The sequence below is a fragment of the Mytilus galloprovincialis genome, chromosome 2, assembly GCF_965363235.1.
Source record: "Mytilus galloprovincialis chromosome 2, xbMytGall1.hap1.1, whole genome shotgun sequence".
In the NCBI taxonomy this organism is placed as follows: Eukaryota; Metazoa; Mollusca; class Bivalvia; order Mytilida; family Mytilidae; genus Mytilus; species Mytilus galloprovincialis.
Window position 1 is genome coordinate 21,800,869 of NC_134839.1, and position 247,066 is coordinate 22,047,934.

General features: G+C 32.7%; 9 protein-coding genes and 2 long non-coding RNA genes across 16 annotated transcripts; 7 read left to right on the forward strand and 4 right to left on the reverse strand.

The window, feature by feature from the left end:
- Positions 1–1,285: 1,285 nt before the first annotated feature.
- LOC143063116 (uncharacterized) lies at positions 1,286–16,513 on the forward strand. Its single transcript, XM_076235082.1, has 9 exons — positions 1,286–1,644; positions 6,076–7,627; positions 8,400–8,518; positions 9,648–9,816; positions 10,336–10,472; positions 11,214–11,386; positions 12,369–12,416; positions 12,917–12,979; positions 15,481–16,513. The coding sequence occupies exons 2-9, from the start codon at positions 6,141–6,143 to the stop codon at positions 16,102–16,104; spliced, it is 2,820 nt and encodes a 939-aa protein (XP_076091197.1). The 5' UTR covers positions 1,286–1,644; positions 6,076–6,140; the 3' UTR covers positions 16,105–16,513.
- A 6,399-nt stretch (positions 16,514–22,912) lies between these two features.
- On the reverse strand, positions 22,913–25,119 carry LOC143063118 (anaphase-promoting complex subunit 13-like). 2 transcript variants are annotated; one of them, XM_076235084.1, is made up of 2 exons: positions 24,989–25,119; positions 22,913–23,355 (listed from the first exon to the last, which is right to left on the reverse strand). In XM_076235084.1, exon 2 carries the CDS (start codon positions 23,344–23,346, stop codon positions 23,119–23,121), a length of 228 nt encoding a protein of 75 aa, XP_076091199.1. In that variant the 5' UTR covers positions 23,347–23,355; positions 24,989–25,119; the 3' UTR covers positions 22,913–23,118. The 2 variants fall into 2 exon arrangements, with proteins under 2 accessions (XP_076091199.1, XP_076091200.1); XM_076235085.1 differs by having other exon boundaries at positions 25,041–25,098.
- Positions 25,116–39,294, forward strand: LOC143063117 (outer dynein arm-docking complex subunit 3-like). Its single transcript, XM_076235083.1, has 12 exons — positions 25,116–25,291; positions 28,152–28,273; positions 30,268–30,345; positions 30,739–30,918; positions 31,348–31,452; positions 31,916–32,164; positions 32,423–32,566; positions 33,069–33,229; positions 34,898–35,054; positions 37,106–37,261; positions 37,817–37,904; positions 38,457–39,294. Exons 1-12 carry the CDS (start codon positions 25,210–25,212, stop codon positions 38,582–38,584), a joined length of 1,650 nt encoding a protein of 549 aa, XP_076091198.1. The 5' UTR covers positions 25,116–25,209; the 3' UTR covers positions 38,585–39,294.
- A 10,770-nt stretch (positions 39,295–50,064) lies between these two features.
- Positions 50,065–88,330, forward strand: LOC143063119 (E3 ubiquitin-protein ligase DCST1-like). Its single transcript, XM_076235086.1, has 19 exons — positions 50,065–50,119; positions 54,238–54,627; positions 56,217–56,342; positions 56,902–57,105; positions 58,086–58,225; positions 61,265–61,333; positions 61,762–61,945; positions 63,755–63,892; positions 65,650–65,783; positions 66,371–66,525; positions 67,841–67,940; positions 70,310–70,405; positions 72,958–73,084; positions 74,547–74,663; positions 75,717–75,859; positions 76,318–76,431; positions 76,660–76,845; positions 77,327–77,423; positions 87,806–88,330. Coding segments are annotated over exons 1-18 (2,514 nt in total). The 5' UTR covers positions 50,065–50,118; the 3' UTR covers positions 77,417–77,423; positions 87,806–88,330.
- Positions 88,331–89,075: 745 nt separating this feature from the next.
- Positions 89,076–95,283, reverse strand: LOC143062164 (uncharacterized). Its single transcript, XM_076233964.1, has 4 exons — positions 95,153–95,283; positions 91,481–91,507; positions 90,955–90,987; positions 89,076–89,407 (listed from the first exon to the last, which is right to left on the reverse strand). The coding sequence occupies exons 1-4, from the start codon at positions 95,190–95,192 to the stop codon at positions 89,091–89,093; spliced, it is 417 nt and encodes a 138-aa protein (XP_076090079.1). The 5' UTR covers positions 95,193–95,283; the 3' UTR covers positions 89,076–89,090.
- A 1,816-nt stretch (positions 95,284–97,099) lies between these two features.
- Positions 97,100–103,806, reverse strand: LOC143063121 (uncharacterized). Of its 2 annotated transcripts, none has more exons than XR_012974944.1 (3): positions 103,784–103,806; positions 98,817–99,044; positions 97,100–97,804 (listed from the first exon to the last, which is right to left on the reverse strand). It is a non-coding gene; the product is annotated as an uncharacterized LOC143063121 (long non-coding RNA). The 2 variants fall into 2 exon arrangements; XR_012974943.1 differs by lacking the exon at positions 103,784–103,806 and adding an exon at positions 99,725–99,878.
- A 1,775-nt stretch (positions 103,807–105,581) lies between these two features.
- Positions 105,582–145,552, forward strand: LOC143063122 (tyramine beta-hydroxylase-like). 2 transcript variants are annotated; one of them, XM_076235087.1, is made up of 9 exons: positions 105,582–105,717; positions 106,831–107,088; positions 108,777–108,909; positions 109,197–109,295; positions 110,202–110,381; positions 139,695–139,861; positions 141,009–141,252; positions 143,772–143,868; positions 144,754–145,552. In XM_076235087.1, the coding sequence occupies exons 2-9, from the start codon at positions 106,867–106,869 to the stop codon at positions 145,319–145,321; spliced, it is 1,710 nt and encodes a 569-aa protein (XP_076091202.1). In that variant the 5' UTR covers positions 105,582–105,717; positions 106,831–106,866; the 3' UTR covers positions 145,322–145,552. The 2 variants fall into 2 exon arrangements, with proteins under 2 accessions (XP_076091202.1, XP_076091203.1); XM_076235088.1 differs by having other exon boundaries at positions 105,615–105,716; positions 106,886–107,088.
- Positions 145,553–147,607: 2,055 nt separating this feature from the next.
- Positions 147,608–159,385, forward strand: LOC143063123 (tyramine beta-hydroxylase-like). Its single transcript, XM_076235090.1, has 9 exons — positions 147,608–147,758; positions 148,797–148,998; positions 150,549–150,681; positions 151,501–151,599; positions 152,735–152,914; positions 154,132–154,298; positions 154,988–155,231; positions 155,921–156,017; positions 156,532–159,385. Exons 1-9 carry the CDS (start codon positions 147,697–147,699, stop codon positions 157,097–157,099), a joined length of 1,752 nt encoding a protein of 583 aa, XP_076091205.1. The 5' UTR covers positions 147,608–147,696; the 3' UTR covers positions 157,100–159,385.
- Positions 159,386–167,312: 7,927 nt separating this feature from the next.
- On the reverse strand, positions 167,313–169,156 carry LOC143062165 (uncharacterized). The gene is made up of 4 exons (XR_012974583.1): positions 169,019–169,156; positions 168,204–168,238; positions 167,728–167,800; positions 167,313–167,358 (listed from the first exon to the last, which is right to left on the reverse strand). It is a non-coding gene; the product is annotated as an uncharacterized LOC143062165 (long non-coding RNA).
- A 2,804-nt stretch (positions 169,157–171,960) lies between these two features.
- LOC143063124 (uncharacterized) lies at positions 171,961–204,681 on the forward strand. Of its 2 annotated transcripts, XM_076235091.1 has the most exons (28): positions 171,961–172,065; positions 175,499–175,706; positions 177,760–177,915; positions 179,265–179,391; positions 179,988–180,112; positions 180,416–180,616; positions 180,956–181,135; positions 182,537–182,812; positions 183,097–183,309; positions 183,696–183,872; positions 184,858–185,328; positions 186,444–186,599; positions 186,900–187,052; positions 187,464–187,644; positions 188,172–188,353; positions 190,429–190,611; positions 191,116–191,349; positions 191,756–191,926; positions 194,586–194,783; positions 195,555–195,824; positions 196,636–196,827; positions 197,475–197,633; positions 199,140–199,298; positions 200,733–200,888; positions 201,494–201,652; positions 202,133–202,183; positions 203,088–203,178; positions 204,015–204,681. In XM_076235091.1, the coding sequence occupies exons 1-28, from the start codon at positions 171,994–171,996 to the stop codon at positions 204,394–204,396; spliced, it is 5,283 nt and encodes a 1,760-aa protein (XP_076091206.1). In that variant the 5' UTR covers positions 171,961–171,993; the 3' UTR covers positions 204,397–204,681. The 2 variants fall into 2 exon arrangements, with proteins under 2 accessions (XP_076091206.1, XP_076091207.1); XM_076235092.1 differs by lacking the exon at positions 177,760–177,915.
- A 6,629-nt stretch (positions 204,682–211,310) lies between these two features.
- On the forward strand, positions 211,311–232,363 carry LOC143063125 (U4/U6 small nuclear ribonucleoprotein Prp4-like). 2 transcript variants are annotated; one of them, XM_076235093.1, is made up of 16 exons: positions 211,311–211,431; positions 214,680–214,851; positions 215,628–215,701; positions 216,282–216,354; positions 217,200–217,324; positions 219,487–219,566; positions 220,100–220,193; positions 221,298–221,392; positions 222,106–222,164; positions 222,518–222,641; positions 224,098–224,190; positions 225,877–225,999; positions 227,863–227,970; positions 228,685–228,803; positions 229,105–229,154; positions 231,930–232,363. In XM_076235093.1, exons 2-16 carry the CDS (start codon positions 214,683–214,685, stop codon positions 232,086–232,088), a joined length of 1,545 nt encoding a protein of 514 aa, XP_076091208.1. In that variant the 5' UTR covers positions 211,311–211,431; positions 214,680–214,682; the 3' UTR covers positions 232,089–232,363. The 2 variants fall into 2 exon arrangements, with proteins under 2 accessions (XP_076091208.1, XP_076091209.1); XM_076235094.1 differs by having other exon boundaries at positions 211,387–211,405.
- Positions 232,364–247,066: the final 14,703 nt, after the last annotated feature.

Genomic DNA, 247,066 nt, shown 5'->3' on the forward strand with positions numbered 1-247,066 from the left:
TATACCCGTATGCAAGTGCTGCTGGAATATTGCTACTTAGAAATGGAAAGTTCACAATTGGAAAGCTGAAATCATCTCTTTTGTCGTAAAGTTTTGTTTTCAACCGACCCTTAATGTAAGCTTTTACACCGAAAATAAAATTATATAAAGAGGCATTCAATTCTTAAATGTTTTCCTTCAGTTTGATAGGTGACTGCAATTTCAAGAGGGCGCCTACATATACTGCCTGACATTAATTTCTGTAGCCTTGACATTTGTGTCATTTTGAGGGGGAAACTGTCGTCAGGTTATCAAAACTATATCGAATACGAGTATTTCGTCATCTAGATCGAAGTACGAAGTAACTTAACACCATATGATCATCTTGGTTTTCCATGTTTTCATTAAAGAAAGAAATTGGTGCAATCGTGATATTCTTTTTAACCCATTTTCAGTTTTTTTAAATGTCCTGTACCAAGTCAGGAATATGGCCATTGTTAGATTATAGTTTGTTTCTGTGTGTGTTACATTGTAATGATGTGTTTCTGTTGTGACGTTGCCTGGTTCACCTCTTAAATTTGATGTTTTTCCCTCAGTTTTTACTTTTAGTTTGTCAGTGGGGGATCCCATGGGGGGAGGTTCCGGGGAGTGAACCCCTTTTTTTGGGGACGATCAACGCATTTGAATGGACACATGTAGTTAAAACCCCACTTTGTCCTGGACTAGGACCACCCCCTTCAGTTTAAAATGGCTGGATCCGCCCCTGCTTGTTATTTAAAAAAAAAAACATTCTGAATAGATAATGGCCAATGTTAACTGAATCATGAATGAAAATCCTAGGGAAAACCATTTCCCGCCAAATTTTCAATGGCTTAATTATTTCTCGAAAACAAACACACCCTCCATCATGTCTATTTTTTCTTTATTAATTTGTATACTTTCAATTCATAACAGTCTTTTAAAAAGATTTTTATTTTAAAACAGAGTAGCAAACATGAGGGTCTGGATGGGGGGGGGGGGGTCTGTTATTCTGTAAACATTTAATTTTCACCCCTTTTTTCTCTACAGTAATCTTTAAAAAAATAACCCCTTTTTTCTCTAATCTTCAAAAAATTAATCCCTTTTTTCTCTAATCTTCAAAAAAATAACCCCTTTTTTCTCTGATCTTCAATTTTTTTGCCTGTTATTCTCTAATCTTCAATTTTTAAGGGCATTATTCTTTAATCATTTAACCCCATCAAAACCCTCAAACATTCTTAAATTCAGATTGCGAAACTTTTATTTCTTTTTTCGAAATTATCTCCCCTTTCCGGAAGTGAAAAATAAAAACAAGTGCTTTGACATTTACCCACATGATTTGTCATTTCCAATAACAACAACAATAGACAGAGCTTAAGATAATTGCATCGAGAAAACTATCTAAAAAAATATTTGATGCAAACATGCATGAGGCAAATAAACCCACGAATTGTTCAATAAGGCAGGTGACACGCCGCGACAGACTGACATGGTTTCCTGACGGCTGCCATTGTCGACCCTGACGCCTGCGAAGGTCATGTCCTGACAGCCTACCTCTACGGCGACGAATTGTCTGTTAGGAACCCGGAAAGTAAAAAGAATCCAGAAGATACGAGAAACATGTGTTCATATAAAAAGGGTTGAAAGGTAAATACAAACATACATGTAGCGTAGAGCTCGTAGTTACAAATATTCAGGACACCATTTGTCTGACAAATAAACAATGATAAATGTCAGTGAAATGTCTAATTATATAAGTGTACATTTACATAAACCAAACATATCACAGTATATTGAATACTTTACCAAGACAATGTTATTAAAATTGTTCCTGTTATGGTCTAAAATGTTCCAATATTAATGCAATTGTTAGTCTTCTGTCTAATTCCCCTCTAAGGGTTCATTATAAATAAGGATATATATGAATGCCCCTTTTTGCGGTATTTTCCCAATATTCATACCTCAACCAGTCACCCGATAATCATATCAGGATCATAAAACAAGTCAAAATCCTGATTTTCACAAAATATATCATCGTGTGATGTGTTTTCGTACTAATAACAATTTTCACTGTTGAGTTTTTATTCAGGTGTTTACTTGGATTTAAAAAGCATGTCCTATAGATTGATTTTAGGTATCTAGTTTTTTTTTGTCAAGGCTTACTATGATTTTTGTTGAGCCTTCGACTGTAGTCGAAAAAAGTTTTTAAAATTTTAATGACTTTCTTAAACTATCCTTGGTTTGTACAAAACTTAGACAGAAGCTTGTTTATGATCATAAGATAGTATCCAGAAGTAAATTTTGTAAAACGATAAATCCATTTTTCCGTAATTTACTTTAAAATGGACTTAGATTTTCTGCCAGGAAACAACACATTCACTCTGTGGTTAAATTTTAAAAAATTTTGATAACTTTCTTGTACATTTTTAATTTGTACCAAACTTGGACAGAAACTTGTTTATGATCAAAAGCTAGTATCTAGAAGGAAATTTTGTTAATATTTTGTACCTGTGTATCTGTATTTTACTTATAAATCATTAAATGGACTTAGCTTTTCTTCCAGTTAACATTACATCCAGTCTGCAGATAAAGTTTTTAAAACATTTATTAGATTCATAAACTATCCTGGATTTTTACCAAACTTGGACAGAAGCTTCTTACAATCAAAAGATAGTATCAAGCGGAATATTTTTATTGATTTTTTTCCTTCATTTTTGTTGAGCCTGCAATTTACAGCAAAAGTAGGCGAGACACTGGGTTCACTGGAACCCTTACAATTTTTTTACTGTATCTGATTACTTTACGATTTTTGTATGTCAAAAAACCGACGTCATACATGTATGTTTTTGTATGAAATAGAAATTGGATATGTACACAGACCAGAAATGACTATAAAATCCGGAAATCAGTATTTTCTAAAGCCATGGTTCTGGTGATTGCTTGAATAATAAAACTTTTCAGTACCAAAAATTACTAGGTTGGTGTTTCATGTGCTGAAATTGTTAGATTTTGATTAATTTCAGTTTGGCACCTGGTTTGTACAAAATACATTATTTTTGGGATACGATTGCTTTCAAGCAATCTGTAGACTTATACCAGTGGCTCAGAGCATTTCCCTCACGTCAATCGTTTTATTCTGAACATTAAAGAACATCTCAGATTCTTATAATTGTCTTGCTTTAAAAGGTAAAAACAAACAAAGGGATTGAACTTAAACAACTTTCCTATAATGTTCTTTTCATAATCTTCATGTTTGATAATTCCCTTGACTTATATGCGTGTTTTAAACAACACGGAAAATCAGAATTAAGCAGTATTTATATTTAGTATTTTTATAAATTTAGAAACACGTCAGAGGGAATTCCCAGTTTTGATATGATGCGAGAGTTCTCTGAATTCCGATAAATCTATTTCTGTCATTTAAGAACTGGAGTGGAGTTTTTCTTATATGTTACCGTTATGAAACTGATATTTGAGATTGTACTTCCAGAAAGAAATAGAGAACCATCTAGGTCGTTTTATAAACATTTAATATACGTTCTTGCTCCAGGGTTTGTTTTGGAAATGATGCGCATGCGTATAATTTTCTTAACTTCAAGGGGTTTTAGATTGAATGGTTGCTCTGGATTCTCCACTCAATTAATTAATTTATAACTCATGGGATCTTTTCTATGTATGTCTGCTATTGAAGGTTATTGTTGTTGCATAATTTTAAATCATATGCATCATTTAAATTAAAATAAATGTAATCCTCATCGTAGAACACCCCTTCAGGCGAAACGGAGCCTTCCATATTAACGTTTCGAGTTGTTTCCCTTCCGGAAGTAACTTACGTGAATTCTGAATCAAAACAACACGTCGACTATTAGCTCGTTCTGTCAATAAACGTCGTATTATATTAAAAAGGATCGCATTTTAAAACGATAAATCTGTACGGAAAGGAGTCATGATCACTGACCCAAAGGAAATTAAATATTTAGGAATGGGGTTCCTCCTAGAATTAATGTAGGAAAATAGGTGATAAGATACTAAGTAAAATACCTTCTCTCAGTCCGAGTCTCAGTGACTGCTGTGGAAAGTAAACTGGGAATTGATAGTACAAAAATAAGACATATATAGGCCTGATTACATTGTTCATACACTTTTATCCGTGATTGGCTATTTTGTAACTATTTTAAATGTGCAGTTGAATAAGTTTTGAAAATAATATTATCCAGCTACATGTATACATGTGTCAATGAAACAACGGCAATCGTATCCCTCAGAGCAATCTGCTCTTTGATTATACATGTATGACTGCAAAAATTGAAAATGTTTTGGTCGTATATTGGTATCACGTTGGCGTCGTCGTTGGCGTCGTCCGAAGACATTTGGTTTTTGGCACTCTAACTTTAGTAAAAGTAAATAGATATCTATGAAATTTAAACACAAGGTTTATGACCATAAAAGGAAGGTTGGGATTGATTTTTGGGTGTTTTGGTCCCAACAGTTTAGGAATTAGGGGCCAAAAAGGGACCAAATAATAATTTTTCTTAGTTTTTGCACAATAACTTTAGTATACATTGTAAGTGAACAGAAATCTATGAATTTTAACATAAGGTCTATGACCACAAAAGGAAGGTTGGGATTGATTTTGGAAGTTTTAGTCCCAACAGAAAAGGAATTAGGGGCCAAAAACAGGTCCCAAATAAGCATTTTTCTTGGTTTTGCACAATACTGTAACTTTAGAATCAATTAATAGAAATCTATGAAATTTTAACACAAGGTTTATGACCACAAAAGGAAGGTTGGGATTGATTTTGGGAAGTTTCGGTCCCAGCCAATTAAGGGCCAAAAGGGTCTGAAATTAAACTTTGTTTGATTTCATCAAAAAATGAATTATTGGGGTTCTTGCTGAATCTAAACATGTACTTAGATTTTTGGTTATGGGCCCAGTTTTCAAGTTGGTCCAAATCGAGGGTCCAAAATTATTATATTAAGTATTGTGCAATAGCAAGAAATTTTCAATTGCACAACAGAGCTCCAGATAAGCTGCTTATTTGCATGATCACGCAATACAAATAATAAAAAACCCATTGCAGGGTTCAATAATCCAATTAATTCAAAGGAAAACCCAATTGTATGCTAAAATCATGAGTTCTCAACCCTTTTAATGGCTACCATTTGCGTTATTTACCCTTATCTGTTTACAGTCGTTGCATAAACTATTTTAATAATATTTATAATTGGAAATTTCCTTTCGTTCTAAAAATAGATCCCTGCATCAAGTAGCTGAAATGGTCCCTGTTAGAGTTTTCTGTTGCTCAATAGGTACACATGTTTTTGAAAACATTTCGATCTTCTCAGCATTTATCCCATATGCCAATAAGCGTGTGTCATGTAGTCATATTTTTTTTTGCATTGCTCTGAATTTATCATAACATACATTGAATTAAAATGAAAGTGAATGTCCGGTAAAAATATTGAATAGAAGCATGTTTTCTGCTTCTTTTGAAAAGCTGAGGGAAAGTTATGATGATAACAAGACTCAGCAAGTGTTTTTAGGAAGCCTCCATCGAACACAGGGCCGTGTGTGCGTACCTTAATGAGAACATCGCTAATAAAAACAGGGTTTCCTCAAAAACGAAATCAGTTGGGGGAAAAGTGAAAGGCCAAATCAATTATGACATGATAAAGCCTCAGAAACCAAAAGTTCTAATAAAAGACAACTAAAACCAGATTTATGAAAATTGGAATAAAACAAAAACATTCAAGTATAAGTAGAGTTCATATACTATTTTTTTTTCATTTTACTGTTAATTAATGAATACACACACAGGCACTGGTATCAGAATTTATTATATAAAGGTATAAGACGAGTGCCTGTGAATACATATCTGTTTTTTTACAGTTTATATGAGAAAACACAAAACTGGCAGAAGGTTTGAAACGGAACACAAATTAAACCTACAATTGCTCCTCAGTGAAAAATTTAGTAATAAACTCCTCTTGGTAAAGGGGAGACAACTCCTGGTATTCTAATAAAGTAAAGTATGATTGTAAAAATAAGATTACATGAATGCTATTATGTTATTTCAGGAAATTTTCAGTACCACCAAATTCAGGAGATAATATTTTAAGGAATATGAAGACATAACTTAAGTATGGAAGACATCAAGATAATCAAAACAGAACCTCAAATTAATTTGTTAGAACATTCATTTCAAAATGTAAAGAAATTTGCTGAAATTTTATATAAATGTAAGCTTTGTACATCTTTACCATCAATACTAACATCTGAAGAAAGTTTTCTTACCCATGTTAACAATACACACTACCAAGACAGTGATGCTCTCAAGAAATGTCGAAATTGTAGATTGAAATTCCGCACAAAGGAAGATCTATGGGCCCATCAGAAGTTAATGCACTCTGATTTTGGGAGTGAAGATGAAAGCTCTGATGACGAGAATGGTAAATTTGAAATTGCCTGGCAAATAACTACAGACCATGCTGATTTAAATAGTGTTGATCAGCTGAAGCGAAAGAAAGGAAAAAAGGAAAAACATAGCAGAAAACAAAAGAAATTGAAAAATTTGACAGCTGAAGATGTGGAACAAGATCCGCATGTAGTTATAACTCATGGTATTGAACAAAGCATATCTCCAGCACCACAGAATGACTCAGAAGATCTTAAAAAACTGACCAATCAGATCGCTTCAGACGCTAGTCCTAAAGGAAGTATGGGTAGCAATGGAAATGTTTATAGTTCTACCCCAGAATTTGGCAAATATACAAAATTAATACGTGAAGGTGGAAATATAGTTTATTTTTGTCAAGTTTGTAATTGGAAATCTCAAATGAAAGTTATGTTTACAGAACATTGTAAAAGTACTGCACATTTAATTAAAGTGACCGTAGCAGAACAAAATGATAGCCATGATAAAAATACAAACGAAAATTCATCACAAAACAAGTATGAAAAAAGAGGACATTTCATGTCATTTTTGGATGAAAAAATTAACTATTATATCAACAAAAGACTTTCCAGTGAATCAATTAATCCTGAAATAGAGGAAAAAGATAACCAATCAGAAACAAGGAAAGAATCTCTAACTACTACAAATGATGACCATGTAATTAGTGAAGAAATAAAGAAAGAACCTGCGGATATTCCAGACAATGTTTCAATAGATATAGATCAGGTGGAGACTAAAAACAATGTTCACACAAATAGAAGAAAGAGAAAAGTAATTAGTAGGTTACTGAAAAACAGTGAAATAGAGAATAACAACTGGTCAGATGATGATTCAGATAGTATACCACAACCCACTTCAAACAAACAATCCCGACAGTATATAGACAGTTGTAGTGATTCTCAATTCAAAATACAAAAATCTACTGCACAGTTCTCTCCCTTGAATCTCAAGACAATGGAGGATGAATCTCAAAGTAGTAAAACAGACGAACAAAGTATTGTCAGTGAAGAGAAGGAAACAGTAGGAAGGGAGCAGTCTGCGGGGAATGATAAACGTGATATGGTGGTGAAAGATGTTATATCTAAAGCTGTAGATAGTGAACTGTATCGTAGCAGCATGTTTATGTACAGATGTTCCTTGTGTCCATTTGTATGTAATGATATCACAGAATATAGGTAAAGTTGTACTTATATATTATCTTATTCTATACATATATATAGATAAACATTTACATGTACTTTGGAAATTTACATCTGTTGTCTTATCTCCTATATCTTTTGTAATTGTATGCTTTTTTCAACATTTTTTCAACACCTTTCAATGCAACAATTTGTGAAGTTATTTGAAACAGGTGGGGGGAATATATTCTAGACAAAAAAAATTAAGAAGAAAATGTATTGTTCACTTAAAATTGATTAAAGGCCCTTGATTAGCAACATGATCTTTGACTTTACAACACAATTAGACAATGAAATGAAATATAAACTGCTTATATAGTTACATATATATATACTGTAAACCAACTTATTTTCGCGACTTTCGCGAGTAGAAAAATAACGTGAATAGAAATCGTCGCAAACATGTCAATCTTTGATCTTTCCTTATTAAACTTCATCAAGTAAATCAGATAATCCCGAAATTAAATAGCCGCGAAGTGATCAAGAAAATTTAAAACGCGAAATAAAGTACCCGTGAAAATAAGTTGGTTTACAGTATACTTGCATATATATATAAAGTCTCATTCAAATCATTTATTTCAAGACATAATCGTGTCTAACCATTGCTAATACATGTAGTATATATATAGATAAATTGTAAAAACCACAAACTTTCAGAAACATATATTTTAGTCATGTATGGCTCCTTCAGTTGATTGTATTGTTACTCCTTGTCATACAATTTGCTTTCAATCATAAATTAAACATCAATCCATTTTTATTTGTTCAGGGTCCATTTTGAGAACGAACATGAGCCAGAACAACAAACAGATGTAGTGACAGAGTCTGGGTACACTGACTGTAAAACAGAGCAGTGGAAAGTACTAAGGATTAAAGAACTTCTTCCTGGTTAGTAACACCTGAACAAACAGTCAGAACTTATATTGTTGATAGCTGGCTAAAAAAATATTCTTAAACTAATCATAACAAAGCAAATGAGACATGCTGGCTTTGCCATTTGAATAGTCTACAAATATTATCCCAGAACAAAACATTCAGCCCATTCAACATACTATTTTGAAATTGATGGGATAATAAAAATATCTGACACAGTCATGACAGTGTTTTAAAAATGCAAATATTTGATAATACAAATTACATGTACATGTTGTACTTCTTTTTTTTGTTCTTATCTGTTTTAGAAGATGTAACAATAGATTCAATATGTTGCCTCAAATTTCTGTAAATTATACCCAGTTTTTATGAAGGGAGACCACTCTGATAGATTTCAAAGTCAAGGGTTATGTTCACAACATGACAATAGAGTTATAAGTTTTATATATATATATATATATATATATATATATATATATATACAGTATTTACTTAATTTGAGAATGAAAATGGGGAATATATCTAAGAGACAACAACCCAACCAAAGAACAGACAGCATCCACAGGCCACAATAGGTATTCAACACAGGAAGAATTTACATATTATATAAATAACACATAGCTGAGAGGGTGATAGAGCAGATTGGTACCCCGAGAAAACATTGTCAACCGTGGCGAAGCCAAGGTTGACAATGCTTTTTCAAGGGGTACCAATCTGCTCTATCACCCTCTCAGCTATGTGTTATTTAATTTATTATACTGAACGTCCTACTATTTTTGTCTTTTACAGATAAATTTTATTTCAAAAGGATTTTCTATGACGTCACGTACATAACAACGTTACGAGTATTAGAAATAAACAACAAGATGTTTTTTTATTTTTTTATTTTGACAGTTAAATAATAAAATTTGATCCAAAACGTCAAACTTAAGCATTGTATTCAACTACTTGATGTAAATTCAATCCATTGTCCTTTAAATTGTCGATTTTTGATTGGTTGAGACGAGAGGGTAACATTCAAAAAAATTGTCACCCTCTCAGCTATGTGATAGAGTAAAATGACACCCTCGTATTAGCCAATCAAAATATGGCATTTTAACGTGAAGTATAATAATATAATTTAACAAGTTTTTGTTTTTTACAGACATAATAGTAGCTCATCCGAGAGGAAATGTTTCACGTGACCTTTTACTACAGAAAGCCAGTATGGTGGCAAGTGAACCAGAGATAGCTTTGTGGGGACCAGCATGTAACAAAGCTTTGAGAGAGTTGTTTCCTGATAGTTTGGCACAGCGCAAAGGAAAATACAAAAAATATCCTTTTTGATTATTCATTGCAGGCATTGTTTATCTTGTCTCTTTATGTGTAAGTGTTAAATGTTATATAGAAGCATGTACACTTACATTTATAAACATTTTACTTTTTTTTTGTTAACAATATTACTTTGATCATGTTCATATATATAAGCAATACAAATAATTGTCAATGAATTGGGTTTGGTCCTGTTCTATTGATTCATCTCTTTGGTACCAAATTTTGTAGATTAAGTAAAAATCAAACGTTTGCAAACAAAAAGCAGGTCGACCAATTTCTTGAGGGAAATACTTTCTTAATTTAGATAGATTGCAGTTCTGTTTGATTTTACACTTTAATTTGCTGTTCACCTACAATATATATCAACAGTTGATGTACCCATATTTGTCTGTCAATATTTTAAAATGCATTTTACCTGTTAACAATTAGTCTATAAAAAAATATTGAAAGCAGGCCTGAAACAACGCATTTTACAAACAGAAAAACACTTTGAAAAATAATTTCCTTAACAGTCTAACAACCTATTTCTTTGGTGTGGCCTTGATAGATCAGGTACAGCAGGAGGAAGCAGCCTCAGCAGAAGGAAATGATGTGGATTTCTCTCCTCTCAGAGATATGACACAGGACATGGATAAAATACTACAACATTTACATAGTAAGATCTATCTTATATATATGTTATATATACATGTATATATATAAACGATTATAAATTGAAAACTACGTTCAAACTTATGATTGCGTTGGATAAAAACCGCAATTTTTATACGTGTGCATGTAAAACAAATTTCGTTGTAGAAGGGTCTAAAAACAGCACAAACAACATTTTCCAAAAGACCAAAAAAGTGAAAAAGTATATTTAAACAAAACGCATTTGATATATATATATATAGGAGAATGTTCAAGTTTTCTATTAGCATCAAACCTCTACTGTTGTGTTGTGGTAGTATGTTGCCTTGGTTAAACCAAAGACTTTAAAATTAGTATTTGCTGCTCCTCTGCAAAGCACATGACATTAAGGAGTAAGAGCAGTCAGCTTGTCAGGAATAATGTGTCTACCTACAAGTTGTTACCTTGTCAACTAACACATTGGAAAATATAGCATGTTAATCTTGTATAAAGCAGTGTTGGTATTCATTTCTCAGTAACATGCCCTTTCCTGAATATGCATTTGATTTGCTGCCAGATGTAAAGAAGCTATATATATAATATATATTAAAAATTAAATACACAAAAAGAGTTTTAAAAGCAGCATTGTCTAGCGCTTTCATCCATCTTGGGACTTTTCAAGACTATGAACGTCGTTATGGGGAACACATTAGTGTTATGACGTAACGTCATTGTTCGTAACATATAAGTTTCGTTTTGATCATTGATGTGAATACTGTTTTTCCAGCTATAGTACGATGGAGGGGTGATTTAGAAGCTGGTGTTTCTCGAGATGATGTATTACATATACTTGGACGTAAGATAGATGACTCAGAAGTCCAGCACTGGGGTGTACAGTGTAACAGAGCAATCAGAATACTATTCCCACATGTACAAATGAAACGCAAAGGAAAATACAAAACATATCCTTTTAATATATTACTGATTCTCCATATAATTTATGACATAAAGACTCATTTGTCATAGTTAGTTAAACTGATTCAGGGAAACAATCTTTAATCAAAAGTATAGGGATAATTGATTATGTAAATCTTCAACATTCTAATGAAATACTTAAAGAAAACGATAGGCTTTTATTGGTGATATATCTTAATACATGCAATAGGAGTGGGACTTCATGGCATAATACCAACATTGAAAAAAACAGGTATATCGTCGCTGTTATGCAAAAACCTTGTATCTCAATTTTTTGCAGAAATCTTTTTATCGATTATTTAGGATCAAATATGTATGTTCCAATGTATGCGAAAATATCTTATCTTCTAACCAATCATTAATCCAAATTCTGACATGTGACGCAAAAGTGTAGTCGGATTGGTGAGACATTTTGTTGTGCGAAAATATTGTATCTCAAAAGAAAACACTTTGCACGGCAGCTGACATTATAACAGGTACAGTTTTATCAATTTTAGCTTCTCAAAGGTAATATATAACCTAAAAAAAAACTGAAAATACAATATAGGTACAGAAATTTTTGCTCATCTTGGTAATTGATTGGTTAAAAGATCAGATATTTTCACATACAGTGGAAAATACATATTTAATTCTAAATAATCGATAAAAAGATTTCAGTTTTACTGCCTGGTGTAAAATTATCAAAACCTTAGATACGAGGTTATTGCATAACAGCGACGATATGTGATTGATCATGTATTTCAGAAGGAGAGGTAATTGATTTGTGTATAGGGATGTGGGGGTAAACCATAGCAATCTAACAACACAAAAACAAAATGAAATATCTGGAGATCAGCTAACATTTTTTGACAAAAGTCATAGGTCTATTCTATTGAACCTATGCGATGTTGGGTGCTAATGAGTTGTATTGTAACAACATGCAGATAGAAAAATACATCACTTAGATATGATTTTCCTCAACTTTAGCACTACAGTATATTTTGGAGTTACATTTTCTGATCAGGTGACAAAAGAGGTAAGTCAATAATTACAGAATAATAAAAAGGTATCTCTCTTTAAAATGTGACCATTTAAAATTTGAAATACAATCAAAACTGTTTTAAACAGTTACTTGAGAAATTTGCATTGTGTTTATTATAGCAAATTATTGCAAGTATACATGACAGTCACTTAGAAATGTGGTGCCGGGTGAAATTACACAAGAAAATAAAGTTTTTGGTATCGAACAACCAACAAGACTAGTGTTTTAATTGCTGCCTTTTTCTCCTAAGATGATCAGTAAAAATGGTTCATTATATTTGAATACCAGAAAATTATGAAATATTAGCCTCTAGAATTTAGAAAATGTTAATATATATCTGATACATACAAGTATGAGAAAGTTGTTGATATAAATGACAATCATATTGTGAACTTTAAACAAGAATTCATCAACTATTATATATACATTAATATTTAAAAAATGTCAATTTTGTCCAAGAATGAAAGTCTATATATATCAATTATTTCTTTTAGGACTTTGCATCCTTAACTGCACCAAAATCAAGACCGCAGAAACCAGTAGTTAAAGATGATGGGGTTAGTTTATTTCTAGATTGTGTACATTATTTGTCCATCTATTAAATATACAGTCGATTCCACTTAATTGCATACCGCTTAATAGCATAATTCGGTTAATTGCATAGTTTTCTCCTGCACAAAACCATTTCCCATTCATCTAATGTTAAATTGTCCGGTTATATGAATAGCTCTACAAGTGGACTTTCGGTTTATTGCATAGAAAATTATTGCCGTCTAGATATGCTAGATAAACTGACGAGAATTTTGACCGGAAACGGTCATTTGGTAAGTATATTTTTCTTGAATGCATCCTTATTTTCGTTATTATTTCATATTTACTTTTTTGTTATTGAAATAAAGTTTTAAAACAGTTTCTTTCGTGTTTATATTATGGAATTTGATTTAAAAATAAACCTCAATGTCTACACAGGTAAAGTTTCCCATGTTCTATTTTAAGCCTCGAGGTCATAAAAATGTCAAACAGATAATTGTTGTAAAAACACTGACCATTCTACTTCAAAGGGTGTTAATAATTGATTGGATTTTAAACAATTGTCAATAGATTACATTTGGGGTTAATTTTTAAAACAAAAAGTCCTGCTAATTATCGATCATAACCAATGTGAACTCTATTGGGCTTGGGGTGATCTGTATTAATGTTAATATTATAGGGCATTTACATATGGTTAAAGAATTTTATACATCAATCATTTGTTTTTTTTTATTTTATGAAAAGAGCATTTACTTTTAATTATTATATTTTCTCACTTTCAACACTTGTGTCCAGCGATTAACCCGTACAGGGCCCCACCATTACTGCTTTGCATATACGAAACTAACAAGTTGTTACTTCAGTGCCCAACTGCATATCAACAGCAATTCATTACACATCTATTGTTAAAATAATTATAAACTGTGAAGTATTGTTTAAAAGTTTATTTTAATCAAAGCCTAACAATGTACATTGTACATATGGGTCATAGAAACAAATCTATTTTTAGAACAGTTTATTTTCGTATCCCAGGTAAAGGAAAGTCTGAATGCAAATAAACTAAAACTAAATGTGTTTATAATCTTTATTTAAAGAAACAAAATAAAATAACACATATGACACTAGAGTAGACATAAAATTTTTATTAGAATAAATCAACATTCAGTATATTGTATGTGGATTACAGACGTTCATCTTTCTTCAGGGATTTCTTTTACTGATCTGTTCTATCGATGTTATTTGACATTTGGCATTTCGGATATAAGCATACTCCGCTTTATTGCATAATTTTGTCTGACAAATAGGCTATGCAAATAACCGGAATCTACTGTACATACTGATATATAATGATGACTCAAAGATCATGTTTGAGTTTCATGTTGGTTGTTTGAAGATGGGAAGAATAAAGTTAGCATATTGACATGATTGGGGAAATTGTGCATAGCACTTTAGAAGTTTACCAGCCTACATCAGTACCTATTTATCTGGATCAGCCTTTTTCATATTATACACATTGTAAAAAGATTTCAAATCATAATTTACTCATACCTCTCAAATTGAAATAAATAATAATAGTTTGTTTTGTCTTAACATCACCATTAAGGTGAAATGAAAGACAGCATTCAGATAAGGTCTGTTTTTACATTTTATATGCTACTGTGAAGGTACTTTTATTCGTTGGGTACCAATTTTCGTGGTTTTCGTGGATGACTCTATCCACGAATTTAAGTGTCCAACGAAATAAAACAACCATTCTCCAAATCAAGACATGGAAAGATCCCCATCGGTAGATTTGACTACTGATATGATCTAGAGAATATATTGAAAAACGCCAAATCTTAGAATACTTTAATAGCAGTCACAGAACTACAACCGCATGCAGGATTATACCCATTTAATCTTTAATAACCTAAACTGTACAACTTTTGATCTTTTAATTCTCATAAAAAATATTTTTGATCGATGAAAGTCAGATTTTCGGTATTGATATCCTCATAGTTCTCGTACATATGGGAACTAATAATTTTAAGGGGGCTTGATTTTGATAAGAATTATTTGACAATTCAAGATACGTTTATAGAATTTGTTTATGTTACTGTTTTCTTTAGGTGACATGTTTATGGCTTATAAACACAGTTGATGGTCTTTAATCTGTTGATCACTTCATCGTGGGTTAATTAGTGTTATCACTACGATTTACACGGGTCAATGTTTACTATGCAATTTCCTTCAATCCAGACTATGTGTAACCTTCGTTTCTAAAGGCTTTAATTTTTCAATTTTATTTTTTTATGAAAACTAAAATCAACGAATTTAAAAACCCACGAACATGTAAATATTGCTCAAACCACGAAAATTGATACCCACGAATTAAAGTACTTTCACAGTATTTATTATCGGTTGACAAAATATAACAACATCTTGCAAAATATCACAGTACACTCCTGCAGAACCAAAAGTATGACCTCATAGAATCTGAAGGTGTTTGTTTCTTTGATCACTAGTCTACATATTTAGTTTATTTCAGATCAAACCAAAACTAACATGGAGAGATGCCATTAGAACTATAGGAGGTAAAGCTTTTACAGCTCAAGACAAGAAATCCATTATTACCAAAGGTTGGGGTCCATTGATGAGCCTAGGGGGTCCATCAACCTCTGACACAAAAGAGACAAGCTCATCTCCCAGTATGTTCATGCAAGATCAAGGACTTGCTCTGCCAAATGTCACATCTGAAATGATAAATTCAGCACAGCCATTTAAAGAATCTCAAGAGCTGCCACCAAGAAGTGGTGTCTCTCCACAGAATATGTCATTACTCAGGTATCATCTAACATCTAGTGAGTTCAACATGTACTACAAGTTTGGTGCTGAGTTGGAAAAAACTATATGGCAAAGTAAAGATGAACTAGAACAGGCCAAGGTTGATCGTGAAAAATTGGCAGCAGGTGAAGACACTGTCAACAGTCAGATCTCAAATAGTGGAGATGAAAAGAGCAATGATGCTGACGATGAGAGTAGCCAGAGTACATTGGGTGATGGTAAAGCTTCATCATTTTTTAATGAGAAATCAGATAATCCAAATGTTATTAAGACTGATGATGGTATTATGTATATAAAACAAGAAGTTAATTCTGATCAAGACAGCTGATACTTAGATTAATGTGTTAGGAGGTTAATATGTATAAGCAGAATAGGACAAAGGTTTACTAGGGAATCCAAAATCTATAACTTTTTTGTCAGCGCTTCTGCATTTGCACTGTTTCCTTTTACATTCTTCTAGTTAAGGATTTTTGGTAAAACTGTTAAAGAGGTATAAATTATTTTTAAACAAATTTGCACTATTAAAAACATTTGATGACATCAAGATACCATCTAGAATTTTTACAATTTATTTGTCATCTTCATATAAATATATCCTTATTTATATAACCAGCACTAGGATTGATTTAAATTTACATTTACATTTCTGAGAAAAATTACTGTGGATTCATTATTATTCCTTGGGCACCAATTTTCGTGGGAACAGGTAAACCAGGAGTTCATATCTTCAACAAATTCAAATTTCCTAGTGGCTTTTATGCAGAGATTGGTAAAAGCACAAAATTAAAATATCGGTGCAAATGTAAGTTTTCCTTAATCCACGAAAATGGTTACACACGAAAATAAATTTGATCCAAAGTAAGCCATAAAGTAGTAATTAATAGTTCAGGCGTAAATCATGAAGTTAAATCTAATTTTGAAAAAAGAAGTTATCCTTGTATGGGCTTCTGCCTCTTTCATTAGTATTTTCACATCACTATCATTCTTAGAATTGTCACAAACTTAAGTGTTTTTGTAGCTTTTAAGATAAGAACTTATATGTGTAAGCTTGTTTATTATGTTTTATGAACATAAAAGTCTCTTCTTGTTAATCAAGGTTTGTAAGACTTGTTTTTACTGCCTCTATTTTGTTGTATTTGGACTTTATATACAGATAAGTGACTTTTGAAGATGATTGTAATGCACTGTTTATCTCCACAGGAAAAGATTCAAGTTATTTTTCTTTTCACATGTTTAACAAATATTTGTAAGATTTAAAGTAAGATCATTTCTTAATAAAAAATGAATGTAGTTTTAATTTTTATAAATCAACTTTTTTGTAAAGATGAATATGAAATATTCCAAATTTACAATATTAAAATGAATGTGGGAGGGAACAATAAAAATGTTAATTTTTGGACCATTGGTTGTTAGACATTAAAAAGGTTGTATGCAAAGTTGAGGTACCAGTATGTTTTTTTAATAGGTGGTACATCAAAATTCCTTTGAACTTTCCTTCCTTCAAAATAATTTTAATGGAATAACCCCTTATAAACTTCTTGATACAGAATTACTTAACTTTATTTAAATAAACAATATTTATTTATTATACCCCACGCAACGAAGTTGCGGAGGGTATAATGTTTTTGACCCGTCCGTCCGTCAGTCCGTCCGTCCGTCAGTCCGTCAGTCCTGTTTCTTGTCATCGCAACTCCTCTCAAACCACACAACAGAATTTCACGAAACCTTTTCAGATGAAAAGGACATACTATGTAGTTGTGCATATCGACAGGAAATTCCGATTCAATTTTTTTTATAAGAGTTACGCCCCTTTGAACGTATTTGCTTAATGTACTACTGCAACAGTTTGTCATCGCAACTCCTCTGAAACTACACAACAGAATTTCACGAAACCTTTTTAGATAATAAGGACATACAATGTAGATGTGCATATCGACAGGAAATTACGATTCAATTTTTTTTCTAGGAGTTACCCCCCTTTGAACTTATTTACTTTATTGTACTACTGCAACAGTTTGTCATCGCAACTCCTCTGAAACTACACAACAGAATTTCATGAAACCTTTTAAGATAATAAGGACATACTATGTAGATGTGCATATCGACAGAAAATTACGATTCAATTTTTTTTCTAGGAGTTACCCCCCTTTGAACTTATTTACTTTATTGTACTACTGCAACAGTTTGTCATCTCAACTCCTCTGAAACCACACAACAGAATTTCATGAACATTTGTAGATAATAAGGACATACTATGTAGATGTGCATATCGACAGGAAATTACGATTCAATTTTTTTTCTAGGAGTTACATCTCTTTGAACTTATTTGCTTTAAGGTACTACTGCAACAGTTTGTCATTGCAACTCCTCTGAAACTACACAACAGAATTTCATGAAACCTTTTAAGATAATAAGGACATACTATGTAGATGTGCATATCGACAGGAAATTACGATTCAATTTTTTTTCTAGGAGTTACATCTCTTTGAACTTACTTGCTTCAATGTACTTCTGCAACAGTTTGTCATCTCAACTCCTCTGAAACCACACAACAGAATTTCATGAAATTTTGTAGATAATAAGGACATACTATGTTGATGTGCATATTGACAGGAAATTATTATTCAATATTTTTTCTTATACAATTTTTTTTCTTACACTTATTTAATTTCTCCAATGACAATGTGGGGACGTGGGGTATGTGAGCGTGCTCACTAAGGTTCTTTAATTTCAGATCAAACACAGCATATAAATAATAAAAATGTCTATGTGCTGGGGTTATATAAACATCTATAGTATGTATATTCAGTTTCAGGAGCTCAAATGTAAGCAATGCCAATCATGGCATCTTATAAATTCACAAGAAACTTACCATACTTAATAATGTATCTCAATATAATGAATTGACCACTTACATGAAATTCATTTTGTATGATCTAAAATCTCTGTGATTTGTATATATGGTTAATATTTTCTATGTATTTGAGATTATGTCTTTAATAGGTTACACAGTACACACTATATGGATAGTCACTTGCTGGTGAACAAATGCTTTGAAGGTGATAACATCTTGAACTTAAACCCTGTTTCATATATATAAAAAAAACTGTTTCATTAACCATATATCAAGAGAGATATAGAAAGGGATCATCCACAATTGACTACAATCACTTTTGGGATTGGGAATAGTTTTTGGTTAATTACCCTGTGTGTACTGTAAAATGTTTTGTGTAAGGTGTAAATTATGTACTTATTCTTGTATGCACATCTATTTTATACACAAATTTCTTGTATATGTACCGGTAATTGATACTATGTATACCGACCATGTGAAGGCTTTATAGCCAGTCAAGGTCGTTAAAAACTCTCATCATTGTATACACGTATAAGAATCTGAGTTTTCACCGTTTAAGACTTTTTACAAAACAAGTTTCAGAGGGTGATTGACAACTTTGCCAAAGATATTTAGAATTATAAACTTTATTCAAATACTGTGGATTCAGGTCTTTCCAGGGTATCAGTTTTTGTGGATTGAATATAAATACTATTTTTCATGTATATTTTATTTGTTATATATAGAAGGCCGTACAGTGACCTATAATGGTTTACTTTTATAAATTGTTATTTGGATGGAGAGTTGTTTCATTGGCACTCACACCACATCTTCCTATATCTATTAAGTTATTTAGTAAAAGTCTGTATACAACCTGTTAAAATTTTAATGAAATTCACAAAAATTGTTACTCCACACATAATAATGAATCTACAGTAAAGTAAAATATTTTATTCATTTACTCCTACTTGTAAATGGAAAATATCATATTTATAGATTTATTTTTTAAAAAAGTAGACAACAAACTGAAAGAGTTGAAAGTTTCTTCTGATTTCATTCTACAAGGGCACTAAATAATTTATTTATAAAATAGAATCTGTTTTGTACTATATATATATATATATATATATATATATAAGATTGTGATACTTTTTCTCTGTTTTGTTTCATTAGTTTACTCTGTACATCTTTTCTGACATGTTTAATAAACTTTATTGTTATGTTTTTTCTATTTACTTATTATTAAAAATGGAGGGAAACAGTACAATTAAGAAAATAAGACTACTAAGGTCATATTCCACTCTGGCATAAGTTGACCTAATCTGAATTTGTCTATTCTGTTAAGGTCCCTTTTGTTCATATAGCTCCTACACTTTTATGTATTATTCTTATTATACCCCACGCAACGGGTTGCGGAGGGTATAATGTTTTTGACCCGTCCGTCCGTCCGTCAGTCAGTCCGTCAGTCCTATTTCTTGTTATCGCAACTCCTCTCAAACCACACAACAGAATTTCACGAAACCTTTTCAGATAATAAGGACATACCATGTAGTTGTGCATATCGACAGGAAATTGCGATTCAATTTTTTTTCTAGGAGTTACGCCCCTTTGAACTTATTTACTTTAATGTACTACTGCAACAGTTTGTCATCGCAACTCCTCTCAAACCACACAACAGAATTTCACGAAACCTTTTCAGATAATAAGGACATACTATGTAGTTGTGCATATCGACGGGAAATTGCGATTCAATTTTTTTTCTAGGAGTTACGCCCCTTTGAACTTATTTACTTTAATGTACTACTGCAACAGTTTGTCATCGCAACTCCTCTCAAACCACACAACAGAATTTCACGAAACCTTTTCAGATAATAAGGACATACTATGTAGTTTATGTAGTTGTGCATATCGACGGGAAATTGCGATTCAATTTTTTTTCTAGGAGTTACGCCCCTTTGAACTTATTTAATTAATGTACTACTGCAACAGTTTGTCATCGCAACTCCTCTCAAACCACACAATAGAATTTCACAAAATCTTTTTATATGAAAAGGACATATTATGTAGTTGTGCATATCGACGGGAAATTGCGATTCAATTTTATTTTTAGGAGTTACACCCCTTTGAACTTATTTGCTTCAATGTACTACTGCAACAGTTTGTCATCGCAACTCCTCTGAAACTACACAACAGAATTTCATGAAACCTTTTCAGATAATAAGGACATACTATGTAGTTGTGCATATCGACGGGAAATTACGATTCAATTTTATTTCTAGGAGTTACGCCCCTTTGAACTTATTTGCTTCAATGTACTTCTGCAACAGTTTGTCATCTCAACTCCTCTGAAAACACACAACAGAATTTCATGAAATTTTGTAGATAATAAGGACATACTATGTAGATGTGTATGTTGACAGGAAATTATTATTCAATATTTTTTCTTATACAATTTTTTTTTCTTATACGTATTTAATTTCTCCAATGACAGTGTGGGGACGTGGGGTATGTGAGCGTGCTCACTAAGGTTCTTTAATTTTGAATTTGACCTATGGCAAGCATCTAAGTATCATTATCTATGACAACTTAGATGATTTCAAATTTAATATTTTTTCTCACCTTAGCAGCAATATACTAACTTCACTAGCGTATATAATTGGTATATAGGTTTATCATCACAAGTTATAGAACAAATTCGACCTTTGTTCCCTTCTGAAGATTTTATGCAGTTATGGTCCTTGGACTTTAAAAATTCACTTACAGGTAGTCAGTTTTCCACATTTTTTAACGTCAGGCTTAAAGATATTGACTTAATATTTTGTTAATATATTGTTTACGCCATGACAAGTTATAGATCAAGTTAGAATTTTTGTTCAAATACAAGGAATTTTTAACCAGTAGGGGACGATAAAATTAAAAATTGAAATTGGGAATATGTTAAGAGACAACAACCCAACCAAAGAGCAGACAACATGTAACATGCAATACTCACAGAATACTTTTTTGTCATTTGAATTACTCACTTGTTATCAAACTAAGATAACTATGTACATGAAAAATGGTATATGGGTCCCTTGCAAGACTACATGTCAGTCAGAAAGGATTCACCTGACTATAACTTTATTTCATGGATCAGTGACCAAGGTTAAAGTTTAAGTGATCAGAAGCTGTAAGCAGTAGTTCCACTTAAATTGGTGCATGGAATGATTGTAAGGTCAACATGTCTGTCAGATAGGTGTCATCTTTCCTTGATCTCATTTTCATAGTTAATGGATCAGTGATCAAAGATAAAGGTTATGTGATTAAGTTTATTGCCTAGATACTTCTAGCAATGGGTTGAACTAAATTTGATGTATGAATAATTACAAAGATGTGCATATCTATTTGGTATGATTCATTTGACCTTGACCTCATTTCATGGTTAATTGGTCAGTTTTAAGTTTTATGGTTTGGTCTGTTTCTTGTGTGCTTTTAGCAATAGGCCAGCTAAATTTGGTGTATTGAATAATTGTAAGGTGTTTAGGTCTGTCTGACTTTTATTAAGTTTATGTAATCAGGTGTGTAGAAGACCTGGTCAACTGGAAGTTGTTACATGTAAATATCTCCTTGTTTCACCAAAAAAATATTACAAACTTTGTAAGCTTGGAATCCGTGCAAGATTTATATTTTTATTCTAAAGATAATTTGAGACAGGTGAAAAGACCTTCAATCGTAAGACGTCTCTAAACAATTGGTTTAAAACTTAAATAAAATGTAGGCTTATTTCACTCTGATTTCACAATATTAGAGAAATTTTCAGATTTTTCAGTTGGTGCTGATAATCAACTTGTGAATAATCAATTTAAATTAGTTGATTTTTTTTAATTTTATATATCTTGTACTATACATGTGTAACACTACAGGAAACAAGAATGTGTCCACAGTACACCGATGCCCCACTCGCACTATCATTTCCTATGTTTAGTGGACCGTGAAATTGGGGTCAAAACTCTAATTTGGCATTTAAATTAGAAAAATCATATCATAGGGCACATGTATACTAAGTCTCAAGTTGATTGGACTTCAACTTCATCAAAAACTACCTTGACCAAAAACTTTAACCTGAAGCGGGACAGACGGACGAACGAACGGACGAACGGACGGACGAACGGACGCACAGACCAGAAAACATAATGCCCCTCTACTATCGTAGGTGGGGCATAAAAAATGATAATTTTTACCATAAAAAAAAAAACATATGTACATGTATCCATTTTGTCTCAATGAAGTATTGATCAAGAAAACAAAAGCAAAGTCATCCTCATAATTTTCTATTTTTTTCAGTTTAATAATTATTTTACATATTCATGATATTGCTGAAATTTATGTTTGTTTACTGTATATTTTCTGCTACATTGTATATGCAAGAAGAATTTCATAGTCATTGCCTAACAGTTCCCTTTTTGCCTATCACATGTATGATGATTTGATAGTCATTCAAGAAATACACCAAGATTTATTCTTATTCATCTAATTGTTGGTTGTAGTTGGTGGTTGTTCATGTAAAACTGATAATCCTAAGTCTGTCCACTTTTGTTCCTGTTCAGTAAGTGTCTCATTGGTTGGTCCATTATCTGGTTCAAGTTCTGGTAATTCCATCTGTGGAACATTAATATCCTCCATTGGTAATTTATCTTTTCTCCATTCTTCGTCCACTAAGTCCATTAATCTTCCATCTCGACAAACTTCACTGTCCATTTTATCTGTCTACAAAAAAATATTAAGATTATTAAAAAACTCTTACATTTAAATACAATTGGGAATTTTTTAGATGTATGTATACAATGTATGCATCAAGGAATATTGTAACATTTTGAAATACAAAAATTTTAAAAAGTTGTGCAATCTTGTTTAAAACAAATCAGTTTGACAAATTCCTTATCTACATGTATATGCCCTATTTCAGTCCTGAAAATCGTGAAAACCTGTAGGCTGTTACACTGCACTATTATAATAAAATAAAATAATCCCACTGCTTTCGAGCACAAAGAATAGATTTCTATCATTTTACAATGTATACACTTAAAATACTTCATTGTAATATTGTACATGTTGTATTCAGCAATTTACCATGATTTACATGTCATTTGCATGTAGGTTATTTATATTTACAATAGACATGATGAATGCATCAGATATTTGTCAAATCAAGCAGGAGGAACTTTACCAGATGAATTATCATTATCTGTTGCTTTAGATCATGTAGATGTTTTGTTTTTTTCTCTCTTTTGTACACAACAGGGATGCCATTGCATTCATATTTTGGCCCAAACTGATAAATGTTGGTATTTTAACTCACTTTTAACATTTTTAACATATATGTATTTGAATATAGTTTATAAAAAGATGCAAGTTTCATCTTGATCTTTTTTTTTTAAACAATAAAATATTTAGTTCAGGCTATTTCATAGATGGAAATTTTAACTTTTCATTTAAATGCATAAATTTATCCTTTTGTTTGCAAAATCTCTCTACATTTCATATATTTAAAAAGTGAAAAACTACCAATAGACATATTGGAGCATAGGCATATCTAGGGGGCCTGCACACACCCCTTTGTTTTTGTTGTAAAAATTTGGTTGATTATATAGGGAATCACTGAAGCATGACTGGAGCTAGTAAGATGCTACTATACAAATCTTTTGTTTTACCAAAATAAAACACTGTTTTTGTTGTCATCAAAGACAAATATGACCATATGCATGTTACAACAATCAGCATGATCAGTGAGAATTATAATTATCATAGACAATTAATGCTCCAACACAAGCTTTTTCAAGAATTTACACCCAGTGGTGGATCCAAAAGTGGGGGGGGGGTTCCAGGGGTTGAAACCCCCCTTTTTTTGGGGCCGATCAATGCATTTGAATGGGAGCATATAGTTGGAATCCCCCCCCCCTTTTTACTCTAGGTTGGGAACCACAGGCACTTGTTTCTATCCATACGAAGGTCGACTATCCATATTCTATTTATATGGATAGTCGACCTTCGTATGGATAGAAACAAGTGCCTGTGTTGGGAACCCCTCTTTTTAAATTGGCTGGATTCGCCACTGACACCATATATTACATATTTGTTGAACAAGATTATTAAACTTCAATGTTAATAATATTAATATTTTATTATATTATAAGAAAGGATAACAAACCGAGTGCCAATTGACTCTACGGGAGAACGAACTCAGAGCGAACGGACCTAGGGCGAACATGTACATCTAGGCGAACATGTAGATCAGGGCGATAGTGCCTGTGTGACCCGGGCTGTGTGAATATATAATTTAATAGACAAATCCTTGATTTTTTTTACTAAATTTTAACCGAGACCGAATCACATTAGTTACTACAACTTATTCTCCACGTAATCCGTTGTTAATTATCTATATATATATCTACTGTACACTTAAAAATATAAACAATACAATTTAGTCCAAGGGAGACAATTCATCATGTCGAGTTAGCTCCACTTGGACCTGCGCACTTTGAGGGCACCTTGGAGACGCACCAACAAACTTAAAAGTGGACAACAAACTGTGCAAAAGATTGTCCGTTTGTAATCATCAAGATGCCGGTTGGAGGAAACACCGTTATGCAGCGGCCTGTTCAGGAACAAATTGAAGAACTCAAGGCAAAGATCGCACTCCTTGGTAAGACGAGACTAAAACAATATTGACAATAAATTATTCAATCCAAACATTATTGTTGACAAATATAGCCATGTTTACGGCACAGAAATAACTCTGATATGCACTTTGTTGATTTCTAAGGCATGACTGAATTATTGCAGTTAAACATTTTTTATTTATTTTGAAATAGATTTGAATTCTTTCATGCCTACAGTCATGACCGTTTGAATACCAATACAGAAGATGGTAAAAATTCAAATAAATAAGGGGCCTTGAATTGGTGGCCAAGTGGGCTAATTAGTTACTACTGTAATCACAAGCCAGTCTTCACAGAGGTTGTGAATTGGAACCCCGCTCAGGCGGGTGCACTCGACTCTAATCTTGACTAGGTTTGTCAGTACTAATTCCTATTGAAGGTCTGTGGTTTCTCTTGGTGCTCTGGCTTCCTCCACCAATAAAAACTGACCGCCAGAAAATGAGGTGATTAAATGTGGCGTTTAAAAACAAAAAATTAATCAATCAATTCATATAAATAAATGCCAAAACTTCACAATAGGATACATCTTATCACTATTTGTCCGCCATTACTTGGCAACAAAAAATTCCCGTAAAATTTTGACGTCTTAATAGAAAATATATGACACTACTATGGAATGTGATTATTGTATTTAGTCAAAAAAACAAGCAGAACAGATTTCTAAATAGCGATAATTACGGTGAATATTGATCTCCTGTAGTTGGTGATCACAATACTGGTATAAATTTTTTGTACCAGTATTGTAACTTTTGTTAAAAAGAACAGCAATACTGGTACATAACTGATGTACCAGTATTGTAGTTGTATTTTTGACTTTAAGGTGTATAATGAAAAATTAGATATTGAAGATCAAAGGGTGATTAAGTGAACTCAAAAAGATTATCATGATTATAGAGGATAATCATGATAATTGTGAAATCAATTAAAAACCAGTTAAAAATAATTAATATACCGTGTATAAAAGCCTAAACAGGATTCTACACGTACCAATACAGATACAGATATACTTGTAAAAATAAACATAAGATTAATATATTGATGTAATTAACACACATTATTCAAACAATTGTTAATTATATAAAATAATTGCTAATAAAAGCCTATTATTATCTGAGTTATTATTTAATAAATTCAAGCAAATTATTACACTTCACAACCTCTATGTAATGTTTATTTAAAAAAAAAAACACAATACTGGTACAATACTGGTACAAAATTTTTATACCAGTATTGTGGACAACAGGAGATCCGTGAATACTAATTATACTCTATACATTATGACCTTCAATTATGTGTATCACTATTTTGAAATCTTTGTCGGTTGACCTGAGAATCTGTTCAATCTGTGCAGGTTGGAGATTGATGTCATACAACAATCACTTTTCCAATGGCATTGTAGCGTCAGATATTTTGTACTATCAGTGTTCCAGCTAGGCCGTTTTCAGAGGTTCTAGCTCCTGCCCTTTCCCTGAGGGCCGCCCTGTGCCCTTTTTATAGTTTCCAGGGCACCCTGCCAATTTGAAGATAGATTGTTTATTATTTTGTTCGTATGATATGATCCGTTAATTACTAAGTTTTACCTGGCGAAAAGTAAATGACTTTGTTTCAACCCCAAGCTAATCAACGGTTACAGCTGGTGTCATAATCTGTTGTTATAGGTAATCCGTTTATCTGATGGGTCATTAATGATCATCAACATTAATTCATTCAAATAGAATCAGTTAGTTGGCAATTATCTTTGAAAAAATGTGCATATGACAAATTGGGCACAATTTGCAATGTTTATCGTAGTTTCATGGAGAAAACATAATGCCAGAAAGTGAAAAACCACAAACAACTCGTGGCAGACATGGTTTAACTTGTTCTCCATGAAATAAATAGAAAATTCAGACGTATTTGTCATTGACTGCCCTCGTTTTTGATATGATAATAACAAAATTAGCCGCCATATTGTTGATCATATTTACATCTTCTACGTACTGTTAATAATCCTGGAAAGAAGGAGCACACCTGAATAAAGAAAGATAACTCAATCTGATTTTTTCCTAGCATTGAGTAACCCACTTGAAACATATTCTAAAATATGTCTACATACTTCTTGATTAAGAAATTGAATATATATGTTTAGGTATGAGTTATAGGAAAAGTTAAAGAGGTTCTTAGTAGTAGTGTTGGTAGGGTGCCCTTGTCATCTTTTTCTGTTTTCTTTATTTTTAATACAAATTTTCACTGTTCCTATATCCTAACATTGTGCATTTAGTGAGGACAGCTGTTTTGTGCTGTATTGCCATTAAGCACAGCAGAGGTAGAAAGGTGAAACTGGTAAAGTGTGTCAGACCATAGAAACAGAATGAAGCAGGACACCTTTCAAAACATGCTGCATATAAATTTAAAGCTTAACTGTGCAAAACTTGTGTGACAAGCTGCTTGACAAGTTTTTCAGCCTATATAGTTCTATATGGGCTTATGATGTAGTTCTTGTAAAACCAGTGATTTCAACAAATAAACACAATGTTTGATTAATACATTTATTAAAACATGCCCTTTAAAATTTTCATATTATCATATCACATGTTAAATGCCCTTTTTCAGGATTGGCACCCTGCCCTTTTGAAATCCTAGCTGGAACACTGACTATGATGTCAAAATTTTACCTGAACCTTTCAGGCTTTGGGATGCCCACTTGACTTTATGTATATGTAAGAAAATAATATCAGTTCCCAGCACTACCCAAAATATTTATCCTTTTGTTTATCAAACTTTTAATTTATATACGTTCAAAGAAATTACCAAACCGGTTTCATTTTAATGTTGTTTAATAATTGTTCTATGTACATTTTGTAGAGGGTGATCGAAAGGCTTACTATGAGACATCTCAACATGCTATGAAACACAATCAAGACACTGTCACAAAACTGAGAAAAGAAGATAAAGAATTAAGAAAGAAACTTAGTGATTCCCTGTCTGTAAGTATAACATAGATCCATTACCTCGTCCTAAAGTATTCTAGGTTTTTTTCATCTTTTGGCTGGGTGTATGAGGTTCTTACTTGTAAAATGAATCAACTTGCTATATCATTCACCATCAAGTAATTTGCTTCATATAAATTATTATGGTAAGCCATGAATATATTTCACAGCACAACATTGCAGGGTTGTCTTTAGGGCCCGGGGGCCGGGGATTTCCCCCGGCAACTTCAGCTTGTGGACCCGGCTACTCTAGCGGCAAGTATGACCTGACTTTTTGACAAAAAACATACAGAGATCAATATTTCTCCGTTACAAGTTTTTGTCCCACGATTTTAATTGTGAACAAGAGATACATCGAGTAATCCAAATGAATCAGAGTGTTTTGGCCATTTTTACAGGTGAAAGCTTTTCTACGACGCTGCGAGTTTTTTTAAAAAGCGCTCGGATGATTTTGTCACTTCCGTTCTAAAATTTGACCGATCTTTTCACTATGCAGCGACGGTTGATTTCTTTGGATTTAATAAGTATAATTTATTTGTTTATCAGGCGTTTTAAGAATTTAAATTCAGAAATTAGGATGGTCAACTATTATTGTAACATACGTTGGACAGGCTGCATAAGTTTTCAACCAAATGTATCACACAAAAAGAAGATTGATGTCTACAACCAGTCACAGTGTCAACTGTCGGGTGTTTCAGTGCTTCAATCAGAACATTGGTATTCAAAACAAATACTAAATATAGCTGAAGTCCAACATCTTTTAAGATAGGATAAATGACAACATCTTCTATAAATGTTGTTTGCCCAAGTATCCCATCTGTCTCTCTCAATAAGTCCAAAGCCTGCCTGGCCTCATGAATACTTATAAGTCATAATAAAGAAGTGACAACTCAATGAATAGGACTATAGATAGACGCTAAAGGGGATCAATCACCCCATAGTTTTGTGCCCAAGTATCCCATCTGTCTCTCTCAATAAGTCCAAAGCCTGCCTGGCCTCATGAATACTTATAAGTCATAATAAAGAAGTGACGACTCAATAAATAGGACTATAGATAGACGCTAAAGGGGATCAATCACCCCATAGTTTTGTGCCCCCAGTTAATTGACCCTGTCTGATCAGTTTGTCCTTCAACTTTATATCCAGAGGTATGACAATTTGCAGAATATTTATATATGCAAGTAAATAAAGATTACAGAAAAAAGGGATTTTAATTTCTGCCAAACCTTGTTGAAATTAGAAAAAGTTGGACATTCATTTTCACACAAAAAAAGGATAGTTTAATCCTGTCACACTTGGGTGGATGTATTACTATAATAAATAAAATTTAACCATGATATTGCTATTCTCAAACATCTTCAAATATATAGCTGTAAGTTGAAAGTCTAGATATTCAAATAAATGTGATCAAATTTACAGAAAAGTTGACCCATGTTACAAATTTTAATAAACAATTTACATTATCATCAGTAAAAAATTATGTTTTGAGAGGAGTGAATGAGGGTCCAGGAGACCCCCAAAGTGCAGGATTTTGCACCATTTTTTCAAAATTTTCTGGGGCCCTTAAGCGGGCCCTATACCCCCGGCCGTAGCACGACGAGCAAGCTCATTGCCGCAAACGGCTTCGTCGTCCGCATTACAATTAACCCCTCCAACTTTTTATAATAAACCTGCTACTTCAAATCTTAGAGACAACCCTGACATTGTCAACTGCAAAACTTGCTTGTTGAATTTTCAGTTCCATCTATTTTTCTTACTTTTTTGACTTTATCATCAGAGTTTTAGACATCTGTAAAAAAAATATACAAGACTCTGTCACCAAATAATGAGATTTCATGAGATCTCAAACTCAAACAAGCTAGAAACTGGATATCTTACTGTTTGATGTGTTAGATTACCCTGTCTTTCAGTCTTCTACTACATAATGTTAGATTCACTATTTTTCTTCTTATTTGTAAAGTAAAAATTAAATATTTTATTTTAAATTACAGCAAGATCAGCATGTCATTAATAAAGCCTTCCAAGACAAACCGGTACAGAGAGCTGAATTTAAAAATAAAACTGGAGATGTAAGTATCAATTGTAAAATATCTTTCACAACTTTGCCGATGATAGTTAAAAATGTGGCCGACCATCATTGCATTGTACTATACAAGATTGTTTGCAAAATATGTATCAACATTAAATCTATAGAGACCTGTTGAAGTTGACAACATAAAGCCACATAGATGTTCATGTTGAGATTTAGAATACCCTTGGCTACTTAATTTTTGTCATGGGACTCACCATTTCTAAAAAATATGAATAATTCTTTTATGTTATATCCTAAGTTGTAAAAGGCCTTCAATTGCAAAACCTACATGTATACAAAATTAAAAAAAAAAAATGAATATGAAGCCAGCCTCACATTGACTCTACAAAAATATGAAATATTGAATGACATTCTATTTGTATGTTTGTAGCAAGCAATTACAGTAATGAAACACAAATTATGTGATTCAAAGAAGAAACTAAATGCATTGAAACATCAGTCTGCTCAGAAACAAAAGAAGATAGAGATTTTACAGACCAGGTATGATCAGATGCAGAAGGACTCTGCTGATGCTGTCTCTACAGATAAAGGAGAATCCGTTGATGCTCAGGTAAATTACTTATATGCTTTTTCATGCTATACATAAACTACTTTTGTAATTAAAAAAAAAGCCTATATATACATGATATATGTATATGTGTAACATTCTTTGCTGTTGGGTGAGCCTAGGCTCCAGTGTTGAAGACCGTAATTTGACCTATAATATTTTATATTTACAAATTGCGACTTGGATGGAGAGTTGTCTCCTTGAGTGCACTCATACCACATCTTATATCCATTTGACATTTACTTAATTATAATTCTGGTTTATTAGCATCTTTTTTTTAGCTTAACATAACATCTTGCATCTTTGTGTACATGAAGTATAAGTTTTTGCACATAGTAAGACTTTTTTTTAAATTCGTTATTAAAGAAATGAGCAAATTAATGATAAAACATTCAAAGGGAGATAATGTATTTATTGGGTTTTATTTTTCAGACACTTAGATACCTTGAAAACAGTTATGACAAAACAAAACTGAAGATGGATGAAGCCACACATTTGTACAGGATTTACCAAGATATCAATAGAAAATTATGTGTGGTAAGTGTTAAAAAATGTTTACCAACTTGTAATGAAATGGTAATTGGCTAAATGATTTATGGGAAAGTGAACTGTAATGTTATTTGAAATAAATTTTCTGACTCATCTTTAACTTTTAATACTGAAGATCCAAAAAGTTAAATAATTTTTCTATCTTAAAAAAAACAAGTACATGTATTTCAGAAGATTCAAAGAACAAGTTCTTTTAATTACAAGCATTGTTTTCAGTTAAAAAGAACGATAAATCTATTGATCATAGGCATTATGTTGTGTATTATTCAAATAGAAAACAGTCCCACAAGGGAGCAGCACTTTACTAGGCAACAGTACTTTAAGGGACAAAATCAATTCCACATTAATGTCATTTATTTCAGGTCTATTTTGACTTTTAAAAAAAATCCATTAATACTCATAATAAAAAGACATATTTACTAAAGTAATTGTGATGTTTTGATTTATACAGGAAGCAGAAAAATTCCCAAGTGTATTGGATTCTATGGAATGTGAAATCAGAAGTGTCAAAGCAGAATTGAAGGAACTCAAAGCAATGCACGATGATGCTCAGATCTCCAAAACAGCAGCACAGGAAGAATTAGCTAAACATGAAAAGATTGTATACTCAGAAAGGAAACAGAGAGAAATAGAATTACAGAAAATGAAGAAAGAGGCTGAAGAAAAGAAAATACAACATGAAAGAATAGAAAGAAGAATTGTAAGATTATCTCCCTTTGAAAGATACTTTTTTAGGAAACTTAATTTTTGTCAGATATAATTTCTTATTCAGTTTAAGAATAGTTTGAACTTTCTAGATATCTGTATTGTACAACTATACATGCATGCCAAAAATAAGATAATGAAAGATTTATCACTTGAAAAGAAGACATGTTAATTTCCAAATTTTATTTAAATTTCATTTCGATGTGAATTACAGAGAATTTTTTTTATGCATATGTACATCTTTACACTTTAGCAACAGAGAGGTTCTATTCAACAAGATGAACTAACACCACAGGAGAAACAGGCCTTACAGGGTGAAGAACAACAACAAAAGATTACATCATATGAAGAAGCTTTCAGAAGAATTAAAGAAGCAACTGGTGTTTCTGATACTATGGTAATTTATACTCCCAGTTTATCACTTGGGACTATTTGTTAAAGATTTTAACTGTAGATTTTCAGTAAACAAGAAAAGAGAAAAATATGATTACATCTCTTAATTTCATAACTAATTTTTAACCAGTTAAAACTTTAAATTTTGCATTTAACCATTTATGGTCTTCTAAAAAAAATGTCTGAGGTATCACAAATATGCAAATGAACATATAGGGTTAAGTCCTACTTCAGTGATAAAAATAATGAAGTTTCAACACATGACAACATTAAATACATCAGTTATTCACAGATAACAAACAACCAACAGTTTATTAGTAATTCATGCCACACAAAATTAGTCAATTATTTGTTGCAAAAACTATTTTGTATCCAGATTTTCATGACTCTTTTTAATAAAATAAAAATAAAACAGAAGCAAATGAGTCAAACTTAGAAAATAATTTGTAAATTTACAGATTTTCAATAAAAACAAACAAATTTTAATTGATTGTAAATGTTTACAGGAAGTTGTAAGGCGTTTTGAAAACCAAGGAGATACAACAAAACATCTTGAAAATCTACAGAAAGATAATGAAAAGGGGATAACAAGACTGAAGGAGGATAAGGAGAAATTACAACAAGAATTTGAAGAAATGAAATATTCTGGTGATGCTAAACTTTCAAGGTATGATGGCAGTAAATAGCCAAGACTGAAATCAGGACGGCATATTCGACTTAAAATTGTCAAGCAAAATATTCAAAACATTATCTTAAAGATATATACCAGTCACATTTTCTTAAAGATATATACAAGTCACATTATCTTAAAGATATATACCAGTCACATTTTCTTAAAGATATATACAAGTCACATTATCTTAAAGATATATACCAGTCACATTTTCTTAAAGATATATACAAGTCACATTATCTTAAAGATATATACCAGTCACATTTTCTTAAAGATATATACAAGTCACATTATCTTAAAGATGTATACCAGTCACATTTTCTTAAAGATATAAACAAGTCACATTATCTTAAAGATGTATACCAGTCACATTTTCTTAAAGGTATATACAAGTCACATTATCTTAAAGATATATACCAGTCACATTATCTTGAAGATAAATACAAGTCACATTATCTTAAAGATATATACCAGTCACATTATCTTAAAGATATATACCAGTCACATTATCTTAAAGATAAATACAAGTCACATTATCTTAAAGATATATACAAGTCACATTATCTTAAAGATATATACAAGTCACATTATCTTAAAGATAAATACAAGTCACATTATCTTAAAGATTTATACCAGTCACATTTTCTTAAAGATATATACAAGTCACATTATCTTAAAGATATATACAAGTCACATTATCTTAAAGATATATACAAGTCACATTATCTTAAAGATGTATACCAGTCACATTTTCTTAAAGATATATACAAGTCACATTATCTTAAAGATGTATACCAGTCACATTATCTTAAAGATATATACAAGTCACATTATCTTAAAGATAAATACAAGTCACATTATCTAAAGATAAATACAAGTCACATTATCTTAAAGATATATACCAGTCACATTATCTTAAAGATATATACCAGTCACATTATCTTAAAGATAAATACAAGTCACATTATCTTAAAGATATATACAAGTCACATTATCTTAAAGATAAATACAAGTCACATTATCTTAAAGATATATACAAGTCACATTATCTTAAAGATATATACAAGTCGCACATTATCTTAAAGATATATACAAGTCACATTATCTTAAAGATAAATACAAGTCACATTATCTTAAAGATATATACAAGTCACATTATCTTAAAGATATATACAAGTCACATTATCTTAAAGATGTATACCAGTCACATTTTCTTAAAGATATATACAAGTCACATTATCTTAAAGATATATACCAGTCACATTATCTTAAAGATAAATACAAGTCACATTATCTTAAAGATATATACAAGTCACATTATCTTAAAGATATATACCAGTCACATTATCTTAAAGATATATACCAGTCACATTATCTTTCTAGCTTCTTCAGTCATGAAAATTTTTCTTTGTCTGGTCCAATCTTTCATTGCACTTAGATTTAATGTTGTTTTTAACAACATTTTAATTTAAATATACAAAAATATAAAGAACTGCTATTAAAAATGCTTTGGTCTCCTGTGGGTAGTTGTTGTCTCATTAGCAATCATACAACTGATTCTTTCTATCAATTGCTAATGATTGCATGATTTTGAGATATAATAGAAAATAAGGTTCATTGTTTTGAATGAATGAATGACACTGTTGAAATTTGATATTGTAGTGGAGAAAGAATGCTTGAAGATTTCCAGGGACATTTACAGAAAGAGGAGGATAGACGTGGTGATGCTGAGGAGGAATTACAGAGGAATAGTACAATCATGGTGTCTGTCAAGGCTGGGGTGGAACATTTAACGGACAAGTTATATCTTCTTAAAGCTGTAAGTTTCTACATAAGAGTATATTTACTGAAGTCTCTATTTCGATTCTTAATTAATGGAATTGTAAAGCTTTGGTTTTAGATAGTTTATGCTAGGTAATGCTGTGTTCTCCCTGAAAATTTATAGAATTGTGGTAAATCTGGGTTTTTTAATGGTATCAGTTGACAGCTTCATCTGAATCTTCTTGTTTAAATAGAATGTAGTAAAAGGTTATGATAACTGAGAATATATATTTTTGGTCATATCAATACTACCGTTCATAGTTTTTTTTCTTCTCATTTTTATTAAAGATGTGAACATAGTTCTGTGAACATAGTTGTTCAGAGAAAACTCCACATTGATTGTGGGAAATGTAATGTTTGTATTGTAGTACTGTGCTGTGAATATGGTAGTGTTACAGTACTTAAGTAGTATCGGGATCTTAACATTTATCATTATGGGTAGAACACTTGAATAAGCTGAAGTATTAGTTAGCTTCTAGCCTTCTATGTTGTGCTAGATTGCTGGTGTTGCACCATCTTAAACACTATACATGTATTACAAATAACAAAATTTAATTATTAAAATTATAATTCTTCAAGATGCTCAAATTCAGAATATTTTTATTCAAATCACTATTTAAATGACTGATATTGAACTATGAATTTGAAAATTTCAGAGTTACAAAGTAAGTTTCTTGTCTCCATGGTAACCATCTGTATATTATTATATATTTAGAATTTATATATTTAATATTTTTATAATAAACTACAGGCAGAATATAAGAGAAAGGTAGTATAGAATTCCTGTAGAAACGTTTATGTTACAATTGATTGATAAGTTTGATAGACAAAAATTAGTTCATTTTCTTCCATGACTTTATGTTCCTCTGTTTTTTTAGTCATTCTTCCATCAAAAGTCTTTTAATGGCTCTATGTTGATTGTTTTAAAAGGACATTTTAGGTGGATGCCAAGCTTATCAAATTGTCAGCTTGATATAAATATTAAGGTTGGACAGATCGATAAGCAGCTTCTCTTTCTTTTATTATTACCAAAATCATATTATATCAGTTGATTTTAATTCAAAAATATTTCATTTTGGGGCTTTTTTGTTAAAAAAAAAAAGAATTTGCCTAAAATACTGAACATTTTTAATTAAGACTTGGTTTATTTGAAGAACTTGCTTAATTATGGAAATGGTAATAGTAGAGTGTGTATCATTACTGAAATTTTAAGAGTCAAATTGTTATAAATATGCATTAGTGTTTTCTGTGAGTTTAAGGTCCAAGGCCCAGGTTTCTATAACTTTTAAAGTGACATATTAGATTAAAGATGAATGTTGTTCCCTATGAGTTTCACTCAAATTTTTTATAAAGTTATTTGTACATGAAATAAAATTTTTAGACAGACACATATTGTCATTTTTTACAAAGTTGGACCTTTGACTTGTATATTTTAAATCCCTATGAAAATAGTTGTCTTATTTCCAGTCTGTAGTAATATGATATATGTAAAGATACATTTATTAGTAGCAATACTATACAGAGTAGTTTTTTATTCTTTGATTATCATCTCAGTTTATGTGCTTTTTCTGTAGAGAAAATATTATACATTGTACTGAAAACAGAATTAGAGAGTAGCAAATTATAAAACTAGAAGACATTTTCAGTTTCAAATTGTATGGATAATACTTGTACCAGTTCTTTAAACAGTAAAATATTCTTGGTGAAATTTAATAGGTATTTGTTTGAATTGTGAATATTTAATGAACGGTATGGACCTTAGCTAATCCACATGATTATTTCAAAAGACCCTGAAAAAAATTTCATGATTGTAGGTAGTATGATTCAACAAATGCTTTGTTTGGAAAAGTAGATCTGAATAGAGGTTTTGAAATCTGTCATATGGGCTATAATCAGGATAGCAAGATAAAAACAAACAAGTATATTCAAAGGCATTCTTGACCTCATATTAAGAAAATTTAATATAGCTTCAGTTAAAATTTACTTCCACAGAAATCTTTATCAGCATAACTGTCATAATTTTAATCAATGCTATTGTTTTCTTTATAGACCAAAGGTCATGTGCCTACTGCTAAGATACCACAGACATCAGATGAATATGTCCTGGATCAGTTATCAACATGTGAGGAGAAACTATTGAAATTATTAGAGGAGTTAGATGGTAAAGATCTGAATGAGGTCTTCAAACAGATGGAGGAGGAAGAGGTAAGAATACTTAGCAGGATCTGACTGCTGGTTAAGTTTATTGTGACGAGGGACAGTTAAATTTCTTATTAAAAACCCTTTAGAAATGAAGCATATGATTGTAAAATTAGTTTTCTCCCTATTTTATAATCAGGGTTCACTGATGTGATAACTTATTCCGTTATTTATATTTCAATAGTTTTTAGGTCAAATTTGCCTGTGCTTAATGTAATCAATTTCACCAACATGATTTTATTTGAAATATTTGTAATGTCCAAATTATGTCAGAAATTTTCCAAATTCTTACATGAAAACTGCCAGTGAAAGATAAATAAGAAAATAGATCCGGTTGCTGACATAATTTTCAATGTAAACCAAAAATAAAAATATATGAGATATCCTTCTAAAGTAGGCTCAACTTTCTAAAGTTATAAATGCACACACACTTCTTATATTAAAAAAAAACACTAACTGGAAAAAAATCTCTTTTTTTATTGTGTATCAATGAATAGATGTATCATGTTTTTTTTTGGGGTCATTAAATCATAAGCTTACTTTTTTCTTCTTTTTTTTCAGTATCATGCTAGTTTTGATTCTAAATTACCAACACATAACACGAGAGTTAAATTACCACAGAAAGAACGAGGAGATGCTGTATTTGAAGGTATGTATCAGTTTGTTTCTTTTTGTTCCTGATCAAATGCATCTAGGGACAAAGAAATAGTAATCATCTGTCTGTTACACATTTAAACTTGTATTAAAACTTTCAAACTTAGTCATCACATTCTATTGACCATCTCATACTCTCATTTTGATTTGACAATTCTTGTAACATTTATTGGACTTTTTTATTAACTATTACCTTTTATGATTTGATGTCGTTGGACTCTGTGCAATGTTGACCATTGTGTATGGAACTCATGTATCATGTTTAAGTGACACAGGTTCACACTGATTGACCTAAAAGGCCCCAAATGTAACACAATTCAAAGGAGAAAAATAACGGCCTAATTTATGTAAAAAAAAATGAAAAAAAAATATGTAACACAGCAACAAACAACAACCCCTGACTTACAGGCTCCAGTTTACAGTTTGAATTCAAAATTTAAAATTTGAATTAAAAAAGAAAAACGATAAATATTGAAATAATCACTGTAAATTATACAGATCACCTCCATTATGTATAGAAAGTTGATAACATATTTTGTGTTTACAGATGACGAAGACAGCGGTGAAGATGATGGAGAAGTTCCGAACAGAAATGCAATTAAGAAACAATCTCAGTTTATCGTAGACTCTAAAACAAAACGTAGAACAACCAAAAAGAAGAAGAAAACTAAATAAATAAGTAGGAAATGTTACAGACAGTGACTGTTTTCTCTTCAAATTTATTACAAGCTACTGGTTATGAACATTGTTTTAATGGCAAATTATTATATTTGTAAAGATATATTAAATCTATGAAATAAGAAGGAAAAACGGTTATAATATTAAAAAAAAAAGAGCAAATAGTTAATTTGAAATATATATTCATCAATTTTTGAATACCCAAATGTATGTTGCCAAGACTTGGATGAATTTATGTATCCTATACTTTAGTCAGTGTTTTCGTTATAATATTCTGACATAAATAAGAGGTGCGATTTTGTTTGAAGAATGTAAACCATGAAATAACAGCTGAGGTTTTTTTACTATTGTATATACAAATTCCTTTGAAAACACTTGTTTTTTTGGTTTTATTTTATGATGATAGTAAAAGTTTTTGGACTACTTGATTGATGTAAGCTTGAATTTTGTTTCACATGATGGACACATTAACAATTAACAAGTATATTGTATTTTAGATTACTTTTAATCAACAACAACAAAAATCAAAAAAAAAAATCCAATAGATAGGCTTAAAGTTGGAATAAAGAAAAAGCCAGATTATTTTAATTCTTAAAATGTTGTTATTTTATTAAACATTTATGTACTATTTTATTATGTTAAAAATCTCTGTGATCATGTTACTATTTATAAACAAAAGTATTTGAATAAACGATTTTGAAAACCTTTGTGAATTGTGTAACTGGATAGTAAGAAGTGTAACTTTTAAATCTGATATAATACTAGACAATTACTAGCTATTCATACCTGATGTACACAAGTTAGATAATAAGTGTGAACTGTTTTCCCTCCAATTATAAAAGGGTTTGTAATGACCTTATGTGAGACTACTTTACTGAAATCTCATGTGTTCTTAAAGGTAAGCAAATCCTGCTCCATGTGTGGCACCTGTTGTGTTGCTCGTGTTTAACTTGGTAGGTCACATTAGGGGGCGATGATGCAATTGTAGTTAATGACAATTGAAACATAATAATATTACAATTATCAGGTAGCTGTTATAAGTATATGTTATTCATGGTTTACTTTTGGCATGGTTGCAGAGATTCAAAATGGTTTCATAGACTGGGAATAGGGTACATTTTGCCCAAAGATTGCACAAAGATATAAGTTGTGCACTGACTATTTGACATTATACTTTCTCATATTAGGTAGATGTGGTATGATTCCAATGAGAACTTTCCAACAGAGTTATAAGGACATGGATTGAAGCAATTATAGGTCAGTGTGTTAAGGCCTGCAACAATGAGCAAACTTTTACTGTATAGTTGGCTATAAAAGTCTGGCAATAAAAAATATAAAGCTTCATATTTAAGAAGATAGAGGACCTGAATATTTTGTATGGAAATGATTTGTGTAATGGCATTGATCTCATTTTCGTGGTCCATCTGCTGCCTACAATTACTATAGTATTTATCACATACATTTCTCACTTATAGTCTAGTCTGTCTACGGCAAATAATGCATAAATCTAAACAAATTGCAACAGAAATGGTTTCAACAGTTTTGTAATACCAAAGCATGACGCAATCATATATTAAAAGTCTAGAAAAATCGTACGATCGGAAATCCCCATTTTTGGGCTAAAAACATTAATTTTAACAAAAAATCGATGAAAATTGTGAAAAAATTTAAAAAATCGAAATTTTAGCACTATGTTAGCCAGACAAATGTCAAAAACGAATTAAGATGACTAAAACAACTACAAAGAACATTTCCGAAGTAAAATTTACAATCCAGAGTAAGAACTTATTGGTAGAATTATCCCTTTTAATGATAAAATCACGAAAAAATGCAAAAAAATCGATATATTTGAGATTCATATATGGCTGTTTTCAAACGTTTTACTTTGAAGGCAGCTTTATAGTAAAGACATTAAATTTAATATTATAAATTGCCCAAACTGTTCAATAATTGTTTACTTTGTTTTAACTTGGTTACTTTCGTTATCATCAAAAAGTATAAGAATGGTAAATACAGTTTCTGAAAAATCTATCATTGAAAATATTTGATTTTGTTTCAAATTAACAAAAAAAACCAGACAATTTTGATATAAGTCTCCCTAATGTATGGTTAAATGTCTCTGCAATGTACATGCATATTGATGCATTCACCTATCGTCAAGTTCATCGGCTTCTGTAATGTTACTTGTATTGGAACAATTCATTCCACGACATTCCCCACATGCTGGGGAACAGTCTATTCCGTGTTTACGACATGAGCATCGTTTTGTGTCACAATTCAATTTGCAATTACATCTAATTATCCTAAGAAGCTTTTCGGGAGCCGGTAGTAGTAATGCTCTAATTGGAAGCAATTTATTGTCCTCAACATGCCAACCCCAGTCCTTTGGATCTAATTTATCACCTTTCCCAATCCAAACTTGCGTTTGATGATAAACCCTTATGCAATGTAGCTTAGCAGCATCAGATGTTGGTGGGAGAGTGTGCACTTGTACATATATATTTCCAACGCAAACTTTTGAGGCAAATATTCTGTAACGCAGCATATCTAATGTTTCAACATCTAGTAACCCTCCATATAATGCAACAAATATTTGTTCACCTGCTTTATGAATGCTCTCAACATTGGACTCCTGGCAAAAGACAGCTGCATGATCTTGTAATTTAATGTTAGTACTTATTTTCTTGAAAACAGTGCCCTTGCCTTGACCAAAAATACGAGATGTTGTGTCGCATCCGCTAAAGGCGTGTATGAATGGCAAAATATTGCAAACAAGTGGTCCAATTTTTCTCCTTGTCTCTGTTATGTCCCAAATCTTTATTTTGTGAGTGTTTTGCTTGGCTTCTGATTTGAAGTAAATCTTGTTTATGGCATCTTTTGAATGATAACAGAGCAGTATGAGGAGGTCAGTGTCCTCTCCTATGACGGTAGTTGTATGTTGTTTCGACTTTTCTATTGCTGTAAGCACCATCTTGAGATCAGCATCATCTACTGCATGGATAACTTGAACATGTCCGTCTTTAAGTTTTTCTCCAAGGGTATTGATAAAGTGCTGTTTATTTTTTGAATTTGAAAGAAATTCGTCTTTTTTTGTTTTGATTGGTGTGTCATTGTTAAAATTGACTTTTGGAGATAGGATTCCTTTAGTACGTCTGAAATGAGTTACGTCTTTTGTAGTTGGAACTGATGGATATCCGTCAAACACAACAGTTGCATCTGTATAGTGATTTTTAACATAATTGACGTAAGTCATACATATGGTGTCAACTGTAGCTCCTTTTGCCCATGGCAAACGGTGTATAAGAGAACCACCATCAAGTACAAAGTGGGTTTCAGTTGGTGCTTTTGGTTTAAGTCCAATCAAATTCCACATATATTCGGCAAGGGTTGATTTTTGAGGCTCTCTTGGAAGGCCAGTGGTTTCAAATATTGACGAAGGAACTCCACATAATTCAAATTGAAATATCTCTGAAATATCTTCGAAAATACCATGTGCCGCAGTGGTGCATCTCTGAAAAAGGAGCTGTAAATCGATTCTAAGAGGTTCGCCGTCAAGTTTTGCCTGAACTTTGTTGCCTAGCGTAATGGCTTGTTTCTTTCTCCTAAACGTGTGGTCAGCTATATTCTTTCCTACTAGTTCTTGTAGAATGGAAGTCCCAACCTTTTTGGCATCATCCACATTCACGGTTTTATCAGCTACTACTCCTGTCTCAATGTTTCGTAGTGAACGGTCTACCTCTGAATCAATGAATGGATTACGACTTTTCAAGAACGTGAGAAGAGTTTGAATGTCATTAGTGTCCTTCTTTTGTCTTGCATGTGTTTCGTCTTTGTGTTGTTCACTAGAAAAGTATCCTACTCCGGACAAATCCTGCATAGCTTGATTGATCTCAGCACATGCTGGCATGGACATAAGCCAAAGTGAACGCTGGCTTTCAGTCATTCCTCGTCCTCTCGTTAATCCACCCGCTGTTTTCACACTTCTCATTAGAACTTGCTCTATAAATAAATCTGAAGATATTCCAGCCCAGTACCTATTGCTGCGTCTGATGACATGATTCCCATTGATGAAACTAGCATAAACATCAGGATGGTCTTCGTCTAAAGATTGCATTGTCATTAAGTAGACGTATGCTGTTTTCGTGTACAGATTATGTCCAGATGCTGCCAAAAAAGGCAACATTTCTTGGATGCTTTGCAAATGAAGAGGCCAGTTACCGGTTCTCTCTGCTTTGATAAATTGTCTTAAAACCTGGACCATTTCTGAATACTGCAGCCACAACTTTGCTGTACGACTTCGCTTTAAAATTTCCTGTTTTCTATGGACCGTTACTTCTAGGTTTTTCAAGACATCTGATTCACCCGCTTCTGAAGCTGACAGCTCTCTTGAGGATAATTGAGAATATAATTCATCAATTTCCTTCATTTCAGTTGTTTCAAGGGTTGAATTGGGTTCTTCCAAAAGTTTAGATACGTCAATATTAAATATATCTGCAATCAACAAACAATAAAGTGCTGTATCCACCAACATGTGACCTCTAAACGCTCTAGCTACAGCTTTTCCGCTAAGGATATGCGTGACGGCATTCGGAGCGTATATGAGTTCTAACATCTCTTTCAAACCAGTATTACTCATAAGATTCCCTATTGAGCCAAGGAAGCTCATCTCTGTGTGGAATGGTCCTAATCGTAAAACCATAGACTTCAAGGTGCTTCCTGGATTTTCGTTTTCAACAATTGATAAGGCTTTCCAATACAGAGGTTGATCAAAAGTCAAGATCGCTGTTATGTCATAACGCTTTGCTTGGTTGGCGACGAAGTTCAATGTAGAATAAATACATGTCATGTCCGAAGCATTCAAATCTATCATAGGTAGGAATGAAACTGATGATTTTCCTGGGTAGTCTCCCGTCTGAACCATCTGCATGAAGCCAGACCACATTGGTTTTGGATACTTTAAAGGCCAAATAATAACCGACAGCAGGTCAAGACGGAAAGTCTTATCCAGTGTGTTTAGGTTTTTCAACTCAGCATAACTTAATTCAGCCATACGATCTGATTGAGGTTTGTAATATTTGATCTCTATCTTTGCTAATGCCTTTATTTCATCAGTAGAAAAAGCTATTCTAGGAATGGGTTGTGTTCTCTTCGTACCAGGCGTAATTCCAGCTATTATGCCCATGCCATGAAAAGTGTTGAGGCCATCTATCGTTCTTGTGTTGTGGTCAACGTTATCTGCTACAAATTGTACAAAGCTGTTGCTTATATCGCCTGGAAGATCAACTCCTTGTACAGCTGCAGCACTTGATTCAAACTTCTGGACTTCATAGTATGAGGAACAAAATCCTAAGCTGTTCAATGTGGACACAAGAAATCGTGAAGCGAAGTTGTGATGCACCTGTACTCCTAGACCGAGTTGAAGCGGTGTTATAAGTGCTCGAGGTCTCGAGGCTTGCATTACTGCTTGTCCTATGGAAGCTATTTTCACCGATGGGTCTATCTCAGAAAATATGTTAGAAAGAAATAACAGCAGGCTTTCGGGTAAGTATGATAGATTATTATCAACTGATGCGATGTTGGCTGGAGTTGGATAGATAGACTTTGTGGTATCTACAGATCGGATGTCGCTTTTTATCAGTTTGGCAGCTGCTCTGATCAAAGCTCTCTTTTCGTCATCTGGATTTAAATTGCTTGGTCTCTGGTAATAGTCCTGAAGAATACAAGTTACGGTTTCACGTAAAGTTACAACACTTTTTCTACCTGGTATGTCTGTAATAATGATTTCGTCTCCAAAATGTTGCTTCAATCTTTTCTTTAAATACATCTGACTATAAGCATTCCCATCACACATCTCGTCCATTTTTTCAACAAGATCTGATATGGAAATCTGTTCGTCGTCATGATGTTTAAGGAAGTCGACTGTTTTGTAGAAGCCGTCTTCTTGCAAAGCTGGCCTTCCTCTTTTGTTTTCAGGCTTTGCGTCTGGTGATATGGGAGAACGGAATACAGGAGTGTTTTTGCACGTGCGGAAGTTTACACTACATGCCTGATGATAAACAGCATCCGCTGCATGGAGGTCGCTTACGCTCTCCAGTATGCCGCGAACCTCGGCTGCCCAATCATCATTCCGAAGATCACAAGCATCTTGTATGCGACTCTCAAAATCACCAGTTCGAACCTGAAATACATTTTTGTCTTTTTTTTTGGAGTCTGTTGCTTCATTTCCACAGAATAAACAATGATGTTTAAAATCAAAATGGGACTTTGATCGTAATTTTGGAGTATTTGTTTGAACAAGTTTTTCTTTTTTGTATTTCTTTATGTCATTTGGATTGGTATATGTTTTCCTGCAGAGTTGATGGACAAAATTACCCTCTAATGCGGACAAACAGTCTCCTCTTTCCTGGCTAGCTTTGATGATTCCAAGACAACCTTTTTGACGCAATTTGATCAGTGTTGTTGGGTGGTCATCTTTTAGGCACACAATACATTTCTCCATAGTATAGATGTAGCTGAAAAAAAATAGTACACAAATCATTTGTTGTTACATATTTAATCATTATAGTATATGTCATATAACATATCAAAACACATTAAAATATTATTCAGAACAACAAGAATAAACAACATCGACTCTTAATGAATAATGTTTTCTTGTCCGTGTGATGTTTCTTTTTTAGTGTGTCTATACACTGTAATTCATTTGTCCATTTCTCAACATCTTATGGATTCTAGCACTACTGAAGATAATGAATCATTTGAAAAGTGCCAAAAAGGGTGACAAGAAAAGTTGAATCAATAGGCTTAAATTGCGTCCGAGAAAACGAAAAGGACATTAAGACAAACAAGACAAACTATACGAAGTACACACAGAAACGAGCATCTTGAACTTAAGTACAATTTTATTGTAAAGCATTAAAAAAAGTATACTATGTTAAAATTCCCATTCTTGGAAATTTTCGATTGTGGTTTATTGTAACCTATTCCGTACATTTGTTTAGTTGACCATTCATTTTGAATTTGGTTTCAATTGACTTTTGATAGAACAAGATACACAATCAAATATTTTTGACTCGACTGTGATAAAATATTTTCAATAAAATAGGCAATGCAGAAAAATATAATATAGTACCTGATTTAGAAATTATCCGTGTGCTTAACAATTAGCACAGTGACTGTGGTTAGCTCCAATAAAATCATGATGCTAAATCGGACATAGGTTTCGTCAAGTGAAAGCTGAAATAAAATTACAAAATAGTTATTTTCGACAATAATTCATTAAAAAAGGAAGGAAACAATTATTTAAAATTATTTACTTGAAGAAAATGCAATAGAAGATAAGAATAAATGCTTTGGCTATAGTAATTAGTTCAAAATCGACAAAATTGCAATTTTTACTGTCCATTTTTGTTAATTTGGCGTTCCATACTTTTTTGTTTTCGTTAGGGACGAGTCTTACTACGTCCCTTTAAATTATTTTTATTGCTATATTTGGGACTTTATTAGTTTAAATTTAATTGATTTTATGTAAAGGTAGTTGATTTTATTTATTTTCTTTGAAATAACAAAAATATAGTGATCTTTGTCGTTTGACCTGCGTCAAGAACTTTCGTATGTCTAATACACCTTATCGCTATTTGTCCGCCATTGCTGGAAATCACACAGGTTCCCGTAAAATTTTGACGTCATAAAACAAAATGTCTGACGCCACAATGGAAAAGTGATTGTTGTTGACGTCAAAAGTTCAAGCGGACGGGTCAGCCGGGAATAGCGATAAGGTGTATTCATTGCTTGACGCATTTTTGAATATGTAAATACACGTAAAACATAAGTGTATGTTAAAAAAACACTTACCAGCATACTTTTATAATAATATAAATTTATGTAAGCGATTCTTTCAGTGATATCCGCTTCTCAGTTGGTTTCTATAAATTCACATATGTAAGAGTCTTCTCCCTTTGTCAATATGGCGGACCATTTCTGACATTAATCGGCAGGCACATCACCGATATTTTTATTTTCAATTTTCACCGATTTCCGACCGTACGATTTTGTTAGACTTTTTTAACGGTAATGTGCTATGATAATCTCATATGATATATAAAAAATCTTTTCTGTTGCAATTTGTTTAGATTGATTCTGTAGACAGACTAGACTATTATAAGTGAAAGGATAATGTCTACTAGTCTGTTAGTCAGGGTTTACCTAACCTTGACCTCATTTCATGATTTCGACAGTAATAAGATTTTCATATCCATAAGTACATGCAATAGGTTAACTGGATTTGGTGTATGAATATGATTGCATGGTGTACTTGGCTGTTTGGTAGGAAGCATCTGAACTTAACCTTATTTTCATTGTTAATTGGTCAATGTCTAGTTTTCGTTGGTACACCATTTTCTCAGATATTGTAAGCAAATTATTCAATAGGTAACATATTTGGTGTATGAAATGAGCATTCATTAATTCATGGCTGATTGGCCAATGGTACTAGGTTTGTTTCTAAGATACCTTTATCAATAGACCAACTACATTGATTGTGTTAGAAGAAAGATATTAATGTCTATATGTTCGATTGGCAGTGTTCACAATGGCATTATATATGAGATTCTGAGAAAATTTCAGTAATCTAAGAATTTTCGTATTAAGGGGTAAAGGAGAATTTGCAAATACACATAGGGCACCAAGTCCACAATTTGTTAAGTGAACCCAAACATAATTCAGATAAAAAAGAAATATGTGGTGCACAATGGCATATATTTATTGAAAAGATATTGATTAGGGGTTTTGGAGAAGTGGGTATAGGACCAGAACTGATTGTGGGTTTTCACATCAGAGTGACACATTGTATTTTCAAGTATTTTCTATTTTCGTGAAAAAGGAAGATGGGCAACTATCCAATAACGTATAAATGAAGTGGACGAAAGCTATTATAGGCAATGGTACGGCCTTCAACAATGAAAAATCCATACCGTATAGTTGGTTATAAAAGACGCCAACATGAAAAAATTATAAATCAATTTAAGTGAGAACACTAAAGGTATTATTTATTAAAAAAAAAACATGTTTGAAAGCGCAAACCCTCCCTTAACCTGAAAAAAAACAACCCTGTGCAATTCTAAATTCTAAAGCTATCCATAGATTGTAGTACCGTGAATGTCTATATATATATAATAATAATATTTAGTACTATGGTTTTAATTTACTGATAACAAAAAATGAATACCAATAAAATTAAAGAGCTGCGCCATGAGCGCATGATAAGCCCGTCATCTTTTCAACAAGAAAAACTCCCTTGTTTGTCAATGTCATATCAGAAATGTATAAAACAAATTAGATTTGTAATTGCTAGCAATAACGGATGGCACCCTTCCCCCATTGCCAGGTGAGCGGCAGCCATTTTGAAAATTTCAAAGTCAAAGTCCGCATCTACAGATGTTTATTAACATTGTTGTAAAGTTTCTTCAATTTTGGAGCATTTCGAAATTTTAGAAATTTTCGCTATTTCCATGGTAACGAGTACCATTTCCAAAATTCCAAAAACAGGTTCCACTTTGGGACATGCCATGTTACATATCCATTAAGTTATAGAAGGTTTAATCTGATATTCTTGCAGAAAATGCAGCTTTAATGTGTTTTCCCATAGGGCCAATTTTAAACTTTCGCCCTGTTTCCATGTCAATGGCGGCCATTTTGGAATTCCCTAGAATTGTCACAACATCTAGGCATACCAAGGATCATTACCATAAAGTTTCATCCAGTTAGGTCTTATAATGAAAGATTTAGAATTTGCAATTTTTTTCACATTTTATCAGTTTCCATGGAAATGGCAGCCATCATGTTTATGCCATACCCTGTTTGCAAATCTGCACATGCTGGTTAACATATCCAATTCCAAAATATAAGCTGGACAAAAAAAGTGGAAGAAAAATAATAAGAAAAAAATAAACGTAGAATAACAATATGTCACCCTAACTCCGTTGAGGGTGCTTAGGCAGCAACAATTTGATTTTCGGGGGGGGGGGGGGGGGTCTATGGTTTTTTTTGGAAAAAAAAGTTTGTTTCCAGTTTTTGGAGAAAAAAATTATTTGTTTTTGATTCTGAGAAAAAAAAAATTGTTTGTTTCACCCTCAGCTGCCACTATATGTAATGCTAAAATTGAAAGAAAAAAATTGTTTTCGACTCGCAGGCGAAAAAAAAAATTGTCCAGAAAAATAAACCATAGCCCCCCCTCCCCCCCCCCCTCCAGAAAATCAAACGGTTGCTGCCTTATCTGAATAGAAATAAATAAGTCACTAAAGTTATATGAAAACTGCTCAAAGATTTTATTAGGTATTGTCCGAAAACTGGACCCCCTATTTTAAAATAAAATCCCATAACTCGGAAAAGTGAGATCTAAGATTTATAAAAATCGAAAGTGAGCATTCATCAATAGACACGAACAATTCACAAAAGTTTCACAAAATTTTGGTTAATCTTTTTTGAAGCTCCGACATGTTGACGACGGACAAAGGTTTTATCATAACATCACCGTGAAAATTAGTTCACATTTTGATCTATTATTGGTCGATAGTGAATACATAAAGACACACCCACATCAATTGAAATGCCACGCTTTGCATGTTGAAGTAACCTATACAAAACTCATTGAAGGATCAGTATGCAGGGGGTCAGTATGTGTCTAGTTATAAAGCAAAATGTCTTCCCCTATCCTGAATGTCCTCATTTTCCACTGTCAGTACAAATTTTGCCCTCCATCCCAGCCAAACTTCAGATTTGTTGTTATTTTTCTCGTCTAAATAACAATGAAATATTTGTCACTGGACGTTCCAGGATAATACGCGGAAAAGGCAATGTTATGTGAATGGAAAGACAACTTGAATTAATGATATAATTTTGAAATAAAATATGAGAAGTCTTAACTCTCTTGCTGCCAGTTATTTTTCAAGGTTGCATTTCGTGTGCCAGAAAATACGACAGCTCGACGTTTGTGGCGTTGCATGTCCAAAACCGACGTCATTCGATATATGACGTCATGCCATGTAATGACCGTTCCATTTGGTAACTATTGTAGAAACATATTACCCTGTTTAATCTTCGATCTTTTATGGGAAAGAGGTGCAGTAATGATAAGAAGCTTGCATAAATTAAAACATGGACATATGTGTCCCTCCGGCACAGTTGGTGTGGACACATGTGTCACTCCGGCAGCAAGAGGGTTCAGAAATTATCTGAAAAATAAAGAAAAGTAGGGATAACCGTACACCTTCGTTGTCGTTCTAAACAGTGCGTTTCTGCGTATAAGATCTACTAATATTGATTTTTAGTCCCGCCCTGACATCATTTACTTATTTTCAATTTGACTATATATAATTCAATGGCGATTCGAAGGTCGATTGGATAAAGAATCATGATTCATGATTCACAGTTGATTGCATCAATCTTATGACGTCATTTTGATAAATGACGTCATAAATGAAATGACGTCATCGTTGCAAATTTAGGCGTATTCGACATACAAACGAAAAATCAGTAAGTATAGAATATCATTCTTTCAGAATGTAGACACGATAATTTGTTTTTTTGGCTTTTGTTCAATGTGAAACAACTAAAAAGTAAAATGGGAGGAATTTTAATCTCAATGCTAGCCGGTTATTTCGTTTCGGCACGAGAATTTTGGAAATTAATATTCTGGCCTGCTCAAGACAATGTGAAAATTAAAGCCTGCACAACAAAATGTGGGAAATAAATGTGTTGTCTGCAACTGGTTCTATTTTATTTATCTTATTTCATTAATGTATATCTGACATTTTCATTTTCATATCTTTTTCTGTTATTTTCTACATGACATTTCTTTATACGAAATGTCTCGTACCTGCTGTAAAGCATATAAAGTAGTACACTACTACTCCAGTGAGTTTTTAGCTATAGAATTCCATTTTATAAATTGTTGTGAGTTATCGGGAAACAATTCTATGTTTTCGGGTGGGTATTTGCCGCTGTAAATTTGTTTATCTCTCAACTGGTATAGTTTTAAAGTACTATTCGGAACTTTTAAAAGTTATTTACTTTGTATAAAGGAGTGCAAATAGTCGAGTCGTACTTGAGACAAGTATGTTTCCACATCCATGCATCTTCTTATATATATCGTACATCAGTTATTAATTAAAATGGTGGACGCGACGGAAGGCATTTTGAGAAAAAAATTAAAACAACACTTTATAAATTGCATGCTTCCTAAGCTTTATTTCAGGATTACCCTCATCATGAACGCTCAAAGCCGCATGCTTCCTAAGCTTTATTTCAGGATCACCCTCATTATGAACGCTCAAAGCCACACATTGGAAAGCCCAGTATATTATCTTCCTAAGCTTTATTTCAGGATTACCCTCATTATGAACGCCCAAAGCCACACATTGGAAAGCCCAGTATATTATCTTCCTAAGCTTTATTTCAGGATTACCCTCATTATGAACGCTCAAAGCCACACATTGGAAAGCCCAGTATATTATCTTCCTAAGCTTTATTTCAGGATTACCCTCATTATGAACGCTCAAAGCCACACATTGGAAAGCCCAGTATATTATCTTCCTAAGCTTTATTTCAGGATTACCCTCATTATGAACGCTCAAAGCCACACATTGGAAAGCCCAGTATATTATCTTCCTAGGCTTTATTTCAGGATTACCCTCATTATGAACGCTCAAAGCCACACATTGGAAAGCCCAGTATATTATAAGCACAGAAACAACCAGAGAGCTTTAGAACAAAAAAAATCTGCAAAATTTAAGATTGAATGTCCATGGTGATTGAGCAAAAACGGTTTGAGAAACACGGTTAACTTCTCGGGATGAACGTATATTCACGGGTGTCATTCGGTTTATCGAGAGAAATGATCGTGAAAGAATATCTTACGGCGGTCAAGTATTGAGAGACGATCGTGAAAGTTCTGGTAACGGATCGTGAAAGACATTTAATCGAGAGGACATGTGAAAGATCAGTAAATATTCTAATTTAATTAATTACACAGACAAATTTACGACAAAATAAAACTGTCTGTCAAAATGGTTTAACATTATGATCAGTATGTGAGAATATCCAATTTCAAAAGTACATAGTTTTTACAAAACAACAAAAGGCAGATTGCTTCTCGACATTTCAATGACATAAAAAATGTAAACAAACACGATTTTTTCACAAATTCGACTAGATAAACTACTTTTATCCGAGTAAGGGCATTCTATTTGAATTAATCAAATGGTTCTCATAGTTATTTTGTATAAATATAATCTGAAACTTGGTAAATAAAGAACTATTTACACAAAATTGATTTTTCGGATCGTGAAAGATGACGTACCGCATTTTTGAAGATCGTGAAAAGGATCGTGAAAGATCTGATGCTACGAAGACGTTCAAATTATTCTTCAATTATATGATAATTAATATTTGTTATTGGTATTGAGAAAAGAAAAGCTAGATAGGTCAACATCCTCAATAGGTTTAATCATTTCAAAGTATTAATATTTTCAGAAAATGAAAAGAAAAAGAAATAACAATACGGCAATAATAAAAGACAATGGGTGACAAAACGCAAAAAAAAACAATCCAGTGTTGTTGTTATGATTGTAAGGTGTACATTTTCGACTTCTGCAAGGTTTCAACTGACATCGAACTCATTATCATGCATCATTCGACAATGTTTGTTTTATGTTGTTTGTCCTTTTGGTTATATACCTTAATGCTTATAGCGCCAAGGTATTTCGTGTATGGTATACATGTCTATCTGCATGTTTCATATATGACAATGGTGATGTCAATTGATATATTGAATGATAGTAAGATGTCTATGTCTGGCTGTCGGTCAGGGTTCATATACTTTTGACCTTATGTTCCGAATTAATTGGCCAAGCATAACTTTTACATTTGTCAGTTTCTAAGGCACTGTAAGGATCGGAACACATTTATTTGGTGTACGGGATATTTGTAGAGATCTGTATGGCATGGTTCATCTGACCTTGACCTCTTTTTATGAACCAATGACAATCTTAAGCGCATTTGACACTTCTAGTAAAACCCTTGATATTATAGACGTTATAAACAAATATACTATCATAAGTAAAGCATTACAGCATTTGCGATCTGGTATTCTACAGTCTGTAGTATATAGTTAAAGCAATCCACATCTGAGTTGTATATAAAGAACTTAAGAAAGTATTGTTGCACAAAATGTTGGTTATCGTTCAATCTCAAATTACACATGAAAGATGCCGTTTTTGCTGTAATTTTTTGTTTGATGGATAACATTTTGGTTTAAACGTTGCATATCCTTATTATTGGATAAATAGTGTCGGTCTGCCTGAATTGCACTAGACCGATTCACAGAGCTGAATCTTTCACACTTATTTAGACACGTTTTTAGTTGTTGTTTATTTTTAACTTTCGAGGTAAAGTGTTGAATAGAAAAAAAAATAATAGCTTTAATGTTCATCCTTATCAAAATAGTTACAGGCTTCAACCAGTTGCAGGTTTATCAAATGGTAAAAGAAATACTGATTTTTGATTACTAGTATTAAGTCTGGTCACGCATTTTCTTTCACGATCAAAATAATACGTAGCCTGATCTTTCACGATCAAGTTTGATGGAAATTCAACAAATTCAAGGTTTTCATAAACAAATTAACGCTTTTAAGGGAAGAACATTCTTTAATTTCACTGTACTATCAGATACACCAAAGAACAAATTTCAAATATATCATGATATTCTGAAATATGACCATTATAGGTACAAAAAGCGTGTTATTTGCAATTAATTTCATAGACACGCATTGCGCCTTTTGCGTTTTTTCAAAAAGTACTTCATATTTTCTTTATCTTCTTTCACAGTTATGTTGAGGAAGTTAAACCATTTTGACAGACATATTTTTTTGTTCGGATTTTTTCCGCGTTTTGAAAATTAAGCGATTTTTTCAAATATTCTGAACTAGAATGTACATTAAATGTCTTTCACGATCCGTTACCAGAACTTTCACGATCGTCTCTCAATACTTGACCGCCGTTAGATATTCTTTCACGATCATTTCTCTCGATAAACCGAATGACACCCGTGATATTGTACTGCAAAGGAGTTATAATCATTAAATTCGGTGCGCTCTTTTAGATGTAAAACAACATTGTATATATTTGACACTGATACAGTTTTGATCCCGTATTTACAGTTTTATAAAAATTGCCATATAGGCTATTTTTGGCCTGATTTAATCAAATATGTAATAAAAAATATACCTTCATGTGCTACTTTTTGAGTTAAATGAGTAAAATATCAGTAATACTAGTTTTAGATACCAGAAGATGTTTTAATCAATTAGAAAGGCGTTAAAATACAAGAGGATTTGAGGGTGTTTGTTTATATGCGTTAGAACAAAACTTTACGACAAAAGCTGTGATTTCAGCTTCCCAAATTTGAACTGTCCATTTTTATTAGTCCTACGAAACATTTTGAATTGTAATTGCCTTATCATTAAGACTTGCATTGGAAGGGGGGGGGGGCCAACAAATAAACACAGCTTGGCGTTTGATTTGAAATGGTCTCTTCGTCTAAGTTTAGCTTGTACATATTCAATATGTTATTGTCAGTTAATTATTATTTACAGTGTATGCTTATGACAACAGAGGTTTCCGATACAGAGTTTCTCAGATGCACGTAAACGACAATAATTCAAACTACGGTGTTGAGCAAACTTCTGATGACAGTGTTGACCAAACTTCGGGTGACAGTGGTGACCAAACTTCAGGTTACAATCCTGACCAAAATTCAGATGACAGTGTTGACCAAAATTCACATGACAGTGTTGACCAAACTTCAGATGACAGTGTTTTTGTTGAAATCAATGATGCACACTTGACACGAAGTAATTCCGACAGTGACAGTGAAAGCGGAAATGACCAAAAGAAGAAACCGGATGGAGATGGTGAAGGCGATGCTTTGTTAGGAGAGGGTATTAAATTCAGGAATAAACCTAAAAAGGAAAATCAATGTTTGGGTAAGCTGAATTCTTATATTTGCAATGCATATATATACAAAAAAATTCAAAATCTTTGCTTTCTTTTGTTGACTCTGTTTTATACTATTAATTTCAAATTTTGTTCATAAGAATCCGAAAGGTTGATTTTAAATGCAATTTGGAAACCACCCTTTATGTTATTATTCATGAATGTTAATTTTCCATGCTTATTGTATATTATGTTCGAAGAAGGGCGAAAGATACCATAGTGACATTCAAACTCATAGATCGACAAGAAACCGACAACACCATGGCTAAAAAAGAAAAAGACAAACAGAAAAATAATAGTACACAAAACATAACATAGAAGACTTAAGACTAAGAAACACGAACACCACCAAAAACCTGGGGTGATATCAGGTGCTCCGGAATGTTTAGCAGATCCTGCTCCACATGTGGCACCCATCGTGTTGCTCATGTTATTACACACCCGGTAAATAGTCTAATTCGGTAGGTCACATTCGTGGAAAGGGAACGGGATTTTTGTTACGATTGTAGTTAGGAACATATATATATCTGATATCATCTGTGAAATGGATATTCCATAACGGTCGACCAACTCGTGATGGCTTCTTGATCTTAGGTGTGTCATGTGGGTATGCACTGTCAGTTAAGCTCCGATGTATCGTCTGCCTGCTGATTCCTATATTTTTTGGAAAGGAGGGAAGATCCTATATTTCAGCCATAGCCATAACTTATCTCATTTCTGGTATGTTATTTATGTTTTATGATTGTAAGTATGGACGGAAGCGACAATAGTGTAACCCGTGTATCGCGTACTCGTTATAAATTCAATCCATGTACTTGAGATAAAATGTAGTATTTCTTGTAAAATTTACGTAGGGATGATTTCACCTTCACCATTTGGAACTTTTTGTTTAATAATTTTCTTAATGACTTATGAGCATTAACTCTCTATCAAGAAATCATGATAGGAAATACAAGCCTGGGAATATCGTATCAATTGGATGATACACACTCTGTATGCAGGCGCTACTGGAATGTTGCGAAATAGAAATGGAGAGTTTACAATTGGGAAGCTGAAATCATCTTTTTTGTCGTACAGCTTTGTTTTCAACTGACCCTCATTGTCAATTTCTATATGTAAGTCAAGATATGAGGCAGACTTAACTGTATCTGTTGTATCCTTTATCTCTAGTTCGATTGAATATCATAGATGCGCTCAACATAGTCACCAAATTTCAATATGTCACGAATCTATTTTGAAGATTAAAATGACAATACAAACATTTCAATTTTGACTTATATTTTAATACATGTAGCTTAGGGTTAACACAAATTTTAAAATTGCTATTCGACTACGTCCAATCTAGTTCACTCTACTTTGCAATAAAAAATCAATGATTTAAGAAATCGAGATAATCGAATAAAAAATAAAATTAATGATTAAGATAAAATAAGAAGAAAAAAAATATGAAAAATTAAGTATGTATGATTATATGATAGTTCTTACAATTAATTAATTTATTTATTTGTTTTAACATTATTTTATCTTGATTGTATTTTGTATTCACCTATTTAAAAAAAAAAAATGAATTATTCTGCAGGGTGTCCTGATGGAATTTGTAGATTCTTTGGGAAACATTGCTATAGCTTCTTCACTGGACCATCAGATTCATACACCCCTATCAAAACAGCACTAGGATTTCCGTTTGGTTTTCTGTTAGCATATGGTAAGACTTTATCAAATATAAGGAGACGTGGTTTGATTGCCAATGTATAAAGGCAACAGTAGTATACCACTGTTAAAAAGTCACAAATTGATTGAGAGAAAACAAATCAAGTTTATAAACCACAACCGAGGGAAACACATAAACCACAAGAGGGAAAGAAAGGAACAACAGAAAGACTGAGGTGCCACAAAACAAACGCTTACATACATATAAACAAAATATTTGATAACAACTGCCATATTCCTTATGACATTTAAAATCAATAGTCGAAAATGAATAAAACAAAAAACCAGCGCCATGAAAAAACACAGGGAAGTTAAAGTACCGTTGTCAAGTTTGCTTAACTTGGATAAAACACAGGGAAGTTAAAGTACCGTTGTCAAGTTTGTATAACTTGGATAAAACACAAGGAAGTTAAAGTACCGTTGTCAAGTTTAACCCAGCAACACCTGGTAAGTATAAGCAAATTAACAGAGCGTCTCTGATATCATTCCGAAACATACTGTAACAGTTGCATATGTTTTATATTGTTTACACGTGTATTTTCTTTGCTTTTTAGGTCTTTATTTTGCTTTGATTGTGCCCATGCAGCTTGAAGAACAGACACGACATTTTCTGGGGGGATTCTTGATCTTGGGTGTGTCATGTGGGTATGCACTGTCAGTTGAGCTCCGTTGTATCGTCTGCCTGCTGATTCCTATATTTTTTGGAAAGGAGGGAAGATCCTATATTTCAGCCATAGCCATAACTTATCTCATTTCTGGTATGTTATTTATGTTTTATGATTGTAAGTATGGACGGAAGCGACAATAGTGTAACCCGTGTATCGCGTACTCCTTATAAATTCAATTCATGTCCTTGAGATAAAATGTAGTATTTCTTGTAAAATTTAGAAATTTACATTGATGTTTTTCTTTCTCGATTAGAATTTGTGCTTTCCTGGTGAAAATGTTTGTGAGACATGATCGATATCCTGTATTCAACTTTCAAAAAGGTCTACTTACGATTGTTCCGTAACTTTTTGTCTTGAATTACAGATTAATGGGAACCTATCGGTTCAACGTTTTCATTTGTTAATGATACAACTAAAAGATAGGACAAAGTAACCAAATTCCGAGAAACAGTAAGATATCAAAACTCTTAAATTTAATTGTTGATACACAAACCACGATAAAAACCTGTAGGAATCCATTGAAACCCAAATGGAGCGAGACCATATAAATGTTTGAAAATTTTCTTTTATGAAAGCAGTTGTTATCAACTTTTTCGTTCTTTGAATGTTCGCGTATGTTTTTGTTGCACTCAGTTTTCTTCCCTTTTTTTCCTCTTATAGTTGATGTGTTTCATTCTGTTTTAGTTTGTAACCCAGATTTGTTTTTAAGTGAGTTCAGACGGTTGTAGCGCGTAGTATGTATCGTTGGTTTATTTTTTCCTTCAAACATTTAATGTTATATGCTTTTACTGTCGTTTTACGTACTTTTTCAATATAATACCCTCATTTTGAATCACAGATATGTGTGTAAAACTCATTACTGTATTGAAGAATTTAGTATTTAATCAATACATTGCTATCAATTGTTTACAACCATAAGACTTATGTGCTTATACCAAACTCGAATATAAAACCCTGAATACATCATACTTGAGTAAGCATGCGATATCTGACGTTTCTGTGGTATAACCATCATGCCTTTAATTCAAACCTATACCAATATGGACAAATCATTTTTTTTTCTTCATTAGGTCCAGTACAAAATATCATGGACAACGGAAAAGAAATAACTCGAACATTAAGCTGCGCGGCTGAGTTGTCAGCAAACCACACCAGAGCAAAGTGGGAACTCAAGATGAAACCATTGGAAGATGCAATGAAGCAATGGCAGGTGAGACTATTAAATATACCAAAACAAGTCGAAAGGTCAGAAATGGTATTCCATTATAAATACATGTAAGAGCCTAAATCTTTATCATATTTTTTAAACCAACAATGAAACTGAACGAAAAGGAAAACAAGCGTATTTGTTAAAGGAAGTCTTTTTCTACCATCAGTTGCGATTATATGGTAAAATTGGCAGTCGGCTAGTAATAGAAGTTTTTGCAATATAATAGATATAGATAAAGTATATTTAGTTTAGTTTAAACATATTTTATTTGCTGAATTAAAGCAAAATGGATTAGACACAAGTAAATCATACTTATGAAGTCTTCTCCATAATACAATATAAAGTTACAATAATAGTATAATATAATGGACATGCATATAAAACAAACAGTTTATACAATATAATACTAGCTTTCATAGGTGAACAAAGAGGAGACAAAGTAAAAAAGGAAAAAGAAAGTTTGAAAAATCGTATACTTCCGTGACGATGACTTGTGGATTGATGGCAACGATGACGTCCTGTGTCAGCAATAATAACGCTCTATCAAGGCATAAGAAATCTGTTTGACCTTTTTATGTAATTCTAAACATGTTTGAAAATTTGAATATTTTGTTCGTTCGAAAGTTCCAAGTGTCCGCAAATTAATAGTTTTGTATCTAAAACAAAGTTTTCAGATAGCCAGTTAAGGTTATCGAATAAGTTTTTCCTACATAATGTGTATTTTGGGCAAACGAAAAAGTAATGGTAGACATCCTCAATATCGGACCCACAATGACAAGAGGGATCATTTATAATGTTAGCTCTAAATAGGTCATTGTTTAAGGATGAAGCGGAACATCGCAATTGCGTTAAGATAATATTTAATTTCCTTGGGCCGTACAAATAAAACGTTTCAATTTTACATACTAGACTATCGTTTTTTAATTCATTCTTAAATTTAGAAATAGAGTCGACACTGCGAATTTTTGGATCAAGTTTATTCCATTCACGTATAGTAGAGGGAATAAACGATTCAGTAGTAAGGGAAAGTCTACAAAATGGAACAATAATATCTTGACCATTTCGCAACGGGTAGTTGGTTGTACTTTGTACACAAGGAGGTACAAGATTACATAGATATTCTGGTGCATGCTTTTGGTTCATGTTATAAAACATCTGTAATTTTCTTCTTCTTCTTCTTTCAAAAAGAGATTCCCAGCCAACCTCAGAATATAAAGTTTCAGTTTTTGTAAATATTGGTAGACCTGTTACTATTCTTGCGGCCTCCAATTGTAAATTTTCTAATTTATTTGAGTAGCCTATTCCACAATTATCCCACACTTCCGTGGCATATTCGAAAATGGGTCTAATAAAAACTAAGTATAGTTTTTCTAAATTATTTCGAGATAATCGATATTTAAGTTTACGTAAAACATTTAAGTGTTTCTTTACACTTGTAATTATACTTTCAATATGATTGTTCCATTTTGCGTCACTACTGAAATTAACTCCCAGGTGCTTATGAGATGTACTTAAAGGTATATTTTTACCATTTAAGGAAAAGCTGAGGTCTGGAGTCTCAATATTTGAAAAAATCATAATTTCGGGTTTATCTGGGTTGAATGACATAAGCCATTTAGAAGACCAAACATCCAGCTCTTTCAAGTCGCGATCAATAACAGATCTAATCTGTTCTCCATCGTTACCAGAATAGTTGAATGATGTGTCGTCAGCAAATAGCCGACACAGTGAAGTAAGCTTATCAGCAATATCATTAATATATAAGACAAAGAGAAGAGGGCCCAGAACTGATCCCTGGGGGACACCAGCTGAGACATTACAGAAGGAAGAAGACGAGTTATTTAATACTACTCTCTGTTTTCTGTCGTGTAGATAATCCTGAAACCAATTCAATACGTTTCCGTCAACACCATAAACTTTCATTTTATATATAAGACCCCTATGCCAAACTTTGTCAAAAGCTTTAGAGAAGTCACAGAATACAAAACAATTTATATCTTTTTTTTCCAAAGAGTTTAATATGCAATTATATATTTCTAAGAGTTGATGAACAGTTGAATTTTTAGGGAGGAATCCTGATTGATACTCATAAATTAATTTATTAGCTTTTAAATGATTGTATAAGTGCTTAAACACTACTCTTTCCATAACTTTTCCTACACAACTAATTAAGGATATCGGTCTATAATTTGATGGCAAGGATGAATCTCCCTTTTTGAAAATGGGTATCAGATTTGCTATCTTCCAGCTAGTTGGGTATATTCCCTCTCTTAAGGATTTATTAAATATAATATGGAGTGGAACTGCTACCTTTTCTGGACACAGCTTTAGCATCTTATGACTGATCACATCAGGACCAGATGCTTTGTTTGGATCTAATATCTGAATAATATCTATTATTTCTTTTATATTTACTTGAATATCTGATAAAGTATATCTACAGAATTGCCGAAAAAAACGTGTGATCTACTCTCATTGGAAAACGATGTTTCCGCTTTTTTTTTTGCAAAACTTTATTAGATGAAAAGAAACTGTAATTGCTAAATTTTTCATCAAAGTATAATCTGTAATTATTGCGTTATGCCGAAATCGTCAATCGATCGATTATTTATCGTGGCGTTGATACATTCATGTGGCGCACAGTTCATGATTCTATTGTGTTGTATTTGTTTTCTGTCGTTAATTAAATACTTTACCTCTCACTTGTATGACAGTGGCAGCAAACTCCATCATATTGACAACGATGCGCGAATTAAACAAACAGACAAAATAGGGAAAACATCGTTGTCAATATAATTGAATTTAATGCAATGTCATAAAAGTGAGTGGTCTAGCTAGCTATAAAACCAGGTTTAATCCACCATTTTCTACATTAGAAAATGCCTGTACTAAGTCAGGAATATGGCAGTTGTTATCCATTCGTTTGATTTGTTTAAGCTTTTGATATTGCAATTTGATTAGGGACTTTCCGTTTTTAATTTTCCCCACAAATCCTTTGTGATTTATATTTTTACTCAAGATATTTTGTCCATTTTATAGGCAGAAGGTATGTACATGAACAAAGTAGTAAATCGAGTGGACTCTGCATTTGCACCAATGAAAAAGGAGGTATAGTATACTTATATTTTTTCCGATATTAATCAAGAAATAGAAAACCGATTGCAAATAAAAACAAAAATCCTACACAGCAAATTAATACTTGAGCAACACAAATACTACCAATAATAGTTTGCACTCCCTCCATGATAACAAATAGAACCTACCCCAAAAATGTATTCCGTAGTGTTGATCTATAAAAAGATCCATCGTATTCCATGCTTACAAGGATAATTTAAAGTCTTATAATATCTCTGGTGTCAACTGATAGAGCGGGACACTATAAAAATGCTACTCTATAATAATTTTCCATTGTAGAATGTATTGTTGCTTTATTACTATTATTAGAGGTGTCATGGATCTCTATTATAATTTTCCGCTGTAGAATGTATGTTTGCTTTATTGCTAGCATATTAGAGGTGTCATAATTTACAATGCAGGTAAGAGATCAAGAGGATGCATCTATAATGGAAGCTAAAACGGCAAAGGTTGACAAACTAACTGGAAATAAACGTGGAAATAGACTGTCAAAAATTCATCAAAAAAATAAATCATCAAATAGAGACTCTCGAGAGAAACAAACAGAACGTAAATTTAGGACCAAGATGGATTTGCAATGTGAAAGTAAGCTAGGAATGTTATAACTACTTTAAAGCCGTTGAAAAATCAATGCTCAAAAATAGTTTTGAATGTGAAGGAAACAAAAGTAAAATAACAAAAATACAGAACACCAAAGAAATTCAAACCTGAAAGTCCCTTATCAAATGGAAATATCAAACCTGAAAGTCCCTTATCAAATGGAAAAATCAAACCTGAAAGTCCCTTATCAAATGGAAATATCAAACCTGAAAGTCCCTTATCAAATGGAAATATCAAACCTGAAAGTCCCTTATCAAATGGAAAAATCAAACCTGAAAGTCCCTTATCAAATGGAAAAATCAAACCTGAAAGTCCCTTATCAAATGGAAATATCAAACCTGAAAGTCCCTTATCAAATGGAAATATCAAACCTGAAAGTCCCTTATCAAATGGAAATATCAAACCTGAAAGTCCCTTATCAAATGGAAATATCAAACCTGAAAGTCCCTTATCAAATGGAAAAATCAAACCTGAAAGTCCCTTATCAAATGGAAAAATCAAACCTGAAAGTCCCTTATCAAATGGAAATATCAAACCTGAAAGTCCCTTATCAAATGGAAAAATCAAACCTGAAAGTCCCTTATCAAATGGAAAAATCAAACCTGAAAGTCCCTTATCAAATGGAAATATCAAACCTGAAAGTCCCTTATCAAATGGAAATATCAAACCTGAAAGTCCCTTATCAAATGGAAATATCAAACCTGAAAGTCCCTTATCAAATGGAAAAATCAAACCTGAAAGTCCCTTATCAAATGGAAATATCAAACCTGAAAGTCCCTTATCAAATGGAAAAATCAAACCTGAAAGTCCCTTATCAAATGGAAAAATCAAACCTGAAAGTCCCTTATCAAATGGAAAAATCAAACCTGAAAGTCCCTTATCAAATGGAAATATCAAACCTGAAAGTCCCTTATCAAATGGAAATATCAAACCTGAAAGTCCCTTATCAAATGGAAAAATCAAACCTGAAAGTCCCTTATCAAATGGAAAAATCAAACCTGAAAGTCCCTTATCAAATGGAAAAATCAAAATCTAAAACATATCAAACGAACGGAAAAACAACACACGAGGAATGTTAAAACCATCTTTAATTTTAACACTCTTTTTCCAAACTTTTCTGATTTGGTTTCATTAATATACCCTCTAGACCTAGAAATTAAACAAACAACAAACACGACATCACCCCGTCAATTTTAGCTTTATACCTCTTATTTGAAATAAACGGTCATTTCAGTTAAAGAATCTTTTACAAACGAGACGATTTTAATTTTGAAATTATCAATATCCCCCATCTTAGTAGCAATATACCAAAGTCATCTTTTATATAAGCTTTGGATTTCAAATATTTTGGACACGAGCATCACTGAAGAGACATGTATTGTCGAAATGCGCATCTTGTGCAGAAAAATTGGTACCGTTATGGTTGTTGTTACTGCATATGGGATATAACATTTCCAAACTCGCCCACTATTTATGAAAGAGCTTGTAACTGCTACTGAAACCTTATAAAACGTCATCAGTGTATTAGTAGAAGGTTGATGAACCAAGTTTATATAAAAGAACGTCTCTTTATTTTTCTAAAGATCTTGCCATTGTGTTATTTGTGTATTGTCATTTTTTGAATTTTAGTTTTTCAATTATGCCTAGGTGCTTTGTCCTTTATGCCAATTGTTATGGTCGACTTTTTGTTGGTTTTTATAGTGATCACCATCTTATTTATTTCATTATTCATTTTGTCATTCCTTCTAATATTTGTGTAGGTGCATAAAATCTATGATATTTTTTCCCTGATAGATGTATGGAATGAAGGTGTCCTAAGATGTAGAGATAAATTCAAAGATCTAGAAAAACGATGTCTTAAAACCATACCATTCATAGGGTACCTATTGTGTTTGCCAATGAAAATGACGTTCTTCTGTGAGATTATTAGATGTAAGTACGGTTATTATTTGTGCCTGGAAGATCGTTGTAATAATGAATTGTTTAAATGCCTAAGAACACAATTTCGGAATATAATATTTTGTTGATTTGACCTTTATTTTAGGCCGCTTGACCAAACTTTATTTCCAAATTAAGACAACAGTAGTGTACCGATGTTAAAATCTCGTAAATCGAATAAGAACATAATGAAGAGACATATCAAGGTAGCACACACAAACTAATGGATCAAGAAGGAAGGGGGAAACAATCAAAGCTAGTACTTGATGTTCACATGATTATAGAATACGAGAAGACTTTTTTTATTTTCTTGCCGAAAACTATTAGTACTACTGCAATTACGAGATCTGCCTTTTTAAATATAAGCTAACAATACTATCAGAATATTACATGGCATTTTTCACATCGCATGTATTATCAGCCCTAGGTTCAATATCAGCCCAAGAGTCGCAAAAAAAAATATGACAAGTTATGATCTTTTCATCATATGCTTCAACAATGGAGAAAAATAACAGATTCATATATTAGTCCTTTTACGTGTTTCCAATTTAAATAGAAGTTCAAAGATTGAAAAGGTCACGGATGTAGGACCCCAGATTTAGTACATTCGACATTCTATCATATGCCTCAACAGAGAAGAAATATATTTTTATATGGACGAATGGACAAAATAAATAATTCAACAAGATACACAATGAACACTGTTTTGAAAAGTCAACTCTTTTTAAAGAAACTTTCTAAATTATGTTTGAAACTTTAAAAAAAAAATGCATTTATCTAATATTTTTTTGTTTTTGTTTTTTTTTTTGTTTTTTTGTTTTTATTATTTTACACAATTTACTTTCCAGTCATCAAAATAATTGTTTTGTACTCTACTTTGTAATAATTTTCACTGAAAAACCCGGTATTGAGGTGTATTCTACGGAATTTGCCGAGAATCATCGTAATGCCATGCGATAACGTTACGGAAAGGCATGTGATAACAATCGAAGTATGTGATCAACTTTTCAGCCCGCTAAGCACCTATTCGAAAAATATGGAGCTTACGTTAATTCAATGTTATTATCATACAGTTAAAATCATATGTTTAGTCCAAGTATATGATAATTATTATTATAGATAAAATGGCTATGAAATACTGCCTTTGATTTTAAATTTGAAATCCAAATTTATTTCTCGAACCATCAGCAACATCACAAAATGATTGATAATATAACCCCATCTATCCAACGTTATTTATCATTCTGATTGAGAATACAATTTATGAAAAAAGATTTCACTTTCTTCATAACTAATAGTAATCTCCTTTTAAAACATTATGTTTGATGTTTACATCTTTAATGATTAATCGATTGATTGATTGTTGGTGTTTAATGCCATTTTCAACAACTATTGGCTTTATCGTAGCTGCAAGGTTTTTTTTAAATGGTACAGGTAGCAAAGAAATACCGACATTTCTCCTACACAATGTCAATTCTAACCAATAGCCATGTACATAGTTGAACAAGCTTTAAAACAATAAGATTTCAGATGTTGAAATCTAACAATGAAAATTTGTTTTATACATGAATATTAGTTGCTAACGTTGCCATGCCTTTTCTAGCTGTTGTCAGCTTATAGTTATACCAATCCTAATAAACTTTGAGAAACTAACACAACTGTTTAATTCTTATAAAAAAACATTTAACCTAATAAGTAATAAGTAAACTTTATCTTATATTACATGCACAAGCAAACCTATATGTTTGCAGTGATCCCAGGTGCTGCCGGTATGGACTGTGATGCTATGGATGTTGTTGAACCTGGATTTGGAGAGACATATGTGGCTTCTGAGGATATGGTGAATGTGATGGATGAAAACTTTGAAGTCAATTTACAATACAAGGTTTGTATATTAGATGAGGGCATTCTCTGAAACTGATTCACATAAAATATCTACTTGAATTTTTGAAACTTTAACGTCCATAAACTTTTTTTTTATAAATTTATGATATTATAAAAAATAAAATTAAAATAAAATCACAAAAATACTAAACTCAGAGGAAAATTCAAAACGGAAAGTTCCTAACCAAATGGCAAAATCAAATGATAAAACACATCACACGAATGGACAACAACTGTCATATTCCAGACTTTGTACATGTATTTTCAAATGAAGAAAATGGTGAATTGAACCTGGCTTAAAAGCGCTAAACCTCTCATTTGTATGACAGTCGCATCGAATTCCACAAATCAATCAAATTCAAAAATATAATACTATTACTCGTTTCGGTATTATGTAGTAGTGAGGTGACGGCTACATATACGAAATCTGTACAACGTTATTCTCCTATGATTGTGGTATGCTATCTTCATCTTGCATGAATTGATATATCTCGTATCACACAGCACGGAATTATTTATTTAACACAAAAAGCATATATAGAAGATTCTAATTTATCTTAGTACTCTATAGGTAATAATTAATTACAGCTTGTCCAATCAAAAGAAGGTCTTGACTACACATCTGTTGAGGAGATACGTAAAGGAACGATGAATGAATTTAAACAACGAGAACAGTTAATCAACATGTTTAAGAAACTGTTAAAATGTCTCCTTGGATTTACTTTTCTACGAGTAATCTACAGGTATATTTCTAAAATATATTTTTTTTTGTACTTTCAAGGTACTTTTGTTTATTTTTTCCCTCGAATCATTTATGGAGAAATTTTTTGTCAAAATGTGCATTTGATGAATTTAGATTATGTTATTGTCTAATATCTACACATTTTGGCTTAAATGTCATATTACAAAAATAACCTCATCAATAAGCATGATTATTAAAACTTAAGCTTTCTTATTTTTTGTTTTACACTACCCTGGGTATGATCCACGTACGCATGACGATGAGAAATGCCTAATACTAGTAATCGCCGTTTCGTGAGCTCAAAGATACCATATTGACATCACCTGTTAACATGGTAACGGGAATTTTAAGTTAACACATTACAGATAAGCTTCTCGTCTAAATATATCCTTCTGATGTTATGTTGTTTTTATAGATCTTTTATTTAATTTTAATACTTGAAAAGATTTCGGGACAATATATAGTCATCGCTTTACTAGTTGTCTAAAACATTTTTGGGGAAATTTTGTTGCACGATTTGGGGGGGGGGACCCTGCCAAAATGTTAAGGGTTGACGACCCCAAAATCTATACTTTGATGCTTTTGAATTCAATATTGTAGTATTTCAGTTTATTTTGAATGTCATTTCTAGTATATTTTGATTCTTTCGTATTTAGGGAAATGTAAAGAGTTGAACAATTGGATATAAAATGTTCTCACTTATTTGAAACAGTCCCTAGAAGTCGATCAGCGATAATATTGATGCACTCGACATTTAATTGTGGAATATGTATAGATATAAGTTTAAGAGCTTATAAAACAAAACAAAAATTCCAAATCAAAGAAAACTTTGACAAAATAGTTATCAAAGGTACCAGGATTATAATTTACGACGCCAGACGCGCGTTTCGTCTACACACGACTCATCAGTGACGCTCATATCAAAATAATTATGAAGCCAAATAAGTACAAAGTTGAAGAGCAATGAGCATCCAAAATCCAAAAAGTTGTGCCAAATACGACTAAGGTAATCTATGCCTGGGTTAAGAAAATCCTTAGTTTTTTTAAAAATTCAAAGTTTTGTAAACGGAAAATTTATAAAAATGATCACATTATTGATATTCATGTCAACACCGAAATGTTGACTACTGGGCTGGTGATACCCTCGGAGACGAAACGTCCACCTAACCAGAGCTAAACACCACTTATATGATATGATTTCGAATTTTATAACAGCAAATCTACTTAAAATCATTAAATTTCGATTAAGTTCAATTAGTATAAACAATACCCCACGATCGTGTAGGATAAATAATTACATTCATGTTTTTTTCCAGCTCGTACAAGTATAACAAAAAATATTTGTCAGACTTCAGCTTTGACAATATTTACGTCTCAGACTACTTTAAACATATTGACAAGAGAAGGAATGCACAGGTAATCTAAAGTATATTTTAATAGTTTACTTACGTGTTTATTGGAACAACATACATCAGCTACATAAGCCTTTTTATATAATCCTTTGATATGACACTATGACACTTTAACATTGATATCTTTCCTTCTTTTGAACTGTCTATTAACTAAGAATAAAACAGAAGAACACAAATATCGAATTCCAAGACAAATTCAAAAAGGGAAAAATCTTAAAAACTAACAAAATTATATTCTGTCAAGCATTAGTATACTTCCTGTAAGATTGTCCTTCTATAGTAAAATTGCTCTATTTTTGAATAGTTTTAAAAGAAATATATATCGTTAACTGCACTAACTGTGAAAATAGTATGACTTGCTATTGAAACAGACTATTGTTACTGTCAGTTTCACGTGTAAAGGCGGAGCTTAGTTGCTTTGACAAACAAGTGGATTGGATTTTATAAGCCTGACAAGCAATTGAACAAGGGGAAAATAGTAAATATCATTGAAAATTTTCTGACATTTTAAGAGACTTTAAAATACTGTAGTTTCTGTTATAACGTTTTTGTTCTGCTTACTGCCGTTGAAGCCAAAACTATTTGAATACTTTAGAAGTCATTTGTTACAGATCAATAGTTATGACCATATCACTGTCTTTTTTTGTAAGTTATTGAGTACTATGGAAAATGTTAATGAGAATGGAATGGAAGGGGTATGGAGTAAACCATGTTTAGACAAAATATAAATTAATACTGGACAATCAAAGTTCTGACTCGATGCCTTTTTGGTACTTCTTCATCTGAAGTCAACATGACTCAATGCCTTCAACAACGAGCAAAATAAAGTACCCCATAACAAGTTTAAGACAATCTTTAGTATCAACTTACAATGTTAGCAAAATGCTACTTGTTTAACTAGTCAATAATGATTAATATTCAGATAATGTTAAAATCAATCATTTCACCTCAAAACGCATACTTTTGAATTTATTTATTTGTAACTCTTTCTAACAGTCAAGTAGACACAATCCCTTTCTTTAAGACAGCATATATGTATGCAGAGTTACATAAAGAGCCTCTTTCCATACTAAAAAGCATTTTTTTTTATAGACATACATAATTAACACTATTTAAAATAGTAAACAGTCAGTATAATAAAGATATTAATGTTGTGTTTAATATTGACTATGGAAAATAGTACCTAGGATGAGAGACAATACTCTCTCTGGCTACTATTTTCGCATAGTCAATGTTAAACACAACATTAATTTGTAAATGGAAGAAGAAGAAAAAAAAACCAACTGCAATATTTATGACTTCCGAAGAAAAGAAATGTTAAAAACTAGTTTTATAGCTAACTAAGCATTCTGTATTGGCAACATGCGTTATATGTTATAAGTACACAATCTGGGATCCAGTCGTCAAATCTGTGCAAACATCCATCACAGACTCACAAAACAAAAATGACTAAAAATACAACTAAAAAATTACTAAATCTTTTACAAAATTGCCACAAAACATTGTTGATTTTGAATTTGACAATGACGTCAACAACAAAAAATGTTTGCATTTATCATATATAGTATTCACCTTTTTTTGATGAAGTGACCATTAAGTAAATTAAAGACATCGTCCGAATCATGTTTTGTTTTTAAAATGTAAAGGTAAATCCTGTAAAAGAGTCCATCCAGGATGAAGTTCGGAAAATTTAGACTCCCATTTGAAAATTAAGGTATATTGGAATGGGACAGAAACGTTTGCTTTTCAACAGGCCTTCTACGAACCCTTAAAGATATATTGCAAGGGTTATTAATGTACATAGTACATGGCATTGTCTTAAAATGAGGCACCGATCGTATTTAACGTCCATATTTTGACTATTTATGGCTGCATACTTGAACAAATCTCACAGCCAAACAATCAAGAACACATTAATTTGATATGATTTTAAACTATGCTTTGTACAAGACCTACACGCTGAGTCTTAGTATTAGACATTATCCGAATACATTACTCTGCGTTTTAGCCGACCAGTCTTGGTGCTTAATCCAAAAAGACGATTTCTTACATGGAAGCAGCAAATACCAATTTAACATTCTTCGGCTTGATCCGACTGCAAATTGGATCAGAGAATCCAATAATCGAGGAGAACTCGCTTCTACGATATCCTTGAGGTGGTTATGAACGTAGACTTCTCGACTATAACAACTTTTATTTTGATTGAGGTAAGTGTTTTGTTTTTGGAGCTCAATATAGGAACGGGTTTCATCTTTTTAATATTAGATTGCCGCTTACAAATTTTGTGAAGAATTTGAACTATTTTTGTGTTTCCATTCAAAATCCGTTCATATTTGTGTCATATATCTTTTTTTAACAACCTCAACTTTGCAGGAAAAACGTGGATTATTACCACTGAAAAAGTCAGAAAAGAAGTGTTTGGTGTTCCCCTGGAGTCCAAAGCTCATGTCAGCGGAAAAGAAGAAATTAGTAATAATTTTGATGTCTTGTTGAACTGTATTATTATAAGTATTTGAACTTTATTTTGTCAAGTTATAATTAATCTATTCATATACTTCAAGGTAGGAAAGTAAAAATTATTTTTATATATGTAACACTCAGAAACGTGTCCTTCCCCCCAAACGTGTCCGATTCCCCCAAACATGTCTAGTTTAAAACTGCGCCAAAGCGTGTCATTTGTATAAACGCCCAAACGTGTCCAATCCCCAAAACGTGTCATATCAAGCGTTATTTGGTTATTGCTATTTCATCAACGTATACTAATTTTACCATTTCATTAAAAATATACATAAGCACGTTAGTACTTTTTCAAAACGGAACAATTAAACTGGCTTAAAGTGGGGGCGTCATTTCGGCTATTTCGTTTGTAAATTGTAAGCAAACATGTTGAGTTAAACAGTACAGTTAACGGGTCAAAGTGTTCCTTTCTCTGCGCGTTAAAACTTTAATGTTCTCTCTAATTATGCATGAAATACTGACAACTGGACAATTCACAATCAACAGTCTAAAGTTAATTTATTCAGTAGAACTGAAAAAAAACATTAAAACTTGTATGTTTTCTGTAATTTGCATGAAATACTTGCAACTGGACAATATGCAACCAGCAGTCTAGAGTTTATCTTAACAAAAGAACAGTAAAAACATTAAAACATGTATGTTAAAATGTAAAAAAAAAAACAAAAAAAAGAACAGGTAGCCTATGTTCTCTCTAAATAGAACTGCAAAAACATTAAAACTTGTATGTTCTCTCTAAATATGCATGACATACTTGCAACTGGACAATACGCGATCATCAGTTTAAAGTTTAGTTTAAAGTTAATGTGTACAGTACAACTGTAAAAACATTAAAACTTGCAAAACTATTGTGCGCTCTAAATATGCATAAAGTACTTGCAACTGGACAATACGTAATCAACATTCTAAAGTTTATTTATACACTACAAAATAAATTTGCATTTAAAACCGGCGTTGATCACATAACAGTAATCTATAAAACTTATGCATGAAATATTTGGCACTGGACGTTATGTTTCTTGTCGTGTGTCTTTAGTGATGGTGGAAACCTAAAATTTATTAAAAACCAGGATAACAAGTTTATAATTTGATAGGTTTTTGAAATACACACAAACTATTGACAAAAGTAAAAAAAAATACTGTTAAAACTCCGCCATGCAATATTCGGATAAATATAAAAGGCATCATCGGAGTTTATAAGTACAAAAAAATTATCAAAGTTAACGATTAATTCAACTCCAGAACTATGTGTATGTTCGCTCTAAACGAATATGAAATACTTGCAACTGGACAATAAACAACTGCAGTCAAAGTTACTTAATAATAACAGATTAATTTTGCAATTATTATAATCATTAAAAACCTACATCGAACTAACTTAATCTGATAAATGACATCTTCATCACGTGTGTCTCCCATCATAGAATTGCCGTAAACGTTATCAGCGATTTTATTTAAGAGATACATGTAAAAGCACTAAAAGACGTGTAACGTTTTGGCGTTAAATATTGGACACGATTTGGCGAATAACAATTATCGGACATGTTTTGGGGTTATGAAATCGGACACGTTTAGGAAATATTGTACATTTCGGGCACGTTTAGGGAGAAAAGACACGTTTGGGAGAATCGGACACGTTTGGGGGGAAGGACACGTTTGGGAGTGTTGCATATATACATACATAACTTTCCGATTATTTTTTTCATTTTATTGCAATGTATTTTGCTAGTTTTTGATTTTATTTTCCAATCAATACGTACAATGCAGGCAGACATTATAAAAAGGTTTGCAAGAAATGAGACATTATATTACTATGTCTCAGTTAAATAGTGCAACTGGTATGGACAATATTATTGTATGCAGATCAACGAATAAGATGGAACAGAATTAATATCATTTAATTTAATATTATTAAGAAATAAAATTGCAGATGCCACTTAAGCTTCAAAGACTTAATCGGTATTTCTAGAAAATAACATATATTGTTCTATGCAAACATGATGACAATTTAGTGCTGGTACAGTTATATAACTGATATCACTGATATAAATAGGGAACCAGATAGTGTAAATATAACAAAAAAAATGGTAGTAAAAAATTGGTTGAAAATTTTAGTATAAATGTTGCGTATCAAAGTTGTTTACCAAATTTTGAGTTAAAAGTTGTAATGATTATGTGAAACACGAAATGATAGATATAAATTTACAACATACGCATATCTAGCGAAGGAGTGCTTGAAATATCAAAAACGGTGTTAATTTCGATTTTTTACTCGGTAAAGATCTTGCAAATACCCCCTGAAAACTACTACTTAACAATCGGTTGACATTTATTTAAAAAAAACAACAACGTATTCCCAAGTTTAAAACATTTTTCGGAAAAAAATACGTTTCTTGACCACACTCTTCACATATAACATGTAACTTTAATCATATTTAGTTCATTATTTGATAATAGTACCTTGTATGCTTCATTCGTTTTCATATCATTTTATTTTCTCCTTTAAGAATAAAGGAACTTTCATGATATTGATGCGATGTTTGATTACTGGTGTTGTCCTTTACTCCGACTATCTCCTGTTTACAGTGATGGATATAATAAGACGTCATAGCAGAGTGGATTACGCACAGTTTGGTAAGAAAGTGTAATTGCCGTCCAAAAGTTTTAAGTCTAATACAATGCGGGTCGCAAAATTTCCTGACTATATTTAATCATCACTTTATTATATTTGTCTCAAAAGGAGGGACGAAAGATACCAGAGGGACAGTCAAACTCATAAATCGAAAATAAACTGACAACGCCATGGCTAAAAATGAAAAATACAAACAGACAAACAATAGTACACATGACACAACATAAAAAACTAAAGAATAACAACACAAATCCCACCAAAAAACTAGGGGTGATCTCAGGTGCTCCGGAAGGGTAAGCAGATCCTGCTCCACATGTGACACCCGTCGTGTTTCTTATGTAATAACAAATCCGGTAAATATTCTTATTTGGTAGGTCACATTCATGAAAGGGAAGGGAATTGTAGTTACGACATAAGGAACATATCCGATAACATTTGTGAAACGGTTATTCTACTGAATATGTTCATACAGTTTTGACCTACGAAAAACTAGTGCTTTTGTACTTGTAAGTTCAGATAGTTTAGGCCGCCAAAAAAATATATTTGAACATGTTGAGCGATACGGAGTAACAGGTGTGAATGATGTCTATAACATGCATGGAAGATATCACTAATTGTTTGAAACAATTAGAAACATAGTAAACGATTTCCAATTCTGCAGGTTATCAGGTTTTGACTCTTTATTTTGTTCTTTCTATATTTCAACAAAACCTTACTCAATTAAAGCTATTTACTAAATCGTAGTACAATAGAATAAATGTTAGAAATAGACAAAACTGTACTGTAACATTTGAAGTAGAAAGCAACGTAAAGAACCCATTTAAAACATTTTGTCCAATACCAGTATATTAATTCCTCAAACAAACCTTTAAGAGCTTCATATTTTTTTCAAGGAGGAATTCTGATTATATTTAAATCGTTGGTTAATTAATTTTTCAAATAATTAGATTTTGTGTTTCTATTGTACTGTTTGAATGTCAAATATGATAACATTAGGTACAAAATGTATTGATTGAAAACTTGTTCAGTACTATGATACACATTGTTGATAAAAAATAAACATTCAAAACAAATCATTGACAGGCTTTCTCTTTCAATTCTTTAATAAATAGAATCCAATTCATCACTACAGTCTAGCGTTCAAACAGCGTTTGCCTAACATTTGGCATCATATTAATATATGCTTATCCTGATAATCATAATAGTGTTGTTTTCTTTTTAAATGGCTTTTTAGTACAGTTATGTGTTTAAGACCATTTTGGTTTGGGAATAAAATATAAGTTATCTGTTTGAAAAAAATGCACGTATTTTAACACTTTATTTATCAATAAGTAAACTCTCGCGTAAATTACTTGACAATGGACAAATGAAAATGAATATAAAAAAAGTTAGGGTCTGCCAGAATAAAAAGATTGTGTCATAGAATTTCTAATCTACTGTGAATCAAATGGTTCTTTACTGTAGGAAAACATCATATAATGGTTCAAGTTTTCGGCAAGGGCTTCATGTCAAACATTGTAAGGATGTTTATTAAAAGTTTTGATGCAAAGCACGAAGTTAATGAAGTCAGTACCAACTATGGTAAGTATCTCTATAAGCATTGAAAAAACGTATCTATAGATTCACCAACTGTGTCATATAATGACAGTGTGGCATGATAGGATCGGCTTGGTAGATGATACATGTAAGACAGAAAACTTATCTGATATTTCTCCGTTTGGTGTCAATGGTATTTCCTCAAGGCTGTTTTCCGTTTTGCATATTCAAAATTGGTTTACAAGTTAACATCCTATTACCAAATGTGACATTATTTTTTTGCATGGCGAGTGGTGTATGCATATCATGAGGAGCTTACCTTTTTGACGTAGACAGTCTCTATCGTTTAATTTTTTACATTGGTGTGTCTTTTTTTAATCGATTTTACGATGGTAGGACATCTTTAAATATTGATTTGAACATCGGTAAAAACTACCAATTCTTATTTGATACTTTGAACTACAACAGTAGTCATAATTACGAGGCATCGAATCTGTGAAAATAAAGTCTTAAATTTGCAAAGAACGTTAGTCAGGAAAACAATACGACAAAACTGCTAAGAATAGCAAGGTTTATGACTTTACTGTGTAATATTTGGTGAAGTGGCTCACCCAAAGGATGATTTGCTCTTTTCCCGTCTCTTGGTTTCTGTTGTAGATATTGTGCAACTAACCCCGTTTTACAAAAACATTCTTCGAAATAACTTGTTCAATTGGACCAAACTTGGCGGTATTGTCATTATGCATCTAGTTCGATAACCGCCTGCTAATTAAAATTGAAAAAAACAATGTGAATTGCAAAACTAATATGCGAGCCATAATTTAAGCCTACACATACTCCAATGGAGAAATACCAAAATGTCAAGGCACCGATACTGGATTCATCGATTATTGAGCTTCCGTTATCAAAGGAGCCTCTATATGATGCAGCAATTCATAGAAATATTATAAGAATAATCATATACCAGTAATAAGCACTGATCTTCATTAAAATAGTGGTTAGAATGGAGACAAGTGCTCACAACTAAACAATAAATATAGAAATATTTAGACTTTATACATTTTAAAGAACAAATTTTATACAATTATATTTTTCAAGAATGCCTTCCAAGACCAGTAAGCATGGATAACAAATATATATTTTACATCTATGGTTGTTTTGGTGCTGTTTGGTTATTGATGATAGTAGAATCCTATGGACTCAGGATTAGACGTCTTGTTGCCGCATTCTTCTATAGAAAGGTACTGTTGTATAATGAGCAAGGACTTAGTTCATTGAATTGTCCTGGCCAATATGACAATTAGCAACGAAAAAATATGAAAATCGTAATGATTATTTCATTTATTGTTGTCCCGTGTGTCAACTGCATTTTTGTTTTTCCCTTGTTTGAAAAGTTTGTTCAACTTCAAAAACTATTAAGATTAATCTTTTTTCGATAATAAACTTAATTTGAAATTAAAAGCCTTTGAAATTTCAAAATAAGAAAGCTCAGAAAGTTGTTTTATGCCTTTTTTCATTAATAGTGCGTTTATTTTTTTTTATGTGCTTTAAAATCTATTGGCTGAGGATATATATCGTGTACAAGTATTATGGACCTTATTTTTTTTCTATAAAGCTCCCATTATGGAGTTTAGAAAGATATTTACGTATATTGAATATTTGAGTCCAGATGTTAGGTGAGCCTTTCTTTATTCTTCAGAGAGAAAAGGCTAGGATTTTATATCTTTTTAATGATTTGTACAAAAAGAGACAAGGCTATGCACGTCATATGAGACATCAAGTGAGAAGAAATGCACGAAAGAATACTTTGTCGGTAAGTTATCAAGAATTAAAATTTGCTGTTACAAAATAATAGAAATTGATAGATAGATGTAATAAATATAAGATTGAAGCCCCGCTTTCATGCTTACGTAGTTAAAATGTATTTTTACATTTTGAAATGTCTTGTAAGACTTTATTATCCGAATATTCTCTAAGAAGAAAAATAAAATTACATTTATGAATCATAATTCACTTCTCATTTTTTTTATATATTTTGTAGAAGAAAACGAGTTTATTAGGAAGCTTTCGTAAGGAATTCCCAGCACTTTGCGGTTGGTTGAAAAGGTTTGAGTCTGCCAAGGAAACCTGTTTAATCTGTAGCGAACCCGAATCTTTACGTTTCGTAAGGTGTAAAACAAAGGGATGTCCATTCGGGTATTGTTTTGAATGTTGGGAAGATGTAAATGTAAGTAAACTAACAATATCGAGCACAAACTTTTCACTCCGAGTTCTGACTAATTTTGTATGACCGTAGGGTTTTTACAAGGAACACTGGAAACCAATAGCTTGAAAAGCCTTAAAGAAATTAACACTTATGGTTATTTGAAAGCAATCCATAAAAAAAAACAATCACAGGGGCTTAACGTGATCAAAAATCTCAATGAATAGAAATAGCTGACTGAAGTTATGTGTTTACTCTAGAAGTACCACTGTTTAGTTTATAACGCAATAAAGGCTCCTTATGTCAATTAAACGGTGTATTGAATGTATTATGAATCTTTGGTTTGTTCTCTCTTAAACATTTATCTTCATTTTATGTTACATAAATAAGAACCCCAAAAAATATGCATCGTACACTTTTTAATATTGAAAACATGTAAAAAATTGTAAAAGTAATTATTTTACATGATCGAAAAACATCTGGTTTCAACACATACTTTTTTTAGTTTCGATGTTACGCGTGTATGCACGAAGATTCTGATGACAGTGATCTGACTGAAGATGAATCTGAAAGTTCTGGGGAAGAGGAAATTTGAGACACAGGTTAGACTTATTAAAATATCTAGGAGTCATGTCTCGAAAGATGGTGTCCAGGGATTGTAATTCGAGATATATGTGAAAGTGTGTAAAATATCTATAGTGGTGTCTCCCTAGCAACTGCAGTCACGGAGTCATAACGTGCTAAATTGGACGGTGTATTTTCAAGATGGATCAATGTGTATTGCATTTGTTTCAAGCACAATGTGTGTACACAGAGTACTGGCAAAAGTTTAATGAGTTCTATTTCATATTTTAATTGCATAAAAATGGTGAATACTTTCAATCCCCAAAACACATCCACCTCAAGTACAAAAACGATATTCATTGCCTACAGACAGTGATTTTACCTGTACGGTCTCTCAGTTCATTATTTATATACGCCTTCTATATATACAAACACTTTTAAAACAGCAAACCAAACCCAAGTTCATTTAAAGACAATAAAAATATCTGAAATTTAAAGACAAACACTTTTACTGATAATGGCCCATCGTGTCTTTGCTTATATTCAGATTAATTCAGCAACTTACTAAGGTAAATACATTTAATTGCTTTATGATATTTATATTATACGGTAAGTGAATATTTTGTAAATAGGTGTGTTAAGAATAAAACTTAGGAAAGCAAATTAGTGTTTATTTCGGTTTGCATATATTTTCTGAAGACGTTTATAGTCAAACTGGAAGTAACTAAAAAGGTATATTGCATTGACCCTGGGGTAAGTCTTATATTGTTTTTAATACCAACGAACCCTTAGATGTTTTAAGTACCGGTCTTTGTAAGAATCATGCAGGTTCCTGTTGATGGGCGATTCATGACCCCTCTTCGAATGTCTTTATATTTTGTTTATGATGAAGGTATGGTATGAAAATAAGTTTTCTGTATTATTTTTTTCTTTTCAACCTTGGTTGCCATGGAAACCATCCTTTCAAAATTTTGCCTAAATACGTCTATAAGTAGCCTTTGAAAATTGAAATATAATGGATTTTAAAGAACCATAGAAATAAAGTTAATCAATACAAACAATATGTATATTTACAGTATTGACAAACACAACCCCAAACTATACAAAAACGTTAAAATTTTGAATTTACTAAATAGTTTGTTTCCATAGCAACCATTTAAAAATGTGTTAAAATTCGAAAATGAAAAATTTCAAAAACTTAAAAATTTTAAATCTGTTTATCTCCCAAGACCAACAATACCATGACATGTCATTGACAAATTTTGAAAGACAACACTCTATATATTAAGAAAATAAAAAGAAAGTCGTGTGTTTTTTTTCTTTAAAAAAATAATTTTAGTCAAAAATTGTCAATTTTCACCAAAATTCAGATTACCAAACAGATGAATACTGAAACATTTTGAACTTAAAAAGCTAAAAAATTCCATTTATGCGTGCATTCCTGACACAAATGTGGTAATTATAAATGAGAAAATATGATTGATAGAGATATTTTTGTAGAGAAGGACATTTTTTCTTTCTGGGCATGGTGCCCCCCCCCCCTTTTTTCAAAATTCAAAAAATTATTAAAAAATTTAAAAGATGGAATTCAATTGTGAACATTTTGAGCATTAAAACATGAAATTTCTTCAAAGGGTGATGGCAATAATAGAACCCCCTACACCATTTTTATATAGACTCTATTAGAATTTTTTTTAGAAATGGGGAATGTGTCAAAGAGAGAACAACTCAAACAGAAATTTAAAATCTTTAGATGCTATTTCATGGTCTTTAAAATTGACTCTAAAGAACCTGAATCGATCACCTGAAATTTTTGGTTAAATCTTGCATCATTGATTATTTGTCCCTTCAATATATATCAATGAGTGGCTTAACAATTCCATTTAAATGTTCTTTGTATCTGTCGTTTTTTCTTCAAAAGCAAAAAATGAATTTTACCCCTATGTTCCATTTTAGCCATAGTGGCTAAGTTTCTTGAAGTACAAGGAAATAAAAAACTAAATTTATACAAGATTATAACTCCCAAGTTGGGCTGAAATTGATTAAGCATATTCAGAAGAAGATTTTTTTTAAAGGAAGCAAACTAGATGAACAAATTGTGAAAAATTTCTTTAAAGGGCTATAACTCCATAAGGATTCAATTGACAATTCTGGTCATATAAACTTATTTGTAGATCCTACTTTGCTGAAAGTTGTGCTGTTTACAGTTTATCTTTGTCATTAATAATATTCAAGATAATAACCAAAACTGCAAAATTTCCGTACAATTAACAATTTAGTGGCAGCAACCCAACAATGGGTTGTTAGATTCATCTGAAAATTTGCTCTTAAAAGGCTTTAGTGTTTGAGATATGAGCTACATACTGCATTTTACCCCCATGTTCTTATTTTACCCATGGCGGCCATGTTTTTTTACAAAATAGAAAATAGAACACAAACTTTATTCTAGATATCCTAAGAAATCATTCAGTTTATAAGTTTTACTGGAATTGGTTCAGTAGTTTCAGTGGAAATGTTTCAAATATTGTACACCGGACAGACGACAACGGAAGCAAAGTGATGGCAAAATTCACAGTTCCTTTGAAACGGTGACCTAAAAAAACTACGTCCGTTCTATCAGAAATAACTGAAAATAAAAAATAAAAAATTTGTACCATCGAGAGCGCTAACAAGGCCACTTTTCATAAATTTTAATATTTTTAAGGGTCATAACTCTTTAAAAAAAGTCAATTGTCCATGATTATAGAACTCATCCGAGATATTGTTGATATTAATCTAGTGTATAAGTTTTATTAAAAATCTGGCAAGAATTGTACCTGTGGGAGCGTTAAAGGGGCTATTTTCCATAAATTTATTATTTTTAAGGGTTATAACTGTTTTTATAAAAGTCGATTGACCACCAATATTTAACTTGTTTGAGATATTGCTTATAATAACCTAAAGTATTAATTTCGTAAAAATCTGACATAATTTGCACATGTGCGAGCGCTGCAAGGACAGCCAGATGGACACAAGGACGGTTGGCAATCAACATTTTAAGCGCACCATGTTTAAACGAAAAAAATTAAGTTCTTATTTCGATTTTTTTTAATTGAAAATTTTTTGGTCGTATATTGGTATCACGTTGGCGTCGTTGTCGTCCGAAGACATTTGGTTTTCTCACTCTAACTTTAGTTAAAGTTAATTGAAATCTATGAAATTTAAACACATGGTTTATGACCATGAAAGAAAGGTTGGGATTGATTCTTGGTGTTTTGGCCCAACAGTTTAGGAATTAGGGGCAAAAAAGAGCCCAAATAAGCATTTGTCTTGGTTTTCGCACAATAACTTTAGTTTAAGTAAAAAGAAATCTATGAAATTTTAACATAAGGTCTCTATGACCACAACAGGAAGGTTGGGATTGATTTTGGGAGTTTTAGTCACAACAGTTTAGGAATTAGGGGCCAAAAACAGGTACCAAATAAGCATTTTTCTTGGTTTTTGCATAATAACTTAAGCATAAGTTAATAAAAATCTATGAAATTTTAACACAAGGTTTATAACCACAAAAGGAAGGTTTGGATTGATTTTGGGAGTTTTGGTCCCAACGAATTAGGGGCTAAAAGGGTCCAAAATTAAACTTTGTTTGATTTCATCAAAACATTAATTACTGGGGTTCTTTGATATGCCATATCTAACCGTGTATTCAGATTCTTAATTTTTGGTCCTGTTTTCAAATTGGTCTACATTAAGGTCAAAAGGGTCCAAAATTAAACTTAGCTTGATTTTAACAAAAAGTGAATTCTTGGGGTTCTTTGATATGCTGAATCTAAACATGGTCATAGATTTTTGATTATGGGCCCAGTTTTCAAGTTGGTCCAAATCGGGGTCCAAAATTATTATGTTAAGTATTGTGCAATACCTCTGCAGTCGTATAAAGCTGCGCCCTGCGGAGCATCTGGTTTATTTATAAAAATACTATTTTTGATATAACAAAAATAAAAAAATAAAATATTTTTTTTGTCTTATTATAAATCAGTGGTTTTGATAAGATAGTAACACTCTGTAAAGATTAGACAAATGGGACAGTTTTAATCTTCGTACAGTGTTTCCAATTTCATTATCTATGGAAAATACATTGCCTTGTATCGTTTCTTTTGTGGACTAGTATACTATTGCGCAGAGTCAGATTATAATGGCTGTTACTATTTACCTCCTATGTAAATCGACATGTATCGAAACCTTTATGCAAACACTTATTTGTCACTATGTCGATTTAACTGTGCTAAAATTAAAATTGAAGAAGAACTACAGAACCTTTTTTTTTATTCTAATATATAATAATCTAACTTATCTAAAAGATTTGAAATAAATGCGGAATGTGTCCATTGGAAACAGATGATGCTCCCGCTTCCATATCATAAAAGTTATAAACGGACATGACTGAAGACACTTACCAATTGTGTACTAACTTTTATGGTGATAAGAATTGTGTAAAAGTTTCGTAACATTTGGTTGAGGCAAACTAAAGAATGAAATACAAAACAAAAAATTCAACAACTTTTTCCCTCTATAAAGAGGCATTGCATAGAACAGTGAAAGTTACACCACCAAAAATTCAAAGTTGATCTGCATTTGGTGGTTTTAAGCATTGTGTATAATTTTAATAACATCTGGTAAAGACAAACTAAAGTTAGAGAACAGAAACGGAAATTCAGCAATATTTCTATTTGTAAAGGGGCATAACTCTTGGACGGTTTAAGTGACACCACCAAACTTGGTCTTGTTTTATGGTAATAAGCAATGTGATTAAGTTTCATAACATTTGGTTGAGGCAAACTAAAGATAGAGAACAGAAACCAACGTTGGGACATACTGACGGACGGACAAGGGTAAACCTTAATGCCCCCTCCGCCACTACGGGGGCATAAAAATATGTAAATATAACAATTGATTAAATTAGGCAAAATTCAAGAATGGTCATTGCACATGGTTGTCATAAAGGTTTGAGAATCAAAACAGTATACAATAGTTCGGACCAGCAAATTTTCCTCAGGGCCACAAGGAAAATATTTTTGAGAACCATAAAAAAACGCGATTATTCTGCGGTATACAAATAATAATTCAGTTATTTTAAAAAAATAAATAAAAGACAAGCTGTCCTTTTCCACCATATACAATAGAAACATTGACAAATTCTTGCACAATTTAATGTAGATCGTTGGTATATATTTCCTCAGATAGAACATGTAGAATTTGTATGCCCCCACTGTAGCAAAGGGGGCATTAAGTTGTATCCTTGTCTGTAAGTACGTCCGTTTCAGACTTATACCCTTATACAAATAGAAAAAAGTGCTGACTTTTTTGTTTCCGTTCTCTAACTTAAGTTTGCCACAACCAAATGTTTTGAAACTTACACACAATGCTTATTTCCATAAAATTCAGAACAGTTAGAATGTTATTGGTGTAACAGGTACTGTCAATAAGTTATGCCCCTTTAAAAATGGAAAAAATGCTGAATTTTCCGTTTCCGTTCTCTTTTTTTCGTCTGTCTGACATAGTTCATCTTACCCTGACCTCATTTTCTTAGAACATTGATAATGTTAATCTTTACATAACACTTGCAGAGTTTCAAAAGTAATTCAATTATAAATAAAACCAACCAGACATTTCAGGGTGAGTCTTCTTGTTTAGTCTAGGGTTAAAGTTTTTAAAGCATCAATCTGTTTTAAAAACCAACAATGAGTTGCATTAAATTGTTACTGTAACTTCTTTATAGCCATTTTGAAAGAGAAAGGATCCTGAGCTATTTTTTTTAAATGTTCATTAAGATTTGTTTTATAGATAATCATGTTATGCTCATTTTTGAAGGATATACGGTGATCTTCTTTTGTTTATTTCTATGTCTTTGCTCTCTGGTTGAGAGTTAATTGTCTCATTGACAATTACAACACATCCTCTTATCTTTATACATAGACTTACTAGTAATTAAGTTTTGGATTCAACTTTATTCTTTTTCACTGACAGCATCAGTCTTAGACACGACAACGGGTTATGCGTATTCCATTTTTTTTTTTTAAACTTCTGAGAAATCTTACATATAAGATTGAAGGGAGGGGGTACATATGCTGCCCTCAACTTTAGAAGTTGTGTTATGCTTAAATTCTTAAAATACTTAGTTCACAAGTAAACACAATGAGATATTACATTTCTTTCAACAAATTTTATAATTTTGAAAAAAAAAAAAAAAAATCGAAAAAAAAGGGGGGTGCACCATACCCAGAGTGATGATTTTTCATTTTGTACAAGTATATCTTCATTTATCATATATTCTCGTTTAAAATTAACAAATGTGTGTCAGAAATGCACATATAAATGGAATGTTTTAGCTTTTTAAGTTCAAAATTTTTGATTATTCATCTGATTGTTAATCTGAATTTTGGTGAAAATTGACAATTTTTGACTAAATTTTTTTTTTAAAGAAAAAAAAAACACACGACTTTCTTTTTATTTTCTTAATACATAGAGTGTGGTCTTTCAAAATTTGTCAATGACATGTCATGGTATTGTTGGTCTTGGGATATAAACAAATTTTAAAGTTTTTGAAATTTTTCATTTTCGAATTTTAACACATTTTTAAATGGTTGCTAAGGAAACAAACTATTTAGTAAATTCACAATTTTAACGTTTTTATATAGTTTGGGGTTTTGTTTGTCAATACTGTAAATATACATATTGTTTGTATTGATTAACTTTATTTCTATGGGACTTTAAATTCCCTTATTTTATATTTTCAAAAAGGGTCTTTTTTCACATATTCAGGCAAAATGTTGATTTGGTGGTTACCATGGCAACGGGCATAATACAGGGAAAATAAAGACAGAATTTTGACCATCTACCAAAGTTCTTATGATATAGGGCAAAAAAAAAATACTTCTGTGACATGCCATGAATCACCTTCTGCATGATTTTTACAAAGACCGGTACTTAAATTTATGATGACGGTGGCTGGCTGTTAAACGTTCAGCTAGGTTTCATATTTACTCAACATACTCAAATTAGATTTAAAGAAAATCACATTACTGAAATATAATTTGTTTCAATTAAAACTTATGGAACTATATAAATGAAATTAGCAAATAATTTGGTATATATGTATGGTAACTTTAACTGTGTTGAATTACGATTATCATTTTAAAATATTCACTTTCCTTTCAAGAAAGTATTGCAAAACTAAATGAATCGCTGAAGCAAGTTTTTGGAATATTCAAATTTCAAATAAACTTGATATGAATATGTTATAACTAAAAACTGTTTTGTTTGGAAAATGTACACGTCCTAAACAACTGCGAATAAAACAATTTAATCACAAAAAATTAAAGGTATAAATTAACTAGATTTGGTATGATTACCTAAGAGACAGCTATCCACCAGATATCAAATGAAGTGGATGTCCCCGTAAGTGTACCCTTTCAGCAATGAGCAAAATTCAAACTGTAAGCTGTAAGGCTCGATATGACATGACAAAATGTAAAACAATTCAAATGAGAAACCAACGGCCTGATTTATATAAAACTATAAACAAAATATGAATAGGGCAAACAGCAACCAACGAATATTACTGAATTACGAGTTCTGCTTCGGAAATAATATAGTATGCAGGGTCAATCATGTTTGCTAGCGTTCGCCCGTCCCTTAATATGAAACAGTGATAAAAAACAAAAGCTCAACATATGAGTATAATGTTTTTAGAGTCTGTTGGTAAGGGTTTGACTCGAAGTACACACGCATATTTGATTTACAAAACTGATGCACAATTTCAGAAATTGAGGTAAAGTTCAAAAGGGATAAATTGTTAAAAGTGAGTTTGAGGCTTTGAAAAATTATATCTAGAAGATGAGTTTTATTCCATATATTTTTTAACACTGAATCAATAGTTATAATACCGATACATTATCACGGCTGGTAATCTAAAAACGCAGAACATTTGGTTCTGCAATGAAAACCGTGAGAGGATTTTCCGGTTGTGCTTGAGTGGAGTAATTGTCACCGCTTCAAAAGGTATGTACATTTCTAAATCTCAATTTTCTTATTCAACTGATCAAAATATTGAAAATCTGAGAATGCTATGCTGTGGTGAATACTTTAACGAAGAAATACATGTATCATTTACTGTTGTACGTAGAGTTGAACTCTTACAAAATCAGTTGCCCCACAAGAAATCGCCTAAAAAAGTGATATTATAATTTTAAAATGGTTCTATTTACAGACCTACAAGTTCAAATTTAGTTTTTTTTAGGGCAATGGGTATGAATGTTGTTTTTGGCGGCGTGTACGCTGTCCGGTGTTGATAGACGTCTTAATAATTCCAAAAACTACATTTTTTCATTAAGTCATGCGTGAGGGGATCGGTTCTGATTGAGGACATCGTGAATGCGTGAGGGGAAGTACAGAATTTTTTTTTAATCTTTGGCTTTGTGACTTTTGTTGACTCAATAAATGTGATCAATGCTGATTAAAAATCATCACAGATTTGTCCTTATACTTTAACAGATGTAAACTGATCACTGATTCTATGAAATCAAAATATTTAAAATTGTTTGCTCAAATTCAGAAAATGCCATTATTCAAAGGTAAAAGGAAAAGAGGACTAAAATTGACTCTCTACAAAAAGCCATGGAGATAAAAGTTATCCCAGCCCTCGAAGCGAACTAAACCCTGTGGGAGTAGTCCTGTCGTCAAATATACGTAACAGAGATCACCACATATATTAAAGAAAAGTATATCGCCGATCAAAACTTCAACACTTATATATATTAGACGTAATCTTTTCACCCAAAATCACGAAATTTCCGAAACAAAAAGGGCAGATATACAGAATTCATTATTCACGAACATCGATGTAAGCCAAGATAATCTCGAGGAAGACCATAAGGAAGAGCATGTATTAGACAACGAAGAAGACATATAAGAAGTCACAGAAGAAGACCACGTAGTAGACCACGAGAAAGACGACATGGAAGACATTGAAGAAGAACATAAAGTTTTTCAAAGTGCTTTAGATAAACTCTCAGACGAAGGGAAAAGGGGAAGATTTTTTTTTTTTTCATTAGTGGACGTTTTCCTTTAAAACAACATTGAATTCGACCTGTTTTGGACATTGTTGAGTGGTTTGAAAAGGACGAATCAAGACGAATGAGATACTCCCCAACATCTCTGCAGTATTTTTGGTTATCGTTGACAACATTTTTTGTTTTTATTCTTCGTGAAACATATTATTAAACCCTAGGTTCCAACAATTTATTTCAATATCAATCTCAGTGATTTTTTTAGCACACATTATGTGTTTTTTCATGAACAATGTAGCCTTATTTAGGTAAGTTTCAACGACTCATAGCTTGAATATAAAGATATGATTTGTACTTCCCTTCACGCATTCACGATGTACTCAATCAGAACCGATCCCCTCACGCATGACTTAATGAAAAAATGTAGTTTTTGGAATTATTAAGACGTCTATCAACACCGGACAGCGTACACGCCGCCAAAAACAACATTCATACCCATTGCCCTAAAAAAAACTAAATTTGAACTTGTAGGTCTGTAAATAGAACCATTTTAAAATTAAAATGTCACTTTTTTAGGCGATTTCTCGTGGGGCAACTGATTATGTAAGAGTTCAACTCTACGTACAACAATAAATGATACATGTATTTCTTCGTTAAAGTATTCACCACAGCATAGCATTCTCAGATTTTCAATATTTTGATCAGTTGAATAAGAAAATTGAGATTTAGAAATATACATACCTTTTGAAGCGCTGACAATTACTCCACTCAATCACAACCGGAAAATCCTCTCACGGTTTTCATTGCAGAACCAAATGTTCTGCGTGTGTAGATTACCAGCCGTGATTATGTAAACATGAAAAATACATCATAATAAATACGTTGACTTGGTCCTTAAACAATATTATATGGTCATTTTTAGAAATTTACTGTTTACAAAAGAGTAAATTATTCGAAACACTTCAGGATTTTCTTATCCCAGGCATAGATTTTTGGAATATTAGCTTTCTAACTCTTTTGATCTGAGCGTCACTGATGAGTCTTATTTAAACGAAAAGCTGAAGTATCTAATTATAAGCCTGGTACATTTTTGTACCTTTGATAACTATTTACAATTACTTTCTCTAGAATTTGAGGGTACAAAATTTGTGTCATATATTTGACATTTTTATGATACATAAGTTGTACCTCAACAATTCTTTATACACGTTACATTATTAGTTTTAACTGATAACTAGTTGTCTGTTTATGTATTAATAAAAGAAACGTCTTATTATTCTTAAAATTATTTAAAGCTGACACACCTACATTATATATTTGATGTTAAAAAAAAATATGCATAACGTCACTTAAAGGTTTATTTTTTTGTTTAGATGAAAATGTCCGATGATGATAGATTTAGAGATGAAGGAGAGAAGCCAGTAAATGTAAAGACTACGCTCAATATGACACTACTAAGTTTTGGAAGTGCTCTGTTTGTCAACTATATTGCTGAGATTGTACAGTTATCATACCATTTAAATGTACCAAATAAGCATATTGCCGTGATTGGATCGATAGTACTATCATCATCAGCAATAGCAATGATACTGTTGTATTCACTGGCTTATATGTTTACGAAAAGAGGACACGAACAGAAAACTATGGTTTTGTTTGTTGTAGCTTTTTCGTGCTTGAGTTTTGCTATTAGTGCTCTCGGTATTGTCATTGCTGCTACAGAATAATATCATTGTGGTAGTGTTTTCGTGTTTGGGTATACATGTAGCAGGAAGTTATGAATATTTGTATTGTTGCTACAGACTGATATTTGTATTAAAATTATTAACTCGGGTTATAATGTGTATGTTGATAAACAATTGTATGGTTATATTTTGTAGTATTATAGCAGTAAAAAAGTAGTGTTTTTCTAGTTTTTTTTTAAAAACGAAAGAAACCAACAACAAACTAACTTCTGAACTATTAGACTATAGAAAATGTTCCTATATGTCATTGTTTTTAACCCAAATGATTCTTGAAGGCAACATACATACAGTCTTCAACTATAACCAGGTGTTATTACAACTGGATCTAACTGACCTCGAGTCTTGAATAGTATTGTTGTGAAGGAATTTAACAGCTAGTAGCAAAGGTCTGCTATCAACACTCCGCTTTTCAATTGACAAAAAAATAATAAGATATGCCTAAAAACAACCCCGGTTCGAGAATTGGAAAAGCCAGGTTCTTTTTTGTTGGTTTATTGTGTTAGAATATTGCTGAAGCATTTGTTGATAATTAAGCAATACAAATAATTCTCTACGTAACAAATTGTATTTTCATTACTTTTCAACTCTTTCATATCAGTTCACAACCTTGTTATAGCTGAAGTCTACCTGTAAAGAAATTCAATGTATATCAATAGTTATATGATTCAAAATAATATACATAATGCATATGAATATATACTAGTATATCGATATGAATTCGCTTTTTATATAGAATGATCATGAAGTATAGAGCATGAGTATATTCGAATGACTTTTTGCTTGTAAATATCAAATGTTCTGACAAAAAGTTATTTGCATGGAAAATGGATGGTCGAGTGACTTAATATAAAAGAATAAATATAACTAATTATATTGTCAATATTTATGTTGAAATTTAAAAAAAACCCCAATTTTTCTAAAAAAAATATCGATTACCTGTTTTCATATACAAGGGCATGTATTTTGGATTAATAACATTTTGAGCATTACAATACACACTAGCAGTATCACAGTTGATTTGTTGACAGCAATCATAACATGTAGTCCATGGTGGGGTTGTTGTCGCCCTACAATCCGGATTGTTAATGGTGCTCATCCCAGCATTGGTGATGCATACAGATTCATTTGTACCACCTCTTTCTATGAACCAACCATGCGCAGTGTACACTTTCTTTACATAACAGTGGGTATGACTGTTGTCAACATCATCAGACGATGATTTACACAGTGATACTGAAATAAAGCAGCATATTGCAATAAAGACGCTGGCGATTTTTGGTGGATGTTACTTGTGAAAGAGGACAAAGTTCATACTTTTTCATGATACTTTTGATAATCAGATTTACAAATTTGCGGTAAATAGGCTTCACAACATGGCAACCATAATAAACATGGTAATTCACAAGTCAAAATATTTGACAAAAAAGTTAGAGATTTTGCATTCACTAGTCACGTTTTCTTAATGTTATTGAGGACTTCTTTCTCAATTCAGGACAAACTTAGATAATTTTGATTTGAATATTAAAGTTGCATTATTACTGAACTAAAATATTGAATATTTTGGGTTTCGATCATCAAACTCAAATCTGATTGCTGCATTATTTGACGGATGTAAATATAAAAATAAGAATCTATGGTATGGTTGCCAATAAGACGACTCTCAACCAGAGACCAAATGACATACTAGTATAAGTTGACATCTGATTTCCCTTCATATTATGCCCCACCTACGATAGTAGAGGAGCATTATGTTTTCTGGTCTGTGCCTCTATTCGTTCGTCCGTTCGTCCGTTCGTTCGTCCGACTTCAGGTTAAAGTTTTTGGTCAAGGTAGTTTTTGATGAAGTTGAAGTCCAATCCACTTGAAACTTAGTACACATGTTCCCCATGATATGATCTTTCTAATTTTAATGCCAAATTATAGTTTTAACCCCAATTTCATGGTCAACTGAACATAGAAAATGAAAGTGCGAAGTTCAGGTTAAAGTTTTTGGTCAAGGTAGTTTTTGATGAAGTTAGAGTCACAACTACTTGAAACTTAGTACACATGTTCCCTATGATATGATCTTTCTAATTTTAATTCCAAATTAAAGTTTTGACCCCAATTTCACGGTCCACTGAACATGGAAAATTATAGTGCGAGTGGGGCATCCGTGTACTATGGACACATTCTTGTTTTAAAATGTTTCATTTCGAAAATAGACTTAACATTTAGAAAAAAGCATGAAAAGAGTTTTATGATATAGAAAATGATATAGAAAATAAGAAGATGTGGTAGAACTGCCAATGAAACAATTATCCACTAGACACTGAATCTCATAGAACAAGCAGCTACAGGTACAGTTGTATGGTCTTTACTAACGAGCCACTTAAAACCGTTAAAAATCAACGGCTCGATGTATGTACAAAACAATGGACGTAAACATACGACAACCAACAAGTTACAGGCCCTTGACAAGGGACAGGCACATACAGAATGTAGAGGGGTTAAACTCGTTTTCTGGCGCCATGTCAATAAAATGTGTCTTTTCTACAATGCATACATTAATTGAAACGTGATTAAAAGTTCGGGTCACGAGCAAAAAGATGACAAAGCTGTTTTAAAATAAACTTACATTGTAGGGGACATGTTGGGTCTAGGAAAATGACCAGATGCTGATGTTGGATAGTGAAGAAAATGTGTAGCAACATATGCTGTATATATGGTATTCACAATTTCAATTATTGTATTCGGTGAATGCTTCTGATTTTTTTTCAATTCACATTTCCAGCTATACTTACTTGTTGCTGGACTGTGACAAGTTTTTGTGCTTTCTACAATTGAGGAAACGCATAAGTTGTAAATTAAAACAGTATCAATACAGTAATTCAACAATGTTTATAATAATGAAGAAATAAGTTATAAACCGCATCACTTTTACAAATTTAATGATTATTTTTCAAATTTACTCGGAAATTTACAAATGCGTGCTAATTCAGTATCAATTCAACCAAAAATTGTTTAATATTTCTCATGCTACATGTATATAACATAAAACTAATAATCACTAACAAATATTCATATTTCAATTTTAAACCTTTACTGAAACTTGATGAATTTCATATAGAAGAGATTGCTGGGAAATATAAAGTAATCTTTCTTATTATCGTGTGTTGCCTCATGAAAACCTACCCTACATGTATATGCTACTTATACGTTATATATATACTTGCTATTTTCAAAGACTTGTAATTCCCAAAACATGGTAATTTGAAACAAGTTACATCTCTGTTCAAAATCAAGGTATTAACTGGAGCAAACACTTACCTGAAATGTTGATAGTTAACACTATTCCTGTAAAAGGTAAGAGAAACTTTGAGAATGCTGTACTTTTCACAGAAACTTTTCTTTAAGGAACAGCGATACTAACAGAATTATAAGTATATATACGTTCAATACTCAATTCCGTGCAAGAAAATATATTTTACATTTCACGCTCGAAAATACACAAATCAAAAATCCTTGAGAAGCAATAAAACCGATGCGTTCCATACAGATCAACAAATGTAAAAAAGAAGATGTGGTAAAATTGCCAATGAGACAACTCTCCACAAGAGACAAAATGACAGAGAAACTTTAGGACAACGTACAGCTTTCAACCATGAGCAAAGTCCATACCGCATATTCAGCTATGAAGGCCCCGAAATGACAAATGTAAAACAATTTAAACGAGAAAACTAATTGCCTAATTTATGTATAAAAAAATTATAAAAAAAACTAATATGTAGCACATCAACAAACGACAACAACTGAATTACAGGCTCAAGTTCACGCTAAGTTTTTTAAAGAAGCATCTAACTCTAGATCCAAAGCTACTCTCCCCAACAATCTACCTTCTTTGGTAATGTATAATATTTAATACTACTAGTATTCTTTTCTTAATTTGTTTGTTTTTTAATCAGAACTTTAATTATTATTTTAAAGTGCTTTTCTGTACTTTTCTTAAATCGTATGTCCTTTTGTTCGTCTATTGGTCAACATCAAAAAGTTGGAAGATTGATTCTTCTTAGTTGAACCGTGCATGGCCATGTGAAGGTGTGGAGTTGTTATCTAAAGCATGAATTGTTTCTTATGTTCTTTGGGGTTTTTTTTTAGGATTTGGTGTTGATGGCAAGCTTTTGATTGCACAACTTATATTGTGTTTTGTACACATATGTTTGGGTTTGTTTTTTTATGTTGTGTTTTGACATGGCATTCTCAGTTTGTTTGCAGCTTGGGTTTGAATATCCATTGGGCATCTTTCAGCTTTCTTTAAAAAGTTTCTGTTTGTGTTATCCAAACTTTTTAAGACAAAGGACGACCTAAAACTTGGTATTTTTATTGTATAGACTCTTATGCAGTCAAGAGTCTACTTCGTCAAAATTATCTCCCCATTACGCCAGTTCATTTTCACAATCGTAGAAATGGAAGCCATTGTAGGGATGACGCGCTACCAATATTGCTCTTGGAAATCCGATAAATTTATCCACATTGCACCATTACGATCCTTATATGTTAGTTGTATTTTAAAAGACAAATGTATCAACTAGCTAATGAGCATCAGTTAATAATCTTGTCTGCATTGATTCAACTTAAAACTATTGTCTGATCGGTTGTCAGGTGGAATTTTCGAAAATCCATAAACATTTAAAAAAATCTAATTAAATATTTCGTGGAAGGGCAGACTAGATTTTTTTAGTGTATGAAGACTATAAACCCTAGTAATCACACACAAAAAATTAGAATTTTTCGAAGATATGCATTTTCATCATCCAACTGAAAGACTGTCGTCAAGTACTTTCAGTAAAAAAATAGCTATTCGAACACACCTTCTCTGTTTTTGTGACTCATTAGATAGGTATTTCACTTGACCCATATATTTCATCTTTTAGTAATGTGATTCTTTTCTGTTATAAAGTCAACCTGTAGCTTTAATATATAAAAATGATAGAATTTTAAGCGAGACGATGTATGAAATATTCTTACTTTGTACGATATCAAGACAAAATACTCAACTCAAACACGCCCTAACATAAAAAGGTGCATTCGATTTTCTCTTTTTGTTACCCATTTTTTCGATTTTTTTCTTCAGTCACATAATGGAAGGGCAGACACGAAAATTACTGAACTAATAGATTGATATGTTTTCCGTCCGTGGTAATTTTTTCATAAAAATCGGAGGTTATGCATTTTCTTCATCCAACTTGAAAGATACCCATGTCGTCGACTTGATATCTAATTGTTCTGCTTAACTATGTACTAGATAAATTGAAAACTTATGCAAATGGTGTTTTTAAAATAAAACACCTCGTAATTGAGAAGAAAACTGCAATTTTGTTTGTTTCTATTAACCTTTAAAAATTTGGTCACTATAGTAAACAATACAGTAAACATTTATCGCCTTCTCTAACAAAGAGCTTCGATTCTTTTGTTCTATTTCAACCTGGTTTCCGACTGTATGGACTCCTATGTATTGTTAAGGTTCATCATAACCTTTTGGCTAAAATGGCCGTATTTACACCCCAAATTTTACTCTGAGTACAGACTAACCTATATACCTGCAACAGTTTTAAGGGATGGCAGGAACTAGATATATAAATTTTAAATGCATTTTATGTTTCAGAAAATTATAAACTTTTCTAGATTTTGCTATCCATTTTTTTTCGTTCCTCCAGAAGGTGCAAAAATTAACTAAGTAGTGAAAACGATTGAGAAGCTCTCCTCATATAATCAATGTTGTGAGTAGTATTGATTTAAATGGACAATAGATGGACAATAGACACCTGTAAACAATAGGTGATTTAACAGGTTTAAACTGTGTAACTGAGTGGACCGTATCAAATGAAACTCGGGTGTTTGTTTATTTTGCTATCTTCTGCAGACTGGAAAAAAATGAATATCAACATCCATGTAAGTTTTTAATTTTCTGAAACGTAGACTTCATATAACTTTTATATATCTAGTTCTTGCCATGCCTTAAAACTTTCCTGGATGTACCAGTTTGTCTGTACTCAGTAATTTTGGAGGTGTAAACACGGCCATATTTTTCAATTCCTTCTGATGAACCTTAAATATAGAATAAGTAGATGTCGTATTGCCAAATTGGCAAAAACACTATTATTCAACAAAGGACAAACAAATTAAAAAACTACACGTCATCGGGTGATGTTTTGGTATTTCGTATTCAATTTAACTTTTATGTAAACGAAACTCTCGTCTGGTGTATCAAGATTATAAGTCTGAGTATCTATAATGACATTTTACAACAGCTAGGTCGATGTCACTTCTGTTGGACGTTACTACTCCGAAGGCATAAAGTGCCGAGTAGTTAGCATATGTGTTGACATAACATTAAATTTCAGTTTTGTAAAGTTATTGTTTTTAAACTATGGGGTATGAACTGTTGCAATGCTAAACAATTCATATGTTCTACCCTAAGGTACTAATGAACTTGTCCGTATTTGGCACAACTTTTTGGAGATTTTGTTTTCAATATTTTTCAACTCCGTTCCTGATTTTGCTTTAGACGTACATGTACACATAAAGAATGTGGATAGGTAGAAAATATAAAATTGTCCTTAAAATCAATGAAACTTTGGTCGAAAAGCACAGTTTGTTTTAGAAAAAAAACTGTGCAAATCAACAGGAAAGGGTTTGACTCATCAGAACGGTACTGTACACATAAAAAAAACGACTCTGAAAAGGATACAAAGTATAACTATCAAATGACTGTCGTTACTCTCAGTTGCTAAAGCTATTCCAACTCAAATTCTAACTAACTATTATCAACCTATTTTCCTTGACTAGATATAAATCTGCACTACCCTATGAACTTAGTGTTTTTAAAACGCCATAAGTAGCCTGTGGTATAGCAATGTCATTGTGCAGAGCTGGCTTTCTTTTTTTTTTATTAATATTGTTGTATTCATTTGTGTTTGTTAAAAATAAAAACTAACAAACCTATAAACCATAGAATACACAGTTTCATCAGTATCTCCATAGTATTCTTATTTGTCAAGGTTCTATCTAAATTCTACACACATACAGATAATATGGTTACTTGTATGACGACGAAATACCAAGATAAGGGATCAGATAAAATCAAAACAATCAAAGTTAACATTTAACATGAGTCTTTCCCGCTTTAGGACTAAATTCGAACAATTCGAGCAAAATCATGTTTGTAAAAGGAAAACAAAGGGTACCAAACAGATTATCTTAAATTCACATGATGAAGAAAATAAGACGTAACTATAAAACATAGAAGCATGACGAAAACGACAAATATGACGATCGAAACGATAAACAACAATGGATAAAACATCTACAAATACAATAGATAAAACAATAACCCAAAAACCATCTCCGACTGGGGAAGGGGCTTATTTGGAATTGCCAGCAGTTAGCCCCCATTGTTCACTTAGAATAACCAAAGAAAGATACGGTTTGCTAGATTTCGTATTCCCTTGAATTGTACGTACTCATTATTTGATATTTGAACTGAGTAGATTTGCCTTGTATTTATACAATGAGTTTGGTAAAAAATGTGGATAGAAATTACATCTGCAAGTTTGATGCTTCATTAGGTGAATTGCTTCCTTTTTTGTGTAATTTTTTTTTTTTGAACAGTTGATATGGATTTATTCTTAACACAGGAATAATAAGATGTGCTTCTTTTGAGCAGCACAGAAACAATTTATTACATCTTCAGAAGATCTCTAACGTAATTCTAAAAACAAGGAAGCGCATTCTAATGATATCTCAACTTATAAAAATAAATTTTGTAGTACGATTGCCAATGAAATAACTAATATCCTTCAAATGAAATAACTAATATCCGTCAGATACATGACATGGATAATCGTCTGAGAAAACTTAATTTCAATTGAGGCCGATATTACGGGGCGCCGAATGGGACTCGTGTGGTTTTGTACAAAATTCAATTCTGTCAACAAAATTATTTTTGTCTTACAAAACTATGTGAAACAGACTTGTTTTATGAAAACTTCAATTTTGTGATAACAAAATTCATTTTTGTCATGACAAATAGGTATGCAAATATAAACTTATTTGCATACAAAATTGACTTCACAAAACTCAATTTTGTCTACACAAAAATAAACACAAAATTGAATTTTGCCATCACAAAAATGAATTTTGTGTCACAAAAGTCAATTTTATCATTACAAAATTCAATTTTGTGTCACAAAAGTCAATTTTGTCAACACAAAAATAAACACAAAATTGAATTTTGTGGGTTTTTTTTGTGTACACAAAATTCAATTTTGTGACACAACATTGACTTTTGTGGCACAACATTGACTTTTGTTCTAAATTTTCACTTTTGTTTAACAAAACTCAATTTTGTCCACACAAAATAAACACAAAATTGAATTTTGTGACAAAATATCAGTTTAGTATGCTAATAAGTTCACAGAATCCAAACTAAACTAATTTGCATACAAAATTGACTTTTGTCGCCCAATTTTCAAATTAGGTAACAAAAGTAAAGTCTGTGTGACAAAAATGAATTTTGTCATGACAAAAGTAACTTTCGTTCACTGAAACATAATTTTGTATGACAAAATTTTAAATTTGTAGTATCTGCTACAAATTTTGTTAAACTGAACTCATTTTTGTTGAACAAAACTCATTTTTGTTGAACAAAACTCATTTTTGTTGAACAAAACTCACTTTTGTCCGTAAAAAATTTAATTTCGAGAACAAAATCACAAGAGTCCCATTCGGCACCCGTATATATCAACCCATAAAAGTTCCTCATAACTGAACCAGTAAAGAAAGGCCCTTCGACTTTCAAAATGGTAGAATATTAAGTGCTTAGAATTCGAAAGAAAAGCCTTCTGTGACAAAATATTGTTATTTGCAAATTTCATTATTTATAACCTCTAAGGATGAAATGCTTTATTTTAGTAGTCCATTCAAAACAAAACATAGTAAACACAACATAACAAATTTATAATGTATATAGTGTGGTGTGTTTCTTGTCCTTTTAGGACATGATTGCGCGATTCTTATTTCTTAAATACTGTATAATAAATCAGATCTTTGTATGTTCTGCCATACGTCAATGAATTCATAATTCAAAGAATGAAATATAGATGCAAACTTATTTGGTACGATGTTTCGATTGCAAAATATAACAATGTACGCATTGCATCATTAGATTCAAAACACAGAAGTCTTTGGTCGCCTTCGGTAGCTAGAATTTGGAATATGGTCCGATTCATGGAGCTTTCTATACAGGTAGGAATGATATTTGTGTAAATGTAAGCTTGCAGCAGTTGGAGCAGGTGTGTGCGATAACCTATCAGTTGTTTCGTCGATTTCGTCTCTTGTTGCTAATTTCCATGTTCCAGGATAATGTTTTCGAAGTGACGGGTACTCATGTTTCATGTAAGGCTGATTTCTAAATTCCTCCACGTCAAATTTATTTCGTTCTTCGTACAATTTCCGGTCACGTGCCCATATGACGGAATGACGAGCACTTGAAACAGTTGGTCTACGAACTGATGTATCCAGACCAATAAATGTCATTTCACTCAGAGGTTTACCAAAAACGTGTTTCCGTATGTCGTCTTCGTTTACTTCCGGCTGAAAAATAATAAGATAATTCAAAATATGTAAGAATGATTGAATTATAATAGTACTAGTATCGGGATCCCCTAAAAAACTATATTGATGCTTATATTATAAGGCAACCGGTCAATACATATAGTATAGAGTAATTCTCACAGTGCATTCTTTGGATGGTACTCGGGGTAGTGAAAATCTATGAAAAATACCAGCATTTTGTCTCTATATATCTTTCCTATTTGAGTCAAATATCACTAAAGAGTTCGTATGAGAATTCTATCATCCTTTCTCCTGGTTATATTTTTTTTATCATTGTATAACTTTTTGTTAAATATTGTTCTTTACATGAAACTGAAAATAGATGAAAAAATAACGCAAAATATTAAAAAGATAAAAGGCGATGTACATTCATAAAATGCATTTATGATTTTTACCATTTATCCTGAATTAATTATGATTTATTTCAGTCTTGAAAATTAAATAACAAACTAGATATTGGTAACTGCCGTAAATAAAACTTTTCAGTGATGATTAGTGGACCTGGTGAAACATTCAATGTTGTTTTATCAGAATTAAACTCAGATTAAATTGCAGTAAAATGCTATAAATGAATGATACTTTTTAACTAAGGATTTTCTTATCCCAGGCATTGATTACCTTGGCCGTATTCGTATTATTAACTTTTTGGAATTTTAGGTCCTCAGTGCTCTTCAACTTTGTACTTGTTTGATAACTTTTTTTATCTGAGCGTCGCTGGTGAGTCTTGTGTAGACGAAACGCGCGTCTGGCGTATTAAATTATATAATCCTGGTACCTTTGATAACTATTTTTCATGATGAATACTTAATTAAAACCAGGAACATGTATATTAGCTGAAGGACGCCTCCGGGTGCGGGAATGTCTCGCTACATTGAAGACCTGTTAGTGACCTTCTGCTGTTGTTTTTTCTATGGTCGGGTTGTTGTTTCTTTGACACATTCCCCATTTCCATTCTCAATTTTATATTAGATATTATTAGATTTAAACATACCAAATCAGAATCTTTTATTTCTGCTTCAAGTATTGGATTGGGGAACTGGTATTTGATTGACTGTCTTCTTAGCTGATCGTATGAATCTCGCCTATCGTGCTGGATACTATATGACCTTGAACCTCGTCGTCGGTCAAGGACAATATCACCTCCAAAGGACACAGTTGCTGGTCTTTGCATTGCAGTTGTCGCCATTACAAAAATATTACTTAACTTGTATGCTAAAATCTACAAATTTATAAGAATATATAGAGTTGAGTTTGCGGATAAAGATTAATTTAAAAAATGAAAAACAAAGAATTTTGGTCATCACCTCATGACACAAAATGCATATCACAAGTAAAGAGTTACACGTAGCAAAACAACTCTCACCTCTGACACTGACAGTTTAAGACGGCCCATAAAGCACCGGTTTGAGCGGATTTTTTGCAATATAAATTGGGTATACACCAACTATAATCGGGCCAATTAAAAAGAGCATACTGGAAAGAAGTACATAAAATTGAAAATGAACCGATATTTAAAACAAAATAGTTCCGATGTATATGTGTAAGTATCAAACTATGAAGAATTTAGTATCGTTTAATTAAATATCATATGGTCGGTTTTGGTCATAATCTAAAAAGGGTTTACTGGCAAAACATATTAAAAAAACCAGATGGGCAAACGATGAATGAATTTTACAATTTTTTTTTCATATTTCAATTACAGCTTAGTTTGAAGAAAAAAAAATGTATAGTTAAGAAGTGCTTGATATTATGTCCTTACAAGAGTGAATCTAAAATATAATCGAGTTTCTATTTTAAAGTTTTGAATTTATTTCTCTTGTAATTGATTTCCAAAATACGCAGATTCCTCAAGTAGTGAGTGAGAATTTAATGAAATATTGAATTTTTATAACAACTTACCGACTTCTGTTGAGAGACAATTTGAATATAATAGTTCACACTTCTTCACTAAATTAGTAATTATATTGTGATGGTCCTAGTCTTCATATAAATAATGAAGTGGAACAATTAAAGATTTTATCTATAAAATGTTGAAATAAAGCACCAAGTTGTTAAAGATTTCCTTAATAAGATACAAATTATCTTAGGACTTAATCATATTAAATGTTTACTGTAAATATGCATACTCATTCGGGAAAGATCGTCACTGATGAAATATTTAATAAAAATAGATCATTCATGATTAAGTGCCAAAACGACGTGATTAAGAATAACGTGTTAGTCCTTGTTGACAATGTACTATATTAGAATAATTAAGTCACTTGGTTAATTAAATCTATTAGTACATCTCTGTCTGTTTGTCTGTCTGTCTTTCGTTTTCAGGTGAAACTCCTTTACCTTTAATTATCCTTTATATAAGTGTGTGGGTAGTATAGAAAACTTACACATAAAAAATGAAACGAGCTACATTAGGCGGTCCAATAGCTTAGCAGTAAAAATGTCATAGGAAAAAAGTCACGATTTTGGTAGGATAAAAAAAGTAACAGATTGACCCACTCTTCAAACTTCTCCAATGACTATGATATCAACTAACATATAATCACAAGACAACAGCTAAAACCCAATCAAATACAGATCTTCATTATACTTATGTAAACCTACTCCCATTTCAATTTTAATCATTCATACGTTATATGAGCAAGAAGAACGAAACGATTTGGGGACCAGACGAATTTTGTAATTGGAAATTCCCCATATCTGAGGTCAAAATACTAGTATCTAGACAATGCAAAATGCTACTGAGTTTTATATACCAACGTAAATGGTGCAATTCATCAAGGTAGTTGCAGATTTCGAAAGAGAGCATTTTACACTTAATTACCTGGATGACTTGCACCATTTACATTTGGCACATGTTACAGTGTTGATCGTGTTTGGTCCTATTTATACCGGGAGTGTAAACAGTATATAGATATCTGATTATAGATGTATCAGAGTGTGCAATCTAAAAGGACACCGTGCCAACAGACAGGTGATATCCGATAAATATAGAGGGCGTGTAAACATAAATATACTTTTTATATGTTAGGTTGAGAAAGCCAAAAATGTAGTTATTTTGAAAAATGGTATAAATGTATTGATTGTAATTGCTTATTATTTTAAGCCATTAGTAAACAGTTAAGAGCTTTTCCTATACATATTTTTATGGCGTGTCCGTTTATGTGCAATACTATTTGTTATTCAAGGTTTTATAAAAAAAAAAAAGAGGAAAGGTTTTTAAATCCCGAAGAATTCAATAAATCACATCACATGTTCAAGAATTTCTATGTCTTTCCCATGCAAGGAATATCTTCAGTGATGAACATGTTTGACATTTTTTATCTTAGTTTTCTTTACTTTTTTGAGAATTTTGGTGCCAAATCCAGAAGTTACGTATTCGTATTTGCTTAAGACATGGGAATTTTAGCGCGACATAGTTTAAACATGTTAAAAGGGCCAGGAATTTCTAAAGATATGTTTCAATTTGACTATTTGTTTGAGTTCCCTTGGTCGCCATTTTTTAGGGATACATTGTCGATTTTCTTATTTGATTTACAAAATTGAAACATCCAGTACAACCAATCCTAATAAAAGATTCATACAAGATCATAGTGATGAATCAGGCAAAGCTAAAAGTAATTAGAATTGTTCAGAAAACAACCTTTTCGTAAATCTAGTGATCTGTATAAAAGGTTGAATTTGGCTAATTTATGAAGGAATTTGTGAACTAAGACGTCGAAAAAGGCAACACAACTGAAGTAACTATTGCCTAAATTATGTTAATCGAATCCCATCTAATGTTTAGGCTGGTTTGTAAAACCTACTTAATTCCTTGGCTATTTGTTGTGTTGGTTATAGTTGGGTTGCTGTCTAATTGACATATATCTCAAATTTCCATTAGTTATTTCTTTAAACACTTTATGAAAATAACGATACTTAGTATGGTTGCCATGGGACAATTATCATCCAAAATTCAAATGAAGGGGATGTTAGCAATTCTATACCGCACATCCTTCAGCAATGAGAAAAATATATACCGTACTGTCGGCTATAAAAGGCTCCGACATGAAAAATATGAAACATTTCATTTTAAAAAACTGATGGCCCAATTTATAACAAAAAAATTGACGAAAACAGATATGTCACAAAAAAAACAACGACAATCACTGAACGACAGGCTCCTGACTTGGGACAGATACGTTAATAATGTTTACAGGTACCAACCCTCCCATCAAACTGGGACAGATACGTTAATAATGTTTGCAGGTGCCAAACCTCCCATCAATTTGGGATAGATACGTTAATAATGTTTACAGGTACCAACCCTCCCATCAAACTGGGACAGATACGTTAATAATGTTTGCAGGTACCAACCCTCCCATCAAACTGGGACAGACACGTTAATAATGTTTGCAGGTACCAACCCTCCCATCAAACTGGGACAGACACGTTAATAATGTTTGCAGGTACCAACCCTCCCATCAAACTGGGACAGACACGTTAATAATGTTTGCAGGTACCAATCCTCCCATCAAACTGGGACAGACACGTTAATAATGTTTGCAGGTACCAACCCTCCCATCAAACTGGGACAGACACGTTAATAATGTTTGCAGGTACCAACCCTCCCATCAAACTGGGACAGACACGTTAATAATGTTTGCAGGTACCAACCCTCCCATCAAACCGGGACAGACACGTTAATAATGTTTGCAGGTACCAACCCTCCCATCAAACCGGGACAGACACGTTAATAATGTTTGCAGGTACCAACCCTCCCATCAAACTGGGACAGATACGTTAATAATGTTTGCAGGTACCAACCCTCACATTAAACTGGGACAGACACGTTAATAATGTTTACAGGTACCAACCCTCCCATCAAACTGGGACAGACACGTTAATAATGTTTGCAGGTACCAACCCTCCCATCAAACCGGGACAGACACGTTAATAATGTTTGCAGGTACCAACCCTCCCATTAAACTGGGACAGACACGTTAATAATGTTTGCAGGTACCAACCCTCCCATCAAACTGGGACAGACACGTTAATAATGTTTGCAGGTACCAACCCTCCCATCAAACCGGGACAGACACGTTAATAATGTTTGCAGGTACCAACCCTCCCATCAAACTTGGATAGACACGTTAATAATGTTTACAGGTACCAACCCTCCCATCAAACTGGGACAGACACGTTTATAATGTTTGCAGGTACCAACCCTCCCATCAAACTGGGACAGACACGTTTATAATGTTTGCAGGTACCAACCCTCCCATCAAACTGGGACAGCGATGTAACAGTACAACATAAATACAAACTATAAAAATCAGTTAAAAAGTCCTTTTCTCATCAGATCGATAAAAAGTCTAAAAACATCTAACAAAGACAAAGAGTGAACGCAGTAGGGTATTTATACATCCCTTACAGCAAAAACGACTTCAAGAACATATTTATCATGATTAAATTATTTTCATTGTCTTCAGAAATTATGTATGCCTTAAAAGACAAGTATAAAGGGCACAAAGTTGTCTCACTGCACTAGTTATCATTTTTCTATGAATTGGTTACTAGTTACCAGTATTAGTCATCGTTCAAGAACAATATATTTTTTGAATAATTAAAATGTCGACATAGTCAATCTACCAGTGAAAAAAGGGAACTGAACCATATTTTATATAATATATATATATATTTCTACGCTAAGGTAAAAAACGTGGGACGCCTCCAGCCTTAAGAATATTTGAATTTTCAACTAGATTGCTTTACATAACTTGCGGTAATATAAAAATTTAACGATTTGTACATATATCTAATATTAAGAAATACATCAATGGTTGAATTCTCTCCCATAAATTAGAGTTCATTTCAAGGAGAAAAAAAGAAGAAAGATGGAACCCAAGCATACAAAGAAAACAAAAATTATTAAAGAATTCAACTGAAAAAAAAATATTACACAAACTCTTCTATACTCACTCGCTGTTAATCTTTTTTCAAAATTAAGCGTATTTTTTCTTCAAATTATACCTTTAAAATTTAACATTGAGAGCGTGAATGGTTTGTATCACTCTTATTGACATTTGACGTGTTAATGAATACAGGTCTAAATTGTTAATTGGATAACATCATCAGTATGGAAAACAAAGACGAATCACACTTCTATTTTTTGCAGATAAACATTTTACACGGGGGGTCCTAACAAAAAAAGTTTGGGTACAGACGTGTGGCTGGGCTGTCAAAAACACCCGCTATAGATATATTGAGGTCTTTTTGAAATCAAGAACCATGTTTACTTTCAATTCCACGGCAAAGTATAATAACCCATTCGCATATTTCTCGGTTATCACATTCATATGTATGCAATTCCATACATCTTTATTTGATTTAAAAGGATAAAATAGCATACATTTTGATTTCCCGTTCGACATTTTTTTCTTTGGATGTTGATAAATTTTAAAGGAAATTTTATAATGAGGTATACATCACCTTTTGAACATTGAACTTCTTTTATGGAAGTGAGTGATAAAAGGAGTAGGTCCGGTAAGGCCGATTTTGGCCTCAAATTTCAGGTTCATCTGACGAAAGATTTTGAACACTTTTTAAACACTTGAGTGTCTATTTCAGTTGATTCAATTAGTTTATGTGAAAGATTTTAACTGATTCAGTCATTAAAAACGCCCCGATTCCAGCTTAAATATGAAAAATCTATCAAATATGCCAAACAATGTCACTTTTCAGATGGTTTTTGTCAAAATTGAAAGTGGCCGCATTTGTGTTCATCCTCAACCTTTATATAAGTTATGTATTATCATCAAATACAACTTACATTTCAATATCAAGACATGGTAACCGTATAAAATTTGACTAAAATGCTAAAATTGTGAAGATTTCAGTAATTTAGCATGACTTAATGATGCTAGTACCCGATATTTGTGCATTGTTTTGTCAAAAACAGCCCATATGTATCTAACAGAAACATTCTACTTTCTAATAAATAACTAAAATAAAATTGAGAATGGAAATGGGGAATGTGTCAAAGAGACAACAACCCGACCCATAGAAAAGACAACAGCAGAAGGTCACCAACAGGTTTTACAAAAGTTTACATTTTAACAATTTTGTAAAACTGCTATACTTTGGGGCCGAAAAGGGGTCTTACTGGACCTACTCCTTTTCTCTATCTTCAGTCGTTAGAAACCTTAAAATAAGCTTGTTAAATCATAAGCATATTACAAGAAGGTTCACAAGTATTATCATAATTATGCGAACATTGTTCTAGTTGACTGTTCAACACCTTAACCAATGACTTTCATTCTTCTTCAACTGAAAAGTTAGACATATAATCGAAAAACGATTTTTTTTTACCCATTGCACTTTACATCTCAATTGAAAACCATTGGTATATAGTTGACATGAAAAACGACCTTTTTCAGCAGTAGATTTGTGTTTACATTTATATCCCCTCTCCCGTGTCATTGTACAATTTCCTACACAAATGTATTCATTTACATACAGTGATAACAAAATACCAAATTTAGGAACCCTATTAAAAAAAAATATAACATGAATGTGAAAATAATACATACATTATTTTATTAACATTAAATAGTGACAATGATTTGTCACATAAAGCCTAATGTGTTACACGTAGTAACAAGAAAAGATACTAAAGTTTAAAAGTTGTAAAATGTAAGAAACTTATTATGAGCATAATTATGAGGATAATTTTTTTTATGGATGGACACATTTTATTAAGTCGTCTCAGAAAAATTGAATTGATCAATTTCCGGTTGTCGTGTTATCAGACCGGATTTTCTATACTATCTTAGTATGGAAAGTCCCTCGGCGTTATGAAGTGTAAACCGCCACTATATATAACTTCAGTGCATCATGTACAACGTATTGATTAGGTAAGTTTTTATTATTATGAATGTTTTATATTTGATGTATCAACGTCGTCAATTTTACGTACTCGATACCATACTGTTACTCTTATATAAAATGATAACTCTTCCAGGGGCACCAAGTTATTTGTAGTTTGTAGTTTAAGCGCTTTGTGAGTTTTCATGATGGTGACGAGGATAATAATATTATGGCATTACCATGTTGGGAAAAACGACAGAATGAGACGTCACTTTAGTCGTTAATATATGGAAGCCTGGTCAGAAACAAACTCCTGGGATAGAAAAATTAGATTCGAAGAATCCGATGACACAATCAAAATTCACAAGTCGGAGACAAACACTGACAAAAACATGACAAAAACATGACAAAAAAAACTAACAACAGCTACAAAAACATAACATAGAAACTAATGTCCGAGCAACACGAAAACATCACAAATTATGAAAATGAAATCGGGTCCTACTTGATATCCAACTCTATTGATACAGGGTCTATGGACGTCTTCAGATCGAACATGTATGCAGACGTTGGTCAACAGTAAGCAACTGGTTTACTCTACGAAGTTGAATTAACTTCAGTGGTCAGTGGTCATAGACAAATACGCAGTGTATTCATAACTTAAATGAAAAAGATATGTTCTCAAGCGAATGATCAACAGCTGATCTTGCACGTCTGACCAGATGGATTGGCTAGAACTTGGACTTAATGTCCCAGTTAATTATGCATGTCTTTGTTGTTCTTTTTCTGTCTTGTCCATCCATAGTCATTGCTTCTTGTATTGTCTAGTTGGTGTTTATTTATTTAATATTACGATATTTTTCTATTTGAATGTATTTGATGGTTTTTTTCTACATCTTAAGAATGTTGTGTTCTTCGCTAGTTCTGATTCAACTCAGGGAGAACTAGCTATACCCACAATGGTTCAAATTGCGCTTTCTTATCGTTCGTATTGTTGAGTGTTTCGTCATTACCATTTACCCTCACGTGTGTAACTTAAATTGTAAAATATGAATCCTTGAAATGGATAAATTTCCGTTTTGTATAATTTAAAAAAAAAAATTCCAATCTTAAATTTGTTTTCATTTGTACTGAAGTACTTTCAATAATTTGCTTTGCAGTATTCTTTTCATAGGAACAAGTATTTGCTACACATAATGTTTGGTTATGATTATTGGTTCGTCATTAAGTTGTGTGGCCTTACTACTGTGATCAATGTAGCAGTAGGCTTTCCAAAGTTCCAAGATGTGATTCCTAATGGAGATAGGTTACCACATCCATGTAAACCAAATTATATATGGCATGGTGTTGGTCATAGAGCAGACAGAGGCGAGGGGCCACTGAACGATTTCGGAAAGGATTTTCTTCGACTTGGAAAGGTTGGTGTAGATTATTGATTATTAAATAATCTTCTTTCCGGCCATCTTATCATATTTGATATTCTTTATAATGTTATTTATAAAACGGAACATCCTTTAAAACAGAGGTGACATGTACGGAAGCTTTAAGAGGTTATCTGTAATAATTAACACCATTACACGTTTTAAAAGAGAGGCGTAATATATAACAAGGAGCTCCGGAAACTTTTTAAAATATGTTATTTGGTCCGAGAACACAATTAATTCGTAGTGCATTTCTTTTAGAACATAAATGAAAATTAAAAAATTCCCACCTGCGCTTTCTCAATGAAATTTTTACAGTGTGTTGTACTACTTTTGGGACAAATTATATCAAAATTATAGAAAACTTCATCGCCTCTAACTCAAAATATGGACAATTTTGTGTTTAGGGTGTCTTGAAATCTTTTGACAGCTTCCGAAGTGCTAATTTTTAACCTTTTTCAGCTGGACCAAATCACTACTTTTCTGTAAAATTCTGGACCCAAATTTTTTTACAGTGTAATTTCACCCCCCTACTTACAATTTGAGGCATTAAACATGGAGAAATAAATTTGGAAGAGGTATAAAAATTATTGGCAAGTAACCCACTGTTAACACTAGGGACTATATTCGTGAACAACGAAAATCTAGGGACGACAATTGTGGTCTCGGACCATTTATCCTACTAAACCTTCTGTAGGGTTATACAATAAGTAGTTTTTTAGTAGTGTTTTTAACCAAGCCGGTCAGTGTCATTAGCCAAAATGTTGAGAAAACGGTTGAGGAATATAAAGAGATCATTCTACCAGAAAGATCTACATCCAATATCAATTGCATTCATTTCAAAATTCTTATATGTGTTTTTATAAATCAGTTATCACAAAAAAGATATTATTTTTGTTCATAATAAAAGAGCAAAATCCCAAATGCAAAATTGACAACATACATGGTCAATTTGACACGAAAAAGCAACACATTTTTGAAAACATTCAAGTTAAATTTATTCAGATTGGTCCACTTCATATTTAGTGTAAGTATAAACAATAGATTAATTTTCTTTCCCTAATACAAGCCCAAAAATTAGTAAAAAATAATTAAAAATAGGAAAATCCTAAAAAAAAAGGTAGTAAACTTTCAAATTGCCGTAGCCATAAAAAATGGTCATCACATTAATTACTTCTCACAGTCATATAAACCCCAAAACCATGATAAGGAAAGTTTTATCTTAGAAATCGTTGGCTCCATCCTTACAAAATTGTTAAAAGAAAATTGTGTCGCTAACTTATATTCTAATTTAGGTATACATAACAGCTGATACTATGTATAACTCTTTTAATTTGATGTACAATTTTAAACAACACAATTACCAACAAATCTATATTGGGGAAAATATAAATTACGATATCCTGATCAATTCCCAGATATCATATGCAGGTATATTTGACATTCTATTTACAAATGTTATTAATCATATCTATTTTTAAATTCATAACAGTAAACATAAAGTGATCTTGTCAAAAGTGCCTACAAATCTTTTATAGCTTACCATTCAGTGTGTGTTTCTAACTTTTGAAGGTCAAATGGAGACCTGAAGTTGTTCATTTTCACGTTCTTTGGTACTTGGTGGGTTTTCCTATCATTGACAATCATTCCACTTTTTATTATTTATTAAATGAATCTAATTCCAGAGGTGGAATAAATCTTTATGCCAGCTTGATTCTGACAAAGATGGAAGGAGCAATGGAGAAGAACTTGGTGACCCTGATTGTTTTTGGACACGAGAGACAATTCCACAAAGACAAAATAATATAACACATCCAGGTTGGTGCTCTCTAAAACAGAATTATATAAAAGTATTTGAAAAATTGTGCATATAATCTTTCGGCAAACGAATTTCAAATTCATTTACAATGTATTTTTGCAACATTCGATATAAGAATAATCTTATGTTCATTAAAATTTATTATTAAAGCATAAATCCTGCCATTTTGAAATTCATTGTTCAAAGTTTACATAATTTTAACTTCTAAGTATATGGAGACAAAGGAGAATTAATTGATAAAATTGAAAATATTGACTAAAAACCAAATGCATTGTGTTTAAAACAGGTGTTTGTGATCCTTGGGAAAGTGAGGAATGCAAGAAACAAAATGCATGGGTTGACTGTGATATAGACGAACTAAAATGTGCAGCCATTCATGAGACAAGTCAGTATTATCTTACCATAGTTGTCTTGATTCTACAAGTTGCTATCATTCATAGTAACGGTGTTAATTTAAGTCTTAAGTCGTGTTATGATTCTCAATTATATGAATATCATAGAGATGAGTGTGCTGATCTGTATTTGTTTATAATTTTTCCTATGTTCTTGTTTTTTTTATGTCTCTGATACCGGTATCATTGTTTTGAGTTTGCCTATTTAACTAATTTTTGTGTTTTTCTTTCTGTGCGCTCCTTGTACCTTTTATTTTTGCGCTGATCGATAATAAAATTGCTTTGAAATTAGTTTCACAATTCCATCCTAAATTAGAGGTTCTTGTAACAATATGTAAATGATTTTTTTACTCAACATTATGTTGTTTTTTTTTTAAATTGACGTAACCCTGCTACTCACTGTGTTATAAAATGAAACCAGTCACTAGTCTCATATTAGATATACAGGGTCTCAAAGTATTTTCTTTTTACCAATGATATTTATAAAATATATAGGAGTTGAGATTCATATATTATATACATATTGTCAGAACTATGTCAGTTAACAAATTTAAACAGACAAATACTTTTGTAAAAAATCAGTTCTACACAAGAACTATGAAGCTCAAAATTAAAAATTCAAAACCTTTTTTTCCTGATTATTTCAGTTTAATATTTCAAGCAAGACCCGGCATTTGTGTGTCAATTCTTTAAAACATGCTCTCCAACCTCTAATGCACGAAGAGTTCTATATTTTGCTTTATGCAAAGGATATCATATGCATTATAAACACTGACTCAGATGTGGCCTGACTACACGACTACGAAACAGCAACCCAATGGCACTAATGATTAGAACAAACTTCACAGAAAACGCAAATGCTAAGTTTAATTTTATTTTGAGTTATTTTCCTTTTTCAGGTGTAATGAATATTACGATTCGAATGCCCGAGACCAAGGTACCAAACACAGAGACTAACTACATGTGCACTACGTTTGATTTACCAAGTGATGGAGACTTTCACATGATTGCCAGTGTGCCTTACATTGACAATATTTATGTAATGCATCATATGTTGTTGTTTGGATGTGAAGATACAGGTAACAAAATTGTTATGTTGTTGTTTGGATGTAAAGATACAATTATAAAAATAGTAAAATATCAAAAAAACGAACTCTAAGGGAAATTCAACACGGAAAGTCCCTTATCAAATATTAAAATCAAAAGTTTAAACATCATCAAAGAAATGGAAAACAACTGTTATATTCCTGAATTGGTACAGGCATTTCTTTACTTAGAAACTGATGGATTAAATTGTTGTTGTTTGAGTGTGAAGTTACAGGTAAAATAACTTTAATTTTGCGTTATATGTACATTATGATATTAACACAAGAAGATATGGTATGACTGTTAATGAGACAACTACCCGCCAAAGTTCAAACAATGTAGATCTTTCTTAGAAATAAGAGTGTTCAAGAATCAACGCAGAAAAGCTGTTAAATTGAAAAGGAAACCAGTGACTAGAAGTATCACTCTTCCCCTTAATGTTTCCAAAACTATCTGCCAGCGTTGAAATTACAATCAAACATACAGTTAATAATTAATAATGAACATCGATAACAATTAAAAATTGTTAAAGGTCGTCAGTTCCACCTGTAAAGATCTATTTTGATATGAAAATATTCAAATTTGGTTTGAAATATAATTTCCAGCATCAAAAGATAGCTAATTGTACACTGATTCCAAAAATGTATGGTTTCTATACAATTTTTCTTTAGTAAGGGAGATAATTTGTGATACTGGTTTGAAAATGATACTTCCGGTATTATTTGAATGAATACTTGACACTGATTTCAAAATTATATGGTTCTATATATTTTCATATTAAACAAGTGTAAAAATAGATACTTCCGGTTTACACAAGGTCAATTCCGGTTCTCTTTTCTAATGTCAAATGGCTTGCAAAAATTTCCATTGCTTTATCATGTATACATATGAGGTAAAGACATAGGTCAAAATCTAGAACGTCAAATTAAATGTGACCTTGAGCTCAATTTCAAGGTCATAAACCAAGAACGTCTAACCACAAGACCATAGGTCTTAATGATATATGATTAACGAGTTATGTCAACATACGCATAGACGTTGCGCACGATATTGGTGTCACTTTGGAAATATGGGTTAGAAGGCGGGTTATTCAAATTCAAGCTCTTATCCTATACAATAAATATCCATAATATGCATATCATTCGAAAGGAAATAAACCACAGAAATCAATAACATAGATGATTTTGTGCTTTGTCTATTTTTTAAAGAAAAACTTTGCTCATTTCGATGCCTATAACGTCATTTCAAGGGTGTCCCGCTGTTACAATTTTGTTTTATGTGAGTCTTTAAAATCCCAGTGCGGATTCATTAGTAAGTAGAATGGTTAAAAATTTTGCAATTGTTTTGTATTCATTTAACTTAAAATGAAGAAATAGACGTTTTAAACTTTAAGAGAAGGAAGATCGTTAAAAGAGTTTAAATAAAAAAGAGAAAAAATGTCCCAATTAGCTGTTCAACCCGTAATTTTTTTTTCTGTCTTCACTTTCATAAGATATAACGGACGAAAATGGATTTTAATAATATCAGAAAAATTATACATGTCCCGAAGAAGCTATCTGAAGTCATCATTAAGTAACTGCGGTCTTATTTTAAAAACATCGTCATTTTTCCCGTGTCCAATAAAATGTCCCGATGGACCAAATAACACAAAGAATAATTCAGAGGCTTTTTATCAAACGAAATTCTACTATATCTCAATTTTTTAACACCTGTTAACTGATATGAATGGAAAATACATTTAATTTCCTTTAAAATGAAATGATATGTACTTTTGTTTGAGTTGCAGTTAGAAAATCCGAAACGATCTAAGATGTCCAATGAAATGTCCCCGTAACCGTAATTTGACGTTCGCGTTATAATAACGTTAAACTGTATACGAATTTTCTTGCATATTTGGCATAACATAATTTCTTGATATGGTCTGATCTATATAAAATAAAGTTCTCGTTTAATATGCATTAAAATACAGATCTGCATTAATTCTGACATGCATATAAGATGTCGAAATATTTAACTCGGATATTTCATAAACAAAGACAAGGCCCCGGAGGTATAACAAAGAGATAACTTACTAATAACGACACTCCCACTTTATAAAAGCAAGATACATTGAAAAAGAAAATGCGATCAAAAGTGAGATCTTCTTAATTATCCTCCTAAGCCAGATAGTATCTGTAATTCCTATCGTTGCCATTAAAAGATTCGAAGCTATACACATGAATGAAAATTCTCACAAAAAATTTATGAGAAAAAGTACACCTTAGTCGTGAACATTTCAGTAAAACGTGCAATCATTTTTTTTGTCGCATCGAGTCATTTAAACATTTCAGTATAGCTAACGATCCTTTTTTATCTGCTGCGAGTAGAACAATTCCTAGTCATCTACCTAACAATATGTGTTTGAAAAATAAGGTTATTACATTTAGAAGTAGTGTGGCAGAATGAAAATTATTTTCTCGAATCTCCAACAGAATTGCCTGGTACATAGGCATGTGATGAAACTAGTATATTGAAATTGAAACTTTTCTTTTACCATAATTTGAGAAAGAACGAAAGAGAGAGAGTGAGAGAGTAGTTGTCCGACATATATGATGGATGGCACACAAACATGTAGCAGCTAGCTCCAAGGTATTAATTTACAGACACTCATTCTAGAAAAATATCAACCAATCAATCTGCGGTGTAAAGTAGATTTTTTTTTTATCTTCGCAGAACGCCACAAAACATAGCTTGGATTTTAATTTTTACATCGCGATGACCGTGAGAGATTTGACTTTCGTTTTTGACTGGTAACCGATCGTATAAATACGCGGATATCATCGAGTGCAAAATAACATTTCTCATCGCTTGTTATAAATTCACTTCTTCAATGAATACTCATAAGAACAGAAATTTATAATACGAAAATATAATGTCGTTACAAATATTTATATGCATTAAAAAATGCACACGTACAGAAAAATTGTGTTAACACATGCGGAAGAATATCACAAGAAAGTTTTTTTGGGAAAATATGAATGTCTACTCAAATCCAATCTATTGGAAAAATCGAATTGTTATAGAAGAGTGTCCACCATGCACTTGTACTGCACTTTTATTGGAATCGTAGAATAGAATGATATACAATTGGATGAAAAGTATACATACATGTAAATGCTATATACTATTATAAATATAATATATAACAACAAACCAGAGTATACGTATTTGTATCACCACACTATAATAGATATTAAAGCAGTGAAGTTGAATTCCTTGTCATTTATTCATCATCCACGTACGAACTTGTCTCAGAAAAAATTTATCTCTATACATAAACCTCAGTTTTCCGGTATAGAAATGTGATTTTTTTTTCTGAGACAAGTGCTTGTGACCATCCACAAGAACTTGCGGTCATCCGAGGTTCAGTACTTCAGTACTTTGATAATACTTTTAAACAAATGTAAAAATGAAACCAAAAAGATTGAAACCAAAAACATAAAAATAATCAGATGAATGTCAAAGAAGATTTTGTGTAAACCGATACTCAGTTATATGTTGAAAATGGAAGCGCGGAACCAAACATATTGTATAGTATAAAAAAATGCATGAAATGCATTCCTGACGGTCCATAGTTGTTCGCTTGAGAAAACACTGAACTATGTAAACATGCACATATAGCAGTTACTTAAAAAAATGACATCTAGTAAAAATAAAAGTTGTATTATTCAAAATCGGATTTCGACCTGCTGGTAATCTGTGATGTAGGTATTGGTCTGTGTAAAAGTTTTCCATACTTTGCCAAATTCTATAATTTCAAATATTTAAAAAAAAAAAAAAGTATTGATTGCCAACCCTTTTTTGAAGCTTGAGTTTGTGAAAAAATATCAGATGAAAGGATAGCTTGCAAAATATGTTTCCGAAAGCAAAAACAAAACAATACAGAATCACGTTTCTCATTTTCACAATAAAGTAGAAGATCCGGCCGTATAAGACCATTATATTTCTATATGCAAACAACAATGAGCAAAACCCTTACCTTATAGTCAGCTATGAAAAGCCCCGAAATGACAAATGTAAAACAATTCAAACGAGAAAACTAACGGCCTGATTTATGTGCAAAATGTGTAAATTACTACATAACATGAATTTTCTTAATTATTTGCCTGGTAAAACAATCCTGATTTAAAAAATCTAATCAATGAAAACGTTTTCTTCTTTTTTAAAAAAATAATTTAGACCCCGACCAACTTTAAATTATTGAAAGTTGGCAACGGCAGCATAAGAGCACGTATTTCTTTTTCAAACATGACGCACATTTTATAAAGTTTTTTGTTAGAAATTTTTTAAATAATGATATAGTTAACATTTTCCATAAAATCGGGATTGATGTTAAGATTGTGGACTTACTTAATACACGTTAAAATAAATAATATGAATTATAATGTAATTATAAGTCACTGTTTAAGAAAAATTAAATAAAACCAAATTCTTGAACTTTTACATTAACGTTAGTATACAGTATAATAGTCCCAGGATTAAAGTGTTGATAAAATAAGATTATGAAAAGAAAAATAGCTTGCGATATACTACCTACATCTTTCACATAATCAAAGACAAATCAAGAAGCATTTGAATATTAATTGAGGGAGCGAAATTACCAAATTACAACAAACATATATAAACGTGTAATTGGGGAAAAGAGACAGAAACAAGAAACGAAATATTTACAATTTCACTAGCAAAGATAGGAGACGTCTTCTGGCAGAAAGAGCATTGCTTAATTTTAAGAAATAGAAGAAACTGATTGTTGAAGGCCGTACAGTGACCTATAGTTGTTAATTTCTGTGTTATTTTGATCTCTTGTGGAGAGTTGTCTCATTGGCAATCATACCACATCTTCTTTTTATATATTTAAATCATTTTACAAGACATCAAATTGTCATTTTGTGCTATTGTTGCAGACAATTCTTCGCAAAAATTAAAAATTGTTCATGTATCTAAAATTTTGTTTTAATTCAATGGAATTTTGCATTTGCACCGGCTTGAAAAAATAAAACCATATAAAGAAGCAACTTCGAACATCTCTTTACTTTAAGCGGCATTTTCACATGAGTAGAATATAAGGTCAACGTTTGAAACTTTCCGTGGAACAACGTCAAAATCGTCGTTTTTAGAATTAGGAACGTCGTGTAACGCTGAGTGGCACCAATACCGTGCGTAACGTCATAGTTTTACAATTCAAGAGTGGAGAAAATTCTGATTTAATGTAAGCGTACCCTGTATACCAAAATGTATGTGTTACGACACATTGCAACAAAAAATTTAATACAAATATGTTGTCGATATCTTAGACGGTTTTTTGGAAAGAAGTGAAAATAACAGCCAAAATCAAACTTTAGAATATGACCTTGACAAATTTTTTTTTTATTGGACCAAGGACCTCAAATCAAATGAACTGAGGTCCCTATCACTTATGATTTACCAGTTACAAATACATTTTACTTATTTTAAATACAGAAGGGGAAATAACTCTCATATGGAGTCTCCAGACCACTTCAGTCAAAATTATTCTTAAGATCCTAAAGTTCTAGCAAAAGATGGTGAAATAATTTTGTCAAAGGAGATGCGCACACAAGATAAACAGTTTTTGAGGAGATTACTCTTACAATGAAAGGTGTTTGGCTACACAGGGTCGGTTTCAAAATTGCAATAATTGTTGGATATCAAATGCAAAAAGTTCAAGCGACATCTTGCGAAATCACTAAGCACTGTAAGAAAAAATGTGGCGGAAGAAGAAAAAGTACTAATCAGAATACAACCAATAGGTCTTTCCACAGATAAGTGGACAGACCTTATTAAGTTTTCATACATTCCAACTGTCAGCTTAACGGATGGTCACTCAGAATGAACCATATTGCAGACATGACCAGTGAAGAACAGATATCAAATTTAGGTTTTAAAAATGTCTTAGTTACTGCCAGTTCTACTTTAGAAAACACAGCTAAGATTTATACTTTCTAAAACCGTAAGTTTCAAAACACTTCTAACCAGTTTTATCTTGTTGTCCATAAAAAAAACTAAATCTATTATACTAGTATTGATAAACAAACAAACAAGATACATCTCAGTATTCATATACCTCTATAGTTGTTCTGGAAGATATTTACATAAACTATGAAACTTCTGTATATATATATATATATATATATAGAATAATACATGGCAAAATCCGTGTCGCATGCTGTATCACCACAAGAAACTCAAATCAGTCCCGAGGGCCGAAGGTCCCGAAGGCTGATATTGGTCGAGTGGTGATACAGCATGCGATACGGATTTTGCCATGTATTATTCTGTTTATCATATATTTTAACAGAATTAGATACCTGGAATATCCGACCGCGCTGAAGTACGTCCATTATTCATAGTTCATTATTCATTATTCAATAATGAATAATGAAATAGTTCACTATTCATTATTCAATATTAAAAAATGAATAATGAATAATGAAATAGTTTATGTTTCATTATTCAAATTGAAGCGGTGAATAGTGAAATAAATATAAAAAAAATTGACTGTTGACACTAAAGCTATATTTTGATTCGCAATGACCATAAGAGGGTTTACGGAGGACCTAAATGCCACAACATGCGTAAAAATGAGGAAATATAAAAAAGAAGGTGTGGTATGATTGCCAATGAAACAACTATCCCCGAAAGACTAAAATGACACAGACATGAACAACTATAGGTCACCGTACGGCCTTCGACAATGAGCAAAGCCCATACCGCATAGTCAGCTATAAAAGGCCCAATAAGACAATGTAAAACAATTCAAACAAGAAACCTAACGGCCTTATTTATGTACAAAATGAACGAAAAACAAATATGCAGCACATAAACAACATAAACAAACTACAACCACTAAATTACAGGCTCCTAACTTGGGACAGACACATACATAAATAATGTGGCGGGGTTAAACATGTAATAATGAAATGGATATTTTGAATAATGGAATGGACTGGCAGGACCCTTCAGCCTCTTATTACAGATATATATTATACATCGATCGAAAGCTTATTAAGAGAAGAACAAAAGTTATATAGTCAATATGTTCCGCAACGCATATTAGAGGAGTAACGAATGACTTAAATATCGAAATACGCCTGAACATTGAGAAATAGCCAATTTTGAATAATGAAATGGATATTTTGAATAATGGAATGGACTGGCAGGGCCCTTCAGCCCCTAACTACAGATATATATTATACATCAATCGAAAGCTTATTGAGAGAGGGACAAAAGTTATATAGTCAGTATGTTCCGCTACGCATATTACAGGAGTAACGAAGGACTTACATATCGAAATACGCCTGAACATTGAGAAATAGCCAATTTTGAATAATGAAATGGATATTTTGAATAATGGAATGGACTGGCAGGGCCCTTCAGCCCCTAACTACAGATATATATTATACATCAATCGAAAGCTTATTGAGAGAGGGACAAAAGTTATATAGTCAGTATGTTCCGCTACGCATATTACAGGAGTAACGAAGGAACGCCTGAACATTGAGAAATAGCCAATTTTGAATAATGGAATGGACTACAGCGACCCTTTAGCCCCTAATTATAGATAAACCTTATACCTCATTCGAAAGCTGATTACAAGAGGAACAACATGTATATAGTTAATATGTTCCGCAACGAATATTAGAAGACCTAAATGCCGAAAAACGCGTGAAAATAAAGAAATAGCCAATTTTGAATAATGAAATGGATATTTTGAATAATGGAATGGACTGCTGCGACTCTTTAGCCTCTAATTACAGATAAACCTTATACCTCATTCGAAAGCTGAATACAAGAGGATCAAAATGTATATAGTCAATATATTCTGCAACGAATATTAGAAGACCTAAATGCCAAAATACGCATGAAAATTAAGAAATAGCCAATTATGAATAATGAAATGGATATTTTGAATAATGGAATGGACTGCGGCGACCCTTTAGCCCCTAATTATAGATAAACCTTATACCTCATTCGAAAGCTGATTACAAGAGGAACAAAATGTATATAGTCAATATGTTCCGCAACGAATATTAGAAGATCTAAATGCAAAAATACGCGTGAAAATTAAGAAATAGCCAATTTTGAATAATGAAATGGATATTTTGAATAATGGAATGGACCGCTGCGACTCTTTAGCCCCTAATTATAGATGCACCTTATACCTCATTCGAAAGCTGATTACAAGAGGAACAAAATGTATATAGTCTATATGTTCCGCAACGAATATTAGAAGACCTAAATGCCAAAATACGCGTGAAAATTAAGAAATAGCCAATTTTGAATAATGAAATGGATATTTTGAATAATGGAATGGACTGCTGCTAGCCTTAAGCCTCTAATTATAGATAAACTTTGTACCTCATTCGAAAGCTTATTTCGAGAGGAACAAAATGTTAATAGTCAACAAGTTCCGCAACGCATATTAGAGAAGTAACGAGCGACCTAAATATCGAAATACGCTTGAACATTAAGAAATAGCTTATTATGAATAATGGAATGGACTACTACATCCCTTCAGTCCCTAATAAAGACAAATTTTATACACCAAATTAAAGCTTATTGATAGAGGAATAAACTGAGTATAAACAATATGTGCCACAATGACCATTAGAGGGGTTACGGAGGACCTAAATGCCAAAATACGCGTGGAAATTAAGAAATAGCCAATTTTGAATAATGAAATGGATATTTTGAATAATGGAGAGGACTGCTGCGACCCTTTAGCCTCTAATTATAGATAAACTTTGTACCTCATTCGAAAGCTTATTTCGAGAGAAACAAAATGTTAATAGTCAACAAGTTCTGCAACGCATATTAGAGAAGTAACGAACGACATAAATATCGAAATACGCTTGAACATTAAGAAATAGCTTATTTTGAATAATGGAATGGACTTCTACAGCCCTTCAGGCCCTAATAAAGGCAAATTTTATACACCAAATTAAAGCTTATATTGATAGAGGAATAAACTGAGTATAAACGATATGTGCTGCAATAACCATTAAAGGGGTTACGGAGGACCTAAATGCCAAAATATGCATGAAAATCAAGAAATAGCCAATTTTGAATAATGAAATGGATATTTAGAATAATGGAATGGACTGCTGCGACCCTTTAGCTCCTAATTATAGATAAACCTTATACCTCATTCGAAAGCTTATTACGAGAGGAACAATATGTATATAGTCAACAAGTTCCGCAACGCATATTAGAGAAGTAACGAACGACCTAAATATTGAAATACGCTTGAACATTAAGAAATAGCTTATTTTGAATAATGGAAATGATTACTACAGCCCTTCAGTCCATAATAAAGGCAAATTTTATACACCAAATTAAAGGTTATTGATAGAGGAATAACTTGAGTATAAATGATATGTGCCGCAATGACCATTAGAGGGGTTAAGGAGGACCTAAATGCCAAAATACGCATAAAAATCAAGAAATAGCCAATTTTGAATAATGAAATGGATATTTTGAATTACAGAACACTTGTCTTACAGAATGGACTGTTGTGACCCGTTGATCCCTTATTACAGATATACCTTATACCTCAATTGTAAGCTTATTAAGAGATGAACAGTAGCATGATTATGAGAGTTCTGCCACACTCCCATTTTGAGGTTGGATTCGAGGGAAAATTTTTCTTTGTGGATGAAATAAACACACACACACAAAAATAGAAATTCACAGATATAATAAACACAATGGACTTTAAGATTACAAATATGTCTGGTCAGAGATAGAATACGGCGCAAGAGGTAGAAATTCTGAAACAAACTTGCCGCTGTTAAGGCCAATCGAGAACAGCGCTGCAATGATGAGGAAATTATCAAATTGCGAAAAGTAGGGCAGGACTCACCCTAGATTGTCAAAGACATTAAAGACTTCGACACGAAGTAAAGGACTGCAAAATTATAACCTTGTGCTGGAAAGCGGAAACTATTCGCACATGGGGATGTGAGAGATTAAATAAGCAGCTGACTACCGTCTTGGCAAAGAGAGAACCGATGGAGCTGTGCAAATTGTGAGCTATGGGATGAAAAATCATGACGCACCGCGTACGTTTCACGACTTTCTAATTTTTTATAAGGACTGTAGGATCGAAAGTGTTCGAATATATATGTTTTGTAGGCCAGAAAACTGGGTCTAAAAACCAGTAAATTGGGAATGGTGGTTTTGGATAAAGACATTGATCCAATAGTGAACATGGAGTTAGTAGTTGAAAACGTCAAAGCCCTGAGGGGTATAGCGAAAATGAACCACCTTCGAGGGTAATTCCGGTTGAGGAAAGATCAGTTGGTTGAGAGTTGATAGAAACGAAGACAAATCTTACTTTGGTACCGATGATGGGTCCGACGATGCTGCAGTCCAAGTGTTAAGCGAGGCTACATTGTAGCATAGGTTCGTGAACGATGGAGTTGTGTGCGGATGAATCCTTGTACTGGGCATAACAAAGATCGTGGTGATATGCTGCCTCGTCAACTTGATTAATGGGTTTTGACCAAGCCTTCAGGGTGCCGCCGGGAAGTAGTCGCTTTCTAAGTTAAGTCCCTGGCCTGGTGAAGTTGTGTCTGGGTAGATGCATTTCCATGGGTAATCGGTTGATTAGATTGTTCATGAACCCTGTACCGGTTGTAGCAACAAACTGAGACATCTTGGCATCGCACACCTTGCAGTTGCCAACCTTTCACCGTCGCCCGTTGCTGGTCATTACCTCGCTGGTGTTAACTGTGTCCGTCTTCCTACGACTTTCACACAGAAAATCATCGCTATTTTATTTTAATAAATGAACATTAAGGACATTTCATACAGTGCCAACGCCCACACGAGGAGTAATCACTACCTCCTACTTCAATGATCGATAAGACGGTCGATCATTGGGAAGTCGGACTGTGGTAAGACGACGCAGCTAAACAACCTATTCCTGCGCGATGGATGGCTCCGACTACAATCAATTGTTCGTCTTCTGATAATCCATTCACCAACCTATCTACCAGCTGTTGGAGCAAGCGCTGGAATAAAGCTTCCCCAAAGAAGATATCCGAGACCTCCTACAGTGCAAGGGCAAGTCACCCTACTCGTTGATCGATGTGGTCAACACCTTACTACCACCACGACACCCGAGTATCGACACTTTTTTCTTCGAGCAAGGAAGCGATGTACTAGACCCCCGAGAACTTGACCCCAGCCGCAAGAACCTCATGGTGAACCTCATGGTGTTGGACGATGTTGAAAAAAACAGAACACGTGTGAAGACAACGACGATTGTTTCTACCTGTGCCAGAACTTCTTCACACTGCCTAGCCAGTCGATCCGGGAGAATGCCTACTTCTCCTGCCTCTTCCAGCAGAACGCTAAGAATATCGACCACATCCGACGCAATCACTGCAACGATATCACCAAGAAACAGTTTTACGCTCTGTGTAAGCATTGCTGGTGCAAGGCAAATGGAAAATATCGATGCAAATTAAATGAGTTCTATGCGGTATAAGATAAAGAATGGATCAGCTCGAATATTTCTTTAAGTATGATGAATATCTGGACACAGAGGAACCCAGCCCTGCAAGTTCGAATGGCCCTGCAAATACAATTTTGAGTGGATTCCAGTCGATATGAGGAGCATATGTTGAAAATGCGGTTGCGTGATCCTTCACCCGATCTAAAGCGGTGGAGGTGATTTCAACGCATGGACCTCCACCATTATGGTAAGGTGGAGCAATTTTCTCAATCCCAATGCCCTGCCAAGACGATTTGAGGCCACCAGTGCACAAACCCATGACACGTGAATCTATCGACGAAAAGGGATCCGTATCAGCTGTTCGCAACAGCATTCGATCTATTAGATGAATGACGTAAGTTGCAAGACACCAAACGGAAGATTCAAGCCAGTTATATGCAGCATCGTCTCGACAAGACTGAACTTAGCCGGGACCTTTAAAAGGTGTTCAAGCCTCTGATTGAGGCTCAGCGAGAGGCAGCTTCACAGATCACCGAAAATATGGCAGACCTTCCTGCAACAGTGCCAGCCAGCCATCCCTTCACCACCGCCAGAGTTTGCCGACCCACTACTCATTGCACCACCTACAGACACCGTCCTCGGAGCTCGAGCACAGCAGCATTAGCAGCTCAGTATGACTTTTTCCGCCGACCACGCCTTTGGATTGCAATCTGAAAACGTTGGTATCTTCATCGGAAGTACACTAGTTACTTTTGACGGCGATAATGTTTTTATGGATAGAGTGAAGTACAAAGGAACCCTTGGCTTCTGGAAGTCATGGTGAAAAAGAAACTATAATCGTTCGAGCTCGACGACCCTGACGACTATGCAGAGATCCTTAAAAGTTCCGGTACTATGTATAAAGGCAATTCCATCCTTTCAAGAACCCCGAAGGCGAATAAGAATTACAAGTGGAAGGGAATCGTGTCCCACATCTACCAGAAGTATGAGTTTGGCATTGAGCTGCAAACCGTGCTTTTTTCAACTTCAAGCAGCTTCTAGATCGCTTGGAACTGTGTGCTGCAGCTTACCGAGCAGGAAATAATGGTGTGCGCAACGAAATTGTATTGATTTACCATGCTATGAAAAAGAGTACATGTCAGCATCGAAGAATATATGACGCTTCATCATAGCATCCTATAAGTAAATGTTGCAAATCAAGAAAGGTTACGCCTGAAAGTACGCATACGGTGGTAGAGGACTGTTTGAAACAGTAGCCAGTTTGGCTGGACACATGTTTACTTCATCTGCCACCAAAACCACAGGAAGTAAGACCGTGAATGCAAACACCAATGCAGCCTTGAAAGGTGTTGCAAAAGGGGCCCCAAAGCCGTCGACTATGTGGTTGATAAAGTTACCCGCCCCCGAAACCGCAGAATGTCCACTCAACAGTCCAGTGTTCAACGCAGCAAACCGCAGCAAACCAAGTTGAACAACCTGATCTCCGGTTCTGGCATTGGTACCATCCACGACTTCGTGCAGCGCTTTAAATAAATACATAATGTCCAACATCCTTATAACCACCGAAAGGTTGGCCTTCGACGAAAGTCTCCGAGAATACATGTATCAGGGTCACGAATACGAACCTCAAGCTGGTGCAAACCTGAATAATACAGGTGAGATCCGAATCAACATCGAAACCCAAGACTTGTTCCTCCATCCCGCTGAAAATTATCTCTTGGTAGAGGGGTGACTGTACAATAACGACGGTAGTGCATCTGCTTATGCAGATCTAGTGTCTCTCATTCTTAATGGGATCATGTATCTCTTCAAGACCATCAGTTACAATTAATGCAAGCTCTCAAGCTAGCTGATCGAACATCCCAGTCGTTGCCATCATCATGCTGGGAATGTTGATTTATCCCAACAATTTCTTCAAATTCCAAGGATTCAACTAGCTGTGGTACAAAGAACCATCTACCGAAGCCGAGGCCGAAAACACAGGGTTTGCAGCAGGTCATGGGTATATTATCACCAAGTCCGCCAACAAAGGATCGTTTTCATTCACCATAGCTCCGAGACACATTTTCGGCTTTGCAGACGATTACAACAAGATTGTGTATGGATCGAGCACGAATTGTCACTCGTACGCGACTCGGACGACAATGCCATCCTGCTACTGCCGTCAACGACGTGGCGAAAATCAACCTGTGGACGTGGCGAAAATCAACATGAGTAAGATCTCTCGGTTTGTTCCTCACGTCCTTCCTTCCTTCCGATGAAAAAAAAACTGCGATTGTACAAGACCATCCAAAGCAAGAGTAAGATCGATTGTGGTTTCCGAATACGACAGTGTGATTCTACAAGTGTTACCCCAAACTTATAGTTCCACTGGCGTTTATCTGCCAAGAGCGGTCGGGAGAAACCGAGATACATCATCGTAGTACGATCAGACTCAAAATGCAATCGTGTTCAACCACTGCCAGTTGCGTCACTCTCATCGCAGAACGCTACCCGGCGGTAGACTTCAATGCGAGTTTCACACAAACAAAGATCGCCAGAGTGTACAAGAAAGTCGCAGAGTTCTTAAAAAACTACTTCAACATTAACCTCTCCGATTTCGTCGAACTGTACCCACTTCTTGTCATTGATGTGAGTCACCAGTACGAGCGGTTGAAAGAGTCGAGCGTTGACATTCATATCCTGATCGAGTTCGAGCGCAAAGTACCTGCAAACACCGAGGTATTTGCACTTGTGATTTTCGACAGAATCCTGCAGTTTGAATCCGATGGTCAGAAGATGAATGTCGTGTACAAAAGTTAAAAAAAAATGGATAAAATTCACCTTCAAATAACTCCTCTTTACCACCCGCCCTGCCGAAGTATATGCAATCGTGGTGAAGGTAATTAAACAACTTAGAAGTATGACGGTATCGAAGAGTGGAAGCAAATATATGTGACAATGGTGTACCATAAATAAATCGATAACACATGGTTCAAGCAAATTGATAAAAACACCAACCCCAAGCATGGGTTTTCTTTCATCGTTTCTAGAAACGATAGCCAAATCCTTACCCGGTTCAACCCCACTGCAACTCAAGGAATCCATGACCTACGAGATGGCATTGGTGAACCTGGAAACCAATAACTCCATCCCTAACATTCATATGCATACAGGTAACAATTCCTTCTGCTACTCTCCCGGCGATGGTACCAACTGGTTTTCCATCGCACAGAGCACATGTTACTATGACATTAAAGACATCGACAATGAAATCCAGCGGCAGCTACGGCTCAACAAACACAAAATGAAGATCTACACGTTCGGTTTGATCACAAACGGCTACACAAGAAGGGGAGTACATTGTAAATATCATCAGAATCAACAGCATTCTTGGGAATAGTGATATTAGTGCGGCGGCTACACGTATATTTCAGACGATTTGTACACATCCTGTTACAAGCATGACATTTGGCATAGACCTTCCTCAACTATTACTCTTTCATTTCAGAAACCAAAAATGTCTCACTTCCGGTAAAATCCAAAATGGCGGTTATCATACTTAAATCAGCCCTATATCGAAGGCTAATATTAGAAAAGGTGTTATTATCATGCTACTAACATAATATTAAGTACCAACCTTTGTTATCTACTACCTTTGGCTATATGATAGAGATTAATTGTCTTCAAAAACCCTACTTCTGGTAAAGTTCAACATGGCGCACATACTACTAGAATAAGTGGTTTTTTTGGAGGGTAAATGAAATGTGTGTTAATGTATTGCTACTATTATTACATTGTGCAGCAAACCTTTCTTTTGTGCTTCTCGTGGATACAATGTATAAGACATATCTCTTTAAAAACCTTACTTCCGGTAATATCCAAAATGGCGGACATAGAAATATCTATTTTCTATTTTAATATTCAACTTTTTTCAAAATAAGAAGAAAATGCTTTTGTTGTGGGTTTTGTTGCTTGTCATTAAACTTTAGCAGACATAGCAGACTTGTTTTTGTACTGTTATGAATCACAGTTTATGACTAAACTCAGTAAAGACCCGTCGAAATTGCATTTAATTGATAAATTCAACAACACTTACCGTTATCTTGATGATATTTTTTCTTTAAATAATCAAGAATTTTCTCAATATACTGCTGAAATTTACCCCAAGGAACTTACTTTAAAGAAATCAAATTTATTCGGTAATAACTGTCCTTTCCTGGATTTAGATATTTCGGTTTTAAACGGGAAACTCCACACTAAAATTTGCGACAAAAGAGACGATTTTTCGTTCCCTATTGTTAATTTTCCATTTTTAGATGGTGATATTCCTTTAGCACCATCTTACGGTGTTTATATTTCACAACTTGTTCGCTATGCCCGTGTCTGTTGTGACGTTTTTGATTTTAACGAACGCAACCTATGTATTACTGGTAAATTATTAAACCAGGGATATCGTTACCATAAATTACTTAAAACCTTTACTAAATTTTTCCATAGATATAAAGATTTGGTTTTGAAGTTTGGTTGTACCTGTAGAAAACTTATTTCAAACGGGATAGCACATCCTCATTTTTACGGAAATGTTGTTAACCGTGCCCGGAAATTTAAAAATGATCCATGTAAACTTGTCGCTCCTTTAAATAAACTTATTCTAAAAGGTTACCTATTCAACACTGTAGTAAGATAATTGAATATTGTTTTTATTGGTATAAATATTGATTTTGTTATCAGTAAATTAAAAGCTAACTAAATATTACTAATATGTTATATACATATATATATTCATGGATCTACAATCTGTCGATACCTGTAATTTGGCATTGCACAAGGTCATGTTTTTCTCTGGCTGTTTATGACGTCTTTACGCTAAATCCATTGGATGTTGGATGTGTACGGATTGATTGTTTAGTCTTAGATGCATGATTTTTTATTAGTTGTTAGTGGCTTTGAACTAGCTGTCAGATAACTGCGAGTACTCTCAGATCTGTTCATTGCGTCTTTTTGTGTCGGGATGTATAATTACCCGGCCACGTCTACTTGTAGTTTTGTCCATCTGATGAGTTAAGCCTTTTTCAACTGATTTTTATAGTTCGTTCTTATGTTGTAATGTTATACCACTGTCCCAGGTTAGGGGAGGGTTGGGATCCCGCTAACATGTTTAACCCCGCCACATTATTTATGTATATGCCTGTCCCAAGTCAGGAGCCTGTAATTCAGTGGTTGTCGTTTGTTTATGTGTTACATATTTGTTTTTCGTTCATTTTTTTACATAAATAAGGCCGTTAGTTTTTTTCGTTTGAATTGTTTTACATTGTCTAATCGGGGCCTATTATAGCTGACTATGCGGTATAAGCTTTGCTCATTGTTGAAGGCCGTACGGTGACCTATAGTTGTTAATGTCTGTGTCATTTTGGTCTTTTGTGGATAGTTGTCTCATTGGCAATCATACCACATCTTCTTTTTTATATTTGTTTTCTAGTTGTCCTCAAAACCACTAAATTATTCTGATCTAAATTTTTAAATAACACTTCCGGTTAAAAAAACATATGGCGTAGATTTAGGAAATGAGTCCTCAATCTACATCTTTGATTTAAAGTTTTAGATAGATTGATTAAAACAAAATAAAATTACTAAAACACTAAAAAAAAAAATCAAATTACTACTATTTGGCTAAAAAAAACCATATTCATTCATTGTCACCACCACATGAAAACAAAGCAGTGCAGGGAAGACCCGATTTTCCCCATTAACAACGACCGCGACATCCTCTGTATTTGTATCTGTATATAGAATTGAGAATGGAAATGGGGAATGTGTCAAAGAGACAACAACCCGACCGAAAAAACAACAGCAGAAGGTCACCAACAAGTCCCCAATGTAGCGAGAAATTCCCGCACCCGGAGGCGTCCTTCAGCTGGCCCCTAAACAAATACATACTCTAGTTCAGTGATAATGAACGCCATACTAATTTCCAAATTGTACACAAGAAACTAAAATTAAAATAATACAAGCCTAACAAAGGCCAGAGGCTCCTGCCTTGGGACAGGCGCACAAATGCGGCGGGGTTAAACATGTTTGGGAGATCCCAACCCTCCACCTATACCTCGAGCCAATGTAGAAAAGTAAACGCATAACAATACGCACATTTAAATTCAGTTCAAGAGAAATTCGAGTCTGATATCAGACGATGTAACCAAAGAAAATGAACAAAATGACAATAATACATAAATAACAACAGACTGCTAGCAGTTAACTGACATGCCAGCTCCAATCTTCAATTAAACTGACTGAAAGATTATGATTTCATAATATGAACATCAGGCACAATCCTTCCCGTTAGGGGTTTAGTATCATACCATCATAACATATATGAGAAGAACATAACCCGTGTCATGCCAACAACTGTTTTTTGATAAATGTGTTTAGTTCCTATGCAAAGACCATATAAGTGAATCAATATTAACGCCAAAATATGCAATCTTTAATGACCTGACAACAGTATCGTAACTATATCCCTTCTTAATAAGTCTATTCAAGGGTTTTGTTAGTTTCTGAGGTGAATACTGACACCTTTGTGCTTTATAAAGAATATTTCCATAAAAAATGAATGCATTGTCGATACCAATTCTGGATTTAATATAACGGTTTGAGAGAGCGCGCAGATATATTGACGAGCATTAAGAGCAGATTTGACGCTCTCTACGCTTGATGCGCGCACTTAGTCTACAGTGTTGTGTAGCTGATTCGACGTGATCACTGTCTTTTCAAAGAGTGAGTTTGAGTATTGTGGTGTTTTGCTTAGTGGAATGTCAAAATACTTAGAGTGATTCTAACTTGTTTTCCACAATATTTGTTGCGTGGTATTCTTCAAACTTCTTGGCAGTTATGTTTCTCTTAGGACGTGCTTTTTTTTTAGAAATTCGTCTGGTTCAATAACGGGATTCAGCCCCTGAACCACTTTGTACATAAACATCAACTTCTAGCTTGTTCGTCTTGCAATTGTAAAGAGGTCTTGTAGTTCCAGTTTGGCAATCATATTGAAGACACAACCGTCCTCTCTTGACTTGTAATAGATGGTGATGAATCTTGCCGCTTTACGTTGTATCCTTTCTAGCTTATTTATATTTGTTACCGTGTATGGGTCCCATACTATGGCTCCATATTCCATCGTTGATCTGACGAGCGAAATGTTAGCTGTTTTGTTTTTTGCAATCTTGTTGGCAGTATTACAAGTTTCTTTTTTGAAAGCCTAACGTTGAATTGAATTTCCTTTCTTTGCCACGTTTAATATGTGAGTGGTCCATTTGAGGTCTTCCGAAATATTAAGGCCTAGGTACGGGTCATGCTTGACTTGTTGAAGTATGTGTCCACTTAAACTGTAGATTGCATGGCTTTTGTTTCTGATGCTTAGGATGTATAATCTTTTGCATTGAACCGCATTCCCCAGTACATCCACAATGTACAAGCTTCTGCCAAAATGATGAGGCCTTAGAAAGAGTTATTAATAAGTGATCCTCTTTGTCCCTTCGCCATCCATTAGCGCCTGAACTGGGTAGCATAAGAGCCAATTCCAAGCTCGTCCCCCCTAAACACCTGCCTTAGTATATTGCACGTTTTACATGCTGGAAAAGTCTAGACCAAGTTGAGGGAATACCCTCAATTAGTCTTCCCTTTTGCGCAAATAGTTAGTTTCTTGAATCATTAACAATGTTAACCTCATCTGATACGTTTGTGTGATCTTACAGTTAAACCTCGGTGATTTATGCTGATCAATCATCATTCTTTATGTTAAATTCACATCTTCAAATTGCCATCAATGTCCCCCACATTTTTTTACTTTTCAATCAATCAGAAAACTATATCACAACCGGTAAAGACATGGATCACAATAAGTGTTTGTAATCACTCATTACCAGGTGCTTTTTGCCCTCCAAACCACAACCCATAGTTCGTCTACCCCTGTCACGGAATAGCGAAACAGTAATGACAGCATCATCAGTAACGATTATTCGAATCATGACTCGTGCAAGTTCGTGTTTCATCACATCAGACACATGCAACATGATTCAATCGCAGCCTCTTAATGTGAACATGGTGATAAACTAAATACATCACGAGGTAGATAAGATATAATATCAGTAGCATTTTTTATAAGAAGCAAGAGCTACATTTAGGGGAAGGGGAATACACAGACGAACCCAAAGTCCAAACAAAATCCTCAAAATTGGCAAAGTGTTCTGAAAGATGACGACAATAAGAAAGAACTTTTAAGTTTTCATTCGCAACAGATTGCTCAAACGATTTTGAGGAAAAGATAGTTGTAGAAACACTTACTCAGGATGTTTTGTGTTATCCACCACATGATGATGTTTCAAGCTTAGCACCATGTTCACACGAAGAGGCTGACACTTGAATCAAGATGCATGTGTCTGATGCAGTGAAACACAGACTTTAACTGAGTCATGGCTCGAACAGTCGATACTGATGTTGCTGTCATTGCTGTTTCGCTATTCAGTGAAATAGGGGCAGACGAACTTTGGCTTGAATTTGGAAGTGAGAAAAGCTTCAGATAAATATCTATCCATGACCTTTCAAATACACTAGGCATTGAGAGATTACAGTTTGCTGGAGAAGGAACTGCGTTTGGGACATGGATGATTTTTGAAGATGTGACTCTCTCATTTAAAATGATGATTTATACCCAACGTCTTCAAATATGGATTTAACAATGTCGTTGATAGAACGATCCGTGGTTTTGTTGTAAGATCGAACAAACTTATTAGATGGGGTTAACGAAGCAAGAAAACATGTGTTTTTGGAATAGGAAATACTTATGGAGGCTATTCCCACGACTTGGTCTAGTCTTTTTCACCAAGTATAAAACGTGCATTATACCATGTCGGATGCGAATGAGTAACAAACTTTGTATTTGTTTCTATGCTAACTAGTCAAGACGCTTATGAATGGCGAAGGGAAAAATATGATCCATGGGAAGCCTTTTGGACAACTCTTTGTGAGGCCTCTTCATCTGATCGGGAGCTTGTACATTATAGATGTAAGAAAAAAATACCACGATCTTTGTAAATTTGGAAAATAAGCTCTCCGATTGTGAATAAACATGTATTTGCGACCATAAAATAGTCATTTTTAAGATGTTTAAGAACTTTAGTGATTTTATTCTGTTTTAATCAATCTACCCAAAACTCTTCATCGAAGATATGGATTTAGTACTCATCTTTGTAGTTTACGCCATATTTTTTCCCCGGAAGTGTTAACTTTGTATTTAAACATATATTAAAGCTAAATAAAATTAGTGGTTTTGAGGATGACTTAAAGCCAAAAATTTAGTGACCAGCTAAAAAAATATTTTCTTTACATTTGGAAAAAAGTTAAATATTAAAATGAAATACTATCAATATTTCTATGTCCGCCATATTGGATATATCCGGAAGTAGGGTTTTATATATGTCTTATACATTGTATCCATGACAAGCAGCAAAGAAAGGTTCCTGCACAATATATTGATAGTAGCAATAGTTTAAAATACATTTCAATTACCCTCCCTAAAAGTAAGCTTATTTTAGTACAATGTCCACCATGTTGGATTTTACGGGAAGTAGGTTTTTTGAAGACGTCTGATATATATCATATATCCAAAGGAGTACATAACAAAGGTTTGTATCAAATTTCATGATAGTAGCATGTTCATAACGTCTTTTCACATACTAGCCTTCGGTATTGGGCTAATTAAAGTATGATATCCGCCATTTTGGATTTTACTGGAAGTGAGACATTTTTTTCAAATGCCTCACTATCTGAAATAAAAGAGAAATAGTTTAGGAAGGTGTGTGCCAAATTTCATGCTTGTAGCAGGATGTGCCCAATTTTTCACAAAGCCGCCGTACTATATCAACCATGGAAGTTATGTAAATGGTATTACAGCAGTCTTCCATCTACAGCTTTTTTTCCAGCAGACGGTCCTGGTATGAAAATCATTCAAACCCCCAAGAACCTAGTATACTTGCCAGTGATCTTGCGAACCAGCAATCGCATGCAAACATACCTCAACGACTAAGACGGTAGGCAAATCGGTCGAGAGGTATGAATAAATGACTTATCACGAACATGGTTTGAACTTGACAAAAGGTAAACATAATAAACTACAACGGGCTGCCAAATCTTCATTCGTTTGTTCCATGCAAAGCTGGTTCACCTCTCTAAAGGTTCAAAAGATTACCAAGCCTCTCCCAAAAAGGTACTGGTGGAATGAATCGGAAGCTGAGTACCACCCAAATGAAGGTAAAAGCAACAAGTAGGTGGATATCTACCCATGTTGGCAGGGCTGGCAATAAGGGCACTCCCCATGATAGCAAAAGACCATTTTACCAGCCTTGGATATTGGAGCCTTGAGCGGATTAGGTGGTGAAGCCGTCAACAAGGCCTTAAGGTCTGGATTGTACCTGGAGCGTGGTGGATGCGTTTGCGCAGTGAATCCCAGTGTCAACGGTCTCTACCTAAAATCCTCAAACGCCCGGATTACTTATGGGTATGGACTCTACTTGAAGCGTGGTCAGCAATTCCACGACGGAGCTGGTCTGATCTTATATTTGGATGCTAACAGCCTCTTCAAAAACATTCCCCTCCTCGGTATGCTCCTATAAAATAAATGAACGATTTAGATTCTGGGTACCGGCGACTATAGTCGAATGTGTGTAGAATCAACTCGATACAGAAATTGAAGGTATCAAACTACCTTTAACGCCTATGTACGTCTGGACAAAGCTGTATCTGTAACACTTGGTGCTTGTTCTGTGGGTAGTTTGGTGTTAACCAGCAGTACCCTGGGTTCAGCTTTGACCGGCACAGGTGTTGTAGCCACCCTTCCTCTGGGATTTCTATCTTGCTTGAATGCTACCACCGTAATGGATCTCACACTAATTTCTAGGCATGTAACCAAAAAGAAAAAGAAACACCACGATACTTTGCGATTGGCCCAGTCCAAAAAGTCCTTGGTTGAACAATGTGTCAGCTCTGCTTTAGCTGATGATGAACAGATCGATGATGCCGAGTTTGCCTCAAAAACTACTACGACCATCAAGATCAGATGCAGCAACCCATGTCCAGTTTCAGCGAGGATCTGTCAAAATGTTCCTTTTAGGTTTTTCCCACCATCCCCAATTCAATGGTTTAAACCCGATTTTCAGGACTAAACAACATATTCTCACACTTCCAATCATACCATTTTTATCAAAAATATAAAAGTCGTGGTAATCATACCCTGTGCGCCTGTTTTTTTTTCATCTCATAGCTCACGATTTGCCCAGCTCCATCGGTCTCTCTCTTTGTCCAGAAGGCTGTCAGCTGCTTGTATAGTCTTTCACATCCCCAAGTGCGGATATTTTTCTCTTTCCAGCACAAGGTTATAACTTTTGCGAACCAACACTTCATGTCAACATTTTAAATGTCTTTGACAGTCCAGGGTGAGTCCTGACCTACTTCTCGCTATTGAGGGTTTCCTCATCAGTATTTTCCAAAATTTCTACCTCTTGTGCCATTAACTCTCTGATCAGACATATTTGTAATCTTACAATCTATTGTGTATCTATCTGTGGATTTGTTTTGGTGTATTTTCTTTTTTCCACAAAATTAATTTTCCCACGAACCCAACCCCGACTTTTTCCCTTCAAACCCAACCAACAACGTTTTGCCCTCTTAACCTCGTCAACGAGCGTCCAAGATTTTCGGATTTTTTGGTGCGGTCCCAGCAGAAATAACCCTCAAAATGTTCAAGCGTATTTCGATTTTTAGTCCCTTGTTACTGCACGGAATAAATTGACTATATACCATTTGTTCCTCTTTTTATAAGCTTCCGAATGAGGTAAAAGGTAGGTCTGTAATTAAGGGCTGAAGGGTCACAGCAGTCCATTCCATTATTCAAAATATCCATTTCATTATTCAAAATTGACTGTTTCTTATTTTTCACGCGTATTTTGACATTTACGTCCCCGTAACCCCTCTAATGGTCATTGCAGCACATATCGTTTATACTCAGTCTATTACTCTATCAATAACCTTTTATTTGGTGTATAAATTTTGCCTTTATTAGGGACTGTAGGGTTGCAGTAGTCCATTCTATTATTCAACATAAGCTATTTCTTATTGTTCAAGCGTATTTCGATGTTTAGGTCGTTCGTTACTTCTCTAATATGCGTTGCAGAACTTGTTGACTATACACATTTTGTTCCTCTCGTAATAAGCTTTAGAATGAGGTATAAGGTTTATCTATAATAAGGGGCTAAAGGGTCGCAGCAGTCCATTCCATTATTCAAAATATCCATTTCATTATTCAAAATTGGCTATTTCTTAATTTTCATGCGTATTTTGGCATTTAGGTCCTCCGTAACTCCTCTAATGGTCATTGCGGCACATATTGTTTATACTCAGTTTATTCCTCTATCAAAAAGCTTAAATTTGGAATATAAAATTTGTCTTTATTAGGGACTGAAGGGCTGTAGTAGTCCATTCCATTATTCAAAATAATCTATTTCTTAATGTTCAAGCGTATTTCGATATTTAGGTTGTTCGTTACTTCTCTAATATGGTTGAGGAACTTGTTGGCTATAAAAATTTTGTTCCTCTCGAAATAAGCTTTCGAATGAGGTACAAAGTTTATCTATAATTAGAGACTAAAGGGTCGCCGCAGTCCATTCCATTACTCAATAAATAAACTCATCATAGATACCAGGACTAAATTTAGTATATAAATATCCATTTCATTATTCAAAATTGGCTATTTCTTAATTTTCACGCGTATTTTGGCATTTAAGTCTTCTAATATTCGTTGCGGAACATATTGACTATTACATTTTGTTCCTCTTGTAATCAGCTTTCGAATGAGGTATAAGGTTTATCTATAATTAGGGCTAAAGGGTCGCAGGAGTCCATTCCATTATTCAAAATATCCATTTCATTATTCAAAATTGGCTATTTCTTAATTTTCACGCGTATGTTGGCATTTAGGTCTTCTAATATTCGTTGCGGAACATATTGACTATATACATGTTGTTCCTCTGGTAATCAGCTTTCGAATGAGGTCTAAAATTTATCTATAAAAAGAGGCTAAAGGGTCGCCGCAGTCCATTCCATTATTCAAAATATCCATTTCATTATTCAAAATTGTCTATTTCTTAATTTTCACGCGTATTTTGGCATTTAGGTCTTCTAATATTCGTTGCGGAACATATTGACTATATACATTTTGATCCTCTTGTAATCAGCTTTCGAATGAGGTATAAGGTTTATCTATAATTAGGGGCTAAAGGGTTGCAGCAGTCCATTCCATTATTCAAAATATCCATTTCATTATTCAAAATTGCCTATTTCTTTATTTTTACGCGTATTTCGGCATTTAGGTCTTCTAATATTCGTTGCGAAACATATTGACTATTTACATTTTGTATCTCTTGTAATCAGCTTTCGAATGAGGTATAAGGTTTATCTATAATTAGGGGCTAAAGGGTCGCCGCAGGCCATTCCATTATTCAAAATATCCATTTCATTATTCAAAATTGCCTATTTCTTAATTTTCACGCGTATTTTGGCATTTAGGTCTTCTAATATTCGTTGCGTAACATATTGACTATATACATTTTGTTCCTCTTGTAATCAGCTTTTAAATGAGGTAGAAGGTTTATTTATAATTAGGGGCTAAAGGGTCGCCGCAGTCCATTTCATTATTCAAAATATCCATTTCATTATTCAAAATTGGCTATTTCTTAATTTTCACGCGTATTTTGGCATTTAGGTCTTCTAATATTCGTTGCGGAACATATTGACTGTATACATTTTGTTCCTCTTGTAATCAGCTTTTAAATGAGGTAGAAGGTTTATCTATATTTAGGGGCTAAAGGGTCGCCGCAGTCCATTCCATTATTCAAAATATCCATTTCATTATTCAAAATTGGCCATTTCTTAATTTTCACGCGTATTTTGGCATTTAAGTCTTCTAATATTCGTTGCGGAACATATTGACAATATAAATTTTGTTCCTCTTGTAATCAGCTTTCGAATGAGGTATAAGGTTTATCTATAATGAGGGGCTAAAGGGTCGCAGCAGTCCATTCCATTATTCAAAATATCCATTACATTATTCAAAATTGGCTATTTCTTAACTTTCAGGCGTATTTTGGCATTTAGGTCTTCTAATATTCGTTGCGGAACATATTGACTATATACATGTTGTTCCTTTGGTAATCAGCTTTCGAATGAGGTATAAAATTTATCTATAAAAAGGGGCTAAAGGGTCGCAGCAGTCCATTCCATTATTCAAAATATCCATTTCATTATTCAAAATTGGCTATTTCTTAATTTTCACGCGTATTTTGGCATTTAGGTCTTCTAATATTCGTTACGGAACATACTGAATATATACATTTTGTTCCTCTTGTAATCAGCTTTTAAATGCGGTAGAAGGTTTATTTATAATTAGGGGCTAAAGGGTCGCCGCAGGCCATTCCATTATTCAAAATATCCATTTCATTATTCAAAATTGGCTATTTCTTAATTTTCACGCGTATTTTGCCATTTAGGTCTTCTAATATTCGTTGCGGAACATATTGACTACATACATTTTGTTCCTCTTGTAATAAGTTTTCGAATGAGGTATAAGGTTTATCTATAATTAGGGACTAAAGGGTCGCTGCGGTCCATTTCATTATTCAAAATATCCATTTCATTGTTCAAAATTGGCTATTTCTTAATTTTCACGCGTATTTTGGCATTTAGGTCTTCTAATATTCGTTGCGGAACATATTGACTATATACATTTTGTTCCTCTTGTAATCAGCTTTTAAATGAGGTAGAAGGTTTATCTATAATTAGGGGCTAAAGGGTCGCCGCACTCCATTCCATTATTCAAAATATCCATTTCAATATTCAAAATTGGCTATTTCTTAATTTTCACGCGTATTTTGGCATTTAGGTCCTCTAATATTCGTTGCGGAACATATTGACAATATAAATTTTGTTCCTCTTGTAATCAGCTTTCGAATGAGGTATAAGGTTTATCTATAATTAGGGACTAAAGGGTCGCAGCAGTCCATTCCATTATTCAAAATATCCATTTCATTATTCAAAATTGGCTATTTCTTAATTTTCACGCGTATTTTGGCATTTAAGTCTTCTAATATTCGTTGCGGAACATATTGACTACATACATTTTGTTCCTCTTGTAATCAGCTTTGGAATGAGGTATAAGGTTTATCTATAATTAGGGGCTAAAGGGTCGCTGCAGTCCATTCCATTATTCAAAATATCCATTTCATTATTCAAAATTGGCTTTTTCTTTATTTTCACGCGTATTTTGGCATTTAGGTCTTCTAATATTCGTTGCGGAACATATTGACTACATACATTATGTTCCTCTTGTAATCAGCTTTCGAATGAGATATAAGGTTTATCTATAATTAGGGGCTAAAGGGTCGCTGCAGTCCATTCCATTATTCAAAATATCCATTTCATTATTCAAAATTGGCTATTGCTTAATTTTCACGCGTATTTTGGCATTTAGGTCTTCTAATATTCGTTGCGGAACATATTGACTGCATACATTTTGTTCCTCTTGTAATCAGCTTTCGAATGAGGTATAAGGTTTATCTATAAATAGGGGCTAAAGGGTCGCTGCAGTCCATTCCATTATTCAAAATATCCATTTCATTATTCAAAATTGGCTATTTCTTAATTTTCACGCGTATTTTGGCATTTAGGTCTTCTAATATTCTTTGGGAAACATATTGACTATATACATTGTGTTCCTCTTGTAATCAGCTTTCGAATGAGGTATAAGGTTCATCTATAATTAGGGGCTAAAGGGTCGCAGCGGTCCATTCCATTATTCAAAATATCCATTTCATTATTCAAAATTGGCTATTTCTTAATTTTCACGCGTATTTTTACATTTAGGTCTTCTAATATTCGTTGCGTAACATATTGACTATATACATTTTGTTCCTCTTGTAATCAGCTTTCGAATGAGGTATAAGGTTTATATATAATTAGGGGCTAAAGGGTCGCAGCAGTCCATTTCATTATTCAAAATTGGCTATTTCTCAATGTTCAGGCGTATTTCGATATGTAAGTCCTTCGTTACTCCTGTAATATGCGAAGCGGAACATACTGACTATATACCTTTTGTCCCTCTCTCAATAAGCTTTCGATTGATGTATAATATATATCTGTAGTTAGGGGCTGAAGGGTCCTGCCAGTCCATTCCATTATTCAAAATATCCATTTCATTATTCAAAATTGGCTATTTCTCAATGTTCACGTGTAATTCGATATTTAAGTCCTTCGTTACTCCTGTAATATCCGTTGCGGAACATATTGACTGTATACCTTTTTTTCCTCTCTTAATAAGCTTTCGATCGAGTTAAAATATATATCTGAAATTAGGGGCTGAAGGGTCCTGTCAGTCTATTCCATTATTCAAAATATCCATTTCATTATTCAAAATTGGCTATTTGTCAATGTTCAGGCGTATTTCGATATTTAAGTCATTCGTTACTCCTCTAATATGCGTTGGGGAACATATTGACTATATAACTTTTGTTCTTCTCTTAATAAGCTTTCGATCGATGTATAATATATATCTGAAATAAGAGGCTGAAGGGTCCTGCCAGTCCATTCCATTATTCAGAATATCCATTTCATTATTCAAAATTTGCTAACATGTTTAACCCCGCCACATTATTTACGTATGTGTCTGTCCCAAGTCAGGAGCCTGTCATTTAGTGGTTGTAGTTTGTTTATGTTGTTTATGTGCTTCATATTTGTTTTTCGTTAATTTTTTACATAAATAAGGCCGTTAGGTTTCTTGTTTGAATTGTTTTACATTGTCTTATTGGGGCCTTTTATAGCTGACTATGCGGTATGGGCTTTGCTCATTGTTGAAGGCCGTATGGTGACCTATAGTTGTTAATGTCTGTGTCATTTTGGTCTTTTGTGGATAGTTGTTTCATTGGCAATCATACCACATCTTTTTTTTTATATTTCCTCATTTTTACGCATGTTGTGGCATTTAGGTCCTCCGTAAACCCTCTTATGGTCATTGCGAATCAAAATATAGCTTTAGTGTCAACAGTCAATTTTTTTTATATTTATTTCACTATTCACCGCTTCAATTTGAATAATGAAACATAAACTATTTCATTATTCATTATTCATTTTTTAATATTGAATAATGAATAGTGACCTATTTCATTATTCATTATTGAATAATGAATAATGAACTATGAATAATGGACGTACTTCAGCGCGGTGAATATCCGGTGTTTTTTTAAATCGTCCGAAAATATAAGCAAGAAAAGGAAATTATGATTTTCCTGTATTTCTATAATTCCTTTATTTGCTGAATATCCAAATCGTAATGTCTCCTATAACCATATTACATTCTCATTATCCTCTTTAGACCATGAATTTAAATAATTCACAAAGTAAACGATACTGTCCTATCATTTCAGCCACATATTTTAATTAAAAAATTTCAAAAAAATATTACCAAGTAAAAGCATGACTGATTTATATCAAACTAGTTGAAATGATAGGACATTTTTTTAGTGGGAACAGCATCTGGACCTCATAGATCAAATGACGTCACGCCAGGTATGCAATATGGGGTATGCGATACGGGTTTAGCTATGCGATACGGGATATGCGATACAGGGTAGGCGATACAGACTTGAAAATGGAACCTTTATTAGATATTCGAAATTGCTGTATTTTGTACTAAATATATGATAAATATATATAGATTACGTCAAACAGATCAACCCAAATAAACCTGAGTCATGTCTGATGGGAGTAAGAGACTGCAATGACATTATCAGTGTATGGACTGTTGGATATGCTGGACATTGTGCGTTAAAAAAATTTGGATTTAGAATTGGCGTGAAGGGATATAAACGTGTTGTACTTCAGGTTAGTAACGCGCAGTCGAAATACGGTGCAACAAAAGTGTTTGAATATAGAATTGGTGTGAAGGAACATTCACGTGTTTAACCTCAGGTATAAGTACGTACACTGTTAGATCTGCCGAATAGTGTGTGCTAAAAGAGTTTGAACATAGCATAGCATCGGATAAACTAAATGGTGTGCAACGAAAGCGTTTGGTGTGAATGGATACGAACGTGTACTTCTCATGGTAGGGGATACATAATTATTTTGTGTTCAAGGAAACTACTGCACACATATATATAATAAATGAAAGGAAAATGTGGTTGCTCGAATGAACAAAAAGTACATTACTTCAGTTTACTGAATATACATCAAAGGTTTAATAAAATAAATTGTATTATTAGCAAATCAACAATACAAAACAACCAAAGCAAACATATATAGGTCAATAAACAGGCGTCAGCAAACATACATAGGTCAATTAACAGGCGTCAGCAATAGACAAGCAAACATATATAGGTCAATGAACAGGCGTCAGCAATAGACAAGCAAACATATATAGGTCAATAACAGGCGTCAGCAATAGACAAGCAAACATATATAGGTCAATTAACAGGCGTCAGCAATAGACAAGCAAACATATATAGGTCAATTAACAGGCGTCAGCAATAGACAAGCCATTTCTATAGCGTGTCGTGAATAAATTGAACAGACACTACCAATATATGCCATCAACATCCAAATCACATGTGGACAAAAATCATCACCATGTAACAAAATAAACCTTGGGAAAGGGACATTACAGTCTTGTTTACAGAACATAAAGCATAAGTGTACGATGGTAAATGTTTCTAACTCCGCCTTATAAAATTATCCTGCAGTTTGATTGGTTGATAATTTGTACATTTTACTCTATTTCTTTTTTAGCCTGTGATTAGGTGATTAGTCAAATATTGTATGAATAATAGATAATCAAATAGGTTTATGGTTGATTTGTGGAGTTTTTAAATTTGCACAAATTCATTTTATATTTCCCCTATTTCTACTTGCATCAACTGAGTAATGTTGATAATTCACCACTGAAATTTGATAGATACATATAAGAATGTTTATAATCTTTTGAAGAAAAATTAAGATCGGTACATGTTTAATATTACAGCACTTGTTTTAGGCTCACTGGAATAACCCAGAGTTGAAAGATAGTTATGTCGATAGCTCTGATCTAACACTTTATTATACAAATAAACTAAGACCAAATGATGCAGCAGTGATGCGGATTGGCAGTAGCTATTTTGAATTGCCACCAGGAAGATCGGAAGTGGAAGTTGTTGGAACATGCTCGTCGCAATGTAGCAAAGCGCAGTTAAAAGGTCCAATCTATGTCACTGCAGCAGGAAATCATATGCATTATTTGGGTGAGTTTTTGTGTTGGAGATTGTTTATATTTGATAATTTCAGACCTATACTATTTCTATTTACATGTCTATGTTTTCCTACCGAAGATCGATGGTTCTCTCCAGGCAATCAGGCTTTTTCCGTCAATAAAAACTGACCTCATCGAAAAGCACAATAGTGTTAGAAATGGCATTAAATACCAATTAATCAATCCATCAATCAATCTATTTACAAGTAAAGATGAAACGTCCACTTGTGTAAATATGGTGCATTCTCAAAAACTATATGTTATCATTGTTCAACTTATTCTTTAGTATAGTTAACTGAAATAAGTTAAACCTTATTGCAGAGTGATTAGTGTTTTATAATTTAATAGATTTTAATACTTTTTACAAGAGGCTTCGTTTTGGTGTTGCTGTTTCTTGTACAAATTTTCAACTAAGTTGATATTTGTAATTGTCTTTCAAAAGGAAATTTAATCCATTGCATAATCTTAATAAAAATATGACCAGAAAGTTTGGAGGAACTTGAATTATATCAATGTTCTTACGTTTTTAGACATGTTGTTGTAGTCTTTTATATTTGTTAATTCGCGTTCAGTGGTTGTCGTTTGTTAGTGTGGTTTATAAGGGATTCTTGTTTCTCTTTTTTTTTGTATAGATTAGACCGTTGGTTTTTCCGTTTGAATGGTTTTACACTTGTAATTTTTAAGGACCCTTTATAGCTTGATGTTCGGTGTGAGCAAAGGCTCCATGTTGAAAACCGTATTTTGACCTATAATGGTTAACTTTTACAAATTGTGACTTGGATGGAGATTTGTTTCATAAGCACTCATAAATTATATCTAATGTATGGGTGATGTTTATAAAATAGGAATAACTCTACTAAGATTTAACTGACAATTTCATTCATGCTGACATATTTGTCTTCTCCTGCCGATAAGTTTTCTTTTCAAAGTAAATTACAGTTTTCAAGATAACAGGGGAAAATGCCAGGAAAAAATCATTAGAGGGCAACAACTCTAATTATTAGTCGACCGAAGATTTGTACAATACCACTTATTTGTAAATCTTGTCGTTTCAAGTATTTGAAGGTTCTATCACAATTTATTACCAAATGGTTCAAATTTGTAATTCAATGGCCATAGCTTTATAAGAAGTCGTTTAAAACTAGTCTTTAACGGCTAGACCTCAACATTCTCAACATTTTAGCATGTCAAATGTTCTCTATTTCTAGCGGGGTTTTAAACTAATAGGCAAAACCAAGGATTTGTATAGTAAGATTACTTACTATACAAATCCTTGGCAAAACTTAAGCGTCTGCAATCTTGGTTGGAAGGCGGGGGTCATCGGACATATCCCCTACGTAACCCAATGAGGATTGTAGCCAAGTTTGGTTAAGTTTGGCCTAGTAGTTTCAGAGGAGATTATTTTTTGTAAAAGTTAACGGACAATAGACGATGACGTCAATTAATGAGAAAAGCTAACTTGGCCCTTTGGATTAGATATGCTAGAAAAGGTCAATATTAGGATCAGCATCCTTCAGTTAGATATCAAATAAAATGGCGAGGTATTATGCAATTAATTGTTAACAATTTCAACACGGAAAAGAGATACGTAAGTTACTAAAGCTATACAAACTCACAAGGCTTTGGCAATAAACCACCACAAGACTCTTACAAGTCACACCTCAGAAAACTTTAGGACGCGGATCCCATCAGAAACTGAGGATAATCGCAGGAGCTTCGAAAGAATAAGCAAAAGAGGGACGAAAGATACAAAAGGGACAGTCAAACTCATAAATCTAAAACAAACTGACAACGCCATGGCTAAAAATGAAAAAGACAAACAAACAACAGCACACATGACACAACATAGAAAACTAAAGATTAAACAACACGAACTCCACCAAAAAACTAGGAGTGATCTCAGGTGCTCCGGAAGGGTAAGCAGATCATACTCCACATGTGGCACCCGTCGTGTTGCTTATGTGATAACCTGTGTCACATGTGGCATCTGCTGTGTTGCTAATGTATACACAGTAAATTCGGTGATTTTTCATGATCAGTTTTAACTTTTAATTGACGAGGAGAAAAAGAGGACGGGATTGTGGTTACAATATTTGAAACATATCAATTGACATCTGTGTAGTTGCACAGTCAAAACGAAATTTTAAAAGTAGATACAAATTACACGTATACTGCACAAATATATGGAAAAAGCAAACATCCCTGACCAGATGCATTCCATGGGACAGATGACAGAGGCATAAACTAAAAATCTATAATGGCGTTAAACTTCTTCTCTTCACTGAGATAATTAATGGGAAAATTTAACCGCCTCCCTGAAAAAAATCTTTAAAAACCCTTGATAATTAAAATAATTAGTATCACAGTATCAAAGTAAAGGGCAGCGGCAAAGACTATCACCGCACGTGCGTTTTAACGTTTAAGACGAGGATACAAGGCCACCAATAAATGGCAATTTAGGAATATAACTATATCCAGAAGATTGGTTTCAGAATGTTTGTTTATTTACAGGTGAAAAACAGAAGATAGAGTTGATACGTAATGGCACAAAAATTCAAGATATTACAAACGAAGAACATTATAATTATGATAAACCAGTCACGCACAGGTATCGTTCATGTCTCTTACTACAAATAACTTGCTATAAGCTAAATTTGATATTCGAACTAAAAATGAACAGTGATATTAAGGTGAAATAAAATAGACTTGTTAAATAGTGTACTGTGTTAAATAGTTATCAAAGGTACAATGATTATAATTTAGTACGCCAGACGCACGTTTCGTCTACATAAGACTCATCAGTGACGCTCATATTAAAATATTTATGAAGCCAAACAAGCACAAAGTTGACGAGCATTGTGGATTCCAAAATTCCAAAAAGTTGTGCCAAATACAGCTAAAGTAATCTATGCCTGGGATAAGAAAATCCTTAGTTTTTCGAAAAAGACCCATTTGTGATACACTGAAAACAAAGCATTAATCTAAATATAATCAAGGAAAAGATTCCTTTCAAAACGATAAAAGTATCCATCAATTTATCAATATCTACACTTCTTTGATAGACCACGTTTAGTTCTCAGCAGGTATTCATTTGCTTCAAGTTTATGGCCCCATTTTGTATTTTTGGTTAGATTTACAAGTTTGACTAGTCTTAAGATAATGTTTCTTTTTCCAAATTCATGTTTCGAAAAATAATTTTGTATTAATTTTATCTAAATTGATTGTGGATTTTAATGGTCATTGATTTCATTGTGTGGTACGTCAACAGAAAGAAGCAGACTGAGCAATAACAATTTCCGAGATGGAAGTTAACATAGTCTCAGCTTCTCTGTTTTATTGATTTATCCTATGATAAGCGGTCAATTATGGTATTTGAAAGTGAAATAACAGAAAAATCTTTCAGTGGGCGCACTACTCTAAAAATAACAAAAGTTTACTCATTCGAAGATTAAGGCAAAATTAGCAATGCTGTATGATTTTATTTCTGTTGTAGTTTTAAAATCCCAATTGAAGTACAACCTGGAGATGAATTGAAAACTACCTGTGTGTTTAAAACCACATCTAAACTAAATTATACTTACTATGGACAAGGTACAAATGACGAAATGTGCTATGGATTTTTGATAATTTATCCTGCAAAGAATGTGAAACGAAAATTTTGTACATCTTGGAAAAGCATTCCAGTATGTGAACTAAAAGCGCCAATAGTCAGAGGTTGCCAAATAGCAAAATTTACAAACTTATCAAATCCCGAATTTACTGAAATGAGAAATGCTGTAAAAGATCATTGTTCTACAAACGATACCTGTTTAGAGGAATGTAAAGAGCGCTTGACAACCATTAACAATCATACATGCATAAACGGAGACGTAGGACTTTACATTAAGTACAGGTTGAATAAATTAAATGACCCTAGTGTTACAGATTTCTATCATGGACTTGAATCATGCTCCAAAGAGCTTAAAACTAATTTATCACCAACACCTACATCAAAATCGAGCAGAATTCTTCAATTGCACGTTGTATTTGTGTTTGGTTTTATTGTAATGTTCATCACATAAATCAATTTAAGCTCGGTTATCATGTTTTTCACATAAATGTATGTAAACAAAGTAATCATGTTTGTCACATCAATCAATGTAAACATGTTTTATCACATAAATCAATGTAAACACAGTAATCGTGTTTATCACATAAATCAATGTAAACAGTTATCATGTTTATCCCACTAATGAATTTTACACAGTTATTGATGATTTGCAGCTTTTACAATACAATACTTTGATAGAATTCATTCCTTTCCTGATAAATAATTTCATGAAATATTGTAAACAAACTGCTCAATGCAAACTGATTTATAATGGCTTTGGTAATATGTTGATCGTGATATAATAGCACAACATGTTCACGTTAAACAACAGATTCTTACTTAGTATAAAAGTAAAATTCTATTTTAGTTTTGATAAAAAAAAAGAAGATGTGGTATGATAGCCAAAGAGAAAGCTCTTCTTAAGAGACAAAATGACACAGAAAATAACATTATGGGTCACGATACGGCTTTAAACAATGAACAAAGCCTATACCTCATATTCAGCTATAAAAGGCCCCGAAATGACAAATGTAAATAAATTCAAACGAGAAAAATTGAATGTACAAAAATTAATTAACCAAAAACAGATATGTTACATGAATCATGTAAATAGTTAGAACTGTTCGGTTTTAGACGCCAAGAGCTAGCTATGCGTCATCAATTACCCCACAAATTACTGAAATAAAAAAAAATGTGGATCAAAACAAATGAGACGGTATACAAAGGGAGCACCTCGCGTCTTTCTAAATGCAGCTGAATAATTAAATATAAGTTTGGATAAATATGCCTTAGGTAATGTAAGCATAGAGAAATTCTTACTCGAACACACATTCCATTATCTTATAAAGACATGTCCTAAGTCAGGAATCTGATGTACAGTAGTTGTCGTTTGTTTATGTAATATATACGTGTTTCTCGTTTCTCGTTTTGTTTATATAGATTAGACCGTTGGTTTTCCCGTTTGAATGGTTTTATACTAGTAATTTTGGGGCCCTTTATAGCTTGTTGTTCGGTGTGAGCCAAGGCTCCGTGTTGAAGGCCGTACTTTAACCTATAATGGTTTACTTTTTTAAATTGTTATTTGGATGGAGAGTTGTCTCATTGGCACTCACACCACATCTGCCTTTATCTATATACCTTAATCACGGGGAGGCACTATTCTGTCTCACCACGGCACTAGACAAACTATCTATCATGTTTTATTTATTGCTTATTTGTGTTATTTCATATACATGTATACAAAATTATAGTAGCAATCGGATTGTTTTGGGTGTACCCTTATTAATATCTTATATATCTCAGTTATCTCATATACAATTGTTTCCATCTTTATTTGATATCAAATGATAAAACGGTATATGTTCAAATATAAAATCCAAAAAACTGGAAATAACTGACCCATAGACATTTTACCTTTATCAAAAAAGTGACTTATTATAGCGGCACAGCTAGCGGCATGTCGGTCTTTATTCATATAGGAGGATATCTCTACCGCACCACTCCCGTCATTGTACAAATTTAATACGCAAATAGTATATCTATTATCTATTATTGAATGCATGTATATTATAACATTGATTGTTAGAAAATATTAACTATCGGTACGAGTTCACAATGTTAGTCATTCTTTGAAAAATTCTTGGAACCCCAAAGAATAGTACTGAAATAATAAAAAGCCAAATAACAAACATACCTAAATCAAAGGAAATTCAAATCGGAAAGTCCCTAATAAAATGGCAAAAATAAACGCTCAAACACATCAAAAGAATTGAAGACAAATGACAAAAATAAAAGCTCAAAACATATCAAAAGGATTGAAGACAACTGTCATATTCCTGTGAAGGTACAGACATTTCCTTGTGTAGAAAATAGTGAATTAATGAATGGGATGAAAATCTTGGAGGAAAAATACTCATGAATTTGTTCTCTATACTTGTTTTGCTTTCTCTTTCTTGATAATTAATTTACCATCAGACATCTTCGAATTTATTTTTAAAGTGAATTCGAAAGTGTAGGCTTTAGTGCATTTGAAAGTATACTGTGACTGTGAAGAATTGTATTTATGAGTCTTCGTATTATCCTTTAACTGTGTCATAATTAGTCACATTAGGCAAAACGTGTTTTATAGATTCACATGAAAGAAAATAAGTTAAAAATTGGAACAGTATCTTTCTTAAAGTAGGACACAATAAGTAATTGCCTACTCATGTATAATCAGCCGCTTCCTTTTCTTTTGACATTATTATAAACATCATTATTAGGATAATTCGTTTATGGGTTGAACATATAACTTTTAATTAAGTTTCACAAATAATGTTAAACTGATCTATTTCCGGTTGTCGCTTTATGAAGTGTAAATTGTCAATATTTGGTTATTCTCAATGCATTATGGACAACGTATCATACTGGTAAGTGTTTATTATAATAGTAATCACAATAGTTATGAATGGTTTTATCTTTAATGTATCACCGTCGCCAACTTTATGCATCTGAAGCACAGCTTGATATACATCAGCAACATGTTTACTCTGCCGGGGCACCAAGTTATTTGTAGTTTGTATTGCCCTGGTACTCCGCCACCTCCCCCTTCAACCCCGTTTTTTTTTTTATCATAGTTACTGTTATTTTTGAATTTGTAAATTAGATGGTGGCCATGTTGTTATGTATAGTGTTTGGAAATACCATCATTAAGGTATTGACTCTATATTGCCGAAAATAATTTGAAGAAATAAAAGTCATCCTAATACAAGTTAACATTATCTAGAAGCTTGTAAAAGCTTTTTTTAATACATTATTTTAGGAATTTTATCTATCCTATTGAAAACTGACTGTGTCCGCCAATATCTCCTTGTATTGTATTCTTGGTTTATCTTATTCTTGGAGCTTTATCTAGGTGTTTTTTTGTGAATGTTTCTGTGTTTTTGTTGGTTTATTTCCAATGTTGTGTTCTTTGGTTGTTTAATTTTGACTCCGGGAAGCTTTTCACTCACAGTGCTTTAAATTTTGTTATTGTTGAATTGCTGCCTCCTTACTACTTACCCTTATATGAGTTACCTAAATTCTAAAATATGAATTGCTGACTGTATGTGCGAAAGGCTTTTAAAATAATTTGCATTCATTATATTTTAAGTAATTAAATCTCAAAATCGATTTGTTACATATGTACTAACCAATTATGAAAGTACTTGCATTATTTTCCTTAATAAAGAAAGGCAACAGTAGTATACCGCTGTTATTATTTTGTTGTTGCTAATTTTGCGTCCTCAATGCTTTTCAACTTCGTATTTTATCATAACTTGTTAAGTTTTTTGTTTCGAGCGTCACTGATGAATATCTTGTAAATATAACTCGCGTCTAATGTTCAAGATTTTAATCTTGGTGTCTGTAATGCGTTGTTTTACTTTACGGTGATATTTCCTACAAATAAGGTTTTGTTTTGATTATAGGTTCGTCATTAAGTTGTGTGTTCTAATTACCGTAGTCCATGTAGCAGTAGGCTTCCCAAGATTTCAAGATGTGATTCCTAATGGAGATAAGTTACCACATCCATGTAAACCTAATTATATATGGCATGGCGTTGGACATAGAGCAGACAGAGGCGAAGGGCCACTGAACGATTTCGGAAAAGATTTCCTTCGACTCGGAAAGGTTGGTGTAGATTTTATCAATAATTAATGAACCTTGTTTCCCGTGTTATAATTATAATGACTGTTCACTTTGAGCTTATTTACAATATAGGACATTTTATAAAAAAAAAGAAATGAAAGATATACACAAAGGGATATTCAACCTCATAAGACACTGACAATGCCATGGTTAAAAAAGAAAAACGACGAAAAAACTTAGCAAACTAAAAACTAAAAACTAAACAACAGAACCCAACCATAATTTGATGTATGGTGGCAGTGGGATCTCGGAATGCTTCAGAAGCTTAACTTACCTATCCTCTTCGCTTCTGGTGGAGCATAAGGTCGCCACAAGATTTTGCCAATCAGTTCTGTCTCTAGCCTTTGTTTCGGTTTCTCCCCAGGTCATGTCAAGGTCCTTCAGTTCGGCTTCAATAGTTTGACACCAGCTGATTTGTGGGGTTCCTCTTGGTCTCTTCCCCTATGGTATCTATCTAAGAACTATCCTGGTTATATTGGATATAGGCATCCTGAGAACATGGCCCAGCCATCTGAAACTCCTCTGTTGTATCCCGTTGACCATTTGACCCTTTGTTGTTATAGTTCACTTGCATTCACTTATGCCTTATATTTCTAGTTGGTACCTTTCCTTCCCATTATGACTTGCACAGTTTTTGAGACCTGGAATATAGTTTTCACATTCCACCCACCAATCGTTATGGTCTTTTTTAATCCATGAGATGTTCCTTCCAAGGCCTCCCAAGTTGGTCTTTCTCCTTGCACAATCATATTGCTACCTTGTGTAGCCCGTCGTCCCATGAATGACTGCTGTTTGTTAATTTCTGTGATAAGCTTTTGTTTTATAAGATGATGTTATTAGCCTAATGCTTAACCCCCAACTCAGAGAGGGTTAGTTTTTTTATTGAGGTTCCCGTCCCCTTGTTGTGCTGATGAGCGGTGATATTTCCAGTTTGTTTAGAGTTCAGACTCCTATACATTTTGCCTTACTGGTCTTACAACCCCTATCCGGCTGACTAATTACCCATGGCTTTAAAGAATGGCTTATTTTACTGAACCTACTTTAAGTGTTACCTAAGCTTTAAACACGTTTGTATGATTCAAATTAAGAAATATTTTCTTACATTTAGAAACAAGATTCCTATTCCTAAATCTTTGCTTTTGATGTACATATTTTACACACTTTCAAGCAGTTTTCTGGTAAAACCTATATTTGGGAAATATAAGTTAAAATACACATGATTTTCAGATAGCATATGCATGTATGTATGACATTTTAATTCGAAATGTTATTACTCACATTGATCTCAAAATCATTACAGTCAACAAAGATAAATTTTGTCAAAAAAGTGTTTTATTTTCCATACATGTAACCTTCAAAACAAGCTTGTTATTGCTTACCATACTGTATGGGGATTTTGTTAATGCTGTATAGTGACCTTTAGTTGTTAACACCCACGCCCTTTGTTCTCTAATGGAAAGTTGTCTGATTTGAAATCATACTTCTTCTTTTTATATATATATATAAAAAAATCTGATTTATAACATTTGTAGAAGTGGAATAAATCTTTATGCCAGCTTGATTCTGACAAAGATGGGATAAGTAACGGAGAAGAACTTGGTGACCCTGATTGTATTTGGACACGACAGACTATTCCGCAGAGACAAAATAAGATAACACATCCAGGTTAGTTCTCTCTGGATTATCTGTAGTATTTATAAACGTGCTTTACATACAGAATTACACGAGTTATTTGGAAAATTTGTCAATTTGATGTCTTAACTCTTTTCACACGTCTATCAAAAATTAAAATAACAAAAATATCGAACCGAAATTTCTCAACGGATAGCCCCCAAGTTTATGACAAAATCAAAAGCTCAAATACACCAAACGAATGAATAACAACTGTCATATTCCTGATCTGGTGCAGCCATATATTTTTGTTATATATACAACTCGTCTAAACATCAAACCAACAATGTTAAATCTGTAAATTTGCTTTCGAAAATTAATTTTTTTGTTCTTCCCTCGCCGGGATTCGAACCCATGCTACTGAGATATCGTGACGGCAAATCGCCTGTACTGTAGCCGTCCCGCTAGACCACACGATCACCTGGGCTTCACAATAATAAATCTTTCGGTGGCCGTGTGTTACCTTTCCTCGTCAGTTTTAATCTAGCGTCGTACTTCAGTACATGATATATAAGGCATGGAGATGGTATTGTTACAGATCAGCTCAATTATCTATAGAAAAGGATCTGAAAAATCTAGATCCTATATATATATATATATATATATATATATATATATATATATATAACATTGAAAACCTTAGATTTGCAACGGTGAATTCGATATTGAAATATAGATTGATTGAATAAAAATGTGGTATTTTACCGATAATTATATTATTTTTAATTTTATATTTTTGATTAAAGGACCAAGCGTTTTTAATAATGAAACTAAAAATATCAACAAAAGCCAAATACATTTTATTTAAAACAGGTGTTTGTGATCCTTGGGAAAGTGAGAAGTGCAAGAAACAAAATACATGGGTTGACTGTGATATAGACGAACTCAAATGTGCTGCCATTCATGATAAAAGTTAGTATTATCTTAGCATAGATGTCTTCATCCTACTAAAACCTACTCCTTACGCAACTTTTTTTTAATCATTCGTCCATTGAATTCACTAGTCGATGGAAACAATATTTCATAAAAACGGAACTCCATTACCTTGTTATAAAAATAGAAAAAAAATCAAGGGTCATACAAAACTGATAATCCGGAAAGGACAAACAGCACAAATGAAGAAAAATATATGAAGCAAAACAATGAACAATAATGATAGTGCACGAAATACTTCTCAAAATACTAGAGGACAAATTACGATTGAGCAACGCTGACCAACCAAGATGCTGTGAAAGGATTGACATGTCTTGGCTTCTTTTAATACCATTTGTTTATCATGAACGAATATGTTGGGTAATTTTCATAAATACAAAAGGCTCAATACTCTGTATATATGTAAGCTACAACACGTGTTAAAAAAATCCCCAAGGCATAAATATTCTAAAACGGTAGCTACTAACCACTTACAATATAACAGTCGTTTGTAGCATAACAACCCAGTAAAAACCCATTCATCAAAAATATAAGTACAGTGGTTCTCTCAAGCAATGTGTAAATGAATGTTGTCTTTCGGTGAAAAAGTCGAACGATAGGCTATGTAAAATGTATTTACAACTTCTCAATACTTTAAGACACTTGTCTTTAATTGTTGTCTTACATCGAATATTGACCTTTAGGTGACTTTTATTAAGTGTAATCCTCATACATACATGTACATATATAGTCAGAACTATATAGGTTACCGAATTCATCATAAATAATTTTATAAATCCTCAGTTATAATACATTAAAATAAAATATCAAGCAATTACTAAAAGCTCAAAATTGATTTTTTTTAAATTCAATTATAGCAAGGACAGACTTTTGGGAGTCTCTATACGTATTCCTGAGTACATGTTTTTCAACCTCTAAAGATTGAATAGTCCAATACTTTAAGCATACTTAGAATTATTATAAAGAATTATAAACAAATGAAAGGAGTTGTGGAATTTACGACTACGAGACAGCAACTATATGGCATGATTGATTTTTTTTTAAATACACAGAAAACTTTAATGCTAGTCTGACTTCTACAAAATTCTCTAGATTTAGTCGTTTCATTTTTCAGGTGTAATGAATATTACAATTCGAATGCCCGAGACGAAGGTACCGAACTCAGAGACAAACTACATGTGTACTATGTTTGATTTACCAAGCGATGGAGACTTCCACATGATTGCCAGTGTCCCTTACATTGTAAACAATTATGTCATGCATCATATGTTGTTGTTTGGGTGTGCAGATACAGGTAAATTAACTCGTTTGATGTTGTTTGGGTGTGTAAATACAGGTAAAATACCTCATATGGTGTTGTTTGTGTGTGAACATTCAGATAAAATATCCCATATATTGAAAAAAAGTAAAAACAACTTATCTGTTGTTGTTTTGGTGTAGCAGTACAGGTGAAATACGCATATGCTGTAGAGTGAAAATACAGGTAAAACCAACCAAACTATGATGTTTTGGTGTGAACATACAGGTAAAATAACTAATATTTTTATCGTATAAAAACAAACAGATTTGGTATGATTAAAATGGGACAATTATTCAGAAGAGTCCAAAAAGACGCATGTGTTTCTCAAAACTACGATTGTTGTTAAATCATAGCAGAAAAGCGTTCTACAGTGGGATTCCAAAAATCATTCCGTGCTTCTCATTCAGCCGGATGGTGGTGACTATATCCCTTAAAACAGAATTTTTTAATGCTTCCCAAAGTATCTGCTATCATTAAAATCACATGGTCCTTACGGCTGACCTCTTCACACGGACACTACTCCAGACAGACAGCGAAGATATGCTTGTATTTATATCGCATCATCGTTTGTGTTTTAAAAACATTTTGCGTTTTTAGCAACTTGCGTTTTCACATCTATTTCAAATTGAAGACAGTTTAAGGATGTACTTAGGTGAGGTTTTGGAATTTCTGTCAAATGTTCGGACTCCTTGGTGTTTTTCCATACAACACAATGTAAAATATTTGGCCCATAACACCCATTTATTTTTTCATATAAGATTTAATACCATGTGAAAGGTCATTTACTAAAATTTTAGAAGATTCTTAATTTTTTTTCTTTTGTTATGAGACCAAATAATGCCAATGCAAATATAAGGTTAAAGTCCGAGTCAGTCTTTTCCGGCCATATTTTAAATCTCAAATATCTCGAAAAGGAGGTCCATGACCTTTCAATATTTTTAGCTTATTTTTATCCTTAAGTGATGCTCTACCAACTTAAAATATCAATTTTAATTTCTTAATTTCTTAATTTTAACCTAACCTCACCTAAGAACATCCTTAAATGGATTTTTCCATGCATAAAATCTAAATAACTTTTAATCAGCTTTATGCTTTCGATTTTTGTCATCTTATCATTAAGAAAACGATAATGTTTTAATTGCCAATTAAAAAGATGCAATCAGTTACCTTTTTATTTGGTTCTACAATTCTATGCACTTTTATTTATATAGATTACGTCAGAAAGATTGAACCAAATAATCCTAAGTTATGCCAGATGGGGGCAAAAGGCTGCAGTGACATCATAGATACATGGACTGTGGGAAATGCTGGCCAATGTGCTCCAAAAGAGTTTGGATATAGAATTGGTATGAAGGGATATAAACGTGTGTTACTTCAGGTGAGTATATGCCTTGATGGATCTGCTACATGATGTGCACTTTTGAATAACATTAAAATAGTTTGAAAGGATATAAACGTGTACAAGCGTTGGTAAGGGATACATATCTTGGTATACATGGACATATTTCCATATATATATATATATATATATGAAAGGAGGCTGTGTATTTCTTAGCCAGTTATTAGGCAATTATTGTATAGGTTATAGAAATACAAATATGGTTTTGCTTGATTTGTATAGTTTTTTAATATGCACACAATTATTTAGATATTTCCAAGAAAGCGCGCTCGTTTGTATTTTCATCAGATGAGTAATGTTCTTATTTCACCACCGATATTTCATACATACTTTAAAAAAAAAGTAATGACCTGTCCACTCGAAATAACATAAGCAGGTCATTCAAAAGTGTGCACCACATTTTTTATGATATTTCGAACAGAGAGAAAATTATTAAAGTCACTCCTTATGATGAAATTCCAAATTGCATGTTTAATGAGTAAATCAAGAAAACAAAAGGTTGATGGCGCCATGGCTATATGAAGAAAAAATGTCTACGAGCTAATTGACAAACAAAATTGCCAATCAGAAGATATGTTACATCTAAAATTAAATGATCTAAGAATGTATGAAATTTTGAAAAGAAAATAATATCGGAGACGGTTTGATACATCAGCACTTTGTTTTAGGCTCATTGGAATAACCCAGAGTTGAAAGAGCATTATGTCGACAGCTCAGGTCTTACGCTTTTTTATACAAGTAAACTAAGACCAAACGATGCCGGAGTTTTGATGATTGGCAGAAGCAGTTTTACATTGCCACCAGGAAGATCAGATATTGAAGTTGTTGGAACATGCTCTAAACAATGTAGCAAAAAAAAGTTCAAAGGTCCTATTTATGTTTCTGCCGCATTAAATCATATGCATTATTTGGGTGAGTTTTGTTGTTGAAGATTATTTATCTTTTTATATATCATTTATATTTATATGTGCATTAAAGATTTAACATTGATCATGTTAATACAATGTGTAATGGTTAAATCAGAAATATAATTATCATTGATATTTTTGCAAAAGTTGATTAAAAGAATATTTTGCTCTCTTGCTTATTTAACCTATCACGATATTTTCCCATAGAGACATTTCTCTTAATTCAGAAATTCACAAGAAATTTTGAAGGAAATTAAATCAAAATTATTATTTCTTAGGAAAGTTATAGTAGATGTGTTGTTGTATACCATTACACTGGGATATTTCGGGTTCCATTTAGGAAAAAAAACAGTCTCCATAGAGTTGAAGTATAAGACTTAACATGTCATAGCAAATAGTAAAAAAAAACTTAAAAAAACAAAGTCTATAAAACACAACATAGATAACAAAACAATGAACAATACGACTCCAACCGAAAACCATGGCTAATCTCAGGTGCACTGGAAGAATAAGCATGTTCCACTTTAACCCTCCGCCATGTTACTTCTGTAAGTACACATTTGGTGATAAGCATATAAACTCATCATAGATACCAGGACTGAAGTATGCGTGTGTTAGAGACGAGTATAAAAGACTTATTAGGAATTTGCCTCTATATTGAAGTATGGCAACAGAATGTTGTTGTATTTACAGGTAAAAAACAGAAGATAGAGTTGATACGTGATGGCAGAAAAATTCAAGATATTACAAAAGAAGACAATTTTAATTATGATAAACCAATCACGCACAGGTATATCTTGTCGTCTCTTATTTTTCATCTTTTTGCTCATTAGCTGTCATATTTTTAATTGTTTTTAATTGTTGTCATTTTAAGTGGTGGGGAAATTGTTTCTTTTTTTGGTATAGAGTGTTTGCTTCCTTGTTTTCTTGAATATCTGTAAGTACACGTATTATCCCCCTTAAAAATCGAGAAAAAATGTCACAGCCCACGAGGGATTTGTAAGAAAAAAAGGCAAAAGGGACATCCATTCTAAGCTGCAATTAACATATTCCTAAACGTTTATTATTTAATTCTAAAAAAAGTTATTTGAGTGCAGGTTAAGTAATTTTAAAACCTTCAATTATCACAACACGTCTCCCTTTAAAGAAAGGTTGATGGTCGTCATTTTATTGCTAAACGAGTCAATGAACAACGAAATTAAAGGACGACAAGTAGAAAAGTCTTTTAAAAGGTTGACAGACCGGTTGACAATTCAAAATTTTATTTCTGAAAATAACAGTAAAATAAGTGCTTTATATTGTAGTTTTAGCAGCCCAATCGAAATACAACCTGGAGATGAAATAAAAACCACATGTGTGTTTAAAACAACATCTAAACTAAATTATACCTACTTTGGACAAGGTACAAATGACGAAATGTGCTTTGGGTTTTTAACATTTTATCCTGCAAAGAATGTGAAACGGAAATTTTGTACATCATGGAAAAGCATTCCAGTATGTGAACTTATAGCTCCGATAGTCAGAGGTTGCGAGACAGCAAAATTCACAAATTTATCAAATCCTGAATTTACTGAAATGAGAAATGCTGTAAAAGATCACTGTTCTACAAACGATACCTGTTTAGAGAAATGTAAAGATCATCTAACAATCATAAACATGCATCCATGCATGGACGGAGATGTAGGAAAATTCATTAAGTACAGATTAAAAAAGTTTCGGGACTCCAGTGTAACAGATTTCTATAATGGAATTGAATCGTGTTCACTAAAACATGCACCTCTTTTATTACAACCAAACACAGCGAAATCGATCAGTATTTTTCAATTTCACTTTGTAGTCATTTTTGGTTGTATTGTCATGTTCATCACATAAATCAATGTAAACGCTGTTATCATGATAATCACATGAATCAATGTTAATAATAATAATAAAATAATAATGAAAATTTATAAAGCGCCCTATATAAAAGATAAAAATTACTCTAAGGCGCTGTACATACACATGGTAATTAAAACATATCAATGACAATAACATAAAACATAAAAAAAAATACATCGTGTCAGATTCAAATACTGAAATAAAAAATGCCTACCATGAAATAAAAGGTCAATACGAAATACACGTTAAAACAAAGAATAAAAAAATAACAATATAGGATAAAAGCATGCAGAACAAGCAAAAACTCAATACAAAAAGTAAAAAAAGCCCGTAAAAGTGAAAAGAATTCAATCTAATTAAAAGCAATACGATAAAAATGAGTTTTTAACTGTATTTTAAAACACTCTAGGGACTTGCATTGTCTTAAACTGTTCGGGAGATTGTTCCATAGAGATGCCGCTACCCAATCAAATTGTCTTTCACCGTACGTCTTCGTTCTCACTTTTGGAACGGTGAGTAGTTTTGTGAAACTTGAACGCAAAGATCGGTTTAGCACGTGTAGATTGACTAGTTCCCGGATGTAAGCAGGGCCAATGTCATTCAAAGCGCAGTACACATAAGTCAGTATTTTGTATTGTGGTCTATATTGGACGGGTAACCAATGTAAATCAGCAAGTATCGGTGTAATATGTTCATGTTTTCTTGTCTGGTGATAAGACGAGCTGCTGTATTTTGTACTTTTTGTAATCTGTTCAATGTAGTCTTGTTGATACCGTTCAGCAGAATATTCCCATAATCAAGTCTGGATGTTATTAGATTGTTCCAATCACCACACGCTGATGTCTATTCGTCAAATACGATTTAATCCATTCGAGAGCGCAACCAGTTATGCCATATGAAAATGACAGACGTTCTAGAAGAATTCTGTGATCTATAATATCGAATGCAGCGGAAAGGTCCAATAGCACCAACACTACTGATGACTGTTTATCTAAAGCTGCATTGATATCATGATGTACTCTCGCTAATGCAGTTTCAGTTGAATGGCGTGGTCTGTATGCTGACTGAAGTGGTTCACACAATGAGTTCGAGTCCAAATGAACATCTAGTCTCTTATCAACTACCTTTTCTAGAGTTTTCGAAATAAAGTGTAAATTGGACACTGGTCTGTAATTTTTGTAAATTTCGGAATCAAGTCCAGGTTTTTTCAGAAGAGGTCTCACAAGAGCCTGTTTAAAGTCTGACGGCACGATGTTCTCATCAAATGATGCATTGACGATTTCTAAAATAAGTGGCACGACAACATCGGAACACTGTTTCAAGAGGTTCGACGGAATAGGATCAAGCTCGCAGGACTTATTCGGAGCTTTTTGAATGATAGTTCGTATCTCATCATTGGTTGTGTGTTTGAATGACAACAAATGTGTACCAGTGAATTCAACATCAGCCTGTAGAAATGCAATGTTATCACCATTCACTACGTTTTGGTCTCTTAGTCCATCTCTTATTGTTACAACCTTATTGACGAAAAAATCAGCAAATGAGTTTGACAGTTCTAAATCAGAGGATGAACTTGGCAACGGGGTTTGTTGTTGTTTACCCATGAGATGTTTTGTTAGTTTAAATAACTGTTTGTGGTCGTTTCCACAATTCTCAATTTTAGTGGAGTAATAGGTTTCATTTTAATCTCATAAATCAATGTAAACACAGTTATTATGTTAATCACAATAATCAATGTAAATACTGTTATCATGTTTATCAAATACGTTAATGTAAACAGAGTGATCATGTTTATCACATACATGTACATAAATGGTTACACATATACAGTTATTGGTTTTTCGCCGCTAGATCAATACAATTATTTGATAGAATTTAGTTTTTGTAAATAGTATTATGAAACATTATAAATAAAGGAAATGGTAGTATACCGCTATTCAAAAGTCATAAATCGATTGAGAAAAAACAATTCCAGGTTTCAAACTAAAACCAAGGGAAACACGTCAACTATAAGAGGAAAACACAGAAACAACAGGAATACTGAACACTAAACCGGTTGCACAAAATAAATTTTATGATTATTGGACTGATATATCTTTGGTTGGTATAGAAGCTTCACAATCTCTTCACGTTCAACAACATAAACTATCACAAGATTGATTTACCTTACCTTTATTTGGTAAAACCTTGTTTTTTTTAACTCTATAACTCTATTTTCGTAAAAAGGGTAAATATTCAAAGGAGCAATAAAAACATTTAAATAAAAACAGACAAACACAATTGACTTGTTTCACATTTTTAGCTTTTCTCATCACTTGGCGTCCGTCGTCGTCCGTCGTCGTCGTCGTTAACTTTTACATTTTGAACTTCTTCTAGAGAACCACTGAATGGAATGAAACCAAACATGGCACGAATGTTCCTTATGAGGTGTTAACCAAGTGTTGTTACTTTGTCGCCATTCCATCATCCAAGATCGCCGCCAGCGGGGGACTAAGTTTAACATAGGACCCTTTGGGAAATGCATACAAATGACTTCTTTTAGAGAACCACTGAATGGAATGAAACAAAACATGGCATGAATGTTCCTTTTGAGGTGCTGACCAAGTGTTGTTACTTTGTAGCCAATCTATTATCCAAGATGGCCGCCAGTGGGGGCTTAGTTTAACATAGGACCTTATGGGAAATGCATACAAATGACTTCTGTTAGAGAACCACTGAATGGAATGAAACCAAACATAGCATGAATGTTCCTTATAAGGTGCTGACCAAGTGTTGTTACTTTGTAGCCGATCCATCATCCAAGATGACCGCCAGCGGGGGACTTAGTTTAACATAGGACCCAATGGGAAATATATTCAAATGTCTTCTTTTAGAGAACACTGAATGGAATGAAACCAAACATGCCATGAATGTTCCTTATGAGGTGCTGACCAAGGGTTGTTACTTTGTAGCCGATCCAACATCCAAGATAGCCGCCAGCAGGGGGACTTAGTTTAACATAGGACCCTATGGAAAATGCATATAAATGACTTCTTTTAGAGAACCAATGAATGGAATAAAACAAAACATAGCATGAATGTTCCTTATGAGGTACTGACCAAGTGTTGTTACTTTGTAGCCGATCCATCATCCAAGATGGCCGCCAGCGGTGGACTTAGTTAAACATAGGACCCTACGGGAAATACATACAAATGTCTTCTTTTTGTGAACCACTGAATGGAATGAAACCAAACATAGCATGAATGTTCCGAATGAGATACTGACCAAGTGTTGTTACTTTGTCGCCATTCCAACGTCCAAGATGGCCGCCAGTGGGAGACTTAGTTTAACATAGGACCCTATGGGAAATACATACAAGTTTCTTCTTATAGAGAACCACTGAATGGAATGAAACCAAACATGGAATGAATGTTCCTTTTGAGGTGCTGACCAAGTGTTGTTACTTTGTAGCCGATCCATTATCCAAGATAGCCGCCAGCGGGGGACTAACTTTAACATAGAACCTTATGGGAAATGCAAACAAATGACTTCTTTTAGAGAACCACTGAATGGAATGAAACCAAACATAGCATGAATGTTCCATATGAGGTGTTGACCAAGTGTTGTTACTTTGTAGCCGATCCATCATCCAAGATGACCGCCAGCGGGGGACTTAGTTTAACATAGGACCCAATGGGAAATATATTCAAATGTCTTCTTTTAGAGAACCACTGAATGGAATGAAACCAAACATAGCATGAATGTTCCTAATGAGATACTGACCAAGTGTTGTTACTTTGTCGCCATTCCAACGTCCAAGATGGCCGCCAGTGGGGGACTTAGTTCAACATAGGACCCTATGGGAAATACATACAAGTTTCTTCTTATAGAGAACCATTGAATGGAATGAAACCAAACATAGCAGAAATGTTCCTTATGAGATACTGACCAAGTGTTGTTACATTGTCGCCATTCCAACGTCCAAGATGGCCGCCAGTGGGGGACTTAGTTTAACATAGGACCCTAAGGGAAATGCATACAAATGACTTCTTTTAGAGAACCACTGAATGGAATGAAACAAAACATGGCATGAATGTTCCTTTTGAGGTGCTGACCAAGTGTTGTTACTTTGTAGCCGATCCATTATCCAAGATAGCCGCCAGCGGGGGACTAAGTTTAACATAGAACCTTATGGGAAATGCATACAAATGACTTCTTTTAGAGAACCACTGAATGGAATGAAACCAAACATAGCATGAATGTTCCATATGAGGTGTTGACCAAGTGTTGATACTTTGTAGCCGATCCATCATCCAAGATAGCCGCCAGCAGGGGGACTTAGTTTAACATAGGACCCTATGGAAAATGCATACAAATGACTTCTTTTAGAGAACCAATGAACGGAATAAAACAAAACATAGAAAGGATGTTCTTTATGAGGTACTGACCAAGTGTTGTTACTTTGTAGCCGATCCATCATCCAAGATGGCCGCCAGCGGTAGACTTAGTTAAACATAGGATCCTACGGGAAATACATACAAATGTCTTCTTTTAGTTAACCACTGAATGGAATGAAACCAAACATAGCATGGATGTTCCTAATGAGATACTGACCAAGTGTTGTTACTTTGTCGCCCTTCCAACGTCCAAGATGGCCGCCAATGGGGGACTTAGTTTAACATAGGACCCTATGGGAAATACATACAAGTTTCTTCTTATAGAGAACCACTGAATGGAATGAAACCAAACATAGCATAAATGTTCCTTATGAAATGTTGACCAAGTGTTGTTACTTTGTAGCCGATCCATCATCCAAGATGGCCGCCAGTGGGGGGGGGGCTTAGTTTAACATAGGACCCTAAGGGAAATATATACAAATGTCTTCTTTAAGTGAACCACTGAATGGAATGAAACCAAACATAGCATGAATGTTCCAAATGAGATGCTGACTAAGTGTTGTTACTTTGTTGTCATTGCAACAGCCAAGATGGCCGCCAGTGGGGGTACTTAGTTTAACATAGGACCCTATGGGAAATGCATACAAAAATCTTTTTCTAGAGAACCACTGAATTGAATGATATCAAACATAGCATGCATGTTCCTTTCCTTATGAGGTGCTGGCCAAGTGTTGTTACTTTTAGCCAAATTTTATATTTTTTTATATGATTTCAAAAACCCAAGTAGAATCAGGTGAGCGATACAGGCTCTTGAGAGCCTTTAGTTCATGTCGGGGCCATTTATAGACGACTATAGTGTATGGTGTATTTCTCATTGTTGGATGTCGTACGATTCCCTATACTTGCTTGCGTCCATTTCATTTGAAATATGGTGAATAGTTGTCTATTTACATTCGTACCACATCTCCTTATTGTCATATAAAACAATATGGCCAAAATCAATACCTACAAAAGGCAAACAAGAATCAACAAAACCCTACCAGATCAAATAGGGAAAAAATTAGCCAAATTATTGCCAAAATCAGTGAGGGAGGAGACCTGGAAGTGTTAGCAGTTCTTGTTCCAGGTGAAGCGCATTTTCTAGACACAGATAAAGCAAAACGTTACAGAACTTTAAAAATAATGTAAGTATTTAAGCGAAACATAATTTATTTATCTATATTTTCATGGAGATATTATAACCACGTCACTAATGAATAGGCATACTCGTGCGTTAATCCCTTCCAAATAAAACAGTAGTCCTCTTAGTTACTTTTGTGAAATTTCTTTTTCTGACTGATTTGTTTTCCTTCGATCTTCTTCTTTCATTTTATCTATCGTTCCCGATTTTTCGTTAGTTCTTTCGTTGCCTTTTCCTATATATTAAGAATTAAACACACTTATATCCGTGTTAACATAAAATGAGTACAGAATATTTAACATTGTTAAAATGTTAAGAATAATTCCATAGCTTGAAAAGATATAATTTAAGAAATTGAAATAGCTCAATGTTAGATACGTTGTCTAGTTTCACCGTCAAACCGCATCAGTGAATGCAATTTGCTATACGATTTATTAACTTTATGCGACAAAAAACCTTGTTTTACTATTTTCCATCTGATTATATTAATGTGCTTGTCAAGTTCTTAACCACAACTATTTCTTTTTAATATGACTTTGAAACTGAGTGACGTGAGATTCCCAAACAGCAGGAGATGGTTTAGCATGTTGATGCACCTAGAGTTAACTCCGTTCATAGGCCATATCCGATTTTTTTATGTTAATTTAAAAAATAGTATGCAGCAGTATGGAGGAAATACGACTGTGCAGATTTTATTTTTTATTTCAAAATTATATTTACTAGCAATACAGATACGAAATTCTCGACAAGTTTTACATTACATGCAATACAACTAGCATTTCTAGTTCTAAACAAAGACAGTTTGCTATGTTTTTTTTTTTTTTTTTATATTTATCATATTTTAATGAAATCTGTACATTTGTTAGCTTAAAACATCAAGTACCGGTACCTTATCCCGGCCTCGTTAACATTAGTAAATATCATATTTATACAGTTGTTAGTATTTGTTAGTATTATACATTCAATTTTCAATATTTGGAAAAAAATAAAAAAAATATGCCATGTCAGTAATTTCAAAAAGAAAGAAGTTTACTATTAAGATTTTCAAACATAATTATCTGTATAACAAATGCACAGGTTTAGAAAAAAATATATATATATATATATTGTTTTTTGTATTAAATTTCTTTTTTTCTTATTTGCACATAAACAAAATAAGTTACACACTTTTGTATGCATAATAGTTATATACACTAAAAAGAAGACATATAATATATTATTTGATAGACACAGCAGTTTTAGTTTGATACATTGCAGATAATGATTTTAAGACAGAGGTTGTTTGGATATGAAATATAGACATTATATGTGGAGTCTATTTGTTTTTTGTTTTTTGTTTTTATGATAATAAAGGAGTCCAGGGGTTCCAGCAGTTTTCTGCCCTACTGAGTAATTTATTTTTATAGAATATATTTTTTTCTATTAATAAGTTTTCCTTTAAATAATTTTTACGTGCTATTATATTGGTTTGTTCCATAGCTAATTTGCTTCTATAAATGTAGAATTTTGTTAACAGAAGTATTATATTTCTTATATCATTTTTATCGGTTTTTGGTTAAAATACCAAATAAAACCAAATCAATATTTAAAGTTAGTTCTATTTCTGTCTTCTCAAATATCCAGGAGTCAAGGTCTTCCCATAATTTTGATATATATGGACAATTCCTATTGTTAATTATCCATTTTTAGATGGTGACGTTCCCTTGTCACCATCTTATGGTGTTTATATATCTCAACTTGTACGATTCGCTCGTGTATGTAACAATGTATTAGATTTTAGCGAGAGAAATTTATGTATTACTGAAAAATTATTACACCAGGGTTTTCGATATCACAAACTGGTCAAAACATTTACTAAATTTTATCACCGGTATAAGGAAATAATTCGTAAATATAACTCAACATGCAGACATCTTATACGTTCAGGTATTTCACATCCAAAATTTTATGGAAATATTCTTTATAAAGCACAAAAATGTCAGTATTCTCCTCAGAAACTAACAAAACCTTTAAATAGACTTATTAAAAGGGGATATAGTTACGATACTGTTGTCAGGTCATTAAAGATTGCATATTTTGGCTTTAACATTGATTCACTGATAGGGTCTTTGCATCTGAACTAAACACATTTATTTCTAAAAATACAGTTGTTGGCATGACACGGGTTATGTTCTTCTCATATATTTTATGATAGTATGATACTAAACCCCTAACGGGAGGGATTGTACCTGATATTCATATGATGAAGACATAATCTTTCAATCAGTTTAATTGAGGTCTGGAGCTGGCATGTCAGTTAACTGCTAGTAGTCTGTTGTTATTTATGTATTATTGTCATTTTATTTATTTTCTTTTGTTACATCTTTTGACATCGGACTCGGACTTCTCTTGAACTGAATTTTAATGTGCGTATTGTTATTCTTTTACTTTTCTACATTGGCTAGAGGTATAGGGGGAGGGTTGAGATCTCATAAACATGTTTAACCCCGCCGCAATTTTGCGCCTGTCCCAAGTCAGGAGCCTCTGGCCTTTGTTAGTCTTGTATGATTTTAAATTTTAGTTTCTTGTGTATAATTCGGAGTTTAGTATGACGTCCATTATCACTGTACTATTATGCATATTTTAGGGGCCAGCTGAAGGACACCTACGGGTGCGGGAATTCTCGCTACATTGAAGACCCATTGGTTGCCTTCGGCTGTTGTTTGCTCTATGGTCGGGTGGTTGTCGCTTTGACATATTCACCATTTCCTTTCTCAATTTTATTAAGTCCAGAATATATGTTCTATTGTTTCGATCCCTCCGCACCCAAAACTACAAATATTTGTATCTTTAATTTTTATTTTAAGGAGAAGTTCATTGGTGCCTAAAATTCGATGTATTATTCTGTATTGAAACCACTGCAATTTTGAATTTTTTGTAATATAAAAGGGCAATACATGGATATTTTTCCAATTGAAGTTCGCATTGAGAATTAATGACCATTTTTGTTCACATTTTTGTTTAGGATTTGACTTTTTACCATTCAAAATATTATACATATCTTTTGAACCTTCTGGGATTTAAAAAAAACCTTTAATACTGAGGGCAAAACTGGACCGTTTTCTCTCTTTAAGTCATTTGGACATATTTGATATTCTTTTAAATACTTTTTTATTGACAGAATTAGGCCTTGATATGTGAGAAAATTAGTTTTAATATTGTATACATTATTAAAGTGATCAAAAGTCATAAAGTTTCCATCTTCCTGTAACAAGTCATTGATCAGCCAAACCCCTTTTTTTGTTCAATCTTTATATAATACTGAATGGTTACCAATCTTTATTCCATCATTCTTCCATAAAGGGCATGTTTTAATTTGAGAGTTATTTTGTACATTTTGAAGATCTTGCCAAGCATCAAATACTTCTTTCCAAAATGGATTATTCAACTTTTTATAAGGACCAAGAAATTGCATTTCCAAAAGATTCAGATTTTCTGAAAAGAGGAATAGTTTTACTAGTTTTGAATTATTTCTATTTATTCTTCTTATCCAGGTTAGTTTAAGACCTTTTATGTAGTTTTCAATATTAATCATTTTTAGTCCTCCTAAACAGTGTGGTTTGGATAAGGTGTCTCTATTGACTTTATCTGGTTTGTTATCCCAAATAAAGGAAAATATTTTTTCAGTAAAATGTTTAAGCTTTGTGCTATTTAGACTAGGTATGGACAGGAATAGATGGTTTAATTTTGATATTATAAGTGTTTTTATCACTGTTATTTTTCTCCGTACTCTAGATAAATATGCAGAATTATCAGGTCTTAATATAAACTTAGACAAGACCAAGGTTGTTTGGATTGGGAAGAAAAAGTTTAGCCAAGAAACTATGTGTGTTAAGTGGGGATTGGAATGGGGTTCCAGCAGATTTACACTTCTTGGGATAAATTTCTCAGTGGATATTAGTGAAATTGAAAATTTAAACTATAACCCCAGGTTGAAAGAAATTGAAAACATTATAAAAACTTGGACTAATCAAATACTCTCAGTTTGCTATGTTTTAGCATTTTACAAGTTCATGCTTTTGGACTATTTATGGTTTCTCTCCCTAAATCCGTTGTGTGTATACTGATTGATACTTCAGTCAGGGATAACATTGTTCATTTATTCAGTTTTATCTGTTTTTAGCTATCTTTCAGTAAACTGCTCATGATCTGTGCTTTGATATTTCGAGTCAACCTGTTAAGTAAACCTTTTTTCAACACTTTTTTGTTGTTATTATGTTGTGCTGCTATTCTACAGTCCATGTTAGAAGCTTGGAGGTTTGCAGACATTTTTACCCACAAGATTCTGTAAGTGATGTTTTCAAGTCAAGAACCTGTATTTCAGTGGTTGTCCGTTGTTGTCTCTCATGTTAGGTTTTCCTTAATTGTTTAGTTTGTTTTGTTTGTTTGGATCATTTCACATTTACAGCTGACTATACGGTATGAGTATTTATTATTATGAAAGGGTCAAATGTAGTTGTCTTGTTAGATATTTGTTCCATTATCAATCATTACACATCTCATTATTTTATATACAATATGAACAGAATAAATCAATGATTTTTTGTTTAATAATATTAAATTGTGGTTGTATTTGCTGATCTTTACTTATATTATGCAATATTGGAACGTACCTTGATTCTTTATTATTATTTCCATTTCATGCACAAATACTGCATCTACACAGGTATAAAAAAAAGACCATAAAAAAGGAGTTCCTTTACATTTTTTAATGGTTAATTTCTTAAAAGTTTGAAACTAGATATTGCTTGGTTACGGTTACAATAATTCCTTGTGTGTTTATAAAATGTATGTTATCGTGGAATATCCATTACATTGAAAATCATTTCTTTGTGTTATTTCATCTCGAAGAAACAAACGATTATTTTTCTACGGTTTAACATGTATGAAAAACGATTTTACCTGTATGAAAAACGATTTTACCTGTATGAAAAACGATAAACATGTATGAAAAACGATTAAACATGAAGGAAAAACGATTTTACCTGTATGAAAAACGATTTTACCTTTATAAAAAACAATGTTACCTGTATGAAAAGCAGTCAGGTGATCGTAGGTCAAATCTTTTGGGTCATAAACATCCTCTTCTAAATTTTTATTCTACGAAAAAGCAAAATCACAAAAATACTGAACTCCAAGGAAAATTCAAAACAGAAAAAAATCAAATGGCAAAATAAAAAGCTCAAACACATCGAACGAATGAATAACAACTGTCGTATTCCTGACTTGGTACAATTGGTACAGATAGTTGATATAGAAAGTAAACTTTATAAAATTAGTATTGAAAAATAGTGTATATTAAAATACTGTATACTATATTATTTAGTTAAATTGTTATGACATGAAGTTATGAGATTTCTGTATATATTCATATAAGGATTTTTGATAAACCAGAAAAATTATACTCGTAATTTTTATAGTCTTGGATCCCATTCTTACATTTACCAACGCAAGATAGTTTGAACTAAGATCCAAGGTTGTACACCATTTTAACTACAATTACCTTTTTGGGGTCCCACTTCTTTGATTTCAATCCCTCTGAAAAAATAAGAGGTTTACCGATTAAATGATTTATGTACATTTCTAATTAATTATCTGATCAAACAAAAGACATTCAGTCACGAGACTGACATTTAACTCTATAACAAAGACCAAAATCTGACCATCTTTTGATTTCTTTTGATATCTTTTGCGTTATGTTGTTCATAGTATCAGGGTATAAGTTACTCAGAATTTTGTTTTCTGTGTAGTGTTTATGAACTTTTGGTCTATTCATCTTCTTTTTTTCAACATTTCGTTTTCTTTTTTAAGTACATATGGTCATTGTGGTGTCTGTCTTTTTATTTGGGAAATTCCGTTGCTTTGTATTTTTCCTTTTCGCCATAGCATGTAGTAGTCTATGAGACAAAATCCTTACATAGACTTTTACGGTAACACCATTTGTTTTTGTTCTTCGTTTGACTACCATAGTTATGTTCATGATCGGTTTATTTTGTAAGTTTTGTTAGTTCATTAATTGGTTGTCATTGAAGGCCAAAGTGAACTATAACGTATTTGATTTTGTCACTTCCTATTTTATTGATCTCCGCTTTATTGTCATTTTTTTTAATTCTGTCGCCATGACACCTGATTTCTAAAAAAATTCTACTCTCTGGTCTCTTGTGAAGAGTTGTCTAATTATTGGCAATCATACCATATCTTTTTTATAAAATTTTAAAATCTGAAATAAGAAGAGAAACGTAGAATATCAGGACATCAAGCACTCTTAATTCTTATGTATGATACATCCGATAATATTAAATACGGGGAAACGCTTACCTTGAAATTTAGGGAAATCTGTATGAGAATACGCAATAATTAATCCAAGAAAGGAAAATGTACACATTAAAAAATACTGAATTTTCATCATTCTGTTCAACTGGTGAAACGGTTGAATTTACAACCGCTAGATTCTACAATTAAAACTTAATAGCAAATAAGTAGCAAATCATAGCAACAGTAATAATACATTGGTTGATCTGTATTTGATAGTAACCGCAACACATGTTATTTTACTACAACAATTATTATTTCATTTAATTTCAGGTACTCTGGTAAAATGCTTTCCGATGCTACTTTTATTTCTCGATTACTGTCTGAGTGATTATATTTGGTTTTTCCTTTGGGTTTATCGATCAATATAAAATATAAGTGTACTCAAAATTAATTGCTATATCTAGACATATTTTAAAGCATTACATTTGAGGTATTTTTAAATGCAGTACTAAAAGTATAATTATACAAAAGAAGACGTGGTATGATTGTAACATTGTGTAGTGACAATAAGTGTTCACATGTGAGAGGTGACAAAATAGGCATTCTTCCTTCGGAGAAAATGTTTTTAAGATTTAAGACTTCATAGACCCTCATGGTTATTATATATGCTATATAGTGTATTGATTGATTGATTGATTGTTGGTTGCTTTACGCCGCATTAGCACAAAAAGGCTATATCGCGGCGATATATAGTGTATTGAAAACCGGAGCAAAAAAAGCGTAGAAATGTATCCAAAATAGTTGCAAACCTAGAATCACAGCCAAAATAGGTAATACAGCCAACCACGGTTTAGACCAGCAAAAATACAGCATTTAAACAAACTAATCAGTTTTTATGAGGTGTATTTGGTAAATGTGACTGTTGGTGAATATGCCGAGTTGAATAATGCTATCAAAACTAGTTGTAAAAATATTATTAACAACCTGTTTTCGGTAAAGATCAATTATTTGTACTATTATCTTGTATATAAATAGCACAAATGTTTTTTCGGCGCGTATGCAATGGTTTGTGAGGCAAATGATACATTGTTTGGCACACAAGCATAGCACCAATTTTACAAAGAAATGTCTTCATATTAACCTGTGTTACTTTCAAATTAAATGCCCTCAAATTTAATAAAAGCTGCGCGCAAACGTAAAAGAAAGAATTCCCAAATGCGCGAAAATGTTACGCGACCGCCATGATAATGACATTGTAACGGAAATAGAATTAAAAGTAGATCAGAAGGCTGTCAATTTAATAATATCTGATGCAAAATCAAATCAAAAACTAAGATGGTTCTGCATGAGATAAATTTGTTACCATTATTATAACTTTAACTTCCTTGTGCTCCTAGTTCAGTGGACGAACCTGTTATCTAGGGGTAAATGTATGATGCTGTCTTTTATGTTTGTCTTTCGTTCAATGTAACTGCAATATTCAAACCGTTGGTTTTATATTTTGAATATTTTCCCTTTTTTTTTATTAACAGTTAAGTCTGCTACACATCTTTTCTTACACATTGAAATGGACACAAATGTGCACTTTCGTTTGTTAATTCGTTCTTTTGTTCGTGCGTTCTTCTTCAGTCTTCATTCATTATTTCAGGCATACACTTATTTAGCATTTTGCAAATTCATAAACAAACATACAATGGTCTGTTACTGGGACAATTTTAGTGAACGTGAGACATTCGACATCTAATGATAATCAACAAGATATCACTAACTCTACATTTAAATAAGAGCGAAAATATGTTTATTATTGTTAAAACGTGATCGACAATACTTGAATTGATACGATCGAAATAAATAGATTTAAAAACCAATTTCAAACAGTTATTCAATAACGCAGTAGTCTCTTTTTATGACGCTTCTCAATTCACAACCAGTACAGGATTTAATTGTCCGCAAAGGTCATGTTTAACAGATGGATTATGAAAATGTCGAGATGTTAAGGTTTGACTGTCTATAAATAAAAAAAAACATGAAATTACGTTCTTTTTCGAGAGAATTTATTTGTTTTTTAAAATGTTGATTTTCGCTCTATATATTTGTATATTAGTCGCTTTTCTAATAGGTTTGTGATTTAAATTACATCAACACGTTTCAACATATTTTTTACGCATTCAAAATGTTTCATTGAAAAACATCAAAATTAAAATAACTTATTCATAAAAATGTTGTCCTATATCTAGATTGAGTTAGTTCATTCCTGAGGTAAAGACGTTCGTAAGTAATTTCTTGTATTCCTAACATAACATTTTAAGTAATAAGAGTACAATACGAGTTAGGTCTTATATGATGGGCTATGTGTATTTATTTTTTCCAACATCTTTTATGTATGTAATAAATGAATTTAATGAAGAAGAAAAAACGACACTTCAATTCATGTTTAATTTTTATTTTTTTTATTTAGATTAGGACATGTTTTCATAAATATGAATATGTTAAACGTGCATTGGACATACAAATAAAGTGTACCTAACAATTTTACTATTATTAAAAATAATGTTTGATAAAAAACGGCGATCTCTGAGAGCGAGCTTCATTGTCTGGAGTAAGGACAGGGAAAATGCAGGATAAACAATATCAATAAAAGGCAAGATTCATGCATGTGTGACAGGAGTTTCGTAATCTAACCCTAGGATAAATGTTTTTGCTGATTCACTAGCATGTCAACGCTCCGGCTTCCTCCATTAATAAAAACCAAAATAGCCAATAGTACTGAAATAAGCATTAAACAACAAAAAGCAATAGATCAATCAATTAACATGGTAAAACTATGAATAGAAGTCAGACAATGTCAGTTGAAAAAGTATTTATTTCTTGCTTTTCTCTCATCGTTAGTGAAGTAAAAAAAAAACGCGTTTGTTAAAGTGACAATGTTCGTTCACAGCTAGCTTCACAATTTTCATTCTGTGATAATGAATACTCTAATAATATTTCTAATTTTCACATTTTAGGACTCCATCGTGTTTTAACGACAGAGACCCAATATGTTCCTACGAATAATATTATGCCTTTTACTATGTACACTGGTCAGTGGTGCCAATTTCATTCAGAGCATTGTAAGTAGTTTAGTCTTAGTTTTAAAGTCATATAAAGTTTCAAACTAATGACAATATTTACAATTAATAGTTGGTAAAATGTATCATATAAAAGGAAATGTCATGATGTCAACGTTTTCGGTCAAGTAGTCTAAATGTCATGATTGTGATGTGAAGCAACTTTTGATTTTTTTTAATCTCAGAAATGTGATTGACATGAATCCAATATCTTTACTTATATTTATGTATTGGTTCTGCACAACCTACATAGCACAAAAATCAAAACAATTGGAGCCGCGAAGTCAAAATCTTTGATTTTAACTCGTAGCATGTTTTATCATGACCCAAAACATATTTCTGATTCAATTTGTATTTGTTTTTATTTTGCATTTCTTATACTTATTATTCAAAAGTCATTCACAGTTTTTGTCTTTTTTAAATGAATATGCACTATAGACTAAATCGTCAAGGTTGTGTGTAAAACCCTTCATCTATTATGTCTATATACAATAAAGCAAAATGAGAAAATGTACTTTAATACATTCCTATGTCTATTTTGATTATATCATGGTTTAAAGTATACATATAAAATGTGACTTAGATAGTTGTCGAACGTCAACAAAATCTAATCAAAGTACTGCAGTACTGAACATCGGATGACCGAAAGTTCTTGTGGATGGTCAAAAGCATATGTCACAGAAAAAAAATCACATCTCTATTCCTGAAACTGAGGTTAATGTACAGAGATATATTTTTTTCTTAGACAAGTTCGTGCGTGGATGATGAATAAATGACAGGAAATTCAACCGCACCGTAATAACTATTATATTGTAGTGATACAAATCAGGATAACTGGGACTATTATACTAATATAATAATAGCCCCAGAGTATATACTGGTTTGTTGTTATATATTATATTAATATAACAGTTACATGTATATATTATTAATTCGTATATTTTAACAAATTTGATTCGTTTAGGGATAGCCACATGTTAAACTATATTTTCGAAGGTAGTGAGAAAACGGCGGATAGCAAAAAGCATATTGACCGGCAAAAAGCATATTGCACGGTTATTTTTAGAATATCTAAAAACCGATATACTTTCAGGGCCGTAACTAGGGTACGACTTCAGGGGAGGCAGGGGTTTGGGGGCCGCCGATTGAGGCCCCCTAAGAGAGGGGGTTGGGGGGGCACAGCCCACCGCCGATTTTTTTCTCGCAGTAAAATGGCTAAAAATGACCCGTTTTCCTTCGATTTACTTACTTTAACATGTTTAAGAAACATCAGTATTGCTGGATCCTGGAAGCAATTTTTATGCAACACTTAGTATCTGTATTTAAAGATATTTTTGTTAGAAATCAAACTGGTCAGTTAAAAAAAAACATATAAAGGAAGATCATAGAAAGCAAGATATTTTTTTTGTCGAGGACCTTGAATTTCAATATTGTTGAAAGCTGAACAGACATGTATATAGCTACAACCAGGGACTTTCTAAACTAGTATATACTTAGTTTAGAAAGTCTCTGCTTCAACGAATTGGAGTGTTTAACTACTAAGACATTGACCATAATGTTCTCGTACGATCGGCCGGGAGACGTTAAAAATGACCCAACAGCTGATTCAGCCGGTAACGAATTTCCGATATCATAAAAGATTCACAATACAAAGGATCGAACTTCCTCTGCTTAATGCAGCCCCTACATAAATGTGAATAGTTAAGTTTATTCAAAATTGTCGAAAGCAAAGTTTCATATGTGTTCTCGTACGAATACTGAATAACAGACGGACGGCCACACGAAAATAAAATTATACTGAAACAGTTCACTTTCGATCAAAAATCCGGAAAATGACAGATATATCACGTATCATGATAACAGTGTAAAAACTGTAAACTTGTATTGTTTATAATATAAATTCAAGTTCTTCGTGTACATATTGTCAATATTTCATTTTATTACTTCAAAAAAAAATTTTGGTGTAGAAAATTCAGGGGAGGCAGTTGCCTCCCCTGCCTCATAGGTAGTTACGGCCCTGACTTTGTGACGTCATGTAATGAATTTCAGGATATTGTTTAACGTTTTGAAACAAATGATATCTGTGATCGATTATTTGACGAAAAAAAATCTTCGAATACATAAGATGTCAAAAAAAAAGTAAATGAAATAACAACTAATATGTTGTTATTGTCAAGGAGACAATGTAATATCTATAAAGTTCCAACAAACCTAAATGACGATTTTGATACAAACATGGTCGGAAATTAATAATATAACAAATATAGCCTTTGTATGAGGTCAATACAGGTTATATCGACCCAAAGAAGTATATCGACCTCGGACTTCGTCCTCAGTCAATATACTTCTTTCAGGTCAATATATCCTTGTATCGACCTCATACAAAGGCTATATTTGTATAATATAATTTTCATCCATTTTTATATCATTCTATTCTTCTAATAATAGTGCAGTACAAGTGCATGGTGGATACTCTTCTGTAAAAAAACGATTTTTCTTAAAGATTAGATATGAGAAGCCGTTCATATTTTCCGGCAAAGAGAATTACAGGGTTACCGATCCTTGCCGGGAGTGTCGCAAAACGTTCTTCAGATATTCTTCCGCAAGCTTTAACACAATTTTTCGGTACGAGTGCATAGATATTATCAATGATTTTTTTTACTTTTATGTATATATCTAACGACAAAACATTTTCATATTATTAATTTGTGTTTTAAAAAAAATATTTATAGGAGTATCCATTGAAAATTTTTTTAGAACAAGCGATAAGGAATGTTATTTTGCACTAGATAATGTCCGCGGATCTATAATTTTTCAATGTCACCTCGATTTAAAAATTATATAACATAATTGTAAATGTAAAGCAAAATAGATTGAATATAATACTAAAAATCCTTCGCGAAAAAACATCTGCCATTTTTTTTATCTAACTATTTTGGCAATTCCCGTACGTGAGATGTGTTTCCATTTTAATGCTTAAGCATCATCTCATTTAAAATTTCTTCAATAAATGATATTTTTTTTCATTTTATTTTTTTTTTCATATTCCTAAAATATCAATGTTTTCACTTTCATTACTAGATTGGGAAAAAAACATATTTGATCCTGATTGTACTGTATAGAAAAATAGTACTCGTTCGTTAAATGGAACGGTTCACACAATTTATTTGATGTTGTATGGAATAAAATAAATTGTGGAATAAATATTATCATTAAAATATCACATCTGGTCGAGATCCGACATTCCATCTTTTTCCATTTTAACTTTAATTCCCCATCTATAATCGCGCTTGAACTAATTTGTCCTTTCAACTTGTTCGATGCGTTAATTAATTTGTAATTGCTCTGAACATGCTACTGAACGTAATGTAATGCAATGACGAATCAATCAATGTCTTGTATTACACATCATGAGTTATGAATTCTACACTTTTAGTTTGATAAACTTGAAGAAGCAAATGCAACTGGAGGTGTATGTAGCGTTGATATCAACCGTCAACTTATACGTTCTGAGGTTCAACCTGAAGATGGCTATATTCCTTCATATACAATGGCTTCTTTCTACAATGATGATGAAAGCATTGAAAATCTATTTTGTGATTTTGGATTTTGGCAGATAGAAGAGTTAGACGATAATAGAAAAGGTGACAAATAAGGATGTATATACATTTATCTTATAGGGTGTCATAAAAATGCATGGTTAGTTACCATATGGGGTTAGTAAGGAATCACTTCCATTTCAAAACATAAAAGATGGCACGTCCTTTTATAAAAAAAAACCATGGTGTTTAGGAAAAGTTAAAAAAGGGTCAATAGACGAAGAAATTGGTGATGACAGATTGAAATAAATTCATAAAACGCATTAAAAACTAACATGTTCGTGTTATTGGCATTAAGGAGTTACTTCCCTTTCAAAACAAAAAAAGATATCTGAAAGCTTTAGGTTTCATGTTTTAAACAATTGAAATAAATTCATGAAACAAATTGAAAGCTACCAAGTTGTTATTGTAGGCTTTTGGTTTCTGCATAGACAAATGGAAGTTGGTTTTTAATACTAAGTATTAAAGACCTAATCACTTAGGCGACCGCTAGTGTAAATACCTCAATAATAAAGATAAATTAGTTACACGGTGTGCTTCGCTCTTATACCATATTGGATTTACTTACCCCATATATATCGTATTAGGTCCCTAACACACAATGTAACTGAAAGTATCCGTATTGCTGCAAAGAATGGTTGTCATACGGTATATTTATGAATCATGCCCAATAAATAATACATTAATGCTAACTATCCACCACTTAAATATTCTGAAAGGTACAATATTCAAAAGTATCTATTATGGAAAGCAACTCACCTGATATATATATAAACTGCTATATATATACATAGAAGGCGGATGTATTTTCATATTGTTCTTGCAAAAACATTTTTTGAGGTAAAACAAAAATAAGGTTTTGGAAAAATAAGATAACAATTCTGAACCATTCTTCTTCTAAAAACTAGTCAAAACATTTACTAAATTTTATCATCGGTATAAGGACATCATTCGTAAATATAGCTCAACATGCAGACTTCTTATACGTTCAGGTATTTCACATCCAATTTTTTATGGAAATATTCTTTATAAAGCACAAAGGTGTCAGTATTTTCCTCAAAAACTAACAAAACCTTTGAATAGACTTATTAAGAAGGGATATAGTTACGATACTGTTGTCAGGTCATCAAAGATTGCATATTTTGGCGTTAATATTGATTCACTTATAGGGTCTTTGCATTGGAACCAGTTGTTGGTATGCCACGGGTTATGTTCTTCTCATATATATTATGATGGTATGATACTAAACCCCTAACGGGAAGGATTGTGCCTGATGTTCATATGATGAAATCATAATCTTTCAGTCAGTTTAATTGAAGTCTGGAGATGGCATGTCAGTTAACTGCTAGTAGTCTGTTGCTATTTATGTATTATTGTCATTTTGTTTATTTTCTATGGTTACATCTTCTGACATCAGACTCGGACTTCCCTTGAACTGAATTTTAATGTGCGTAGTGTTATGCGTTTACTTTTCTACATTGGCTAGAGGTATAGGGGGAGGGTTGAGATCTCATAAACATGTTTAACCCCGCCGCATTTTTGCGCCTGTCCCAAGTCAGGAGCCTCTGGCCTTTGTTAGTCTTGTATTATTTTAATTTTAGTTTCTTGTGTACAATTTGGAAATTAGTATGGCGTTCATTATCACTGAACTAGTATATATTTGTTTAGGGGCCAGCTGAAGGACGCCTCCGGGTGCGGGAATTTCTCGCTACATTGAAGACCTGTTGGTAACCTTCTGCTGTTTTTTTTTTCTATGGTCGGGTTGTTGTCTCTTTTGCACATTCCCCATTTCCATTCTCAATTTTATTATCATATTCGGTGCTCAAGTTATTTAATTTAACACCAATATATACGATGGATTGTACAATTTATAGATCTTTTCACTCAATATTGTGGTAGGAATTTACTGTATTTAACATACCTAACAATATGGTAATCAAACCACATCGTTGGATTCTCTTCGTAAACTATACAGGCTGGCTAAAATTCAATGTAACACATGCATATCAAATCTTTAAATTTGTAATCTTAAATTAAGAAGGATTTTTTCGTCTGAAGTAGAAAAATACTTTTTGCAATATACTTTTACACTTTTCAGGAACTTCATCACTATCTCATTTGATAAAGAAGAGATTGGTCTGGGATACGTGGTGGTTTTTTCCTTTAGCTTTTATTCTACCCTTTCCCTTTGCAATAGCTTGTATTATTAGCTGTTTTAAAAACCCAGACAATCAGCCGTCCAGTACTCCACCAGGTAAGATAATATATATCTATGGAACGTGGGAACCACATTAATACATAATCACAATTTATCTTGAAAAATGATAATTTATCGGTCGCTCATTATAGAATGTCGGCGAAAGTATTTTTTACCGTTGATCATCATAGATGATATAATTAATGTGACTTGCGCGCAGATAAAAATAGTTACTTCTGTGATAATGCATAAGCGGTCGAAAGGGTAAATTTTTTCCGAAAATTGTAGTTAACTTTGACCAAGTTAATTAAAAACGAGTCGTAAATTCGACAACGTGTACATTTATTTGAATGCTATTTTCGGTATGAGACTCAACTAGAATCATCAACCTTTACTGCCATGCATTAACATATTCCTCTATCTAGTCTATAAAGAAGATTTGGAATGCTAGAAGACGAACTATATAACAAAAAAGATTATTTATGATTATAGTTTCTAACAAAATAACGAAATACTATTAAGCTCTTTTTATTTAATACATTAATATTTGTTATTTAACTCCATGGCATATGCATATGTTTGCATCATCAGTGGCGGGTCCAGCTCACTGCCTGCGTAAGAGGGAGCCAAGCTTCAGTGGTTCCCTATATAATGTACCCAATTTTCCACAGAAAAGGCCCCCTCTTAGATCCGCCTCTAATCATGAGTACCTTTTTGATTAATAAACGGAATATTGCATTCAGACATTTCTAAAAATATGTTTTCACATTATCAAAAAGCTTGTGATTTTGGTAGTTTTCTACCAACCCCTTAAACTGTTTTGTTGGATAAGACAGTTTGGCATTGACATATTACGACAGTTATTTGAAAATGGGTTGCTGTTTATCAACAGCTTTTTTCAGCTTGGGAATATTGATTAAGACACCTGTATTGTATTGGAAAAGACTGCGTTTTTCTATATATGGTGTTTTTTTCCTTCTTTTTTGTCCTTGCTTTGGTTGACATTCGGATTCCCTTTTGTTGTTGTTTCATATATGTCTTGATCATTTGATGCTGTTCTGTTTAAGATTTTTTTATTTTTTACGCTTCATATATATATATATATATATATATATATATATATATATATGTTTACAGTATTAATTGTTAATGGCATGCTTAATCCAGAAACATTTGTTGTGCAAATTTAAATCGTATCATACGGGTATTTAGGGTATTTTTCTATGCTGTGAGACTTTTAGTGTAAGCTAAAACCGAACAAAAGGTATACAACACTCGAAAAAATTCTAAAAAAGTATAAGTACTTCATATGAATAAGTCGATGTGGTATTAGTGCCAGTGAGACAATGCCTCTTGAATGATCTATGTTAACATTTTTTTCTTTAATCTATTTTTTTATTTTTCAGAGCCAAACAAACCACCATCAATTACTTGTCCAACCGTCTCTGACGGATTTGCTCCTATGTTAGAACATACAGCTGTTGTCCGATGGACAGACCCGTCAACGAGTGACCCAGAAGGCGGATCAGTAAGGTAAGTCTAACTAGGATAGTTAACGTTTCGAAAATAGAGACACACATATTTATTTTCTGAGGATGTAAACAAGAAATAATGAATTAAAATATAACACATTAACGTCTCATTACATTTCAAGGAGTGAATTGAACATTACAGCACTCCAAATTTTCGATCACAAAACTCCAATGTAGGCTGAGGATGTATATATAGCCCAGAGAACGGCATTTATTTGTGACGTGTACTTGATAATAACAGAATTACAATGCGTCGATCATCTTTGTTGCAACTGCTTAGTAATAGTTAGATAAAGTCCTATCGAATCATTTCATTTTTTCTGCATTGATATTATATTCATTTATTAAAGTCTCCGTTCTGTATGCACTCTTTAATGCGTATTTAAAATATGAAGAACTTGTAGCATGATGACTATCATTTTAATCATTTGAGCCTAATACATAAGTTTTTTCGACTGCAACTGCTGTGTTTTTTTTGTAAAAAATTGTGAAAGTATTCTTTGAATTTCTCATTTGCATATTAGCCAACTGGCTGTTTCATGTCGCCCATAAAAGTTGTTAATGGTATCTATTGCTAGCATTGTTTGATGTTTACAGATTGAACAGAGTTCATGGTAAACCACCAGGATCAGCCTTTGGACATGGAAGTCATATAATAAAGTATGAAGCAGAAGATAATGCCGGAAACAAAGCTTCCTGTTCAATAGTCTTCAAAGTTACAGGTTAAAACATTCATAAACTTTCTCGGATTTTATGCTTCCAAATCTGTTGTCATTTTGGCTTTTCAATTTTTTTTGTTTCGAGCATAACCGAAGAAGGCTAATAAACAAACAAGCTAAATATATCCCAAATAAATTTGTCAAAGGAAAAATGAATATCACCGCTTTGGAGAGAGAAACAATCAATGATTTATATCAAAGACGTATTGAAAAGTTATGAAAGAGTTTTATACACGATTATTTTAAAATCCACATTTGAAACAATAAATGCTCTAATAATGTTATATTTGAAGTATGTAATTTCAGTGCGGTACTGCTTGCAAGATCTGTACGTAGAAAATGGTAGACCTGTGTGCAACACATCTGACAATATCCATGGCACAAATTGCTCACTTGAATGTAGCGTGGGTTATGAACTTCCTTTAAACACCACCAATATTGTTTCATGTACAACACAAAAAAGCACCGACGTATACTGGTCACCAATAAGTACATCTGTATGTAAAAGTAAGTCATAGTAGAAAAATTTACTGATAAACGATGAACTATCTATAAAAACTTACCTTGGAATGTTTACCTGATATTGCTGTTATTACACCTGTGAATTACTATTCAGATGGTCAAGTAGAATTACGCAGTTGAAATCTAAGTAACCATATATACTGAATATAGTTCCTACACATGCACTGTTAAAACAACATCAATATGTTGTTTAAATTATTTCTCTACTATTTTTGTCTCCAAGTTTTAATGTTTAATACATATATGTCGTCTAATTATTCATTTACTAGTATACATGGTCATACTTTTTTTATTATAATACGCTTTATTTGCTGCTTTTTGAAGAAATGAAATGCCCACCACCGACAGGACTATGTAATGGTTACCTTGTCTGTTCTAATGACAACAGTTATGAGTTTGAATCTACATGTCACCCAGTGTGTAATGATGGATATGATACAGACCAGGCTAAGTCATTGTCTTGCAATGGTACACATTGGATCGGAGTAATCCAACCTTGTGTCGGTAAGCTAAGACACGTTCTGGGAGTTTTAATTTCCATAGCATATATGTCAAATAATGTCATTCAGTGCGGGAGAGGGATAAGGCTAAGTTCTTTGTTTAGTTTTGTTTTCCGTTTCTTACAATTCTGTATCGATGGACTCGATAATTGTTTGTTGTGGGATTTTTTTTTAAATTTTGTATTGATTAATACGTTTAGCATGTTTACTGGCATTCCTAAGCGTCAGTTATAAAATATTCTGTATCTGTAATATTACGTTGTGAGTTTGTTAAAAAATACTTCTACGCATCCCGATGCGATGCTACTAGTTTCACACGATACGCGCCAATTTGAAATTATTTCTGAACAAAAGTTCGTCATGACAACTACATTACACACGATACGTTTTAATTGCATCATTTTCTAGGTATGATATTTAATTCAGAACATAATATCGGACTGACATATACATAACTCTGCTTACTGACATGAATGCGTTTACCAAGTTTGATAAATATATATACTTTTGTTTAAGTAATTTGTTTAACTATCATATAATATAATTTAAAAAGTATGGGTCTAGAACGTGCACAAAAAATGTTTACAAAAGAACATGCCAGCTGGACCCGCGTTCGGCTGTGGGTTTTTCAGTCTGTGTTGACGACCAATTGGTGGCCTTCAGCTGTTATTTGTCCTTTTTTGATCGAGTTGTTGTCTCTTTGGCACTTCCCCATTTCTTTTCACAATTTTTTGTCACTTCAGCAATATATGTGTAACTCTTGAAACACAGTTTATTTAAAGCATCAATCTGTGTGTAACCATCGATGTGTACTCTGTGTGACAATGTAGTCGATGGTATCAAAGGACTTCTGACTGAATCAAGTTAGTTCATTATAGAATATATATAACAAATTTTCAGTATTCACACGGTTTAATCCAGTCAAGGAGATTCAAATAAAAGAATTTCGGTGAAATGAACACGTTTTTGGCTTTACAAATGTATATTTTCCTTTCACAGTCTATAATCTATAATTCTCTAAACAGATGGCATTCATCTATGTTTTAAGTAAAACCAAAATAAAAGTTTTTGGCTTGTATAATTTTTCTCTCTCTAAAAAATCGTATTAATTGTGCTTATGTTTATCAAATTCGTAGTATGATGAGTCTCAGATTGGTTTTATACAGGTTTGTGTGGATTCAAATAAAGCAAACAGATCGCGTATTCCCGGACATTATAATTTGTATGTTTTGCTGTTTGTCTGTTTTGGGATGTTTTGTCAAATGTAATATTCTCGGTACGAATGGTCAAACTTAACGAAATGGGGAAAATGGCTTACATTATGATTTTACAGCATTTATTTATCAAGTAATTTTTGCAGAAAATTTCGGATTCATTTGTTCAACAAAAACAGTTTTACTTGCAGATATTGAACCTCCATCATTTTTACAATGTCCGACTTCAATAACAAAGTTTGCAGACAGAGCCAAAACAACAACCCCTGTTACATGGACAGTGCCGTCTGCAACTGATAACTCTATTGCAGGCGAAGATTGCAGTGGTCCTTCATCTGTTATTATTGCACACGTGTCCGGATCGCAACCGGGTTCACAATTAGAAATCGGAATCCATGAAATTAGTTATACTGCTAAAGATTTGTCAGATAATACCGGTTACTGTAATTTTAGTGTAGTAGTTGAAGGTAATGCAATTTTATTGAACAATTTAAAGGAAAGGTTATTAAAGACAATTGAATTTCGACGTTCAACCTGTTTATTGATAAATAAAGGCAACAGTAGTATACCATTGTTCGCTGTTTATTGTTGTGTTTTACTTTATATAATTTCATCAAAACTTAAAAAACATTTTGAAAGTCCATTAAAGCTTGAATAAGTATTTAAGAAAAAAACAGCGGTTAGGTGAAGATTTTTTTTTTTGAATAATTGCTTATATTCTTTTTGTCATTTGTAAGTTAATATTTTTCAGAATTATCCTGCGACCCTCTAGTGTTAAATGATTCCTACGTTCTACAAAGATGTCCAAATGGATATTCCTATGGTTCTGTGTGCTCCTTTGAGTGTACACTTGGGTACCAGTTAGAAGGAGATCAAAACATAACATGTGAAAAAGACCCATCAAATAACCAACGAGGAATCTGGCCATGGACCAATGACACTCAAACATTTTGTGAGAAGTTACGTAAGTAATGCACCTATTTTGCTGTGCATGTTTATTATCTATTGTGTCAATATGGCTTTCTTATGAAAAAATACATCTCGTTTTCCTTTTTTTTTCCTTTGTATTTTATAAACATGTACAGTTTATATGAAATTACGTAATGAGATACAGATTAGGTTGTTGAAACAAAAATATATTTAAAAAGATCAATAAAAATGTCTTTTATATAAAATAGATATGAAACTTTTGTGGTGTTATCAATACAACCTGCAATTTTTCCGCACTAATGTTATTAGATTCAAACTTTTTTACAAAGAATAGTTGCATAATTATTACTATCAGTCTATTTTATGTACCGAATGGATAATCATTGTATAAAATCAACCATTTGCAATTGAAATTTTCAGGATGTCCGGATTTGCCTGCTCCGACCGGAGGTGCTCTTACATGTTCAGAAGCTCTCGGGAATCAGATATGTGTAATGTCATGTTCAGATAGATATCAAGCGGCAAAAGGAACACCACTTCAGTATGTGTGTGGTGAAGGGCAAGAGTGGATACAAGGCATACCACCAAACTGTACAGGTAAACTACACCTGAAGTACATACGTCAATGAATGATCAATACAGTTCATATTTCTTCAAGGAGTTAGTTTGCTTACGAATTTTTTCTGAAGGGGTGTTGTTCCTGAAGGAAGATTCGTTTCGGGATCATAATATTTTTCAACTGGCAATGTTGATACCTCAATACAAGTGTTACAAAAAGACAACTTCTTAATTGTGAACTTTCTATTTCTATGTAGCATTCCAGCAGCACCTGCATATAGAGTAATATATTTCATTAGTACGAAGTTCTAAGGCTTGAATTTTCTGTCATTATTTTCTTGAAAGAGGGTTGCTTCTTAGAAGAAAGCTAATAAATCAATTAGGAGTTTCAAGTGGCTTAATTGAAATCATCCATTCGATATCTTTTTTCACGTCATCACATGTTGGTTGGCCGTTATGAAATATCTGTTTCGAAGATGTTGATGGGTATGTTCGAATTTTCGCAATCACAATTCCATCAAATTTTCCTCAAAAACAACCTGTCGAATACGACTTATCACCAGATTTATACTTTCATGAGTTGCACGAGCAGTGCCTTACATGGAGCAGGACATGAGATCACCCCGGTTTTTGTAGGGTTCGTGTTGTTCTTTTTTTTTTCTTTTTTTTTTTTTTACATTAACATTGACAGTTTTCGATTTATGAGTTTGAACACACCTTTTATATTTTAGCCTCTCATTAAGTAGTAATTCGAAGTATCATGAAAGGTATTTGACTAGCATACCATGCTGATGTGTCTTTTATAAGTTTTAGCAAAAAGTTTATCGTGGGATCGTTTGAAAATCTTAATGCAGATTTACACATATCTTATAAAAAGGGTAATACCTATCAAACTGACAATTAAACATCATACATATAAAAACAAAACATCACGACAAAAAACAACACAACAGACAATCAAGTACACGAATCACTTTGTAGAAAACTAAACAAAGCCTAGAATTGCATTCTCTCTTTTTTCTAGATCGAGTAAACCCTAGGAATGTAATTTTACCAGGGGAACTCTTTTACTATTACTCTGGTGATTGTTCCAATACAAGCGTTCAGCAGGGAATTAAAAACAACTTCGTAAATGTTATGGAGAACATGGATACAGATGGTTGGGAAAATATTTGTCCATCTTATTGTACCGTTCAGGGTGTCACAGTAACATGTGGACCGCAAAATGGAAGAAGAAAAAGGAACATACAAAAACGGGACCTTGCTGTAGGAAATCAAATTGTTTTAAACTTTAATATTTATATGGAATGGCTTCCAAATAAAACATTTAGAGAAAATGAAAATCTTGCAAATGCTGTTGGTGATACAATTGAGAGTAAGACAAACGGCGGAGCATTCGATGTTGCTGGAATTACTCCTAATTTAGCCTTTGGATGGAGTGATATTGCCTGCGATCAGGAAGGTTTGGTACCGGACTATAATGAAGGCACATGTGGTAAGATAAAAACGAAATTTGTGTTGTATTTAAAAGAAATGACAAAAATACTGAACTCTAAGGTAAATCTGAAAAGGGAAAAGTCCTGACAGAAATTAATTGTAATATCATAGCAACAAATGTAACAGATGGTAAACTCCTGACTTGTACAGGCATTGTCAGAAGAAAATGATAAGTTTTCTTACATTTTACCTACTAGCATAAGTCAATATTTTCTCCGTAATAGACTGTAAATTATAGTATGATAACAATCATTAAATTGTTCAGACTTAGATAGCAGAAATGGGAAAGGTCAATACAATTCTAAAACAGCTATTTTAATTACGTTTTGTTAATTCTGATACCGAACATCTGAAACTGAACACTGTAAGATATTTTGAGATTTCCTTTTGGTTCGTGAAGAGAGAGTGCCACGCTCTCTGCACTATAAAAACCTTTGCAACACCTGTTTAATATACATAAGGGTCGTTGGTTTTCCTGTTTAAATGATTTTACACTAGTCATTTTGGAGACCTTTATAGCTTGCTGTTCGTTGTGAGCCAAGGCTGCGTGTCGCAAGCCTATGATGGTTTACTCCTAAAAAATTGTCATTTTGGTGGAGAGTTGTCGCATTGGCACCCAAACCTCATCTTCTTATAATATAAGATAGCAGAAATCGAATATGACGTTACATAGAAAAGCGATCTAACGCGTTTAAATACATGTATAATTCCCGCGGTTCTATGATTATATTCTCTTATCCTCAAAAGTATGCATAAACATGCTAATGTTACAGTTTCAGCAAAAATAATCCAAATAGATTCGGTGTAATTAAACGGATATATCATGTTATAGAGGGGTATTTACGAAAAATACCAGTATTGGGACCGAGAAATTTTACAGTCCATTGACTGGTATTTTTCGCAAATATCCCTCCATAACATGATATATCTGTTCAAAATATCAGTTTTAAGTGTTCTCAAAAATGTGCAAATAGTGATTGAGATTTTGGTTGAATATTTATAAGAAAATATTCCAATGAGATGGTTTTTTTAATCAAAACGAAACACTGCAGGCGTAAAAAGTTAATATTAATTAAAGATAAAAGTTCATATAGTTTATTGCCATTTTTGTAGTCGGTTGTGCACCAGGTAAATACTTGAAAGACGATGAATGTCTGGAATGCCAGAAAGGTTATTATCAAGATGAGGAATATCAAGTATCATGTAAGATATGTCCTGTAGGTTACTCCACAGCAAACCGTGGATCTACCAGTTCATTGGAGTGTAAAGGTACATGTATAACAATTTCTTAAAAATCGTTTCGTCTTTATGGACGATCTTTGGTATTATTATTGCAAAATATATAAAGAGAAATAAGAAGATATCAAGATTTATCATATCAAATATACATTATGTAATGTAGAAATAAAACACTTATATTCATTATTATAGTTGTTATTTCATTTTGTGTTTTTATTTACATTGTGACTTTGTTTCATTTTTTTAAATCTCGTTTTCTATTCTGTAGTACTTCTATCAAATATATTTTAAATATTGAATCTCAAATTGTTTTTTCTTATTTTCATGTAGAAAAGTGTCGGCCGGGATCGTTTTCCAATACCGGAGTGCAGCCATGTTCTGTTTGTCCATTTGGTTATTACCAACCTATGCCTGGGTCAACTGAGTGCATGATATGTCCATCAAACAAATACACAGAATCTACTGGATCGACAGAATGTTTTTGTATGTAGAAAAACAATCTGCACATACACTTTATATGTAAATTGCATAACAAAATGGCTAAATATAGATGAATTATTTGGGATGAAATCATGTATTAAAATTTATTATTGGGGAAGTTTAAAATTAAGACTTTATTAATCAAATAAATCATTTTGATAATTAATATGAGAGTCTAGTATAACACATGTTAAATACAAACTAATTCAAAAGCGAATTATTTATGTTTATGTTAGAAAAAAGTGATCAGAAAACAAACACATTTCTATCAATTTTAATTGCCACTTTTCCACACATATAATTATGTTGTAAATGTGGAGTAAACGTTTACAGCCAGAAAGCAATCAAGGACAGGGAGCTCAACTGAATTGTTTTCTTACTCGACAACTCATTACGACGTGTACTATTTTTCAGATATGGATGCTGTTTTTGTTGAAAGTGGCGCCAATGTTACACTCCCTCGTCTTACATATTCCTTATCAAGTTTCACTCTTGGATTTTTTGTTAAAATGTTTAACAAAAGTAAATCCCTGGAAGTGACAATTGCTCATATAACGATAATTGTCGGAAAAGAAATATACGTGAAACTCAATGGGTAAGTCTTATCTTTCTTGTAATTTAAAACTATTCACTAATGATACTTTTGAATCAATGACAGCACTCAGAGAGCAAATTGTAAAATTGAGAATGGAAATGGGGAATGTGCCAAAGAGACAACAAGCCGACCATAGAGTAGACAACAGCAGAAGGTCACCAACAGGTCTTCAATGCCACGATAAATTCTTGCACCCGTAGGCGTCCTTCATCTGGCCCCTCAACAAATATATACTGGTTCAGTGATAATGAACACCATACTAAACTCCAAATTGTACACAAGAAACTAAAAGTTAAAATAATACAAGACTAATAAAGGCCAGAGGCTCCTGACTAGGGACATGCGCAAAAATGCGGCGGGGTTAAACATGTTTGTGAGATCTCAACCCTCCCCCTATACCTCTAGCCAATGCAGAAAAGTAAACGCATAACAATGTGTATATTCTCTTTAAGAAAGAAATGAAATTAAATAAATTAGATTTGAATTTATTGTATGATTTTCTATTTTTTTTCATTATCACTTTGTAGACACAATGTTGGGATGGTTACACAATTTGATACGCAGAAATGGACACAAATAACCATCACATGGGACAATAGTTATAGAGAAATAAAATGTTATTGTAAGGGAGAAGAAATCCTATCTGGTGACTTTAGAATGACCGACCTCCCTTTTAGAAGTAACCTTATGATTGTATCCGATGACCCAGGTAATGTTTTGAAGTACAATTTTAATGGTTTAACATATTCATTCGAGTTAAGGAGGGTCAAGGGTACAAAAAAATCAGGAAGAATTGAAACATTTTTTTTTTCATTACAAATTTTATTTATTACACTATTAGTTGTTACTTTATAATACGGTACAAAAATCAACCAAAACAATCAATTCGTGTTTGCCCTAGTTGACTATGAAAATCATATGATATCATTAAAAAAAGCTCCAAAGTATCTCTCTTTGGTGAAAAAATGCCGCTTTTTGCATTAAAATTGAAATTGAAATACCTGTTTATTTCGTTATTACCTTTTTTCTCTTATTAGTTCAACAGAACAAAGTACCTTAAAAAATGCATGCTTCTTTCGAAGGCAGATTGTGAGCTTAAATGAACGGTGACCCAACATTTTTTTTTATTTTTCTATGAAGTATAGAATAAAGCTTATTTATAGAAAAAAATAGCGAAATCCTATATTTAAAAAAAAAATATTTATACTCGCGAGTCCCCTTAATATCTTTGTTTGCTTTTTTATGATTGAAAAAAAAAGAATTACAAAAATAACCAGCTTCAAGGCAGTTAAAAAAGACAGTTCTTAAAACAACGATTTCAATCAACGGGAGAAGTGAAAACAACTGCCATATTTCTGACTTGGCATTTTCCTAGAGAAAATGGTGGATAGAGCTATGCTTTAAAGCTAACTTAACTTTCCACTTATATGCCAGTTGTTTGAAGTTTGGTTATATTGACAAAATTGGGTAAGCAACCCGAACAACTACAATAGGTAAATATGACATCAATTGGAATCTATCAGCCATAAACAAAGGCAAACATTTTAACCATAACTGTTTAAATATACATCGGAGATATCTATCGCAACTAACATCACAATTATTCTGACAAAGACGCAAATAAGAATGTATTGCCGATAAAATGACGCCGACAAAAAAGGTAGTGCATATAAAATGAAGCCGACAAAAAGGTATTGAAGATAAAATAACGCCAATCAAAAAGGTATTACAGACAAAATGACGCCAACACAATCATTTTTCATTTTTTTGGTCGATGATATTTTTAAATTGGCAGGGACACCGATAAATTAAGTTTTTGTCTTTGATAGTACATACCGAATAAAGTTTTCAAAATCCCGATTGCGGGATGCATGCATAAAAACCGAGCCACATCAATAATCATACGACTAACAAAAACATAATTGCACGAAGATAAATAACGGTGAAACAAAGGTAAAATTTTAAAAAATTTTAAAAAATACATATCTTCAGGACATAGTAAAGTAGATGTCCAATTTTATTGTCATTTTAGGAGAGTGCTGGTGACGATAGCGGGTTTTTTTTTCTCTAAAAGGAGAAAGAAATAACACTTTAACCATTTATAAAAAAGTAAAATAAATATACACTAAAAAAGACGTTTTGCAACATGCTTTGAATAAATTCCGTGCTGAAGACCATACTTTGACCTATAATGTATTACTTTTACAAATTGTGATTTCGTTGGAGAGTTTATGTCTCATTGGCACTCATACCACAACTTATCATATATATTTTAAAGGGACATTAGCTACTAGATATACACAAAAAATAAGATTTGATTTCTTTTTTCAATCATTTATGACAGAAAAATAGTGAAAAAAATAATCAGCTTTTAGCAGCCAGTTTGGTTCAATTTTTTTAAATAAGCTAAAATAAGCTAATAAAGTGAATAAAATTAATTCGAACTCATTCAGTTCATATCCATACAAGCTTCAATTTAACCCCTTAGCTAGTACACATGTACAGGTAAAAACGACGGGTAACATTATTGTTTAGCCTATGATAGGAAATCAACAGACTTAGAAAAATCCAATTAGACGAGTCCGCTATTTATGTATATTTATATTTATGTTTATATTGGATATACGTTTTAGTATGTGATAAGTCAAATACAAAAACTTGAGTGAAATCGGTGAACATGAATTTGACAGCTAATGTACCTTTGTTTAATGTACATCTGGTGTCCAAAATTAATAGACTTTTATATTTGAAGGGCTTTTATCACAAAGATTTTTTTTTTTGTAGGAAGTAAAATATCGTCTCTTTTCCTAACGTCAGTACATTTGCCAGAAAATAATATTACAAAGATCGCCAAAACCTGTCATTCACCACCAGAAAACACTCAAAACTACGCAGTGATATACAATATGAGTGTATTAATGTCATCAGACGGTAGTGGAATTCAATTGTCCCAATCAACATGTGACGGTTCGTAAAAACAGAATATAAAAAAAAATGAGAAATGAAACGCTCCCCTAAATCCTTTTATCAAAATCAATTTATAGAATTTGGTATGTTGCTTTTTTAAAACTACTTTAGTTTAGGCTACTACAGAAATTAAGATTGCAAATGTTTAAGGAGCATTCAAACTTGATAGGTTATTAGATATCAAGTGTTCATAATTCGTAAAAAGAAAAGCAAAAATATTGAACACAGATACCAAATTTGCAAGGAATAAAAACCAGTTGGTTTACTTATATTCAATTGCGTCATCTCTCAATGCATGCTTACGGAAATTGTAAAAAAAATAATTACTAAGGCATACAAATATTACTGTATGTAAAAAAATAAAAGTCCGAATTATTATTGAAAGCCGTATGCACAATTTCCTCAACTGCATGGATTTTTTTTATCACATTGTAGTATGGTGTTGTTCTTTTTATCAACAGGTTTAAATCTCTGTTTTTATCCAAAAGGTATATCTATTTTTAGGCGTCGATGATTGCCTTGGAAACCCTTGTGGAAGAAACAATATATGCACAGATCACATTGATCGTTACAAATGTACATGTTTCGGTGGCTACAGTGGCAGCCATTGTGAAGTTCCACCTGACTTCTGTGTTGGACATCAGTGTAGTAATTGGTCTACGTGTCTTACTCATTTTACAAACTATACATGTCTTTGTGCTCCGGGTTTCAAGGGAAGATTTTGCGATTCCCAGATCAGTAAGTACAACACTGGTTATATTAAGCGTATTTGATATTTCAAGTCGACAAAAATGAGTTTTAGGACCATGAAGAATCATATTTGACGGGATGTTTTTCTTGAGTTAATCCGATCGTTCTTCCACTTAATATCAACAGTATAACACAAAGAAATAAATAGTATTTAGTTGCTTACAAAGACTTTTTCTTGTTGCTAATAATTAAGAATGGAATGCATTAACAACGGAGAACCGACTTTTATACTGTATTTATATTCTTGCATATACGTTAGTGCGTTTCTTGTCGCGATATGTATTTTTGTCTTTAAATAAAGACAAGGGAAACATTTTTACTATTTATGTACAAGTCAATACTTAAAACACTCAAATGTGATACTTATCTAGAACTAAACCATTCTCTCCTTCAGTAAATGGTAACTGGGGATCGTGGTTAGATTGGTCAGAATGTTCCAAATCGTGTGATGGAGGTATTCAATATCGTGTACGACACTGCACAAATCCACCACCAGATCCGGACGGTTTTCACTGTGTTGGAAGTAATACATCGGAACGCAATTGTAATCCACACGAATGTCCAGGTGGGTAAAGTTCATTCTGTCAACGACCTTATTTCTGAGTAAAATCATTGGCTCTATTAGGTTCCTCTTCTATTTGGAAACTTCATGTATATATATGAAAGCAAAAACGGAAAATTCTGCATAACTTAAGCTATTATTTTGTTTTTGTTTTTAATTTGATTGATAGACGGGAGATACCCTTAATAATGTATAACAAAAATACCGAACTCAAAAAGAAGATTAAAAAGGGGGAGGGTAATTCCCTTAAAAACTGACAAAATCAAACATTAGACATCTCAACCATCGAACGAACGAAAAAAAAACGAGAGGGAAATTAGAAATCAAAAGTTGATAACAAACAAACAAAACCATGACAAAAATAAGACAAACAAATATCTACAAAAAAAAAAATAAAACTAAAAACTAAGCATAGCGAAACCTCACAAAACATGCTCGTACATATAATAAGATAACCGTAGTCGTATTTGGCACAACCTTTTGGAATTTTGGGTCATCAATACTCTTCATCTTTGTTTGGCTTTCTTTACTTTTTTTACCTGATCGTCACTGGTGAGTCTTATGTAGACGAAACACGCATCTGACGGATTAAATTATAAGCCTGGTATCTTTAATAACTATTATCAATTCGTAATGGTCTATTTTATTGTTTATTTGTGTATTTTTCTGCCCTAATTGTTCTTCCATTTATTTTGTTTTAGTCCTGTCATGTAATGTCATTTTTGTGTTATATTAAACATTGCCATAAAAGCGGGAGGTATGGCTAGCCACAAAAACAGGTTCAATCCACCATTTTTTCTTTAAAAGTCTTGTATCAAGTCAGGAAAATGGCAATTGTTATCTTATAGTTCGATTCTGTGTGTGTTGCATTGTCGGGTTTTTTTTGTTGCACTTTAGTGTTGCTGTTGTTTCGTTGTTTCCTCTTATATTTGATGTGTTTCCCTCAGTTTTAAATTGTAGGACGGATTTGATTTCTCTCAATCGGTTTATGACTTTCGAACAGCGGTATACTACTGTTGCCTTTATTTATAGCTGATTATGCAGTATGGGTTGTACTTATTGTCGAAGGCCCTACGATGACCTATAGCTGTTAATTGCTGTGTTATTTGGTCTCTTGTGGAGGGTTGCCTCATTGGCAATCATACCAAATCTTCTAATATTTTATATAACAAAGAGTGCAAAAGAAAATGTGAAGTCCTAGTTGTACAAAGAGAAATTAAAGTGATATTAGGTTTGTGTAATTTTGATAAAAGAGGACCTGGATTTTTCGTCCTTCATTTTGTTATTCTTTAACTTTTTAGACCTTTTTCTCTATATTCCTTGTTTATTTATTTTTTACTATTATTCTCTATCCTTACTATTTTTACACCCCTTTATTTCTTTGGCCTTTTTTCCCCTTTGTTCTGCACATTTTGCGAATTATTCTCTATTCTGTAAAACCCATCCAGACCCCAAAAAAGCTGGCACGCTTGACGATGATTTAGTTATTAATTTTTCTCTATATATTCTTTTTTATTTATTTTGATTAGAGACTTTGTGTTTTGAATTTTCCTCTGAGTTCTGTATTTTTGGTATTTTACTTTAAACATACATATTACAAATTTAAAGTTTTATGTAGAATCTATAATACTAAAATTACGAGGTCCAATTTGTCAGCCGTCATCACGTAAAAACGACGAATAACAGAATTCAACTTTATATATAACTAATATAGTACAAAGGTGTAGATTAAAAATTACACCACTCCAGGCCCTTTTGTTTTCCACGTAATTAATATTGCCAATAATTAAGAAGTTCCGGGTCGAGTCCGCTACCGATATCAATAGTATATTCACCTGTTACCTATTACCTTATCTGTACGTTCCGCATCTGACAGGCGCACCACCAAACGTTGTATTCAGAACTAATATGCTAAAAACACGGGTCATAACCACAGGGTTAATTTGACACTATGAAATTGTAAAATTGTTACCTATTGTAGTATTTTAATCAGTAAGACTTTCTAAGATAAAAATACGAATACTAAAAATCTGGACTAAAAATAAGGCGTATAGGTACAGTTTTTAATTTGTTAGTGGGCATGACGTAAAACAACAAAGCAAAGAATTCAACTTTATTTATAACTTATATAGGACAATGCTGTTGGTTAAAAAATACTCCATTCCAGGACCTTTTGTTTTCCAAATAATTAATATTACCAATAACTGATAAGTTCCAGTTCAACGGGTTCAAACAGAAAGACTTGAACGCAGAGAAAAACTGTGTATCTTATAATCGACATGACTTTATCAGATGACAATACTAATACTAAAATAAGGCTTGCGCATAGTTATATACTTTAATTCAGTCACGGACCCGTGAAATCACGGGTGTGTTCTAGTAATTATTAAAAAGACAATTTGTTGTCAGAAAATATGTATTTGAAATTCATTTTAATTATTTAATATATATATATATCAATTAAATGAGACACCTCCTTCATGACGATATTTTAGTAATCGTTACCATAAGAAAGATTTCGTTGATGCCAGGGTTTGTCTAGAATAAACATTCCTTATAAATCAAATTAGAATTCTTAATCGACTTTATACCTCATTTAATGTTTTACTGTTTTGGCAACAATAAAGTTTTTGACAGCTCTTTCGAATAATTTTTTCTTCAGTGTGTCCGCATTACATGACGAAGATATACTCCTATAAAAACAAATTTAACTGTACCACCAATGGAGACTCAATATCATGCATCGTTACATGCCAGGATGGTTATACCTTCGTTGATACAAACTTTCCATTAGACAAATATGAGTGTGGACCACATACAGATTACTCTTGGAACAGTAAAAAAGCACCGCCGTGTTGTCGTAAGTATATTTTTACTCACGGAAATTATGATGCGGTAAATAATAGATAGTGTGCATTCGTTAGTTTGTCCTTTCAGTGATCATATCTGAATAAATTACTGAAAAAATCTCAACAAAGTGTATATCTCTTGTTTGCGTAGTTGTTCTCTTTAATTTCTACAAATAGCATCAGAAATTTAAATTAATAAAAAATAATTGTTAGGAGAGTGTCTTGTACAGCGTGTATCAAATATCTGCCGCATGCTCGACAATAAAAACATTGAAATAAAAAAAATATACCCCCATGTAGACGTAGAGTGTACACCTTTCTATTCAGTCCAGAGTTACAGTAGGAATCACATGCAACTTCAAGAAATGTGATTTACATAACATTCTTGGTAATTTTAAACTCCTCATCCAACGAGGAATGCATTTACAATTTATTGTAGTTTAAAGACAGATGTTTCTTATCAGGAAACGGCAGAAAATATAAACTATGAAGAAAAAGTAGAGTACAGACACTGTATCCATTTGTACTGCCCAGTACTTATTTACTATTATCGGTGGCGTAAGGAAAGTGTTTGTACCCACTGATTAGTAGGAGTTGCATGACCCTATGCAAACAAAACCGTAATGAACAATGTATTGCATAATAAATATTTCATGGAATTGTTATATATTTAAACTGAATAAATAGCTTTCTAAGCTATCCCTTAATTATATTGGTAAAGGTTTACTTTTGAAATGTCTCATAGATCTAAAGTTACGTTTGAATCCGCATTTATTTTAAAGGAAATACAAGTCCACGAAATATGAGAGTGACAACACTTGTATCTTATGATAATGTGGACGATGGTGAAGGCGAAATTATTGGGAATTCAGTTCGTGACAATGCTCAAGGGTTGAGGTGTATCGAAAATTCCACTTGCAGTATCTCGACTCAACTAGTACAGAGTGGAAATAGAAAAAGACGCTCCTCGTCCGCTACATTAGCCTTAGTTCTGTCAACAAACATCTCTGATGAAAACCTTAATCTGGACGATTTTTATGCTTATAATATCTGTAAGTATGTCAGTAAAACATTTGTCAAATAATTCCCAAGTAATAAGAATAAATAAACAGATTAAAATATTCAGAAATCACTGCAGTTAAATAGAGAGCGTTAAAACGAAAGAATATATACCAAGGGAAATAAAAATCATCTGAATACAATGACATTGCCAATGGTTATGAGGACTGGTCACAAAACGAAACTACTGAAATTAAACACTGAGCAACACTGTTTTATTTACCTATTACACAAAAATGGTGATCTCAGGAGATTTCTTTTCATTTACTGTATTCGAAACTTCGCATTTTCCCATAAATGTTTTGATAAATAGATATAATGCTGGGCTTATTCTGCATCAAAGCATAACTCATGATGAAATTTATTGTCTGATTCAGTTCCTCTAAAATAGTAACCAGTTCATGTTTCACAATGACACCCGCTGTGAGGCACATTTCAAGTTAACAAAAAAAAAGATTTTGGTGATATAATACATGATGAAAAAAGGACTTGATAAAATCTAATTTAAGATAATGGCTACGATTTTGAAATTATTGTAGGTCCGTTTGGTCACATGCTTAGCTAGCTCTTCATTGACAAGGTTCGATATTTATCCATCCTACTTTCAAATAACTGGCTTTTTGCTTTCCTGATGAAGATATATCCAGAAGAGCGCTTTCGGAGGCATAAAATTGATAGAGTTATTTACATTTTGTAACAAGTATATGTAATTTTAAAACTAGCAGTGACGTAATTGCTAATATTTAATTAAACTTAAAACGTAATGCACATTTTGATTTTAACAAACAACTTTCAATTTTTCAGTGTCTCCTGGGCTCTTAGATTTTGTTAATAGAATTTTAGATGTTACTATGTCAGTGGACCAACTAAACAATTCAGATATATTGACTGCCAACGTTAGTGGTAAAGTGTACTTTCCAGATATGTCAAGTTTGACCAGTGTAGGAAACTTTACATGTCCTGAAGGAAATATCATCAGCAATTCTTTATTATGCGGTAAGGTTTAATAAGCTTATTTTGAAAAATCAAAGTTAAATGATAATATATTTGTAATAAAAATTATGTTCAATTGTGATGTGAGTAGATTTTTTTATAAGCTGTAAATCGACAGACAAGAAATTATCCATCCGTCCAAATCTAATCAGTTATTAGTAATGTGTTAATCAGTTAATAAAACTTTTAATCTATGAATGTATGAATGAAATTATTATCAATGTAACGTTCAAAAATGGAGATGTGGTATGATTCCTATTAAGACAACTTTCCACTAGTGTTTTATTTACTTGGAAATGAACAATTATAAGTCACCATACGGCCTTCAGCAGACAGTAAAACCCCATATCAAAATATTCAGCTATAATAGACCCCGACATAAAAATATAGCAATTCAAACGAGAAAACTAAATACTAGTACCTAATGTTTAACAATGCAAAAATACAAAAAAACAAATACGTTATACATGAACATACGACAACCACTGAATTACATACTCCGGACAGGCACATGATGAATGTGATGGAGTTTGACATGTTTTTGAGCATTAAACCTTCCCTTCAGGTTTTTTTTTTTAATTAGCGGGAAACTTTATAGCATTTGTTTAAACTTATTTAGTCTCCAATAATGTGTTTATATCATTTGACAGCCGAGTGTTCAGTTGGAACATACTGGGAAGACGGTAGATGTGCGTTGTGTCCTGTAGGTACCTATCAAGATTTTACTGGACAAATGTCATGTAAAGAGTGTCCAGCAGGACTTACAACTTTCTACGTTGCTGCGAATAGTAGCTCCGATTGCACAGAATGTATGTTCAGTATTTATAAGAACAAATTCTAAATATTCAAATGTAATCCCTTGAAATAAAACAAACTCACCTTAAAAGTTATGATACCGCAGGACTTTCTTCGGTTATTAAAAAAAACACTTCTACAGCTTCTGTTTTTTGTTGTGTTTACTTTTAACAATTTGAATCTTTTTAACCAAAGTTAAAGATAAAATGTGTTCACAAAATATATAGCAGAAAAAAGTAAAATCACAAAAATACTGAACATCGGGTAAAATTCAAAAAGGAAAGTCCCTAATCAAATAGCAAAATCAAAAGCTCAAACACATCAAACGAATAGGTAATAACTGACATATTCCTGACTTGGTACAGGCATGTTCTGATGTAGAAAATGGTGGATTGAACGCACATTTAGCAAAAATGAAAGACAAATAGATTATTTCTTTGTGTAACAAGATATTGTGTGTTTCAATTTGTAAAGTACCATAAAAGCATAATGTAGAATCAGGAATTAACATAGTGCTTTAATTATTTTTCACATGTAAATGTATATATCTCGCAACAATATAAATTCAATGGTAGTTATATTTCTTCTTCAACACCTACATTATAATCCTGGTATCTTTGATAACTATTTACAATAACATCGTTTTGATATCTTCTCGCATTATCGTCCATTTTCAAAGATTAATGATTAAATTCAATTTATTCAATAAGCTGTTACTAAAAATAAATACATATCCAACCATTCACATTTCAATCACAGTCACGTCTTCGTCCTTAAATCAGTTCGGATGTGCTTATGGTCATCCAAAACTACAAAATATGATGCTGAACGATACACTACTCATTGTCTGCTGCAAACTAGCTGAACAACAATAGGCCCTCGTCAGCAAACACTCAAAAACCCAGTGTGGATGGGGTTGTGTTTTGTCTTCTAGACATCTGAAGGGTCCTGTATCAGATGTGTTGCGTAACGGAATCGCTTGTTCAATACAGAATATACTGCCTAATAAGTTTATAGTGCCGATTTCTGTAACAGCGGTCCTGAACGGGTTTCGTGTAGACATATACTATTGTCTCCATGATTTATTAGTAAAACATCGACGTGGTTAGCGGGCTGCCTAGCTGATCAACCTTACCATAAAAAATGCAGTTGGGAAGAAGTATAAATCAAACCACCAAAATAATAAAGAAACATAATCGGCTTATGTAAAAAAAATCCTTCTTCCTGACCAATTTTATGATAACAATATTTTAAAAAGCTCATTTAACGCCTCAAGGCACCGATTTGACCGTGCTACTGCTTAATGGCCTGTCAATGTCATAAAACACACCCATCAGAAAATATCTATCAAAAATTTACTTTGGTAAAATAATTTCCCAAGATGAACACGAAAAAATAGCTGGATTAAGCAATCACACGTATTGCCAATAGTCAATACCTTAATGGAACTCATAACCAGTTTTATCAAAACTTAATCATGTCGGCATATCTGATGTATTCATTTTTCTGTTTAATTTTAGCTAAATGCCCTGGTGGTACATTCTGGGAAAACGAAGAATGCATTTGGTGTCCAGTAGGAACATACCGAGACGAAAGTGAATCAATTTTCTGTAAATTATGTCCAGCGGGATTTACAACTGTAAATACGTCATCTGAAAGACTATCGGATTGCTCAAAGGGTATTTGTTATTTAAATTTATAGCAAAAGCAGAACATTTTACTCTATTATTTATTTGACTTCAGTTATGGTTTGTATTGAATCTGTTGTATAATTCTATATAATACCAAACTTAACGGGAAACAGGGTCATGTTTCATTCAACCTTTGCTTTAAGCATTCTGGATTTTCTGCTTAAAGCACGCAATAGAAAATAACTATAATTGTAAATATTAAACATGTATACAGTTATAGAGCTACTGGTGAAGATAATTCAAAAAAGAGCTTCGGTCAGAACAAAGGAAAAGCTTTGTCAGTTTTTGCAGCTTGAAATCACCATTTTGGGGCTGTTGTTTTTTATTAATCTACGAAAAAACTGTTTGTCTTTAGATACTTAAATGACATTAGTCTACCGGATATCAGAATAATATTTTTAAAATTTTGTCTAAAATATAAGTATAATGGCTCTTAAAGGGGCACTAGCTGCCAAATTCATGTTCACCGATTTGACTCAAATTCTCATATTTTATTTATAACAATGTAAAACATTTTTCCAAACTATCAAAAATATCAAATAAACAATTTACAGGACATGGTTTCAATATGATTTTGCTTCGTTTCGTGTGAAATTTAGCCAAGACGCCATCTAATTAACTATCGAGTTGACCTTCTATGACCATATAAGCGATGAAAACATAAACACAGATATAAATAGATTAAGCAACTCGTGCAATTGAATTTTTAAAGGTCTGTTAAATTTTGTATTATAGATTAAAAATTTATGTTTATCGTCGTTTTTACCTTTATAAGAATGATTTTGGGTGGATCGAATCAGTTAATCAAACAATTTACCTTTGTTTCACTTTCAATGTTGACATTCTTTTCCTTTAAATACCCGTACACGGACAATGCATATGTTATGCTATAACTTTCTACGGGGTTAAATTGGAGTTCACATGAATATGGATTTAATGAGGTCGACTTATTCACTTGCAAGAAAATAACTCATTATCTATGTTTTTTAGTTTAATTTGACAAAATTGAACCATTTTAGCTGATAAAAGCAAATAATTATTTCACTTTTTCACTTTTATTAATGATTGAACAAAAAAAATCATACTTTTGATTTTTTATATATCTCGTAGCTATAGTGCCCCTTTAACTATTTGCATGTGAAACTGACAAAATAAATAACATAATTTTGAATTCATTACATTATTATTGAAACATTAACCAAGGCTTTAATGATGGTTGGCTGCACCAGAAAACTTATCACAAACAGGATAGCATGTCATATTTTTACGATGAACTATTCATCAATTCATAAAAGTTGGATATGAGTTATTTTCATTGAAGTGAAGTTCATAATCAATATAAATATGTAATATCTAAACTGATGCAATACTGGGAAAGGTTTTTTTTTTAATTCATTAAGAATTGTTGTGATCTTCTTTCAGAATGTCCTATTGGAACACATTGGGAAAATGGTAGATGTAAAATATGTCCAATAGGAACATTCCAGGATTTGACAGCGGCTTTCTTATGTAAGCCGTGCCCACATGGGATGGTAACATTTCACAGCGGTAGTAACAGTAGCACAGATTGTAAAAGACGTAGGTTATATACTTTAATCTTTTAGACATTTTGATTTAAATGTTTTAGGAACTATGATTCGGCATTACTTTTCAACTTCGTATTTCATTTGTCCTTCTTGGGTTCGAACGTCACTGCTGAGTCTATTGTACAAGTAACACACGTCGGCGAAGAGTTATAAGCCAGGTATCAGTGATGATTATTTCATTTATGTTTTGATAGAGTAAAAAGAATGTTTCATAGTTCCTACACTGCAATATTATTATCTTAGATAGCTTTCACGTGATTTTATAAGATCTCATGATTGTATGGCATGACCATGATGACAGCATAGTTTTAAGTTTGACAGAAATTAAATTTCTTACAAAATGTTTAAAATGGCGAACTTAGAATAAATTAGTCAATTTAAGATAAATGATAAATTGTGATCTATAATACATCCTGCGTTGCATATAAGCCACAAGCAATATTAGTTACTGTAATGACCGAAATAGAATAATGATATAAATGTTTCGTTTGTTATTTTGTTTTATATTATATGAGTTATACTATATTGAACGACGTATCTTAATGATCTCACCTTATTTAACATAATAATGGTATTTTCTGTTGAACGTTGTAACAGCCGCATGTCAAGCAGGCACATACTGGGGAACTGGTCGGTGTAATGTTTGTCCAGTGGGTACTTATCAAGATTCAGTGGCACAATTAGCATGTAAACAGTGTCCACCGGGACTTACAACGTTGAACACATCATCTGACAGTATAACAGACTGTATAGAAGGTACTTGTACTAACAATTTCACATGTATATCAAGTATGTCATAATTCCACAATCATGTGTTGATTCCTTTGTAATTTAAATACTTTTTGTTCTACCTTCTGAAACATATGCGATGTTATATATAAAATGTTTTTCATTCACCGACCGACTGAAGGTCCATTTCAGATTTTCTAGCTTCAAATACAATGTAAACATCGGGGAACGGTAGGTGTGACAGTCAAACCTAATTAACAGAGGCATCATTCCCACATATTACTTTTGTTTGGGTTTTGATAATGTATTGATGTTGTTGTTGTTCTTGCTTTAATTTTTGTATTTTTTCTTACTGTATAGCGAATGTATATAGAAGATAGAAATTATCATTGTATTTCCCAATATTAAGCACAAGATATCATATATAATAGTACAAACAAACAAAAATAACAAGAGTCGCATGGAACATCTGTTTTATTGTCAGTTAAATTCTTTATTTTATTTTAGATGTTACAAACCAGGTGAAAAATAAGAAAACAGAACTGGAATCCCACATCGGTAATATATAAAGTCTTAATACTAGTATTTAATGTTTCAATCCTGGTGTGACTGGTTAATATTTGTTATCATGCTTCATATCAGGATGAAAGTCGTGTTCGATAATGATAACTCTGTTAGAGGCATTAAATGCTGTTCAGCACTTTTAAACTTCGTTTAAGATTTGATCGACCATCTGTTTCAATTCGAGTGCCACTGTTGAGTCTTGTGAACATAGAACGCGCTTATGACATTGGCAATTATAAGCCTGTTATATTTGATGAGATTTACATTCACCATGTCGAGCAACTGGTGGTGTACGTTTTGTCCAAAGGTTATCATCAGCCCAGAAGAAACATTTTTTGTTGACATGACATATAATCCATTCGTTCATTTTCTGTAAAAGTTTTGTTTACACATTTGTTTATTATGCTCAAAACACGAGAATTATCTACTTACAGCCATTGGTCAAATAAGCTGTTTTTAGCAAAACTGTTTTTATTTTTTTTATAATCCAACATGAATTGTCTTCCACCTGTTTTGGTCTGAGCTCTGCTGATACAATCTAATTTATATCAAATCCATTAATTGCATCCGTTCTTGTAATATGCGCGATTCAAGTATTTTGATAAGTCATGTGTGAACGAATCTTGCGAATTGCGTAACAAACTATAAGTCTAGTATCTGTGATAAGTTTTTTTGAGGATATGTAAAGGCTGATCAAGGAGTGAGTGCAAACAAGTTGTCTAATTTCTGAAGATCTCTTAATGGTTTTGTATTTAGAAAAGGCATCTTACAGAAATATAAAAGATAAAGGCGTGTAAATTGACGTGATTGTGTTTAGATCAATTAAATAGTATGTTGAGAAATAAGTTTAGATATTAGTTTCCCATGCCTCAATATATACACTTTCTTTATTTTACAGATACAATCATTATTGCAGTGGTGGTTGGTGTTGTAGTTATCATTGTTATAATTTGCTTAATTTTTATGTGGAAGTACAGAGAACATTTAAGGTAAGCTGTTCATTATTAGAATTCCATCTTTTTTTTTCAATGGATGACAATTTATTTCATTTTTCTGATCAATTCCCTCTATTTATTGTTATACAAAGACTAAGCGGAATGTGAGATACTGTCATCAAAATGTCTTTTGTTATTTTAATATAATGTCTATGTCTTACAGAGATGCTGTGAAATGCAGGAGTCTACTGATTTGTGTCTTTATATTTTAAAATGTTTGTGTTGTTTCTAAAGGATTAGTTTTTTCATCTTGTGTTGTTACTTTCAATATTCACTCGGTCAAGGTATGGGTTATAATGTTCTTTTGTGATTGTTCATGACGGATGATGGACGGCTGTTTTACATACATTGTTAACTTAACTAAATGTCTGAAAGGATGACATGTCACCCTACCGGACAAATTATTCTGCTTCCGAGTCTTTGTTCTTACTCCAAAATGCCGCATCTTTATAAAAGAAGCAGCAAATATTATTTTTTAAGTCTTTGGCTTGATTCGACGGAATTTCAACCTAATACTTTCTTCATTCTAGATGAGCACTCTACGACAAGACCAACGAGGCATTGTGTCTTAATATGATCCGTATTGTATGCTGCACTTGCTATGACTCAAATCGTTTTTAAAGTGTGTCGTCACTATATTATAACAATCTTTTAACCCTCTCGCAGTTTTAAGATTACTAATATGTGTTGGCAGGGCTAGTGTTGACCAGTCCCTTGTTTTCTGTATAGTGTTTTATGAACTATTATTCACCTTCTCGTCATTTTTCGTCTTTGTCGTAATATTAACTTTACTATTAATAATCTTTCTACTTTACGTATTTTCATTGTAGACAAATTGCAAGAAAAAGAGCTTTTGGGAGTATAACAAGTCTTGACATGGTTCATCCAGAGTTAACTATTTATGTTCCTAAAACTACTCCTCCCGTCAAAAGGATATTTAGACCGTCGCCGGAGCAAACTTTTGCAACAGATCCTCATCATTCAAACACAAAAGATTTTTCACAAGACGGAAATTCTACAACTCACTGTCAGCCTCCAAACGACAGAAATGGTTCATCAGAACACAATCCATCACAAAATGGGCATTATACAAGAGACCGTCGCCCCTCACATGAACGAAATCTTAAAACCGATCGACGATCTTCAAACGAGCATAACTTGATAATAGATTATAGTCTTTTGCACAAATATCACGAACATTGTTTCGATTGAATTTTTATCATATCGAAATCGTTATTTCTAGAAATATTTTGCACCCATGACCTTATCCTTTTATTATTCTATATAAAGGATACATCTATATTATATTGCCTTAATTGTTGATCTTTAAAGTTTCTGGAATTGAGGTTATATATTTCACATCTATATGTTTGTAATACGTTCACTCCATTGATATAAGAGTAACAAAGTTGATTATCTATATATACATAGTTAAGTATGTGTTTCTGTAAAATGTTTGTATACATGAATATGTTGAAATATATTATATATATTGTTTGTTGTCGTGTGTTGAATGTTATATATTGTGATCGACAGTTGTCTCTGATTTGTTTGCCTTAACCAAATGCATTTTATCTTCAAATTTTAACTGTCTGTCAGCAACTGGACATGTAGCACTAGTGGAGCAGAAATCGTGTATCTTCAGGTAAGGCTGTTGCAAAAAGAAAAATATCGAAATGAGAACAAAAATTAAACAAACCATTTGACAGAAACAACTGATTGAAAAGCACAAAAATAACCTTGTCATAAGACATGCGATATACGACATAAAGGTCAATTAAAAATCGTTATATACAAGACAACATGCAAACATTAGCTGCTGAAACCTTTTTAAACTTTATCAAGGACATACTGACATAAAAAAAAAACTTTTTGAATTCAACACAAACTAAGATAATTAGCAAACACTTATGTTTGTGATGTGTAACATCCCGTCAAAATTCCACTTTTCCTGTATTTGATTTACAAAACTGTAAAATATCCAGCACATCTTTTCTATCCCTAAACGACATATATCTTCTTGATGGTATCACCAGCCCTGTAGTCAGCATTTCTGTGTTGGTCCGGATTATCACTGATATGGTCATAACTATGAATTAACTGTTTATAAACTTTGAATTATCCGAAATGCTTACGATTTTCTACCCAAGAAATAGATTACTTATTCTGTGTTTGGCAATTTAAAGGCAACAGTAGTATTCCGGTGTTCAGAAGTCAGAAATTGATTGAGAGGAAACAAATCCGGGTTACTAAAAGAGGGACGAAAGATACCAAAGGGACAGTCAAACTCATAAATCTAAAACAAACAGACAACGCCATGGCTAAAAATGAAAAAGACAAACAAACAACAGCACACACGACACAGCATAGAAAACTAAAGAATAAACAACACGAACCCCACAGGGAAACACATCAACTATATATAAGAGGAAAACAAAGGAACACTGAAGTGCAACAAAAAGAAACGCAAATATACACGGAAACGAACTAAAATAGATAGCAAACAACAGTTTGTGTAATTCTCATGCGCGTAATACATCCTTGTAGATTAGCAGGCTAATGCCGCTACAAGACAGCACTCGCATCATCAAATGAGAAAGGGATTATTATAAGTTATTAAAACTTGTTTCCCAATCCACTATAAATAAATATGTTTAAACTAACGAACTATTTGTTAACACCTGTCATATTCCTGACTTGTCTAGGAAACAAATGGTGGGTTGAACCTTCGGAAATGTTAGATCATCAATGCTCATCAACTTCGTACTTTATTTGGTTTATTAATCTTTCTGATTCGAGCGTCAATGATGATTTTTTTTGTAGACAATACGCGTGTCTGGTATAAATTTGTATGGTATATACAATGAGTGTATCGATCATTTCTGTGACATTTTGATTATTTGGTTTTTACACCATTCACTCTTTCTATTGGGAGAACCTTCTTTATTTATGTTTTCCATTGGTTTAGTGACTTATGGCTTGATTCAAAGGAAACTGCATCTCATTTGATAAACGATATGCAAATTCAATATAAATTTCGCTTCACTTACCTCTCAATCAAACATTACAAATATGAAATTGGGATTGTGGTTTGGAGAGTTTAGAAATTAGAAATGCACTCGTGTTTGGGAAAGTTGTGTTTAAAGTATATTTTTTTTCTAGTTGAAAAATAATAATTTGAAATAGTTTTGTATTCGTCTTCTGTTTCTATTAAAACAAGTAGATAATATCAGCACTAAACAATATGACATCACAAGTTTTTGGTCTGTTGGTTCTGTTTATTGCGGTGCTGTTTAAATGTTACTTTATAAATGCAAAATGCGAAAAATATTGTCATCTCTTTTGTCTCAAAGCTAACTTGCAACTGGGCATTAGTGTAGGTGGTCTTTTTTTCTTTCTTTTTTTTGGAATAAATTTACTGTTTTAAAAAGTATTCTTTTTTTCGAAATACTAAGGATTTTCTTATCACAGGCATAAATTAATTTAGCCGTATTTGGTATAACTATTTGGAATTTTAGGTCCTCAATGCTCTTCAACTTTCTACTTGTTTGACATTACAACTATTTTGATCTCAGCTCGTCACTGATGAGTCTTATGTATGTTACAGTAAATAGGTGAAATTGGGAATTACATGTAATTACTAAAATTTAGGAATTACATGTAATTCCCGATGCACTTAGTAAATACAAGTAAGTCCTAAAACTGCCCAGTAATTACCAGTAATTACTGATTTTAAAATGAATTTTTACACCTATTTACTAACTGTTAAAACAATGTTGTAATATGGTCAACTGATCAAAAGTTATGGTAATACTAATTAGAAAATCAGTGAGTGTTCAGCTATCAAAATTTTAAGGGTTTTGCAGAACCCAGTGTCTCGCCTTCTTTTGCTATGAGTCGCAGCCCAACAAAAATAGGAAAAAAAATATTTATAATTTTCCTATAGATACTATCTTTTGACTAGTTCTGCAAGAATCTTCTATCAAAATTTAAAAAAAAATCAGGATGGTTTATGAAATCTAAACTTTAACTGCAGAGTGTATGTTATTTTAACTGGAAAAAAAATAGTCCGTTTAAATAAGTAATATATTCGAAAAAGTATAGTTTTTTTTACAAACTTTATTTCTAGATATTATCTGATGATCATAAACAAGTTTCTGTCCAATTTTGGTAGAAATCCAGGATATTTTGAGAAAGTTATTAAAATTGTTAAAAATTTAACCACAGTGTGAATGTAATGTTATCTGAGATAAAAACTAAGTCCCTTTATAAGTAAAATACGGAAAAACTTGATTTTATTTTTACAAAATTTACTTCTTGAAATTTATCTTTTGATCATAAACAACTGAAGCTTCTGTTGAAGTTTGGTAGAAATCCAGGATGATTTGAGAAACTTATCAAAAATTTAAAAAAATATGACCACAAAGCGAATATTTGTGGACGCCGCTGGCGACGAAATTATTAGGTTGGTTCGCTATGTCTCGCTTTTGCGACAAAAATCGCAGGCTCGACGAAAAGGAAAAGAATGTCAACATTGAAAGTAAAACAAAAGGGATGGACCATTTAGGTGACTTTTTCGATCCACAAAAAGATCATTCTTATACAGGAAGAAACGATGATAAAATTTTGTTGGAGGTATATAAGCTTAAGTTTGGAGGCCTTGAAGAACTCATAAAAACACGGAAATATGAAAATGTGACTCTTAACGCCATTAATTTGTATAAATTTGTTTGTGAAGAATGTCAGCTTCATCACAAATGTCTGAAAAAAGAAGTCGTAGTTAAACCTATGTTGTAAAAGGAATTTAACTCATGTTATTGGCCAAGTTGATATGCAGAGTATGCCTGATGGAGATTTTAATATAACAAAATTATGAGATTTTAAGAATTATCAATATCATTTAACCGAGTTTGCCATAATCTAATGTCTATCTTAAAAAACAGCTGCCTAAGTGGCCTATACAATTCTCAAACATGTTTTTCTCAATTTTGGATTGGTATCATTGTCTTGCATGCTCAAAATGATTTTTAGTGAGTTTCAAAACTTATAAAACAACCATTTTCCAGTTTCAATTCACAAATACTGAAGAGTATGCACTTTTAATGTGCCTTATAATCCTTGATCCTTAAGTAAGCCCTAAAAATCCTAGACCCCTTACTTTATTATTTGATATCTTGAATTATGTCTTTAATTTTTAATTTTAAACAAAAATATCAAGTTAGTAAATAGCTGTAAAAATGACAAAAAAAATCAGTAAATACCTGTAATCACTGAAAAAACTAGTAAATACATGTAATTACTAAATTGACTAGTGATTACAGGTATTTACTGAAATGTTTAGTAATTACGTGTGATTCCTAATTTCACCTATTTACTGTAACTGGCGTATTAAATTATAAGCCTGATACCTTTGATGACTGTCTAGGATAAGTCATCGTATTAAACTGATTTCTAGCACTATTCGGTGACGGGATACAGTTTGTACAAAGGAACCCGAATTTACAAAATAATGCTACATTTCTATCCTGATTATAACTGTAAAAACGTTTTATTCTGTCGAATAATAAAACCCATAAGACGGCCATAAGACGGCTATAAGACGGTCATAAGGCGGCCGGCCATAAGACGGCCGCAGTTGCTTTTTCATTATTATCTATTGATTGGTTGGTTGGTGCTTGATTTACGCCGTCTAAACAAATACAGAATATATCGCGGCGATCAATAGTAATATTCGTAACCCAATCACCACAAATTCAATGTTCCTGTTTCTAGACTCTGGGTAATTAGAGGTTTCATGTCGTTTAAAACCATATAATGACATGCATTTATTGTCCTGAAAAGTAAGGTTCTTTCTCATTTTTGGTCTGGATGGGAATTACATGCGGAGCAAAATATGCCTAACTTTTTGGGACAAATTTTGTTACTTGTTTTGGTGTGTGTACTATTTTTTATTCCGGCTGTATTCGTATACGACGGTTTCTGTTGCACTTATTTTATTTTCTCGTCCGTCTGTTGTCCCAAGTCTCTCGAAATTTGATTTATAGTAGTATTGTATGTCCTGGCTGTTTCTCCTATATAGATTCTGAATGACAATTTACTGGAAAAAAGAACAAAAACATATTTTCAGATATTTGGCTCCTAAGAGTTTTACCCTTAGTTTCTGTTATATTTCTCATCATTAGTAGTTACTATAATTATGAGGTTCTTTTATTTTATGTCAAAAGTCGTACTAACTATTCTTAGATATAAATTATTCACTTATTCAATGTGTTCTTTTTCTCACTCATATGATCTTAAGAAAAGGTACTGCTTACGGAAATTAAAAATAGAGGGACAGCACATATAAACTGCAGTCATTACACATGTTACAAGATCGAATTGATAAGAGCAAAAACACATAGAATAATTAAACATATTTGAAAATTTTAGAGAATCTTGTGTATTGCCTTCGATTGTATCCATGCAAAAATGTAATGCTGTTTTGTTGTTGTCAAGTTTGTTTGTTTGTTTTTTTTTTTGGGGGGGGGGGGGGGTCGGAAGGGGGTATCATTTGGGTCAACATCTGTTTTTCTTTGCCCTTTTATTGATCTTTAAACTGAGGCGTGTGTCCAAGTTTCATAACGTCAAAAGAATGAAAAGCGAAACCTTAATTAAAACTTCATTCCTGTCAGAGCGCAAATAAAAATTTCGAGGCAACTTTAGACCGGAACATACAGTCGAAATGTGGCGGGCTTAAACTAATTTGAAAGCGCTAACCAATGCAAATTTAGGAATATTTGTACTTAAGCTATAATGACGGGTCCTACTAAAATGCGCCCGGGAGCGCCCGGGGAAAAGAAAAAGCGCCCGGGGAAGAAAAAATAGCGCCCGGGGAAAAGAAAAAGCGCCCGGGGAAAAGAAAAAGCGCCCGAGGAAAAGAAAAAGAGCCCGGGGAAGAAAATTAGCGCCCGGGGAAATTATATAGATATTTTATTGGCATGAGACAACTTTGTGTCCGGCGATGAAATAAGTTATGTACATTGATTTTTTTTTAAATTTTAGACAAGTAATTTGTAAATTAAGATAATAGATATTTTTAATAAAACACAAAAACAAGTATAAATGTTTCAATTTTAACAATAATATATGAAAAGGCCTACTATTTCGAAAGACAGATAGTAATGGATCACAGTTTATGCTGAAGATTTATAAAATGTAAGACATCAAAGGCATGTTTTTCAAAAACGATACCAAAATGAAAAATGTAATAAAAAAAATTTCACAGAAAAGTATTAATCTAATCAAAATTAAAGAGTAACACATAATAAATCAGCAAATAAAGCGGTACTATACATGTACCGTAGTTAAAATAAGGGGGTAAAAAGCAGAAGTTTTGTTTAAAATTTAAAACTAAGCATTAAAATCCTGATAAGCATTGCCATTAAAACAGTTGTAGTTTTATAAAAAGATATCATATATCCTAATCAGCATCTGCACAAAAAAAGGTGTTCACCATGCAGTTGCTAAAATATTAGACCTCAGGCTTTGATTTTTTTTTTTAAAGTAACAAAATATACGTTTTGATCGAGGACAATATCGTTCATGATTCTTCTATATACTCTCATTTATATTTATTTACTTATTTATATACAATTTTGAAATCTAAAATGCAAAAGTGCAAGAACCGGCACTTTAGATGTTGCATTGTACATATCCCAATTTATATTAAGGACAAAGTTTTCATTGAAACTTCCATTATTTTGTGCAATATATATAGTTAACCATGTTAACTTCGTTTACATGGTGATGGATTAGTTCACATGCTGTATATATGATACTGTCATAATAACTACGTATAACTGATTTTATGAGTGCCCCGTGTGAATAAGGGTTAGGGTGCAAATAAAAAGTACGCTATAGAAGCGAAACTCCTGCTAGAGTAGTCTCAGTGCTAGAGAAGGAAGATAAAGACTAGATAACAGGTAACAGGTAAGGTATGCGGAACAAATATACGCTGACACATCAATATTGGATGGGTTCAATTTATATTTATTAACATTTATACATAAAAGGTGGCGTTCACATCTCACATTCGGAAATGTTTAACAAAAACAGTTCGTTATTATTCATCTTTTGTCAACTTTCGTTTGAATCTTGGCTTGATCGAGAAACCGGAAGTTCCAAATCCAATATGTCTGCGCCCATGTATCTGAAAAAAGCGCAGTTTTAGCGTATTTTTCCTGTAATTTTCTTTTATAAATTCAAACCGTAAGTTAAAAAAATCACCAAACATCAAATAATTTAAAACATGGTATTGCTCATTACTCTAATGGGTGTTCTAGCAATCTTTTGTCATGTTTCTCGCTCATTAAAAAAAAAAGTAAAATCACAAGATTACTGAACTTAGAGGAAAATCAATTTGGAAAGTCCTTAATCATGTTAATGACATGGCAATTTCAAATAACAAAACGCATCAAAAACGATTGGACAAGGACTTTCATATTCCTGACTTGGTACAGGCATTTTCAAATGTAGAAAATTGTGGATTAAACCTGGTTTTATAGCGCTAACACTCTCGCTTTGATGACAGTCTCATCAAATTCTGCTATATTTACATTGATGCGTTAACTAAACAGACACAATAAATTAATAGTCAAAATATGTGTACATCAGTCATCATCGTATAACAATTTTAAAAGGGACAATTTAACAGAACACAAAAACATCTATCATTGATTTGTGTGTTTGACGTCAGAAAATTTTATACGTCACATAAATTTGTCGTTCAATGTGCATGCAAACAATTTTAAAATTTACATAGGCAATGTTAGCATATGGGGCCAAAAAATCAAAAGTATGCAAGAAGAAATATCAGAAATAGACCGAGATTGAAAATAGTCCAAAAGTTAAAAGTCTTTAGTAAAGACTAAGAGATGATTTTTAGATTTCAATGTTTAAGTCAAGACAGTTTGTAAATGACCCTCTTACATTAAATGACATTTAGTTTTTCCCTAAGAACTTGTGGGTTATGTAATTTTACCTGACATCGCATTTGCCGATGATTTGCCATTGGATATGGTTCCATGGCTATGTCCCATGGACCTGGTTTCTGATCACCCCTATGGCCCCATCTGCTAATAGGCAGAGAACTCTGAGTGAAAGATTCCATTCTGTTAGCAGTTATATCTAATAGACTATTTTATATCTTACATGTTTTTTATTATAACAAATGAATTGTTTGATACATATACAATTCATTCCATACACATGGCTCTGGTGTTGGTAGGAATGATATTTGTGCAAGTTGTGCAGCATTTTTCTGTCCATACAGCAAGCTATTAAGGGCTCCAAAAAATGGCTAGTGTAAAACCATTTACACAAGAAAAACAACAGTCTATTCTATATAAATAACGAGAATCGAGAAACATTTATGAGCCAATCTACCAGTCTACAAACTTCAACCACTGAACAACAAGTTTAAACGTTTTAATACATTTTGTAGGTTACAACATTCACCCTTACCTAAATCAATAGTGTCACATCATGAACATCACAACATAAAAAGACACACTATAAAATATTAATTGAAATGGCTTAACACAATCATAAGACATATGAAAACAAACAAGTGAATATACACTGAACAAATAAAGGAGTAGGTTCAGTAAGACCCCATTTTGGCCCCAAAATATAGCAGTTTTACAAAATTATGAAATTGTAATCTTTAAGCTATTTATTGGAAAGTAGAATGCTTCTGCTACTGTACATAAATATAGGCTGTTTTTGACAATACAATGTACATATATGGGGTACTAGCATCATTAAGTCATGCTAAATTACTGAAATCTTCACAATTGTATCATTTTAGTAAAATTTTAGACGGTTTCCGTCTAAAATGAAAGTGGCCGCATTCCTGTTCATTCATAATATTAAAATGTAAGTTGTATTTGATGATAATACATAACATATATAAAGGTTGAGGATGAACACGGATGCAGCCACTTTCATTTTAGACAATAACCATCTGAAAAGTGATGTTTTTTGGCATACATGTATTTGATAGATTTTACATATTTAAGCCTGAATAGGAGGGTTTTTAATGACTAAATCAGTTAAAAACTTTCACGAAAACTAATCAAATCATTTGAAATAGATTTTGAAAAAAGTGTCCAAAATCTTTCGTTAGATGAACTTGAAATTTGAGGCCAAAATCGGCACTTACCGAACCTACTCCTTTGATCTATGACACACAGTAAATACAAAATCAATAAAATAAGGGATTAGAATAGATAATAAACAATTTCATAAAGTCAACCTTATCCTTGAACAAAATGCCGTCATAGACATTGTTCATGATATACAATGTAAACCTTGAACAAAATTCCACCAAATAATATAATTAATGTACACAGGTAAATGAAAATATTATACAATGTAGGCACACCTCTTTGCAAATAAAAATATAAAATAATTCCACAGTCTCTGCTATGGTCTATGGTTTATACTTTACCCTAGTCATTTCTAGGCCTTTTATAGCTTGCTGTTTGGTGTGTTTGAAGTCCGTACTTTGACCTATAATGGTTTATTTCTACAAATTCTGATTTGGATAGAGTTGTCTCATTGCCACTCATACCACATCTTCTCATAAATCTATGAATTCCTCCAGAAATATATAGTCAGAAAAATAAGGTGAGTACAACAATGGCATGAGTCCAATCTATGGGTTTAAGAGTGAATTGGTGATATTAAGATAGAAGTTCAAATCTGTTTCAATTCTCAAATGATTTGAGGTGGAATTCTAAAACATAATTTTAAACCCTGACTGACTGGTCAGTTCCAAAATTGAGGTCAGGGGATGTGTAACAAATACATTTTCTTTATATAGATTTATAGAAATTGATTAGAAAAATTGGTAACAATTATTTTTTTCTGTTAGATTTTGTGAAAATCAGGATTTTAACTTGTTTTATGAAACTGATATCAGGATTTGAGTTGAGGCATGAAAGTCATGATGATACCACCAAATCAAGATAGTTTGCAGGTCTGTATTACTGACTTTCTCGCCAGGTATTCTTATCTAAGCCAGGGGTTTCATTGTCTTTCATGTTGACTGGTACTTTCCATGTATCTAGGTGGTACTTTTCAATTTATTCCATGAATATCTTATATAAAAATTCCTATATTTAGGCGGTACATGTACTTGTCAATAGCATAGGAGGGTAAAAGTACCGGGTACCGCCTCCTAATGAATGGCCTGCTAAGGTAGGACTTCCTGTTTTTTGTACACCCAAGCTGGGTTTATGAAGTATACAAATGGCTAGTACATTAATTTTTTTTTTATTAAATACATTAGGAAAACACAAACATAAAAGACAGATAACAATAAGAATATTCCCTCATATAGATGTGACATACATATTATATGAGATAAAAGAATCAGAGATGAAAATTTTTGTACACATAGATTGTTTAATAATGTGAAAGAAATTTGTTAAATTATGTGAAATTTTCTTCAGAAAATGGACTCTGATGAGGAAGAATTCACCTTTGAGAAAAAGAGACCAATTCTTTATGGAAGCTTGGAAGAGAGAGAAAAACTAAGATTAACCAGTCAAAGAACAACTGGATCCTTGTCAAGTGATGCTATAGAGGCAGGGAAGGCTGCAGGGAATATAAATATTACACAGGGTAAGCAGATAACATTGCTCTTTATGATTTCAAAATGTTACTGGACACGATTAGAGTTCTATAAAGGTATAAATTTCAAATGTATAAAAATAGGTACAGCAACCAAACATTACAAAGTATAAATCTGATGTGATAGTCATAGTATATTTCTGATACTTCATATGCATACACACACTCCATAAATACTCACATCATCCTATTATGTTTGAAGATGTTAAAATCTCACATAAGTGTTTAAATCACACATGAATGATATAAAATGTCCCTTGTCTACACTTTACACAATTTTAAAAGTGGTCAAATGATGAAGGTATTGGTCTTATCTTTGTTGACCTCGAAATGTGTTTTATGATTTCATTGTGTATTTGGATTGCTGTCATAATAGATACTTCAGACAGGTCCAACCATTTAGGTCAAAGTGTTATAAAAACCAGAAACCAAACAACATTTAGGCTGACCCTTTGTCTGACATGAAAAATGCAACAACAAAAAAAGTTTTACTGTTGGATCTATTCCTGGTAAATTGACCCTTTTGTCAGAGATTCAGTTTTTTCAATTTGTTAGTAATATTACTTCTGCATGAATAATTGGATAAAAATTTCTGTTCTTTGTCTCTACATGTAGCTGTAAACCCATGAAAGCACATCAATTTTGTTACAGATTTTTAACATACAGTTGATTTTTTTAAAATATTGATGTAAATACAATATACAAGATATAGAAGGATTGATAGAAAAATGATAATGTAATCAAAATGTATGTTGTTTTATAAATAGGTGGAACATTTGACCTGCCTGATAACAAAGAAAGTCAAGCTGAATTGTTAGCAGAATTAGAAAAGAAAAAAAGGGTAGTGTATCACAAAGAAACTTTCAAATGTCAGTGAAGTTCTAATAAGGTGTGGGATAAAGATCATATGTGTGACTTGATGGTCAGACAGAAAGAAATGTCCTTTTTTGTCATAAACATGTAGCCCCTTCAACTATTTAGGTTATTATACATTCTTGGCATTCCAATATTTGGCTTTTAACGTTCCTGATGAAGTTAAATCCATACAGGTGCTTGGAAGACATGACATTTAAAATGTGTTGTTTGTCATATTTTAAACTGCATAAACATGATTAAAAAAGTCAATTTATAAACTTGCAGCATTTTTCTGGATTTGGCTGGAATGCTCATACCTGAAAATTTGAAATCCAAGGATGTATGACTACTTGAAAACATGAGGAGCTTTATAATCAGTAGTTACATTAAAGTATACACAAATATATCATAGGTCAACTTGACATGAGTGAGTTGAAACCTTAGCTGTTTAATAAATTTATAATACAGCTTCTAGCAATTTCTTCTCTTGCTCATGCTATATGTTTGTTAAAGCTATAATTTATATAACTTGTAAATTGTTAATTATCTCCCTTGAATTATTACAGGCAAGACAGATACAGGTGTCTACTGATGATGTGGAAATCAAAGCTAATCTACGGCAGCTGGGGGAGCCTATCTGTAAGATTATTTATCTTTTGAACATCAAATATACATTATAAGTTGGACAGTAATGCCCTTAATCACTTACAGTAGATTACGATTAGGAACAAACTTTGTTGATTTCATTTGAACAAATTTATACGACTCTACATATAAGGCTTTTTCTTGTGAAAACTGCTAATTGATACTTTCTTAACGATAGCTGCAAAGTACTTTTAGCCGAACAAAAGTTCTAAGAGTTAGAATAGCGATGCATTAAGTATAGAAATCGTGATATCAGTGCTGAATCTCTAATGGTTAGAATAAAATGCAGTGTTCATATAGGAATGCAATGTATTTTTGCAAATCTAATTTGAATATGGTCATAAGTGTTACTATCATATAGAAATATTTTTTATTCAAATTTAAGAAGAACTGATGATTTTAATTTTATAAAAAATCTGAAATATTTGTTTAATCAGGGGAGATAATTTAGATATTTTAAGATTTGTCGATTTTATAATACATTTACATCTAGAAAAAGTATATGGTTATTCTGTTTGTTCTGAAAGAATATAACACTATATATGCTCTTACATATCGCTTATATATGAAATAGAACATTTGCAGACCTGGTTTTGTTTCATAGTGAAATTCCCTTTTCTTTTTTCATTAAAATTTATGCTTTTTTTTTTAGAAATTTTAAATTTTGGAATTCTTGTATTTGGAAGTAAGAAGGTACTGCATTTTAAATTTTAAGAATTGAGTTTGTGGTCTTATATGAAATCAGTTTTTTTGAAAAACAGAACAAAAGAGAAAAAAAGGCTGTATCTCCTACTTTTGTTAATAAAATATTCCAAATATTGTTATTGTATATTTTTCAGGTTTGTTTGGGGAAGGTCCAGCAGACAGGAGAGAAAGGTTGAGAAATATTTTAGCGACAATTGGTGAAGATACATTAAAGAAGAAAAAACAGACAGAAATAGATGAAAAGAAGAAGAAAGATGATGTAATTTAACAATTAGATACAGTAGACACTCAATTTTAGTTTCAATAGATACCTTCTCTTGCAGTAGTCCTCTGTTCTATTTTTTTAAATTTTAGTTTGTTTTTCCATGTAAAAGAAGCATTATAAAAATAAGGAAATGTGGTATGATGGCCAATGAGACAACTTTCTCTAATTTCTGTACTATTTTCACCTGTTTTTAATTTGACCTACTCCTTTTAGATGTTAAAAGGAGTAGGTCAAGTTAGGGCCGATTTTGGACCAAAACTTCAGGTTCATCTGATAAAATATTTTGGGCACTTTTTAAACACTTAAGTGTCTACTTTAGTAAATTCAATTAGTTTATGTGAAAGATTTGGACTGAATTAGTCATTAAAGACGCTCAAATTCAAGCTGAAGTATAAAAAAAATCTATCAAAAATGCCACAATATGTCATTTTTTAGATGGTTTTTGTCAAAAATGAAATTGGCAACACATCTGTGTTCATCCTCGACCTTTAAATATGCTATGTGTTATCATCAAATACAACTTCCATTTTAATATTAAGATTGAACATAAATGCTGCCAATTCCATTTTTAAGACTGAAACCGTCCCAAAATTTCCTCAAATGCTAAAATTGTGAAGATTTTAGTAATTTAATTTTAGCATGACTTAAGGATGCTAGTACCTGAAACATGTGTATTGGATGGTAAAAAAAGCAGCCCATATTCATGTAACAGAAGTATTCTACTTTTCAAAAAATAGCTTAAAGTTTACATTTAAGCAATTTTGTAAAACTGCTATATTTTTGGGCCAAAAAAGGGTCTTACTGAACCTTCTCCTTTAACTGTCTCTAGTGGAGAAATAATGTAACTCACTTGTTGCAGTTGTGAAATCTATATCTACAACTACAAGAGTTCAAATGACAAAGATATTAGCAATTATAAGTTCAATAAAAAAAAATTACAATAAAAAAGGTAAAAATCAACAAGGTTTCAACCATTCATAATGCTTTATAAATGAAGATGGCATATTTGCAAACCAGATTCTTTCTTAAATACAGCTATATTCCATGTTTTAGAATAAAGATTTACATTATGGTTTTAATTTTTACTTGTTAATAATATCAGGTATGCAGGGCCGTAACTACCTATGAGGCAGGGGAGGCAACTGCCTCCCCTGAATTTTCTACACCAAAATTTTTTTTTGAAGTAATAAAATGAAATATTGACAATATGTACACGAAGAACTTGAATTTATATTATAAACAATACAAGTTTACAGTTTTTACACTGTTATCATGATACGTGATATATCTGTCATTTTCCGGATTTTTGATCGAAAGTGAACTGTTTCAGTATAATTTTTTTTCGTGTGGCCGTCCGTCTGTTATTCAGTATTCGTACAAGAACACATATGAAACTTTGCTTTCGACAATTTTGAATAAACTTAACTATTCACATTTATGTAGGGGCTGCATTAAGCAGAGGAAGTTCGATCCTTTGTATTGTGAATCTTTTATGATATCGGAAATTCGTTACCGGCTGAATCAGCTGTTGGGTCATTTTTAACGTCTCCCGGCCGATCGTACGAGAACATTATGGTCAATGTCTTAGTAGTTAAACACTCCAATTCGTTGAAGCAGAGACTTTCTAAACTAAGTATATACTAGTTTAGAAAGTCCCTGGTTGTAGCTATATACATGTCTGTTCAGCTTTCAACAATATTGAAATTCAAGGTCCTCGACAAAAAAAATATCTTGCTTTCTATGATCTTCCTTTATATGTTTTTTTTTAACTGACCAGTTTGATTTCTAACAAAAATATCTTTAAATACAGATACTAAGTGTTGCATAAAAATTGCTTCCAGGATCCAGCAATACTGATGTTTCTTAAACATGTTAAAGTAAGTAAATCGAAGGAAAACGGGTCATTTTTAGCCATTTTACTGCGAGAAAAAAATCGGCGGTGGGCTGTGCCCCCCAACCCCCTCTCTTAGGGGGCCTCAATCGGCGGCCCCCAAACCCCTGCCTCCCCTGAAGTCGTACCCTAGTTACGGCCCTGGTATGTATGTGTCAAAATATTGTCTGCAGTGTAGAAACTTGATAATGATTTTTAATATTTGTTCAATGTTATCCACTGCACAATAAATAATTAACTTTTTTCCTATTTTGAAATATTACAGGAAAATATCACATGGTACCACGAAGGACCGGCTAGTTTGAAAGAAGCCAGGATATGGATAGCTGAATACTCTATACCAAGGTAAATAATACATACCAAGATTCATCAGAATTGCATACTTAGATAAATAGATCAATCATAGATGGTTTTTCAAACAAGAGAGTGCTTCTCAGTTACAATCCCATCAAGTTTATTGCTATTTTGCCAATGACGTCATTGATTTTAACATTGATAATGGCACATGCACCCTTAGTTTCTAGCGATAATTTATTATCCCAAGCTAGTGGCATGATATGAGAAAATATCGGTAAAAAAAGATCAAAGGAAAAGAGACACAAAATAGTGATAATTTTTTATACAGGGTTTCTTGACTTATAATTATTATGTATCAGACTATTATAAAAGAGATATATTTAAACATAGCTCTTTTGGTATTTGTAAAAGGATGATAAATATAAGTACATAATTACATAGTCACATTGTGATCCTGTATCAATTCAATATGATTTAATCAGATATAAACACGAAAGTCTGTGACTATAGAAAACTGTCAAATTCATTCATTTTCCAACTAAAAAGTTTGAAAGGTTGTATCTTTTGTAATTGATAAACAGAGCTAAAGAAAGAATAAGGAATCAGAAAGAACATGTACAGTTATCATCAGCTCAAAGAAATGCCAAAGTTCAGGATCTTCACAAACGTGTTCGGGTAAGTAACTTAAACAACTTCAGGAAATGCTGGATGAGGAACCTGTTTGGGTTATTAGGGTTCTTTTTAAAATAATGTGATAGTTCAAGATTTTTAGCAGGTATGAGTAGATTATTAATAACTGTTCAAAGATATGCAGGAGTTCAGACCTTAATAGGCAGGTGTGGTTTGTCATCATGTCACAGTAATGTGATAGTTCTAGATTTTTAGCAGGTATGAGTAGATTATTAATAACTGTTCAAAGATATGCAGGAGTTCAGACCTTAATAGGCAGGTGTGGTTTGTCATCATGTCACAGTAATGTGATAGTTTAAGATTTTTAGCAGGTATGAGTAGATTATCAGGTGATCAAAGATATGCAGGAGTTCAGACCTTAATAGGCAGGTGTGGTTTGTCAGCATGTCACAATAATGTGATAGTTTAAGATTTTTAGCAGGTATGAGTAGATTATTAATAACTGTTCAAAGATATGCAGGAGTTCAGACCTTAATAGGCAGGTGTGGTTTGTCAGCATGTCACAATAATGTGATAGTTCAAGATTTTTAGCAGGTATGAGTAGATTATTAATAACTGTTCAAAGATATGCAGGAGTTCAGACCTTAATAGGCAGGTGTGGTTTGTCAGCATGTCACAATAATGTGATAGTTCAAGATTTTTAGCAGGTATGAGTAGATTATCAGCTGTTCAAAGATATGCAGGAGTTCAGACCTTAATAGGCAGGTGTGGTTTGTCATCATGTCACAGTAATGTGATAGTTCTAGATCTTTATTAGCATTAGTTTCTGCAAGATAGTCAGCTTTACATCAATATTCAGAAGATTCAGTATGATTACTTATATCAAGTCAAGATGAAACTTTATTTGAGCTATACTATTAGAATGATGATGATGGATGGCTGTTTGGCTGTTTAATTTTCAGTGGCCAATTTTAAAAATGCATATAAATTATTGATAATAACCTGCTGTTTCAATCTTAATGGTAACTAGTTATGCCCCATAAATGAGTTTGTTTATGACAAATTCATATAAAATATTTTTTTTAAATGATTATTTTGCTGCAATTAAAATTAAACTTGTGCAAATATTTTGTATTTTCATGATTGTAGGCAATATCAAATGAATGCAGTCAGATAGGAGATGTTAGACCTTTATCATTTTGTCAGTTTAGCCCTGATAGTAAAATGTTAGCAGTATCATCATGGTAAGCATAGATAACTATGTTAATTCATTCTTCTTTGAGATATTATATATACTGTAAACCAACTTATTTTCGCAAGCAATTTATTTTCGTGACTTTCATGAATAGGAAAATAAAGCAAATAAATTTTCACGAATATGTAAAGCTTGGATCTTTCATTATTAAACAACATCAGGTAAATTACAAAATCGCGAAATTAAATTGGCCCTTAGTGGACTAGAAAGGGTAAAACGTGAGATAAAGTATCCACGAAAATAAGTTGGTTTACAGTAATGTGATACATGTCATATCTTTCTTCTTTATTGAACCACTTAAGAAGTTTTATTTAATAACCATGGTTTGTCTCATGGAAGGATCTGTCCCTCTTCCATGGGAGGTCATGGGTTTGATCTGGGCCAGGTCAAATAAAAGACTAGAAAAATAGTACCGGTAATTGCAGCTTCTCTGCCAAATGTGCTGCAGTTATGCATACACTAATTTATAGTTTAGATTCAGAATAAGGTGTCACTTTTGATATTGTGGTTTTAACACTTTGCACTTTGATGACTGGGCTGTCCTCTACACCAGTTGATTAAAACAAATAGCACTTTGGAAGAATTTTGAATGACCTTACATAGGCAAAGAGAAACAACTACTTATAAGTCATAGCAAAAGTATCAATAATAATTATGAAAGAATATATAGCTAGAATCCCTGAATGCTTTGTTTAATTTCAGGTCTGGTTTATGTAAATTATGGTCTATTCCTGATTGTCAACTTATAAGACAACTTAGAGGTTTGTTGGACTCTTTGTACTCCATAAATGTAGTAACAATTTAAAAATAAAAAGATGAAATCATTATTGTCAGTGAATTTATATAGCCAAATTGCTTTCTTATTGACAATGAAAATTCTATTGATAAATAGTATTTTCATTGATATTTGATTTCTAAAAATAAAATTGAAAAGTATTATTGCCTTACATTTTATACAGGCATATTATTTTTCTAATTTTTACTTGACAAATTAAGAATAATTGTAAAAAATCCAATAATAAAAAATAGTCACATGTTTGTTCAATTTTGTTTTATTTTGAAAAATATACTGTACTAGATATCTTGTATAATTCTGAGATTTTTTTCCCTTTAGGACATAATGGTAATGTTGGTGCTATTGTCTTCCATCCACAAGCCACATTACAGTTAGATGACAAAAGTTGTTGTATGGCCTCATGTGGTCAAGACGGCTCAGTCAAACTCTGGAACTTGGTCAGGTAATTAATTTGTCTATCAAATTGAGGTACTTGGGCAGGTTATTTATTTTGGGTGCCAAGCTCTGAACATATTTAACGAGTTAAATACTGGGGTACTCTAAAGGGGAAAAATTAATTGAAATATATAGTAAAAACACCAATAGCTTCGCTTGGCTATACCAAGCTGACTTGTCCAATGAATAAGAGGGGCGTTCTCTATTCTTGTTTTCATATTAAAAAAATGTTTTTGCAATTGAAATCATAAAGAATAATATCCAATCATGACAATCTCCGACTCTTATAAAGACTTTGTCTGAAATTGAACTTTATAAATCTGCCATCATGGGCAAACGTAAACGTGACGATTCCGATCAAAATTCAAAATCTGCTAAAAATGCTAGAAGCTTTAGTCAAAAATGGTTACAACTGTTTTTATGGTTAAGATTTGACAGTACGCTAAATGCCATGTTTTGTGACATTTGTCAAAAACATAAACTGAAAAATAACTTTATAAAGCCTGGTTCGACAAATACTCAACTGAGTATGTTTTTATTTATTCCTTATTTTCTAAATCAGGTTTGAAAATTGTACAAAGAAAAATGTTATCACTGTTCAGTAGATTTTACATGGTTTAAAACAATATCCTTCATTGGGCCTCCTCAATGTTATCTATAAATACCGCATCAGTTGTAAAAGTCACGTGGTCAGGTAATCAATACACAAAAAGAAAAGTATCACGTGTATCAAGTTGTACTACAATTAAAGCCAGTTGTCATCAACAGTTTCAAATAAGATGGCCTTAATTAACAAAGTGTAAAGTACTCACAGAGAAAAGATAGATTATTTAAACAAAAACAAAAACATATGAAAAGTCAGGTACTGAAGCTGACTGACGCAATGATGGTTCCTGTATTACGATACACAGAAAAATGACACAATACCGAGGATAATATTTTATTTATTTTTAGAATGAAGAAAACAAAACAGGTTTTAATAATTTTATTGCATATAACACTTCTAATTACTTAGACACATATATCTTATGCATCCTCTCAGTTACATTTAAGTATCCAGCTGATCATTGACCGTCAAAAATATTTCTTTATAAAATGTCCGGCTGTCGTCAGGAAATTTTGGAAGCCTTGGTTGGACATTTATATTCGTATTTTACCCCTTGCTAATGCTCAGGGTAAAATAATCGAATATAAATGCCCAACCCATGGTTAAATGAAAACAAATCTACAGCTGCCATGAATTATTTCTTAAAAGAACCTGTTTTTATTTAGTTCCTGTGATACAGGTTTTTTAAGTTCTCCAACAAGATTAGCATTTCATTATATGAATAAGGAAATCTCACCAATCAGTAAACTGTATGAACAGTTTGAGAGATGTGTCCATCAGTTTAATTGATCAAAAAGCAATAATAACATATTTATTACATTACCTGACATTATTTATAGCGATCTTTAACTTTCAGTGATGAACCAGTAGCAGATATAGAAGGTCATGCCCCCTATAGGGTATCCCGATTGGCCTATCATCCCTCGGGCAGATTCCTCGGTACATGCTGGTAAGGTTTATACATATTCCATTAGATAAATTCAATTTTAAGATATTATGCTGTGAAAAAAATGCAACAGGATGGTGTTTTTTGTAAGTATACCCAATGTTTTTTTTGAAGAAAAAATTATAGTTGATATAAATTTTAAGCTGATCTTCTGTTGTTATTTTATTTGCTCACCTGGCCCGAAGGGCCAAGTGAGCTTTTCCCATCACTTGGCGCCCGGCTTCCGGCGTCGTCCGTCGTCGTTAACTTTTACAAAAATCTTCTCCTCTGCTCCTCTGAAACTACTGGGCCAAATTAATCCAAACTTGGCCACAATCATCATTCGGGTATATTGTTTAAAAAATGTGTGGCGTGACCCGGCCAACCAACCAAGATGGCCGCCATGGCTAAAAATAGAACATAGGGGTAAAATGCAGTTTTTGGGTTATAACTCAAAAACCAAAGCATTTAGAGCAAATCTGACATGAAGTAAAATTGATTATCAGGTCAAAATCTATCTGCCCTGAAATTTTCAGATGAATCCGACAACCCGTTGTTGGGTTGCTACCCCTGAATTGGTAATTTTAGGGAATTTTTGCTGTTTTTGGTTATTATCTTGAATATTATTATAGATAGAGATAAAATGTAAACAGCAATAATGTTCAGCAAAGTAAGATTTACAAATAAGTCAACATGGCTGAAATGGTCAGTTGCCCCCTTTAGGAGTTATTGCCCTTTATAGTCGATTTTTAACCATTTTTCGTAAATTTTAGAAATCTTTTACAAAAATCTTCTCCTCTGAAACTACTGGGCCAAATTAAACCAAACTTGGCCACAATCACAATTGGGGTATTTAGTTTAAAAAATGTGTGGTGGACTCGGCCAACCAACCAAGATGGCCGCCACAGCTAAAAATAGAACATAGGGGTAAAATTCAGTTTTTGGCTTATAACTCAAAAACCAAAGCATTTAGAGCAAATCTGACATGAAGTTAAATTGATTATCAGGTCAAGATCTATCTGCCCTGAAATTTTAAGATGAATTGAACAACCTGTTGTTGGGTTGCTGCCCCTGAATTGGTAATTTTAAGGAATTTTGCTGTTTTTGGTTATTATCTTGAATATTATTATAGATAGAGATAAACTGTAAACAGCAATAATGTTCAGCAAAGTAAGATTTACAAATAAGTCAACATGACTGAAATGGTCAGTTGACCCCTTTAGGAGTTATTGCCCTTTATAGTCAATTTTGAACCATTTTTCGTAAATCTTTATCTTTTACAAAAATCTTCTCCTCTGAAACTACTGGGCCAAGTTCATTATAGATAGAGATAATTGTAAGCAGCAAGAATGTTCAGTAAAGTAAGATTTACAAACACATCACCATCACCAAAACACAATTTTGTCATGAATCCATCTGCGTCCTTTGTTTAATATTCACATAGACCAAGGTGAGCGACACAGGCTCTTTAGAGCCTCTAGTTTTGATAAACTCTTGAACCAGTTCAAGGGGAAAATTTCTCACAAGTATGATTAAATATAAAATAAATTAGCTAAAAAAATAATTAATTATAATTTTTGTTAAAGGAAGGGTATGTTTATGTCTTTCTAAGAAAACACATATTATTGTACATATTCAATATGGATGGATAAGGATTAACATGTATGTTAGTTTCAATTGAATGATATTTTACCTAATTTTTATTTTCAGTTTTGATAACTCGTGGAGATTATGGGATTTAGAAGCACAAGAGGAAATTCTTCATCAAGAAGGTCACAGTAAACCAGTGTATGATATAGCATTCCAGAATGATGGGGCATTGGCAGCAACAGGGTAAATATTGACATCTATAATGAGCTAACGAATGACAAAAACATATAGAGTGCAACACATAACATAGTCTTCAAAAACAGAAAAGTGTCTTTATAATGTGTTATGCTATAAGTGATCCATATAAAAAGTCCAGTATGAATCTGATATTGAAATTAACCTTATATTATTTTGTACAAGAAATAAAAAATTGTTAAAATAGTTGAATGATGGAGATAGTACATTTTGTGTAATGTGCACTATCCAAGTAAAAAAAATATAAACAAGATTCACCATCTTTAATGGGTCAAATCATCTAATATTAAAAAATGTCACAAGTTGTACTAGAAGAGATTTTTTTTAAAAAGAAGTAGAGAAGCAGAGTACACATGAAGAGGAATTCAAGATAAATGAGGCCAAAAATAAAATATTGTTTGTTTCCACTCACACGACCGACCCGGTAAAATCACCACTACCCGAAAAATTTTATTGGCCATTCTTGTCCACTATTTTGTTTTTTGCTATGTTGGTTATTGGTGATATCTTTCCGATGCTGAAGTCAACGATCGTTGGGTTTTGGGGATACCTTTCCGATGCTGTAGTCAACAAGCGTTTTAAATCAAGGTATTTTTGCATTGAAGCGTCTACATGATTCGGAATCAAGGAAAACAAACAAAATGCTTTCCCACACGATTTGTTTGTTTGCAAGGGTGATCCTTTTTTGAAAATAAAAAAAAAATGAAGCATCTTTCAATCCGCTGAGTGCATCTTGATTTGCTTTGTGTCTAACCTCTGTTCCTGTTTAAAGGATAAAATCTTAAAGACTTTGAGTAAAAATGGTCTGACTCGTGCTTTAAAATCTATCTACTTTGTCTTTGAACAGGTTGGGCACAAGTCAGGAAATGTGGGATACATGTATTCCCTGCTTTCAGGGAATGTCTCTGTTTTCTGGTGTAAAAAAACCCAGTTTAAATGGGATTTCCCTTTTCAATTTATGGCATGAAAATTACAAACGTTATACCTGCATCAGTAGAATTCGTAAATACTTATTAAAAGTATTTTAGGAAATACAAAACATGAATATAAAGGGAAGCCTTGTTTCTTCTAGAACTCGAAAAAACATACAAATCTTTGTTTGGGAATCAATTGACCAAGCTGTATGATCCAGGTGTAACTGAACATAACTGAATTATGTTCACTTCTATTGAAAATTTTTATTCATTGAATTTTAATTCCCAAGTGATTAACATACATGTATCTTTTTGTCATCTCATAATTGATGATCAAGGTATGAATTGGTGAACAAAGAAATTGTTTTGTTGTGAGTTATGCATCAAATTAGACTTGAAATAAGCTTGATTTTTTAACTAAAAAAACACTTGCTATCAATAGGCATTAGTATCACAAGTAGAATGTGTGCTTTTGTAGATTTCATTAAATTAAATGAATTGGAAAAAAAAAGAAGGTCCCTGTATACGGTACTGTTTTTTTTTAACACCAGAAAACTGTGGTGTACACTGAATTAGAATACAGGGAATACCCCACTCTTCTTGACTTGAGCCTTACCTGTTGAATTTTGTACAAATTCAATATAGAAAACCATATCAAGGAATAAAATAAAATAATTTGCCTACCTACCTACCCATACCCTAACAACCTCAGTCGGGAGAGGGGAAACAAAGATATTTTTAATGTTTGCCTGAACTATGAGTAATTTTATGTTATACTTTTTCTAGAAAAGGTGGATGCTTTTTACAGAGTTTGGGATTTACAGCATAGCAGATATATTATGTTTCTTTTTATTTCTTTTTAGAGGAATGAATGCCTTTAGTTGTATTTGGGAATTATAGACTAGCAGAGATGTAATATTTCTGTTTATATTTTTAGAGGAATGGATGCCTTTGGACGTATTTGGGATTTACGGACTGGGAGATGCATCATGTTTATGGAGGGACATTTGAAGTCCATACTTGGGATTGATTTCTCTCCTGATGGGTAAGTTTACTTGGGATTGATTTCTCTCCTGATGGGTAAGTTTACTTGGGATTAGTTTCTCTCCTGATGGGTAAGTTTACTTTACAAAGGGATTGATTTCTCTCCTGATGGGCAAGTTTACTTGGGATTGATTTCTCTCCTGATGGGTAAGTTTACTTGGGATTAGTTTCTCTCCTGATGGGTAAGTTTACTTTACAAAGGGATTAATTTCTCTCCTGATGGGTAAGTTTACTTGGGATTGATTTCTCTCCTGATGGGTAAGTTTACTTGGGATTGATTTCTCTCCTGATGGGTAAGTTTACTTTGCAGACAGCAGTTATCTTCCTTTTCAGTCAAATATTGAAACTCACCTAGCCAGAAATCATAGTTTTAGTTAGACCTATTCCTTTCAATGTCTTGTAGTGAAAAGATTATTTAGATTATTAAAATCAGGTATTTAGTTTTAGAAAAATAAGAAAATATGATTAATTTTTTCCATAGTTGCTTTGCCTTGCATTGCTACTCTTTTGTAATAGTAACGATTTTGCCCCATTTAGTTACAATTATGAAGAATAAAACTTTTCTGTTTACCAAGGTTTTTAAAAGACCAAAAAGATATCATATTGATTATTTTACACTTCTACTGTTTCAGTATCCTCAGAGAGCCAGAAAAAAGTTGTATATGATAATTTAATAGATTATAATGTTTTGAATAATATGATGTTCTATTTATAGATACCATGTCGCCACAGGAAGTGAAGATAATCAAGCCAGGATCTGGGATTTACGGCAACATAAATGTGTATATACAATAGCAGCTCATACAAATCTCGTTAGCAAAGTTAGATTTCAACGTAAGTAATCATCAAACTTGTAATGAATTTAGAATGTTGTTGATTGTTTGAAATATCAAAGAGACAAGATCACTTTTTTATGAATGAAAAATTCCACAGTTTGGACTGTTTCAAAAGGAAGAATGTTAATGATTATTTTTGGACATTACGCAACTTTGGTCATTAAGGACATGGAATGGACACTAAATCTGGCATTTGCAATTTTCTCATTTGAAAAAAAGTTTTGTGCATAGTTACAAGTTGTTGTATGTTTTACCTGTATGAAATTTACAATTGATTCATTGGTAATTTTCTGTTTCAGCTGACCACTCAAACTACTTAGTTACATCATCATATGATGGCACAGCCAAGGTAAGTTATTAAAGTTGATATATAATGTAGTACATGTACCTTATTAATTTCACTAGATCAAGACAACTCAATCGTCTTTGTAAATAAATGAGGATGTTATTCAGGAAAAGTGATATAGAAAAAGTGTGTATTAATTGTTTCTGGATGTTGTCTTCTACCCAGGGTTTAAGCTAGGATTTTGAGGGCTTTAGTCACTTTTGCGCGCTATTAAAATCAACCTTATTTTGTGAATAAGCAATAGAACAATGATGTATATTACTAGCTTCATCTTTTGACTTAGTCAGATTTTAAGGGATTGAGGCACCAGCATGATTGGCAGTTATTGTATGATTTGACTGTATTGGCCATTATTATGAAATATTCTGACATGGAATCCAGAATTTTTTTTCACAATTTCTCTTCAGTTTATTCCAGGGGTCATTCCTGAACAACAAAAGTTGGATTCTATTTTTTTTAAACAAGGAATCACAGCAGAAATTAATTTGCAATGATTATTTCACTGCATAATCATTATCCTTATAAATCATCTATAAAGTCGATATTTGGATATCATTTCTATCAAGTTGGAAATGTATTATATCCTTTTTGGAACGATTATAATGACTGAAAGAAGGTTGTAAACAAATCAACAATAGATCACGTTTACTACTTTCGGTTTTAAAATGAAACCAAAACGGGAAGTGACACGTGGATAATAAATTCAAAACGAGTCCGGATTCATCGGGAAATTATTATTTTTCGATTTAAATTCCTTTAGTAAGAGATATATATTTGTCTCTCTCGTTTAATTCATTCTAAATGATTTCGTATTTTACGTTTTTAATGTCTATAAATAGTCAAAAGGAACTTTCACGCATGCGTAGAACACAATACAGGAAGCACCTGTTTAAAACATTTCTCGTGAACTTTTTGAATAAACACATGAAAGTTCTTTATTTTAAATGGAAATTGTCGAAAGTTTTTGATGAAAATTTAAATCAAATATGACGAAAATGCCTTCGAATGACGAATCTACGACAAACTAACTTCAGATTGTGATCGTTTGGGAAATATTGAAATTCAAATGCGAACTGTCCGGGTTGTTACATTTTTGATTAAATGACGAAATTATACTCCTGGTTGTTGAAATGCCGACTGACTGATTTTCCTGGGGAAATAATTATGATGGTCATTCAATTATGGGGTTAATTAATAAATTACGGATAAGTGACCCATCTGATGGCGATAAGCGGATTAGTTGTAATCACAACTTGTAACACCTGTTGAAAATGTTAATTACCTGGAGGTCATAAACTTGTCAAAAACATGAAGACAGGTAGATTTATAGTTTTTATTGTGAAATTTTTTTTACACTTTCAAAATTAAAGTGACGAAATTGATTTGAAATACTTTCGTCAATGAGAAAACCCTTTCGTATTTTACGAAAGTGACGAGCGCTAGCAAAATCACTGTTCTACCTGAACTTTTAAAAAATTCATGAACAGATTATAGTTTCTTAAATAAAACATACCTATTTTAATGCTATTAGTCATGCCAGAATTGAAATATTAATAAAGTATTGAAATAAATTAAATGTTGTCAATATTTATAAACCTTTTTGCATAACCTGTTAAAATTAAACAATACTACCTGTCAAGTCAGATCATGACTTATAAGGAACAATTGGAATCCTCATTTTAAGATAGATCAAATGACACAGAAATTAACAACTATAGGTCACCCTATTGCCTTTGACAATGAGTATATCCCATACCCCATAGCCAGCTATAAAAGCCCAAATATGACATATGTAAAAGAATAGACCACTTTTATTTTCATTGCATTTGTAAACTCCATTTGTGCATTAATGGACATCATCTCTTCCATTCCATGTTGAGCGAGTGGTTGGAAAAAAAGTGTTGCTATATTGCACAAATTATTCTGCATATGTAATTCTTACAGTTGATAATCATTACTGCTATCATTAGGAAATTGTGATTAAGTACCTTTGATACAAACATTATTTCTAGTTTATCCTGCATAATGACTATCAAGATGCTTGATGAACTTCAAATGTGCAGAGATACAGACGATCCCATCTATCTAATAAATGACGTCATAAAGATGTTTTTATTGACATAATTTTCTGGTGACGGACATAACTCAAAAGTGGTCTATTCAAACCAGAAAACTAACACCTGAATTATCATAACACTATGTACAAATATGATAAACAACAAAAAATGACCACTACTGAATAACATGCTACTGACTTAAAACAGGCACAAACAGAAGGTGGCAGGGTTAAACTAGTTGTAAAACAGGCACAAACAGAAGGTGGTAGGGTTAAACTAGTTATAAAACAGGCACAAACAGAAGGTGGTAGGGTTAAACTAGTTATAAAACAGGCACAAACAAAAGGTGGTAGGGTTAAACTAATCATAAAACAGACACAAACAGAAGATGGCAGGGTTAAACTAGTTATAAAACAGACACAAACAGAAGGTGGCAGGGTTAAACTAGTTATAAAACAGGCACAAACAGAAGGTGGTAGGGTTAAACTACTTATAAAACAGACACAAACAGAAGATGGCAGGGTTAAACTAGTTATAAAACAGACACAAACAGAAGGTGGCAGGGTTAAAATAGTTATAAAATTGAGAAATGGAGAATGTGTCAAAGCGACAACAACCCTACCATAGAGCAGACAACAGCTATGTTCTCTATTTATTATGATAAACTATTGCATCTGAGTACAAGGTATTATTGTTTTATTTCAAGGCCTATTTTTTTCAGGTATGGGCTCATCCTACATGGGGACCTTTAAAGAATCTTGCTGGACATGAAGGGAAAGTTATGGGAATAGATGTTTCTCCTGATCTTAAATATATTGCTACTGCATCATATGACAGAACATTTAAACTATGGGCATCTGAACTCTCTGGAGGTTTATAGCATAGGTTCAAATTATTACCAAGTGGAACATTTGCATAAGCCAAAGATATGTTATCTTTGATGAAGGAGTAAAGAGTTGTTCAGATCATGTCTGTGAACTGATGTTAACGTGCCATTTGTTGAAAGTTGTTGAATGGATGGTGGAGCATAAAACAGTAAATTGTTTTAGATAGCTGCAGAAATAAGTGTGAAGATAACATGGGAATCATGATTTTGATGGTCTATGAGAAGACCCATGAAATACACAGATCTGTAGCTCAAATCACATATGTCTTGTAATAAAGTCTTATCATAATAATGTGTTTCAGATATTTTATCGTAGTAAGTATGATGATGGTAGAGTTATTTGTTTTGGTTTCTTTTTGAGAAAGCGTGTTATAGTGTATAAATCTAAGAAGTTTTAAAACTAATCCTGATGTAAAGAATAGTGGAGGTATACTGTTTTATATCTCTCTGTCTGTCTGTCTGTCTGACCATCAATTCATCAGTCCTTCTATCGGTCCCATGAATATTTTACTTCACATCTGTCTCAGGAACTACATTACAAGTATTTTTGAAATTTGGTTTTAGGGTTTGTTTGAGTCAGCTATACCCTATGATGTGTTTTCATCACTCAACAACTTCCTGTTAAGGTAGCACAATACAAAGATTTTTCATCCCCCAACCAGACATCTTTAAACTGATGTAATTCCACTCATCTGTCTTTAAATTTTATAAATGAGGTACCAAAAGAAAGAAGAAGGATTAATCTTTCAAATTGTGATAATTTCATTATGACATGATTATTACATAATTATTTGTTATGTAATTAGTTGCCATATTGTGATGATGTGGCACAATCAATAAGTTAATAAGTGATACTTGTCAATTAGTATTTATTGCTTAATTTACAAGTATATTCAAAGAGCGATTTAAAGTTCAAATAAATGTTTTGCACTGACACTGGCCGAGATGTGACGAATTCTGGTGTGATCGAATTGTGTCCTTGTAGTCCATTCAGGTATCTTATATAGTCCAATGGTCCATACACATGTCTATAGCTGTAGGCCGGTTGTATAATCATCTGGTTATCGAGTACTATTTACATGAGGTTAATTGTCAAATAATGTAATTAACCCCTGACGGATAAATGTTATTTTAAAGTAAACATGGTCATTTATGGGCTTCGGGGTATATATGTCCATAGTATACGAACAGATTGTTATTAGTGTCCAAAGGTTTCCTGCTATTTAATGTATTCACAGATTGTTATTAGTGTCCAACGGCTTTCTGCTATTTAATGTATTCACAGATGGTTATTAGTGTCCAAAGGCTTTCTGCTATTTAATGTATTCACAGATGGTTATTAGTGTCCAAAGCATACATGATTGTCATTGAATTGTTTATTTCCTTTTTAATAAATTTCCTAATTAATACTCCTTGATAATTAATTAATGTTACCAATTGTGTAACATTATTCCTTCCCTCGCAATAAGAACGAAAGTTCGGAAAATACGATAATCCTTCTTCATTTATGCTATTGTAAATCCAGTAGTTCCATTGTTAAGTTTTTTTTTTTTGTAACCATCACCACATATATAGTTCATAAAATTCGGCAAGTCCAACATCTGAATATATTTACACATAAGTCATTTGAAAATATTTCGATATACATAGTTCGTGTTTTATTTCCAACACCCTCATAATAAGTTGTTCCTCAATACTGATTAGGAACGCAAATGTTTATACAATTCTATTTACACAGTTCATAAAGTCATTTTGAAAATTATTTACACGGTTCGTCTTCCGCTAGTTGATTCGGTCGTCTACGTTGTATGGTTTACAATCCAGTCCTTTTACGAAGTAGTCGACGTATCTAGCTCTGGGTACATCTTTCTCAAAAGACTGGTCGCATCGGTCTTTGGTCTAACATCGTCCTTGAGTAATGGTGCAGAGGGAAGCTTCTCTCTGGAATCAGGTACTTCTGTCCCAACCATTTTCGTTGTCACCATTTGGTACCCATCGTTCGTGGCATTAGAACCCGAACTCTCACCTTTCTTTTTGGCTAACCAAGATTTGTTTCTAAAAAACTTACAGTACAAAAATATAGCTATTCCAATGAATATCGCACCCAAACCCATGGATAAACCTACTCCCCAATTTGGAAATACAACATCATTTTCAATTTCCCGTAAATTTTTAAGTTTTTCAATCAAAGCGTTCATAGGAATTTGTTTAATAGCCGTTAGTTCTCTTGGTAGTTCAAGCTTTGTAAAATTTGGTAAAGCAGCATGAAAGGGTTCCCATAAACTTGTATTCAATACTTGAAAGGTATTTAAGAATCTATCGAACGTTTTTTCTGTTAAAAATGTACTTTCCATTTGATAAGTAGGTAATAAGGTCAAATGATCACTCGTAGCGGTACAAGTTCGCTTTAAATTAATTATAGTGGTAGGAGGATTAATTATCTGATCCGTCAACATGTTTGTATTGTCATCACATCTAATTGTGATTCTAAATTCCTTAATGGTAGTAACTGCCCACATACTATCGGTCAAATAAGTTGCCATAGGCAAAATTGTATTTGGTCGTACTTTTGCTGTACATCTTGTTTTCCAATTTTCTTTATTGGCAAATAAGGCTATGATACATAATTTACTTAAATTAACTGGATAAACTGGACTTTTAATTTCACAAAAAATAACTAACGGATTTGAACATTTGTCAATTTCATTGGTATTTAGCAGCATATATTTAGTTTTTTTTTTTTTTTTTTTTTTTTTGGTTTGCAGCAATGGTCAAAAAATTTATAAAAAAAATTCCCAATAACTTTAACTTCGTCACCAGGTATTTTTAATATCGGCGGTAGTCGTCGTTTTATGTCAGTCAATAGTACTCTTCAATTACCGGGTGAGATAAGACTAGGTGACATGTGTCCTAAGGACAACATGTTTAATTGTAATTACAAATGGTTTAAATAACATATTTTATAAGTTTTAGAAATTCTTAAATGATTTGCATCCTTCTTACTACCTATAAAGCCAATTGATACCTACATAATACCTATTAAAGCCCTCACTAAATTTTGTACATGTTCCTTAGATACTAATTTTGTTTCGTTAGCCCCAATCTCAGTAGATTTCTGATTATTTTCTATTTTAACACTATTCACAGACATGTTATCTTCCATGTCATAATTTTCAGATGTTACTGACGAAGAATGAGTGCTAGACATGTTATCATCAATGTCAGAGACGTCATAATCAGACGGCGAATTTCCTACTTTTTCTTTCATGACTTGATCATCACTTTCTAATTGACCATTATTGACATTATCTTGTTCTGAGAAAATTTTCTTCCCCCTTAATTTTTTAGATAATTCCATTAATGGTATATCATCTTCATAATCAGAATTTTCCCTTTCTTTCTTATATCTTTTTGCAATTTGATTTAACGGAGTATCTGAATCTATGCTTTCATCATCAGAGGAATCTTCTGATTGTGACTCAATGGGAACTACATACGCAGCTTTACGTAATGCCCTACCTTGATTGTTGTTAGGAATTTCCCAATCTAACTTAGCCAAACGAATTTGTTCTGCATGAGCTTTTGTGGTTGTCCCATCTAACTGATTTTTTAAAATAAAACTAACAGGTGAAGTTTGTTCTATAATCCTATAGTACGGAGTCCATTTTTTTGAAAGTTTGCTTGCCCTTCTATGATTTTTATAAAAAACTGGGTTTCCTACCTCAAACTTTATATCTTTGCTATTTTTGTTTGCGTACTTAGCTTGTTTCTGCTTAGATTTTTTCATAGTTTTATGAACCAGCATAAATGATTTATGTTGTTGTTGTAAGGCAATTTTATGATATTCCTCCCCATTGTATTTTCTCCTAGGCTGTAAAATGTTATCTAAAGGTAACACTGGATCCCTGTTATATAATGCATAAAAAGGTGAAAGTTGGGTGGACTCATTGATATTGAATCTAATTGCTGCTAAAGCTTGGTTCAAGTATAAGTCCCAAGTTGTGGAATGATCTTCTATTAATTTTGACAAAACATCATGTAATGTTCTATGAAATCTTTCTATTTTTGCATTACCCTGAGGGTGATAGAATGAAGTTTTAATATGCTTTATATTAAGTTCTTTACAAACTTCTTCCATAGCCTTAGAACAGTTTTCCCCTCCGTTATCACTTGTTAGAATTTGTATCCCAGAATGCCTTGAAGTAATTTCTTCAATCAAAAGATGTGCAACATTGTCAGTGCTTTTTGTTGCGACACTAAAAGCTTCTGGCCACCCCGAGTATAAATCGATAAATCCTATAATGTACCTGTTACCTGACATGGTAGTTGGATACGGTCCACTCAAATCTACCCCTACATGACAAAAAGGATAAGGCGGAATTTTTGTTTCCTGAATTGGCGCTCTAACTTTTTGTAAATTGCGTGATTGACAAGGTACACAAGTAGTGACATAATTATACAACTCCTTAAACATGTTTGGCCAAAAATATTTTTGACGAATCGAATCAAATGTTTTGTCAATGCCCATGTGCCCATTCTTATCATGATACTGTTCTACAACAGCTTGTTTTATATGAGAAGGTATGTACAACCTTATAATAGGATCATTATCTACATTTGAGATGTAATAAAGTATGTCATCTATTATGATGTACTTGTTTTGCACTGCCTCGGGTACCTTATCGCCTACAAGTTGTTCCTTTAACTCGCGTAATGTTTTGTCTTTCATTTGTTCAATTGACATATCAAATTCTTTAAACTGAAAATTTTCTTTTTCTGGAATATCTTCAACTAATTTGTCATTATTTGCATAATCAGTAAAATGAAATCTATTTGAATTAATCACATTAATTTCGTAAGTATTATCACTAATATCTGGATAAGGATCTGGATTTTCGTTTGGTTTTTCGTCGGAAGGCAATCTAGACATAAAATCTGCACACACGTTTTGGGGCCCTGGAATATACTGAATCTTACAGTTATAACCCGTTATGTTCAAAGCCCACAGTTGAATTTTCTTATTTTGCATGGGAGATTCTAAAATGTATTTCAAAGGTTTGTGATCTGTTTTTATCACAAATTCAGCATTATACAAATAATGATTCAATTTTTGTAACGCATAATGAATAGCAAATGCTTCTTTTTCAATGGTTGACCAACGGGTTTGTGTATCACTCAATTTATGAGATAGGAAGTAAATTGGTCTTTCCACTTCATTTTCGCCCTCGATTGGACTTCTTTGTAATTGCGTTAAACAAGCACCTACACAACTATCGCTAGCGTCCGTGTAAAGCACATAGGGTTTATTCAAGTCTGGGTATGCCAATAATGGTACTTTCACTAGTTCATCCCTTAACTTTTCAAAAGATTCCTGACAAGTTGTGGTCCAATTAAAAACCTTGTTTTTCCTAGTTAAAGCAACTATAGGCTCTGCAATTTTTGAAAATGAAGGTACAAATCTACGATAATAACTCAAACAACCGATTAATCCTCTTACTTCCCTGACATTCGAGGGAGCTTTCATGCCTTGAATGGCCTTGACCTTTTCAGGGTCTGGTTTTAATCCATCTTTACTTATTATAAAGCCTAAATAGTTGGTTTCATTTTGCAAAAAATTACATTTTTTCAATTTTAATTTAAGTTTGTGCTGTCGTAATCTATCAAAAACTTGTTGAATGTGGCCTAAATGTTCTTCCTCTGTTTCGGAAAATATCAAAATATCATCAATGTAAGCAGTTGAAAAATGCTCTAACCCTTGTAGTACTTCTGTAACTAATTCACTAAATAAACTGGGCCCTGAGGCGAGACCAAATGGTAATACATTGAACTCAAATAATCCTTTGTGACATACAAAAGCAGTCTTTTCCTTATCTGACTCCTTGACCTTGACCTGATAATAACCTGACTTTAAATCTAGCGAAGTCATTACTTTGGCTTTACCTACCGAAGCAAGCAAGTCATCAATCAATGGTAACGGAAAGGAATAAATTTTACTAATTGCGTTTAGCCTGCGATAGTCAACGCACATCCTTGAAGTTTTATCCTTTTTTGAAACAATAATGATAGGCGCAGCCCAAGCCGACCTAGACTTCCTAATAATCTTAGCCTCTAGTAGTTCCTCAATTGTCCTATCTATTATTTCTCTCTGATTGAGTGGGGCCCTATAAGGTTTTAATCTAATAGGTGGGTTATTCCCTGTATCGATAGTCATTTGTACTGTATCAGTGCACCCCAAATCTTTATCTGAAGTTGCGAAAACATCTTCATTGTCCCTTACCATTCTAAGTATATCCTTTTTAAATTCTTGCGGTACACTTATTTCAGACTCATCTAACTTTTTGAGTCCCGAAGTTCCTTGAGATTGATTCACATTGACTAAATTTATTTCTTCTAAATGAGAAGCCTTACCTACTACACAACCCCTTTTTAACCTAATTGATTTGTTTGTGTTATTTACAATCATCAAAGGAAACTTCCTATTTTTATTAAAATTAACCACCGTATTACTTATCATTAAGCCTGGTTCTGTACTAACATACCCTGAAGCTACAGGTGAGATTTCCAACAATTTAGTACTTCCAAAACTTGGATTGTTCTTAAGGCCTACGGGACAAACATTAATTGATTGTGGTTTTAATACGGCATTTACGGTTAATCTTACAATTGAAGCCACATTAATGTCTTCTTCTAATGGAACATAATTTTTTTGAATTCTCAAACATCCTAAATCAAAATATAACCTAACTCCATTTTGTACTAACCAATCTTTTCCTAAAATAACATTTCTGTTCATGTCTCTAACAACATAAAATAATTGAGTAACTTTTGTACTACCTATTTTAAAAGTAAGGTTTGCACAACCTTCTACATGTAAAGACCCCCCATTTACGGACTGTAAATTAGCCGTTTTCTTTAATAATTTTGGTTTATCCCTCAAAGTTTCAAAAATTCTTTTGTGTATCAAAGAAACACTAGCGCCTGAATCTACAAGAGCTCTATATCTTTGATTTTGAAATTTAATTAAAGTTGAATTTGGAGCTCCTGCAACATTTATAGAATAAGTAGGTAATTTATTTTTAAGACTCTCATCACTGGCTTCAACGTGACAAGAGCGTTTTAGTTTTCCGGATATACACCCCAGTTTTCTACCATGTTAACAGTCCTAGGTTTTCTATTTGGGCAATTTGGCCTAATATGTCCCCGTTGATTACACTGATAACAAACTATCTCATTATTTCTTCCCGAATTCCCTTGATATTGTTGCGTTTCAACTGCATTTACTTGTCTATAGGTTCCCTTAGAACGACAATCTCGTGCTATATGTCCTACCCTACCACAAGAATAACAATTAATTTCCCTATTTCTACCCGAATTTCCATGATATGTTTGCATTTCTACGGCATTAATTTGTCTCAAATTTCCCCCAGAACGACAATCACGTGATACATGACCTACTTTACCACAAGAATAACAACGTTTTGCATCACGATAATGATCAATTTCCATTGGTTCATGAGAGTTCAAAGGTTCAGTCCGTCTTGGTCTTGTTAATGTCATTGGTCGTGTCGTTTTATACCTTGGTTCGTCTACCCTTTCCGTTCTTAAAGTAAATCTTTTTCTCAAATTTTGTTCAGTCATTGCACTTTTAACTGCCAAAGAAAAAGTAGCTGGGTTTTCTCTCATTAATTTCATTTTTAAATACGAATGAGCTAAACCATCTATAAAAATGCCTACGAGTTCCCTTTCTATAGCTTCGTTATGTCCATCTAAATCTGAATATGCCTCATTTGCCAAATTCAATAAATTTTCTGCATAAATTTGAACAGATTCGTCCCCTTTTTGTTTTAATTGTCTCAAAAGTGTCGACGCATGTTGAGGGTCAGTAATTTCCCCAAACCTTGAAGTTAATTCTTTTTTTAATTGTTCCCAAGTGGTGTCCTGATGGTCTCTTAAATACCTTTGTATGTAATCTGAACAAGCCCCTTTACATGTTTGAAAAGCTATTTCCTTAATTCGATCCCTATCATTAAAAAGTAAAGCATATTTTTCAATTGACTTAATCCAGGCTTTAAAATCTTTCGTATTACCTTCAAAAGGCGTTATTCCTTGAACTACATTTTGAGAACAAATGGCTGATTTTAACCCTTTAATTTCCGTGGCTACATCGCCTTGAATCGTAACTACCTCTCGTAACCCAAGTAATTCGTTAGCGACAGAATTGAAAGCTAATTCTACTTTTTGTGCTGACATAGAAGTATCTTGGTTATCCATCAAAAAAGAATGAAAGCTATGGTAATTGCAACTTACGTGGTTCCTTGGTTCCTTGGTCGTATAGTGGTTAGAAGTCCTTAATCCGTGGTCTGAACGGCACCAATTTGACTGATGTGGCACAATCAATAAGTTAATAAGTGATACTTGTCAATTAGTATTTATTGCTTAATTTACAAGTATATTCAAAGAGCGATTTAAAGTTCAAATAAATGTTTTGCACTGACACTGGCCGAGATGTGACGAATTCTGGTGTGATCGAATTGTGTCCTTGTAGTCCATTCAGGTATCTTATATAGTCCAATGGTCCATACACATGTCTATAGCTGTAGGCCGGTTGTATAATCATCTGGTTATCGAGTACTATTTACATGAGGTTAATTGTCAAATAATGTAATTAACCCCTGACGGATAAATGTTATTTTAAAGTAAACATGGTCATTTATGGGCTTCGGGGTATATATGTCCATAGTATACGAACAGATTGTTATTAGTGTCCAAAGGTTTCCTGCTATTTAATGTATTCACAGATTGTTATTAGTGTCCAACGGCTTTCTGCTATTTAATGTATTCACAGATGGTTATTAGTGTCCAAAGGCTTTCTGCTATTTAATGTATTCACAGATGGTTATTAGTGTCCAAAGCATACATGATTGTCATTGAATTGTTTATTTCCTTTTTAATAAATTTCCTAATTAATACTCCTTGATAATTAATTAATGTTACCAATTGTGTAACAATGTCCATACTTGAATGAATTTAGCTTCTTTGTTATTCATATTTTATAGATTCTTGCACAACACAGTTTGACCTCCCAAACTGTGTCTCAGATTTTTCCTATTGTATTTCATTCTCTCATAAATCTACAATGAAATTTGCAATAATAATTCATAAGAGACCACTAAATTCAATTGGGTATTAAATTTGTTCTATTGATGTTTTTGGAAATCTGAGACACAGTTTTGGAGATCAAGCTGTGTTGTAGAAGAATCTATTAAATATTTTGGGATTCTATGAAGAACAAAGACGCTAAATTCATTCAAGTGTGGACATCACAATATAGCAACTTATTACATAATAATTTATTATGTAATAATCATGTCATAATGAAATTATCACAATTTGAAAGATTAATCTTTCTTCTTTCTTTTGGTACCTCATTTATAATATATAAAGAAGGATTAAATGAATTACATCAGTTTAAAGTTGTCTGATTGGGAGTGAACAAATCTTTGTATTGTGCTACCTTAAACGTATACTTTTAGCTGGCCAGGGTATCATTAGTGATCATTAGATCACATATTTCCTTGTTTTATTTTGCTTTGGCATCGTTGATTCTATAAATGCTAAAGCTGTCTATATCTGTTTTTACATTTTAATTCCTAGTATTTATATTACATTTTTAGCTCACCTGGCCTAAAAGGCCAAGTGAGCTTTTCTCATCACTTGGCGTCCGTCGTCGTCGTTAACTTTTACAAAAATCTTCTCCTCTGAAACTACTGGGCCAAATTAAACCAAACTTGGCCACAATCATCATTGGGGTATCTAGTTTAAAAAATGTGTCCGGTGACCCGGCCAACCATCCAAGATGGCCGCCATGGCTAAAAATAGAACATAGGGGTAAAATGCCGTTTTTGGCTTATAACTCAAAAACCAAAGCATTTAGAGCAAATCTGACAGGGGTAGAATTGTTAAACAGGTGAAGATCTATCTGCCCTGAAATTTTCAGATGAATCGGATAACCCGTTGTTGGGTTGCTGCCCCTGAATTAGTAATTTTAAGGAAATTTTGCTCTTTTTGGTTATTATCTTGAATATTATTATAGATAGAGATATACTGTAAACAGCAATAATGTTCAGCAAAGTAAGAATTACAAATAAGTCAACATGACTGAAATGGTCAGTTGACCCCTTTAGGAGTTATTGCCCTTTATAATCAATTTTTAACCATTATTCGTAAATCTTAGTAATCTTTTACAAAAATCTTCTCCTCTGAAACTACTTGGCCAAATTAATCCAAACTTGGCCACAATCATCTTTTGGGTTAGTAGTTTGAAAAATGTGTCCGGTGACCCGGCCATCCAACCAAGATGGTCGCCATGGCTAAAAATAGAACATGGGGTAAAATGCAGTTTTTGGCTTATAACTCAAAACCCAAAGCATTTAGAGCAAATCTCTCATGGGGTAAAATTGTTTATCAGGTCAACATTTATCTGCCCTGAAATTTTCAGATGAATCGGACAACCCGTTTTTGGGTTGCTGGCCCTGAATTAGTAATTTTAAGGAAATTTTGCTGTTTTTGGTCATCATCTTGAATATTATTATTGATAGAGATAAACTGTAAACAACAATAATGTTCAGCAAAGTAAGATTTACAAATAAGTCAACATGACCGAAATGGTCAATTGACCCCCTTAGGAGTTATTGTTCTTTATAGTCAATTTTTAACAATTTTCATAAAATTTGTAAATTTTTACTAACATTTTCCACTGAAACTAATGGGCCAAGTTCATTATAGATAGAGATAATTTTAAGCAGCAAGAATGTTCAGTAAAGTAAGATGTACAAACACATCACCATCACCAAAACACAATTTTGTCATGAATCCATCTGCTTCCTTTAATATTCACATAGACCAAGGTGAGCGACACAGGCTCTTTAGAGCCTCTAGTTTTTCTTTAACTTTCATATAAAATATCTACCTGTGAACAAATGTAGATGTGGGTATTTGGTAACTTTAACAGAACCCGTCAAAGACATTACTTTATTATTTTAATTTTTTTTGGGGGGGTGGGGGGCAACTGCCTTGAATGTAGAATGATTGATGACTTCCTTCTTAAAATCTCCATGTAGTGTTGTCAAATTATTAGCTGCTATGTAAACTGGCACAATCACCAAATGCTAATCAGGTAATGGAAGTAAAATTGGAAAAGGAAACTGATACTTCTAAATCTACACTAATATGACCATGATGATTACTGGCAAGAAAACTAAAACTACTCAACTGGACCCAAATATGGTCATGATGTATCAGTAGCAAAGAAGCTCTTCCTTACCATGGTCAAGATGTATTCTTAAAAAGGAAGCAGAAAATATCTCATCTACACGTGTGTGCTCATTATGTTTCTTAAAAAAAAAACGAAAGCAGCAGGGTCAATCAAATCATAAAACCTAGGATAACTCTCTGTAAGGGTTAGCATATCCACTAAACGAAAGTCATGCTTCTACTGTTTAAATCTTTAGAAGACTTATATCACTTGATAAAGCATCAATGCAATGCAATAAAGGATTGATAAGTGTCTTTTGTATATTCCTATGACATCACCAAACTCATAAACCATCTTACTGTCATTATCCAATCACCTTTGAGGTATTTAAATACCTATTGCCTGACCAGTATAAAAAATTGTCAAAACAATTTGTCCATTTAAATTGTACAATAGCCAGTTGGCAGTTATTTATCCATAATAAAGTTGTTGCAACTAAAATACATGTTATCTTCAGTGTGTGAATGTGTTTTTTTTTCTTTTTCTTTTTTTAATTAGTAATTGTTGATAAAAACAAAATGTTTAAAATACATTTGGAAGACAGGATTGTCATGCAAATATTATTTCCCTTGTTTAAAAATAGAAATTGCGTGTTTCCTTATTTAACGATTTTATACATGGCACTTTTCAGTACATATTTGATCAATTGAATAGATATTGCTGTTTTAAATTCATTATTAAAGATAATTATTTATTTTATAAAGTTCAATATTTGCAGCGTTGCTTATCATTTATAACCTTTGTTGAAAGACTTAATCATTTTATATAAGTCGTTTGGAAGAATATTGTTGATTGAAAGCACTCTATAGAGCTATACAGGGCTGCCTAGGCTAAAGAAGTATATCACTATATGGTTGTTGACATCTCTAACTAATTGAGATGTTTGTGGGCTGAAGTTCAGTCCCACCAAAGTTAGCTGTGTACTGCTGGACACATTTTTATACGACCGCAAATTTTGAAAAAATTTTCGTCGTATATTGCTATCACGTTGGCGTCGGCGTCGTCGTCGTCGTCGTCGTCGTCGTCGTCGTCGTCCGGCGTCCGAATACTTTTAGTTTTCGCACTCTAACTTTAGTAAAAGTGAATAGAAATCTATGAAATTTTAACACAAGGTTTATGACCATAAAAGGAAGGTTGGTATTGATTTTGGGAGTTTTGGTCCCAACATTTTAGGAATAAGGGGCCAAAAAGGGCCCAAATAAGCATTTTCTTGGTATTCGCACCATAACTTTAGTTTAAGTTAATAGAAATCTATGAAATTTTGACACAAGGTTTATGACCACAAAAGAAAGATTGGGATTGATTTTGGGAGTTTTGGTTTCAATAGTTTAGGAATAAGGGGCCAATAAAGGGCCCAAATAAGCATTTTTCTTGGTTTTTGCACAATAACCTTAGGTTAAGTAAATGGAAATCTATGAAATTTAAACACAATGTTTATGACCACAAAAGGAAGGTTGGTATTGATTTTGGGAGTTTAGGACCCAACAGATTAGGAATTAGGGGCCAAAAAGGGACCCAAATAAGCATTTTTCTTGGTTTTCGCACTATAATGTTAGTATAAGTAAATACAAATCTATGAAATTTAAACACAAGGCTTATGACCATAAAAGGAAGGTCGGTATTGATTTTGGGAGTTTTGGTCCCAACAGTTTAGGAAAAAGGGGCCCAAAGGGTCCAAAATTGAACTTTGTTTGATTTCATCAAAATTGAATAATTGGGGTTCTTTGATATGCCGAATCTAACTGTATATGTAGATTCTCAACTTTTGGTCCCGTTTTCAAATTGGTCTACATTAAGGTCCAAAGGGTCCAAAATTAAACTTAGTTTGATTTTGACAAAAAATGAATCGGTTGGGTTCTTTGATATGTTGAATCTAAAAATGTACTTAGATTCTTGATTATTGAAGTTTTTTTGGTCCAGTTTTCAAATTGGTCTACATTAAGGTCCAAAATTAAACTTTGTTTGATTTCATCAAAAATTGAATCCTTGGGGTTCTTTGATATGCCAAATCTAACTGTGTATGTAGATTCTTCATTTTTGGTCCTGTTTTCAAATTTCAAATTCTACATTAAAGTCCAAAGGGTCCAAAATTAAACTAAGTTTGATTTTAACAAAAATTGAATTCTTGGGCCTCTATGATATGCTGAATCTAAATATGTACTTAGATTTTTGATTATGGGCCCAGTTTTCAAGTTGGTCCAAATCAGGATCTAAAATTATTATATTAAGTATTGTGCAATAGCAAGTCTTTTCAATTGCACAGTATTGTGCAATGGCAAGAAATATCTAATTGCACAATATTGTGAAATAGCAAATTTTTTTTTAATTAGAGTTATCTTTCTTTGTCCAGAATAGTAAGCAAGAAATATCCTATTTGTGCAATAGCAAGAATTTTTTTTAATTGGAGTTATCTTTCTTTGTCCAGAATCAACTTAAATCTTTGTTATATACAATATACAATGTATATACACTTTTTACTACCAACTGATAAATTTAAATAATCTTTACCATTCAGTAATAACAAGCAGTTTTTTTACATCTTAATATTTTATGATGTATTTAAATGAGTAGTTATTGTTGCAAACTCCATTAGAAATTTGAATTGATATCAGTTTTGAAAAAGGGAAACGGGGATGTGAAAAAAAAGGGGGGGGGGTTAAATTTTTCTCATTTCAGATTTCATAAATAAAAAGAAAATTTCTTCAAACATTTTTTTGAGAGGATTAATATTCATTAGCATAGTGATTTGCTCAAAGGCAAAAAAAACCTTTTAAGTTTATTAGACCACATTCATTCTGTGTCAGAAACCTATGCTGTGTCAACTATTTAATTTTAGATTTAAAAAGTTTGAAGAAGAAATCTTTAATTGATTTGTAAAATCTTGGCATTTGTTTTGTGTAAAAAAAAACCATGTAATGTCAAAAATTTGATCACAATCCAAATTCAGAGCTGTATCATGCTTGAATGTTTTGTCCATACTTGCCCCAACTGTTCAGGGTTCGACCTCTGCGGTCGTATAAAGCTGCGCCCTGCGGAGCACCTGGTTAACTAATACGGTCATTCAAAGCTAAATTTCTCTACTGTTGGTCTACATAATCAAAAATCTACTATTGATTGAATTATATATTGTTTTAATTGAAAAAGTTGGGTCGGTCAGTTGGAAAAAAAAATTCTTTCAAGTCAGAAAAATATGCAAACAATTATATTTAACCTTTCTAACAATATGTTTGGTATGCTATTTTGTAACCATTTCTTAAATTTCAGTTGATAAAATATTATTGCTCAGCTGTCATAAACCTCGCATGATATCATCTAATAATTTCCCAAAAAGGGGGTCGTGTTCACAGATGAAGACAAAATTAAGTTGTCATTTCACAAACAAGAAAATAACAGATCCACGTAGCTCTTCATCAATTTCAGGAAACTTGGTGAATAATGATCTTCAAGCGCGAAAAATTGATAAAGAAAACATTGCAAACACTTTGTACGAAAATAAGTTTCAGCAATCGTGTCAAAAACGTAATAGACCCGTCCACTAGAAAAACCAGCATATCGGGTTCATCAGTTGTCATGCATTCCCGTTTATTATATCCAATTGGACAAATTTTTTTTATTATTATCTATGAAACAAGAAAAATTCTAATGATTTATTTATATT

Bases quoted from the DNA above. Each gene is read 5' to 3' on its own strand.
- LOC143063116 (XM_076235082.1), top strand. From the start codon at position 6,141: ATGGAAGACATCAAGATAATCAAAACAGAACCTCAAATTAATTTGTTA. The intron at 7,628-8,399 runs GTAAAGTTGTAC...TTATTTGTTCAG, and splicing joins AATGATATCACAGAATATAG to GGTCCATTTTGAGAACGAAC. The intron at 12,980-15,480 runs GTTAGTTTATTT...AGTTTATTTCAG, and splicing joins CAGTAGTTAAAGATGATGGG to ATCAAACCAAAACTAACATG.
- LOC143063118 (XM_076235084.1), bottom strand. From the start codon at position 23,346: ATGGACAGTGAAGTTTGTCGAGATGGAAGATTAATGGACTTAGTGGAC.
- LOC143063117 (XM_076235083.1), top strand. From the start codon at position 25,210: ATGCCGGTTGGAGGAAACACCGTTATGCAGCGGCCTGTTCAGGAACAA. The intron at 30,346-30,738 runs GTAAGTATCAAT...GTATGTTTGTAG, and splicing joins TTAAAAATAAAACTGGAGAT to CAAGCAATTACAGTAATGAA. The intron at 31,453-31,915 runs GTAAGTGTTAAA...TGATTTATACAG, and splicing joins TCAATAGAAAATTATGTGTG to GAAGCAGAAAAATTCCCAAG.
- LOC143063119 (XM_076235086.1), top strand. The intron at 56,343-56,901 runs GTAAGACTTTAT...TTTGCTTTTTAG, and splicing joins TGGTTTTCTGTTAGCATATG to GTCTTTATTTTGCTTTGATT. The intron at 66,526-67,840 runs GTATATTTCTAA...GTTTTTTTCCAG, and splicing joins TTTCTACGAGTAATCTACAG to CTCGTACAAGTATAACAAAA.
- LOC143062164 (XM_076233964.1), bottom strand. From the start codon at position 95,192: ATGGAGATACTGATGAAACTGTGTATTCTATGGTTTATAG. The intron at 90,988-91,480 runs GTAAGTGTTTGC...CCTCAATTGTAG, and splicing joins GTTAACTATCAACATTTCAG to AAAGCACAAAAACTTGTCAC. The intron at 89,408-90,954 runs GTAAGTATAGCT...GCTTTATTTCAG, and splicing joins TTGTCACAGTCCAGCAACAA to TATCACTGTGTAAATCATCG.
- LOC143063122 (XM_076235087.1), top strand. From the start codon at position 106,867: ATGTTTGGTTATGATTATTGGTTCGTCATTAAGTTGTGTGGCCTTACT. The intron at 109,296-110,201 runs GTCAGTATTATC...TTCCTTTTTCAG, and splicing joins TGCAGCCATTCATGAGACAA to GTGTAATGAATATTACGATT. The intron at 110,382-139,694 runs GTAACAAAATTG...AAATATATATAG, and splicing joins GTTTGGATGTGAAGATACAG to ATTACGTCAAACAGATCAAC.
- LOC143063123 (XM_076235090.1), top strand. From the start codon at position 147,697: ATGAAGTGTAAATTGTCAATATTTGGTTATTCTCAATGCATTATGGAC. The intron at 151,600-152,734 runs GTTAGTATTATC...TTCATTTTTCAG, and splicing joins TGCTGCCATTCATGATAAAA to GTGTAATGAATATTACAATT. The intron at 154,299-154,987 runs GTGAGTATATGC...ACTTTGTTTTAG, and splicing joins ATAAACGTGTGTTACTTCAG to GCTCATTGGAATAACCCAGA.
- LOC143063124 (XM_076235091.1), top strand. From the start codon at position 171,994: ATGTTCCTACGAATAATATTATGCCTTTTACTATGTACACTGGTCAGT. The intron at 186,600-186,899 runs GTACATGTATAA...ATTTTCATGTAG, and splicing joins CAGTTCATTGGAGTGTAAAG to AAAAGTGTCGGCCGGGATCG. The intron at 194,784-195,554 runs GTAAGTATATTT...TTTATTTTAAAG, and splicing joins AAAAGCACCGCCGTGTTGTC to GAAATACAAGTCCACGAAAT.
- LOC143063125 (XM_076235093.1), top strand. From the start codon at position 214,683: ATGGACTCTGATGAGGAAGAATTCACCTTTGAGAAAAAGAGACCAATT. The intron at 215,702-216,281 runs GTAGTGTATCAC...GAATTATTACAG, and splicing joins AATTAGAAAAGAAAAAAAGG to GCAAGACAGATACAGGTGTC. The intron at 222,642-224,097 runs GTAATTAATTTG...TTTAACTTTCAG, and splicing joins AAACTCTGGAACTTGGTCAG to TGATGAACCAGTAGCAGATA.